This window comes from Peromyscus californicus, unplaced genomic scaffold (genome assembly GCF_007827085.1).
Source record: "Peromyscus californicus insignis strain IS unplaced genomic scaffold, ASM782708v3 Scaffold_4__1_contigs__length_199733344, whole genome shotgun sequence".
Taxonomy (NCBI): Eukaryota; Metazoa; Chordata; class Mammalia; order Rodentia; family Cricetidae; genus Peromyscus; species Peromyscus californicus.
This window is the reverse complement of record NW_026294562.1, coordinates 85,273,878-85,489,694: the sequence shown is the minus strand read 5'-3', so window position 1 is coordinate 85,489,694 and position 215,817 is coordinate 85,273,878. Positions and strand designations below refer to the sequence as shown.

Genomic DNA, 215,817 nt, shown 5'->3' with positions numbered 1-215,817 from the left:
GCCTCCCAACTTGACCTTGGTCTGCCCTTCAGCTGGGGCCCAGCCGCAATGTCAGCACCCCAACACCTAGAAAGGCTGGGGAGATTTCCACTCTAACACTCACTGCCTTTTAACACAGAATTAGCCTGAGGTGTGTGAGCATTAAATAGAGCTCATCCACACCACCCCCTGCATCCCCAAAAGAGGCAGCAAAAATAAAATATTGTCTCTTAGCTAACAGGTAATCCTCACAGACACCATCTTATTAAAGTTTGCAAAGCTGAGCCCTGAGGCTAAGCACACCTCTCTAGGAACAGCCTGGCTGGCCTGACAGAGCATCCCTGTTAGTTCTATCCAGTGGCTCAACGCCCCGTCTCCCTCCACCTCCCTTCCCCCAAACTGGTCACTTCTAATACTCCAAAATCCCCCTCTTGGATGAGGCTGAGGATCGGTTCCCTGCCAAATCCAGGCTTGTGTGTATTAACAGGGCCACGGGCTTGGATTTGATGCAAGTGGCGGCTTAGATACATAAGCCCCTTGCATGTGGGTGAACAATCACAGATAAAAACTACTTCAAATGTGATTAGGCTCTGGCGGAGCCAGCCAGAGGCCAAAGAAAGCATGGTTCAAAAAGAGTCTAGAAAGGATGATTAAGGCCCAGCAAAGGACTCTGGGATTGGCCTAAGGGACATCATGTCACAGTGTTCATCTCTGGTCCCAAGGCCACACAGCCCCCTTCCTAGGCTTTGTGCTTCTTCCCACTGGGAACTCGATAGCTCTTCTTACTGTGACATCTCAGGTTCTTAATCCTGGCTGACTGTCACTGAACCACGTGAAAATCCAGCTGGGTTTTTATTTACTTGGCCTGCTTTCTTCCAGATAGGAACATCTTTCTTTACTGATGGTGAGCCGTCTGTCTGCATCCCCACCAAACCTAAGCACTGTGGTAACAGCTAGAACCCAGAGGAGAATTTGATACCAGCCACTGTAAGGACTTTACATCTAATGCCTTATTAATCCTTCAGAATAACCATATGAACTGGGGTCCCTATCACCCCATGTTAAGGATGGAAAGTAAGTGCCCAGTAAGATTAGCATGGAACCCACAGGCTAGGCCCATGCACTTAGCAATCTGTGTACACTGATGCATTCCCCCGCCCCCCCCACCTCAAAAACCTGATGAGGTGGATTTCTTTATTACTCCCATTTTAGAGGTGAGAGTACTGAGACATTCTACAAAATTTGCTCTGCCTGCCTCTCTTCTCACTCTGAAGCAATGCACAGAAGTATGCACTGTGTATGTGCATGCTGCCTGTACTCATATGCACCTGCCACAGAAGTGCAGGTGCCTGCAAAGGACTGCATAGCATCAGATCCCTTGAGGCTGGATTTTCAGACCATTGTGAATCACCTGATGTGGGAGCTGGGGACCAAACTTGGGTCCTCTGTAAGAGCAGTACCTGTCCTAAACAGCTGAGCCATCTCTTTAGCCCCCTAAGAATATTTTTGAGCATTTATTCATAGCCGATCTAATTCAAGCAAGGATTGTGGGTGTGTGGGGTTCTGAATTGGACTGGGGTCCTTACTGTCTCTGTGGCTTTGAGCAAATCGCTTGGCGTCTCTGGCCTCTCCCTGCTCCTGTATAGAGAAGGAATAATAATAGGGGCTCCTTCAAGAACTGGGTTGACGGTTCAGAGAAGTAGAGCAGGTGATCAGCCTCTGCGCAGCACTTATTACACAGCGGGTGTTTAATAAGTGTGCCTCGCTTTCAGCATTACTGTTCTTGAAGCTATTATTTAACCACCGCCAATCAAAGTGAGTTTTAAATAGATGAAACATACACAAGGGAACTAACTAGTTCTTAAAATTCCTTCTCCACTGGCTTCCCAGGTTGACTGTCCCTCCTCTCTCTCCTTTCTACCTCCCTGCTCCTTTCCAACCAACAAGATCTTTTCCCTCGGGGACTTAGCCCTCTCTAGGCCAACAACCTCATCTGCTTCCAGGTTCATACATGCCCAGCTGCTCACTGCACATCACGGAGACTCGGACAGGCACCTGCAGAAAGATGCAGAACAGCATCCTTGACTGTGGCTCCCCCACTGGACTACAGGCTCCAGGAAGCCAGACCCTTCTCCATCCTGCTTGTTGTCACACCCAACACAACATCCAGCACTCCACAGGGCAGCCGATAAGTGTCATAGTGAGTGACTGACACAAGTGTAACCCCACACACATCAGAATATCTGCCATCTGGCCAGGGGACAAGCTGCTGTAGCTGGCAGGAGCATCACCCATCTCCTTTAAATCTTCATGCAACCTTTTTTTAAAAAAATGTCTGAATAATTAAGCTCATTCTAAACTTTCTGAGTTAAAATCCACCTGCTGGGTTAAGGTGTACGACAGCCTGTGGAACATACATGCAGACATCCTCAAATGAGAACTTGGGGGGCAGGGCAGTTTTGAATGCTTGTTCCCCAGCTGGCTTTGGAAGTGGACTGTTGGAGGTGGGCCTTTGAAGGTTCCCTTTGCTCCTGGTAGTCAACACAACTAGTGCAAAGCCTCCCCCGGGAAATGTCATCTCTGCAGGTAAAGATGGCCAGTCAGGTCTGAGGAGATTGCTTGGTAGGTATGAGTTCTTGCTGGGCCTGAGTTCAGATCTCACATAAAAGCTAGACATTGGAATTGGGGATTTAGCTCAGTGGTAGAGTGCTTGCCTAGCAAGCACAAGGCCCTGGGTTTAGTCCTCAGTTCAAAAAAAGAAAAAGAAAAAGCTGGACATGGCTGTGCACACCTGTTGCCCCAGCACAGAGGCAGGAGGAAGAAAGGAGGTTCTGGAACTCACTGGCCAGGCACCTGCCTGAAAAACAGCAAACTCTAGGTTCAGGGAGAGACCTTGTCACAAATGAATAAGGTAGAGAATGGTAGTGCAGACCTCCTTCAGACAAGTGCACAGGTACAAGGACACGGACACACACACACACACACACACACACACACACACACACACACACGATGACCAGTCCTCACCAGCTGCTCCCATCAGATTCTGCTGCTGGCTTTGAGGTCAAGCTCCTTCCGGTGAATGGAGACTACTGCGAAAGAAACCCTCATGGGTGCCTTTGATTTTCTTCTGACCCTCGTCTTGTCTTAGGGCTGAGAAGCCCGGCTTGCTTCCCTTCTTTTAAATTTAGCTCCCTTTGTTCTCTGTCTCATGTTCTTTGCCAACGCAAACTTTTGAAGAAGATTCTGCTTTGGGGAAGTTTATAACAGCTGTAAAGATCTCTATTAACCATCCTTTATCGGTGAGATAAAGACCAGCTGTTTCACTAATTGCCCTTAACTGCTCGGACCTGATTATTAATGAATGCCCTTGCCTTGAGTTCAAACAGCTTAATTAGTGAAAGTTAGTGTTCCCAATAAATTTACTAACCTATGATAAGCTTTCTTTAATAGGAAATGTTCAGTTCTTAATTAAATAGAATAATTTACAACTCTACATCTATTATAAGTAATGGCTGCCCAGTTACCACGCTACCTAATTAGGTGATGCCGAAATGTCTCTAAAGTGGAGCTGAGGGTACCATCGGTGAATGTGCTTTGGAGAAGCCAATTCATGAACAGCCCATTGGGGTGGTCCTAGGTAGGGCATGTATTGACATTGGGGTTGGGATTTCCACTCTGCCATTCATAGGGAACCTGCAGGGGAGTTACATCACCCCCTGCAGAGCCGGGGTGGGGGAGTGTGAGAGGCAGGGTGACTGCTGGGCATCCAAAATTAAATAAAGGGAAATAAAAGCGAGGCTCCTTTAAGCAACTCTGGAGTCATGTCTGCTTTTCCCTAGGAATGCAATTATTGTTGATATAAAATAACCATGTAGGGGCTAGAGAGACTCAGTGGTTAAGATCACTCCCTCCTTCCCAGAGGTCCCAACACCCTTGCTACGCAGCACACAGCTTCTTGTAACTCCAGATCCAGGTGATTTAATGATCTCAGAGGCCGGGGGGGGGGGGGGATGTTTTCCTTTAAATAAAATAGCCAAGCATGGGGGCGTACATCTTTAATCTTAGCACTTAGAAGGCAGAAGCAGGTGGATCTCTGTGAGTTTGTGGCCAGTCTAGTTTATATAAAATTCCAGATCAGTCAGGGCTACATACCAAGACCCTCTCTCAGAAATCAAAGTAACTATGCATATTATTGGGTGCAATGTGATGATGTAATACATGTTTATAATATGTGATGATCAGTCAAGGCAATTGGTCTATCACCTTACATGGTGTTCTGGTTGGTTCCTGTCACTTGACACAAACCTGGGCGTATCTGGAAGAGGGAGTCTTAATTGAGAAAATATTTCCATAAGATTTACCTGTAGGCAAGTCTGTAGGGGCATTTCTTGAAAGATGATTGATGTGGGAGTGTCCAGCCCATTGTGAGCAGTAATGCTCCTGGACAGGTAGTCCTGAGCTGTATAGAAAGCAGGCTAAGGCTGGAGAGATGGCTCAGCAATTAAGAGCACTGGCTGCTCTTCCAGAGGACCTAGGTTCAATTCCCAACACCCACATGGCGGCTCACAATTGTCTGTAACTCCAATTCAGTGAATATGGCACCCTTATATACATGCACACAAAATGCCAATGTACATAAAAATAAATACAGTGTTTAAAAGAAGAGAAGGAGGAGAAAGCGGTCTGAGGAAGCCATGAAAATCAAGGTAGTATATGGTGAAACACTTTGCACCAGCCTTGGTGCAGGAGGAGGGGCTTGGATCTGCCTCAGCTGAATGTACCAGGCTCTGCTGACTCCCCATGGGAGACCTTGCCTTGGAGGAGGTGAGACTGGGGCGTGGGTTGAGGGGAGGACTGGGGGGTGCGGGAGGAGGGAGGACAGGGGAATCTGTGGTTGGTATGTAAAATGAATAGGAAACCTCTTAATTAAAAAAGAAAGAAAGAGGGCTGGAGAGATGGCTCAGCGGTTAAGAGCACTGTCTGTTCTTCCAGAGGTCCTGAGTTCAATTCCCAGTAACCACATGGTGGCTCCCAACCATCTGTAATGAGATCTGGCACCCTCTTCTGGCCTGCAGTCATAAATGCTGTATACATAATAAACAAATCTTAAAAAAAAAAAAAAGCAAAAAAAAAAAAGAAAGAAAGAAAGAAAATCAAGACAGTAAACAGCTCTCCTTCATGATTCTTTAGTCCCTGCCTCCAGATTCCTGCCATGAGTTTGCTCAGTGATGGAGTGTGACTTGAGAGTTGTAAGCTGAAATAAGCCCTTTCCTCCCCAAGTTGCTTTGGTCACAGTGTTTTATTACACAATAGAAACCCTAACTAAGACAGAAATTGATACCAGGGTCATGGGATATTACTGTAGCAGACCTGACCAAGTTGTTTGAGGGAGGATTGTGGAAATGTTTGGAACTTTGGAGTGCTCAGAGCTTAATGAGCTGTTCTGGGCAGCTTGGAAGATAAGAATGCTAGGAGCAGTGTAGATGGTGGGGCCTGGCTTGTGAAGTTTCAGAGAGAAGTAAAAACTCTATCCAGGCATTTATGTGATATTTTGAATTATGAATCTGTGGTTCTGGTCAGCTGGAGCTGAAGAATTGGCTGTGATTAACAAAGACCAGAACTATTAAAGTGAAACCTTTGCTTTGCTGGAACAATCATTGCTGGTCAGCTGATGCATTCAGTTTGAAACTGAAACCTTCATGTGTCCCAGACATAGTGTACCCCAAATTCATTCTCATCCAGAATCTCAGAATGTGACCCTCTTTGGAACAAGGGTCCTTGCAGAACAAGGGTCATTGCGACATACAATGCTCACACAAGTTCATACCTCAAACCCAATGGCTGGCATCCTTGTCAGTTAGCCACATTTGAATCAGGCTAAGCACCCAACTGTTGATGAGCAGATAAGAAAGGATAGAACACAGACACCATGAAACGGCAGTCAGCTGTGGAAAAGTATGAGATGCTGTCGTTAGTGAAAGCATGGGTAGAACTGCAGGTCATTGTGTTTAATGAAATAAGCCAGGCACAGAAACACAGGCACCATGGGATCTCTCTCCACCTGTGGCAGGTCACAGCTACATGTAATTCCAGTTCTAGGGGATCCAATACCCTCTTCTGGTACACATGGCACACATGCAAACAAGCACGTGCCTACACATTAAGTACATACACACATATTTTAAAGATTTTAGAGAGCTTGGATGCACAGGATCTGAAAATGAGTCAGTGGTGAGCAGAGGCTGCAGGGAGAGGCCCGGAGCATGAGCAAGGGCTGATCTACAGGGACGAAATTGGAGCTAAAGAGGTGCAAGGTTCCCAGTGTGCTGTCAGACACTAAGAGGACTACAGATCACAACCGCATATTGCAGATTTCAAAAAGCAGAATAAATGATGTGACAGTCCTCAACATCAGTGATAAACATTTAACAGGATAGACATTTAACCTGCTTTCAATATGGCATGATGCACTCACACGTGGAAACATCACACCACACCCTGTAATCTGTACGTTTTTGACACGTTGGATTACGGGCCTGTACTACCACACCCAGCTCCAACTATGCTCTTTCAAAGGTGGTGTGAGTGAAAACTGAGAGTGGGCATTAAGTTGGCAGCTGGGTCCACAGGTCATTCTGAGGACACCACCATTCTTGAAGGCTGTACATTTCATCTAGGCAGAGCAAACCCAGTTGTTCATGGAGAAAGATCCAAGCTATTAATTACACCAGTTAGCATTTACTCTGTCAAGCAGACAACACCTCGTAGGCCTCAAAGAATGAAACTATTTGTTCTAAATCATACTGTTGTTAGAAGTATCACTTGAGCATCATAATGACTCCCACCAGCACATATTTGAGCAGAGCTTTGAACATTTTCAAAATAGCTTTCACTCTCATGAAATATTCACAGAGACCCTGGAACAAAAACAAGATAGGATTAAAAAATAATAATGACGGCAGGATCTCACTGTGTAGCCCAAGCCCTGAAACTTGCAGTGTAGCCAGGACCTAACTGGCCTAGTCCTCCCAAGGACTAGGATTACAGGTGTGCAGCACCACACCTGGCTGATATAAGAATTGTAACCCTGTTTCTCTGATGAAGCAACTGGGTCTTCTCTTCGGCTTGACTCTCCAATGCCCCCTCCTCTGAGCCACTGATTCTCATAATTCCCATTGACAACATACAACACCATCTAAACACACTCGCCTATCACAGGCAAATCTGTGTGTTTTCACACCTCAAACACTACCTGCATCAGTCACTTTATACACAGCTTCCTGGCTCCATCTTCTTCTCATCCTGAAGCCTCCCAATTGTTCTGAGGCATCACGGTCAATGACTGAATGGAAACCCATGGTGTGGATGTCCTGCAGTGCTTCCTGGCATGAACCCTTTCTCTTTCCCTCTCTTCTGCTGCAACAATGCATCAGTGAGCATCCTACTGCAAATGTCCTGACAGGCTGTGGCTCTTATTCCTGGGAGATGGGTGCCAAGGGCAGGATTGCCAGCCCAAAGAGTCATACGGTTCTTTTAACTGCTCTTTGGAGAATAAACCTCCTCCACCACAGAATCTCACCACCATGGTGGTCCACTAATATGCATGGTTCTAGGTATCATAGACAAAACCCTCCCAAACTGTGAGCCAGTGTCATCAAGAAAGTAAATGATGACAGAAGCTGGGAAGGATTCAGGGAAAGAGAAACCCTTGATCACTGTTAGTTGAGATGTGAGCTGCTGTAGCTACTATGGAGATAAGTGTGGAGATCTTCAAAGAGGCAAACCAAAGCTACCGTATGACCTCATTACATCATTGCTGCATACAAGTCTGAAGGACTCACAGTCTAAATATGATAGAGATAGTGGCACAGCCACGCTCATTGCTGTGCTGTTCACAGCACAGGAAATGGAAGCAGCCTAGCTGTCCGTCAACAGATGAGAGGACAATGAACAGTTGGTGCGCACACACACATCGGAATTGTATTTACCCATGGAGATGAAATCATGACATGTATGGGAAATGGGTGGAGCTGGAGACCATCCTGTTAAGCAAAATAAGCCAGACTCAAGGAGATGAATACATTTCTCTTGTAGACAGATTTAAAATTAGATATGCATGAGCAATACATACAGATATATATATATATATATATATATATATATACATATATATGTGTGTGTTTATATGCGGGGTCTTAGAACTAGATGGAAGTTAACAAGGAGGAGAGACACCAGGAGGGGGCCCTCTGGGAGAGGGGAGAAGCAAACCAGCAAGAGATGGATGAGAGAGGACTGTGGGGACCGAAGGAGAACAAACTATAATGACACACATATGCAGGAACACATCACAGTGGTTACTTTATGCACTAACTTTAGTTTGGGGGTCTTTTTTGTGAGGAAAGGGTTCTGTGAAGCCCTGGCTGTCCTGGATCTTGCTCTGTAGACCAGGTTGGCCTCAAACTCAGAGATCCATCTGCCTGCCTCTGCCTCCCAAGGACTAGGACTAAAGGTGTGTGCCACCATGCCCGGCTAACTTTAATTTTTCAAAGACACCAAGAGTCGAAATAAACCCTTTCCCCTTCACATGCTTCTGTCAGGAATTTTCATCACAGGGATGAGTCCAATACCTAATACAGTAGGCATCCGATGTTACAAAATGATCTTTAAATAACCTGCATATTTGAATATTCATAAGTGGGGCCAGACTGCTGAGACACTTTGGGTCTTCACCTTACCCTGCCTGAGAGATCTCACTGTTGCCTTTCGTCTCTCCCACATGGCTAGTTTTTGTATTGTTTACACATTTGTCTTTCATTTCAAAGAATATAAGTGGCATTTTAAATGTCTACAAATTATTTCTTATTAAGGAAAGACTGAGAGCCTTTTTAATGTCACCCTCTGTAATGCAGAGCTCAGAGATTCTAAATGCCACAAAAACAGCAATAATCAACTGCTTTTGATTTCTGAAGTTCAAGAGGCCCTAACATGAACCCCCAAATACAAGCCCGAGTCCTCTGAAACACTGCCAAGATCCCCCTACCAATGGGAAGCAAGGACACTATCAGAGGGTGAGACCTCCCCAGTGAAAAGGTCTTTTCTTAGATGAGAGAAGCCTGTGTGGGAATGTGTGGGGCCCAGTGGAAGCTCCCAGCCACAGCCTGGCCAGTGTCCAAAGTCTCCATCCAAGCGCTGCTTTGCAGAGACTCAAGCTCTACCCATCGCTCTCTCCCATCTTTTCATCCTTTTCTCCTCATGGACTCCTCTCCAGAAGAGCAGGTGTAGGATTAGTTGCTGTTTTAGGTTTTTCGAGATAGCACTGTAGCCCTGGCTGTCCTAAAACTCACTGTGTAGACTAGGCTGGCCTCAAACTCAAAGATCCTCCTGCCTCTGCCTCCCAGTGCTAGAAATAAAAGTGTGCACCACCACTCCCAGCTCCTAACTTGGTTTCAATAGCTACATAGCATTGTATGACATCGAAGTGCTAGATGCCCCTCAGCCATTCGCCACGGGTGGGCTTTCACGCTGTTGCCAATATGCTTTGTTTTATATTATAGCAAAGCACTATCATAGATTTTCTTCTCTGTGCACCTTTTATCATTCTACATCATATTTCTATCCCTCAAGTTCTTTATATTTAATATTTCCACCACACTGTCTTCAACACAAGTACTGGCTCTTTTTGTTGGTGATAATTATTGGTTGGTTGGTTGGTTGGTTGGTTGGTTGGTTGGTTGGTTGGTTGGGGATCATGGAGAATGAAACCTAAGAGCTTAAGAATGAAAAGAAGGACCTATGAGACGGCATAGTGGGTAAGGGGGCTTGCCACAAAGCCCAAGAACCTGAGTTCAATCCCTGAGATGCACATGATGGAAGAAGAAAACCAATTCCTGCAAGCTTTCCTCTAACTGCACACTCTGCCAAGGAGGGGAAATACACACACACACACACACACACACACACACACACACACACACACACGTGTTAAATAAATAAGCATAAAAAAAACACTAAGAATGAAATGGAAGTGCCGGGAGCCATTCCCCGGTGGTGGATGGGTCCTGCAGAGGATGTAAGGAGTCCTGCAGAGGATGTAAGGAGTCAGCAGGAGAAGGAAGTGAGCCAGGCCACGGTGGTCGGGAGAATCTTACAGCCTGACTGACTAGCAGCCAGAGTGTTTCTTTATTTATACAGAATTTAGTTAGCAGGGATACATTCATGATGTTCCAAAACATAGATCATATCATTTTTGTTTTTGGACATGTGTTTCACTTCCTTTTGCTAATCTTTTAGTTATAATAAACTATGACAGAACAGAGTTATCATTTCCAATCATTTTCCCTCAAGTTTTGACATCATTAATAAACAGTTATCATTCTTACTCATTAACCCCATAACCCAATTTTTGAGAATCTAGAGGCATATGACAGTCTGTGCTCGGGCTGGTTGCTTTGGTTGCTTCAAGGACACTAGACCAAAACAAAACCTTCAACCATCCTGGGCATTTTGCCATGTCTCAAGCAATGTATTATTAACTCTTAGTGGTCAGAGTGCCCAGGAAAAATTCTCAGGCTAAAACTGCTGTAGTTATTATTCAAATTCTGGCATAATAAAATCAGTGTTCACATTTATATCCTTATAGATTTTGTCTGTATGTCTAATCCTGGCATTCTGTTATTCCTTGGTCATATGATATTGTAGTGGCTCCACATGACTTAACTTCTAAGAGAGGGAGGTCCTAACATCTCATACTGTTATCATCTTTCCACTCCATACTTTGCTCATCAATATGTCTCTGTGTAGGGCAGAATTGTATGCCACATAATTGTCTGAGTGTACAGTGGGAAGAGGCTTGTAATCTGAACTGTGGACAATTCCTCTAGCCCGCCAAATCTTGTTGACCTTTTTGAATTTACTTTGTTCTGAATATCTTGTTCCAGTGTAAGTACAGGGACAAATGCTTCAAGAATGTCTCATAGCCTCATGAAGAGACCTCTGGCTTCTTCTTTATGTGTCACAACCTCCAAGGCATAAGTAAGACCTTCAAGTAGATAAGGATATATCCCTCAAAGTGGGAGGGGGGAATAGTATGTTCAGGACTTTTCTGGGTAAGCTTAGAAGCAGCATTCCTGAGAGAAGGCATAAATGATTCATAAGGAATTTTCCATCAATCCAACATCCCCAAATTATACAAATATTAAAAGTGCCCCAAGTATGTAACAGGTGGAGATGAAAGCCAAAGCTGAGCCAAATGGCTCAGCTTTGCTGGATCTTTGTCAAGCAGCTGTGCTGGCTTTGTGACTTCTGCCATTCCATTCAGATATGGCTGTGCCATGGAAGTATCATTTAGTTTTAGGGTTTTAAGCTCCCTTCTACATAAAATTTTACAAATAAATTTAATTTTCGTCATTTCCATTCCTTCTGATCAACTAATTTAATTTATTTGCTGGGTTTCTTTTTTTTCTTCCTGGAATTTAACCTTTACTTTAGAATGAGAATTTAATTTTAGTAATCTCCAATTCCCTTTAAACAATTGATGTCTTGTTGTTACTGACAGGTCAGTGATTCTGTCTGAGGTTAACACCGTGTTATGGGAGAATTATAATAGGCATCTGTGGGAGCGATCAGGAAACTGTAAATGCCATAGTGCAGAGGTTGGCTCAGACGCCCTGAAGTTCAGAGATGGAAAGATCTGGTCTTAGACAGGAAGCTGGAAGGCAGAGAGAAGGCTCAGTAGGCTGGGGAGCTTGCCACCAGGCTAGAATACCTGGGTTCAGACCCTGGAGCCCATATGGTGGAGAGAGAGAACCAACTCCTGGAAACTGTTCTCTGACATGTGTAGGCCCACTCCTACCCCATACACACTCACACATACGCACATACACACATACATTCACACACTCTCTCATATACACATACACACATGTGCACACATACACACACACACACACACACACACACACACACACACACTAAATAAATAATTTTTTTAAAACAGGAGGCTTAGAGAGCACCTTAGAAGTTCTGAGTTTGGAAGAGAGCTTGGAGTGACTGGTCTAATTTTTGCAGAAGAAAATGGGTGGGAAAAAAGAGAAGATGGCAACAATGTAGCTTTCTACACAATCGTGGTTTATAATAGATACATGTATTTTGGTTCTTACCCCAGGCCCTAGCACTCTGCCACCTTAAAATCTTTTTTTTTTTTTTTTTTTTTTTTTTTCTCGAGACAGGGTTTCTCTGTGTAGCTTTGCGCCTTTTCCTGGAACTCACTTGGTAGCCCAGGCTGGCCTTGAACTCACAGAGATCCGCCTGGCTCTGCCTCCCGAGTGCTGGGATTAAAGGCGTGCGCCACCACCGCCCGGCTAAAATCTTTTAATTTCCTGAGCAGTAGAGCTGATGGGAGAATCTTTTGTTCAAATGCTCCGTCATCCAGCCTGGTTGCCTGACAGAGTTCCCAGTGCCTCGGAATTCCCTGGGTGATGGAAGCATCTTCTGTTCTAATGGAGAAACTTAGTAGAGTCTTGGACAGGGGCTTGTCCCAGAAAGAACAAGCCGTGGTTAGACACTTGGGACAGTCAGACTCACCCCTGCCCCATCTTCCTGAGAGGAGCCTCAAGGCTCTGTTCACCGTGCCTGAGTGATGGATTGTCTGTCAAAGCTCCTGAACTATGGAATTAAGGAAACTTCCAGCACACGAATGGCACTGCCCCAGAGGGGGTGGGACATCATACGCCCTTCTTCCACACCTCCGTCATCTCCCAGGAGGGTGTTTGCCTGTATTCTTTGGAACACCCTTTTTAACAAGCAGTTAAACATTGAGTATGGTGCTGCCCTGGGTTCCGGGAGCCACTTTAGCCAATGGTCAAGCCAAAGGAAAGGAGTTAAGGAAAGCAGTGAGTCAGAAATCCCAGAAGCCCTGACTTGCTGACTAGCATGTGCACTCTGGACAGTCTACCAGGACAGCGTCCTTCAGTTGTGAAATCTGGCTATGATTTAACTGAACTGAATTATGATACCCAGCTGGTGTCTGCTAGAAAACTGATTGACGAGGGAGAGAAACACACATCTGGCTTGGGAAGGTGTGGTGTGGAGTATCTGGGAGAAAAGCAGTACATTGGTTTAGGGTTTTCCTGTTATGCATTTTATTTTTCATATATCCCTAGCCAGAAAATTTTTTATTAAAAAGTAATCCAGGATTGCAAACATTTGTGGATTATGGGTGATTGCTGATGTGTGATACTCAGTGAGTGGGTCACAGGTGTCTTCATCATGGGCGGAATTAGTGAATCCACAAGGAGAAGTTAAGACAGGCCTGAAGGTTTTATTTTCTTAGACTTTTTTTCACTGTAGTCCAGACTGGCCTTGAACTCACTATCCTCCTGCCTCAGCCTCCCACATGCTGGGATTACAGGTATGCACCACTACACAGAATTCCAAGTAACTGTCTTGCTCTACCTGTGTGACACATCACACACAAAGGTAAATTCAGTGTCACTATTAACAGAGCAAGGACAACGCTAAAATGCATCCCAGTAAACTCCAATTGTTCAACAAATACCAGGTATTTTAGGTCCAAGAGATAATGCAGTGGGAGAAACGGCAAGGCCACCACTCAAAATGGGATTCGTAGCCAAATGGGACATATGGGAACGTTCTGAGGGCATTTAAAAATAGAACTTGTCACCTGAGCCTCAGCCCTTATCTCTAGAACCAAGGATCCTTGGGAAAAGGGCTGTGTCTAACTCTGAGTCAGAAAGGCAAGATGAACCTGGAGCATGGTGGAGTAGTGGAGGGTTTTTTTGAAGTATTCAGAAAAGGAGATGGGGCCTAGCAAACGGACACAGGAAGCCAAAGAAAGCACACAGTGGGTGGGACTGTTATGGAGGTAACTAGCTACTTCCTGATTGGTTCTGAACTCCATACAGGAGGAAATCTACGCTTGAGACTGTAAACTTGGCGGCCAGGTAGTCATAGATCCTGGGAATAGAGAACACACTATTGTTGTTTTGCTGAATGGTCATATTGACAAACCACCTTCTAAATATATGTTTACACTCATGGCTTTAGTGCTGCTGTGAGCCTTCATAAGAGTAGCCTCTTTGTGCAGCGGGCATGAGTTAATGAAGAGACTCGAAACTGGTCAAAATGTTGGGAATAAACAGCTGGCGTGATAGCTTGGTGATTGAGTGCACACTGTCCTTCCAGAAGACCAGAATTCAGTTTCCAGAACCCATATCAGGCAGCTCACAACAGCCTATAAATCCAGCTCCAATGGATCTGATGTCCTCTTTGGCTTCCTCGGGCACTGTACTCACCTGCAAAAACCTACACACACACACACACACACACACACACACACACACACGTAGAAAGGAAAATCTTTATTTTTAAATATTGAAAATAAATGATGGGTGAGAGTTCAATCCAAAACAGAGCACCTGTTTCTGCCCCCTAAAGGCTTAGGGAGCGCTGAAGAAGAGGAAGCAGAAAGAACATAAGAGCCAGAGGGTGGAGAGGGTCAGTGCAGAACACTGTCTTCGGGACATGACACGGACACAGCACACATGAGCTCGCAGCAGCTGTGGATGCCTGCCGAAGACCTGCACAGGACCAAACCAGCACAGGGGTGGGGCTCTTGAAGCTCCACCTCCAGCTGAAGAGCTATTGGTAGTTGATGGCTGCTGGGGGAGGGAAATCAGTTTTCTTCAAGGGTATGGTCTCCATTAGACTGCCCATGGCTGGCCCTTCACCTATGCGCACACTGGCAGCACCAGCTGGATTCACTGGACTGTTTAAAAAGGAAAAGAGGAGAAGGAAGGAGAAGACAGGAATATGAAGGTGAGAGGGGAAGGGTTGGCAAATCTAAATGGGAGGTGGAAGTAGAGAAATGGATTTGATTAAAACATATTGTAGAACTGTATGAAATTGTTGAAATACAAAGAAACAATATTACTTAAAAGAAAAGGTTTCCCAGTGGACAAAACTGAAACAATCTGAGCAATGGAATAAATAACAGCACTGGATTATAAGCCTCCATGTGAAGTCAGTGACCAGATAAACACAGAATAGGGGAGAAGGAAGATCTGCGTTAGTTACCATTCTTGTCACTGTGATGAGATACTTGGCATAAACAGTCTAAGGAAGAATTTATTTTTCCCCATGGTCTCAGATGGTTCCATCTTTACTCCTTGGCTCCACGGATTCTTGTGGGGGTCCCCTTTTCCTCGTAGCCTGTTGGCCACCAGTCCACGAGGACAAGGGACAGAAGAGACAACGGAGAGCTTTGTACGGCCTGTGAGCATCACGGAGATAGCTTCAGTGAATCAGCACAACTTTATTCCAGAGTACAGGGACTATATAGGATTGGGGACGGTAGCTAGAGAACCACCTAATTTGCATTAATAGCACACTCCTATCATAAGGCTCCTAGTACAGTCTTAGTTATCATCTGTGGAAGCACAGTCCTGTCATAACGTTCCTAGCACAATGTCTAACTACCATACGGGCAGCAGGGGAAAACTTCTGCAGGGAACTGCATTCAGGGTCACACTAGGCATCTGGACCTAGAGACAATCTCCAAATAAGGTCAGGTAGAGAACAGGGTGCCTTCCTCGAGGGAAGGGAGTCACCCATGTTGCCAAGCTCAGAGAGAGCTGCCAGGCAATGGTAGACTGCAACCTCCAAGCAGCAGGGCCTCCCAGCAGATTCTGGGCCCATGTGAGGGAGAATGTCACAGCGGCAGGAGGATGTGGAGAAGACTGTTCACTTCAAGGCAGAAGAAATGGAGGGAAGAACTAGGGACAGATGGAACCTTCAAAGTCTGGAGCTTTGCTCTCTAGAGGCTTACTTCCTCCTAAGGTTTCTGGAACATCACAAGACAGTCCCACTTCCCCAGGACCTAACCAGCAGATGAGACTGCTGAGGACATACCAAGACTCAGACTACGTCAGACACCCTGCCAGCAACCCCACTCCCTCTGAACTGGCCCCACTAAGTGACTTCTAGCAAACGGGTATCATAGCTCAGGATAGGAGGGAAATCATCTTCCATAGTTCACCATGCTTTAAGCCCCACCAAGACCAATGTCGCCAGCCACATGCCATGTGATCTTTTTGTCCTCCCTACATCCATCACCTCAGTCAGTCGTGAGAAAACAATTTCTGCCACTCAAATTTCAGGACATTCAACAAAATACTCAACTCAAGCAACTGCTCCAAATGTCTTGTTGACCAGAAAAAAAAAAAAAGGAAGAATAAAGAAACTGTTGTGAGATATTGAGATATTTGTACACTGTGTGAAGATGTGTTGCTGTGATTGGTGTAATAAAAAGCTGAATAGTCAACAGCTAGGCAGGAGAGGATAGGCAAGATTTCTGGGAAGAGAGAGGAAAAGGAGGTATTAAGGATTAGGCCAGTGAGTCACCAGGGAGACACTGAAGAAGTCGGGCGTACAGTACAGAGTAGAGGTAACCGAACCACATAGAAGAACATAGATTAATAAAAGCAGGTTGATTTAAATTGTAAGAGCTAGTGGGACAAGCCTAAGCTAATGGCCAAGCTTTCATCATTAATAATAAGCCTCCATGTCGTTATTTGTAGCTGGAGGTCCTGACAAGAAAATACTGCTACAAGAAACTGTCACAGAGAAGAAGCTAAGGTGTGAGGACTTGGCGCACGTGGGACCTGGGACCAACAAAGGACATTCATGAAAAGCCAGAGAAACCCAATTAAGGTCAGAAGCTTCATTTAAAGATCATAGAGAGCGGGCTGTGTGGCTCAGTTGGTAGAGTGCTTGCCTGGCTGCCACAAAGTCCTGGTTCAAATGCCAAGTACCTGTCCCCAGAACCCAGGAAGTGGAGGCTGAAGAATATGGAACTCAAGGTCGTCCTCAGCTATATGTCAAGTTTTAAGCTTTCCAGACATATATGATGCCTTATATCAAAAAAATTTTTATTTGAAATAAATAAATAAGGAGAGAAGCTGGGCATAGTGGCATGCCCTATAATCCCAGCACTTGGGAAGGTAAACAGAGGGATCACAAAGTCAAGGCCAGCCTACACCTGTGTGACCCTGTCTAAGAAGATCAATAAAATAAAAATAAATTTAAAAGTACAGAGGGTCTGGAGGTGAAGCTCACTGGAGGACCACCTGTTCAGTAGCATTTCATATCACCAGCACCACAAAAAAATTATCTAAAACATAGAAATAAGGATGGATACATGTTATGGTATGAATTATAGGACACAATGAGAGCACGCACCAGGAGCAACTAATTGAAATACCTGTTTTCAGGGCAAAGAAAAACCTGGATGTGATTTTTTTTTAATTAAGAACTCTACAGTGTCGGCATCTAGATCTAGGCCATGTGATCAAGGTTAACAAACTTCTTTTTCTAATATTTGCATTATGGTTCTTTTCCCCTTTATTGTGTTTTTAATAATAATTTTTTGAAAAGGTCTTTGTCCTGGATGCTCATTAGGACTTGTCAACAGCATAGACAATACAAAGGGAAAGCTGTTTTCTGGCCCACTCCATTCACAGGCAGATCCCCTCTGGGTAAGCAGTTAGTACTGTTTTCTACAATTTCTCCATATTTTGTATGAGAATTAGAGAAAGCATAAACATAGATTTTCCTATTTTTTTCCTGTTTGAGCTACAAAAATTTTATCATCCCTCATTGCTCTCCAGCCTGTTCTTTTGTTTATCTGTATTCCGGGGTGTGTGTAGGTGTGTGTGTGTGTGTGTGTGTGTGTGTGTGTGTGTGTGTGTGTGCCATACCCAGCTTTTACATGGGTACTGGAGAGCTGAACTTGGGTCCTCAGGTTTGCACAAGAAGTGCTCTTATCCACTGAACCATCTCCCCAGCCCTAGGATGTATTGGTTTTTAGAGAAAGGTCACCACCAATAGTATTGACAAATGCACAGCAATTCCCTGGCTCTGCCTATGGGGCAGGAGGCCAAGGGAAGGTGGAGATGAGGAAATGGTGTTAGATGATATGGTGGTTTGAAAGAAAATGGCCCCCAAAGGGCGTGGCACTATCAGGAAGTGTGGCCTTGTTGGAATAGGTGTGGTCTTGTTGGAGGAAGTATGTCACTGTGGAGGCGGGCTTTGAGGTCTTAATATGCTCAAGCCATGCCCAGTGAGACAATTCACTTCCTGTTGCCTGCCGATCAAGATGTAGGGCTCTTAGCTCCTTCAGCAGCATCATGTCTGCCTGCATGCTGCCTTATCCCACCATGATGATAATGGACTGAACCTCTGAAACTGTAAGCCAGCCCCATTAAATTTTTTCCTTTATAAGAGTTGCCCTGCGCTGGGCAGTGGTGGTGCACACCTTTAATCCCAGCACTCGGGAGGCAGAGGCAGGCGGATCTCTGTGAGTTAGAGGCCAGCCTGGGCTACAGAGTAAGTTCCAGGACAGGCACCAAAACTACACAGAGAAACCCTGTCTCAAAAAAAAAGAGTTGCCCTGGTCATGGTGTCTCTTCACAGCAATAGAAACTCTAAGATGATCAGTGCAAAGCTGTGGTTTGGATGTTTGTATGTACCCTTCAAGGTTCATGTGCTGTAGGCATGGTCCCCAAAGTGGCACCTTTGAAAGTTGGGGTCTGGTAGGAGAGATGGAGTCACTGGGGACCATTATTCTTGGAAGGGATTAATACAGGTCTTTCTGCATTATTTTTCCTGTGAGATGGGTTGCTCTAACAGCAAGATGCTGGAAGCACAACTCAATAGTACAAAGCTTGTAGAGCATGCACAGGGAAGGCCCTGGGTTCAATCCCCATACCTCCTATGGCTCCTGAGTCATTCTGGCTTCTTGTCCCTCAGAGTGTGCTCTTCCACATGTGCCCCCCATTCTGATCCCAGCTTCCAAGAGACCCTCCCTAAACCTGAAGCCCCTATCAATGGTGCACCTGGTGTTGGGCATTCAGTCTCCAAAACTGGGAGACACGAAGCTCTTTTCTCTGTGAAGAGCTCAACCTTGAGTACTTCGTTATAGCAACAGAAGAGCGACTGACAGCAAGACTTGTTCTTTGAAGCTTTGTGTCTCCAGACTATCCTGGTCCCCGGGCACAAGTCTCTACATCTGGCATGATGAGTGGAGAAAGCTACGAGGGAAGCCATCAGACAGCTGGGGAACCATCTGGGATTCCCACAGGAAAGTGGCAGCACCTGGAACTGAGGAGAAATAGCAGCATGCAGTGCTTACCTGTAAACAGAGCCCATCACTCCACCCTCTGGAGGGTCCCTCCCCACTTCTCCATGAACAAGCCTGCCAGACCCAGGAGACAAGATGCACGGTGGGCACGTGTCTCAGGACCATAATGCCTGGTACGAGGGAAGATCCCAGGAAGGGAGAGTGGGCCCGAGCCTCTCCCAAGCCTTGCCTCTGCAGCTGGAGCCACCTTGGAAGGTGGTGAGGAAAGGGGGGCATTGTCCCCAAGGGAACTGAGTTTTGAAAGCACTGAAGAGTTGCCTGGAAAAGATTTTATCTTACCAGGAGGGGAAAAAAGAAAATGTTCAACCCTGGAAGCAGCTTAAACACCTAATGTGGTCGCCACAAAGTGGGAACACTGCCTTGTTGAGGGTGGCTCCCTCTACCTCAGGATTCTGATGCAAGCCACAGACATGACTTTTACTTTCTAGCAACCATGTTTAAAGTTTTTAAAGAGAACTGATCGTGAAAATGTGGTTCTTATGTTGCTTTCCAGAAGTCCATAGTAGTATGTACAACGTTCCTGAGCAATAATAACACATGTGCATGAGCGGCAGAATCTGTCCTCAGAGGAGTCAAAAGGAGGCTGCAACTGGAGACCCACCATGGGACGCGAAGAAAGCCCAACTCAGAAAGACTCAGTGTGCTGTCTCTCACGTGAAATCACACTGTTCTGCCTACGCATCCAGCACTCACTCCTACCCCAGGGCCTTGGCACTTGTTGACAGATCTGCCCAGAACACTGTCCACCAACATGTTGTCTTAACTGGCTCCTTGCCGTCATGTCACCACCTCGGAGAAGTCTCCCCTGATCACTTATCCGGTATGGTTACCATCCAACTCCTCTCAAACCCATTTGTTGTTTCACTCCTGTTTTCTTGGTAACATGTGTCATCACTTGAAAGCTGCTATGCTGTTTTCTTTTTTGCTGATTCGTTTCTTGCTTGCTACACACACACATACACACACACACACACACACACACACACACACACACACACGCAGACATGAGCACATACATGCCTAGTATTCACAGCAATTCCTAACACATGATAGATGCTAAAGGATTTACAGCCAGCAAGTGAGTGGATAAAAGCCCCATGGAAACTGGAAACACATTCCAGTCATTCCTGTTAGACATTCAGACTGTCCCAAGGCTGGTTTTGCTCCTGATGTTTTCTGGCACTGTTAAGAACATCCTTCACACATCTTGTCTTCATCCATGGACATGTGTCCTTATACTGTGGACTTTCAAAACAGAACTTCTCTGTTAACATGAATGAGCATTTTTGAGGTGTGTGTGTGTGTGTGTGTGTTCCCTGGAGCTGGAGTTACAGGCACTGTGAGCCACCATGTGGGTACTGGAAATAGAACCTGGGTCCTCTGAAAGAGCCACAAGCACTCTTAACCACCGAGCAATCTCTCCAGCCCCGGTATTTTTATTAACAAAACACCTTTTTCCCAAAAGTTGTAACAATTGCCACACCAGGAGACACTCTAGTTAGTATCAAGTGATTTATTCTTTCCAGTTTGATACATGAATAATTGAGTTCCAATTCAAGTGAAAATGAAGGAGACTTAACCATGGGTGAAGCTCAGTCTCTGGCTTTGCTGACTCCATATGCCTTGTTCTGCCAAAGCCAACGTGTCTTCTTTTGTCCAGTGCCCTAGGGGGTGATCTTTCTGCTTTAAGGTTGTTCCTGGTGGTTCATTTTCTAATCAACATGTGGGGAACAGTAACTCTTCACTGGGAATTTCATATAGTGTTTATTATTTATGCCCATTCTATCTTGTGTGTGGTGTATATATACATATTCATGTGTGCATATGTGTGGGAATGCACATGTGTATGCACTTGAGTGTAGAAGCCAAAGTGTGACATTGGGTGTCTTCCTCCATCACTCTCCATCACTGTCACTTTTTGAGACAAGCTTTCTCACTGAATCTGGAGCTCACTATTTCAACTATACTGACTGGCCAGGAAACCACAGGGCCCCACCTGTTTCTACCTCCCCTGCTTTGGGATTACAAGGACACTCTACCATGTCTTGTTTTTCTGATTGGTTGGTTGGTTGGTTGGTTGGTTGGTTGGTTGGTTGGTTGGCTGGTTGGTTGGTTGGTTGGGTTTTTAAAGGAAGGATCTCTTTACATAGCCCTGGGTATCCTGGAACTCACTATATATACCAGGCTGGCCTTGAACTCTGAGACCTGCCTGCCTCTACCTCCCAAGTGCTGAGATTAAAGGTGTGAGCTACCATGCCTGTCCTGGGCTATCAGTTTTTTAACATGGGCCCTAGGAAATCAAACTCAAGTCCTCATGCTTCCATGGCAAGCACTTTACTGACTGAGGCATCCTCCCAGGCCCTGTGTGGTTCTATTTCATACATTTAAATTTTTATTAGAATGGGGTCAAATGGTCAGTTTTGGTGTTGGGGGCTGTTGTGTTTGTTGTGCTTTGTTTGTTTTTTCGAGCCAGAGTTTCTCTGTGAAACAGCCCTGGCTGCCCTAGAACTCACTCTGTAGACCAGGCTGGCCTCGAACTCACAGAGATCCGTCTGCCTCTGCCTCCTGAGTGCTGGGATTAACAGCGTGTACCACCACCACCCAGCCAGTGTTAGTTTTTTTGTTTTGTTTTGTTGGTTGGTTGGTTGGTTTTTGTGGGGGTTTGGGGTTTTTTGTTTGGTTAATTTTTTTTTTTTTGCAGCTTTTGGGGCTCCTATCTTGCTGATGTATAAGTGACCCTTCAATTTCAGGGCAGACTCTGACTTCTTGGAGCTCACTAGGCAAGTCCTGCAGGTAGTCCTTGGAGTAGCAGCCAGGGATTCATCACCAAACTTTCCAAATTCATCTTCAATGTCCATTGATTTCTCTCTGGCTGGTCTTGCAGACACATCCTTTAGGCACAGGCCACTCAATGGCTGCAGATGCCAACAATCCTGCCCATGAGAAGCTGGAAGACTGACTTTTGGCAGAGGGACTGTAGAAACAGATTGACACTAAAAAGCAGCTGCTGTTAAGAATGAATCACAGGTCAAAGATTGGAACAGCAAAGATGTACTTTTTCCTAATGTTGATACTTAAAAGCCTAACAAGAATAGAAAAGTGGTTAAGTACAGTAAAACAAAATACCATGCAGGGTCTCATGAATTCCAGACTGGCTCTGAACTCATCTCCTGGCCTCAGCCTCCCAAATGCTGGGATTACAGGTATGCATCACCATGCCAGTCATTACATTTGACTAATTATCAACATGTTGTCATGTTGGCAATTACTGTCTATATGGGCAGATAGAAATGCCTGTCTCATTGAAATATTTCAAGTGATTTGCAGATCTGTCAGCCCTAGAGACCCATGTATGGTAAGAAGCAGGACAGACTTCTAAACCAGATCACAATTCTCACATTCTGGAGGGTTTTATGTGTGTGTGCTCATGTGAGTATCTTATGTGCAAGATGTGTGTGTATGTGCCCCTGTGTGAGTACAGATGTGTGCATGGTGTGGCATGCATGTGAAGATCAGAGAACTACCTCAGATGTCAGTTCTCACTGTGCACCCTGAGATGGGGCCTCACTGCTTCTGTGTACCGCATGCTAGCTGGTCCTCAACTCCCCAGGGGTTCCCCTGTCTCCACCGTCCATCTCACTACAGGAGCCTGGGGTGACAGGCACAGACTTCCACATGCAGCTTTACATGGGTTCTTGGGATCTGGACTCTAGTCCTCACATCTGCACAGCACCTGCTTTAACTGCTCAGCCATCTCCCACAGCTCACTCTCTGGCGTTTTAATAGAAACACAACACTATTGGGGGTGGAGACATGGCTCAGTGGTTAAGAGTGCTTCCTACTCTTACAAAGTATGGGAGTATGGTTGCCAGTGCCCACACCAGGCAGTTCATAACTGCTTGTAACTCTAGCTCAATGTCCTCTTCTGACCTCCAGGAACACCCACAAGTGAGTGTGTGTGCACATACATATACACAAAGACACACACATACAAAAAATTAAAACTAAGAAAAAAGAAATACAATATTGTTAGCTAATTATCAGTCCCTAGTCAAATTTTCCCAATTGTCCTTGGGACTGGTTTTGAAAGAGCTGAAGACCCGATTGAAGATCACAGACCACGTTGAGTATTTCATTTGTGTTTCCTCCCTTGATGTTGTAACCAGACACCTGGCAGGAAGTAACTTAAGGAACGGTTATTTTGGTTCACAATTTTAGGAACAATAGAATCCTGTGATGAGGAAGACATGCTGGCTGGTCACACTGCATCTGCATTCAGGAAACAGAAACTGGGGCTGGGCTATCAAACCTCAAGGCCTACCCCCAGTAACCCACTTCCTTCAGTAAGAATCCACCCCCTAATGATTCCACAACCTTCCCAAACATCAGCACCAGCTGACCAACTGTTCAAACACACACACCTGTGGGGGACATGTCACTAAAACCTCAACAATATTCTTGTCTTTTTGCTTTCTACTGTATCAAACAAGTTTGAAACTGTATTATTTTACAGCTTTGACACCTTTGAGAAGGCCAAGGTGGTATTTTGTACACCGCCCTTCTGTTGTGGGATATTTGTACACTGTTTGAAAGTGTATTTGCTGTGATTGGTGTAATAAAAAGTTGAATGGTCAATAGCTAAGTAGGAGGTATAGATGGGATTTCTGGGGAGAGAAAGAAAGAGGAGGAGAATCTAGGCACAAAAGAGATGCCAGGAGATACGGAGAGGAAACAGGAGATGTAAGATGGAAGAGAGGTAATGCCACATCATAGAATATAGATTAATATAAATGGGTTCATTTAAGTTATCAGAGCTAGTTAGGAACAAGCCTAAGCTATAGGCCAAGCTTTCACAATTAATAAGAAGTCTTTGTGTCATTACTTGAGAGCTGGCTGGCAGGACAGAGAAAAACTCGTTACATATGGTAATGCCCCAATATGGGGCACGTATTTTCACATAGGACCTAAGAAAGCTTAAAAAGTTCCAAATGCACAAACATGGAGCCAGACATGGCTTCCTAGTTCCACAGTCTCTTAGGTGGACAGCAGTGTACAGAAATACAGCTCCCTGATGCTGCCTGCAGGCTGGAGCCAGCTGCCAGGGCCAGCTGCCAGGGCCATGTGCCAGGGCCATGCACTAAGCTGAGCCACACATCAGCGGCTGACATGGCAGTTTAAGATTTGTCTCATGTGGTCAGAGAATGCTGCAGATGTTTAGAAAAGCCAGTTCCAGACACACACACACACACACACACACACACACACACACACACACACACACACAAAAAAAAAAAAACCTCTAAAAGGTTCAGTATGTTTAAAAATTTGCTTAGATGCTGAAGAAAGGAAAAAATAGGTGTAGACAATTATAGAAAAAATAAATAGTTAAAAAAATAATAAAGTCTTTAAAGAGAGAGTAAAGTAATACTTTAAAAAGCCACATAAAGATGAAAAATACATAGGGCATCTGGATCCTGTATGGTGATTTGTTGACTTTGAATTTTTTGAATTCTAATGAATAGAGAATGACAGCTACTGAGAGACATTGGATTGTGGAAGGGACTGCTGAATTAAGCCAGCCTATATACTTTAGGGATGTTTTGGCTTCAAAATAGAAGTTGGATGATGTGTGGCATTGGGGAAGAGGTTATGCTTCCATTTCCACAGGAAACAAAAAGCTATGGAGTCTTTCAAAGTTAATCAAGATCACATTTGACCCGGAGAAACCTCCTGGGGATCTTGGCTAGAGACATGGGGGAGGAAGCCAAAAAAGACTACAGGACAGATGACATATATGCTGATCCCTCTGATGGGAACAGCTCTGACTGATGAGACATGATAAATCTTGTTAGCTACAGAGTCCTCATGACTTATTATTATGTGCCATCCTTTCATATGAATGGACAGAGATTTATATTACAGTTTGGTTGTAAAATCCAAACGGACTTATAAAATTGACAGATACCTTTTACCTGCTCAAACAGAAAACAGAAAATCATCTTTAGCTGACTTGTACACACCACACATTCCACACTTGTGTTAATACAGATATGTATGTCACCTTTAAAAGTTTGTGTGTTTTCAGAACAAATGGACCAGACACCAATAAAGACAAGTATCCTGGGTGATCCAGTCTCTCAGAATGCCTCTATTGCAGTTTCCTCAAAATTCTGCATCCAGAACAACTTCAAAGCTGCTAGCTGAGATGGCCAAGTCTCACAGACTACCCAGCCAGAACTTGAGATAAGTCCTGCATTTTCCCATCATGCCAAGACTGGATAACTAGCTCTCCCAGGACTTAACCATTATCTCAATTTTCTCAAGGTCCCCTAAAGAGTCCATCACCCTCAGACAACAGGAAGCAGTCTAGAGAACACGATGCCCACATTCTCAAGAGGTAGGGTAGATGGTTGGTCATTCAGTGGGTTATGGATGTTTGTCATTGTTTGGGGGAGTTGGTTACAAATTGTTATTGGTCATGGTCAGGAAAAAAAATGAACAAAGGAGATCAGATTCAGGGATCTCTTTCTGAAGAGAAAAAAAGAGGAATTAGTATAGAAATGATGGGATAAAAGGGTGGATTGTTGAGTCTACTTTTGAACAACCACTAGTCTCAAATATTTTACATTGGTATAGATTTTTGTATATTGATACAAATTTAAGGTTATTTTTGTTATACTATAGATATGTTTCTATTCTTGTTTAAGGTATTGTACCTATGCAGCTCATTTAAAAAATTAATGTAAGGATTTAGTTCTTGAAAACTATTTAGGGTACTAAAGAAAGACAGGTTAGAAGCTAATTATCTTTAACAATCAAACTTATAGTCATGTTATGTATGTTTTCAAGGTCAAACAGATATATTTTAAATAGATTGATGGTCTTCAAACACTTCAGAGACATACAGAATATGTTTTAATAACGAGGCTTTTCATGACAATGAAACATGTCTGTTCCTGGCAGCACCAATTTATTCAAAAAAGATGATGGGCATTGAACAACCACCATATTGGAGTTTGCTTTTATTGTGGCAAACCTAGTCATTTGGGCAAAAAAAACTGCTCTTGCCTCAATTTCTGACAGTTTGCTGTCCAAACTGGACAAGCTGGACACAAAAGAAATCAACTACGGAACTTTGCCAAGACAAGATTTTTGTTCACAAACAAGCAAAAGATGACCATTGACACCCTTGTTGACACACACAGCTTACACCTACACCACAAGATGTTTACCGCCAAGGTGGGCACACACCTTAGGATCGGAATAAACCACCACCCTTTGATCTGGGACGCTCTATTTGCTACGTGAGCACTGTATGGTTTCTGGGGACCCAAGTGGATCCCTTGAGACTGCAGAATGTGGAGGGCAGCTTGAAAAAGTGGAAGTGGAGTTGGCCTCATCAGAGCATCCAGCAAAGGTATCAGACGAGTTCAAGACTCTGCTACTCAAAATAGGATCGTGACACCAGCATTGGGTCAGGAGGCCTTTCTCATTGCTTTGACTGAATACCTGGTACAATCAACTTGAAGAAAGGCTTGTTCTGGCTCAGGGCCACAGAGCATGGGCCATCACAGCAAGGCACTGCAGCTGCAGTGATTTGGTCTAGGGTAGCAGGAACCTGCAGGAGGACTTCTGACCTAGCACTGGTCAGGAAGCAGAGGCAAGAAGGGGGAACTATACTCTTCAAGGATTGCCTCTATGGTCTAATCCTCAAGGCTCTACCATCTCTCCAAACAGGATCACCAGCTGGGGGCCAACACATGAGTCTGCAAGGGACATTTCACATTCAAACCTAGTAAGTAATATGGTTATGACCCAGGGCTTTCTGGAAACACAGGTTCTCACTGTGTCAGAATCCAGCCATTGTGATTAACACACATGGAGAGATCTGAGCAGTAGGAGTATGGATGACCTTTCTCACATGAAAGAATGTGTGAGAGACCTCAGTTGGGGCATAGGGCAGGCTGAGAGCCAGATAAAATAGGATCCCTTCTACTGTGCTTCCAGTTTCCAATAGGCAAACAACAGCTGATTCTTACAGTTTGTCCAACATTCATGTCCCCTGTGTTACCCACCACAACCTTTTGAGATAAGTGACATAGACCTTAATGCCATTCCCTATTTCACAGGTGGAAAAATTGAGGTTCCCAGAAGAAGAGTGACTCGCCCAAAGTCACAGGACACTAATGAGATCCTCCTGGGACTTGAACACAACCTCCTGGCTCAAAGAAAAGGTGTTGTTTTGTGTTACTATAACAAAATACCTAAGTCTGGTTAATTTGTAAGTAAAAAGGTTTACCTGGCTCATGATGCTAGTGGCTGAAGGATCTAACAGTATGGTGCCAACATCCTAGTGAGGGGACCCCTGGCTATGTCACCACAAAAGCAAAAAAGTATAAAAGGAACAAGTTACATGTAACAGAGTCTAGGAATGGGTGGGCTTTCCTTATAATACCCAATTCATGAAAGAACCAATCCAGCCAGGAGACCTGACCCACTTGAAGCGCCATTAACTCATTCATGACAGAGGAGCCTCAATGACTGAACTACCTCCCACTAGGCCCCACCTCTTAAAGTTCCCACCCACCACCTCAACACCACCACACCAAGGACCAAACTCCCAAAACATGAACTTTTGGGGGATGAAGCACATCAAACCATAGCAGGGTTCTTCTACAGCTGATCGTGAACCTGTGTGCTTGACAGAAAAGAAATGGAGGTGACAGATGCCAGTAGAGAAGCAGACATTCTCTGCTAGAGAACACTGAGAGGTTTGGGTACCAAAACCTGGGTGTCCAGCTCCATGAAGAACCTGTCATCACATCCATCATCTTCCCAGGTACCTCTGGGTGGGATGATGCCAGTTGGCCATTCCTCTGAGACCCAAAAATCAACCTGGACAATGCACATCCCTCAAATCTAGGACAGGTGCCTCCTCCGGAAGATAATGGCCTACTTTTCCCCTCCGCAGGGTGACTCAACTCTCTCCTTCAACTGCAAACCTAAGCTGGAAAAAAACAGATGTAGGGCTTCTTGCTGATATGAACTAACTTGAGCGGAAAGCCATTGTTCAGCTTTGTCTCCTGAGCTGTAGGCTACTTTGATTGTATCACTTAGAGAGAAGGCCCCCACAGAGACTGTGAAGGGCTTTGCTTAAAGTAATCAGCAGAGACCTAGGGGCTGTTGCAGACTCCGGAGACATTTTAGCCCCTGTGCCCAGATATCTTTTTCCTCTAGTCCTAATCATCCTCCTAGCATCACTTATAAAACTCCGACACCTGATGGGTCCACATGGATTCTGAAATCTGGGGTAAGGCTGGGAAATGAAGGGCACCATGCAGGAAGTCTGTTATTTCATGGGTAGTATCCACCATCCACCTCCCTTTGCCTGACTCCCAGGGCAACCAACTTCGTGTGGAAGCCAGAGGAGAGAAGGAGGAGGCAGAACTCCCACTAGAGCCCAGTGACATTAATTCATCCCTGTTTCATTTCAGCCACCATCAAGATAAATGAGCAAGAAAGAAAATCCCAAAAGAAATCTTAGCATCAACTGCCAGGCATCCAATTGTTGACTAGCTACATTAAACATGTCACGACATAAATAACAATTCACAGACATAATCTGATGGTCCTCCTGGGTCTGTAGAATCCAGGTTGGCCAACATCTCTCCCACATAACTGTAGTATCTGTTAGCCTGTCACTGCTGTGACAGAAAACCCGAGAGAACAAACCAAAGGAGGGAAGGTTTGTTTTGGCTCACAGGGCTCAGAGGGCTCATCTGGGAAGGAATGGGGTGGTTCATTTCATATCACAACAGGTCAGGAAGCAGAGAGTGAGAAAAGAAGCAGCCAGGGATAGCAAACCCCCAAGGACCTTCCCTCAGAAACCCACTTTCTGCAACTCAGCATCGTCTCCCACTTCTAAAACATCCCAAAGTAAAACCACCAGCTGAGGACCAAGTATTCAAAAATGTGAGCCTGGGGATCCATTTCAGATTCCATCTACAATCATTCCCCTCCCTCATTCCAGGCAAGACTATGGAATCCTAAGCTCGTCCAGCAGAATCAGTGGCATCAGTGGTGTACAGATCACTCAAGGTATATCAAATAAAGGTGTTAGTTATAAGGATTTGGAGGTGGAGACACCAGTGATTAGGAATGGAAGTCTAGGGAACACGGAAAAAAGAAACTAGCAGAAGCAGCCAGCACCCCTGGACTGGAACCCAGGAGGCTCCATTCAACACTACACCTAATGCTGTAGTCAATCTCTGCTTTATCGGAAGGGACTCACACCAGCTCTGCTCCCCTCCTTTCCTACCTTCTGATGTCCATATACAGCACCCTAAGCCAGCTGGCAGAGAAAATATAGTTTGCAAACTTCCAGCCCCAGTATTACACAGTGGACTATGAAGAGCAGGAATTTCCAGTAGTGCAGCAACCTAGCTGTCCTAGGTTGACAGTGCCACCCGGTGGTCTACACTGGAAACAACGTACCTATCACCCCACCCTCAACCCCCTACTTTTTGTCTGACTCCTACCCCGTTAAACATTTTCGATTTGGTACTTATGACATACCAACTTTCTGCACTTGGGTGAGTTATTCTGAACTTCAGTTTTCTAACCAGAGAAATAAAGGAAATGGAGAGTCCTACCGTCTAAGGATCATGATCACTGCTGTATAAGATGTTTCGATAAAGTGCTCACTGCCAGGGCTGGAGAAGAGGCTCGGTGGTTAAGTGAGCTTGCTGCTATTTCAGAGGACTGGAGCTCAGTTCCAAGCACACACATCAAGCAGCTCACAACCACCTGTAACTCCAGCTCCAGGGAATATGACACCCTCTTCTGAACTCTCCAGGTACTGCACGCACATACACACACACACACACACACACACACACACACACACACACACACACCTTTTCTCAAGTGCTTATCAAAGTGCCTGTAACACAGAAAGTAGGAAGCACATGTATTCGGCTTCAGTAGCTTTTTCTGCTATTAGCTCACATGCTTTAATCTACCACAGCACATGGATTCCTTGGGTCATGAAATCCAACATTCATTCACCTATGTTGCCAGCAGGCCAGACTCACACGTTCACCTCATGTCCTCCTTCTCATTAACCTTTTTGCCACTCTTCACACACACACACACACACACACACACACACACACACACACACACATAAATAGACACCAAATATAACACAGAAAGGAGTTCAGAGGAGCTAAGCACTATGCAGTGCTAGTCCATGGCCATCAAATATTTCAGGAGCTGTGTGGCATGCTAGTCCATGGCCACCAAACAGTTCAGGAGTTGTGTGGCATGCTAGTCCATGGCCACCAAATGGTTCAGGAGCTGTGTGGTATGCTTATTCCCCAGTTTTTAGGTTAAAAAAAAAAAAACAGGCGCAAGTAACTCACAGTAGTGTTTATCTGGAGGTCAGGTGTCTAGAAAGAGAGTAGCTGGAAATCCTCTGGAACCCAGAACTCACAAATCCTAGTCACAGTGATGTGGCAAACAAGAGGCCTTGATGTGTGCACAACTTTAGCCTCAAATAACCAAAGGAAGGGCCTGGGAGGTGGTTCAGAAGCATGAACTTGTAGGTTTAATTCCCACCACTCACATTTTTTAAAAAATCTAGATGTGGCAGCATGCACTTATAATCCCAGAGTTGGGGAGGCAGAGACAGGAGGACATCTGGGGTTTCATGACCAGTTATTGGTTAATTGTCAACTTAACAAAACCTAGAATCACCCAAGAAAGGAGTCTAACAAGGAAATGCCCACACTGGGCTGGCCTATGGGCCTATCTGTGAGGATTTTTTCATGATCAAATTAACTGAGGTGGGAAGACTCACCCTGAATATAAACAGCACCACTTCTTGGGCTGGGATCTGGACTGAATGAAAATGGAAAAGGGAGCTGAGTTCAAAGGTGTTATGGAATATTTGTTTAATTATGCAAAGATGTGCTGCATTTGTTTAACTATGTAAAGATGTGTTGCATTTGTTTAACTATGTAAAGATATGTTGCATTTGTTTAATTATGTAAAGTTGTGTTGTTGTTTTACCTTGCCTGCCTAAGACACCTGATTGGTCTAATAAAAAGCTGAATGGCCAATGGAGGTAAGGGAGGAGGCATAGGCAGAACATCCAGGCAGGGAGAGTAAGTAGGAGTTGGAATTTAGGTTGGAGGGAGAAAAAAAAGGAGACAACAGGGAGACACCAGAGGCCAGACAGACAGACATGGAGGAAGCAAAAAAGCAAGACATACAGAATGAAAGAAAGGTAAAAAGCCCTGAGGTGAAAGGTAGATGAAGAGAAACAGGCTAAATTAAATTAAAAGAGCTAGTGGGACAAGCACACACTGAAACCAAGCATTCATAATTAATCATAAGTCTCTGTGTCTTTATTTGGAAGCTGGTTGGCAGCTCAAAGAAAATTCCAACTACACAAATATTCTTGCTCTCTGTTTCTTGACTATGGATGGCATGTGACCAGCTGCCTGAAGCTCTGTGACTGCCCCACCTGGAACTGTGAGCTAAACAAGTCATTTCTCCCTTAAGTTGTTTTCATCAGAGTGTTTTATCACAGCAACAGAAAAGAAACCAAGACACCAGTTAATTTTTTCCTACTAACATTCTGAATCTAAACTTTCAGAAATAGCAGAGGGGTAAAGAAGGGCAGGGGAGGCTCTCTGTCCCCTCAGTGAAGGTCAGGAGTAGCACAGGAAAGAGTAATACAATTAAGAATATGGTTAAAACTCTAACAATGACTCTAAGTAACATGTATTACTTCTAAACTATTGGAGAAAAAGAGTTCAATAAAGAAAGCCATCGCGAGCCTGGCAGTGGTGGCTCATGCCTTTAATCCCAGCACTCGGGAGGCAGAGTCAGGTGGATCTCTGTAGTTCGAGGCCAGCCTGATCTACAGAGCGAGATCCAGGACAGGCACCAAAAACTACACAGAGAAACCCTGTCTCGAAAAACCAAAAAAGAAAAAAAGAAAGAAAACCATTGATTGGGTTGCCTCATCCAGCCTTGATATGAGAATTTGTGCCTAGTCTTATTGTATCTTGTTATGCCATGTTCAGTTGATATCCCTGGGAGACCTGCTCTTTTCTGAAGGGAAGCAGAGGAGCAGTGGATCTGAGGGAGAGGAAGGAATGGAGGGAGGGAAGGATGCAATCAGGATGTATTATATGAGAGAAGAATAAATAAAAAGGGAAAAGAGAAAGCTCCACAAATCTGGCAGAAAAAAAACAAGGAAAGAACAAAGAAGGAAAGCAGAATTATGCTGGGTGTGGTGGGTCAACCCTGTCAGGCCAGCATTGGTCAGCTACAGCTGTGTTACACGCAATCTCAGTATCTCAGTTGCTTACAACAACTCACATTCATAACTGACACTCACATGTCAGCACATTGACTACAGTTCAACTGGTGGAGACTGGGACCAGATGAGCATCTCTGCTTCACACTTCAGAGAACCTGCATTTAGCCAAGGGCTGTGAGCTAGACAGGGCACTGCTCCACTTACCCTACATATGACATCATCTTTCTGAGCCTCAGTTATACCCATCTGCAAAAGCTCAGGGGCACATGAGAGGATGCAGCTGTGCCCAGCCAGGGCCCCACAGGTGTCTGAGGGGCCTGTCATGAACCCTCTAGTGCCCCGGCTTTCAGAAAAATAAATCATTTCACCCTAGTTCAAGCTCCAACCTAATTTTTATTGAAAAATTATTTTCAATTTTATGGACTCAGTGCTGGTTCCATACACACTGGGGAAGATGTCCATCTTGGCCTTGGCCTTAAAATCCCTGGTGCAACAACCACTCAAAATATTCCCGACACAGATTAAAGATCTGGAAACAGATATTTCAGTCTGCTGTACTGAGAAGCAAGAGCCCTGACTGAGCACACACATCCCTTCTCTACTTTCTATTTTACACTAGTTTGGAGAAGGTTATTTGTTTTTCCTTTTTTAATTAAAACAAAACCAGTTGGCTCAGCAGACCTGGGCTGTCTAGAGGTGATGGAGACTAAGGAAGCCACACAAATGCCCCAGCCATGCAACGAGCCTCTGGAACCAAGTGGCCGGCAGGAAGGTGACTCACCTCCTAATTAATGCAGGCTCCAGCCAGCTGCAGGATTGGCCAATTAGGACTTCACAGAAGACTTAATAAAAGTTACAAAGAAAAGGACACATGGGTGTAAGTACCTTACACTGCATCAGGTCCCAAGTGACAAGGTATACAACAGAGAACTCATTTGGGCCAAGCCTCATCACCTCACAGTGGAAAACAGAGTCCACCTGCTTGTTGCCCTGTGGAAAAATGGGGCTTGAGGGCCCAGGAGGCACTTCTCAGGCTCCTCAGGTGTGGGAACTGTGGGTACATGGAGTGAGAAAACACCACGTAGCATAAAATGTTATCCCAGTGTCTCCAAAGCTAGCAATGGTTAGCATCTCTTCCAGGACAAAACATCTGGGGGCCTTGCCCTCCCCATTCAGTGCATCCTAGGGCCCTTGTGCTCCAACTGAGCAGGAAACAGATCTGGAATGGCCACATCTCATACTTTCATTCATTCATTAATGGCTATTAATGTTAGCAGTATTCATAAAGTTTATTCTAAGATTGACCCCTTTCCTGGGATAATACAAACCTCAAAGTATTCTGTGTGAAGATTAAATGACAAAGAATTATAAAGACAAAACCAGGCACGGTGGGTGTCTGAGTTACTTTTCTGTTACTGTGACAAAACACCATGACCATGGAAACTTAAAAAAGAAAGTTTTTAATTATACTCAAAATTTCAGAGGGTTAGAGTCCATGATGGCAGAGCAAAGGCATGGTAAGAGGTGACTGGAGCAGCAGCTGAGAGCTCACATCTTAATCCACAAGCAGGAGGCAGAGACAGAGCTGACTGAGAATGGTGTGGACTTTTGAAGCCTCAAAACCCACCCCCCAGTGACACACCTTCTCCAAAGAAGCTACACCTCCTAATCCTTCCCAAACAGTTTCACAAGCTGGGAACCACGTATCTAACATATGAGCCCATCAGGGCCATTCTCATTCAAACCACCACAATGGTGCACACTTGTTACCCCAATGTTGTGGAATATTAGTTGAAGATGTGTTACAATTGTTCATGCTGTGGAATATTTGTTTAATGATGCAAAGATCTGTTGCATTCTTCTATGTTGCATTTGTTTAATTCTGTGAAGCTGTGTTACTTTGCCTGTCTAAAACACCAGATTGGTCTAATAAAGAGCTGAAAGCCAACAGCAAAGCAGGAGAAAGAATAGGCAGGGCTGGCAGGCAGAGAGAATAAATAGGAGGAGAAGTCTAGGCTTGAGGTAGAGGGAGGAGCAAGAAAAGGAGAAGAGGAGGATGCCAGGAGCCTGCCACCCAGTCACACAACCAGCCATGGAGTAAGAAGGAAAGAAAGGTATACAGAGTAGGGAAAGGTAAATGCCCAGAGGCAAAAGGTAGATGGGATAATTGAAGTTAAGAAAAACTGGCTAGAAGTAAGCCAAACTAAGGCTAGGCATCAATAAGTAAGAATAAGTCTCCATGTATTTATGTGGGAGCTGGATGGCAGGCACCCATAGAGTGAAAAAAAACTATACCCCAACACTTGAGAGATTTAGGCAGGAGGATCATGAATCCAAGGGAATACTAGGCTATGGAGTGAAACCCTGCCAAAAACACAGAAAAGCCCCAACACATGCCTGGCACAGACATTCTCCATGAACTTGGGCTCTATGAGCTCTCAATGTGTGATCCTTGTCTCATTGAAGGACTTAAAAGTCACACAACAGTAATCACAGTAACAAAATCATTCATAATTATTACTATTTTCTTTTCAAGATGGAGTCTCATTCCATATCCCAGGCTACTCTGGAACTTATGATCCTCCTGCCTCAGTCTCTAAAGTGCTGGGATTATAAGCATGCACCATCATGCCTGTTACCATCATTAACTACAGCTATAACTCCGATTTGGATGCTCTTTTGCTATGAGCTGTAGAGATATGAAGTAGGAATTCCGCTGACTATGGCAAAGCTATTACCTGGAAGAGTCAAGGACTTTTCTAGAGGAAGCCAAATTTTAAGGGGTATTGGTGTTATTGGCTTTTGAATATATTAGCTGTGTCCTACAATGAATTTCTTGTGTGCTATTGTAGCTTTCCCATTTGGTTGATCATTCATTGGGCACAATTTTCCCCTATTGTGGTATTTGGATAACATTCTCAGGCTTTTGTTCTCCTGTTCAGTATTAGACCCAGAAGTCTGCCTTTCTGTAATTATCTCCATTAGCAAGTATCCAGCCAGGGCCATCTCCAGACAATAGCATTTTATCTGAGATACTTCTCAAATATCCAAGGACAGACTGCAGATAGATAAGCATTCGGACCACCTGCTAGCCTCCTGAAATAAGGTAAATATACATACTGAGACAACCACCAAGGCCAGGTAGATGTTAGGTACAAAGCTTTGCTCTTTTGCAAATTAAACTCTCCTTTCTCCCATAGTCCAAGTCCCCCTTTAACAATTAACTCAGAACAAAAGGACTTTTACATACCAGGTACATCAAGCCATGACACAGGCTATCTAGCTACCAAGTTTACTTCCCCTGTCCTGCCAGAAAATGGCACAGCTGAGATTAGGCTGAGACAGATACGACTCCAAAGGAAAAAAAGGAAGTTTTATTTTATTCATGACTTAGTGACATAAAACTCCTAACATTTTACCTAACCACTTCTAAGAATATAGTTTGAGCACATAAATTCTCCTTTTTGATCTATTAACTGATTTTAGCCCTTAGCTGACCCCACCTCCTTTAATCACTCCCCTTTTGGGTTGCAAATGATAGCTGACAATTACTGTTCTTTGTGTGGATCTTATCACCTCTCTGTTTGACCCTGAAAGAATTCAAGCCGTGTGACCTTGCTTTGGCCAGAGTATTGCTGATTGCATGGGTATTTAACTGTAAACCTCAGAGACTTGAGGAAGAACTAAGATGGAGAACTGAGATGGGGTAGAACTAAGAGACTATAAAGAGAACAGCAGAAAAATGTAGAGAATCAGGCAAAAAGGGAGCTAAGTATGAGAGCAGAAAAGAAGTTGTGTGGAGAGAGAATTGACTCAGAAGAATAAGGCAGATGGACTAAAGAGCTCGGTGTACTTAGATTCACTCAGCTTCCCTCAGATTAATTCACCGCTGGGAGCGTCTCCTCTGGAACTCTAGGAAAAGACTATAAGGGACTGGACCTCTATAGTCTTTGTTACCCTTCAACCTCTTTTTTCATGTAAAGAATGTAAATGTTGAAAGTACGTCTTTCTTTAATATAGAGTAGCACGGCATATGGTAAGGAGACAGCCGTGAGGGGAAAGGTGATAAAGTGATGCTTGAGCAGTCAGGAATGGAGTAAGGAAGTCATGTCAGGGAAAGACATTCAGGTAAAGGGTGTGGCAAGTGCAAAAGGTCCTGGGTGAATTGAGCAGCACACAGCTCAGAGTGGAGCAGTCTGCAGTGTGCAGGAAGAGAGGGAGTGGAGCCAGACCAGTAGGTGATGGGCCAGCGTGAGGATTCTGGAGTTTATCTTAACATGTCAGAAAAGTTAAGGAGAGTTTTACAGCCAAATTGCATAACTTGATTCACTTCTTTTAAAGATCACTGTGGTTCTGTGTGAAGAGTGGTGTTTAAAAGACAGGGAGGAAGTAAGAGAGACAGTTACCAGCCATGGAAGCAAGTGATGATGGAGTCCATGGGAGCTACAGAAGAAGGAGCAGACCTGGGCCCCTTTTCGAGGCAGGAGCCTCAGCTAGAAGACTAGATGTGGTCAGAGAGAAGGGGCGAGAATTAGTGATGGTCCTGGCTTCAAGTGGGTACCCTGAAAAGAGGGCACAAAGGAACCCTGTTAGCTCAGCAGCAAAGAAAAACATTTGAGGGGAGGGTGTGAAAAGTGTAAAGTGTAGGAGTCAAAATTATTTTCCATGGAACTGCAAAATGCCAATTCCTAAGTTCACTCCTAGAATCCAGTGTTGCTTCACAGTCTATGGACAGAGATTCACAGCATCCCAGTGGTGGTTCCTATTGTCTGTCTGTTGAGAAAGAGATTTCCAGTCTGGGACTCAGGACATTGAAAGTTAAACCCTCTTTCTGAGAGGAATCAATGAAGTCGTTAAAACCGAGCATGAAAAAGAGCAAAGATTCTCAATGAAGACAGAGCTGAAGCCTTCAGAGATGGAGATTATGTAAACAGCAACCCAGATGTCTAAAATGCAGATCTCTTCTTACCAGACTGTCCTAAAGCTCCAGACCCTCAAAGGAAAATCCCCCCAAGTAGCCATTCACTCTTCCTTCTTCCCACATTGTCCATGCAAGCCCAGCCTCACAGCATAGTTCTCTTAGTATCTCTTCTCCATCACACAAGTTGCCTAGAAACTCTTTCCACATTTTTCACCTCTCAAAAGTGCACAAAGAGCCTCTTAGTGCAGTCTACAGCAGCTTTGGTTTATGTGCATTCTGAGATACATAGAGTAGTGACTTAATTAACCCTAATTGTCAACCTGATACAGCCTAGAGTCATCTGAGAGTGGAAGTCTCAGTTGAGGAATTACCCAACCCGGTTGGTCTTGTGGACATGCCTGAGAGGGAATGTCTTGGTTGTTCCTTGAGGTGGGAGAGCCCAGCCCACTGTGGGTACTGCTATCCCTTGGCAAGGTGTTCCTGCACTGTATAAGGAGGTTAGTTCTGTGTAGGCTGGTAAGTGATCCAGATAGTGAGCGTGTAAGCAGTGCCCTCCCCACATGGTTCCTGTTTGAGTTCCTGCCCTGAATTCTCTGGATCTGGAATTACAAGCCAGATGAACCCTTTCCTCTCCGACTTGCTTTTGATCAAAATGGTTTTATCACCGCACAGAATGAAACTGGAACAGCTAGAATGGTGAGGAAAAGGGTGTCAAAGGGAAAAAGGGAGAGCCCAGGTCTTGCCCCAAGGCCATGAAAAGGAACACCTGCTCAGGTGGGGAGTCAAGTGTGGGCTGTATGTATCATAAGAACAGAGTCAGCCTCTTGTCATTGGCTCCAGCCATTCTTCGCTACCTTCAAGGACAGGAAGGACCACCAGTTCTTAAGGAGAAAGGCCAGGAGCCAATGGTTATCGACCTCCTACTATGTGTTAGACACACATTTTCCTGGCTTTGGCCTGGACACAAATAAACATAATAAGGGCTTGTAAACTTCACAGACTGTATCTTATTAGCCCACATCAGTAGCAGAGCGCCTAGCACCTCGTAGGGGCTCCCTAAATATTTGATGAATGAACAAATAAAATTTAAAAAAAAAACTAAGAGTCAGTGTGGAGAGATGGCTCAGCAGTTAAGAGCACACCCTCTTACAGAGGACCAGAGTTCAATTCCCAGCCCCTAATCTGTAATTCCAGCTCCGGGGACTCTGATGCCCTCTATGGCCTTTGTGGGTACTGCACACGTATGTATACCCCACACTTAGACCCACATATGCATATACATAAGTTAGAAATAAAAACAAATTTCTAAATAAACAACTAAGAATCACACAAGTAGAGTACAGAGTGTAAAGAGAACACTGGTGTTGAAGAGAGCTCGGTTTGACCCAGTCCCTGCTACCTAACCACATACACCCGTGATCTTCAAACACCCCCAGTGGGACTTGCATCCTAGAGGGATTAAATAAAAGAAAACTCTTCAAAGAAGCTGGTAACCATACCTTCAACAAATGGCAACTGTCTTTATAATAATGCCTGACATGGTCTGGTCTACATTTGAATTAAATTAATATTTGACAACTATAGAGGAGGAGGAGGGGGAGGAGGGGGAGGAGGAGGAGGAGGAGGAGGAGGAGGAGGAGGAGGAGGAGGAGGAAGGGACCAGCCAGTCTCAGTAGTGAAGGTCCGTGGGCATGATGGCACATGGGGAAAGTCAGAGTAGGATAAACTATACAGCATTCCAACAAAAGAAAGGGTGTCACAAAGTCACAAAGAGAGGGACAGAATACCGGAAGTACAGAGAAGAAGACAGGTGACATGAAGAGAAGAAAGGCAAACAGGACACAGCTGCAGCCACGAGGCTGCTTGGCACAGGCACGGGGGCAGAGCCACCTCCACGTGGCCATGGGGAAGTGAGACTGGCAGCTCCACCCTCAGGGACCCGCTCAGACCTGGAAATCCTTGAAGCCCGGTCAGGTGTGGTGAGACTGATTCTACCCATGGCTTTGTCTGTCTGTCTGTCTCTCTGTCTGTCTATCTATCTATCTATCTATCTCTGTCTCTGCCTCTCTCTGTCTCTCTCTGTCTCTGTCTCTCTCTATCTCTCTCTGTCTCTCTTTTAGATTTATTTATTATGTATATAGTGTTCTGTCTACATGTATGACTGCAGGCCAGAAGAGGGTGCCAGATCTTATTACAGATGATTGTGAGCCACCATGTGGTTGCTGGGAATTGAACTCAGGACCTCTGGAAGAACAGCCACTGCTCTTAACTGCTGAGCCATCTCTCCAGCCCTTGTTTGTGTTTCTTATGTTCCTTTCATGAGATCCATGCATCTGCTGGCTTGGATAACTTTCCTAGCTTTGTGGAGACTCTTACTAAGTAGTCTGCTCTTCCAGCTCCATCCCAAATAGTAAGAAGAGAAAAACACAACAGTAACAACATGGAACTGCACAAACAGACGCACACTTAAAACTGATTAAAGCCACCAATGCACCAGCAATGACTGTGGACCAGAAAATGGGGCAAACTAACATAGAATGCTTTAGAAAGCTACGTGTTTAAGATAAAAGCAGAAACTAGCACATGAAAAAGGTAAGGAAAGGAGAAAAGAGAGACAGGCCCTGAAAAGTCAGCCACATAAAGGAAATGGTCGGTAAAACGGGCAGAAAAATCAAAACATGGATGAAAATGGCAGCAACGTGGAAGCAACACTCAGCAAGGAAACTGAGATTCGGGAAAAATTACAAAGGTCGGAAATGAGAGATCAGTGAACCATACCCACACACAAATAAATTAAAAATCAAAAAGAAAGGGAGCCAACCTGGATGGCCTTTTTTGCTCCCCTCCCCCACCAACCTGTGGCATGTTTTACATGTAACACACACTGACCTTGTAGAGCACTGGATGAACAAAATGGGAGCACGAAGGTCAGAGGTCACTTAGCTGAGTGCTAAAAATCAGTGGTAGATAGGTTAGAGTGACTTTCAGGAATGGATTGGCCGTGTGTGTGTGTGTGTGTGTGTGTGTGTGTGTGTGTGTGTGTGTGTGTGTGTGTGTGTGTACATGCACATATGAAGGCCAGAAGAGGATGTCCAATTCCCTGGAGCATGTAAGGTGCTTGGGCACAAGTATGCATATGCACGTTGGGCCAGGCTAACATAGGATATGTCTTGCACATTCACCACCTTCTCTTCGGAGACAGGGCCCCTGACTGACCGAGTTCACTGCTGGATCCACCTGTCCTGAGGCCACCCCTTCTGAGGTTATAGATGTGCTTGCCCCTGCCTGCCTTTTACTTAGGTGCTGGGGTGAATTCACACACATGTCCCTCAGCCCACCCCCTTCTGAGGTTATAGATGTGCTTGCCCCTGCCTGCCTTTTACTTGGGTGCTGGGGTGGATCCACACACATATACCTGAGCCCACCCCCTTCTGAGGTTATAGATGTCTTTGACCATGCCTGTCTTTTACTTGGGTGCTGGGGATCCAAACTTGGGTCTTCAAACAAGTGTCCCCAGACCCTTTTCTGGCCTAACAAGATGTGCCAGCAGCAGGTCAGATATGGCTGCATCCGGGGCTCAGAGAATACCATCCGGCTCTTTGTCACTCTCAGCCATGTCTCTGATCCACACTCACCTGAGAGGCCGACAGGTTCTCTCTAAGGGACAGGCTCAGTCTGTTCACCTGAGGGAGCACATGGCTTACCTGGGATTCTCTAGTCCCCTGAAAGTTCCCGGCCCGACTTAGACTCTAGACTAAAGGCTTTACTCCTGCCAATCAAGCTCACTGCCAAGATCACTTTTTCCAGCATCTTCAGCCCCTTCCCCCCACCCCCTGCCCAGGATCTCTGCTTTAAAGTGATAATTAATATAAAGTTGGGTGTCTTTTTCCCTCTGGGAGAAAAAATTCTTTACAGCATGAAGTGGAGCAGAGCGTGGGTGGATTTAACAAGGAGGTGGGAGCTGATGCAAGTAGCATTATTATATGTGATTGTATCACCAGGGTAAGGCGAACTCGCTCCTGTTTGGGTGTTATACCAATCATCAAGCTTAAGTGTATGTAAAATTAAATAGTGGAGAAAAACATGGTGGACCTTTTCCAGCCCAGAATTGTTCTCTTCCTTGCCTAGAATAACGTCGACACTTATTCAACTGTACACTGAACACATGCATTCAATGGTCAGAGAAACCCCATACAGGATATGTTGTTTTTATCTCCATTTTTGCAGAAGGGGAAATTGATCTTGCCTATCACTGACAAGTAAAAAAGCCAAGAATGTAGCCGTGCCACACAATGCTCCACTCCTGCCCTCTAAACCCTAAGCTACCTCAACAATGCGGAAGAACAACCCCGAAAACCACCAATCGGATCCTCTGCTTGATTAAATACACCACAAATTAGTTGGAGGAGGAAAGTCAACTCAATTGAGTCTTTCTGGGTTGTTGTTGTTTTTTTAATTAAAGTGACTTTCCAACTTGAAATCCTAAATATCAAAATCACTGTCCATCCCTCCAGTGTGTACATATTAGCTGATGTCCTAGTTTGGTTTCTGCTAATGCAACAAACACCACGACCAAGAGCAATCTGGGGAGGAAAGGGTCCATCTGGCTCATACATTCCAATCTCACGCCATCACGGACGGTCAGGGCAGGAACTCAGGCCAAAGCAGAAGCAGGAACCGTGGAGGCCCCCTGCGTCCTGGCATGCTTCCCACCGCTGGCTCAGCCTGCTTTCTTCTACAACCCAGGACCACCTGCCCAGAGGTGGCGCTGCCCACTGTGCCCCTATAGAAATTGCCCGCAGGCCAATGTGATGGAGGCAGTTCCTCATCTGCGGCTTCTTCTCGGGTGACTCCAGTTTGTGCCAAACTGACAAAAATTAACCAGCACAACCGCTTTTCCTGCCACCAGGAAAAAGTGCCTGGCGGAGTGTTTTAAGAAATGGACTTAGTTTAGCTCGGTCTCAGCGGGTAGCAGACCATCAGGGCAGGGAAGGCAGGATGACAGGGTCCCTGGCAGCTGGAAATAGTGGCAACAGACAGAACGTACACAGAACAGCAGCAGTGTGATTTCCAAGGCCTGCTTCCAGTGACCTCCTTCTGCTAAGTAGGCCCCACTCCCTAAAGACTCTACAGCCTTCCAACAGTGGCACCAGCTGGGTGGCCCTGCACTCGAAACGTGAACTTGTGAGAGACACGTGAGACTCAGTCCCTAAGGGAGCACAGGGGCAAAGGGCTCAAATCCAAATACAGATGTGTCTTCTTTGACTGGATCTGACTTTAATTTTGTAAAACATTGTAGACGGGGCACGCCCCCTTTTCTTACCGTAGTCTCTGTCACTGCTAAGGCCTTAAAAAAGACTGGAGATGTTCTTGCAGAGGGGATCTGAGTGAACAGTCTGGACATAAAGCATGCTTGCTAACAGACCAAGAGGGAAGCATCCTGTTGCTGTCAAGACTATGGCAAAAGCATGCTGAGGGTTTGCTGTCTGCCAGCTGTCAGTCGATGTGCTTCACAAGCCTGTATCATCTCTTCACAGCACAGTCCCATAAGCTGTGGGTGGGATGGCTTGACAGGTCTCCTGCCATGGCAGCCATGGGAACTAAGGGCGCCTGGCTCCTGGAACTCAGAACTGCTGACCTCGTATTCTCTGACCTTCCTTAGTGTAGCACGGATCTCTCCGCTCAATCTTCTCTCCTCTCTTTGGCCTGGGGGTTACAGTTGTGCCTGAGTCTAGAAGCATCCAGGTCGTTCATTATAGTAACAAAAAACAGACCACTAGAGAAACACACGCCACAGTTGTCCTTTCGCAGCCACCGGGAGAGCCAGCCCCTCTGCCGGGGCTACAAGGAATCAGAAGACTCAACAGTGACAAGACACACTTGACTGAGAGTCCAGGGAAGACCCAGCCTCTCCCCAGACGTGCCACAGTCAACAAGAGAAGCGGCTCAGGGCCCATGTCTACATCACCTCAGGAGATCCCTAGAGACACCTATTATTGAAATAAGGGCTTTTTATTGTGTAAGGGAATTTCCACGTCAAATTTTACCTTTGTGCACTGAAGGGACAATCACCCTAATTAATCACCACTAAAGAAAACCCCGCAGTGACTCCTCTGGCACAGGTTGTGTGGGGGAACCCCTGTAAGCGGCTGTGCAGCAGCATATCACGTTGGTGGCAGTGCCCTTACAACTTCTGTTGCGTGTTTACACCGTGGATTGTCTGCTCCAGCCAGAGTAAATCCCTGCATGTGAATCACGGCACCCTCTCCTTGCTCCACTGAGAACAAATGTGTCACACACACACACACACACACACACACACACACACACACACACACACACCAAGCACTGAAAACCACTACCCTGTTTGCTACTGAGTCTATTCAGTAGGTTCAGGCACATTCTCCATATTTGGTACAGCACTGTCCAGCAATAATCCTGCAAGTCAGTGTTGCTTTATTGTGAACTAGTATATGTTAAAAGAGAAAATACTATCTGCCCTCTTGAACCAATAGATACATGGGTCCAAAAAAAATGCTTACAGCTGTCCCCAAATACCTTCTGATTGCCTGCCCTGATTCCTTGTCCCCTCCCACTGTCACAGCTCCCAGAGCACTCTGTAACCTCCACATCCAGCCTTGCAGCCTCTAACACCATCCAAAGAAGCCCACACCACTTCTCAGCTGTCCCCCCCAGTAGCATGCACATGAGAAGCCAAGGGCAGAAGAGGAGTTCTGACTCCCAGCACACCCGTCTCTTTCCTCCTCTCCCGCTCCAAGAAGCATATTTATAAATAATGCATGAGAGACATTATCATGGGCGGCCCTATGCATCAATGCTTGATTTTTGCTAAGTAAACTGTTGGGATGTTTCTTTATGCCTTGCAAAATGCTTCCCAAGGGGATGCTGGGAACTGAGGTCAAAACCCTGACCCCAAACCTAGTACATCTGCACTGTAAATGCAGCTGAATCAATAAAGGCATGAACATCAAAAGAAGGGAGATGGCAGCATATGCTAGGCTACTAGACTGGCACTCTGAGATGGTTGAGGCCTTCTTGGGATAATAAAAGGTCAATGAGGTCAAGCAGTGCACTCACCGGACCCAAGGCAAGCAGGGCTCAGGACAGCACCTTTCACACCACAGCCTCTCAAGAGCCACCAACTCCAGTTGTGATCTAGCTCAGCTTTTCCTCCACCAGTACTCAACAAATCTATCTGAAAGCAATGCACTTCAAAAAAATTAAACGCTTCTATTGACAATGGCAGTTTGTAAAATTTCTGTGAATGGAAAACCAATATCATGTCATAAAAATAAAATTTAATGAAGACTTCCTTGAAAATTAAGCTTTAGCTAGAGTTCTCCAGGAAGCACTCTGGGCCTCGAGGCCTGTTCTGTGTTTGTTCAAATCAAGAAAAAAGTGGGGAAGGAAGGTGTTAGGGATATTCTGTGGTCAAACTCAGATGTTTTTCTAACATGATGAGGTCAAAATGTAATTGCTAAGTCCCATTCAAATGAAGCTGGGAACAGTGGGAGGACTCAGTGTGTTGAGGCACTCAGCCTGACCGTGAGTCTGATACCCAGGGCTCACATGGAGGAAGGAGAGTACAGACCAAGTAAACTGTCCTCTGACCTACATACATACACACACACACAGACACACACACAGACACAGACACACACACACACACACACACACACACACACACACACACACACACACACGCATGCACACACTAAATAAATGTAATAAAAACACTTAAGATATAATATATACTATATATACACATATATATGTGTATGTATATACATATATGTGTGTGTATATAATGCTTTAAAGGCATCCCAGCAAGACTTCTATTTTGTGGCCAATCAGAGGCTGGAACCCAGGGTCAGGTTGCATGCTAGGCAAATGCTGTGCTACTGAGCCCCGCTCAAACCCAAGGCTCCTGGTTCAGTTACTTTTCTCATCGCTGTGTACAGATGCCTGACAAGAAACAACTGAGGAGAGAAAGGCTTTATTTGGGCTCAGACTTAAAGAAGGGATACAGCCCATCACGAAAGAAGGCATGGCTGCCCAAGGGCGAGGTACCCGGCCTCATTGTGCCTACATCAGGAAGCAGAGAGGACACAAGAAGTGAGGCCAGAAAGCCTCAAGGCCCACCCTCAATAACACTTCCTCCAGCAAGACTCCATCTCCTAAAGGTCCCACAGCCTTCCCAACACATGTGACTGTGGGGGAAGACATCTCACATTCAAACCACAGCAATGGGTATTCCTAGCTTGACAATTGGTCTCACTCACCACAAATCCTGTCATCTGTTTCCAAGTTCTTGGCTGCTCATTGTCATCTGCCACCAGCGGCATCATAATGCGTGGAAGCTTATCAAGCACAGATCCAGGGCTCAGCCAGGGACTGTGGTCAACCATCTATGCATGATCCTAATGCTGTCTCCAATGCATTGGAGAATCAGTGCCCTGGACCAGAGAGTCTCCTACAAGGTTGTCGGGTTCCAGTCTGTCCCTAACCTGCACTAGCACATCCCCATTCACACGACTGCCAACATGGTCTAACCTGCACTGGCACATCCCCATTCACACAACTGCTAACATGGTCTAACCTGCACTACCATATGCCCATTCACACAACTGCCAACACGGTCTTTCTTTTTCCTTGCAGTTCTGGGTGTAAAACTAGGCAAGCACTCTACCACTGAGTCACATTCCTACCCAGGGTGGGAATTCTAAAAACAACAATTACATCTCCTTGTCTCCATGTTTAACCCCCCATCAGCTTCCATTGGGTTCAGATAAAATCCTGTGAGAATCTGGAGCCAGAGTGCAATGTTTCCAGCACTGTCACCCCTGGGAGCCTCAAATTACCCCAAGAACACCCCTGTATCTGGGTCTTTGCATGCTTCGTTCTCTCTGCCTGAAAACCTAACCCACGAACAATCCTATAATTTAACCCCTCATGTCATTCCGTCCCTAATAAATGCCACCTCAGACAGGCCTCTCCAAAGGCCTCTCCAAAGGTCTCTATGTGACCAAGTCACTCCAGCTTGTCCAGAATGACCCAGTGCTTCTACAACCCCTCCCCGTTACATTCTTTTCATGTCTGTGGGTGTTTGCCTGAATGTGCAACAAGTGCATGCAGTGTCCTTGGAAGGCAGAAGAGGGTGTCAGGTCTCCTGAACCTGGAGTAACACACAATTATGAACCACCATGTGGGTGCTGGCAATCAAACTAGAGCCTCTGGAATGGCAGCCTGTGCTTTTAACCTCTGAGTCATCTCTCCAGCCTCCCCCTCTTTAAATTTTTAACTGATATATTAAAAGCACAGTAGTTGTACATAGTTCTGGGCACCACAGAAAGCCTTGAAACCAGGCACACTGTGGAATATCAAAGTTTAAGTTAAAACAGAGTCATCTTCCTCTATGGCCTTTCTTTACAGTGAAAACTCAAAAATCTTGTCTCCTAGCTTATCCAAGCTGTGTTAGTTGCAATACTTGTCCAAAGCCGGCGGTAGGAGCAGCTTGCTTGGGTTCCAGTTTCAGGTGGATTTCAGTCTCTCATGGCAAGCAGGCACAGCAGGAGTTGGGGGCAGCTTGCCCATGGCAGCAGAAGCATGAAGCAGCTGTTTGTCTGTGCCAGCAGGCGAGAAGCCAAGGGTGCCACAGGAAGGAACCAGGGCTAACATAGCCCCAAGGACCCGCCCCTACTGACCTACTTCCTCCAGTGAGGCTCCACCTCCTAAATGCTCCAGAACCTCTCAAAACAGTGCCACCACCTGAGGTACAAGGTTCAAACACACGAGCCTATGAGGGCCACTTCACACTCAAAGCACAACAGAAATACACGGTACGTTGCTGTTAGCCGTCATCACCCCACCACGCAAAGGATATTGTGTTAACTGTTACATTGGAGTTCCCCAGGAAACCGTCGTGGCTGCTCACCCCTCAGTCCCCACCACACACCACTCCATAACTCTACGTATTTCTTCTTTATCACATGACATCTTCAGGTCTTAGCTCACGCATTTGCTCAGGCGCATATGAGGCCCATGCCCTGGGGTAGAGACTTGAGGATGACCGGTTCACAGCTGTATTCTCAGCACCTAAGACAGTGACTGGTCTCTAACAAGCACTTCATCCATATCACTGACAGAAATATCAAAAGCGTGCTCCCCCTGGCCTGCTTAACCTCCTCCTGGCAGCTCAGCTGTTTGCGCTATTTGGCTGCAACGCATGCCCCTTCCTCCAGGTTCAGAATCACCTCCTTGGGCAAGTTTGCCAGAAATGGATTTCTTGAGCTGATGAGAACACCAGCAGCTAGGGTTTTGCTTTCCAAGCATCAGACCTCTTTCTCTGACAGCCAAAGCTCCTGCGCCTGCCTGGCTCTGCCCTGTCCAGAGCCAAGATTCTTGTTTTAAATAGGTGAACGTATAGCTGGTTGTTGCTTTAATTTTCATGCTTGCTATTGCTACTTAGACTAATAGCTTCCCCATGTGCTGAGCTAACAGCATTCCTTCTTTTGTGAGCTGTCTGTTCCTCCCCCTTTGCTTATTATTTTTCTTCTACCCAGATTTCCGGACTTGTCTGAATGATTTGCTCAAGTTCTTTGAAAAATAAGAAGCTAGCCTCTTCCCTTTGTCCATGGAAGATTTCATTCTATGCATGTCCCGATTCTTGGATTAAATCACATCTCACTTTCCTCATTCCCTTTTTGATATGTTCATACCCCAATTTATATTTCACTTTTTGCTTGTGTCATGGTTTTTAAGTATGGAAATGTCCCCCATATGTACACGTGTTCAAACCTTTGGGACCTGGGGCCTGACTGGTGGACATTGGCCAGGGGAGTACTGGAAGGTTATATCCACCTCTGATCCTGACCCAGGGTTCCCTGATTCCTGACCCACAAAGATGTGAACAAGCCCAGGCTCACTCTCCCATGAGCACAGACAGGGATGATGGAGCTGACTATGGTACTAATAGTGGTTGTCAACTTGAAACATCCCAGGAAGAGGGACCCTCAACTGAGAAATTACCTTCCTCAGATTGGCCTATGGGCATTTCTGTGGGGCATTTTCTTGATGCTGCCTGATGGAGGAGGACCCAGCCCACTGTGCACAATGCCAGCCCTGGGCTGGTGGGCCTGTGCTGTATAAGAGAGCAGACTGAGCAAGCCATGGGGAACAAGCCAGTAAGCAGCATCCTCCAATGATCTCTGCTTCAGTGTGTGCCTCCAGGTTCCTCCCTGGAGTTCCTGCTGTGGCCTCCCATGATGACAGTCTGTAACTTGCAAGCTGAATAAACCCCTTCCCTCCTCCCTCGTGTTTTGTTTAATACAGCAACAAAAACCTAACTAGACATTTACCTTCTCCACCACAAGCCACAGCAAAGTCTTCCTACTTTGTCTCTGACATGTGTTAGGTCATCATGACAAGAGAAATACTAATGCAACTTAATGGTTTGAGGTTTTTTTTTTTCTGTAACTGTTATTAACAAATGCTTCAAAACTCCTCCATTGGCTTTCTGACCTGGACCAAAAGGTCACTCTTCAGTGACAGGTTTCTGAGAGGGAGGGCCAAGCAATGAGAAACAGCAAAGAAAAGAGGAAAGCTGAGACCAGGAGGTCTTGCACAAGCTTTGTCTTACACCAAGCAAGCTTATTAAGAAGTACAGCATCTTATTTAGGGTTTGCAGGGGAAATGCAGCAGGAGGCTAATCCAGCGATGTTACACAGAGAGAACACAGGGTATCTCAAGGGCATCAGAGACTGAGTGCCCATTGGCCTTGGGACTGATAACTCCAGTCTCTTCAGGAGGAAAAGTCAAGTTTCCAGGAACTAAAACTGTAACCCCTTCGAGGCCCTGGCCTAAGCACCAAATAGGACCTTGCCAAGTCTGCCCCTGGGCAAGAACACAGAATTGGTTGTGAAATTGTGAAATTTGATTTGAAAGAAAATGGCCCCCAAAGGGAGTGGCACTATTAGGAGGTGTGGCCTTGTTGGATGAAGTATGTCACTGTGGGGGCAGGCTTTGATGTCTCTTTTGCTCAAGCTTCCCTCAGTGTGATGGTCAGTCAACTTCCTGTCACCTGAAAGATGTGGCACTCTCAACTATTCCTTCACCACCATGTCTGCCTGCATGCCACCATGCTCCCCGCCATGATAATAATGGACTGAACCTCTGAAACTGTAAGCAAGCCATCACAATTAAATGTTTTCTTTATAAGAGTTGCTGTGGTCATGGTGTCTCTTCACAGCAATAGAAACCCTAACTAAAATATTGGTGTTCCATTTTTCCTTTCATCAGGGGCCTCGGAGAAAATCTTGGATCAGCCTGTCTCTCAGTTTCCCATCTCCATCATACTTTTCTCAGAGTCATCCTGACCTCCTCCCATTCCCAGCCACAGTACTTCCTTAAGCTCCGAGCACTCTTCCCTCCCTCTCTCTGCCAGCCATCCTGACTTCTCTCACCACAGGACCTTTGTGTATGATGTCGCTCTACCTGGAAGGCCTTCCACAACGTGCACTGTTCCCTCCCTTGCTTTTTTCTAATCTTTACTCGAGTGCCATCCCAATGTCATTCACAAGCCACGTCATCTAACATCTCAGTCTTGGGATGGGGTGGGGCTCAGTGGTAGAGAAATGGCCTAGGATACATGAAACCATAGGCTGGAACACAGTATTGCAAAAGAATAAATAAAATAAACTCCTGGTAGTACCAAAGATGTTTGCACCCTAACCCCCGGAGACTGTGTTCTTTACATGGTGAAGTGGGGCTTCAAAGGGCTGGGGGTGCAGCTCAATGGTAGAGCAACCACTGAGCACAAGGCCCTCACTTCCACATCCATCTCCAGATGCCAGCCAGTTGTAGAGGATAGGGGTGAGGCATTCTCCTTGGTAACAGAATTTAAGGTAACACCAAAAGCTCAGCTTCGAGACAATAATAAGCAAGTGCTGAGTATTCATTCCTAGACGAGATGTCTTCATCAAACTCCATCCCCAAGTCTCAGGAACCATGGAAGAAGAGGGGACAAAAAGAATGTAAGAGGCAGAGGATGGAAGAACTACTGTGTAATTCTATTTCCTGGACGTGGCACAGCTGCTCCACTAATTAACTCTCTGCAGCTGTGGTCAGCTGCACACCATCTGCACAAGACAAGCCAACAAGATCAGTCAGCATCCCACACTAGTTGGGCTCCGGAGGTTCAAAACCAAAAGAGTAGAGCAAGGTATGGTGGTGCACGCCTTTGATCCCAGCATTTGGGAGGCAGAAGCAGGCAGATCTCTGTGAGTTTGAGGCCAGCCTGGTCTACATATTGAATTCCAGGACAGCCAGGACTACATAGTGGCATAGTGAGACTCTACTTAAAACTTCTTTTAAGAAACACATGTTGTGAGGGGAGTGTCTGTGTGAAGAGAGAGCTGAGGGTGGGTATGATTAAGATACATTGTGTACATGTAGGAAATTGTCAAGGAATAAATAAGTTTTTTTATAAAAATGCAAATAATATTGTTGACATAATAATGCTAAAATCAAATTTAATATAGTATATTATGCATAATTAATATAAAAGTCCTGGACAAACGAAATACTGAAGTACAAATACAAAATAGAGCTGGAGGTGTAATTCAGCAGTAGGGTACTTGCCAGCATTCAACCCTGAGTTCCACTCCAGCATGGAAAGATGGGGAGTTGGTGATAAATAAGGATAAAGACAGTATAACTAATTCTTCTTATTCCCACACCCCATGACATTTGCACACCTGATCAAAGGCTTTACAAATACAAACATATTAAGTCTTTATAAGAAAGTTGTTAAATGATTGATATCATGACCCTCTTTGAGATGAGACAAGGAGACCAAGAGAAGTGAGGTGTCTTTGTCCAAGATTGTTGTGGAATATTATTTTAAGATGTATTACACTTGTTTATGCTATGGAATGTTTGTTTAATGGTGCAAAGATGTGTTGCATTCTTTTATGTTACATTTGTTTAACTCTGTGAAGCTGCATTACTATGCCTGTCTAAAACACCTGATTGGTCTAATAAAGAGCTGAACAGCCAATAGCAAGGTAGAAGAAAGGATAGGTGGGACTGGCAGGTAGAGAGAATAAATAGGAGAAATCTGGGAAGAAGATCTAGGAGCAAGACAAGGAGGAGGACTTCAGGGGCCAGCCACCCAGCTACACAGCAAGCCATGGAGTAAGAAATAATGAAAGGTATACAGAAAGAGAGGAAGGTAAAAGCCCAGAAGCAAAAGGTGATGAGATAATCTTAGTTAAGAAAAACTGGCTAGAAACAAGCCAAGCTAAGGCCGGGCATTATAAGTAATAAAAAAAAAATTCATGTGATTTATTTGGGAGCTGAGCGGCATATTGGTGAAATTATTAAGGCCACTCCACGTAGTTAAAAGGAAGATTTATTTAGAGGGTAACTTACAAAAAAGGGATAGGTAGTCTGCAGGGTCTGGGGAAGGTGTATCGCAGTCCAGTGGTGTTCTCTGGAGCTCTGCTCGGTCAACCTCCACCGTCAAGGGTCCAGGAACAGAGAGAGCGCTGGCCCATCCAGATCTTGGGTCTCCAGGTGCCTCCAGGTGCCTCCCTTGGCCCACCTTGTAGGCGTGACAGTTGCCGAAGCCTCAATGGGGGTTGGAACTTCCAGATCAAAGCTGGAATGGCTACCCACTACAGCAGCAGGCCCCCAAAGAGCAAAGAGCCATAAGAGTAAAAAGAACAACTAACTATACAAGGCCATTGAGCTCCTAAGTGTCAGAGCTTGGACTTAAACTGAGGTAATCAAGATTTAGACCTGGGTTCTTAACAACACTCTGTGTCTGTGTGTGACCCACCTCTGCCCACAGATGTATTAGGTCACACACTTTAAGCAAAACTTTAGGGATTACATAAAACCATGTCCTCTCATTCAAATTGCAGTTGGGAGCCCTGGCTGTGTATCAGGCCCAGGGCTGGGCTCTTCAGGAAGGGAAAATGCTGTGGGATGGTCTGTATGTCAAATGTGTTGCTGATTGGTCAATAAATAAATCACTGATTGGCCCGTGGCCAGGCAGGAAGTATAGGCGGGACAAGGAGGAGAATAGAGCTGGGAAGTGGAAGGCTGAGGGGGAGAGAGACACTGCCAGCCGCCATGATAAGCCGCATGTGAAGATGCCGGTAAGCCACGAGCCATGTGGCAAGGTATAGATTTATAGAAATGGATTAATTTAAGCTGTAAGAACAGTTAGCAAGAAGCCTGCCACGGCCATACAGTTTGTAACCAATATAAGTGTCTGTGTTTACTTGATCGGGTTTGAGCGGCTTGGGACTGGCAGGTGAGAAAGATTTGCCCTGACTGTGGGCCAGGCAGGAAAACTTAAGCTACAAATGGCGTCCAACGTGGTGGCTCGAGTTTCCACCTAAAAACTGAGAAAAGATTCTAAAACGGAGCTAAAAACAGTTCCTAACTGTCTCTCTCAAATGAGCGGCAGCTGCCGGTTTGAGCTACTGGCGGGTTGCTGGTGTGCGTGCTCGACCTGCAGTATGGCGGGAATGAGGCCTCTGCAAATGGCACATTAAGCTACATTGTGGATTTAGCCTTTGCTAGTACAAAAAAAGAGGTTTCTGGGCTACACGCTGCTTGGATAAAAGCATAGACCCACGATAGCTCCCAGAGCTGGTGGTAAAGTACCACGCCATGTTGGGAAGCTGCGGTGGGCGGAGCCAGCAGCCACAGCTGTTGCAGCTTAAAGCAATAGATTCACAATAAGACAGATTCAGATGTAATAGTTTAAAATGTGTGTAAAATATATGTAGGCTTGAAAGAGACAAAAAAAGGTGATATATACAGTATAGAAACAAATACATGGTTTTAAAAAATAAAGTCTTTAAAGAGATAGTAAAATTAATATAAAAAATAAGCCACGTAGAGATGACTATTACACAGAGAGTCTGGATTGTGTTGTCTTTGGGATTCTTAACTACAGAGAGATGTTTGATTGTAAAGGAAGCTGAGTTAAACCAGTACGTATATTTTAAAGATACTTTGACTTCAAAATTTGGATGTAAGGATATGTTGCTTTGGAAAAGAGTCTCTTTTGTTTCCACAGAAAGCAAGAGGCTATGGATTTGTTCCAGAGTAAGATACATCAGGTTTGACCAGCCAAGACCACCTGAAAGGTCTCCGATGACACCATGGCCCAGATGATCCAACATCCAGAACCGTTTCAAGGCAACTGGCTCAGATGATACAGCCTCACGGACTACTCCATGATCCTAAAATTTTCTTTGTTTCCCCAGAAGATACAGCGCCCCCCTCCAGCAGGAAGTAGTAAGAGAAGCTACGCCCAAATTCCCAAATATACCAAGCTGACTTTGGAGATGTGTAAAGGTTAAAACCTTCCTTTTTAAGAAAAGAAAAGGGGAGGTGCTGTGGGATGGTCTGTATGTCAAATGTGTTGCTGATTAGTCAATAAATAAATCACTGATTGGCCCGTGGCCAGGCAGGAAGTATAGGCGGGACAAGGAGGAGAATAGAGCTGGGAAGTGGAAGGCTGAGGGGGAGAGAGACACTGCCAGCCACCATGATAAGCCGCATGTGAAGATGCCGGTAAGCCACGAGCCATGTGGCAAGGTATAGATTTATAGAAATGGATTAATTTAAGCTGTAAGAACAGTTAGCAAGAAGCCTGCCACGGCCATACAGTTTGTAACCAATATAAGTGTCTGTGTTTACTTGATCGGGTTTGAGCGGCTTGGGACTGGCAGGTGAGAAAGATTTGCCCTGACTGTGGGCCAGGCAGGAAAACTTAAGCTACAGGAAAAAACTGCAGTTGAGAGCTTGTCCCCCAAAGCATAGGTATCTCCCATCACAGTGCAGAGCCCTGAGCTCAAGGCACTGAGAGACCTGGCAATCCAAATTCCCCTTGAGGCTGGAGGTGTGTGTGACTAACCTAAATTTAGCTTGAAGGTCACCTGTAATGCAGAGGAAGTTCCCTGCCTCCCCAGCCTGTGACAGCTGATGTACCTTGGAGAGATGAGTAAGAGGCTGTCAGCTGACAGACAAACCCGCTTTGTCCCCAGTTGAGACGCACAGAAACTTGGCTTGAAGTGATCGTACCAAAGGCTCGCTGCTAAGCAGCAGCAGCCTCTGTGTTCACTGCCTGTTCCTCCTGAGTGGCAGGAGCTGTCACTCAGGCTGAATGGACAGCTGTGGCCCTGCTTCCCCACCCTGTGCTTCCCTCACTGGGTCACTGTGTCTTCAAATCTCGGGCTCTCTACTAACAGAATAGCTGTGTTAGGCAGTTTTTCCATCACTGATGAATACCTGAGGGAGACAATTTAACAAAAGGAAGGATGAATTTGGCTCACAGTTCAGAGCTCTCGGCCTGTGCTCAGCTGGCTCCTTTGCTCAGAGCTGAGATAAGGCAGAACACGTAGTGATGGGAGCATGTGGCAGAGGACACGGCTCACCTCATAGCAGAGGGCAGCAGAGTGCAAATCTGTGCTGAAGGGCTTCCTCCACCCCCTTCCATCCTACCCAGGCTCCCAGCCTACAAGTGGGGTGCACTCATTCAGGGTATATCTCTCCGTTGCCTTAGCCAATCCTCTCTAGAAACCTCCTCTCAAAAACCCCTAAAGGTATATCTCCCGAGTACTTCTCAATCCAACATGTTGACAATCAAGATTAACCATCAGGGCCAGCAAGAGGACTCAGCTGGTAAAGATGCTTGCCACCTAGCATGATGATGTGAGTTCAATTCCCAGAATCCACAAGGTGGCAGGAAAGAACCAACTCCTGCAAGTTTTCCTCAGACCTCCACACAAGCTCTGCTGTACACACACACACACACACACACACACACACACACACACACACACACGTGAAACAGTGTGGTTTTTTTTTTTAATAAACCACCATGAGCTGGGTATAGTGGCTCATGCCAATGTGTGGGAGACTATGCCAACCTGGGCTATATACATTGTGAGTTCCAGGCAAGCCTGAGCTATACAGTGAGACTCCATCTCAAAAACTAAAAAGTGTAACCATCAATGACTCCAACCTAAAACTCTTGCAGACATTAAATGAGATAATGTGTAGAGCCAGGACTGGAGTTCAGCGGTGGAGCCCTTGCCTAGCACACATGAGACCCTGGATTCAACTAGACATGGAAATGCTCAGAGAGCAGCTACGATCCTTATCTGTCTTGTGAATGGGTTGCAACATCTCCTTCCAACTGTTACCATGCCTACAGAACAATCCAGAAGCTCTGTCCCTCTATGAGAAAAATGAAGTTGAGGCAGAGAAGCATTAGGAAGAGCTTAGCATCCTGGAACTCCACTTGGTTCAGGTTCTGCACACACCTCTCTCCTAACAATGCACTTGGCAGCCTAGGATCCTTCCCTGCATGCAGTGTACACACACACCCCTGTTAACAACGCTCCTAGAGACCTGGGTCCCCCAGCATCAAGCTGCACACACCTCACTCCAAGCAGAGGGATATGTTTCTCCTCCTCCTGGAATAACTGTCAAGAACTCCCCTTCTGAGGACCGTTTATTTTTAAACATATTCCACAGGCATGGAAAGCAGGGCGCCAATCTGGCCTTGACTGGTTTTCAGTGCATGCACAGCAATGACAAACTGTATTCTGTATTCTCTGAGTGATCTTTCAAGGGAAACCCCTGTTTACCATCTTAGACCTATGTCTAATTTGGCATACACGTGATTAAAATCAGATGCTTCTTGGGAAGGAACATCCTCAGGAGAAAGAAGGTTATGTAACCCAAACCTGTCAATCAAAACAGAGAACCACCCCAACTATGCTCCCTCAACCACCAGCCCTCCTTCACCTAGACTCCATAAGAGGAAGCCCCAGGCAGTAAGTAGCACCTGTATTCTCTCCCCTGAAGGCCGCCATCATCTTGTCAGCAGATCTGTTCTGTACTATCACTTCGCTTCTGAATAGTTTCTTCCATGCTTTAAAATCTGTGTGCGCCTTTATTTCGGTTCTTCCATTACGATGTCAAGAACCCACAAACACCTGATCCAACTAACAACTCCCAGTAACAAACAAGCCTGATGCCGGTGTGGTGGTGCACACCTTTAATCCCAGCACTCAGGAGGCAGAGGCAGGAGGATCCCTCTGAGTTTGAGGCCAGCCTGGTCTACAAAGTGAATTCCAGGACAGTCAAGGCTGTTACACAGACAAACTCTGTCTTGAAAAACCACAAAAAGGACCTGTTGAGTGGTGATTTCTTTGAGAAATATAAGTGCGGAGACATAATCTAAAACAGGGAGTGCTCATTGGTCCCCAGGTAAGACTGCATTTTGGAGTCACCTGTCCCCATGTCCAGGATCTCTGTCTTCCACCTGCGGGAGGCTCAGCAGCAGAATCACTTCATAGAGTTTCCCCAGGTCACCCCAAAAAGGCTGGAGTTGAGAACTGACCAGAGGGGGCTGCTGTGGAGAAGGGGTTCTCACTGAGGCCAGGGGCTGGCAGTGACCCAGTGACAGTGGTAACACTGTGTTGGTGTCTGCTTGAAAAACTATTCATAACACTTCATGTCTTGTGCATCCTCTCCATGAATGCTATATCCCACAGTCTGTACATTTATAATGAATAATCTAAATCATGCATTAAGTTTTAAAAATCAAGGGCTGGGGAAATGGTTCAGTGGGTGAGGAGCTGCTGCACAAACATGAGGACCTGAATTCAGACCCTCATACCCCTGTAAAAAGCTGGGGATGGGGACATGCACCTGTAGTCCTGGCACTGAGGAGGCAGAGACAGGAGGATCCCCAGAGGACTACAGCCTCGAAGATCTCTGACCAACTCATCTAGCCAACTGGCCAGTTCTTTCAGTGAGAGACTCAAAAAATAAGAGAGAGCAATAGAGAAAAACAAAAATGGCAACCTCTGGCCTCTACACACATACATGGGTGCACACCAACACAAACATACACACATACATGCCATGGGCATATACACACACCATGGGCACACACACACACTCACACACATGAGAACATACATACAAGTACACACACATATACCAAGAGCACACACTTACATACATGTACACACATATATTTCATGGGCACACACATACACACACACACACATACACACATATACATACACATATAACCATGGATGTACATACACATATACACAAAAATGCCATGGGCATACACACATGTACTATGGACACATGCAAGCACATATACCATAGGTACACACACACACAATCAGCATCACACATCTTCATATTCTGTAGTCTCCAAACCATCGACCCACGGCCAGTCCTGGCCTGCTGTCCTGCCCTGTCTGCACCCCAGGCTCTACCCCGATCAGTACTTTGAAACAAATGCCAGATGTGACATCATCTCACCTGTATTAGAAGGTACAACTCTAAAAGATGAGGTTCTTTTTAAACAAAAAGCTGTCCTACCTCCTGAAACCCGACCCACTCCTTCATGGCAGCACATACCCTATGAGCATTCTGATTTCTATGGCCTCCTAAAGAGACTGCCTTTTTCAGAATTTAAATAAGGTCTGTGCACTGGCAACCACCCGCTTTGTCTCCTCAGAATCATGTGTACGTTCTGCCTGAGCACTTCCCACACGCTCCTGTGCACTTGAATTTCCCAGAGATCTTGTTAAAATGTGGGTCTAGGGAGGGACCTGGGGTTCTGCATGTCATGGTCAGGGCCGATGCTGCTGAGCACCCATGGACTTACATACTAAGTAACAAAGCCACCCACCTGGACTTGGAAACGTGAATCAGAGTCAAGCACTGCTGAGAAGGAAGGGCCCTCACCCTTCCCAAGGAGTGGTAATCAGGGCTCAAAGATTAAGAGCACATACTATTCTTGCAGAGGACCTGAGTTCAGTTCCCAGCACCCATGTTGAACAGCTCATAACAACCTGCAAGTCCAACTCCAAAGGACTGGAAACCTTGTGGCCTCCTTGGGCACCTGCACTCAAGTGTACACCACACTCAGAGAGAGAGAGAGAGAGAGAGAGAGAGAGAGAGAGAGAGAGAGAGAGAGAGAGTTAAAAATAAAATAAATCCTAAAAGAAGAGGAGGAGGAGGAGGAGGAATCACACCTACTGTGGGTGATGCCGTAGGACTCTCCAGATAGACGCCTACGCAACAGTCCATCCTAGAGAAGTCTGACTATCCCCAAACCTAAGGCCACCGCATCAGGATCCCAGAACCACCGGGGGCACACTGACACAGTCTCTGGCAGGCAAAACAAGTGCAGAGAAAGGAAGGCCATACCCCTCCTCAGTTACAGGTTTAATTAAGAAGCTGGAGACGCCAAACTCCAAACACCCTCCACTGATCTGCAAGACATGGGTTGTGCCACTTTCCCTGCAAGACACAGCAGAGGAAAGGATTTATCTCTCTTTAACCAGGATTGCCTCCCTCAGATCCTGCTCTTACTGGAGTCTGGTTTCCAGGTCCTCAGCCAGCACCAGCCATGGTAGCAGGGATCTCCATCCCCAGAAAGATGCAGCCTATCAGGAGTGTAAGCACCATCCTTATCAACAAGACCAACCTAACCAAACCCATGTCATGTGCCAAATGCTCTGAATACATCTTGCACCTTGCATATTTACATAATTCCTGCTGATTACTCTATCTTGTGCTGTCTACATCAGACATCTGTTCTCATTCTCTGTCTATCTATCTATCTATCTATCTATCTATCTATCTATCTATCTATCTATCTATCTCTAGCCATCAATCTACACATCTATTTATCTCTGTCTATCCATCCATCCACATATCTATTCATCTATATCTATCCATTTGCTGGTGCTGAGGGTGGGACACCAAAACCTCATCATGCTTGCTAGGCAAGTACCCTAACATTGAGTCACAGCACCAGAGTACACGAGCGTGTGCACACACGCACACACATACACACACTATATTATTTCTTAATGTTAACAACATGGTTCATTTTCTTCTGACACGTGGGACGACAAGAAGTTGCAGTAGCTTCCACAGAACATGTAACTTTGTTACCAACAGCAATCCCAGACACCATCATGTCTCCACTATAGAGACGTTTCAATATCATTTAAACTCATCAATGCCTTGAAACCACAGTCATAATAACACTCCAAACCCATACCTCCAGATCTTATTATACCACCTGTTAATAAGGAAAAAAGAGTATTGCTTTCTCACGGTCGACTCAGTAATGTTTATTTGTTTGAAGCAGGGTCGCATATATCCCAGGCTGACTCTGCAATGTTTGTTTGTTTGTTCCTTTGAAGCAGAGTCTCATACAGCCAGGACAATTCTGCAATGCTTGTTTGTTTGTTTGTTCATTTGAAGCAGGGTCTCACACAACCCAGGCTGACTTTGAACTCACTATGCCCATCCTGTGCTCCTGCCTCACCTTCTGGAGTGCTGAGATTACAGGCATGGGCTACCACACCTGTTTATGCAGTGATGGGGCTCAAAAGCAAGGTCTCATCCATGCTAGGCAAGCACTCTTCAACTAAGCTACAATACCAGCCCCTAAGCACTCTTTTTTTTTTTCCATTTAATTTTGGGCTTTTTGAGACAGGTCTCAGACATTGCAATATTTGAATGGCTAACTCTATTTCCATATCATTGGCTGTCTTTGTGATTCAATGAAGTTCATATTCAAAGCCATTCCACATGTAGAAAAGTGGGGGCTACTATACAGAAAAGCACCAGAGCTCCAGAGCCCCCTGGTTAGGCCCAGTTGGCTGCCAGCAACTGACAAACCACACTGAAGGTGGGCACACAAGACACACCTGGGTGGGATTGCAGCTTTTCTCCGTTCTGGTTGTAAGGCGCCCCGCCAAGGGATGTGACCTGCTAGGACACATAGCAAGGTAGAGTCTGGTGTGAACTGGAATCCAGGCTGTCTGTTGGCAGCTGGGTGCTTCTTCAGCTGTGCTGTGCTGCCACAGAAGAACACGAGGCATTTCACACTGCCTTTTGTGGGCTTTGGCTCAGTGACAGGGCCCTGGAGATGATTTGTGCTCTGGACAAGGGTTCTGGCTCAGTGATCTCATTCACACAGAACAGTTACTCACTTGCCCACTCCAGAGAGGGTTCAGGTCAGGTCAGAACAGGTAAAAACAAGGTTGTGTACCTCTTTGATCCAGTCACCCCACCACCAACACAGCCAGCATATATCCCAGGATAGTGGGCTCAACCTCAGAAGCACACTCAAGTCACCAGGGGGCTTCTGAAACAACTGAGCACTCTGGGGACAGACACAGATGATTGTAAAAGCTTCCAGAAGATTCCATCTGCAGCCAAGTTGAGAACAGCTAGCCCAGTGAAACGCTCCACGTAGTGAGAGGCTATCTAAAGTCACATGCTCCCAGAGGTGCTATGAATGACAACAGACCACAGGCACAGTATGAACACCCCATCAACACAAAGATGGCTGGAAAGCAAAAGGCAATAGCTAGACTGAGAAGGTGCCACACAGGAGCCCGGGGAGCTTAACTCTACATGGATCTGCATGGACCAGTCTCGAAGCACACTGATAAATGAAGAAGATAAGCTGTAAATTCCATGTCTAGCATGTCACACTTCAGGGTTTAGAATAATACCAACAGTGTATACAGATGTATGAGAAAGCATTTTAATGTCCCTAAAGATACCCCAGGCAGATATAGTAGTACAGTATCTTGTAATTTCAGTACTTGGGATGTAGAGGCAGGAGGAACACAAGTTCAAAGACATCCTACATAATGAGGTCCAGACCAAGCTGAGGCATACAGTGAAACATTACCTGAAACTAACAGGCAAACAAAAAGAGGAGGTATGCCTATTCATCATAACATTAAAAGCAATTTATAGCTAAAGCATTTCCAATTTGCTTTTTAATTGTTTTTGTTTGGTTTTCATTGCTGTTTGATTGGGTTTTTTTGTTTTGGTTTTTGGTGGGTTTTTTTGGCTTTATTATTGTTCTTTTTTTAAAAAAAAGATTTATTTAGTTTATGTATACAATGCTCTGTCTGCATGTATGCCTGCAGGCCAGAAGAGGGCGCCAGATCTCATTACAGATGGTTGTGAGCCACCATGTGGTTGCTGGGAATTGAACTCAGGACTTCTGGTAGAATAGTCGATGCTCTTAACCTCTGAGCCATCTCTCCAGCCCTTATTATTGTTCTTGTTTTGGGTTTTGAGATGTGGTCTCATGGAGTCAAGGATGTCCTAGAACTTGCTGTACAGCCAAGGATGATCTTGAACTACAGGTGTGTGCCACTGTGCCCAGACTTTGTGCGTGCTAGGAAAACACTCTACAAACTAGGCTACCTCCCAGCCCCATTCTGCATTTTTTAAAAAGAAAAGATTCACATTTTATGCAAATGATTGTAAATTATCCTAAAAAATAACTCCAATGTTAAACCAGGTACCATGGTGGGCACCTGTAGACTGAGGTACTCCACAGCCTGAGGCAGGAAGATTGCTTGAACTCAGGAAATAAACACCTGAGCAACAACAATAGGGAGGCTCTGTCTCCAAAAGGAAAAAGAAAGAAAATGCTGGGCAGTGGCGACTCACTATAGAGGAGTGCAGCCAGCTAGCCTGATAAAACCGCAGCTGCCCTGTTTCAGGTAGTGTGAACAGGCATGCATGCTACCTACTTCCCACTGAGCCAACTTGGAGTCTGCTACTGCACCTGGTGATTGGTGATGCATGACCATCGGAATGTTGGGGGCTAATGAGAAAGAGACAACACAGCTAAGAGAGTCTCCAGCTGCCAATGGGAAATCGGGAAGGGTTATATAGGTTCGCCCCATATCTGCAATAAACAAATCCATTGCTTGCTTCTCACCTGACTCCCAGTGTCTGTGTGGTTGATGCCGTGCCTTCTCACCCTCTCCCCTAAGGAGTGTCCAGATAGGGCAACCTGCAACAGTGCATGCTTGTAATCCCAGCACTTGGGAGGCAGAGGCAGGTAGATCTCTGTGAGTTTGAATCCAGCCTGGTCTACATAGTGTGTTTTAGGATAGTCAGGGCAACATAGAGAAACCCTGTCTCAAAAAACAAAAAACAAAAAAAGAAAGAAAGAAAGAAAGAAAGAAAGAAAGAAAGAAAGAAAGAAAGAAAATAATGAGCCCATACTCACAATAAGCTTAGGAGCAACAAGCCAGAATGAGAGAATTTGTGTTATGCCCGAGTCATGAGCACCCCAGAGACCACCAGGAGTCCAAGCTCATACGCAAAAGCAAAGAGCCTTTATTGCAAGCCCAAGCTTGGGCTCTCTGTCCGTTCTGACACAGCAGCTGGATCAGGGAGAACCCTGAGCCCAGTTGAGGCAGGATTTTTAAGGAGTAAAGGATGGGGATGTAAGGAAATTCCAGATTCAGATGGGGGTTGTACTCCTGATTGGGCAGGAGTGAGGTAATACAAGTTTTGTCAAACAGTGATTAGTACTGTCATTGCTGCGAGGAAATTGGCAACCTATATATAGATTATGTAAGCTATCCTTAATGTTCTAGAGCATTTAGTAGTTGTTTGCCTCAATTCTGATTCGTCCCCTACAGGGTACAGTCTGTGGCCTTTCCTGGTTATTGTAATGGTGAAACCTAGTCTCAGTATTGTATAGTCTGTCATGGCTGCACTGATGTTAAGTTAGGCCTCTTTATTTGCGTAAGTTATAACCCAGAAAGGGAGAGAAACAAGGCCAGCAGAACACAGTGTCCTCAGCTTTGTGGCAGGGGAAGAGCTAAGGAAGACCCAAAGAGCAGCTCCTGACTGCGCTGGTCAGTGACTGTTGCACAAGTCTTCCCAACCTTTGATGGTAGAAAGCAGCCTTTTGGTTTTGTTTTGGACTCTCTGGGTCAGGAATTCAGGAAGGCTATAGAGTGCATGACGGGGTTATTTCTAAGAGCTTGGGCTTCAGCTGTAAAGTCAAAAGTTGGGGATGACTGAGCCTCCTCACTCCTTAGCATCTTCTGGGGTACTCTGGTTAGAACCTGCAACAAAGCTATACTCACATTCAAGTGGACAGAACATAGGTCCTGTATTTCAGTGGGTAAATGTGTCAGCCAACTTTCAAGAAGAAAGTGTGGGATGGGAATAGTTACTGTCACTTTAGAAATACTGTCCCATATGGGCAAAAAGTGGGACTCTGGGGGAAAGTGATGTTTAAGCTGAGACTTAGAGTTAGCTTGGAAATGGGCAAGAAAGATCATTCTCTGCACTCTAGAACAAAGTCCTAGAGTGGGAACTGATGCATGGGCTTTAAAACATCTCAAGAAACTGGGAATGTAGCATAGCTGGAACAGATGGAGGCAACAGAGGAGATGGAGGAGATGGAGGAAGTGAAGCAGATGGAGGAGGTGGAGGAGATGGAGGAGGTGGAGGAGATGGAGGAGGTGGAGGAGGTGGAGTAGATGGAGGAGGTGGAGCAGGTGGAGGAGGTGGAGGAGGTGGAGGAGGTAGGGGCAGATGGAGGAGGTAGGGGCAGATGGAGGAGGTGGAGGAGGTAGGGGCAGATGGAGGAGGTAGGGGCAGGTGGAGGAGGTAGGGGCAGATGGAGGAGGTGGAGGAGGTAGGGGCAGATGAGGAGGTGGAGCAGATGGAGGAAGTGGAGCAGATGAAGGAGGTGGAGGAGAGTGAAGAAGTGGGGAGACGGAGAAGATGGAGCTGAGAAGCAGGCAAGGACCAGAGGACGGTGGGCCTCTCTTGGGCATGTTAGGCATTGGTCTTGGTCCTCAAGGCAATGGGAGTCACTGAAGTATATTGAGTAAGAAACATGTGCACCTTCTTTGATAAAAGACCATGGAAGGAAGCAGAGAAGACAGCCATATAGTTTTAGTGGTCACCAAATGACAGCTGAAAACAGAAGTAGAGGGAGAGAGAAGAGGACAGGGATGAGAATTCTTGGGGGTCAAAATAGACCCAATTTGGTATAAACTCAAGGTGAGAAGTGGGGAATCTGAGGAATAATCCTTCATCTAGGTTTGTCTCTCTTTTTAGATTTACTTTTGTTTTTATTCATATGTACCTGTGTGTGACTGTACATATATATGCTCCTGTATGTGGGAGCCCAGAGACCAGAAGAGGACATTGGATTCCCCTGGAGCTGGAGTTACAGGCAATTACAAGGTACCCAGTGTAGTGTAGGTGCTGGGAATTAAACTCCCATCCTCAAAAAGAGTAATCAGTGTCCTTAACCAATAAGCCATCTCTCCATCCCCCACTTCTTCCCTCCCTCCCTTCCTCTCCCACTCTTTAGACAGGGTCTCACTACATAGACCAAGCTGGTCTCAAACTCATAGCTCCACCTGTCTCCACCTCCCAAGTACTGAGATTAAAGGCATGTGCCAACATGCTCACACACATTTAAACACTTTCAACACTCAGATCCAGGTATTACCACCAGCTATATACACCCTGCTGACCTCAGCCCAGGCCAGCATCCTTTCAGACTCTTCCTGATCCAGAAGGCGACTTTCCATAGGGCATGGTGTCGTCACACTCCTGTAATCCCAGAACTTTGGAAGTGGAGGCAGAAGGAGGAGGATCAGGAATTCAAGGTCATCCTCAGGTACACAGTGAGTTCAAAGTCACCCTACACTACATGAGACCCGGTCTCAAAAGAAGAGGAGGAGGAGGAGAGGAGAAGAAGGGAGAGGGGACAGAGGGAAGGAAGAAGGTGTCAACTTCCTGCTCATCCTGAGATTCATTATCTCAAACCAAGGTCAAAACAACACCCTCAGCCCTCACCATCCAGACTGCCTTAAAACTCAGTCTCCAGTTGCAGCCCCAGTGACAGTGAGAGGGGACGGATACAGGTATAGGATGCAGACCCAAGCATGGCATGTCCTGATTGGGTCCTCTGCATAACTCAGCCTCAACACCTTAACATCCCCCTCCATGAAGGCGCCTCCTTCTCCTCACATATACTTCTTTCTTCCCACTGAATAAATTGTGAGCTGTTTATTTACAGAGACCAAGCTATTTTCATTAGTGAGTGAGGAAGAAGGGCCAATTGCCCGTTGGTGGTGAATCACACTTGATTGCCACAGGATGGAGTTAGCCTGGGATACAGGGCCCCAGCCTGCTAGGTATGGCTCCCATACTCTTCTCAAGAGCCAAGTATCCCACATAGGGTCTGGGGACCCACAAAGCCAAGTTTTTAAGTATCAGTCATGTTGAGACTTCTTGCTTCAGCCCATAGCTCCCAAATGAAGTCTTTATCATTCATTCAAGACAGAAAGTACACTGAGTGTGTGCCTATAACCCCAGTCAGTGTGTGTGCCTATAACCCCAGCCAGTGTGTGCAACTATAACCCCAGTGTGTGTGCACCTATAACCCCAGTGTGTGTACCTAAAAGCCCAGCCAGTGTGTGTGCCTATAACCCTAGCCAGTATGTGTGCCTATAACCCCAGCCAGTGTGTGTGCCTATAACTCCAGCCAGTGTGTGTGCCTATAACCCCAGCCAGTGTGTGTGCCTATAACCCCAGCCAGTGTGTGTACCTATAAGTCCAGCCAGTGTGTGTGCCTATAACCCCAGCCAGTGTGTGTAACTGAAACCCCAGTCAGTATGTGTGCCTATAACCCCAGCCAGTGTGTGTAACTGTAACCCCAGTCAGTGTGTGTGCACCTGTAACCCCAGCCAGTGTGTGCACCTATAACCCCAGCCAGTATGTGTGCCTGTAATCCCAGTGTGCCTATAACCCCAGCCATTGTGTGCGCCTATAACCCCAGCCAGTGTGTGTGTGCCTGTAATCCCAGCCAATGTGTGTGTGCCTGTAATCCCAGCCAGTGTGTGTGTGCCTGTAATCCCAGCCAGTGTGTGTGCCTATAACCTCAGCCAGTGTGTGTGCCTATAACCCCAGTCAGTGTGTGTGCCTGTAACCCCAGCCAGTGTGTGTGCACCTAGAACCCCATCCAGTGTGTGTGCCTATAACCCCAGCCAGTGTGTGTGTGCCTGTAATCCCAGCACTCAGTAGGTTGGGACTGAAGGATTGTGAGTTTAAGGCCAGCCTGAGTCACAAAAATAAACTCTGTCAAAGGGGGCAGGGGGCAGAAGTAGTGACAGAAGCCTTTAATTCCCTGCTACTTCCTGTGGTGTTCAGACCCCAGTCTGGGTCTGGGGCCAGGGCCTCAAAGGAGTTACAGTTTGGGTTCCTGAGAACTAGGCTTTTCCCCTGAAGAGACTGGAGTCATCAGCCCCAAGGCCACTGTGTGCTCAGTCTCTGATGCCTTTGAGCTATCCTGTGTTCCCTCCATGCAGCACTGCCTGGTTAGCCTCTGCTACCTTCGTCCCATTGTATGATAGCTTTCTGCTAGCTCTGTCCCACTATTTCCCCTGCAAATCGTAAAGAAGATGCTGTGGCTCTCAACAAACTTGCTTGGCATTAGACAGTTTGTGGGAGACCTCCTGACATCAGCTTTCCTGTCTTCATCTTCTCATCTCCTGGTCATCCCGCTTAGGAACCTGTCACTGAAGAACAAGCTGCTGGCCCAGGTTACTGGAGGTCAGAGGACCCTGGCTTCCATACAGATGGAGCACCTCCTCCTCATACTGGTGAATCCCTAAACCTGTACTCGGGCCTCTGCCTGACCGTGTCTAACTGGACATCACAAGCTCAGTGTGACCCAAACCATGCTTTCTCTCCCTTTTCCTCACCTCAGACATTTGACTTTCCCTTCCATGGGCTGACTGACCTGTGTGAGTACTCAGCTGGCAGCTGGACTACCAACTTCCAAAAAGTGTCCAGTCCTCCACTTGCATAGCTGAGTGACAAGCCCTTCGGGAAAGAGAAGGGAGTTAGGTGGATGAGATGTGAGAACCTAACATGTGATGGTGTTCCCTATATACCTCTTCAGAGCCTTCTGGGAGCCTGCTACGCTCACACATGCTCACACTGTGCTCTGGTTGTTATTGCTATTCAAATATTAATTTATTTACCCAGACACCACAATTTTTTAAATTTAAATTTAAAAAACTAAAGCTTGTGATATGCTACAGGTCACAGCATCACTCTAAGGAAACAGAGCCCTGGAGCTAGAAAAGCTAGGAGTTAGCAGAAATCAGAGTAGCCTTGGTTCTCCCTTAGGAATAAAAGTAGGGATGGGCAGGAAGAAACATTTGGGGAAACTTTATTGAGATCACAAGGGGCAAAAATGCCTCCAGACAATTATCTGGTTTATATTAAAAAATGCAGCAGCAAAGAAAGTAATATTAAAACTGGGAGGCAACGAATGAGCAGCACAGACAGATTCAACAATCTAGCCTTCAACTAGAGGGAAAGCAGCCCTGACTGCCAAGCACAGTGAAGCAAACCTGTAACAGCACTCAGAGACTGAGGCAGGAGAATGGCAAGCTCCAGGCCAGCCTTGGCAACAGAGTGAGTGAGGCCCTGTCTCAAAAACACAAATGAACCAAAGAAACCTGTACATTCAAAAAAAGGTGGTACCAAAGCTGGGCATGGTGGCACACATCAGTATTGCCAGCACTCAGTTGGCTGAAAAAGAATCACAAATTCAAGGACAGCCTGTACTGCACAGCAAGACCCTTATGAGAAAGGAAGGAGATGAGTTATGCTCTGAGTATCTGGCATGTTGTCTATTATCATGTGCTTTGTGTATATACATATATACATATATACGTATATAAATATATACATGTGTGCACTTGCATGTGCACTCAGAAACATTTGCTGGATAAGTAGATGGGTGGGTGGGTGAATAGTAAATAGATGGATGGATGAGAGGAAGTGGGTGGGTGGATGAATGGGTGAGTCAGTGTCTTGGATAGGGGTGAGTACATATGGAGATGAAAGGATGGGTGGATGAGTAGGTAGATAGGTGAATAGGTAACTAGATGGATGAATGAATGGGTGGTTGGATACAGCCTATCCTCCAGCCCTCAGAACAACCCTGTGGTGGTTTGAGTGAGAATGGCCCCCAGAGGGTCATATATTTGAATGTTTGGTCCCCAGTTGATGGAACTGTTTGGGAAGGATTAGGAGGTGTAGCCTTGTGAAGGAGGTGTGTCACTAGGGGCAGGCTTGGGCATTTCATAAGCCCAATTAGCGCTCTCTCTCTCTCTCTCTCTCTCTCTCTCTGTTGTTCTCTCAACACGCAAGCTGCTCAAGCATCATATCTGCCTGCTGCCATGTTCCCTGCCATGATAGTAATGGACCCACCCTCTGAAAATGTAAGCAAGCCCTGATTAAATGCATTCTTATATAAGTTGTCTTGGTCTTGGAGCTTTGTCACAGCTGTAAAAAAGTAACGAAGACAAACTTTCTTTAGCCTCAAGGCCAAAGACACACCTACTCTCATCCTCCCTCCTTCTGCACCTTCTCCCTGTGGCCATAAATAATCTACTTTATCTCACAAGGTCTCCAGTCCAGACCTGGGTTCATGGGAGCAGTTTTCCGGGACACTTGCAGTCCTGTGCTGTCACCTAGTGGAAATTTTGTGAAACTGCAAAGACGATGCTTGCCACACTCACAGGAGCCTGGTGAGAACTGGTGGGCGGGCCTCCCAAGGACTGTGTGACACCCTGGGAATGGGTGTGTGTGTGCTGAGTGACTTTAAGCAGCAGTCAGGCAAGGTGACAAACCCAGAAGAGTGTGACATGGCCAGGGCACAGCACATTCTCAAAGCAGCAAGAAAGACACTGTCAGCTTCCATCTTAGGACTGGGAAAACCAACGACTTACTGTTACAAGCCCAGCTGCTCCCCACAGCAGTCTAAGTAGATATCAGGCAAGGAGTTTACTCAAAAGGAAGGTGACTTTATTTGAAAAGCCACCTAGACAAGATGGTGGACTCCTTTTAGGGAAGAAAAAAAGGTATCACTCTGTAGCTAGGAAGTTAATGGGAGGGTTATACAGGGTTCTGGTAGGTGTTCCCAAACTGTTGGATGCCTTCTCACAGCAGGTGGGCTGCAGGACACAGGTATCTGTCATTGTCCTGGCACTGGTGCCTGGAAGGAATAAGGACCTTCTAAAGAGTATCCCTCATTCTAGTTATCTGGACTCTTGAAAGGAGGTACCCCAGGAACTGGAATCTCCCCCAGAATCTCATGGGGAGACAAGGTTTTAAGTGTGGTGCCAACCAAAGAGGGAGTCTCCAGAGATTCCACACTGTGTCAGGCCTCTGGTAGGAGACTGGAGCCTGGACAGTGATAGGGCAGTGACCCGAGACCACACCTTGGCCAGGACTGCTTAGCTAGGACACTGAAGGTGAACTTTGAGTGGTTGTTTGTCCCTCTTCCAATGGCCATGTTGAATAAAGCTCCCTTGCTGTTTTTCATTAGTAATTTGACTCTAATTGGCTTATTGAAGAGTGGTAGCCTAACATGGCTTGTTGGGACTTGCAGGGACAGACTAATTCTTAACTGTGATCGAAGATCATTTCCTCTGGCTATTCTTGTCACTGCTTAGGCACACATCACACTGCTGGGCAGGTTTGAGGGTAGGTATCTGTGTCAGGTCCTCTTGCTAACGGCCTCTCAGGAATGGATGGGAAAAATCCTTAATGCTTGGCCTCACAACCACCCAGTCAGGGCTCTCCCCACATGAAGAAAGCTTTGTTACCCAGTAGGGACACCCTCAGATGCGCCTGTCCCACATGGTGCCACCCCAGGGATATTGAAACTTTCGATCTTTACCAGCTATATCATTGCTTGGAATCTAAATGACCTAACATTCCAAGCTACCCAGAATAGATGAGCTAATGCAGTTGGGCCTGTCAACCACCTTTCAGGAAGGCTGATTCACCTAAGGAGATAGGGGGAATAATTATCCCCTTAACGAGCTAACATGCTTTCCCTTCCCAAAAGCCTCTCCTTGGGGTGGATGAGGCTGCACTGTGAGCCTCTGTCGTGCAGCCTGCCCATTTTTCTGAGTTAGGACTCAGAAAAGCATAACTTTTCTTCTCTTTATCCCTTTTTCCAAATACCGGCTAAGCATGCTTTTCCAGGCTCTCTCGGTATTTCTTCTCTCTCCACGTGGGTGTTTGTCTTAACATGCTAGCCTAACTCAAACAGCTTGGCTTTCTCTCTTCTTTTCCCTTGCCTGGCAGCTGCTGAGATTTACAGCAGTGTTTTTCTCTTAAATTCTAATAAAATTGTCCTCCTGTTTCCTTTGAAGTCTGTTTCTAAAGGCTTTAAAAAAAATTGTACATACTTACACGTGAAGTCCCTAAAATCATAAACATACAAGTAACATTATGCAGATTTAGCAGGTTGTATTTATAGATTTAGGAATATATACACACATGCCAATTAAAGAAAAAAAGGGGGGCTGCAGAGATAGCTCAGAGGTTAAGAACACTGGCTGTCCTTGCAGGGGTCCTGAGTTCAATTCCCAGCACCCAGAAGCAGCTCACAATATAACAGGATGCCCTCCTCTGGTGTGCAGGCAAAGCATCCATATACAATAATTTTTTCACATTTTTTTTAAAGATTTATTATGTATACAGTGTTCTGCCTGCATATATGCCTGCTCTTCTCTCTCTCTGGAGCTAAGTATGGTGGTTGTGAGCCACCTGATGTATGTGTGGGGAACTGAACATGAATCTCCCCTCGGAAAGAGCAACAAGTGCTCTTTACTGCCTAGTCACTGCTCCAGCTTTATTAATGAGACTAAGAGCACCCCCACACACACACACAATCACCATGATAGTGACTCATCACCTTTGCCATCTCCACTCGCCTCTCATTTCTGCTGACTCATAGCTCCTGGTCACTCAGATTTCTGCTGACTCCATTCATCTCTCCGCTTCTGGCCCTAAATACTGACTGCAGCTCTTGTCCTCATGTCCTATTGGACAGGAGTGGATACCCAACCTAAGAGCAGAGAAAGGCTGGGGGAGAGGGGGCCAGTGAGGCTGCCATGTGCAAAACCCAACCAGGGATATGAGGGACCAATGGAAAAATCCACCTCGTTTTTTGTAGAGGTCTTGAACCGGGGACCCACACAGTCAAAGGAGAGAACCAATTCCCACAAGCTGCTCTCTGTGATCACTACTCAAATGCTTGAACATGCACACAATTAGTAAAGAGTTTATTATCATAAACGAAGGTTGGCCACTACTCACCCTGGCCTACCTTAATCGTTCTGAGAACACTTATTAGGTTAGCCTAGCATGGGCAAAATCAATCTAAAGCAAAGCTTGTTTTGTATTAAAAGTGGTGAGAATCCCCTGCAGTGTCATGCTGCATCAGTAGTGGAAACTATGCAATACCAGCACCTCAGGAGGCTGGGACCATGGGATTATGTGGTTAAGGCTGGGACTAAGCCACATAACCAAGATTCAGCTTTAAAAAGAAAAAGTAGGATGGGGCTAGAGAGATAAAGGTACTGGCTATTCTTCGAGGATGAGGATTTGATTCCCAGTACCCACATGGGGCTAAAAAACTGTAGCTCTAGTTTCAAGGGGATCCAACACCTTCTGGCCTCCTTGAGCACTGCACACAATGTGGTGTACGGACATACAAGTAAAATAGATCTCAAAAAAAGTTTAAGTGGGACTGGGGAGATGGCAGAGGATCAGAGTGCTTGCTATGCAATGCTGAGGACCTGAGGAAGAGGGAAGGAGGGAGGGAGGAAGGACAGGAAAAAAAAAAAAAAGTCAACCTGTGGGTTTGACACCAGGGTTCTCAGTCTCTGGGACATCCTTCACCAACAGCGTAGGAATAAACTGCATAACCCAAGGTAGCTTGAGTTCTCCCATCTTGTTCAATTAAGCCAAAGATTTCTAAGGTAAACCAAGAAGGAATGCTAGATGTTGCTGGGAGAGGTACCATCCTTAGAGGAAGGTAAGAAAGATGGCGAGACAGGCAAACTTTAAATTTCCACTGACTACTTTTACCCTTTGACCAGGAAGGAATCAAGGATAGTTCATCCAGTAGTTTGCATGGCCTCCTTTTTTAGGTCTTCCTAGGGATAAAATGGGTAGGCACTACACTGGGACCCTTGGGAACCAGAGAATATAATATTCAAGGCCAGATGAGCAGGTAACACATGCTTAAAATTTTTGGATTGAGAGGTGGGTAGATGGATAGGCAATGCCAGACAGTGGTGGTGCACGCCTTCCTTTAATCCCAGCACAGCACACAGGAGGCAGAGGCAGGTGGATCCGAGTTCTGCCTGGTCCAAAGAGTTTCAGGACAGCCAAGACTATATGGAGAAACCGTCTTGAAAAACCAAAAAAAAAATTTAAAAAGCTAGCCAACTTGCCCTCTAGCAGCCTACAGTTTGATGAGACAATAGACTAATCAGAAAGAAAATGAACTTAACTCAACTCTTTGGCCTTCCCAGACACAACCCTTCAACAGCTTCAGGTCTACCCAAAGGATAGAATTTTGGAAGTGTGTTCTTTTCATCCTGACCATTCAGGTCAAATACTGGGCTCATACTCTTTCGGTCCCTTCAGACTTTTGTTTTCACTGACCAAAAGCCCAAGCTTTTGGCTTTTGGTCATATAAAGATATATAGATATCTATATATCTATCTATCGATATATCGATAGATAGATAGATAGATATGGCCTGGGTGACTATGCCCTAAATCAATGGACTGATGAAGGGGTAAATGGTTTCCCCTATGGCTGGGCTGGTGGGTATTAAGACTTCACCTGTAGCAAGGCAGTGGCAGCACATGCCTTGAATCTTGGCACTCAGGAGGCAGAGGCAGGCAGATCTTTGAAAAAGAGGCCAAACTAGTCTACAGAGCAGGATCCCGGAGAGCCAGGGCTACACAGAGAAACCCTATCTGGAAAAACCAGAGGTCTGAGACCAGCCTCAGCTTGATCTAGCCCACAAAGACCCTAACATTGTCTCAGGTGACAAAAATGGGGGCAGGGAGGAAGACCATGAGGGGGATAGAATCGATATATCTGAAGCTGGCAAGGTCAAGGCCCCTGAGCTAGTGTAGACTGGTAATCTATAAATGAGAAATGATCAAGTTGAACTTCCCATACAAGGGCAGTAGGGACAGAAAACATGAGAGGGATCAAGGACTCTGAAATCGAAACCAAGGAAAATCCCACTTGTAAAGATAAGAGGATTATGTGACTATGAAATTTGCTTAACAATTGAATAGGAAGCTAATTTGATCCCCAAGGAGAAAGACAGCATCAAGTAATGGGAACTGCCATTTACCCAGAGCCAGTAAGTCAAAACCTGAATCAGATTCCTCACCACCATCCACTGACCCTGGATTTTTCTAACCGACCAATTGCCAGACTGAGCTGGAGGACTTCGGGGTCCACTTTCCCAAGCTCCTCCTCCCCTTGGGATCACCTCCTGAGAACTCTTAAGAGGATGGCAGTATTAAGTGGTTGGGCAGCTGACCCAGCCAATCAAGGCAGGAGTGCACAAAAAGGGGGAAGGCATAGCTCGAGATCCTGCATCTCTAAAACTGTGGACCATAGTAAATACTTTCAGTCAGGCATTTTTGTCAGTTAACAAGTGGTAACCAGACACACATAGATCTTTTCAACTCTTTCCAGCTGATGTGAGGAAATGTTCAAGGTATATGCAATCCTGGTGAGGACAACAGTCCTCAGCATGGCAGGGACCCAACAGCACTTTCTCAACTTAAGCAGGTTCAAAGCTCTCCAAACCAAGGGACTTCTGTTCAGAACTAGAGTGCTCTACTAGGCAGGTGGTGGTACTACTGAGTGCTCATTCCAAAGGACCAGAATTTCACACCTATTTTAAATGTTACAGCTATGAATACCAATGTCCCCTAAGCCCACAGTTCACAGCCTCTGAGGTGATGAAAGCTGCAGGGGTTAAACTTAGCAAGAAGACAAGTCACTAGGGGACTGCTCTGGGACATTGGAACCATCGCCTCCGCTCTCCTTTGCTTCTGAGATGTGCAGCTTTGTTCCACCATACAATCCACACCTGAAGGTGTCCACCCACCAGACACATGTTCTCAGTGAAAACAGGAGCCAAACCAACCTTTCATTTGATAGATATTTTCCTTATTAACAGAGCTAACCACTCTGCCTAGGCATGGTGGCACTTGCCTTTAAATCTGGGAGACAGAGGCAGATGGATCTCAGGAATTTTTCTGGGAACCCAACCACAGGCTTTCTCTTACCATCCTTGTCAAATCTTTATGCTGTTTTTCAGCTATAGGGTTCAGAACCCAGGGTATGCTTGGTAGTGTGCAACACCTCCAGCTGGCTTTTTTAATTATCTTTCAGACTGAGTCTTAATACCCAAGAAATGACATTTTTCAGGGTTCAACTATGATACTACCCTCTGAGACAGAGATAACATAGACAGGCTTGCCAAGTCTGGGGATGAAAAGGGGCTGTAGGCAGAGACCCAGGTGGAAGTCCCATGCCTCCCATTGGCAAATAAACCAGACTGGGTCCACCCTGGACACTCAAAGCACCACACTGTCATTAACCATTTTATGTAGGTGTTACTGGCAAGCAACCCAAGTTTGCTGAAAGTGGTGCCACAAGGGACCTCCTTATGGCCACACACAAGATGACATGCTTCATTATTTATATCAAGCCTCATAGCTGAGCACCACTGGACCACAACCCAGAGGCAATCATCCTGACTGGACAAACACCAGCCAGGACTTGAGTGAGGGCATGATTCAAGAGAAGTGTACCAGTCAGCACAACCAACACTGCTGGACATTTGCTATTCTGATGGAAAAGTTCAAAAAGACTGACCCTGAGCATAGTCCATGGAGGCTTTTTATTAATGTGTTTTACATCTCTAGAAAAAGAATCCCAGGATTTTTCCTCCTGTGTGTTTTCGTCTTGCTTCTTCATGGTCCATGATACCAGCTGAGGTTGTCAGTACAATGAAGCTACGGAGGAAAAAGAAACACACTGGTTGAGTGTAAACATTCCAGACATGCCTTCTCTGCTCACCACCACCTTCAGCAATGCTCAAGCCTGCTTTCCTGGGAGACAAAGACTGATGCTGCCTAGGAAAGCTGGTGCCTGGGGGCAGTGCACAGGAACGAATCCTGGAACAAAAGATGAAATCTTGAGACCCCAGCTACACACTCTGCCCTGACAGAAAACAAAGACAAGGCTGGGCATGGTTGCACAGACCCTTAAATCCCAACACTTTGGAAGAAGAAATGGGCAATCTGAGTTCCAGATCAGTGAGGCCCTACCTAAAGTAAATAAATAAAAGGCATTGGGGCAGTGAAATGGCCTGGAGGGTAAAGGTGCTTGCTGTCATACCTGATAATCTGAGGTTCATCCCCAGACCCACATGCTAGAGAACTTAAGTATTTAAGTCAAGCTAGTTAGGCAAAGACAGCCACTGCTATATAAATAAAGAAACCTGAGTTCAAGTCCAGCCATATCCCAACATTTCAGAGCATTAATCTTTTTTTTTTTTCTTTTTGGTTTTTCGAGACAGGGTTTCTCTGTATAGCTTTGCGCCTTTTCCTGGAACTCACTTGGTAGCCTAGGCTGGCCTTGAACTCACAGAGATCCACCTGGCTCTGGCTCTGCCTCCCGAGTGCTGGGATTAAAGGCGTGCGCCACCACCGCCCGGCTCAGAGCATTAATCTTTAATTGTAGAAAGCCAACTTACCCAAACTGACGGGATGGGAGCAGATTGTTCTGCCATTTTTCTAGGTCTTTGAGTTGCACATCAAATCTAGGGCTTATCACCCCACACTGTAAAAGAAAACCAAAGATTAAATTCTTTACACTTTACCAAAAATCTAAAACAAGATGGCTTTCATAACTGCTGGAGAGTCAATGATTCAAAACCAATCACCTATATTACAGGCACCTATTCTTCTCCACACTTTTTTCTATAAATGCCATTCAAACACTGAGCAGGGTATGGCAGCACACACCTACAACGCTGGTTGGTACTCAAGAGGCTGGAACAAAAAACTGAATTCTAGGACAGGTAGAGCAACACGGGGTGATCCTGCCCTGGAAACACCATCCACACATGTATGTACATCTATACCCAAGCAAGACTATACCCTCCTGCCTACAAGAATGACCCATGTCAAGTAAGGCCAAGTGACTTAAGGTCACATGGTAGTGCCTGGAGAACTGCCCGAGAAAAAAAAAATTATCTCATACAGAACTGAGACTGAGTAAAATTACAATCAAAATTTCATTTCATTTTTATAGCTCAAGAGGGTTGCAAGCTCATCAGTAGCTTGCCAAGCACACACACATATGTACACACATGTGTACACACAAAAACCTATCTTTAAGTAGAGCTGGCCAACAATAAACCTATAAATTGAAAACTGGAATACAGTACATCTAAGTAACAAGTACCCAACCTTGCCTGCCCCTCCACACTCCCACCCTGAGGGAGGGTGATAGCAGGCAAGCAGTGTTCCCACAACTAGTCCATCTCCGCTACTGGGACACAGTGACAAGTATCCTCCAGAAAGAGCTCCACCTTAATCGCTGACTACACATCCTCAAGCGGAACAGAGAGCACAGCTGCAGAAAGGCTCCCACTGCTTATACTGCCCTATGCAGCTCTGATTACCCCTTCCTCTAAGAACCCAGGATGCCCACACAGGACAACCATGTAAGAATTAGCAGTCACACAGGGTGGTGGTGGTGCACGTCTTTAATTCCAGCACTCGGGAGGCAGAGCCAGGCGGATCTCTGTGCGTTCAAGGCCAGCCTGGTCTACAGAGTGAGATCCAGGACAGGCACCAAAACAGAGAAACCCTGTCTCGAAACAAACAAAGGATTAGCAGTCACACACCAAAGTATGAATGATGGAACTTGGCAAACGCCTTCCAACACCTCCAGGCTGTACATATCTCCCTAAAGATAAGACTCATTCTCACCCTATCCTTCCTTGACTCCATCTTCCTGTCTGCCCCCATTTCTATATTCCAGCTGTGAAAAAGTCCCCAGAGAAGGAAGCAGCACAGCCCTCTCTTAACCAAGCACAAGCAGGGAGATGAAGGCCAGGTTCTATCCTCTCCAGTCTCTAACACCTTACCCACAGCAAGGGTAAACCTTACTTGAGGCCAACAGGCATTCTCTGGTATAGGGAAAGTGAAGTTCAGAGAGAATGACCTACACAATAGCAGTAAGCACTACACCACATACCACTCTACCTGCACCTACCTCCTCCTATTGGCTAAGCAATTGGCCAGAAACATGAGCATGACTAAAGTTTCCCAAAATCAGAAAAAACAAAGCAGGATAGCTACTCTCCAATTCAAAAGCACACTGGGAGTGGGTTCTCACTGCAACAACAAATGACTGAAAACTAGCCTTGCCAACTCTTCATCTTTCAAAGACCTCAGAAGCAGTAGTGTTAAGGTCTGGATATTGAGAAGCAATATTGTGAAACAAAAACCTTCAGAACAGGAAAACCTCACCAACTCAACCACTACCACTGATCATGTGTTTTACTCCATGGGAGTGTTTCTCAACCTTTCTAATGCTGTGACCCTTTAATACAGTTCCTCATGTTATAGTGATGCCTAATGTTAAATCATTTTTGTTGCTACTTCATAACTAATTTTGCTACTGTAAGTAAATGTTTACCAACTGGGTGTGGTAACCCACATCTTTAATCCTAGCAGCAGGGAGGCAGAGGCAGGATTTCTTTGAGTTCAAGGCTAGCCTGATCTACAAGGAGAATTCACAGACAGCCAGAGCCATTACAGAGAAACCATCTCCAAACGACCCCCTTAAAAAAAAAAAAAAAGAAAAAAAAAGAAAAGAAAAGCGTCGTTCAATTCCCAAAATGGTTGAGAACCACTGGACCAGAAGTCCTCAAACTCCTCGCAGATCAGCCTCAGCCGCACTGGCTTACTGACATGTCCCAAACACCAGCTATCAGACCATCAAGTTAAAGAGACAGGGATCAAATAGTCTATTTGGTTATACTGATGACAATTAAAACTGACAGGCAGTCTAGACCTCAGATACAACTATAACCTACACTGGCAAACTCTGGAGGCCATCAACCCGGGTACTTAGCCATTTACTCAAAATAACAATTCCATTAAAAAACAGCAATGCACTGGAGGTAGAGATCTGAGTTAAAAGGCCAATCTGTCTACGTATTGAGACCCTATCTTGAAAACAACAGATCCAGCACACCACGAGTACTAAGAAATTGAATTGTTTATAACTAAGTCATAATTTGAAGCTACTGAAATCAGTAGTCAATTGGGTTACCATGGCCTAGTTTTATCTCACACAAAACTGACCAAAAACTTGAGCAAGCAAAGATAACAACTGAAACGTAGTGTTTAGAGTCACCCTCGCCAATTCCTGAAACTCAGGAAGTGAGCAAGGGTGCCAGCAGTACCCATAACTTGCAGGCAGATGCAAAAAGTGAGTGAAGGCTCTTTAAAGAGACAATCCAGTCTTACCTTGTTCAACCTGCCTGTGAGGTTCACAACGATTTTCCCAGCTCTGTGGTCGTCGATGATTTCAAACTCACCAATGTAACCTGTAAACCAAGGGACTAGTAAGTATCAGACCAAAGACACCAGTCTGAGACCTAAACCTTTAGGACTCAGCACTCCTTTTGCCTACATTTTTTCCCCTCACATCTGATTGTATCAGAATTCTTAAAACTGCATCACATAAAAATTTAGGCATTAACACCTAAAACCATTCCTAGCAAAATCATTTCCCCCTCCCTTCCCAATATTCATGGTGGTACAGTCCCAAGGCCAACTTGACTCAGACATCAGGGTAACCTTTCCTCCCCAACTGGGGCTTGCAGTGACCTGTGTCATTTAAGTCCAGACACAAGCTCACTTTTCTCAGTCTCACCCAACTCTGGCTCTCTAAAAGCTTCATTTGTACTACCCTCTCTCCCACAGACCCACCAAGTACTCTGCTGTGGTTGTCTTTAGGATTTTTTCCTTCGACTACCAAAAATCCAAAACACCAATACTCACCATGCTTCATCATCACAGTTAGGAACCTAACGATGACTTTGGAGCAGGGCCTGATGAGGACCTGGCGTTTGCCTCTCTTCTCAGCATTGTTGATGCTCTTGAGAGCATCAGCCAGGACATTCATGCGCACCATGGTGCCTGAGGAAAGAACACAGGATTTGCTTGCACCGACATCCGATCGTGCCTCCATGAAGCTTATCTTCCTACTCCCACCATTAACTTTTCTTTGGTCTAAGCTCATGACAATTTACTGACTGTTCTGCACTCATTATCTATTCATTCAAGATATTCAGGCTCATACCACCCAGCACACAAATAGCTGGAGAAAATGACACAAGCCAAGACGCAGAAGACAACCTTGCCAAACGTGTAAGTAGGGGGTGGCTGTCAACAGAACGCAAGTTTTAAAGTTTTAGCAACGTTTGCCAAGATCTTCAAAGTCAGCAGTGTCAGCGGTTAACACGACTTAACTCACTTTCAGGTAACCCCTTAACACACTTCCGACAAAAAGCCTCCCAGAAGCAGAAGCATTACGTGACAGGGCGCCCAAACGACTCCTTGGACGGCAGGGCTGCTTTCACAGCTCGTAGGGGCGCGGCCAAGGCATATTTCACGTGCCAAGCGCAAACCCCGACTTGATCCCCTAACTTAGCAGTGAGTGGCTGGGCAGAAACCCCAGTGCCAACACGGGCCACGGCTACGTGGGGCGCTCGGAACTCTGGAGCGCCCGCCCGCTGACACCAGAAGCTTGCAGGACCCACGCGGGCCACCGTCCCCGCCGGCCCGGGCCGAGCGGAGCCCTGCCTGCAGCCGAGGGCCAGCTCCCGCCAAGAGCCGCCCATGGCGGCCCCGACCCCGACAGAAGGAAGCCGCGACCACGGCAGGGCTCAATGAGTCCGAGGGACTCCCCAAACGAGCCCCGGGTAGACGGATGGCGCGGATGCCGGGGGATGAACACGGAGCTTCACAAAGACTCACTCACCGGCGCGGAAAGATGGCGGAAAGAGGGTGGGAGGGCCGAACGCACGGAGTTATGGGAAGCGGAAGTGCTATCGCGAGACTTCATGGCCATCCACCCAAAATAAAAGCCTCGCACTGTGTGAGTGATTTCTTATGGGAAGGGCGGGGCGCTTGAGAGTGGGAGGGTTGAACTCTTAACTCTTTAGGGCTTGCGGTGTAGTTCAGGTAGTCTGGAACTTGCGGCAGTCCTCCTGCCTCAGCCCTTCGGGTCCTGGCATTAACACTACAGTCGGCTTTTTCTTGGGTTTTTGTTTTGAGATAATGAAACTCACCAGGTAGCTACGGCTGTGCTGGAACTATGGACACCAGGTGACTTCTAACTGCCTGATTTGCCTGCCTCTGCCTCCTAGTGCTGAGAGTAAAGGCGTGCACCACACCTGGCTCTTTTGATTAGTTTGGTTTGGGTTTGCCTTTTGGAAATTGGATCTCACCAGTAATGGCCCAGGCTATCCCCAGATTCATGATAATCCTGACTCAAGTGGTGTTACTATCATGGTCCACTTTTTCTTCTCCTCTTCTTCAGGGAGTCTTTCACTATGTAGCCCGGGCTGGCCTCAGATTAGTGATCCTTCTGGGGTCACCTGCCTGCCTGGAAACTGGGGCTACACCAGAAATGAATCTATTGTCTGCTAGCCTGGACCATTAAATTTCAAGCCAACAGAGGTTTAGTAAGCTTTGTTCATTGCTGTACGCACAAAGTGTAGAGAAGCTTCTGCCACATAGTAGGCCCTCAATACACAGCTGATGGACAAATCAGTTTCCCCATCATGAAAACAGATGATACCACCAACCACTTGGAGTTGCTTTGAGGGTGAATTGAGATCACAGTGGCAATGGTGTTCAGTGTAGTGAGTATTGCCTCAGTGCTCCACCCACCCCTTCTCTCATCTCAGGGGAATCTTCATTGCCTATCATAACTCATGCCACACAAAGACCATTTGTTTTTTTCCAAGGTTTATTAGGATTTTGAATACAGGTCTGGCTATGTAGTTCAAACTGGCCTCAAACTCATCCTCCCAATTCCCTTGACATACTAGCTCCACGTACACTTACCTTGCTGTTCAGTTTGCTTTTATTTAATGCTTAGCAGGCTAGAATTAGAACATCTCTTATTTTCAGGGTTTTTTTTGTTGTTGTTTTCTTCAAGACAGAGTTTCTCTATGTAGTCATGGCTCACCTGGAAATCTGGAGACCAGGCTGGCCCCAAACTCATTGAGATTTACCTCTGCTTCCTGGACAGAGTGCTGGGATAAACAGCGTGCCCCGCCACCACCACCCAGGAAAGATTTATGTATTTTATGTGTATGAGTGCTCTGTCTGCATGTATGTCTGCCCTCTAGAAGAGGGCATCAGATAACATAGATGGCTGTGAGCTACCATATTTGCTGGGAATTGAACTCAAGACCTGTGGAAGAGCAGCCAGTGTTCTTAAGAGCTGAGCCATCTCTCCAGTACCAGTATTTTTTTTTTTTGGTTTTTTGAGACAGGGTTTCTCTGTGTAGCTTTGGAGCCTGTCCTGGACCTCACTTTATAGCCCAGGCTGGCCTTGAACTCACAGAGATCCGCCTGCCTCTGCCTCCCAAGTGCTAGGATTAAAGGTGTGCGCCGCCACCACTCAGCCATCTCTTCATTTTCAAGGGCTTTCCATAGGAAGGACACAGAATGTACACTATCGATGTATACTGTATCCCTCCTTTAACTACTCAACTGACATCTGAGTGCCTAGCATGTGCCAACTGTGCAGCTCCAATCCTTAGGAAATTCCGACTGTAGCCAGAGACAGAGCAAATCAAGACAGGGCCACAGCCATACAGGGTGGCAATGTGAAGGGCTCTGAGGATGTAGGTTATCTGGGAAGTTGCCACAGCTTCCCTTAAAAGAACTACTTCCATAAGCTTAGCTGCTAACAAATACTGAGATCTGTGATATTGTCTCCATTTCACAGGTAAGAAAACTGTCATCTTAAATGGACCTGATACAAAAACTTCAGGAATTCAAAGCAAAGTGGGAGTGGGCAGTGGGGTGGGAGGATGGTAGTTAAATAGTCTAAAATACTAATTAGACTCCTTGGCGACTTCCCTACTTGATCCCACAGGATCTTGCTATGTAGGCTTGGTGAGTCACAGCTTCTGGATGGCTCCACACTGAGCCTAGAGGAGGGAACTTGTGTAGAAATGGGTAAGAAACTCGGGGTGCTAGGCAGCAGGGAAGTGGAAGAGCCCTGCAGAAACCGACTCACATCTGATCCGTTAAGAGGCAAACTAGAACCTGGTGAAAGATGAGCAGCTGGCGTTTAACCACACTGTAGAAAGATCAGGAGTCCAAGGCCAGCCTGGGACTGTCTAAAAACACCAAAGTTCCCACACTCTACAGGGCATGGGGAAACTTTTAGGATCCATTCTTTTCTTCTTGGCCCAGCTCATTCCAAATGTGTCCACATGAGCATTGGAATGACAGAACCTCATGAGGGAACTCAGACCAGTCTTGAAAAGAGGACTCAGACTATGGCCAGAGGTAGCAAAGGATGGCTATGGTTTCGGCCACATATAACTGACCTAAGCAGATGCCACAGGTGCATGTTAAACCAGGGTTTCTTCTATTTTGAACCTTTTGAGCAAATCTTCCTATGTAGTCAAGGGTGGGCTTGAGATTACAAGCTATAATTTCAAAGCCTCAGACAACCACAGGAGTTGTGATAAACTTGGCTTGACACCTCCAGAAAAGGATCCTGAAGTGATTAAAGATGGAGCCTGTTCCCAATGAAATCTCAAGTTATAGCATCCAACTTGAGGTATAATTTTTTTTTTTTTTTTTTTTTTTTTTGGCTTTTTGAGACAGGGTTTCACTGTATAATTTTGGTACCTGTCCTGCATTTTGCTCTGTAGACCAGGCTGGCCTTGAACTCAAGAGATCCACCTGGCTCTGCCTCCCGAGTCCTGAGATTAAAGGCGTGGGCCACTGCTGCCCAGTGAAGTATAATTTTAAAAGGCAGACAAAAGTCATCTACTGATTATTATCAACCACTGTGTTGGAAGCAAAAGTCATGCTCTTCTGAGCCTCTTCTGCCCTCTGCTGGTCCCTCCCCTGCTGGTCTTGGGATCACCTCCTCTTCAGTGTTTCCCTTTCAATCTAGCAGTGCCTGGTGTTTCCTTTTAAGAGAACCTCAGAGGGCAGGACTATAACAGGGAGGTTACTTACTAGTCAGATTCAAAAACTCAAACAGCAACGAAAGTTTGTTTTGTTTTGTTTTTTTTAATTTTCCCCCTTTTACACAAAACAAAGTAGAAGAAATGATTAAAACTGCCAAAGTAGTTACTTGGTAGAACATGTATTATTCACACACAAAAAAAATTCCAGGTAGGAAGGCAGGCTTATTTACAAGAAAACATGTAAAATTAAGGTGGGTGTCATGAAACATTAAACAAACAGACAGACACATGCTACAACAGGTGCCACTGGTTACAGTGCCAGGGAGGTGAAAGAACATAGGCAGAATCACAAGGTTCAGGCTTCACAGCATCAGTGCAATGGATCCACAAACTATGGTACAGCTAGTTCATGGGTTAAAGAGTTGTTCCCAAATGTGTCCTATTTTGGCCCTCAGAGGTTCACTCCTGCAGATTTCAACTGCTCTAAAAGTCTACCTACTGAAAGGGCATATGATCACAGTAAGCTTAAGGAGTTACAAACGCTACACAGAGCAATCACTGTCAGCAGTCTGCTCTCAGCTGCAACCCTGCAAGGGGAAAGTCCAACACCAGTGTAGACACTGCTTCCAAGTATAAACCTAGAGCCACTGAAATACAGCCAGCATTAAGAGGGGAAAAAAAAACAAGAATTTCAGGCTTACCTTTAAAGGCTTTTTTCTGGTCTTAAAAAATTAATACATGTTCTAGTTTTTTACTGAGCAAACAAAGGAGACTTTTATATCCCTGGCTGGCCTTGGAGTAAAGTCACAGACATTTTAAGTCAGCTGAAAATCTGGAACAAAGAGAGTGCTAAAATTCCCAAATACAATCTTCTGGAAGTTTGTTGTTCAAGAGCTGTTAAAACTTGACGCAGTGCAAAGGGAATGAGAGGTCAGTCTAAGCTGACAGATTCCTCATGTGAAGAAAAAAAAAAAAAAAAAAGGCAATGCTTCCGAAAACTGCTACATTTCATACAAGAGAGGAACTCATACACTAGGGTGTGGAATTTTATCCTATTCCATGGGCATTCTCCCACAGTGGAAAATCAGGAATGAATCTTAAGTGGTCTCTTCATCAAAAGTGGTAAACCTGGTCTCTATACTCACAAAGATAAGACAGTTTGTTAAGCAGACTGTGGAAGCAGACAGTAGAACCAGCTTCCTGTAAGCCACAGACCACTACCTTGAATATAGCTTAAAGCAAACATCAACAATTATCCAAAGTCACAGTTCACTGTACAAGAGTAAAGGTCACCACTTTAGTATTTTAAAGGAAGTTGTCAAAAATAAAAACTCAATAAAGCAAGTTATGATGGGAATGCACCCAGCTACAGCTGGCACTGGACACAGCACAAAGCCTGGCCTGTGGGAATCTCTATCAACAAGAGCAGAGTGAGGAAAGCAAAGAGCCACTGTTAACATTAGCATCCAGACAGCACTGGACAACTGTTCCCAGGGCAGGCAGGCAGGCAGGCGCGCTCCACTGCAGCCGTATCACTCGTTTTTCTTTTCTTTCTGCTTGAGAAGCTTGTTTATCTCCCTTTTAGCCATCCCAATGTACTTCAAAATGATTCCATGTTGATTTAGTCCAGGAAGAAGCAGCACAAAAGTCACTTGAAATAAAGAAATGAAGTTAAGGAAACAGTATTTGACTCACAGTTGAAAGCAGGTAGACTCTGGAGGAAGCAAGATGAAACACACTCTTCCCCCCTCAGGATCCAGGCCCACCAACTCCTGCTGCCTGTGCATTCATGCTCATGCACTGTGCTTTCTATCTGACTACTCTTGTTGTCACCTTCCATAAGGCTTTATAATCTCCCTGAAAACAAGGCCAGATGGCTTTAAGACTATGTATATACACACAAGTGATTTGCCTAAATGCTAGCTATCACATTCCTTGAGACTGGAGTTACAAGTCATTGTGAGCCAGCATATGAGTGCTGGAAATTGAACCAAACAAGTGATTTTAACCACAGAGCCCTATTTTAAGACCTGACTTGAATCTTTTTGCTCTAGAGAAAGGATCTTGTGTCGCCCAGGCTGGTTTTGAATGTGACATGTAGTACACAGCTGGGGATGACTTTGAACTTCTGCTCCTAGATAAAGGTCTAGGTCCTTAGTGCTGGGATCACAGCTTTGTCTAGTACTGAGTATCCTACCTGGGGCTTGATACACACCGGGCAAGCACTCTACCAACCAAGCTATGTCTGCAGTCCTCGCCTGGCTACACTTCCACAGGTCCTGAGAATACTCCTCATTTATCTATTTATTGACTACACTACAGTTAGACTTCCCTGCTGAGACGCAGGTGTGATGGTTCCTCAGTGACTTACCAATCAGGTAGGTGAGAAGCAGGTTGTGGACTTGCTGTCCCACCCAAGCAACTGCAGCAAGAGAAATGATCATCGTCATGAAGTACTGTTAAGAAAAAGAACAAAACTTGTCAGCTCTAAGCAGCAGACGACCCCGGGCAACTCGGAAGGTTTGCTTCAGCACTCTACATTGTGTACAGGGGACCAAAGCACAGAGGCTTGTCTCACCACTTCAGAGGACCAAGCCATCATGCTGTATTTCATACACATACAGCTTCACTGTGGCTTAAATAGTTCTTTTAAAGGCTATGAAAGTAAGGTCATTTTTATTACTTTTCTTTTATAGAATGTAGATATGTTCCCTCTTAGTTACTGTCTATACAGATTAATAATGCTTTAAAATATAAACTATGCTACCTTTCCAGTTAGCAATTTCCCACCAAAACCAAAGTTAAGATATGAGAACATGTTTTTTATGTTTGTGTCTTTTAATGGACATATAAGAGGGGGAAAAATAAAACCTCATCTCTACTATAATAAAAAGTTATATGCAAAATGTAAATTTTATCTTTCAATAGTTTAGTCTACCACATATATCATTTATGAATATATGTAGACATCACACCAAAGGGTAGTAAGTATTGAACTTCACTCCTAAAAAGGCTGTCACCAGACTGAAATCACAACTCAGTATTTTGCTTCATATTTCAGTAAGTAAAAATAAAATAAAATAATACCATTTTAGGCTTTTCTTCCTTTAGGGAAAAGAGGCGTTTCCACCAGCCCACAGCTCTGCGTCGAGTTTTTACTAGATTACTGCAGATTTCATGAAATCTTTGCTGTTGTTCAGTGGTCCTAGAAAAGAGTTTTCTTTTTGTTATAAATAAATGGCTATAGTACAGTTTATTTAGTTATTTAATTTTCCTGACAAAGAATCTCACTCTCTGACTGCCCCTGAACTCATGATCCTTCTGCCTCAGCATTGTAAGGTGCTAGGATTACAGACCTGAGCCACAACGCCACAGTTAAACTCTTGATTATTCTGCTTCTACCTCCCAAGTGCTGAAAACACAGGTGGGTGCCTCCACATGTGGCAAGAATTATCTTCTAAAGAAAGTAGAAACAGACAATGGATAACCATTGATTGCAATTTTTAAAAATTGTGTTACTTTTAGTTTATGTATGTTAAGTGTTTTGCCTACATGTTTGTCTATACACATATATGCAGTGCCTGGTACCTACAGAGGCCAGAACCTCTTCTGGGTGTTAGGTCCCCTAGAACTGGAGTTATAAACAGTTGTGGATACTGGCAATCAAAGTCAGGTCCTCTAAAGGGGGACAAATGCTCTTAACCTTTGAGACCTTTCCAGCCCCTAAAGTGACTACATTTTAAGACATCTTTCCAAGAACAGGAACACTTTTTACATAAAGTGTGCCACGCACATATTTTTCTATACATTTATGTGTGAGTCTGCATACATATTGAGCGCACAGCATGGTGTAGGTGTGGAAATGAGAAGACAACCTATGGCAGTCATTTCTTTCCTTCCACCATGTGGACCTAGGTTTCAAACTCAGGTAATCAGGCGTGGTGGCAGGGACCTTTACCAGCTGATCCACCTCACCAGCCCTGTATACATACTTCTAATAGATTAAGGGGCTAGTTCTAACGCCACTTTTGATTAACTACAGTAACAGGAATCATGTCTTCTATGAGCTGCGTCCATGGTACAAATGTGGTTTTTCTATTTCAGTTTATTTTTCAGCTCCAAGTGTGCCCATCAGTGCTCCAAGTAGCTGCATCGAGTATCTGTAGTAGAATAACTTCTACACCAGGTCAGCAAGATGCTCAGAAGATAAAGATGCTTGCAGCCATGGCTGGTGACCTGAGTTCAATCCCCAGAACCCACAAGGAAGGAGAGAAACAAATTCTGGAAAGTTGCCCTCTAACTTCCACATGTACCAATGTACATGTGCATGTGGGTGGGTGCATGTAGATGGAGACAAATACATACACTTGAGCTCACACGCGCGCACACACACATGCACTCAACTTACTTTAAAAAGTAAAGAGCCCAATCCAAATTCCTTATAAACTCAGTTTGTGACAGAAAATGCAAGCAGCAAACAAAACTGATAGGCCTCTCTAAGAAAGCCATAGTTTTCTCATTTCTAATCTGTCCTTCTGCTATTTTTGTGGCACAGGTCCAGTATAAAAAGGACCAGGGCTGAGGACCATGCTGCCCTCTCTCCTGTAGTGTTAGCCTGGCAAAGTGCAGCCACAGCGAGAATTTCTCAGATCATCCAAGCTGCCCATGGTCAAGGCTACGATGTGGCTATAGTGTTCCTTCTTTCCCACATCAACCCAGGTAATCAAAACTTAAAACTTGCCCCATGGATACAATTACTACAAACTATCTGTTTATCTCTGAAGACTTTACTCCAGGATTATGAGTTAGTGAGTGAACTGCTGTCTGGCTAATGTAATGTCAAGGCTATAAACTTCCCCAAACATAACAAACAGTATTAAACTCCTCGTGGCAAGGGAAAAGCAGTTTGAATGACAAATCTTAGCACTGACCCATCATTCTTTAAAGAAACATGCTTATTTAAATCACATAAGCTAACTCTGAAAATTATGTGCATTTGTTCTTACAGATCCAGAAGGTACACAGTAAGGCTTTCATTTTTACAGATTATATAACTTGCTGTCATTTTGGAAACAAAAAAACTAAGGATATAGGCAGAACACTAATCAATTGAAAATGTCAGCTGACAGAGAAAAATCTATTTCAATATCTGGTTCTGTTCATTATGTGTGCTTTTTCCTTCCTCCAGTGGAGAACAGAACCCAGGGTACCATGTGTTCTGGGAAAGCACTCTTAATACTGAGCTCTGAGAAATTCAACATTCCACTGGAATTTCAAATAGTTAATGTAATCCTTATCCACTTAACTATAATCTTAGGAAGTAATAAGTAACCATTCAGATAAAGGTAAAAATGAGATCAACAGCTCCTGTGTATCCAACAGTAGAATCTTATCTACTCAGAACGCACTTGGAAACTACACCTGCACTACTCAGCCTTAAACACAACATCCCTCTTGGTTTGTTTTGCAGAATGTAGGTTGTGACAGATCTATCTGTGTAGCCAAGACCACAGTTTGTTATGTATATGTAGCCCACAATGGGCATAATATCACAACATGTCATCCACAGTACTGAGATTAGAGGTGTGCACCAACCCATACAGCTTAAAAGTCCAATAATGTCTAGGGTTTTTTTGTTTTTTGTTTGTTTGTTTTGTTTTTTTGAGGCACCTTTCCTGGAACTCACTCTGTAGCCCTGACTGGCCTGGAAGTCACAGAGATCCGGCTGCCCCTGCCTCCGAGTGCTGGGATTAAAGGTATGCACCAGTGGAAGGCAAGACTGACACCTGGGTGTCCTTCAAACGACTTTTAAGTTGCCATAATGACCTAATACTGTTGTGTTTGAGGAGAGTTTGTGACCTGACAGTGTAAGAGGCATTTAACAAGAGAACCAGCCACTGACCTTGACTTGAGGTTGTCCTTGTGTACACACTCACAAATGAGGACTCACACACAATCCAAGGGACACATTTCAACAAGCTGAGTTCAAAGTCTATTAAGGGGGCTGGCTTAGTAGGCAAAGGGACATGTTGCAGAGCCTGTTGACCGAGTTCAATCCCCAAGATCCACATAGTTATGAGAGAACAAACTCTGGGAAGTTGCCCTCTGACCGCCACATCCATGTTATGGCACATGCACCCCACCCCAAAATAAATAAACGTAATTTAAAAAATAGAAGAGTTCTGTAATTCTTATTTAAAGCATTACCTTTTAAAAACATCCTTACCTGCTGGCAGTGAAGCATGCCTTTAATCCCAGTACTCAGGAGGCAGAGGCAGGCAGATCTCTGGGAATTTGAGGTCAGCCTGGTCTACAGAGCTAGTTTCAGGACAGGCAGAGCTACACAAAGAAATCCTGTCTAGCCAGGTAGTGGTGGCACATGCCTTTAATCCCAGCACTTTGGAGGCAGAGTCAGGTGGATCTCTGTGAGTTCGAGGCCAACCTGGTCTATAGAGTGAGTTCCAGGGCAGGCTCCAAAGCTACACAGAGAAACTCTGTCTCAGAAAAAAAAAAGAACTCCTGTCTCAAAAAACTAAAATAAAAAATAATAACCTTTACTTTAAGAGAGCAGTGGTAGTGAAACCCTTTAATCCCAGTACTCAGGTGGCAGAGGCAGGTGGATCTCTGAGTTCGAGGGCAGCCTGGTTCAAAAAACCCTATCATGAAAAACCATTAAAAAAAAACTTTAAGTGTAAGAAGTAAAACTGAATAAACATCAATAAACAACAACAAAAAATCAAGTTTTTGACCAAAGTAAAATACAGAGATATAAGTACTGAAAATTCTCGACTCTTTTGAATTCAGCTAAGAAATTCTTCACATAAGAGAAATGACTCTTAACTCCCAGCAGGTGTCTGATGGTTATAAAACATTTAATCATAGCACACTATCATACATAGCCACCTACCATTTATTAGATCCAAAAATCCTTGGTGCTAGAATGGGAACAAGGTAGTCAGCCAGGCACAAAAACATAACAAAACAGGAAACACCGGACAGCACAGATGGATCAAGATAATATATAATCCTGTTAAAAACAAAGAAAAGTAACCAAAGTTAGAAAACCACTGGTCACTGTTCCTAACCAAAGGTGTTTACTCCCTAGCCCACAGCTTCTCAAAGATGGAGCTGTTTGCTTTCTAACTTCCTTACAAGTAGTTTTCTAGAGGCATTATGGCATGATGTTGTCACAGCTAGTTCATGTCAACAGCAACAGTCAAAAACTCTGGGGTCGAGCCGGAGGCAGGGGCGCACGCCTTTAATCCCAGCCCTCACTCTGGGGGCAGAGCCAGGCGGATCTCTGTAGTTCGAGGCCAGCCTGGTCGACAGAGTGAGATCCAGGACAGGCACCAAAACTACACTGAGAAACCCTGTCTCAAAAAACCAAAAACTCTGGGGTCCTCAATATTTATTAGAAAAGACTATAAAGGAAAGGTGTTCAAACACAAAAGTGAATGTGCAGGATTTACTCAACTGTATCAGGTTACAACCTTACATAAGGACTACAAATTCTAGAAACTGGGTAAGCTGCTTGAAAGAAAGGCATTCCTTTTGGATTATGTATTATAAAAGCTTCCCTATGCAAAGGCTATGAACCATCTGAGCACTTAGCAATCGAATCCTTCACTTACAGGAACAGCAGGGAAACCACACCCAGGATGGCAGGTGGAAACCAGGCTCTTTCCCACCGAAGGACTTTGTCGGCCATCAGCATCACTTCTCCCCATCCTTGCAGCTGCTCTTCTAGACTCGCAGTCTCCGCAGCCTACATAACCAACAATTAAGAGTGTTACTTTAGCCTGGTGGTGGTGGCACCACACCTTTAACCCCAGCACTTGGGAAGCAGAGCAAGGCTTGTGAGTTCAAGGCCAGCCTGGTCTACAGAGTGAGATCCAGGACAGGTACCAAACTACATGGAGAAACCCTCTCTCGAAAAACCAACAACAAAAGAAAACAGAGTGTTACTTTACCAATCTCAACACTTTGGTGGCTCAGAAAGAGTAAAAGCCTTCTAAGCCATCAAAACTGTTATCTTAAACAAGCTGAGTCATGAAAAGCTGCAATTTTGGCACCAAACATGAAAATCCATGGGTGGAAGAAAGCCTAACCCTTAATGGTTGCTTTAGCACTGGGCCATATGTCCATGATGCAACATAATACTCCCAAGATTTCACAATGTGGGGATAAATATTTCAATATTAATGAATGTGAGCTTAATATGGTTAACTAATATCCCCAAATTCACTCACAGAGTAATGAAACAGTGCTCACAATATTACTAAATTGTTGGCTACTCTATGTTTGCTCATTTCAGGTGGTTGGCATTGATCTGTTGATTGGTCAATTTATCGATTTAAGCCCTTCTAAATCCATCAGGAAAACAGTCAGTATACACAATCTCTAAAATAGCTCTTTGTATAATGGAATTACTTCGATGTTGGCAGTGACTGTGGAATTAAAGAAAAGTACTCAAACTAAATTATGGGAGACACTTAAAGTCTTCCATAATGGTTCCCCATCATTGATGATGGAATTTTGGCTAAATTTCAAATTTCTCTGCATACTTGACAACTAATCAAAAGCACACCTTTTGGATGAGCTATTGTGGCCTAAAGCCTTCAGGGACTTTGGTAAAGGAAGCAAATTAGAACAAGAAGGTCTCTCTGTAGGAAAGCAGTTGCTCAGTCTGTGGAGGGCCCTGGATTCAACACCCAGGAACCACATACACAAAGCCCACAAGATCCTATAAGCTTTTCACAAAGGAATTTGCAAATGATAGAGAACAGTCCGGACTAATTTTAATAAAGTTGAAATCTGTGTCATAGTACTTCTCTCTGTATTACATGTTTAATACTGATATCACCCCAAACTAGAAATCCTAAACATTTTACAAGCTATACTTCAATGAATGCCTCTCAAAACTGGAAAGGGTATTTTTAAGATGAGGAAACTGAGACAAAAAGAGGTTAATATCTTTAAATCCAGGACATATACTGTTCTCCTTAAAATGATAATTGCTTTGATAGAAATAGTTGTTTGTGATCAGGCCCTCTCCCGTGACAATTTCCTTTTGCATCAATTAATCCTCTTACTGGATTATTTGCTGGTGTGTGTGTGTTGTGGGGGGGGGGGTAGTTTAAGGGTACAGGGCAAGCATCTCTACTGGATTGTTTGCTGGTATGTGTGGTGTGTAGGGGGAATTTAAGGGACAGGGCAAACGTCTCTCAACACCAATGCAAAGTGAAAAAAAAAAAATCTTGCACAATCCTGTAGTGACTACTGTCCTGTAGACACTTAACTTGCCGGCATTTGGGCTGTTAGAAGTGCAAAAGCAGAAGTTAAAAGTTGGTTGCTCTTTTCATTTCTGATATGGCCTGTCTTTCCCTGGGAAATGACAACAGAGAAAATGAAAACAAAAACTTTAAAGAAGCAAATGTGTCCTCCTAACACCAACCACCTCATGCACTGCCTTCAATTCCGTGATGATCATTTTAAAGTTGCGCCCAGTCCTGTGAGCCCCTTCTCCAGTACCCAGACCACTGCCAGGACCTCCGACGGTCCTTTCCGCTGAACCCGATTTCAGCTTCCTGTGGTGAACTCGCAGCCAACTACAGCAAATTCTGTGTCAGCCCTTTGACCCTCCACCCTTGCCCAAGTTTTAAGGGGAAAAGAACCATGCATACAATCTACCCAACATGGGATTAAAATCAAAGAGGGCGGAACAGGTAGGTCTCCGGCCTGAGCCCCGAGCGCTAGACAAGGCCCCTGGCGGCCGAGCGCCCCAACCTGCCACCCAGGTTCCTTCTTGCCACGGCCCTCCTTCTCACACTTCCTCACGCGCGGTCCTTGCCTCGTCGTGCACGATCCCCAGAGGACGTTGGGGATCGGCAGTAGGGACCGCCACCGTGGAGATGGGCACGGAGCCGCAGGATCAGGCCTGGCAGCCCCCTGGAGTCACCCAGGCCGGGAGGCCTAACCGGAAGCGCCGGGTACAAGCCGACGACCGCGACTCACCAGCAGGTTGCTGCTGCGGTTATCCCCCTCTGCCATCGTTCGGGACGCGCAAGTCTCAACGAGCAGAAAACACTCCTCACCGACACCCGCACGGCGACCGGAGCGCGAGGGAACGCCCCGCAGGCTGCTTATATAGGCTGGCTGCCTTTCCCGACAGCCCTCGCGAAACTCGCTCCTCATTGGGTAGATGGCACTCCGGCTTCTGGGAAGCCAGGCCAACCGGCAGCCAGCGCATGACTTGAAATCCAGGTCAAAGGAGAGAGGAGCTGTGCGGAGCCGAAGGACTCCGACCAATCAGAGTACAAGGGTGTGGCCCGCTGGGGGCGGAGCGGAAGGAAGCGGTTCAACCGCCGTCTCTAGTCGCTCGCCCCGCTGGATCTCAGGGCCTCTGCTTGGAGGAGTGGAGGATGCGCAGTGCTGTGCCAGCGGAGGTTAGAAGGGCGGAGGAAGCTTTAGGCTCCTGTGGCACCTGCTAAGATTTGTGACTGGAAGGCTGGCGGCCCCCGCGTGAGAACTGCTGCTGCCATCGCGCCAGCAGTAACAGGTCCTATGAGAACACGGAAGATGTACCGACTCTTAAAGGGCTTCTTTTGCAGCCAGTCTTTGGGGAATCGTTTGTGGCGCGCTTCACTTAATTGATAGAACTTTGCGCACTTCAGGTAGCTAGGGGAGCGCTTCAGATGGAGGGATGGATAGGTGGATGAGTAATTCAAATGATGGAGCGCTTCAGATTGATACAGATTAATGGGGGGGGAGCCCTATTAAATATTGGCCTCAAATAATTTACATTTAACACATTTCATTCCTTAGGTAGTTACCAGGTTCTTTAAAGACCTGGGAGATTTTTTTAAAAAAACTTGAAAGACCACACAGTGCTCCTAAATAAGCCTGGCCCTACCTGGAGCATGATGGTCCTATGAAAGGGGCATACAATTTGTCACAGACCTTGTGGAAAGTACTTGGATAAGGTACTAACACAACACAGTGTTGGCTAGGAAGCTCAGGTGAAGTGCTACTTCAAGGAAGTATGAGTGTGTGTGTGTGTGGGGGGGGGGTGATATTATGACTCGGTTGATACAGAAACCTTATCGGAGATTTAAAGCCTAGAGAATTCCCTCCTTCACCTCAGTATTGAGAACAATAGGACCCAAACAGCTGTTACACAGGCTAAACAGTGTCCATCTTGCTGGTAGCCCAGGAGCACCCACTTGCATAAGAGAGGCAGGAGTACTAGTTAGCTTTAAAACCCATCATTTCTACCTTGGGAACTTGGGCTGTTGCTTCAGAAAGCTTCACAGTTTGATCCGTATTCCCAAAGAACAACTTAAGAAAAATGTAAAAGCCAGCTGCTGAGGCTGAGGTAAATGGCAGTTTCTCTAGAGCACTTTTGTTGGAGACTGTTCCCAGACCCAGGTCCAAACCCAGCTCTCACTAACCTTCCAAATGACCCAGGGATTAAAAACCTACTCTTTCTTCTAACTTCTGTTTTTGCACCACAACCTGAAGTGATCTCTTGAAATGTACCAGATGATGAAGCCCGTACCACAGTCTTCCTCAGAACCTTGGCACAGCAAATGAACTCTGCAGATACTCTCTTCCTTCAGAGCTTTTACTCCCAATAATGGTCTGCCAGTTTTGTCTTTTAAATATTGCCAAAATTAAGCTTCATACACTGCCTTTTGTTTTTCAAGACAGGGTTTCTCTTTATAGGCCCAGCTAGCCTGGAACTCAGAGATCCACTACCTTTGCCTCCCCTAGATTGAAGGCATTGACTCTTATCTAAGAACTTTCCTACTGAAATAAAATTTTCACTGTTCAAACACGAGTAAAACAATGTTTTTGAGAATTAAATTTTTTAATTTGGGGAAAAATAGAAAGCCACACAACTGTGTTCCAAACAAAATTTCTGGGATCTACTTCAATAAATTCAGAACTTACATACTGTATCTTTTAAGACTTGAACCTTTATTTATTTTTTTGAAAAGCAGGTATTTCATACAATCTTTACCATGTTAATGCAAAGTAGGCATGTGTTTTTTTTTTTTTTCCAAAAGATGCATTATGGACATTTTCAGGAAGCTGGTGTGACTTATTCAACTTTTAATTTTAAATACAAGCACAAAATTATATCCATCAGGAGGCATTACAACTTAAGAAAAAAGCCACTATTTGTACAGTTACTAGGACAAGGAAGATTCAGCTTAACTCAACTTGCTCTTAAATAAGGGATAAAAAAAAAATCAAATATGAAATGTGATGTCACTGCCACCTGACATTCCAGGCGGAAACATAAGGGACTTCTAAAACTGGAAAAATAAGCAACACAGTAATCTGAAACAGAGCTGAATCAAACATCAGGAAAGGGAAAACAACCACTGTTAATCAGCCTGTTTTGAGGGGAAAAATCTGCTTCCGAACAATATCCAATTCTTTACCGTCTTCAAATATCCAGCTGATTTTGAGTTCTTAACATTAGCACTAGACTCACCCAGTGAGCCCCAATTCTCAAAGGTTCTCAACCTGGTTGCCTTTTTGAACCTAAGCTCAGTTTGCATTTTGTAAATGATGTTATCCAGCCCCCAAAGCAGGCCAAGTACAGGGAACTGCCTTCTCTTGAATCTTAGCAAAGCGTTGATGCTCACTAGTACCTCTTATAAGGAATCTTCCTATCCTACCCAGTGAACTGAAGATGAAGACTTCAGTGACTAGTGCGTTAATTTTTTTGCCTCCTTGATTTGGAGGGGGAGGGTTCTAATTACTGGCATTTTATAAATTCAACAAGATATAAAATAATGTTGGTTTTCGTACTCATCTTAACACATGTGAAACAAAGCTGCTTCAGTGTGCTAGTTGAAGGGCTAGGATGTATGTAGCTCAGGAGTAGAGCACTTGCCTAGCATGTGCAAGGTTCCATCCCTGCACTGCAGGGACTCCAGCTAACAGCAAGCAGCACAGCATTGACATATGCTGTGTTTGAATAGGAGTCACAGGCTAGTTGTAGGTGTGCTCATTACTAAGAAAAGAATTGGGAGAAAAGAAGAACCAGCTCCTTTGATTTTAGTACTGCACAAGTAAGCCCCCAAGTAACTACAATAAGGTGGAGGGAAATAGGCCAGGAAGACTCTGATTTAAAGTACTGCCTATAATACCCCAGATTAAAAAGGACCTAAGACTGCACATCAACTCTAGTATTTGGCTGTACTTGCATTGCCCTGCTTGGCTTTTATTAAATGGCTCTTTCCTTAAATTTCACACATCGGAACAACCACAATTAAACAAAAACAATGTAGATAACACCAAACATTGGACAATATTAAGAAAACTACTAAGCGTAGGTAACAGAGGCAAGTGTTAAGAGCAAAGTGAAGGGAGTTTTTCCTTTGTATTACAAATTCTCACCCTGAACTTGGGATTTGAACTCTGAATCAGTGATCTAAGCAAGTAGATCAAGATCACCACCAGTGTCAAAAGAAGTCATCTAGCCAACTGCGTGATCAGCTCCTGACCAGAAACAGAAACTACAAGACACTTTGGTAAAGGAAGAACAGTTTCCTAAGTACCAGGTTTCCACAGCTTGGTAGAGAAATCAACTGAAAACAGACGCTAACTAATTAAAGACAACAAAACACAATACATTTCAATTCTCAAGGGTACTCTGAATTAGAAGAGGTTGTTGTATGGTTGTCCTGTACCCCCTGAATCTTAGAGTGGAGAGGTGGAAGTAGGGAGTAGAGCGGTAAGGAGTAAGGAGAGGAAGGGTTGGGGAGAAAGAGAAAATATCCCTGGTTTTCCACAGGTATTTTGTCATCAAAAAAAATGTATGACTTCAAAACTATAGCACTCTACATGATTTCTTAAGACATTCCCCCAATAGCCCTATTTTTTCCACTTGAGGATTCTTACAAAAGCTCAACCTGGCAAGGCTATTTGCACAGGAAGCCAAACCACACAGATGAGGGTTTTGTCCGGAGTGCAGTGAGCAAGCAGCAAGCTTTGAAGTACTTGGTTGCTCTTATCTGCTCTATAACCAAGACCTACTCCTCTCTCAGGGACCAACTTAAAATAGAAAGGATGGGTAATTCATCAGAGGCACATTTTTTTTTTTTGGTTGTTTTTTTAAGCTGTCATATTTTTGCTTGGATTAAGGTGCCAGGTACTTCTGATGCTGGAAATTCATGGGAAATAAATTCACCTATTACCAAAACAGAATCCATTTTTGACCAGTATCACCACCTACAGGGACAAATAAATATGAGCTGGTTTTATCATTATGATAAAAGCTCTTCCTGACATGAAGAATGGCTAAAAATGACAAATCTTGAGAGAGCAAAAGTTACCAAGTACAGTTGCCCTCAATGCCTCTGGGAAAGAAAGCAGCATGCAAAATACAGTATGGCATCAATATTTCCAGCTAGGCTGTTTTGTGAAAATAAGGCTCAAAAATCAATGAATAAAATCAAATGCAATGTGCTAAGTTTCTTAACTGGTCATTGGACACATGGAAATTCAAAACAGCCTCTTCCAATACTCATAATTAAGAAAGTGCTGACACTGGCATCCATCCTGTGAGGATTAGAATTAAACTCGTAGCAATCAGAGAAGAGCCCAGAGCCACATGGAGTGTTTCCATAGGACCTTTCAGGCTTGTGCGTAGAGGCTGGCAAATGTAAGTGGCCACTGCATTAGTTGCTAAAATGCTGGGAAAACAGACTCAAAATACTGTGTGCTATTCTGTGTTGATACGTGATTTTTAGCTCTATTCTAGTCTGGACTTCTATCGAGGATCAGCAGCAAGTACTGAAAATGCTAAATGATGCCTTGATCATGACTCACTACACTAGTCACTCAACAGTAAGCTATAAAATGATGCAGAAAGTAAATAGAACCCCTCACAGACCACCAGCTGAACTTAAAGGTGCTGGTGGGCATCACTTTGTATGCCCCTAAATGCCAGGTAAACTAAAGCACTTTTAATTTACACCTTAAAACGTAAGAGAAAATTATACTTTGTAAATTAAAAGTATCAAATGAGAAAACTGAATTAAAAAACATTTCACTCTACCTCCACCAGAACATCACTTTATTGTGAACCTGTCATCAACAATGCAAACTCCAATAGGTTCTCTATCCTGGTTGTTTAAAAGATAAAAGATTACATCAGATCAGCTACTTTCTATGAAAGAAACTACAGCAATCACAGAAGAGGGAAATTTTGAATGACCTCCAAAAAATGCACACTGTAAGCAAAGGGGAGTGCACATGAAATCAATGTCTGTTAGACTCATAACATTTGGATGCACAGTGACAATTCTGGAAACTGTACATGATAGGAGTCACAGATATGACTGAGTTACACCTTGTATGTGATGATCGGACCTTTAAACAATCCTTGAATTTTCCATGTTTTCATTGGATTTGGAGAAGCTCCTGTTTCTGTCGCCAAATGGTAACGGCGTGGAGACGAAAGTTTATGAAGTGTAAGGATTGAAATAAAAGTGAGTCTGACAGCTGGCTAATCTACCAGAGTGGGTCAAGGGGGAGCAGGGGAACAGGTAAACGATTGGGAGGAGTGGGATCCATAGGTGCTTTTCCCTTCATTTCAGAAGTCAGTTCTTCCAATGTAGTGTCTGTTACACTGCTCTCCTTTTTTTCAGTCCATTTCTGAAATTCATACAGCATAGCCTTTTGGTACTTACTGGTCAACCCAACCAGTACTGTTGCCAAGCAACAAGTGTTTCTCCAGAATCTGAATGCATCAACTCTTCCGTGGCTGTGAGTTCTTCGCGGCCCCAGTTTTCTCTGTTTCTGAGCGGGGTTTGTTTTCCTGGATTGTACACACAGGGTCAGGTGGAATGGAGTTCCAAGTCACTCTGTGCTCCGCAGCATCCCGATTTCTTTCTCAGCTAACCTCCTGACACATTTGCAGCTGTTCTGTGGCAGAAAGACAATCTCCGTGTGCAGGCAGTGAGCTTGCTTTCTTCACCTTTGACCCTGGCCATGGTGTTGGGCGTATCCCTGAGTGCAGCTGTCCTGCAGGATTCACTTCCTAGTACACCGAGATTTCCTAGGTTTCCTCAGAGTAAGCCCCCAGTTGCATCACCACCGACTGTGATGTGGCTTTGGATGCCTGAGGCTGAGTTGATTCTGGTGGATGTCTGACCTCGCTTAACCAGACTCATCTACTGTGTTGCCATTCACACCCAGGCTGTCCAACCTTCATACAGCTGAGCCAAGTTATCTAGATTAGTTGCTTCCTTAATGACATAGTCAACCTGTGAACATAGGTAGGACAAAATTGAAAACCACTGAGAACTTGCAAGGTCACAGTTTATATACAAATTGCATGAGTTGTCTCTAGAGTAAGTTCTAGTCAACCCAATCACCAAAGGAAGATTGGGTTAAAATCTGGTTAAAAAAAAAAAGAGGTGATTCATTCTATGACCACAGAGGATACACAGGCTGAGTGTCTCAGCAAAGTCAGAACCCTTAGAACTATAGGGATCATAGGAGCCTACCCATCCCCCCACCATTATTTGCTCTCAGGGTTATGCCATGAAATGCTATGCTTAGAACAAAACAATGATGAAAAGTGTATGCAAGAAATGCTTAGTCTTGGTAAAACGTATGGCATTCCTACAACTTTAACTTTGAACATTTTTAATAATCAACAGCTGGAAGTTGAATAACTCAGTGGTAAAGTACTTGCCTAGCACCTATCAGGACCTATGTTCAATCCCCAGCACCTGGAGGAGTGGGGGTGCACTATCCAGACACACACAACTAGTAACAGGGAAAAACTTTGGACAAAGACACATAGGTATTCACAGGACTAGTCTACACCTCCCAAAACTGTCGTCCTCCCTTCATCTGAAACTTTCAGATTTTTTTTTTTTTTTTTTGGTTTTTCGAGACAGGGTTTCTTTGTGTAGCTTTGCACCTTTCCTGGAACTTACTCTGTAGCCCAGGCTGGCCTCAAACTCACAGAAATCCGCCTGCCTCTGCCTCCTGAGTGCTGGGATTAAAGGTGTGTGCCACCACCACCCGGCCAACTTTCAGAATCTTTAAAGTGAAAATTAACTTGAGTGTGGTGGATAATTAGAGCTTAAATTTCTATGAAAGATGCTGCTGAAAGGAAAGTCCTAAGTAGTGAAGAGTCAAGTTGTGAGCATTTGACAACCCCACAGCTATGTTACTAATAACCTTCTGACTCCTGAATGTAGGTTTAGGGGCTTTCTCTTTTTGTTGCTGAGTGAGCGAGCGAGCGAGCGAGCGAGAATGAGCTCATCAAAGGACATATGGAGGTCAGAGGACAACTTGAGTGAGTTGTCTTTCTTTATTCCACCATGTGAAACCAAGGATTGAACTTAGGTTGTCAAGCTTTTGTGGCAAGTGGCCTTACCCACTGAGTCATACTGCTAGCCTAAGGGCCTTAATTCTTGATGAAATAAGGAAATGGGTAAATGAGATCCTTCAACCTACCAGCAGCATTAAAACATAGCTTAAGCTTAAAAAATAGTCACCTGCTCAGCAACTGACATCCTCCTGTTTGGATCAACATCTCGGCCCTCTAGCTTGGCTTTCACTCTCTTCCACACACTCACTGCATAGGAGTTTCTCTCTTGCACAGCTATAAAGCAATGACATGTTAGTCAAACCAACCTTTGTGTATTATAGAATTATACGGCCTTCATACTCTAACTGATTACCTTTCCCTGTTTTAGGATCTCTGACAGCCTTTTTGGGACTACAAGCAATGCTCTTGCCAGTTCCTGGGATGGTGCTTGGTGGAGTATCTGCTGATGTAGCCAGATTTTTCTGAATCAGCTTTTTAGCATTCTGGGACATGACATCAGGCTGAGTCTTCTGGCCAGTATTGCTCCGGACCGCTATAGAGAAAGAATTAGTGGCTCAATTTACATGCAAACAGAAATGGAGTGGGGGGTGGGAGCACATACACAGGGATGGCTGGTAGCAAGTACTCCACAGTACTCAACCTTGAAAATGAACTTGATTTTATAATGGTAAAAGTCCTTATCCCTTGACATAATAATGTTCCTAAAAACACAACCTCATCAGCAGTGAGGCTCTCAATATATGAAGCTGTACAACATAACCATCTTCACTATGCCATGATAAACAGTGGCAGGCAATATCTCAATCAGGGCATAAAGCCAGAGTACACTTGTAATTCCAGTGCAAGGGAGGCTAGGATAAGTGGATCTCTAGGGTACACTGGCCAGCTAATCTGTGAGCCCAGGTAAGGTGCCAGTGAGAGACCTTGTCTCAAAAAACAAGGTAGGGGTTTGGAGAGATGGCCCACCAGTTAAAAACACTGACTAATCTTGCAGAGGACCCAGGCTCAATTCCCAACGCCCACATGGCAGCTCACAACTGTCTGTAACTCTAGTTCAAGAGGATCCAATACGTTCATTCCTCCCTGGGCACTGTAGACAAACACTCAAAAATAAAATCTTGCCGGGCAGTGGTGGCGCACGCCTTTAATCCCAGCACTCGGGAGGCAGAGCCAGGAGGATCTCTGTGAGTTCAAGGCCAGCCTGGTCTACAGCGCGAGATCCAGGAAAGGCGCAAAGCTACACAGAGAAACCCTGTCTCGAAAAACCAAAATAAATAAATAAATAAATAAAATCTTTAAAAAACAAAAATCAAAAAACCAAGGTGGATGGCACCCAATGTACACACACGTACACGTGTACACACACACACACACACACACACACACACACACACACACACCAATCACCCACAAAAAGTATTCATTAGTGATTGGGACTGGAAGACACAGCTCAGCAGTTTAGAGTTGTTGCTGGTCTTATAGTTCTGTTTCAACTCACAACATCCACATGGTGGCTTACAACCATTGGTAAACAGAGCTCCAGGATATCTGACTGACACTCTCTTCTGACCTCTGAAGACACGAGGCACCTATATGGTGCACAATGCAGGCAAAACATTCATACATTAAATTCAAAAATCTGAAGGTGGAAAAAAAGCTTCCTCATCACCCTCCTAAACCACTCCTCCCAGCCAATCTCAATTCCTCTGCAACTCTCTGCCGACTACAGAATGGCTCTCTTAACAGGGACACCATAGCCACTACACATAACTGGGACCCATATCAGTGCATCACTCAACCTCATCAGTCAAACTTCTTGCAGTAGACAATTAACCCAGAGACCCACAACTGGACAACATCAGAGAGCAAGAAACTTTAAGAGCATTCAACCCTAAATGGATTCAAGAATCTATGCAGAAGAGGAGGCAGAAAGATTTTAAGAGCCAGAGGTAGTGGATGACTCCAAGGAAAGTGTCTTCCTGACACAACAGGGCTGATACAACAGAATTCTCAGACTGTATGTTTGTTTCATTTGGTTTTGTGTGTGTTTGTTTTGTTTTGTTTGTGTTTTCAAGATAGGTTTCTCCATGTAGCCCTGGCTGTCCTGGAACTCTGTAGATCAGTCTGACCTTGAACTCACAGAGATCTGCCTACCTCTGCCTCCTGAGTGTTGGAATTAAAAGCATGTGCCACCGTGACCACCTGGCTTGATTTTGTTTTTTAATATGAAATTGTGTGGTTAGGTAGGGAGGGATTCTGGGAGGAGTTAGGATAGGAGAAAGACCATGGCCAAAATATACTGGAGAAGGAGAAGCAGCAGCAACAAGAGCACTAGAAAGAAAAGATTAACAATGGTGGCCACACCTTGAATCCAGCTCCCAGGAGGCAGAGGCAGGCGAATCTCTGTGTGTTCTAGGCCAACCAGGGCTTAGCAGTGAGATGCTGTCTTTTAAAAATAATAAATATTTTAAGTATTGGGCTGAAGAGATGACTGAGGGGTTAAGGGCACTGATTGCTCTTCCAGAGGACGAAGATTCAATTCCCAGCACCCACCTGACAACTCACAACTGTCTCTACAGTTTCAGACAGCAGCCTCACATAGGCATACATGCAGGCAAAACACCAATGCACATGATAGATAAACAGAAAAGATAGAAAGACAGACAGACAGAGAGATATCAGCATAGCTTGATATACTTTTTGGACATTAACTTTACACCAAGCAATTACCAATTTAACATCAACTAGGAAAACCAACAAAAAAACATACTCACAAAATGATCTATGTGTGAATATATTATTATTATTTAAAAAAAAGCCCTACAGATATGCACAGTAGTGTTCATGGCTTAATTTGAAATGAAAGATTCCAAACAAAATTTTCTATTGTTATTCTAATATTCTAAAGGTCCCAACAAGAAAAAAAACTTAAATCATAAAATTAAAAGTCTGAAGCCAGACATGTAGTAGATGCCTTCAATGCCAGCCACTTGGAAGGCAAAGGCAGAGGGATCACTGAGTTCAAGGCCAGCCTGACCTACATAGCAAGTTCCAGGACAGCCACAAAACAAAGAAACAAATAAGTGAGTAAGTAAGTAAATAAGTAAACAGAAAGAAGGAAGTCTGAGATCATTTAAGCCCCAGACTTGCAAGCCTCCTGCTTCAGCCTCCCAAGTACTACCCAGTTATTCTTTTTAAGGAAAATTAACCCATTCATTTTAAATACAGAACAATGTTAAATCCTATTGAATTTGCTGATTGTCTTCAGTTTGGTTTATTTGTAAAGATTTTATTCTATTTTTATCTGTGTGTGTGTGTGTGTGTGTGTGTGTGTGTGTGTGTGTGTGTCCACCTAACGAGGGCAAAGTGGGCATCAGAGTCCTTGGAGCTGGAATTACGGGAAATTTTGAGTTAGGAACTGAACTCTTACCTTCTGCAAGAGCAGCAAGCACTCTTAACCATCTCTCTGGTCCTTTGTTTTGTTTTTTGGTTTTGAGATAGTCTTAATATTAGGCCAGGCTGTCCTTAAACTCACAATCCTCTTGCCTCACCCTCCCCAGTACAGGTATTAGAAGTATGCACCATAAGATAAACCTTGTTTTTTTTTTTTTGAGACAGGGCTGCTCTGTATAGCCCTGGCTGTCCTTGAAGTCAGAGATCCCTGCCTCTGCCTCCAGAGTGCTAGGATTAGGCACGTGCCACCACTGCCTAGCTAAGTTAAACCTTTAAACCACCACCACCTAGCTAAAATAAACTTGTAAGGAATATTTCAATACAGGTATTTCGGCTATCTTGTTAAGTTCTTTTAATGATAATTATTGAGGTTGGTATCTGACAGCATTAAAGAAAACCCCTTTAAAAGTAGTGATTAAAAACACAATAGACCCAGAACTAAGCACCTAAACCTGTATGTATAAACTGTCAACACATCAAGATGCGGCCTCTTTCATACCTGCAGCAAAGGATGGCTGGTAAGTAGCAGATGATGTTGGACTTGAACATTCGTTTGCTGCGTCGGTGACTAAGGGTGATGCAAAACTCACTAAATTATTATAGATACTGAAATACAAAATTTATGAAATGTTTATTTATGGAATGTTTTTATCAGATAACTGCTTACAAATACATGAGCAAAACTTCTCATGCTTTGCTTCTATGTCATGAGAGTTGGCCAGAAAGCACGCTTACCTCTGGCTTTGTGTCTTCAGTTCTTTCAAAGTGGGAGTGATTTCCTGCAGCATTTCAACATGTTCTTGACTTCGAACCTGACCCATGGCCTGGACTAATGTGAACAAAACTGTCTGAATGTTGTCTTGCCATGATTTATACTCAGCCAGGAATTGTCTGACACTGCTCTCATAGGGGATATCTTCAGCATCTGCTAGAGCAGCCTCTTCGTCCTGCCACCAATGCACAATCCATTAGTAACAGACTTGTTTGTTCCAGCAATTCCTCTCAAGACAGTCACCTTGTGATCAAGATGTAATAAATGACCTAAATATCACTGTGTTTGATCTGCTAGTTACATGTTAGTTTCTTTTTACAGGATCTTTGTTTCTAGCACCAAACAAAAAGAAATATCAAAGTGACTGTTCCCACTATTTTGTAATGATGAAGTAATTTAGCCTCTTCTGGGAATGTATTTCCTTATTAACCACACTGAGCAGAGTACTGGAGGGAAGAGACAGTAGTTCATTCACTTTGGAGAAAAGCTATATTTGTCTGGAGACACAAGTGGAGGATAAGAGACGAAAAACCGAAATAGCTGTTCCACTGGGCACTAAGTTAATCCATTAAGTCTCGGATTCTCTCTGTACAAAAATCATAATGCCTGCTTTAAAAAAAAATGGTTGATGAAACACATTCTGACCTAGTTACAAACAAGTTGCAAGATATAAATTGAGAAGTTATTTTTCTTTAAAAAGTGTCACATCTTTCCACAAAGCAACCTATGTCTTGAGACAGGAAACTATGCTAGTGGGGTGCATTACCTTAGCCATGGCTTTCAGGAGATGTTTGACATCTCCAAGCTGCCGGTTGTGACCTGTAAGCACAGTCTTTACGCTGTCCACTAGGCTCTGGATGGTCTCACAAACAGTTTCTATCTGTTGCTCCTTCTCTGTCTGAACAGCCCTCTGGGTGGACATATCCTGGGTCAACTGTTTGTGTGCTGACAGAAGCCACTCAGAACTGCCAATGGGATGTTCAAGAGTCGTGTCCTAAATAGAATTAGCATTAATTCAATTGTAACAACTTGTTATATTGTTTAGTCTTCAATAACTGTACCTTTAATTTGGGTTACTGGCCTTATTATGTTTAACACTTCCAGTTAGTTACTCCCACAGGACTCACCACTCTCTGTAACAAACGAAGCTCTAACTCAGAGACTGAACTGTTGAACTGTGACGCAAATGAACACATCTGCTGGCATCGTTTGATTAGTTCAAATAAGGCAGCATCCAGGCTTAAGGCTTCTGCAGTTCTTGTTCGTAGACTTTCAAAATGAATGATGTTGCTGCAGAGAAAAGTGACCTGTAAAGAGAGAACCCACAAAGGGTGGGGAAGGAGATTGATGATGTGAAAAACAGCACTACCTACTCATTTCTAGAATCTGAATGAGAAATGGTCCTAAGAACATAAGGCCCTTTGTGAAAACACACCAAATATTTACAAAGACTGTAAGTAGTGCACGTCAGTATTCCTAGATCTGACATAGCCAAAAGAACCTAAAGACAAAATGCAAATGCTTTCATAATCTGGAAACAGCATCATGGGGGTGCAAGATGCAGTACCTGGTTTGCTCTCTGGCTTTCTTTGAGAACAAGATTTCTTCTTTCAGCTATTGTTGCTTCAAAATCTTGTAGTACTGGTGCCAGTGCAGGGTTGGCACCACCTGCCCACTTTAGCCGCTGCTCAATGCTTGCTTCAAGGGCTGCTAATTTTTCCTGTAAAAGCCAGCAGAATCCCTGAGCCTTACCACACTCTCCACTCCCTGTTAAGCATTTTATGATCAGACAGATTCAGAAGAAGCATAGGTGGGCCTGCTTAATTTATAAAATATCTCAAACATCTTTATTTTGGAGTTCATCTTGATTTTTTAAATTTATTTATTTTTATTTTATGTGCATTGGTGTTTTGTCTTCATGTATGCCTGTCTGTGTGAATGTGAGATCTTGGAGTTACAGACAGTTGTGAGCTGCATGTGGATGCTGGGAATTGAACCCAGGTCCTCTGGAAGAGCAGTCGGTGCTCTCAACCCCTGAGCCATCTCTCTAGCCTGCTCATCTCGATTTTATTTGAGTATTTAAGTGTCATAGATGCCTAGGGAAGAAAAGAATGATTTTTAATTTTCTTTCCTTCTTTTTTTTTTTTTTTTTGGTTTTTCGAGACAGGGTTTCTCTGTGTAGCTTTGCGCCTTTCCTGGAACTCACTTGGTAGTCCAGGCTGGCCTTGAACTCACAGAGATCCTCTTGGCTCTGCCTCCCGAGTGCTGGGATTAAAGGCGTGCGCCACCACCGCCCGGCTCTTTCCTTCTTTTTAAGATTTATTTATTATGTATACAGTGTTCTGTCTGCACATATCCCTGATGGCCAGAAGAGGGCACCAGATCTCATTACAGATGGTTGTGAGTCACCATGTGGTTGTTGGAAATTGAACTCAGGACCTTTGGAAGAACAAGCAGTGTGCTCTTAACCTCTGAGCCATCTCTCCAGCCCTAATTTACTTTCTTAAAATCTATACCACTTTCATGTTCTTTGGGTTTTGTTTTATTTTTTTTTTTAATTTTTTTTTAAATATATTTTATTTTATTCTTATGTGTGTTTGTGTTTCTGCCATGGGTGTGGGGGTCCCCTGAAACTGGAGTTACAGAAAGGTGTGAGCTGCCATGTGGGTGCTGGGAATTGAACTCTGGAAGAAGAGCCAGTGCTCTTAACCCCTGAGCCATCTCTCCAGCCCTGTTTTGTTTTTGTTGTTGTTGTTGTTGTTGTTGTTTTTTGTTTTTGCAGTGTTTGTGATTGTCGTTTTTTTTTTAAGAGCAGTTTTTTAAAAAGTTAAATACAGACTCAGCATGATGGTGGCACACCTGTAATCCTAGCACTGGGAATGCCAACAGCTAGTTCCAGGATAGCCTGAGATACAGGGTAAAAATCTGTCTCTTCTATGCCAAAATGAGGGGGGTGGGGTGGAGGAAGAGGAAGATCCAAACATTTCTGGAGATGTATGAAGCTGAGAGATCAGTTGCTCAGCAAGCATGAGACCCTATCTTCAATTCTTACCACAAGAAAAATAAATAAATAAGTTTAAAAATTAAGAGAAAAACAAAAGGAAAATGGTTAGGGACATAGCTCAATTGGCAGACTGCTGGCCAACTTCTTCAAAGAACTAAGATCAAAAAAGTTTCACTTCAAAATTCTAAAATACAGCCGGTGCTGGCACACACCTCTAATCCCAGTACTTAGCGAGGCAAAGGCCAGCGGGTTCAAGTTCAAGGCCAGTCTGGTCTACATAGAGAGTTCCAGGACAGCCAGGGTTACACAGAGACACCCTGTCTCAAAAAAACAAGCAAGCCAGGCAGTGGTGGTGCATACCTTTAATCCCAGCACTTGGGAGGCAGAGCCAGGAGGATCTCTGAGAGTTCGAGGCCAGCCTGATCTACAGAGCGAGATCCAGGATAGGCACCAAAACTACACAGAGAAACCTGTCTCAAACAAAACAAAACAAAACAAATTTAAAGTACCTCATGAGTATTGAATTTCATATTATACTCTTAAATTATATAATCAGAAAAGAATGTCACTAAGTATTACCTGAGTTATGAAGGATACACACACACACACACACATCTTCAAGACCAGTTTTGTTTTTAAAAAAATTGACTAAATATTTAGCTTTCAACATAGAACTGCAAGTATACAACCAATAATAATCATTTAGAAACATGTTCTGCTGCCTTGAACATATTGAATCCTTTATCTACAGGACAGAAGTACAAAGGAACCAAGCTTCATAGTAAACCAGGTGAAACCATTACTGTAAGAGTCCTTGGTCACCAGGTGGTGGTGGCACACAGCTTTAATCCCAGCACTCAGGAGGCAGAGCCAGGTGGATCTCTGTGAGTTTGAGGCCATCCTGGTCCACAGAGCTACAGAGTGAGTTCCAGGATAGGCACCAAAACGACATAGAGAAACCCTGTCTCGAAGAAAAAAAAACAAAAAACAAGTCCTTGGTCTTGGAGCATAAGACTAAAATAGAAAGGAAAGGAAAAAAAATTATTTGCTTGTTTGTTTTCTTAAGAAATGAAGATATGGTGGTGTTATAAGGGTGGGAGGTAGAGGCACTGGGAGGGAGATGAGGGAGGGAAAACTGTGATCAGAATATATTCCATGGACAGCTCTTCATTTTTAATAAAAACAAAATTTAAAAAATTAAAATGAAAGCGAAAAGGGATTGAACTATACTTCTTTGGTGTAGAAGCCAAAGACAGGCACAGATATAATGAATGTCACTAGTTAGTTACTTCGAAAATCCAAATGTGCTAGTAGGAAGTCAAACACACCTGGACGGTCCCAATCGAAGTCTCAATCTGACTAAGAGCATGCAGTTTCTTCTTCATGCTGGTCAGGATTGCAGAGCGAGGCGGGGTGACTGACATGGCTTGTGGTCTGTTGATAAGGAGGTCTTCATGCTGCCACTATTCAAAGAAAAAAGGAATGTAGCACCAGTAGGACAAAACTACAGATAAATAAGGGAAGGGCAGCATAGGTAAGACTGGGAGAGACAGAACATTGAGCTTCAACAAAGGGACAATGAGTTGGGGAAAGAAGTATCACATCAAACTGAAAACTTCCCTGACATGGAGGATGGCTGGTAAACTTCAGGGATCACTAATACACAGCACTCAAACAGGAATTCTTAAAACATCTGATAAGTCTTACATTTGGTAGGCATGCCCCAAAGACAACTGACCTTTCCAGGTCTAGTGACATAAAACTGTAATCCCAGTACTTGCCAAGACTGAGACAGGAGGATAACAAGTTCCAGGCCAGCTTGAGCTAATTAATTTAAAAGCAAAACAAAACAAAAATACACACCTTGTCTTTGTGATGTGTGTGTGTGTGTGTGTGTGTGTGTGTGTGTGTGTGTGTGTGTGTGTGTGTGTGTGTCAATCTCTAGATAAGAGGACACAGTGAAATTAGTTTCAGGTCTGGTGGGATTGTCTAGCAAGGAGACTTATACAGAAAAAGAACTCTCCACACACTATCAAATCATTTTTCTTTTTTACTGTTCTTGAAGGTCATTTGTGCTACAACTTATACAGGAGCTGGGGGTATAGTTCAGTGATGTGCCTAACATAATGTGTAAGGCCTTGGATTGATTTGATTCCTAGCATCAGTAAAAAGTAAATAATACAATAGTTATACATTATGCTTACAGCTTAAAAGTGTGCCTAGATTTAAAAATGGAAAGAATTTCTAACAAGTTTCCCTTAATATTAACTGTCAATCTAAAATTTTTGGCATTTGTTTTTTATTAATTATTATTACTATTATTTTAGACAGGGTCTCATATAGCTAAGGCTGGCCTCAAACCTGCTATATATAGCCAAGTTTGATCCTCCTGCCCAAACAAGTGTGTACCACCAAGTCCAGTTAATACAGTGCTGGACCTTGTGCATGCATTGCCAACTACAAATGAGTTACATTCCTGGCCCCAACACTGATAACTTTTAAGGGAATAAAATCCAAAATGTGTGCTATTTCAAAGCATAAAACATTTTCAGAATTCATAAAGCATTACCCCCCACCCTACACCCACAGACAGTGTGTGAGAAGCAGGACTATTAATATACAACTAATATGATTAGGGTTGAATACACTACTTTTCCTAGCTTATGAAGAAAATAGCTAGTGATGATAAAAACCGCCAATAGAAGGAAACACTGCTCCATTGACCAAAGTGAAACAAACAAAATAAGCATTGCTTATGCCAAAATGGATTGCAAAAACTGACATTCTCTAATGCCTTTAACTTTTTTGATGCTACTGACGATGTCGAAACCTACATTTAGAAAAGAATCTATAAGAAAGCCATCCCCGAGTCACACTGCACATACCATCTTCACAGATCATTTCCTAACCCTCACAAGTCATCCTCCATAACGGATACCACCCTCAATCTACAGGCAGGATGTCAGACAGAACTAGGTCTGTTTGGAATCCAAATCTATTTTATACCAAAGCCTGTGCTAACATGACAAAATGGCTTCTTCTATAAGCAGTTTCCAAAATAAAGGCAGATTTTCTTAGATACAAAGCTATGCATTGTATTTTTAGAGCATCAGTGAAACCTATTTAAAGATAAATGTAATTATAAATTCAGTAATACAGCACACAGACCAACCTACAACATGAATAAGTACAACAGTTACAAATTATATTCATGACCAATACTCACTGTTAATTAACACATTAATTGCCAAGAAAACACATACACACACCAAAAAAAAAAAAAACCCTGAAAGTATTCACACTTTGGTTTGGCACAGTTGAGGCAGTTTTTCTTTATATTGGCATACATGAATTATATGTAAGGAAAACCACACTAAACAGCAAACTGCTCACCTGGAACATGGCAATGTGCAGTTGCACCCGCTGCAGGCTTGTCTTACAGGAAGAAATGCTGGTTTCCAGCCTGCGCACCAGGTCATGCTTCTTCCAGGCTGTGTCATATGAGCTAGCTAACACAGTAGCCCTGTTCATTACCAACTGTGAGAACTTCCCTACTTGGATGTTGTGCTCTACAGCTTTCTTACACAGATCATCTACAGAAACTTTGCTTTCAGCACCAAAGTCCTTTGCCTCCACCTGAGCAATGATGTCTACACCCAGGGCACTGATAAAGCTACACAGTGTTAGTCCGAGGGCTTGGTTTGGAAGTCCTATCAAGAGTTGCCTTACAAAGTCAGCTGTAAAGGCCTTGATAGGCTTGGCCATTTGGTCTTCACTAAAGCAAGAGTTTCTAAAGAGGGTTTTCACATTGACAATCTGTACAGGTCCATTCACAGTATTCTGATCTTCAAGTGAACTTGATCCTTAAAAAAATAAAAAAATATTAAAATAGGCCCTGAACAGTAAGATTAGATAAAACTGCATATTTGAAGCACTGAGAATTCACAAGTTCACAATTAAAATAAGCCAATTCCTTCATGACCCCTCCTAGAGTACTAAGAACACAACCTAATCCAGTATGCTAATATTACCTGACAATGTTTTAGAAAAGGTGCCACAGAGCCTGAAGAATTCCTTTATTGTCTGTAGTCTTTTTAAAAAGAAAATCTCTTCTAGCACCTGACGGTGATTGTCATCATCAAAAAAATTGACTTGGGTACTCCTGGCTTCCCGAATAATGTCGATCTTCCTCCAAGCTACAGGAATTTCCATCTTGTTTAACTATGCAAATGGAAAGAAGGAATGCTCACTTCCTTTGTAAATTACTACTATACTTACACCCTTCATAAAACAAAGTTAATGTTTACCTTTTCAACTAATAAGCCAAAAGCAGTTTCAACTTGGGCAAACATGCCATCAAATGCTACCAAAAGCATCTGGCCAGCTGACATTTTTGGTGTTTCATCAACTGAGCCATTTCTTGGTTGGATTAATTCACCATATTGAGCATGCAGCATTCTAGAGAAAAAGAAAAGAGTGTTAAAACCCTTATCCAAAGGAGAATTTGTTTGGGGCAACATACTAGCCTGTAAGTTTCAGAGCTACTGTGCTGTCTATAGAAACATACTAACATTATGGGAACTGCTATGAGAAAATAGTATTTAGTACCAATTCCATTATAAAATCAATTGATTTCAACTCAGTTTTAATAATGTGTAATTAACTACTTATATGATCTAAATTTTACTTTAAAAATTAATACATTAATACATGAGACTGACAAGAATAACCTAATTCTAAAGTGTAGACCTACAAAACTGTCATGTGACGTGGTGCTATAGCCACATAACTGGAACCAACTTTAGACAGTAATGTGAGTACCTGTCACTTGGGAGTATGTAGTTTTGAATTATACACATTTCAAAACTTAAAAAAAAAAACTGTGTAATTTAGAGTATGTCAGATGACAACTTTCATAAACAGCAAGGCATAGTGTTGCATGCCTATGAACCCAGCAACGGGAGGCCAAGACAGGGGGTAAGTATAGCCAATCAGTGTGCTCCAGACTTAGTAAATCTTATAACCTAAAAAAAAGGGCAGAGATGAGCCGGGCGGTGGTGGCGCACGCCTTTAATCCCAGCACTTGGGAGGCAGAGGGAGGCGGATCTCTGTGAGTTCGAGGCCGGCCTGGTCTACAAAGTAAGTTCTAGGAAAGGCGCAAAGCTACACAGAGAAACTGTTTCGAAAAACCAAAAAAAAAAAAAAAAGGCAGAGCAATACAGCAAGACACTTGACATCAACCTCTGGCCTCTACAGGTGCAGACATGGGCACATGTACCTGCATCCACATACCGACACACACAACAAAGTGAGGTCTGAAATTCAGTAAAAGGTACAGATTTAAGCATGTGAAGTCATCTGCACCTGTGCATTCTGGTTTACATTTACATTCAAAAAAACTTTTTTTTTTAAGATTTATTTATTTATTATATATAGTGTTCTGTCTGCATGTTTGCCTGCAGGCCAGAAGAGGGCGCCAGATCTCATTATAGATGGTTGTGAGTCACCATGTGGTTGCTGGGAATTGAACTCAGGACTCTGGAAGAGCAGCCAGATGCTCTTAGACTTAAGCCAACTTTTTTTTTTTTTTTTTTTTTTTGGTTTTTCGAGACAGGGTTTCCCTGTGTAGCTTTGCGCCTTTCCTGGAACTCACTTGGTAGCCCAAGCTGGCCTCGAACTCACAGAGATCCGCCTGGCTCTGCCTGGGAGTGCTGGGATTAAAGGCGTGCGCCACCACCGCCCGGCCTTTAAGCCAACTTTTTAACCATGCTTGAAATGATGAATAGTTGAAACCACTTTTAGCTGGTACTTGTCTATGCTATTAGTTACACTCTTATGCAGCTACAGGTAAAAAGTAACAGGAAAAGAAGAGGATTTCTAAATGCAGCACTGATATGAAGGAATTTGTTGCTATGCTTTTGTTGAATGAATGACAAGGTTTATGAAAAGTATGCTCATATTTTATGTTTCCTGAATTATTTAAGGAAAAATAGAGTGTGTGTGTGAGAGGGGGAAGACATCAAATTAAGTAAGAGAAGGCTGTTAAAATGGTTTGATGGAGGCTGGAGAGATGGCTCAGCGGTTAGTAGCACTGGCTACTCTTCCAGAGGACCCAGGTTCAATTCCCAGCACCCACATGGTGGTTCACAACTGTCTGACTCCAGTTCCATGGATCCAACACCCTCCCCTCACACAAACATACATGCAGGCAAAACACCAATGCACATGAAATAAGAATAAGTAAATTATTTTTTTAATGGCTTGATGGATAGAGGCAGTTACTATCAGATTATGCAAGCCTAATGACTTGAGTTTAAGCCACAGAACTCTCATAAAGATAGAGACATACAACTCCACAAAGTAGTTCTCTGACCTCTGTATGTGCACAGTAGCATGAGTACCCTCCACATACATAACAAAAACTAAACAAAACAAGGAAGAGAATGTAAACCAGAATGCACAGGTGCAGATGACCTCACATGTGGAAACAAATCCTTCACTCCCTCCTAAGGAAGTAAAATCAAATAAGGAAATCAGGTGGGTAGTATTTCTGACCCCTCCCTGCCTCCGAGTTGTATTTTCTGCAATGAATTCAGTATCAGAATGCCAAAGAAAAAGATCCCGAGTCTCTAGACTAACAAGGGGGCGTAGGGCTCAGTCACAGTTACAATGTAAGTCTCAGAGGGCTATGCAATCTTAACAGGTTCCAAAGTCCAACTGCTTTTCTGGATTAAAGAGAATACAGTGTTTTATCTCCCAAACATAAATATGAACTAAATTAAAACTGTTTGTCTGAAGTGGGGTACCCATTTCATCAGCCAAGTTCATTTCAGAAGCTTCCATGGCTTAAGAAAATCTCACACCAAGAGACGGTGAGAGGGCTCAGTGAGTAAAAGTACTTGTCATACAAGCCCGACAACCTGAGTTAGATTCCCAGAACCCATGTAAAGGTGGAAGCAAAGAATTGACTCTATAAATCTGCCCTCTGACTTCCACATGTGCACCATGGCAAGTGAGTTCCCCACCACCATACACACAGACAGTAAAAAAAATAAAACTCAATACACACACTGAACTTTATGCACACATATAGCCATAGCAACAAAAAGGTAGTTGTGTGTACAGCAAACAGCTGCATAAAGCTACTAAAGGGCATAGACACTAAAATAGGTATGTGTGTTACTAGTGAAAGACAAGCATATTTCATGACTTTCCCACTGCCCATTTCACAACACTGCTATTGTGCTATACTCATACATGCAAGTAAGGTCAGAGAAGAAATGAGCTTGCACAGGACTGCAATCTATAATCTAATAATTATAGATTCATTAGAGATTGAAGTAATGGACTTGCCTTTTTTTTTTTAAAAAAGGCATGAGCATATGTCAGTAATCAGATTTGCCAAAGTAATTAGGTTAGAGCTCAGAATCTCATTACCTGGCTACCTCTTAATTCCTACCACCTCTCTTTTTAGCCGACAGGATGGCTCAAACTGGCCATGTTCTTGGCTTAGTCTCCAAAGAACTAATATTACAGGCATGTGTCACCTCTGCTGATCTGCCAGCTGGCTAGCACACTTACCTGGCAACATCGATATAATGAGCATGAGTTTCTTCTTCAAGTCCCATGGCTGTGTTTCGTAAGTAGGCTTGAAGTGACTCAACTAGAGTCTGCAGCGGAACTCCGTCAGTTGTCTGCTCAATGAGACTGTCTAGCTCATGGAGCATACTTTCTAAGGTGCACTCCCCCTTCATTAAACATCTAAGTGCTTCTGGAAATATGATTTGCCGGAAATTTGAATTTAACTCCTATAAAGAGGGGAATATATATATTTTAATGCTTCTCCTAACTTTAGATAAGTCATGAATTTGATAATGCAGTCCCATAAATTAAACCAACTCATATAGGATATTGCGGCATACACCTGTAATCTTAGCATTCAGGAAGGAGAGTCAGAGGATTGCAGCAAGCTTGGAGGTTGCCATAAATCTGAGATAGATTACATGGCAAGTTCCAGACTAGCCAGGACTACAAAGAGAGACCCCTGCCTCCAAAATTAAAAACAAACAAACAAACAAAAAACTGTTAGGTTGGGTGTGGGGGTACACATCTTTAATCCTAGCCCCTGGGACTAGGAGGCAGACGCAGGAGTTCCAGGACAGCATAGGGTACATAGTGAGGTCTAGGCCAGCCAGAGCTGCATGTCATCCTGTCTCAAAAACAACAACGAAAAATACCAACTTATACAAAACTACATTCTGACCCTTATTTTAAATGGGTGCTTAAGCAACATTCAACAGTTGAATTAACCATAAACCTCATCTCAGTCCCTGCTTTATACACACACATGTAGCCATAACAACATTTTAAATGACTGCTTAAGCAACATTCAGTCAAATTGCTCTTCTGGATTAAGAACCTAAGTGAGACAATGTTTAATATCTAACCTCAACTTAGAAAACTCATGGCCTTGCCTTTCCTGATGATCTGTTTTGTTGCTGGGTTGTTTGCTGAAGTTGTTGTTATTTTAAGACCTAGTCTCAAAGCTGAGGATGATCGTAACTTTTCAGTCGTCCTGCCTCTACTTCCTGAATACTGGGGTTACCACTCTTGGTTATGTGGTTCTGGGGATTAAATGCAGGGTTCCATGCATGCAAAGCAAGCACTATACCAAGTGAACTATGTTCCCAACCCAACTTATAAAACTTGTAAATGTTCACCTGCAGAGATGTGTATACTCCGTTGGCTAAATGAACAGCCTCGGATGCTTCCACTGGGTTGGGAATATCCAAGTCCTGTGGTACCAGGTGGCATTGCTTCAATAACTGCACCAAACAGGTGACATTTCCACTCATACTGCACAGCTCCTCCAGGAACCAGGCTCCATCCCGGGATGTCAAATCAACCAGCTGCTCCCCAGCACTTGAGGCTGCACCTTCCATCATAAGGTTGCGCCTATGTGGGAAATGAAAACAAATTTGATCAAGTGTTGTCGACTAGAGAAGAGTTAAAATCTGAAAGGTGACTCTAACACAGGCCAAAACAAACAGTATTTTAAGTTTGGGATTAAAACAAAACACCAATCTAATATGAAGCATGCTAGCTTACCTTGTAAGAGTACAAAGGGCAGAAATAATAACACTTGCTAGACTCAGAGATCCTTCTTCTCCATTCTCATGAAGGAAAACTTTAATGCAACGCTCAATTTCTTTCAACTGATCTTCACAAACTGGCACGGTGACGGCTTCTTGTTTCAAGCGTTCCACTTGTCTAATAAGTCTGCTGTTTATGTCTGCTGCATACCGCTGAAGGGTCATTTCAGTGGCAGTGATAAACTGACACACTGTTGGAGGTGGCTGAGGAGCATACTGTATTTCGTATCTATATATAAAAAAAAAAGCAGGTGCTTGCTTATATTAATATTCCCCTACTTGTAAATAACATTCACACTGCAAAATATACAAGAAAATTGCATACTATCCTCAAAAATTAGAAATCACTAATTACATTTCAGATAAACTCTCAAGAACAAAAGCTATTTTGTAAGATAGCTTACTGAGTGATACAATCATGCAAACACTTGTATATATTAAGAGAAACAGTGCCTTGCAAGAGAAACCCTGAATGAGCTCACATTAATACCCCTCTCTCTGCAGTACTGTAGCAAAGGAACTCATAGCTTTGTGCATGCCATATTTATAACACTGAATCACATCCAAGCTCTTAGTAGTTTGGGTTAGTCTGCCTTTATGGACCAGGCACACCTCAAACTTGCAATAAGCATCCTCTTAAAAAACAAAATGTCGGAGTGTGTGTGAGTGAGTGAGTGAGTGAGTGAGTGAGTGAATGAGTGACTGAGTGACTGAGTGATGGCACGAACCTGTAATCTCAGCTACTTGGAAGGCTGACATACAACAAACTGTCTCAAAGAAAAGGGTTTTAAAAAAATGGAAACAAACAAACAAAAACGGAACTTCACTCAGATTCTATTTAACCATTTTTTTGAAAAAAAAAAAAAATGCACCTGTGCTGGTTGAGTTTTTGTCTACTTGATATAAACCTAGACATATTTGGGAAGAACAACCTCAACTGAGAAAAATGCCTCCACCATATTGCCTGTAAGTAAGTCTGTAGAGCATTTTCTTGATTAAATAATTAATTAATGTGGGAGAGCACTGTCTATAAAGGGAAGATGCCACCCATGGGCAGGTAGATGGGTTATGTAAGAAAGCAGGCTGAGCAAGCAAAGCAGTAAGCAGTCTTCCTTCAGTCTCTGCATCAGTTCCTGCCTCCAAGTTTACTGCCTTGAATGCCTACCCTCACTTCCCTTCATGTTGGACTATAAGCTGCAAATAAAATACACTACTTCCGCGCCGGGCGGTGGTGGCGCACGCCTTTAATCCCAGCACTCGGGAGGCAGAGCCAGGCGGATCTCTGTGAGTTCGAGGCCAGCCTGGGCTACCAAGTGAGTTCCAGGACAGGCGCAAAGCTACACAGAGAAACCCTGTCTCGAAAAACCAAAAAAAAAAAAAAAAAAAAAAAAAAAAAAATACACTACTTCCTCTCACAAGTTGATTTTGGTTAGTCTTTATCATAGCAATAGAAAGAAGCCCTAACTAAGACAGCAACTTACAGCACAACCCTGCTTCCCTCAGTGTGAAATGAAGAGAATGAGACATCTTCAACTTACTTCCTATAGAGTTCTTGGCAACGCTCTACTGTGGTGTTGCAGATGAGCTCTTCCATCCAGGCCTTCCACTGTTCAATTCGATGTTTCTGAAATATGGCTTTTGGATATTGCAGAGCGACGGTTGCATAGTGATGCAGCTGTTCCAGACAGCCACGGAGCACAGAACGTCTCTGCTGCAGAAGAGTGCCAACTTCCCCTTCCAGCTGCTCACACTGGCTGATGAGGTGGGCTTGGCCAGCATTCTGTAGAAAGGCTGTTGCTGGTACGTAGCTTGGGGGACCTTGTAGTAAAAGACAGTCATAAAGAAACCATTTCAAGTCAGTAGTCACTGAGAGCACAGATTAGAATCCCATCCTGTCAAACATATAATGACAGAATCCACATGCTCACATACCAAGGTCCATTTGTGTGCTTATCTCCTGAAGCAAACTTGCAAGCTGGGTTGCTTCTAAATTATTGAATGCAGCCTGATAATGTGTTATCCATTGTTCAAACTCATTTAGCTTCACCTGGATTGCTTCCTGAACAGCTCTTTGCTGGGTCTGTAGTTGAGTATGCTCCGAATACCTAATCAGGAAACCAAAGCCAAAGGTCACTTGCAGCTCTTTCTTCTATCTAGTAAAGACTAGACTTTTTGAAAACTTGGACTAACGTTATCGCCTGGGGGGGGGGAGGGGGGAGAGACAGGGTTTTTCTGTGTAGCCCTGGCTGTCCTAGAACTCACTCTGCAGACTAGGCTGTCCTTGAACTTACAGAGACCCGCCTGTCCCTGCCCAAGGGCTGGGATTAAAGGCCTGTGCACCCACCACCTGGCTAGCACCATTTGACTCTCAAGGACCCTGTTCAAATGTCCCCTACCTCTTCTGGTTTGCTCCAACCCTACAATTTCCTCGACTATGCTCACAACATTTTAAATAAATTCTAACACATGCTGAGTTTAAGATTCCCTAAAGGAAAACTGCTGTATCTTTGTAGTCTGAGTGCCTCTAGCAATGCTAGGGACTTGCATATTCAAGTATTGGGGGTACCTGCTATGTGAGGTTCATTCACTTGGATCCCTCTAGTTGTATGCTTTTTCAAGGTTTATTTACTTATTATTTTCACATATGTCTGTATGAAGTTTATGAGCAAGAGCCCAGGGAAATAAGGAGAGAACTGGATCACTTGGAACTGGATTTATAGACTTGTGAGACACCAGGGAGGTGTTGGGAACTGGTAAGAAGATCAGCCAGTGCTCTTAACTGCTGAGCCATCTCTCTAGTTCCTGTATGCTTTTGTTAAGCTCAAGAAAGCAGATGAAATAACTGCCACTGCACAAGTGTTTACAAATACAGTATTTCTTAGTTAGCAGCTTATATTGAGAAGTACAAATCAATTATTATTTTGAACCTGTGTTGCAGAGTACGAGATGGATGGTCTACTCCTTCAGCTCCTTCTAGGAATTCTATTTCCTCCAGCAGTTTGCCCTGCAGTTTTTCAACATCTGTCAGCTGCTCCTGCAGGCTCAGATATTCATCTAAGCTGCTGTCCAGCTTGGGCAGCACAACCAGCATCTCATCCCGATTCTTAAACCAGTTCACCTGGAAAGAGGGTTGTGATCAGGAACAGTAAAAAAACTGTCAGAGGCTCTACTGTGTCACCCATTAAATGAACTGCGAAGGTTGCTACACCTGGGTGTTTGTTTTTACCTAAAATCCCAACTAACTGGGTTTGTGGCAATGCTTCCATTTTACAAAAATAATTGATAAATAAATTTACCTAGCTAAGTGGACAGATTCACAGGCCACAAAAAATAAGCCTAAGATGTGTGACTACTGAAAGGGAAGGAAAGCTATTCAATTATTCAATTAGAAACAGTGTTTGCTGGTGAAACATGCTACCCTAACTCCAAAAGAGTGTAAGTGTAGGGGACAGCCTAACAGAGATGACACAGAGAGGCCCTAACAACACTCAACCCTTATGTACATTTGCTCTGTTAGAAAGCTGACCGTGATATTACATCCCTGGGCTTCACCTTAATCTCAGCGACTCTGGAAGAAAAAAGGCTGCGGGTAATCTCACGTTCCATCTCTCGCTTGCTCTGCTTGCTCTCAGCCTGCTGGCCACCTCCACCATACACAGCACCTGCAAACCCAGCTTCACCACCGGCTGTCCAGTCCACCAGGGGGTCATACACAAAAGCCTCCAAGAGTGTCAGCAGAGTCTCTCGGCCTCGCCGCATGATGTGGAGAACCTATTTTTAAAAGTATTTTCAGTAAACTCAACACAAGTTTCCACAGGAAAATGTTTTATGACTTCATCCCATGGATTTTGCTCATTAAACAGTTACACTACAGGGCAAACAAGGAAAGGCATACCTGCTCACAGGAAAGCCTAAAAACACCTTCTACTCCAGTTACACCCAGTGCTGTTTCAATGTTTTGTGTCATTCGAAAAGGCACTTTCTCAGGAACTCTAAGGCTTTTACCTTGAAAAGATAAATCATTGTATTTTTGCCCTTAAACACACACACACACACACACACAAAAAAAAAAAAATCTAACCTTCAAATAAATGCAAAAGCCCATTTTTTCATACCTTTTTCAAAGCAAACATTGTAATCTATGTGAACCACTTCTCCAGTTGTCATATCTATGAGGACATTATCCAGATGTCTGTCTCCAAGGCCAATTATGTAGCCAACCATAGACATGACAGCAGTAGATCTTGCATAGGACTAAAGAGGGGAAGGGAGCAGATAAACATCATGGGTCAATCTTCCTCCAAAAGAGACTAGAGAATCTAAAAATCAATACAACACCATAATCCCTTGTTCTAAAATAAATTAATAACCACAAAGCACTCCTCAAGACTGCCGCATATGGCTGCCCAGGCTCTACACTATGAGAGGCATACTTGTGTGTGTGTGTGTGTGTGTGTGTGTGTGTGTGTGTGTGTGTGTGTGTCTCGGGGGGGTGGGGGGAAGGGAGGTGGTTTTTAAAGATTTAGTACAATTTTTAATTATGTCTGTGTGTGGAAATGCATGTTAGTGCAGTCCAGAGAAGGCCATACAAAGGCATTGACTCCCCCAGAGCCAGAGTAACAGGTAACAGTAACAGTACATTGGTAATGGGAACCAAACTTGGGTCCCCTGAGAGTAGTACATACTCTTAGCCACTAAACCCCATCACCAACCCCAGGAATGTTGTGGGGTGTTTTTGTTTTCCCAAGACGGGGTCTCACTATGTAGCCCTGGAACTCTCCGTGTAGACCAGGCTGACTATGAACACACAGATTATCTGCCTGCCTCTGTCTCCTGAATGCTGGGGTCCATGTCCATCCTAAGCACAATTTCTTTTAAAATAAAGAACTTCAGCTCTTTCAGTATTCACCTTTTTACTTTCATCTACTATCCCTTCCAGCCTTCCCTCACAGTCACACTTTTATAACTCTCAACTATAGGACTCGACTATAAAGTCTGGAAGAAAAAGACCAGAAAGAGGATCGGATCAAAGCCAGAGTAACAATGGTGACACCTAACCCCAAGTGCCACATACCTGTGTGACTCTCCACCACTCATCAGGAGTGGTGCAAGATGACCAGAGCTCTTTGGCCAGGAGGTTTGGGGGTGTGGCCTCCATTAACTCCTCCAACACTGCCTTCATCACATGCAGGGGCCAATCCCTCCTTGACACATCCAGACTAAGGCCAACTATTTTCAAAGCAGGGCCAATTTTACTATAGTAAAGTTCACTAGGACGAGGTACAATGCTGGGGTTCTGAGGAGTTTGGTAGGAATCTTGGGCCTTTAAAAAAAATTTTTTTAAAGAAAATATTATTTTTACTTCAGGAAAGATTAAAAATTATAAATCATTTTTAAAAAGTTTGACTTAAAATCCAATCTATATTTTTTATAACACAATTCATTTTTAAAGGCATAATCCACCCATGCATATTTTCGGTCTTCACTGATGATTTATTCAATATGAAATAAACACAGCTATTAAGAAACATGTTCCAAAGTTTAGACAGCCCCTTTAGTTCCTATCTGTAGCTTATTCTTCAATAACTGTATTACAGGCCTGTGCTTACTTTTAAAACTTGACTTCCCAGACTAAAGGTACAGGAGGGTTTAGCATTCTTGGGGCCATGGAATTAGATGCTCAAGCACCACAAGAATGAGAGAATGAGAGAATGAGAGAATGAGATGAGAGAGAGAGAGAGAGAGAGAGAGAGAGAGAGAGAGAGAGAGAGAGAGAGAGAGAGAGAGAGAGAGAGGAGAGGGGAGAGGGGAGAGAGGAGAGAGGAGAGAGGGAGAGAGGGAGCTGTTCCAGCTCTAACAGCTCTTAGTAAGTGCCTGCACAGTGTCCTTGGCTAACCTGGGTCCCCACTCAGTTCTGCTGCTTGGCATATAAACTGCTCAGGTACTTTGTCAAAAAAATTAAAACTCTTAGTCTAAATCAAATGATAAAATCACATGTAGTGATCAGTCCATGTTAAAACTTTCTTACTTAAATATTGAAAATAATTTGTGTTTCAAAGCTTTTTACTATTTACAAATGTAATTTAAAAGCTCATTAGAGCATTTAAGATGTGAGCAATTAGCAACTACATGTATTAAAACTTCACTGTTTAGTAAGGTATGTCCCACCACCACTTGCTAACCCATTATAAGCATTTAAACATGCTTGACTTCACACAGTCACTGAGAATGCCCTGATACACACTTGTTCATACATAGTCCATTAAGAATACAAATGAACTTGAATTTTACCCAACCTTTTGTGCTTGTAAGGCAGCTTCCCGCTGTTGCCATCGTTTGTAAAGACCAAACAATGGCGTGGCTCCATCCACCCACTGGATCAGCCCTGATCTCGTTCCCAGTGGTGTCACAGAATAGTGCCGTGCATGGAAACGGGGTGTTTCCTGCCGATTAATTGTGGCAAACATGGTATTTACAATAGATAAGAACTGCATGATTCTCTCATCCAGATGTAAATCCTCTAGTCCTATAAAAACAAAATCAAATTACCAGGATGGGCAACAAATAGGCCTGAGAAAACACCACTTGCTGTATTTTTAGTTAGGAATTAACACAGTAAGGGAGACCTAAGAACATCAATTCTAAGAACACTGAATTCTATTCAGTGCTATTAGCATTAGTTATTAACACTGAGGTGTACTCAGTTGCTCTGCTTATATAAGTTCATAAGCAAGGTGCAGAGGGTGAAATATTGTGACATGTAGCTGTCATTCAAAATCACACAGGACATAAGAAATACAGAATTTCATTTACAAAAGGCTTATCCTAATGTACATGCAAACTCACATGGACATACACAGGCACACACACCATTAACAATCACATTTGTCTTAAAAGCATGAATTAGTTCTAACTCTACCTTTGAAAAGGTAAGGATAGCTCTTCCCATCTGAGCCGAGAAAGAGGAGTTTCTTGGGCTTGGTTTTAGTTGGTAAGATGGTGATGGTTCCGCCCACACTGTGAATTGTCACAGTGTCTCTGGCTGAAACTTCGCCAGGAAGTGCAATTTCAGTGTTAGTCATGGCAGCCAACCAAGGACTGATCTCATCAAGACGCAAGATGTAGCTTGCACGTTTCTGCGCTCTCTGTTGCAAACTCAGCATTATCTATGTTCATAAGGTGGAAAAACAAGTCTGCATTCTGATATAACACATTTCATTTGGCATAAAGATAAACCCAAACACCCCATAAATATCTGTTGTTCTAGTCCCTATGTTCAATTTGATGCTAGGAATATGAACCACCCTTGAAGCAGGCAGTACTGTGCTAATATGTTGTATGTGATTACTACTTTAAGACATCATCCCCTTTTCTGCCAAGTAAAGCAAGAGAATTAGAAGAGATGGGAAAAAAGTCCCACAGAGGGTCACTATGGTGCTCTGAGTTATGCCTCAGCAATGCCAGAAGAAATCAATCAGTTCTTGTGATGGCGCAAAGGCAGATACAGCCTTGGGATACTATCTGCAAAATTACTGACATGAAGTTATAAAAAAAAAAAAATACAGCCCAATCACGAAGCCAATTTCTAAGATGGTGTACAAAACTAAACAGAGCACAACAGACACTTTAACAGAAGTAACAGTTTAAAAGCTGCTGACCCCGTGAAATATGCAAAAACCCAGGAGAAGCATTGCTAATAACCACAGAGAACAATGACTGTATCATGCACAGATCTATCCCCAGGAAACAAAGTATCAAATATAGCTCTACCCCTGTTTACGGCTAATGAATATCTGGATCAACAACTAATAATGTATAAACTTTCAGAGCAATCTTCAATAAGTTTTGTTTATAAAACTAAAGAAACTGGAAAATCTCCCCTTAATCAAGTGACAAGAACAGATAAACTGTCACATGAACAGACCAGTTTAGTCAAACATGGAACATGGATAGAAAGTCTGAAGATTTGGGAATGTAGAGTACTCACATGGCATACAAGGGTCCCTGGGTTTTTAGAGCCACTGCCACAAAAAACAAACTACCATCTTAAAAAACTTTTTCTTAGTGACTTATTTCATACACATCGACTTTAAAGGTACTGTATCTCCTTTAGGTTTTTAGCTTTATTAACAAAAACAAGAAAGAAATTGGACTTGGACCGCGTTAATCTGGTCCTCCCTAATAAACAGGCTGGGCATACCTAAGAAACACCACAGTTTGTGTTCATTTTCTTGTCTAGTACTATGGGAGATTTCCTCAAGAGATACAAGTTTTCTTTTCTTTTATTGGTTTTTTGAGAAAGGCTTTCTCTATAGCGCTGACTGTCCTGGAACTCACTATATAGAGCAGGCTGGCCTCGGTCTCAAGAGATCCATCTACCTCTGCTTCCCAAGTGCTGGCATTAAAGGAGTATACCACCATGCCCAGTGAGTTAGCAGTTTTCATTTACTGAAGCTGTATGTACTTTTGTTCCTAGTCTGTTTAGATTTGTGTCTTTTGTTTTTCATGATAGTAAAACTCAACAAAGAAACCAGTTAAAACCATAAGTGTCGGAGAAATGAAGAACAAGGAAAAACAAGAAAAAGTATGATACAAAGAGGCTTTCATGATTGATGGTGCCACTGCTATGAAAGGGAAAACAGAGTTCAGGAGAGCAAAACAAAGATTCTCATATCTTGAATCCACAAATCATTCCAATCAGTAAATTACAGTGATTACAAAAGAGGTCAAATAAATATTAAATCCATTTTATCACTCAGGGTGTTTCAGACTTCAGAGTTCTTCAGATTTTAGAGTATCGATCAGCATTAATCTTTCTTACTGTAACGCACTAATTGAAAAATCTGAGCATTACTCCAAAAGCTTTAGATTCTGGAGCATTTCAGATTAGTGGTGCTGAACCTAAAAACTATTAGAAATGCCTACCTTTCCCCTTAAAAACCACAGTCAAAAAAAATTCAGCCGGGCGGTGGTGGCGCACGCCTTTAATCCCAGCACTCGGGAGGCAGAGCCAGGCGGATCTCTGTGAGTTCGAGGCCAGCCTGGGCTACCAAGTGAGTTCCAGGAAAGGCGCAAAGCTACACAGAGAAACTCTGTCTCGAAAAACCAAAAAAAAAAAAAAAAAAAAAAATTCAATCTCCTAATCTCCTATGAGAATACAAAACAGCTAGACTTATAATAGCACATACCTAGTATATGCAGGCATAGTATTTGCCACCCTTCCTGCCTTCCAGTCTCCAAATTCTCCAAATGAGTAAAATAATTTTCTCCACTGTCCTTATCAGCAAACAATCACAAGATACCTTCAGCTGGCTTATAAAACCTTTTCTCATGTTCCACGGTGAGCACAACTGTTTTAAGTTTGTGTCTCACGGAGAACTTTCTACATTAACAGCACTTTTACAACTACTCTGTACCTCTTTAAATGGAATCCAGCTGCTTCCAGGCTTGGCAGGATTTGACGGGGTCTTTAGTTTTTCAAGGGCATTGTCAATGGCATCACCATAGTTATCCTGAAACCACTTTTCATGAGGTGTCTCTGCTGGGGCAGCAGTGATGCTCCGAACATGCTCCAAAGCAAACACAATAGGCTTCATCAACGCTGTGTGCTTCTCTCGCATGATGGCAATTTTCTCTTCTCTAACCAAAGACATTTTCATTCAAAAACGTTATTATTAAAGTTTTATATATACATGAGACAATTTAAATGTATCAAGTATTGAGTAATAGTATCAAAAAACAGGCAAATAACTTATTATGTAACACTGTAAAAGAAAAAATTTAGTAAATAAGAGGTAGCTTTGCTTTTCAATTGTGTTGGAGAATGGGATCTGGACCCTACTCTTAATCATAAACAAAAACAATGCAAAATGGACCAGATACCCAGATGTAGAAGTGAAGACTACCAAACTCCTGATACAAAGCACAAGGGAAAGGGCTCCTTACCCTAGATTTAACAGTGATTCTTTCAATATGGCACCATATAGACTAAACTGAATTCAAAGTGATGACAAATGCTTGCAAATCTTCTACCTACCAAGGAATTCCCAGAATGTTTTTCTAAAAGATCCTCCATCTCAACAATAAAACAACTTAATTCAACATTTTACAAAGATACATACTCATCAATTAAGACACAAAAAGAAGCTACACGTTATTAGTCATTAAGAGAGTCATAAATCAAAATTACAATGAGATACTGCTTAATATCCATGAGGATCATGAACAAAACTCCCAGAAAACTGCCAAGTGTTCTCTGAGTCAATGGCTCAGTAGATAAATATCTGCACCAAGCATAAGGAGCTGAATTAGAATCCTCAGAAGTCATGGAAGAGTTGATGAAGTGGTGGGTGCGCTGTATACAACACCTGACGGGGAGATGTAAGGTTGAGAAAGAAGAATCCCCAGAAGCTCACGGGTCAAGGAGCCTCATGCATACAGCGCGGGGTGTGGGGTGTGGGGGGGTGGGGGGGGGTGGTGGTTGAGATTCTGCCTCAAATAAGGTTAAAAGGAGGACTAACACCCAAGGCTGTCCTGTGACCTCTACAGAAAAGCCATGGCATGCATGCGGACACACACCATGCATCATATATACACACATACAATTAAATGTTGGCAAGGATAGGTGAAAACCAGAATCCTCATGCGATGAAAGTTGGAACACAAAATGGCACAATCATTGTGGAAAAGACTCCTAGGCTTAACAAGATAATCAATCACACTGGTCAGCAAATCCACGGCATACAAACTAATCCAAAGCAAGGACTCAGCCAGATAGTGCACACCAATGTTCACCAGCAGCTTTGTTCACACAGCTAAAAACAAACCCAAGTCTCTACTAACAGATGAATCAAACAGTAAAACCTGGTTCACAGGGCTAACACAATGGCTCAGCCGATAAGGGTATTTCCTGCTAAGCTTGAAAACTCAAACTTTGATCTCCAAGACCCACTTGGTAAAAGGAAAAACCCAACTCCCATAAATTGTCCTCTGACACACATACATAAATGATAAAAATGTTCTAATCTGGAGCATCCATACAATGCAGTATTATTCAGTAACCATGTAACAGATCCATGCTGCAGCAAGGTAAACCTTGAAAACATGGTGCTAAATCAAAGTTAAAAAAGGACAAATACTCTGATTCCACCCATGAGACATCTAAAGCAGGATATTTCACAGAGCAAAAAAGAAGAACTAGAGGTAATGAGGGGGCAAGATGGGGCAAATGGAGTTTATTACTAAGTACAGAGCATATCTGGGATTGGGAATGAGTCTAGCAGAGGGTAATGGTGATGAAGGCACAGTACTGTGAAAGCATACTTTAATGCCACTCAATTGTACAGTTAAAAATGGTTAAGAATATGAATTTTGTTATACTGATTAACACATTATAAAGAAAAAAGTAGGGAGAACAATGGAAAGATGGCTTAGCAGTTAAGAGCACTGGCTGCTCTTACAGAGAATCCAGATTCAGTTCCCAGCACCCACATGGCAGCTCACAACCATCCTTAACTCTAGTTCCAGGGGATCCAATGTTCTCTCCTGACTTGGGTGGGCACCAGGCACACACATGGTACACATACATTATCTGCAGGCAAATACTCACACACACATAAGAGTGAATCTAAAAGACAAGAAGCAGCCCCATCTTCCCAGTGAAGGAGTGAAGACATACTTGCGCAAGGTGTTGTTGTTCTGGACTCTCTTCACCTCATCCTCCAACTGCTGAATTCGTCTCAGGACGTACATGTGCTGCTGTAACAAAACTCCCAGCCAAAGCTCATCCCAGAGCACAGTGACCCTACGTAGCTCTGCCACAAGCATCTGGACCTGCAGACACAACACATCCACATGGCTCACAAGGCAGCATCAGTCACAAGGCAGCATCAGATCAGACAACGGTAATGGTCATTTCACAGAAAATTCATCAGCAGCACATCAATAAAGATTAGTGAGACCAATTCTGATTAATCTTAAAGTTTTGGTTCTGATAAGATTCCCCTGAGATATTAGCTTTAGGATTTGGGGAGGGGGTTGTAATGAATACTACCTTAAAACAAACAAGTTAGTTTTCTTGTACCTGTAAAACCATCGTTGGGTTGGCAGAGGACAGTTTATCTACAATTTTGCTGTAGCAATCCTGCATCATGGCCTGGTCTTCATTTAAGCCACTTTTAGGTTCATCTTTGTTGCTATCCTGAGAAGCAGGAGGACTTCCTCCTTCACATTCAGAAACCAGTAGTTCTTCTCCTTGAATATTTCCAAGTAAAGTAGGGATTGCAGAGGAAAACTTATTTCCTACAGTGGGATGCAACAGGGATACATGCACACACTGGGTATGGAAAACAAAGGTAATGTACTTCACAGTGCTGTGCATGAAGCTAAAGATTATGGTGTTCTGCACTTTTACAAACTGAGCTTTTCACATATGTTTATAAATACTGTAAACTAATGGAGGAAAGCTAGAGGAAGAGGGTAAGCAAACAAGAGGCCCTCCCCAGAAAGTGTGTAGAACAAAGTCTAATGTTTACCTTAAACAGCGCTATACTAACTTCCTGGTATATTGTAAGGAGTAACAATAACATGCAAAACACATATACAGTAATTACTTCTTCAATAAGTCAGAACCATTACTAATAAGAAATTACACACCCTCAACTTGAGAACACATCACCCACAAAAAGACTTAAAATTTACCAGTAAAATAAAGCAGTAATATTTTAGCTGGGCAAGGGAGTGTATGTCTTTAACCCCAGTACTCTGTGAATGTAATGCCAGCCTGTTCTACATGGTGAGTGCCAGGCCACTGAGGGAGAACAAGTAGGACTCTGTCTTAAATAAATGAATGTATTTTAATGTTGCATACCTGAAGCCTGGGATTCACTGCTAAGTGATATGGTTCCTACTATTGCAGGATACAGTATGAGGTGTGGGGAATCTTGGGCCACACGGCAAAGGAGGTTACAAATACTCTGGCGCACATACACTTCAGGGTGGTTTAATCGTGAGAAAAGCTGTGGAATAATTCCTTCAGGAGAAGAAGACAAAGTGGTTAAAAACCTATGAATTTGGGGAATGCAAAAGGATAAAATCTGATATATGTCAGCATCAGCACACATCTTAAGGATGCCAAAGTTCTCCCTGTGGTAAGCAAGAGCCGTAAGAAATCATTCTTAATTGCGAATCTGTAATCGAGGCCCAGATCAATTAAAACATTGAATGATATGCTCAGCATATGCCTCAAAGAAGGCAGGCTAAGTAACTGTGATAAAGGTTATACTAAATCCTCTACCCTTAATTTCACCACCCTCTCCAAAACTGAATATTGATAATGAAAAAAAGCTTCTGCCTTCTAACCTCTCCTCTCTCAGGAGAGATCTTCATGAGACATCAAACAGTCCAGGATATCCTATGAATTAGCATGGCTGTTCTCTAACATTTTCAAATAAAAAACACGGAGAAACTATTTCAATCTCACTCAGAAACGGATTAACTAAGGAGGGCATTTTATTTAGGCTATTACCTCTCCATGGAGCAGTAGGAGTTGTCTCCAAGCCATGTTCCAGATATTGCCGGAGCTCACCAGCATGCTTCACCAGCAATCTGAGCAGTCGCAGGGTAGCCATCACAATCACATCATCAGTGCTCTGCTCTGCTCTGTGACTTAAATGGAGCCTGGGATCATCTTCATCTAACAGAATCTAAGTGAACAATTAAGGGAATAAGAAAACCATTTCTGTTACTACTCTTTTTGTCTGAAGGAAAGAAATTCCAAATAATTTTCCTTAGAAGACTGTGCCACCTACTTGCCCAGCGTTAAGCTTAAGGAAAGTAAAATATGCGCTGCAAGATAGTTTGTACAGGCTGAAGATTCTATCTACAACTTTCCTCCACACTTTAATAACACCTTCGGTTGCATTTTCATCGAGTTCAGAAAGCCATGGGCAGCTTGATATTAACTGCCGCCAGATAACATCAACCATGTCATCTTCCTCATTATCTTCACTTTCTGTTATCTGAAGTGTTATATCTTCATCCTAAAGAAAATGTGGACATAGAATACTTCAGGTGAAAAGGAAGAAAGATACACGATCGGTTACCACATGGAAACATTTTTCTCATGTATGATACACTAAATCCCTAAGTAAGTGTCTTTTTATGATATGCTACTAATGCAGCCAATAAGATTATAAGCATTTAGGCAAAGATTAAAGACTTCTGTGTTTTCTGTATTTTAAATGATTCTAAACTACAATATAATATTCTGCCTGTAGAAAAATCTGTTCAAAGGATGTGAAAAAACAGAACAGAACATGAACAACAAACACTTCACTATTTACAATATTGTAAATATATCTCACAATAGCTTTAACAGACACTCATGGGTACATTTCTAGAACAGAACTCAGTCAGCCGAATTTAGCATTGCAAATAAAACCCACACCTTTGAATACTGCATCTACATATTCGACAGCTATAGAACTACACAACTTACAGGACACTTTGAGGAGCGGGGAACACTGTGCAGCTCACCTAGTCCACTGCTTCCCATGTTAGCTAATTTACAACAATCACCAGGGGCAGAGAATACTGGAATTCTTGCCTACTAGCACATATAAAGCCCTAGTTTCATCCGACTCCCATACCTCCAAGTCATTTAATTGATGTTAAACACACATGCATAGAGCCCATGCATAAGAATCTCAGGGGAAGGGAGAGGAATACCTCCCATACAATGCCATACTTTAAAAGTTCCCAGGTAATCTTGTAAAGAGATTTACATTTTCTGAGCTCTGGTGATTAAACACACAGTCTCGCTCACATACACTAAGAATGTGCTTTTTCCCTGACTACACCACCAGCCCAAGAACCTAACTTCAGATCAGAAGAGTAATTAAGAGAAAGTTAATTTACACAAAATGAACTTCACCTATTTTCATCAAAACCATAAAGAAATCACTTGATTTCAAGAAATTATGATCTTAGGAAAAAGACATTATGTATCATCTTAAAACCGAGAGATTTGCCGGGCGGTGGTGGCGCACGCCTTTAATCCCAGCACTCGGGAGGCAGAGCCAGGCGGATCTCTGTGAGTTCGAGGCCAGCCTGGGCTACCAAGTGAGTCCCAGAAAAGGCGCAAAGCTACACAGAGAAACCCTGTCTCGAAAAACAAAAAAAAAAAAAACCGAGAGATTTTTATTTGCAATTCAGCCTAAACCTCATTCACTATTTAATAAAGTAGTCAATTACCAAGCTCAGCAGTGGTGGCCCACACCTTTGATCCTAGCAGAGACAGGCAGATCTCTGAGTTTGAGGCCACCTTGGTCTACAGAGCGAGGTCCAGGACAGTCAGGACCACAAAGAGAAACCCTTTCTTGGGGGTGGGGAAGCAGCCAATTTCCTCAAAAAATTATTGAGTTGCAACAGGAATCTTGACACTACTCCCCCCAAAACCACTGTATCATGTTTTCCTTGCCTGAATTCCTGCTGGCCGACATACTGCTTGTCCAAGAATACCATATATTCTCTCTTTCTCTTCTTCAGTTATAGTATCTGGAAGCAGATTTTGAACTTCAGATTTTTCTCTAGGCAACAGACGAACACCTTCTCCCTGACTAAAAAAATAAACAAGTCATCAAGTATTTCAGGTACCAAAACTCTCCCAAACCAGTATATCTCTACTTTGCAGTGTGTTATATCAACCACACATTGAAACATACATACCTGGCATTGTCAACCACCTTTCTGCCCCACCTATAAGCCCAACTAGCCAATGCTGCCCAAGATTTGGCTACTTCTGGTGCCTGCACTGAAGAGAGGTGATACAACTGTCCCAAAATGAAGTCAGGTTCTCCAACTCCAATGTGTACTGCCATGACAGAAAAAATAACAAGAGCTCAGTGTTAGTTACATTCTTAACTTTTAGTGATGTTCTCATTGACCTGTTAAGTCTTTATTATTTGTAAGCAAGCAATAAGCCCAATACTATCGCAGTACATACTTTGTTATGGCCCAAATTTGGATACTTTTCTGCGAAGTGACTATATTAAAAGGCACCAGCTTATGTTAGCATCTGCAGAGAAACCCATGCCTTTAATAACACTATCTTTAGCAATAGCTTAGGTGTCAGACGTGCTGTAGAATGTCTTACATCTTGTTTTAGAATAATTTTAAGCATTTGGTAAAAACAATGCACAGGTGATAAGTACACCAAAGACCAACAGGGCAGACAGAGATCTTCACTTCCATTTTATAGAGAGAAAACTGCCTGTTTAGTGAGTTCATATGCCATGGTTTTAAGACCTATCCCTTATGAATATCAAAGACCTGGTTAACAGATACACTAGAATTATTTTTTTAAAAAAACTAATATAAGCAAACAAACAAAATACAATTTAAGTAATTTAAACTCCAAGCTTCTGGATAACAAAATGGAGGTATATTCTCCCCTTATCAGTTAAGAGATTAGTTTTCTCCAGAACTGACTAGAATGTAGGTCAGTAAAAAAAAAAAAAAAAAAAAAGTTTGCATAGCATGCATATAGAGTCTATACTCAGCAAAACACATACCCCCCCGCCAAGTGTATAGCATGCATTAGACAAGGAGTCTATACCCAGCAAAACACACACATGTATATACACACACCCAAGTGGACATGGTACCACCCGCCTATAACTCAGCATTTAAAACACTAAAAAAGGAAAGTTTTGAGTGTGAGGCCAGTTAGGTTCTATAGAAATGAAGATACTATCTCAAAAAAGAAACAGGTGGGTGTAGTGGCATATTCCTTTAATCTCAGAAGTTGGGCAAAGACAAGAAGATCTCTGTGAGGTTGAGGCCAGCCTGGAACTTACACAGCAAGTTCCAGGCCAGCCAGACTCTATCAAAGAAAGAAAAGAAGAAAGAAGGGGGTAGGGGGGAGGAAGGAAAGAGAGAGAGAAGGAAGGGAGGGAGGGAAAGAAGGAAGGGAGGGAAGGAGGGAGGGAAGAAAAGAAAAAAAGAAAAAGAAGTGGCGATGTAGCTCAGTGGTGTAACACCTGCCTAGCGTGCCCAGCACCTTCACCTCCTCAAAAAAGAACAAGGAAAGAAAGAAAAATAAAAATAATAAATCTTGTTTAGATTAATCAACCATCCATTTTTTGGCCAACTAACTTTGCTAGTATCAAACACAGTAAGAAACTTGAGTCTTTCTGTGCTCCAACAACCAAAGGTAATACAAGATAGGGCTACATATCTGCTGCTCCTGACATTTATTCTTTCATGAATCAAGGCAAAAATACCCTCCTCTAAGTCAGAAAAGGAACTTACATATGAAAAGCTGGATACATGACATTAAGTACTAGTTACTGTCAATGTATTATATTTTTGTAGTTGGATTTTTTGTGGCAAATTACAGCCAGCATAACACTGATTTTACACTTACAAAATTAATATTTTTAAAGCTAACAGAAGAATAAAATCGTACCTGTAGATTCACTCTCAATCCGAGGGTGTTCTTCTCCCACCGTATTAGCAGATGGCAGTTCTATTAGAGCAAGTATATTCCTAGACAAAGTAGAAAGGCCTGGGAGGTTCTGCTGCTGCTGAGCTCTGTACACCTGTCTCAGCTGTCCTGAAATTTCTTTCCATTCTGCCTGGACCCACTTAGCCAGAGTCAGAATTGACTTAGCCACAGCATACTCAGCTTTCGCAGACTTGCAAAAAGATATGGCACAAGAACTCAACATTTCCATTGCATGTGTTGACTGGCCTATAGAAAACAAACAAACAAACAAAAACACATACAAAACCATTAATTTACCCTTAATAGTAATATAAATTATTTCAAGAGGAGGCATTCATTCATTCATTCTTGTTTTTAAAAGCATTAATTCAGGGTCTAGAGAGATGGGCTTAGAGGTTAAGAGCACTTGCTGCTTTTGAAGAAACCCAGGTTTAGTTCTTAGCACCCAGAGCAGGCAGCTTATACCCCCTGCAACTCTAGTTCTAAGGGATCCAATACCCCATTCTGTGGTGTATATATGTACATGTAGGCACTCACACATTAAAATAACAAAAATTAAGGTAAAATAAATAAAATACCATAAAGTCAGCCAGGCATGACAACACATGCCTTTAATCTCAACACTTAGGAGGTAGGGGCCAGTCTGGTTGACTTAGTGAGTTTCAGATCAACTAAGGAAGTTTTAGACCTTGTCATAATAACAGTAACAATAATAATAATAAATTCAGGAGCTGCGAAGATGGATCACTGGGCTAAATGCTTATCATGTGTAAGCATTAAGGACTACAGTTTCAATCCCCAGAATCCACATAAATGCTGGATGGGCATGACAGACTGTCTCTAATTCCAGCACTCTTAGAGGGGATAAAAGGGATACAAAGGACAAGCTGCCTAGTAAGACTAGCCTAACCAAGTGAGCTCTGGGTTCAAGTGAAAAACCCTGCCTCAGTATACGAGATGGATATCAATTAACACCCACTATCAACCTCTGGCCTACAAACAGACATGCATACACACAAGAATCTACACTCACTTGTGTACTCCCACACAAATAAGCAGGCACACAACACCCTCAAAAAGGAAAAAAAAAAATAAATTCAGGGATAAGCAACAATCTTGGAAAAACATGTCTTACTGAAGGACACTGATCTACAAAAGCTGGAAATAATTCTTACACTCACTTCTTATACTTACAAATGCTTCTTACACCACACACAGAAACATGCATACAGTTTTCCTCACATGCTTTTACTAACCTGCTGTGTATAACAACTTGGTTTTTTCAATATCAAGCTCAGGCCCCCATTTTTCATCCACTTGACCTTGAGTGGACAGTTTTTTGAAATGCTGCACTAAGTCCTGGGCAGTGGTTGTCTTTCCCAGCTGAACCTCGCTGCACTGTGCCAGCAGTCTCGTTGCCAGTGACACATTCCCTCGTTTTCTAGCAAATTTTGCTGCTGTCAGCCCTAATTCCATGAGATGACTTCTAATTGGTACTGTTTGTTCTGGAAAGAAGAAAACGTTTCATTAATTCTCAACTCACCTAACTCCAGACTCTATTACTCACCACCTCCGCAAAGGGAGCTAACCCTCAAACCCCAACAACTAGCACAGTGTGTGGCTTACAACAACATTTAAGTGAAGTGACACAACCAAGTAGAGCAAAATGAAAATTGTTCTCTAGAAGAAATTAACCTTGTAACATCTGAACTGTTAGAAAAGGTCTGAGGTCAGAGGCTGGAGAGACAACTTATCAGTTTAGAGCACTTGCTATTACTCTTGTGGACGAGGGTTCCATTTCCAGCACCCACATGATGGTTCACAGCTTCCTATAAGCCCAGTTAAAGGGGATATAGCACCCTCTTCTGTCCTCTAGGCACACATGTGGTACACATACACAAATGCAGGCAAACTCATATGCATAAAAGAAAATTAATCTCAACACTGAGGAGGTAGAGGTTGACTTGGTGAGTTTCAGATCAGCTAAGAGAGTTAGACCTTGTCATAGTAACAGTAACAATAATAATAAAAAATTCAGGAGCTGGGAAGATAGATCACTGGGCTAAATGCTTGTCATGTGTAAAAAAAAAAAAAAAAAAAAAAAAAAAAACAGTACATAAAAAAGAAAAAGAAGAAAGGAGCCTAGGTCAAACAGTAGGAAAAGAGAATAAAGGCCAAAAAAAGCCACAGACCCCCCTTCTCTAGCGAGTTCTCTTCCACTGTCCCCCAGACAAGGCATCCATCCTATGGCTCCAAAGCCATACCAATGCTGATGAATCCTAAACTTGTAGCCCAGACCAGAGAGCTGAGTCCTACCTGTCTATTGAAGACCTACACTCCTGGGATATGTGTTAAGTGGAATTCCCTATCACTCTTTAAAACTGCTCCCTTCTCCTGTTTACTCTTTCTCAAGAAAGGCCCACCACCTCAGCAGGTACTTGGCAATTACACTATTACCTTCAAAGTTTGCTTTTCCCCCTTCTTATTGCCATCCCTAAGTACCTTGCTTAGCAGTGGGAAGCTGGTTCCTTTGCCTCCTTCTTAGCCTCCTCTAATCCACAATCCAACCCTACAAATGAAGTGATCACACACAAGTAAACCTGGAACTTCAATTTTCTTGAAAACCCTGATACCTCCCCACTGCCCCTCTCAATGAGTTTCTACTGATGCCTTACACTGACCTCTGACCACAATCTCACACAGCTCTACCTCTCTTTCAGCAAACTGAAGGTGTCTTTACTATCTCTAACCTTTAGATCCAACCTGTTTAATGCAGTCACCCACCTTCCTTCTCACTTCTACCCTCAAATTTAAATTTAAATGTTACTTCTTCCTCAAGTCTTCTACTAATTCCTAGGGTCAAATCAGGGATCCCTGTTACATGCTCTTTCAGCTGCCTGTGTATATACTTCCATTCAACACAGCTGCTCATTGTCCAGTGTCAGTTTTTCCTGGACTCTAAAATCATCTCGGTTCTAAGAATGAAGAAAACAGGCCTATTTTTGCTTGCCATTATCTGCTAACATTAATCATGGTACATGGCACAAACTATTTGTTTTAGACTTTCTCTGCTTAATAATACTGATGGGAAATGGAGTTTTATCTCTGAATATATGTTAGATTACTGACTTTCCAATTTCAAGCAATGTTTCATATAGGAAGGAAAAGAGATGGCAGTACTTGCAACCCTGTTTATGCTTCATCCTGTGCTAAGGCTTTTATCTATTTCATCTCAAAAGTAGGGTAATTCTCATATCAATTAAAAGAAAAGCAGGTCTGAAATGCTCTGTCCTAAGTGCATCAGTGAGGGTGTTTCCAGAAATGTTTAATTTTTGAGATGGGAAGACTCAAACCAAAACTAGTATGGGCACTGTTCTATGGGCTGTAGTCCCAGACTGAGTTAAAAGGAGAAAGCAAGCTGAGCGCCAGCATTAAACTTTCTTTGCTTCCTGGCTGCAGATGTGACCAGCTACCTCATACTCCTGCCTCCATGATCTCCCTTACCATGGACTGTACCTCAACTATGAGCCAATATAAAAACCCTTCTTCCCTTAAAGTTGTCAGATATTACATTGAAGCAACAAGGAAAATAAGTAATACAAATGTCCATAGCTGCTTCATACTTAGCTACCTGATTAGAAAGACCGAGAAGAAACCCCCACCAACAAATGGAGAAATAAACCAATGGTGGCACATCATACAGTGGAATATTACTAAACGATAAAGAAAGGACCATTTTACTGACAAATTAACATGGGAGAACCTTAAAAATATCATGTAAGCTAGTGATGCCAGATATGGGAGCATGCAGCATAATTCCATTTATGTGAAAACATCAGCAAACATAAGTCTAATTTACAGGGATAGGAAGCCTGAGACAGGGACAATGTTAACCATTCTAGGCTGAGAGAAATGTTCTGAATCCTCTCTGTACTGGTGGGTACATAGAGGTAGATGGGAGAAAACAAACCAAACTGTATACTTAAATGTATAATTTACATTTCAGTAAAGCTAACTTTAAGAAAAGGGAAATGAGGCCAAGAGGTAGCACATGCTTTTAATCTCAGTACTTCAGAGGAAGAGGTAGGTGGATCTCTGTGAGTTCAAGACCAGCCTGGTCTACATAGTAAGTTCTAGGGCAGCCACGTTTATGTAAAGAATCAGAGAGAGAGAGAGATCATTACCTTTAATTTTCTCTAACAGCTGATTCTGATACATGGTGTATCTCAATGCCTGCATCCATGGCCGCACATCATGCTGCTTACATGAGCGAAGAGCATCACTGAAGAGTGGGATAAGACAGTCCTGGCAGCAGAGAGACAAAGACTTGTATTGAACCGTCTCTCAAAAGAGACAACAGCCTTTAGATCTATTCCAACTTCCGTACAACCTTCCACCATGTCTCTTCCAACCTGTGCTGGTGTAAATAAGAATGGTCCCCAAAGGTTCATGTATTTGAAACTTGGTCCCTCCCTAGCTGGTAGAACTATTTGGGAAGGATTAGGAGATGTGGTCTTGTTGAAGGAGGAGAGTCAATCAATGTGGGCAGGTTTTACGGTTTCAAAAGACATTCAGTGTCTTTTGCTCTCTCTCTGCCTCCAACTTGGGAGATCAAAACATAAAGTCTTAGCTGCCACACCTTTGGTCTGCCATCCTGAACTCTAATCCTTTGAAAGCATAAGCCCCAAATTAAACACTTTCTTTAATAAGCTCTCTTGGTCACAGTATGTCATTAGAGCAATAAAAAAAGAAACTAAGACACACCCAAACAGAAAACCTTTGCTTTGTTAAATAAATTCAGAATATTAAGTACAATTTGTCAGTATATTTACTAATAAAGTACATCTGTAAAAAAACGTATATTTACTATAAACCAAAATTGCAGAAAAGCATTAAACTATCGATTCTAAATTATAGCATATAAACTATCCTATAATTCTTAAGGATTGCAAGTCCTTTGCAAGGGTCCTCTTGACAGTTGAAGTTTACTCTATTAAGAGAGAGGAAAGGTATGAGTGAAATCCAAACTTTACATAAAAGAAAAACCAAGATCCAGCAATTAGTCAAAACCTTAGGTTCTTCCATTTGCCCTATACTACCTCAAGTGAAAATCTGTCTAGAAATGCATTTTAGATTTGAGTTCATCTTACCCAATTACAAATTCTACTTTAAAAACTGAGAAAATGAGGTCTTTGATTTATACTAACGTATTAATGCTTAACGTAGAGAATACTTACAAAAAAATACACTTCAGGGCTGGAGAGATAGCTCAGTGGTTAAGAGCACTTTTGCTCTTTCAAAGGACCCAGGTTCAATTTCCAGTACCCACACTGTCTGTAACTCCAGTCCTAGGGGATCTAATGCCTTCTTCTGGCTTCTAAGGGCACCAGACAGGTAAGTGGTGCACAGACACATACAGGCAAAACACCCATACACATAAACTAAAATAAAAAGAAATTTTAAAGAAAAGTAACATACACACACAATCTACACACCTCTGTGGACAGTCTATTAGAAACTGTGTTCTCGAGAGCAGATGAGCAGTACAACTGCAGGGTACTCAGTACTGGCAATGATTGTGACACTGTTAGCGTAGACAGTCTTAGTGGTCCAATAGCAATGCGTGAGGTTTGCTTCAAGTACTTTACCACATTTCTGAAAGAAATTAATTAACAAGATTCTTAAGCTTGCAGCCACTAATATGAAGTGGCTAAGGCACTACCATTTGGCATCAAAAAATCAGGGGTGACAGTAAGGAAAGCAGCCTGCTCTAGAGTAGATTATGAGCAAAACAAGACGTTTGCTTTTAAAGGTTTCTACAAATCTGCAGTTTCAATCTTAGTACCCCATGCAGCTGCCTGCCTATGTACACTTATGACTCACTCAGTTAAGGACTGCCATTTCTGATCTTGTTCCACATGGTTTAAAGCAGTTGCCAAAAAGACCGAGCTTCTCAACAGTTGGACTTCAATGGATTTTTGAAGTTCCCGTGGGTCTGGGCTGAGCATGTTAGGAAGCAGCTTTTTCATATCTAAAGTCAGATACATTGTGTTAAGTCAATTTGTTCTTAATGTACGAAAGTATTAACATATTTTGGCAATACTTAAAAAAGTAATAATCACCAACGAATACTTCCTTCTTTTTATTAAGTTCAGATAGCTAGACATTTCAGATAGCTTTGTAAACAGCATTATGTAACATAAAATTATACCTCATGCCTCTAAGAATCACCTGCTCTTAGAGCTGCACATACTGGTAAGAAACCTACTTTCCCCCTTCTTTTTACATTCAAAACTTGACTCTATAAAGGATGTAACCATTTCAGTGAGGTTTTCCTCCACTTTAGTTTATGAAATTTAAGCTCACATTTTTATTTATTTAATGGTGTGCACCATATGTGCATCAGGAGGACAGAGGTCAACTTCCAGTATTGTTTCTCTATTACCATCCATCTTTTTTTTCCAGACAGTTTCTCAATGGCCAGTCTACTCTACCGCTCTAGCACTGGGATTACAAGCATATACCACCATACATGGCTTTTTGACACAGATGCTATGGATTAAACTCAGCTCCTCAAGTTTGTGTGGTAAGCATTTTAGTGACTGAGCTAGCTCCTCAATCTCAAGCTTATTGGTAATTATTTAACTAAGTAGCCTAATTCATTTATAACAGGAAAAAAAAGTAATTTTAAGATGAGTCAAATATATTATAGACTTGAAATTAAGTTCAGATATAAGTACACTTCAACAGGCTAAGCCAATAATTTAACACCTTATATAAAAAACCAAAACCGCCAAGTATAGTGGAATCTGTCTTTAACCCCAGCATCCAGAAGGTAGATGTAGAAGGATCTCATGAATTCAGATCAAGTCTACATACTGAGTTCCAAAAACACAAAAAAAAAAATCAAAGTTTCAGAAAAGAAAATTAGTTTTAAAATAAATGACTCGCCTATCATTTTAAAATTTTCACAGTTTTTCTAAAATGTAAATGAAAAGGTCAATTACATGGAAACAATACTGCACATCTTGACTTACAAAAGCCAACAGTGAATGCCTTTTTAGTCATACACACATCAAGAATGAACCTGGTTGGTTTTTACAGCTCTCTGTAGAAATACTTGAGAGTTTACATAATGCATCCTACTCTCCACGAGGCAAACCTTGATCTGCACAGCAGACCTCTGAATGCCAAAACAGCAGTATACAGTGTGATCATTAAGATGGAAATTAAGGAAACTGAGTAGCCCAAAACTGCTTTGTGCTTTTTCAACTAAATGTCTACATCAATCTAAAAGTCTCAATATCACCTTTTCTCAGTTTAGTTTGTTGTTGTTGTTGTTGCTGTTGTTTTGTTTGTTTGTTTTGAGACAGGATTTCTCTGGGTAACAGCAAGAACTCAGAGATCCACCTAGCCTCTCCCTCCAGAGTGCTAGGATTAAGGACATACGCCACCACCGCCCAGTTTGATTCTAACTGAGCCGTTTTTCATTTGCTTCATCAACTATTAATAGCACAACCCTAACTAAATGTGTTGTTTCACATAGTGTAGGACTCCAAATAAATATACAGAAACTTACAGATTTCCTAGTAAACAAAAACTATCCAAAGGTTTAAGAAACTTGTCATGAAAAAAAATTAAAACTGTTCTCAAATACCTATTTTTTCTTTTGAACCTCCAGCAAGCAGATTAATATTTTCTCCTGGTAACAATTCCAATTGCTCAGTGCATTCAACAAACTCTCCAGACTCGAAGCTGCTTAATGACCTGTAATTAAAATGCCCATCAGCTTGTGTTAGGCCTCACCAGCCCTGTGTAACCTTGGTGATATGGGAAGAACAAGCACTAGAAGAGAACAGCTGTCCAAAGAAATGGTTTTTAGAGGCCAAATACCATTTCATCTTGATGTGGCTCCCATCTCAGTAACACTACAGCTGGAGTGGCAATCAGGAAAGTACTAGACATGACCATCAGTTGAGCCTGCTCACCTCTCTGTGTCTCCTTCCTCTTTCTATGGGCCTGTTAATACACTGGCAGTAGATTCTACAATATGTTTTCAACACCTGCTCTCTCCCAAGCCACTGAATCCCACCAGCTGGCCTCTCACTCCACAGAGAGCCTGTACACTTTCCTCTAAGTCTCCTATCATCTCAGTTTTTTTTGTTTGTTTTTCTTTTTAAAGATTTATTTATTATATATACAGAAGAGGGTGCCAGATCTCATTACAGATGGTTGTGAGCCACCATGTGGATGCTGGGAATTGAACTCAGGACCTCTGGAAGAGCAGCCAGTGCTCTTAACTGCTGAGCCATCTCTCCAGCCCTCATCTCAGTTTTGTACCTTAGCCCTGACTCTTTCACTGAGACATCTCCCAACCCTTTGTTTTCTATAAAACTCATTTACCTTCCCTAAAAGAATTCCAACTACTTCCTTTTCTGCAGCCATTTTCCATGACCCTGGCATTCCAATGCCAAGATGAGAGGCCTCACTCATACTAGCTCCACACTTCTCCTCTGCCCCATCTCTACTAAAGACACTCTCTTTCCTTGTTTCAGACAAGCTGGTTTGGAACTCATTTCTATAAGTAGATGAACATCCTCCTGTCTCCACTTTTCTAGGGCTGGCATTATTGCCTACACCACCACCACTAGCTCTGATCCTTTCACTGAGTCCCTTTTCTTCTCACTAGGTCTGAAAGTAGCAATGGAAATGTTCGTCAGCTGGCTTACCCCATTTCTGCTCCAACTACAACAGTATAATCAGTTGTTTCTCAGGTTAGAGTTAAGCACTGGTTGCTGATGAACTGTTCATGTCTAATATGTATTAAATTTTCTGGTAGCAGGCTCCCCATGTCCATACTGTACTCTACAGTTCTATACTTTCGGCTGTTGACTAAACATCTCCCCCTCTACAAAAAAAACAAAAAAAAACTTTAAACTTAAGACTTTAATTTCTTCTGCTCTCACGCCATCTACTACAGCTATCCTTAACTGTCTATGCCTAACTTTTACTGCTTTCCTTGAGGCACCGAAAAGACAAATCTACTTAATCCTTTGTCAGGGCTTTTTCTCCTATGTCTTCACTCTGTATTTTGAAGAGTCAGAAGCAGTGTATTTTTTCCTGCTATACTATACCCGATGCTTCCCAAAGATTATGTGTTCAGTTACCAGGAAGGCAAGGACAGTAAACCAATTCTGATGAGCTTTGCCCCAAGTCATGTGTCTGGAATGCAGTAAATCCTCAATTTTGAGATGCTTAATTAAAGAAGAACGAAGAATAAAACTTATAGATGTTCACAAACTCTCACCATTAAAACAAACTTTCTTTACATATTTAACAGTAGTTCAGAAACACAGCTGTCCTGTGTGAGCCTCTCTACAGCAGTGCCTCTTTATGTATAATGAGTCTATCTTCCCACACAGCAGACTCCTTCCTTGCCCCACTGCTGGTTTCCTGTTGTAAATATGACCAATTTTAGTGTTTGCCACCACAGAGGAAGACTACTTATCGACAGGGCAGAGGATGCTGACTAGATGCAGCCATTACTTGATATAGTTGAAATCGGCTTTCAGATTGAGTGAAGTGCTGCTGGTGTTCTTCTTCAGGTCGTGGACTGCATTCTGCCACTCCTGCACAGCAGCCCAGTCGGCAATAGAGATGTAGCACTCACACGCCTTATTTCCTAGGTAATTGATAACTTCAGGGGAAGAATCAGTTGGTTTGGACAGCACAGTTTTCCTTGATTCACCTGAAAGGTATTTTATTAAGAAAGAAGACAGAAACTGAGAACAACTGTAAATATTTCATAGATCACTGACTCCTAGAAACATACGGTAAGTTTATCTGCACAAACGAACTGTACCTTTGGCATTTTTAATGTAAACACTGAATGCTCACCATTTAGAGAGTGTTTGGGGCTGGCACTGTTACGTCCGGCATTGGCCAATGTAAGAACAGACTTGTCAAAGCTGGAGATACAGCAATCAACACCTGTCATGGCACAAAGGTGCTCCTGGTACTCCACAGAGGCCTTTTCAAACCTTAAATACAAATTAAAGCAAGTCTTATTTTTTAAAATTACTCAAATGCATCTCTTTCTAAAAAAATTAATGGTGAGAGAATAAATTACCTGACTTGTACCTGGACAAAGAGTCAGTTATTTGGAAGGGGAAATTCTACCTCTGCCTCACACCCAGTCTGAGTATAAAACAACTAGTGGACACTACTGATAACTACTTTGATGTCCAATAGTAAAGTATGTCAAATTATCATACACTCAGAAAGAAGTAATGATGTCCATTAAAAATCAGACTGCATTATATTTAACATGCCAAAATATTTTTAGAATACTGGTGAGTAGAAAAGCCATAAAGCTCTGTAGATAGACTACTGTTTCTATAGCAGAGGAAGAAACTACCCACAATAAGAAAATAAAGCTTTAGACACACCAAAACATACAGGCACCAGGTTATATAGCTTTCAAAATTTAAGTGGTTATTTATCTCTCCAAATTCCTAAGAACTACTTAAACTTACATTAGGCATGCACATGCATCGACAGAGTTGTGAGCAAACACTCTAGCAACATACAGTAGTACACCAGAGCCAAATGTGGAAAGTTTTCAATCAAAATCATTTAAAACCACTTATGAAACTGAAAGAACTTGTTTTCCAGTATGATTTCTCATACCTCCTATTTAAGTGAAGCACTCACGTATGGCTGCTAATCAAAAAACAAATGAAAGATGCCCCCTACTAAAGTGATTATAGCAGGCTTCAATCCTCAAAATACGCTGGCTATTTTCATTATTTTACATGACAAAGGATTTGAACATAAAAATCTTATCAGTCATTGCTTTCCTTCTAACTTACCTCCCTTCAGCCTGCTGGGCCACTGAGTTAATCCAGAGAAGGTTTTTACCAACAGCTGAAGATGACCAGACAGCAATTCCCTGTATAGCTTCAGGACAATGGAGCTCACACAGAGCTTCTACCACCATCATGATAGTTACTTCCAATTCATTCCCCTGGAAACAGCAGGCAGAAAGATTAGTCACAGACCTCAATACCACTGAAACTCAAATCTCTACCGAACTTATAGCTACTGGCCACAATCTGTAGACATTTAACAATTATTCTCACAGTACTTAGCTTAGCTTAAAAATCATCACAAAACATTTATTAAGGAGTAAGAATTCTGTTGCTTTGGATTCCATTTATTTATTCTAAACCTAATTAAATTAAGAACTTTCCCAAATACTCTAAGAATGTGTTCCACAGACAAATTTCTTACAATTATTCCTAAAGTCCTAGTCTTTAAAAACTTCATATTTTTAAGACATTAGATGTAGAAAAGTGCCTGGAAAAGTCATTAGTTTTGTAAGATATTGGATAAAAAGCCTTGAAAAAGAACTAAATTTATCTGTAGATTGAATTCCATCAGAGAGACCAACCCCTAATTTCTACAGTTAAAATGTATTCCCAATGGAGCACCTTACCTGAGATAGACTATTTGTTTTCATTTCAGTCAGTAAGTCAAAGCCATGCCTCACTGTCACAGCAGGCTGACCTGCCAACAATCCGACCCTCATGATGGACAGGCGGATCCGAGTAAGCCAGTCTTGGCAAGTTTGTCGATTGGTATAGAAAAAAGTCCTAATGACCTTTAGGAAAAAAGGGAAAGAACTCAGGACTGCTTCAAATTACGGTGAAGACGCCTTGAATACATATAAAATAAATACACATGGTTACTGTGATCTCAGCCCTGTACATCCCACCATGTTTCACAATGAATCTGTTACAAAGCACCACTATATTCCATGGACACCAACCTTGGGAGGTGACGTTAACGCATTTGCACATCCCTCATAGGCATTATACATTAATTTCTCCAGGTTCTCCAGATACTGAAGCAGAAGAACAAGTCTAAGTTGATTGCTTCCATGGCCTTCATCATTATCTGCAGTGGTCCACTGACTAACATCCTGGTCAGGGTTTAGTGTGTGGGCTGCAAGACTTCTAATGATACCTGAAAACAAAGGAGGCAACACTATGAATCAGAGACAACTCTTAATAAATCAATTTACCAATTATTCTATTTATATACTCATCAATTTAAAATAAAACAAAAATCAAAGATTAAATAGCTCTCATTTAGGGGGGGAAATGTTTGTTCCATATGCATCCCCTAAGCTTTTGAACAAAAACAGACACCCACATTGCAAATGTAATTATTTAATAAAACCTCATCCTACAAGTCCTGTCTAGAAATTACTTAGTAAACAGTACGGGGGGGGGGGGGGGGGGGGGAAGACACCTCTGAAATCTCTATCAGTTATAAGAAAGCCATGGTTTCTGAAGTTAAAAGGCCTAGAAACTCATCTGCATCACAAAGTTTAAAGAATGCCCAAATTGTTACCTTCAATTGTCTGGAATGTGTCCTGAGCTCTGCCCAGTGGGGTTCTCAACTTTGAAAGAACAGTGAACTGCGCAGCTTCCCAAATAGCCCACTGCCAAAGGACAGCATCTGTCTTTAGAAGATTGCGGGGAATTGTAGATTGGTCACGCTTATCCAGCCTCTGGCAGCTATAGAACAATCTTTCTAACCAATTGTCCTTCCTGGGAAAAGTAGTTTCATATGTAACAGACAATGACAACTTCATCTTAATAATCAAAACAAGTACAAGGGGAATGGGAGTAGGAACCAATTTTTCTAACTAAAAGAAACCACTGCACCCTAAGAACAGGCCGGGGTGTGGTGGAAATGAATTACTGGGTACACAGTTCATAACAATTTGACTGCCGGGTTTCATTTCATTCACTACAACTGAGCATCTTGACAATATCATCATCTCCAACCCTCCTTCAAAGCATTCAATGTCAATCAGATCAGTTAACTATCAATCACATTTCACCAGTGGAAGACACAGCCCATTTTTGTTTCTACAAATGCTATCTTCAAAGCAGTATCTAAAGCTGATGAAAATCAAAATGAGCCACCAAAGAATGTTACTTTCCAATCTGGCACGTTGGATGAATGTTTTTTCAAATCTGGGTGTATTACAGAGGAGGCTTAAAAGTACTGTTCTCGGCCAGGCGGTGGTGGCACAAGCCTTTAATCCCAGCACTTGGGAGGCAGAGGCAGGCAGACGTCTGTGAGTTGGAGGCCAGACTGGTCTACAGAGCAAGTTCCAGGACAGGCTCCAAAGCTACAACAGAGAAACCCTGTCTCAAAAAAAAAAAAAACCCCAAAAACAAAATCAGAAGTACTGTTCTCTAATGAAAGAATCAGTCTTTCTTACCCTGTTCGATGAGAGTTCCCATACAAAATGAAACTGATGACATCAGAAAAGTCCTGAGGGTGGAAGGTATTACTTGGTGCTTTACTCATGTGGCTTCTCAATGCTAGAGAAATCTCCTGAATCTCTGTGTGATTGTTATTGCTGTTAACAGAAAAGTCACCATCATGCAACATGTTTCAGGAGGAAGGTTAACAGAGTCTACAAATGGAGTACTGTAACTTCATTGGAAACAAAAAATAAAACTAAAGCTTAAAAATGGATAGAGGACGACAGGAGTGGTGGTCCATGTCTTTAATCCCAATATTAAGGAAGCAGAAGCAAGCAGATCCATGAGTGTAAGGCCACCCTTGTCTAGATAGCAAATTCTAGATATCCTTAAGTTTATGTAATTAGAACAGATCTTTAAAAAAAAAAGCTGAGCAGTAGTATCCAATGCCTTTAATCCCAGCACTCAAGAGGCAGAGGCAGGCTGATCTCTCAGTTGGAGGTCAGCATGGTTTACAGAATGAGTTCCAAAACAACCAGGGCTACAAAGAGAAACCCTGTCTCAAAACAACAACAACAACAAAAGTCACAATTTTAGAATCTTAAAGGTTCTCAAATTGTTGGTGCAGAAGGCTGGAGAGAGGGCTGAATGTTAAGAGTACTCGATGCTCTTGATGGTCTTCCAGAGGACCTGAGTTCAGTTCCCAGTACCACACAGGAGACTCACAATGCACTTAATTCTGCTTCCAGGAATTCAACTACAAGGAACACACACACACACACACACACACACAAAGTACAAATAAAACCTTTTTTAAAAGAGACTGCTAGTGTATATCCGTAATCCCAGAACTTGGGAGGCAGGAAGATCCTGAGTTCAAGGCCAGTTTGGGACCATCCTGGAGTAGAAAGTGAAATCTTGCCTCAAAAAAAAAAGTTAAAATAAAAAAGGAAAAGGAGAGAGGTTATGCACTGGGGATGTAGCTTAGTCAGTGGAATGCTTGCCCAGCACATATAAAACCCGAGGTTTGCTCACAGAATAAACAACCTGGTGATGTGCACCTGTAATCCCAGCACCTTAGAGGAAGGCAAGAGGATTGATAGTTTAGGGTTTTCCTTGGCTGCATAAAAAGTTGGAGGCTAGCTTGGGATAACTGAAACCCTATCTCAAAAACAAAACAAATGCTCCAAAGTCAACTTAACCAAAAGCCAAAACTTTTAAATATCTAAATTATTGGGTTTGAAGAGATGGCTGTACTTCTTGCTCTGCAGAAGACCCAGGTTTAGTTCCCAGCATCCACAAGGCAGCTCAAAACCATGTGCAACTCAACATCCAGGGGATCCAATACCTTTGTCTTGCCTCAGAAGGCACCAGGCATACGAGTAATGGTACAGAGACATACACACAGGCAAAGCAAAAGTAAGTCCCTTTAAAAAAAAAAAGCCTAACCCACTGGGTGGCAGTGGTACACACTCTCTGAGTTCCCACACCCTCTAAGTTTGAGGCCAGCCTGGTCTATAGAGTGAGTTCCAGGACAGCCAAGGCTACACAGAGAAACCCTGCCTTTAAAAAAAAAAAAAAAAGTAATGAATTTTGGGTACTACATGAATTATTCTACACTATTTATTAAAAGATGATAAAGATCATTAAAAAATGTTTTTTTCTAGGTCTCCAAAACCATCCTTTAACATTTCTTTGATCACTAAGAAGTACCATGTAATATGTAAAATTAATGCACTAAACATGTTGATTAATCTTTCCCTATGGTAGACAATTACAAAGTAATGAAAATATAGTCACCAAAACAGTTATACCTTAGTACAACATCTAAAGGAATTGACTTCAACAGCTTTCCAAAGGCCTGTCGAATACGAGTTCCACTATGGACAAGCTGAACACGGCAGACATCAACACACCTATAAAAAGTAATAAATAAAGCAGGTGTGGTAGCATTCCCATGCCATTTCAGCCAGAGTCAAAGAATCGGTCTCTGGTCCATACCTCTGTAGCAAATCATCTGGCAAGGAAGAGGACAGAGCATGGAGACTGCTGCACGCTTGCAAGCAGATATTCACATCTTCAACAAGAGCTATTATTAAAAAGGAAAGTTACTTTCAGTTTGCACCCCTAAAAGTATATGTCAGTCTACCATAACGTTCTGAACCCATTCATTCATTCATCTATTCACTCATTCACTCACCCACTCATTCACTCATCAAACAGGAAGCATGGACTACATCCTACTCTTGCCTGGACTCCTCATTGGCAGAAACACCTAGGAAATTAATATTCAACAAAATTCAAGTTAACCACTCTGCATATAAACTTTCTTCTAAGAAAAAACTTTCAAGTTCATAGAATAAACTAATATAAGGTTGAAAATTTGACAAATACTTCAATTACTTTTCAAATAGTAAGAATGAAAAATAATCACGACTACTATATATGGCATTAAAATAGGGACTACTCACTTCATGGTAGGATGCTGTAACTACATTCTCCCATTAACCAATATTCTCTTTTAAAGGGTAAACAAAATTAAAACGTAAGTCTCTTACTGTTGGCTAAAAGGCCTTTGGAAAATTTATGAAAAGATGGAAGGGAGAATAAAGGTGCATATGTTTCAGACTTCTTCATTAATACAGCCACTTCCAAAGCCCATGTCATTAATAATTTCCTGAAACATAAAATAAACAGTTGGCTTTATATTAAAACAAAAAACAAAAACCACAAGACATTTTCTTCTTCTATCAGTTTTCTTTTGATTTTTCCAACAAGTAATAAAAAAATTAAAGGCTGGAGCTGGAGAGACTGCACAGTAGTTGAGTGCACACTGCCCTTGCAGAGGACTGAAGTTCAGTTTCCAGCACCCACATCAGCCAGCTCACAACAATCTGTTACTCCAGTGCCAGGGGAACCTCCTACCACAAGGCTCCAAGAGCACTGCATTCCAGATACACACACACAAAAAAATACAAAATTAAATGTAAGATAAATCTACAAGGAAAAAGCTAAGTCTAGAGAAATTTCTTTCTGCATCATGGTAGTCTGTTTCTGAAAAGCAGCAGAGTGCCACAGGAAAATCTCCCCAAAGTAGAGCCTAGCAGGGTACACAAAAATCAAGTAACAACCAATCAAGTACTTCACAATGAAGCTGTAATCTACATTTCTTAGCCTCAAATCACAAAGAATTAATAAATTTAGGAAATTAGTATTATTTTTATAAAATTACTTAGGTACCTTGTGTCCTGGTTAAGATTATCTTTCTTTAGCAATATTCCCAAAAGATTTAATATAATTGAAAAATGTTTCTTTGTGGCTGTAGTTACAGTACTAATCACGGCACCATCAAATAAGGAAGGGGATGAAGAGCTAAGACTACTGGATATGAAGTGATCATGCCTGAAAGACAAAGTGGAGACCATCTTTTCAGCTGTCATCACATGAAGACAACAAACTCAAAAAACAAACATTTCCTGCTTTTTTCTTCTGAGGACCTGTGAGCACAGTACCTGGTACAATGGGAATACAAGGTGTAGAGCACTGCATACTGAATGGCAGGGAAGTGAACAGCCAAGTCACTATGCACAATCATCAGATTCTTACTCAGTAATGCAAACACAGTTGGAGACAGTGCCCACATCTGCCAAGGTAAAAACAAAATATATTTATGGCTCCCCCAAGACAAACACAAGCATACACAAACAACCTACCTTTAGAATCAAGTGTGCTAAGACACTGAAAACCTAAAGTGATGGTTTGAAACTTGGAAATTGTCTAGTACACAAAGTTAGGGTATTCCAGCAATCAGTTTCTCAAGTTATGCTGAGTGGCATCTGTTTAATCCAGGAATACCTCAACTATCCACTGTCATGAGGCATCAGCCATAACAAGGAGTAGCTGGCTGCGTCTAATACAGCTTTCTTTACAAAGGGAATATACATAGTTAAGTATACCTCAATCAAGCTATTTAAAACAAAAGAAAGAAATGGGTGCACAACTAAATTTGAGGCAAAGGGCCAGTTTGCTGACGTCTGTTTGGTTTAAGCAAAGCCCTTTGTACTCTTTTGATACAGTAGCCTACATTTCCTCAATTAGCATATTACAAATGGCAAGGTATCTTGCTCAATAACAAAGCCAGCAATCCTGCCTCTAAGCCTTTTCCACCCATTCCTTTTCCTCTAAGATGCAATGCTCCACCTGACTACCTGCCTCACCCATTGCTTTTTCAGACTGCCAAATCATCACACATAAAGCTTTGCCAATCTATATAGGACATGAATTCCTCAAAAATTAAAATTAGGTGTATTAAGAAGGGAGTTTCCCACAGGCCTCAGATGTAAGGAGAAAGTAGCAGAGAAGAAGGGGCATCTATGGGACAGTGTGGGTACTCTGACCACACAAGCTAGAGAAAGCAAGCACAAGCATCGAGTCATCTTGTAAGGAAATGTTATCATTTATTATAGAACATTTCTCTCTCCTAAAATTATTGTTTCTGTATGGTCCAATAGAAGGAAGAAATACATAAACTAGTAATTATAAAATCAAAAACAGGGGAGGTAGCCAGATGTGTTACCACGTCTTTAATTCTAGTACTTGGGAAGCAGGGCACAGGTGGGCAGATCTCTTTAGGTCTTACACCAGCCAGAACTATACAGCTATATCAAAGAGGCGGCAGGGGGTGGGGATGGGGTGGGTGGGTGAAAAATGATGCCACTTCAAATATAGTATTATCATTTTACTTTTTGTAATATTGGGACTCTGCCACTTAGTTAAATACCTAAACTTCTTCCTTCCCCACACACCTGGTATGTTTCTATATATGTAGGTGTTTTTATTAGGACATCGTCATACATGTATGTAATGTATTTTGATCACATTCACCCCTCCTCCATTACCCTATGATCCCCTACTAATCCTTTTCTTCTCAAACTCTCTACTTCAACTGTGTGTCTTTATTTTTTAAGACCCAACAAATTTATTAATATTGTTTATAGGAACATGAGCACCTTATCAGAGGATACACACACACACACACACACACACACACACACACACACACAAAGTCTCTCTCTCCCCCAACAACTATTAATTTTGTAATAAAAATCCCCAGGGAGGGGTAAAGAACTTTTCATTTTTTGACAGTGTCTCACTGTACAGACTAATATCTAGTTGCAGGCTGGTCTAGAACTTAACAATCCTCCTGCCTCCACCCTCTAGGTGCTCAGATTATAAGCATGCACTACCACATCTGGCTGAAAATTCTTCCCATTTGTTTTTATTATTGTTTTAGGAGAGAGAAGGGGAAGGGGAGAGAAATAAAGAGTGAGAGTGAGTGAGAGTGAGAGTGAGAGAGAGAGAGAGAGAGAGAGAGAGAGAGAGAGAGAGAGAGAAAGAAATATGAGCCTAGGCTGAGAAGATGGCTCAGTGGGTAAAGTGCTCACTACGCAAACACAAGTTCAGATCCCCAACACCCACATAAAGTAGGCATACATCTGCAATCTCAGCTCTCAAGAGACAGACTAACTAGCTGAATCAGTGATGCCCAGGTTCAATGAGAGATCCTATCTCAAAAATTAAGATGGAGAGCAATTTAAGAAGGTACCAATAGGGCAAATCCCAGCACTTGGGAGGTAGAGCCAGGTGGATCTCTGTGAATTCGAGGCCAGCCTGGTCTACAGAGTGAGAGCTAAAACAGGCACCAAAACTACACAGAGAAACCCTGTCTCAAAAAACCAAAAAGGGGGGGGGGAAAAGGTGCCAAATGTTGAACTCTGGCCCTGTCCCACAAATAAAATATATGAGGTTATGAATGGACACGAAAATACATGCCTATAATCTCAGCATCTGAGGTTAATCTGGTCTATATATACTCTGCTACAAAAAAGAAGTAAACGATATAGGAAAGGGTGGAAAGGGCTTAACCATGGATAGTCTTTATGGTCAGGAGTGGTGTTATATGCCAGTAGTCCTGGTCAGTACTCAGGAAACTAAAGCAAAAACACAATGAGTTCAAGGCCCACCTGGGCCACACAGCAAAACTTGCCTCAAAACAGAAAATAACACAAAATGCATAAATAACTAAGTCTTTACAATTAAAGACTCACCCCAATTAATGAGTTTTTGGCATTTCCAATTGTAGTCAGGGCACTGAGATCAAATATAACTACAAAGTTGGCATTATCAACATTGAAAACATGATTCTGAAAAGCCTCATGTTTAATCTCAGAACAGGCATCAGGGAGCTGGAGACTGTGTAGCAGATTGTTTAGTGCACAAGTTATTTCTCCCAAAATTAATTTATAGGCAGTCTCCAGAACAGGAATATTCTTCAAGCTGAGCACTGCTTGATAAACAGCATGGGCCACAGCAACAACCTACAAAAAAATTCAAGGAAGTAGTTAAAAATCATTATATGCAGCATGCTAGGGAGATAAGCATTCAAGATTTAGATACTCACAGTCCACAACACCCAAAAGCTTCATTTTACAAGACCAACCTTAAGTACCCTATATATCAGTGAGCTTTTTACAAAGCTCTATGGACTTATTATAAAGAAAGAATGCTCTAAAAATTGCCAATGTGAAATTTCTCAAGAAGCATTGCAGGGCCCCTTTTTTTTTTTTAAGTCAATACCAACACATATACAAAACCAGATTAAGCCTGATTTTCCCCTATCTACCTAAGTCTATAGTCAGTTTGGAGTATCAGCTGATTAGTAATTAGTAATTTTTATTTTTTTATTTTTTAGTAATTTTTTTTTTTTATTTATTTATTTTTTTTTTTTGGTTTTTCGAGACAGGGTTTCTCTGTGTAGCTTTGCGCCTCTCCTGGAACTCACTTGGTAGCCCAGACTGGCCTCGAACTCACAGAGATCCGCCTGGCTCTGCCTCCCGAGTGCTGGGATTAAAGGCGTGCGCCACCACCGCCCGGCCTTATTTTTAATGCATGTAATTCTTTTAAATTTATACCTTTAGAAATAAATCTGCCTCATTGCCTTTACATAAATTTACCAACATCAATTTAATAAAAGTAAATTGTGGGTACTCTTAATAGGTTATTAGGTACCTCATTCATGAAGGTACTAGTATAATACGTATTAACCTAAAGCGTTCACTATAATCCCTTTATACTCAATATCAAGTGTTTCTTTCATACTGACATAGTCTGCTAAGCAACAGAAGTCCAACTTTTCAATGTCTGAAGTAATTCACTTGTTGTTATCCATGTATTCCATACCTCTTTTTCTTTATGGTATCGTAAAAATAGCAGTTTAGATGATGGTATAAAAAGCTTTTCTACAAACGATGATGGTAGTTTTGTATTTATCTGCTCAACAATCTAAAAACACAAAATTTTAAAATAAGCTTAAGTTACAAAAAGGCAAGAATAACCTTAAATACACATTACTAAGTGAAAAAATGTCAATATAAAAGGACTACATAGTCAGCAATTCTTTTTTTTTTTTTAACCCCCCAAGACAGGGTTTCTCTGTGTAGCCCTGGCTGTCCTAGAACTCACTCTGTAGACCAGGCTGGCCTTGAACTCACAGAGATCCACCTGCCTCTGCCTCCCTGAGTGCTCGGATTAAAGGCATGCGCCACCACCACCTGGTTGGCAATTCTTAAAAAAGGCAAAACCATGGAGGACCAGGAGTTCTTTAAAATACTAAAATTGGATCAAGTGCCAGGAGGAGGCAATCAACAGCCTACGTGAGCCAGGTAGGACATGCGTTTCTAATTACAGAAGCTAAGTACTAAGTATAAAGACTCATTATTCCATTATATTTTAAAGGGAGCAGTTAAAAACGGCTAATAAATAAAAGGAAAAGAAATTAAGTAAAATAATCATATATTAGTTTTTTTCTAAGAAATAAAATATAAGCAGGTTTTTGAAAGTAGTCAAGCACCTTCTCCCATATAGCACTTATCAGGTGCACTAGCAAGTCTCTGGCAAAGTGCGAAATGTCATCAATACAATGTCAGAGAAGTTAAGACTAAAGTGAGCTACCAAACACTAAAGGCAATTTGATAACAAAAAAAAAGCACACCGAACTAGAAAAATGAGTTATCAATGGACTCTTAAAAAGATAAAAGCAAAACCGTTCTTAAAACACATGAAGCAAAGCTCTTTAATTTCTTCCATATCAACTACAAAAACGATTTAAAACAACAGAAGGAGTAATTCACATACCAATGTGAGCAAATTCAAGACTGAGATGATATAATCGGTACCACAAGTCTGGCAATTCTCCAGTTGGTCTAATCCATATGTAATGACCATGTCACAATGTATAGTCATGCTAGGATCCAAGCTGCCGAGCAAAACACCAACACACTCATTAGCAGCTGTCAACACAGCCTCAGAAAAAAACACTTGGTTTGCAGCCGTCACGCATCTCATTACTCTGTATAGAACCTGCAAATGGGGAAAACAAGCACCTTTTTAAACACAAGCTTCTCTACACCACTATTTGCTATTTAATGCAGCTTCAACTCAAAATTATCTGTCTTTTTAACAGTCTTATTGTTTGGCAATTTTTTTTTCCTTTTTGATTGAGATGGAACAAAGGCTAACCTAGATTGTCTTTACAGATGTGTACCTCCACACAGGTCACAGTTGATTCTCTAATTCTTGGTAACTAATAAGGACATCTTTAATACAGTATAAAAAAAGATCTTGGCTAAAAAGTATTCCAAACTACTATCATGACAAGAAATGGAATTTGTCCCCCTTGAGTTCACTTACAGTCTTCCTCTATTCCTAGAAATTATCAAATGGCTAAAGTTTAGTATCTTTATAATTACTGATATACACCACAACTTAGCACACTTAGAAATGTCAGGATCACATCTGCTTAAATGCAGATCTTGGATTTTTTTGTTTATTTGGCTGGTCAATTCGTTTTTATAGTTTTGGGGGTATTTGGTTTTGGTTTTTCGAGACACTTTCTCTGTGTAACAGTCCTGGCTGTCTTGGAACTCACTCTGTAGACCAGGCTGGCCTCGAACTCATGGAGATCCACCTGCCTCTGCCTCCCAATTGCTGAGATTAAAGGCGTGTATCACCACCACTCAGCTAGATGTTGGATTTTTAACAATCTTTTCAAAATAAATACTAAAGTTGCTTTAAGCTAATAGTAAAGTTTGTGTATCAATGACCATGGTAGCCAAGTACTCTACCATTGAGTCCTAGAAGTTCTTTCTCAGGATAAGAATTCCTGATGTGCACAATCCAATTAATGATCATAAAAACCAGATAATTTCCGACATATATACATACACAGAAATCATTAAATTGCAACAGTATTTATGTACTAAATTTCAAATAACATTTTTAAAAAATGGAAAAGTTCATGCTAAAAAGTATCACAGATTTATAACAATCAATCAATAATACCCAGTGAGTTGTCTTTTAAATATGTAAGTTTCATTAATGCTATTCACAAAAGCCAAAATTGAAGGCCTTCATAACATATTTAAAATGTAACTATTCTGAGAAAGTTTATGATCCTTTCCTTTTGTTTTGCATTTGAGTTAACTGTCTTTACTTCACTCTTCAAATAACAACCTTTTAAGTAATAAAAAGGGAAGAAAGAAATGAAATGAAGCCATTTTAAAGATTTCTTTATCAACATACAAGCTTAGTTATATATATATATATATAATCTGATACTTCTGCTCTAGTACACACCTACCTTAACAAGGATTACACAATACTTTATTCATCTAGCAATGTGTCCAAAGTTATTTATGTTCCTAAAAAGCCGGCACTGTGCCTGACCACTTCAGTCATGTAGACGTCTTCCCTGGCTGCCACACATGCATCTCCCTCCTCACTCCAAAGCACTGCTCAGGGCTCATTTCTCTCTGCTAAACTACACCATGCATTGATCACTCAAATGCAGTACTCTGGTCACTTCTCATACCTGGCTTCAGGCTGATATTTTAAAATTGCATTTTTTTTTACATCAAAGAATATATAATCATGTGACTCCTGAGTTTCATCTTGTCATGCTCAAAGAAAATGACCAGTTTATTTTCACTGCAGTAAGCAGTAGGGATAGCATTCAGGGTTTCCATGCAAGGAAAGGTTCTACTACAAACTACACAATCAACCCAAGAAAATGATCTCTGATACGTTCTCTATGTATTATTCTTATTGTGCTGAAAGCTAAAAGGAGACTCAATTTTTAAAGAAAAGTTAGTACTAATTTTAAAGTTTTAAAATTATATATTAAAAATAGTAAGTGCAGGTTGAGGGAAAAGTTTGGTGCTTTATAAGGTGCAGGTGAGAATAAAGCCTATACAAGGCACTAGGTTCAACCCCAGTACCAAAGAATATAAAAATAAAAATACATGCATCTGTGAAGGAACTCCTTAAAGAAATGTCAAGGGTGTGTAAGAATTCAGAGTGGCCCTTTCTTGGTGGGGTGAGGATGGTGGTTGATAAGAAGACTTCCCTACTTTTCTAAATAAGGAAGTAAACAGACACAAACACATTTAATACAAAAGGTTAATATAGTTCACTGGGTACAGAGGGCCCTTACAACACAACCTGGCTTTTAAGACACTTACATCTGTGACATATGCCTCAGTAATTGGTGGACCCCGAATTGGGCTGAAGCGCTCCCCAATGCTCCTCACCACAGTACTGAATACTCGGAGAAGTGCTGCCAGCTTTGGTAATGACACTGATGGAGGAGGAACATCTTCATCCACTGATTCCCCTGAGGCCACATGGCTGAGGTCCTAGATGTAAATATACAACATTCTTATTGAAACAGTAGTACACTGAGGTTTGTTTTGGCTTTATTGCTATAAGCTGGTAACCAATCATCAAACCCAAGCCCTTGCACATACTAGGCAAGGGCTCTGTAGTGAGCTACATTCTAGCTCCTATTTCTTTTTAATCTCCTCTCCCCGACCCCCAACACTTTATTTTGAAAGAGTCTATTATGTTGCCAAGACTTCTGGGCTCCATCGATCCTCTTATCTCAGCCTCTGGAGTAGCAAAGACTTATCCGATAAGTCTTCCAATACTTTAAGTCACTTAATTTTAGCAGGTTTTTGTTTTGTTTTGTTTTGTAAAAACAGGGTCTCACTAAGCAGTCCTGCTGGCCTGGAACTCAATATGTAGAACAGGCTGGCCTCCAACACACAGATATCTGCCTAACTCTGCCTCCCAGGTCCTGGAATTAAAGGTGTGTTCAACCACACCTGGCCCTAGAAAAGATTATCAATTAAGAGAAATTTTAGCCTAAAAAAGGAAACATAGGACTCCATATGCCTAAAGTTCTCTATAAACCATTCCACACAAAACCAGGGAAATTATGGAAATGATCTGCACCAATACAGTAGATGTTGGGGAAAAAACAAATTCTTATGCATCTATTATATTGTTGTATAAGTACAAAAGGCACACCAAAGTTTTGGCATTCCTAAATTTGTATTCTACTAAATTCTTACAATTTTTGACCAACAAATTAAGAATATATTACTAGTATGCACTGAGAAAGGAAAGGGGTTAGAAATTTGAAGACCTACTCTACAGACTTAAAATCTAATTGAAAGTATAAAATGTACCCAAAGAGAATTATTAAGATTGGGTGTTAGAATTAACATATTTCTATAAATAATTAAGTATCCCCCCAAAAAAAAGAGAGAAAGAGAAGCAGTATTAAAAATGCCTAAGGGAAGTGTCTCTATCTATGAAAATGGGTAGTTTTTGAAAGATTAATCTCTATAGGTAAGGGGGGACCGGCATTCTGTATGTCTCAAGGGACAAAAGAAAAATATGAAAATAATATTCTGTTATTTTTTTTTACTGAAGAAAGCAAACAAGCACATCAGTGATGAAAGTGGTAGAATAATGAACAAATTCTGACTAGAAGTAGCAAAGAACTAAAGCAAACTGAGTATACGGACAGCCAAACAGGAACCATGGCACTTCCATGAAGACAACAAAGGCTTAAGCCATAGCAGTGGGGCCAGCAGCAAGGGCAAAGGCTGCAGGAAGCCCCCTGAAAGCCGCCACATTCACACACAGCTGCATCAGTGGAATAAAGTCAAGGCTTGTCCTCCACACCATGATATGAGAGCCTCTGAATACTCGAGGCCTGCCTGCATGTTTAGGGGTGTTTTTCAGTTCTAAATTATATCAATCGACCTTTGGTAACAAAAATAAATAAAATAAAATAGGAATGAACTATAGGATTTGCCTTTAAGATAAATACCTGCTATCAAGAACATTTAAACTTTGCATAATATTAGGCATATACTTTCTGGTTACTTAAAAACAGCAAAAATAAAATAAATTAAAAAAACAATCTCAATAATCGTATAATTTCTGCTTAAATGTCTGACAATCTTAATTATCTGTAAAATAAATCTAATTGTGCTTATAACTTGGCTTTCTACAACTTACCTCAGCATATGCCTCCATGTCTTCAAGAAATTGACCAAGAAGAGTGGTAGAAAATGCAAGGTCAGCTACCCAAAATGGCTCCAAACTCTGCAACCACCCTTGACATCATGGAAGAAATTTTGAAGAGACAGGGGGGAAAAAGGTGTGGGAGGGATTACCAAAAGTAAAAATGAACCCTGCTTTCCAGCTATTTAGTCTTAAAACATGCCCTGTATTGTACCATTAGAACTGCCACTAAAAAGCACACTGGTGATTAATCAAGCCTCTTTTAATGTTATAGAAATTCACATCCTTCAGAAATCAGTTTGTAAATCTTGTATCATTTTTCATCAGATTTAATATCTATGTTACCCCACCAACCCCCCCAACACACACACACCCCACCCACCCCACCCCACCCCCACACACACAACTTAAAATGTACTATCAATCTAGCTTTCTATCCCAGGCCATGATGTTGTTCATTTGACTTCATGGCAGAAATAACACCATCCATTCGAATTGGCATACACTTTTCAAAACTTATTATACCAAAGATTCAGAGGAGAGAAACTGTACCATGTGGAACAAGCAGGTGTGTGCAAACAAGTTGAATTATCATTTGTTCTCTATCACAGATGACAATCATCCAATTGTTTGTGGCTCATTTAAAATGATCATAAAAGCAACAATAAAAACAATAAATGGGAGCTGGAGAGATGGCTCAGCGGTTAAGAGCACTGACTGCTCTTCCAGAGGACCTGAGTTCAATTCCCAGCACCCACATGGCAGTTCACAACAGTCTATAACTACTCCACTTCCAGGGGACCTAACACCCATGGCAAAAAACTAATGCACATTTAAAAAAAAAGAAAAGAAAAGAAAAAACAAAACAAAAAACCAGAATCTTATCTTCTAGGTTTCAGGGTATTCCAACCTCTTGACTTTCTTGCTAAACATAGACAACTTCGGATATTGTCTTTAAATTCTTTCACAGTGCAACACTGTAATCTGGATTTCTCCTAACCTATTTACTACGTACTTTTGCTTTGAAGATCAACAGAGCTACCCAGTGACATTCACTTATATATTTTATATATCTAATATATCTTCCTGAAGTACCCTTTTTGCTAGGTCAGACCAACACTTCTTTGCACAGTATTTACAGGGCTGACATAAGCTAAGACTTACCAGATACCTGCTGTGTGAGGGAGGGTTTCTGAGTATGATCTATGTGCCATCCAACTAATATATCAACTGTATCCTTGATGGGGACAAAAAGAGGAGGCCAGTCATTTTAAGGTTTTACTGCTATGTCATCAGGGAGATCACATCACATTAAAAGACCCTAGAAAAAGCTGTTCAATCTACCTGACATGGGAGTTGGAGAGGCAGGAAAAAAACAAACTGTAGTCATGAGACTGAGGCAATGTTTTCTCTTCTATACCAAAGGTATTAATGTCAGGGGAAAAAATGCAGTTGTTACTTTTTTATAAAAACATTATCATCATTGTCATCATCACCCCTGTTGTGATATTACTGCAACAATTAACCCCTTTCTTCTAAAACATCACTGATTATATTCAAAGGCTAAGAAGCTTGTTTACTATCTGATGCCCCCACTTCACAAAATCATCCCACTATCAAAAACAGGTGGGATGGGAATAAATTGGGAATAAGAAACTCACCCTAAAATTGGTGCTGAAAATATGAGGGTAGCATCGAGCCACCAAAAGAATGCACTTAACACATTTGCAAAGTAATTCTGGTGTATCCACATTTTCAAGAATGGATTGTAGGCTGGTCATCACAAGCTGAAAAGCAAAGTTACAATCATAAACATTTGACAATGTAGGGAGAAAATAGTTTCACTTCACAACTAATTATGAAACCAAAGAAAACTAAGTTTTCAATAATGTTTAAGATATAAAACTAGAGAGGACAAAAATTACCACTTTATGTAAATATTTCAAGTTCAGCGTTTTCAAAAGAAAACAAATTCCATTGCTTTAATTATTTTATGTTAGGCCAAAAAGTAATACTGCTCTCTATTTTAATATCTATTAACATTTTTTCCTTTCTTATCAACTAACTGTAGTGATGAAATAACATCTCTATGTTATTCTGTGGCTGTGACTAAATTTAAAGTACAAAAATAATAAGATGTAACCAAACATGGTGACACACGCCTTTAATCCCAGCACTCAAGAAGCAGAGGAAGGTTGATCTCTCTGAGAGTTCGAGGCTAGTCTGGTCCACATAGAAAGCTCCAGCCTAGCCAGGGACACATAACTCTACCTACCAGCACACCCCCCAAAAAGTAAGATGTACTTGGGAAACTGATTTCCTTAACCATCTCAATTACTCTACAATTCAGCATATAGGCTAAAGCTAGGAGCTGTAGCACAGGCCTATAACCCCAGCATTTGGGAGGTTGACGACGAATAAATAGACCAGGAAAAAACCTGGGTTGTAAAGTAAGGCCTTCTCTTAAAACACTCAAGAATAAAAAGGAAAAGGTTTTCAGAGTTAATCTTGGGCAATTAATATGCTTTAAAGCAAACTGTATGCATTTTGTTTCTAATCAACGTGATCTGGAGAGTTAGTTAATTAGGATGGGATCTAGAGATGATATTCAGGCTTCTTTCCACTGAGCACTTATAATGAAAAGAGACCTATCACTTACACAGCTGCTAAAAACCACTTTCCTCAGACAGAAATTCTTTTCATACATGTGCATATGCATACACATGCATGTAATGAAGGGGTATAATGGAGGGCTGGAGAGATGGGTCAGAAGCTAAGAATACTTGCTGTTCTTGAGGAGTACTTGGGTTCAGTTCTCAACACCCACAGAAGAGCTCACAACTATCTGTAACTCCAGTCCAGGGGATCTGATGCCTTTTTATACCCTGTGCAGGCACCACACAAACACATGGTTGCACATACAACACTCATAAAACAATATAAATTATTATTTTAAAAAGGTAAAGCTAGAATTTTAAAGTCACCATTTTGCAGTAGCCAATGTTAGAATCTGGATATTAAAAACACTGAATGAAACATTATTAAAACACCAGGACATCCAAAGATCAAGACATCAGACCCATACTGCTCATCTGAAAGGGAAAAAAAAGCTTCATAATAAGATCTGGTGATCATTCCCTCAACCAGGGATCACTCTTCAAGTCCAATAGAGGGACCAACCTGCTGTCAGGTTGCCTGTAATGAACACATCAAGCATTTATGCTTAAAAATGTTTAAACTGACTCTAGTCAGGAAGGTACAGTCATTAAAAAAGAGAGAAAGAGGAAGAAGACAGAAAGAAAAGTAGCACATAAAATAAAATAAGGAGTGGGTATGGAAAACCATTATTGTAAGAAAGTTTCAAAAAGCATAGTACCAAAGGCTATACTTGAATCTTGAATGGGATCTTGGGTCGGGAGAACCATAGATATACATGGTATCTTAAGGGCAATTACAGACACTTGGTTTGTACAGGCAATAAAATGCTTTTCTTAAGTGTATAATATTGCTGCTATAGAAGGAATAGGCTCATTCTTCAGTGATATATACTGAAATATAACAAAGTGAATTGTCCTATGTATTTAATTTACCTTCAAATACTTCCACAAAAAGTGCTCATGTGAAAATATAATAAGTGTAAGGGATGGAGAGATGGCTCAGTTGGTAAAGTGCCTGTCATACAAGCATGAGGACCTAGGTTCAATCACTAGCACTCAATAAAGGCCAGATGTGGTGGCACATGTCTGTAACTCAAGCACTATAAGGGGAGGAAGAACTGGAGCCAGGTAGGTTACTGGGGTTTACTAATCAGCCAGTGAGAGACGCCGTCTCAAAAGACTAAGGTGGAAAGCAACAGAAGAAAAACAGACTGCTGGCCTCCACACATGTGCGTACCACACACATTCCACTACCAAAAAAGATAAAAGAAACCTATAAGCCAAGTATGGTAGTACACCTTGTACTTGTAGCATTTGGGAAGCTGACTTAGGAAGATCATCATGAGTTCCAGGCCAGCTTGGAATACAGAGTGAGACCCTGCCTTAAAAACCAAAAAGGGCCTGGCAGTAGTGGCACATGCCTTTAATCCCAGCACTTGGGAGGCAGAGCCAGGAGGATCTCTGTGAGTACAAGGCCAGACTGGTCTACAGAGCAAGATTCAGGATAGGCACCAAAGCTACACAGAAAAACCCTATCTCGGAAAAAAAAAAAACAACACCAAAAAGTAAGCCAGGTAGTGGTGGCACATGCATGCCTTTGTTCCCAGCACTTGGGAGATAGAGGCAGGCAGATCTCAGTGAGTCTACAAAGGGAGTTCCAGGACAGTCAAGACTGTTACACAGAGAAACCCTGTCTCGAAAAAAAACAAACTAACAAACAAACAAAAAACAAACAAAAAAAAAAATTGGGCTGGAGAGATGGCTCAGCACTAGTTGCTCTTCCAGAGGTCCTGAGTTCAATTCCCAGCAACCACATGGTGGCTCACAGCCATCTATAATGAGATCTGGTCCCATCTTCTAGTGTGCAGGCATACATACAGGCAGAACATAATACATACATAATAATCTTTTCTTAGAAATTACAAGGAAGCTTTTAGATTTATTGTGTATACAGTGTTCTGCCGGCATGTGTACCTGCACACCAGAAGAGGGTACTAGATCTCATTTCAGATAGTTGTGAGCAGTTCAGATGTGGTTGCTGGGAATTAACTCGGGACCTCTGGAAGGACAAGCAGTGTTCTTAACCTCTGAGCCATCTCTCCAGCACATAAATAAATAATCTTAAAAAACAAACAAACAAGCTGGGCGGTAGTGGCGCACGCCTTTAATCCCAGCACTCGGGAGGCAGAGCCAGGAGGATCTCTGTGAGTTCGAGGCCAGCCTGGGCTACCAAGTGAGTTCCAGGAAAAGGCGCAAAGCTACACAGAGAAACCCTGTCTCGAAAAACCAAAAAAAAAAAAAAAAAAAACAAACAAACAAACAAACAAAATACTAGGAAAACTGCACATATTAAAAAAAAAAAAATAGCTGCCAGCAAAATGTGATGAAGCAGGGGTTAAAGGTACCCTAGCAGCAGCACCACCAGCAGCAAGACCATTCATAATATATATATATGGTCTGGGATCTTTATCAAACTGGTGTATCTATCTTCCTGTGGATTTGGAGTCTTTCAAACTATAGTTAGAAAATGCTTACACAAAAATTATGTGCAAGACCAGACCAATTTGCTGCTATGATGTTTATTTACAAGTAATTTTCAGAAACTTACCCAAAAGTTTCTATAGTCAAGGAAATATATATTTCATACATATACATATACATATATATATATATATATATTTTGATTATTAAAAAGGAAGCACTTTGAGAGTTGTAAAAAAGCAAACAAAGCCAGGCAAAGCGGCACACACCTCTAGTCCTGGCACTCAAAAGACAGAGGCAGGTAGATCTCCAAGTTCCATGCAAGCAAGGACTACATAGTAAGACTCTGCCTCTCAAAAATAAACAAACAAACAAACAAACAAAAAGACATCAGATATTCCAGGAACTAAATAACTTATTTTTCAAACATTCCCTCAACAAAAACATGACATAAATGCTCCTCAGATTAAACTGGAAAGTCAGATACAGCATATAGTCCCAGCACTCAGGGGGCTAAATTGGAAAGGTGAGACATCGGAGGATAGTATGTGACACAAAATAAGACCCTATCTCAAAAAACCCTAACAAAACAAAACCCTAACTTGGGAGTAAGCTTTTCCGTATATCCAGACATTCAGAAGTGAAGCAGAACTAAACAGAAGCTGGAGTACAATTCATAAATTAGTGTTTACATAATTTAGATTAATAATTTTAGACATTATCAACTCTAAAACTTAGGCAAGTGAGGGGGGTGGGGGGAGATTTAGAAATTAGTTGTGAGGGTTAGCTTTTGTCTCTCTCAAAAACTGTGAGGTCTCCTCCAGCTCAACTCTTTAAGTAGAGTACCTACTTTAAATCTGCAAGTCACTCTAGTATTAAGCAACTTCAAAGAGAAATTTACATAAAAAAAACAAAATTAAAATTCCTGTAAACTTAACTTTACTCAAACTCAAAATGCGTTTCGGCTGCACAGTGCTGTGTCCAACAGTAGGCACTTGGCCCTCCACCTCACTCCACTCCATTATGGGTCCGTGCTCTCACCTGCATCACCGAGGAAAAGGCTTTCTTCTCCCCAACAGTCTCCAGCGCTCTGTAGGTGGCGCACAGGTAGAGCAGCTTCACCTCATCTTTAGCAGATGAGCTAAATTTGCTAAAAATCCACTTGAAGATCTTCTCAGCCTCGTAGCTCAGAGAAGCACAGAGAAGTCCAAGACAGCAAGCTCCCTCCTGCCTCAACTCCTGAAGCAACTTGCTACTGTGTTTATTTTAATGTAAACCAAACAAAACACACACAAAAGGCATTAGTTTTCATGGATTGAAAATATGGTACTTCTTATAAAAGAATGTCTCCCATGTATTAAAGAATTCCTAAATGACTTTTCAAAGTTCAAACTAAATAAAAAGGTAGAATTTTACCCATTCTACATCTGCATCCTCTGTATAATGTTCAAAGGTCTCTTTATCAGACATTAGATTTCTTTACAGAATCATTTACTAAGAAACACTAAGAAATGCTAAAATCCAGGCTTCAAGTAAATTTCACTTCTGATTTACAGAAAGAGGCAGCAGGAAATCATTAGAAAATGCACTGCATTTCTAGTAACATTCAACATACAACAACTGCAAAGCAGGAAATGTTTAGTAGCTAAACCACACAAACTTAAAAAGATAACAACTAGAACTAAGTATAAAATTAAGAAATTGTGTAAAATAAAACCATTAGTGACCTGCTAATTCTTATATTTTTGGTTGTGAGCCTAGCCTTTAACGGCTGAGCCATCTCTCCAGCCCAGACCTGCTAATTCTAATACTGCTATTCTTTAGAATCACTGAACATCTCTGAGAAGCCTAGAGATAATTAGAAGAATGAAGAATGAAGAGCCTTTTCCTCTGCTCTCTAAACATTTTTAAAACTCTCTCAAACAGTAACTTTCATGCACACTGGCATCAGCTCATGTACTTCCTCAAGCCAATGCTTAGGAAAGAAGAGGATTCTCTTCCAAATAGATTCCATTTGTATTCAACAATAATTAATGAATAAATAACAGGTTAAGAATGGTATCAAGGACTTAGTGATGTTTATAAATAAGGCCAAGAGTACATGTGTATTTTAGTAGTTTCTACAATTACATTCAAAGTCACCTAAATATGACCATTATTAGTTACTTACCTTTCATTAAGCACATCATGCACAGCAGCCAAGATATTATCCAACTGTTTAACTAGTACCTTAAAAAAAGTGTAAACAAATTCACAGAGACAGAAAGATTAGACATTATCTCAAGACTGAGAAGAAAATAATATAGAGCAATGATTTCCTAAGTACAGAATCTCTGTTTTGTGTGATGGAAAAACCCTACAAATGGACAGCAGTATCAGGACATAATATCATGAATGTAATAAATCAATACAATTAATGTAATTAATGAATATCATAAATATAATTATTGAATGAATACTGCGAATGTAATCAATGAATATCACAAATGTAATTAATTTTAAAAAAGTATAAAAACTTCAGATTCCTACTTAAAAAACAGCATTGTATACTTTATCATTCCATTTAGATATGATTATATAGCATCTCAGTTTCTTTGTTATTGCCAGTCTTTGATCACATGAGGATGGCATGTTTTCCTTCAAGCTATAAAACAAACTGACTCACAGGAATCAAGAGTTGAAATCATCAACAAGATATATTCAAGCTCATTTTAATTTAAAAAAAAAACTCTGAAGAGCATTTACATGGAATGATAAGGGGATTCAGAGGTAATAAAGGAATACAGCGACATACCAATGACAGAATCTAGGGGTGGCACCATGAGCTTCATTGGATATCTTTCTACTTTTTTTTCCATAATAAATTTTGAAGAGAGGGCCTTGCTTTCTGCCTTGCTATATATAATTCTTACTAATTTTCTCCTGCATCAAGCTCTTAACATCAGGAAAATTAAGAGTAAAGAAATATGCCTTTAAAGATTGTCTTTTAAAGAGCTTTTCCACTTTTCTATCCATTATTATTATTTTAAAGTGAGCGTGCATGTGCTGTGTATGCATGTGTCTGTGCATGTGTGAGCGAGCGAGCATGCCTGCCTGCGTGCGTACGCATGCGTGTGTATGTATACTCCTGCACAAGTGCTCTTGGAGGCCAGAGGTGTCCAATCATCTGGAACTGGAGTTACAGGCAATTGTGAGTTGCCCAATATGAGTGCTGGGAACCAAACTCAAGATCTCTGTAAGAGCAGGAGACACCCTTAACCTCAGAGCCATCTCTCCAGCCACAGCTTTTCCATTTCTTTACCTCTGATCACTAAACCAAACTTACATACATAACACATGTACGCCATACTTCCATTTTATGTATGAAAATAAAAATAGAAGTAAGTTGTCTGTCAAAGAAAATGTCTATGGACAGTAGGGTTATCCACAAGCTAAATTATGTTAAAAAAAAAAAATTAAATGCACTCCATGAAAGAAGACACCAAAGTGACTCCAACAATAACCATTTATAGATAAATGATACATTAGGGGCATTATCATTCCAGGCCACCCTAACATAGGTCAAGTACAAAGCTAAGTAAACTTTCTTCCCTAGAAGCAAACCATTTCTTGCTGAAACCTCCCAACACAGAACCACAGTACTCTGAGAACACCAAGATCCTCAGCAACTCCAAGCACGTTTACTCACCAATTTATTTTCTGGCTGCTGAATAAACTCCTTCAGCTGCTTTACAGTAGCCAGTCTTCGGTCTCTGTCATCTTCCCGGGTGATCCTCCGAAGAAGATTCGACAGTCGAGACTCATCCGAGTACGACATCGATCGCTCTGTGAAATACAAACATTTCATGGCCCCCTAGTACACTATAAGTATGAAGCATATAGTTCAGGCATTCTAGTTCAGTGTACTGATCTCTCTTTGTATCTATAGGCGAATACCTGGTCACAATTCCACAGACCTCAAAAAACTCTCGTCAAAGATAAAATGAATGAAAACCCCTCAGCAAACTGAGCATCTCACTGAGGAAGACCAGCTGAGAAAGAAAAAAAGAAAGGCATAGGAACATTTTTTTTTCCCAGTTCCATCCCAAGCTGTTTTCAAGATCTACCTAAAAAAAGGTGTAGAGCATGGCGGCAGGTACCTGCAGTCCCAGCTACTCTTAACAATTCTGAGTCCACAAGTTGTTTAGATTAACCAAGGAAGTCATTTCAAGAAAAACAAATACAAAAACCAGGAAAGAGGCCGGGCGGTGGTGGCGCACGCCTTTAATCCCAGCACTCGGGAGGCAGAGCCAGGCGGATCTCTGTGAGTTCGAGGCCACCCTGGGCTACCAAGTGAGTTCCAGGAGAGGCGCAAAGCTACACAGAGAAACCCTGTCTCGAAAAACCAAAAAAAAAAAAAAAAAAAAAAAAAAACCAGGAAAGAAAATGGAAACAGGCAATGACTACAAACCAGGGACGATGTCTGTATAGGCAGAAAACGTCATGTTTCTATTTCTCATCAAAGAGAGGACCCTACAGGAAACCGCTTGTTCACAGTATTATTTCTCTGGCACAAAGCTCAGGCAAACTGCAAGTACACAGTCAATTTGACAACAGCTAACTACCACTTGCAACGTGAACACCATGGCATCACTATGAAAGTAGCCCCAGAACCTTTCATTTTTCTAGTTGCAAGCAGAACACAAATGCACCAACAGTACTTAACACTTCTGAGGTTCTAAATATGAAGACTGTATTTTACGTATAGAAGTATTTTGCCTATGTGTATGCAAGCTAGAGGTTCACAAATAAAGTGTCAAATGCTGCCACCTGCATGCTTTGCAACTCACAGCTGTACTTATCTGTTCAAGGTCATGAGAGATGAATGTGGTCAAGCCCAGTTTCTAAGTCTTACCCTGTGATTTCCTCATGTCTTTGGTGGCTAATGCACGACTGCCATGCTGAACACTGGTAAACTCAGGGTTGGTCACATTGTTAACCCTCAGCTCTTGCCCCAACGACTTCCGACCATAAGTATTTTCCCCAGATCCTCCATTGACACTGTAGCCACCTGAAAAAAGCAATGTACATTATCTCAACAAGGTCCTTGTTTCACTCTCTCAACTGACAAACAGTTCAGGATCTCACCCATTTACAGCCTTTGCTTCTCCCTCATGTTCCCTGGGCTATCTGACTCCAAACCATTTTGATTCCTTCATTGGAATGTAAGCAGAGAAATAAAAGTTAAATTCAGACAGATTTTACATTCTGCTAAAGCACATTCTGGTTGAGTAAACAAGAGGTAGTAGCCTGGGGAACCTCAGATGTTACAAGTGGACAATGCATTTAAACTATATGCCTTAAAGAACCTTCAAAGAGGCAAACTTGAAATTTTCAAAAATAATATTTTATCTGGTACCTATTGCTGTGGGAAAATGCTTTTGTACAATGGTTTAATAAAACACTGATTGGTCAGTAGCCAGTCAGGAAGTATAGGTGGCATAAGCAGACAAGGAGAATTATGGAAAGAGAAAGACTGAGTCAGGAGACACCAGGCCACTGTCCAGGGAGCAGCATGTAATGGCACACAGGTAAAGCCAAGGAACACATGGCAACATATAGATTAACAGAAATGGGCTGAATTTAAGTGCAAGAGCTAGTCAGTAGTAAGCCTGAGCTAATGGCTGAGCAGTTTTAATATAAGCCTCTGTGTGTTTACTTGGATCTGAGTGGCTGTGGACCAAGTGGACACAGGAAAACTTTCAGCTACAACCTATCTTTTCAATACATTATAAAATGAATAGAGGAAAGGAAGGAGGGAGGGAGGGAGAGAAAGTGACAGAGACAGACAGATACCTGACAGGGAGGGATAAGAAAAGAGAAGCCAGTCTAAAACAATTGCATGCTCCAGCAGAAATACACACACACACACACACACACACACACACACACACACACACACACATACCCTTTTCGTCATTCTGTATGTCAACATGGCCTCTGGTATCATCGTGCCTTTGCCGAGACACCACAGCTGAATTTGAAGGCTGCAGTCCATAAGAGGAAGAAACACCCCTATCTCTGGATGAGGAGTATTTTAAAGTATCTGGGTCAGCTGATGCACTATCAGTTCTGGGGGGAAAAAAGGGGGGGGGGGTAAAAGAAAAATTAATATTGGAGCTTTAAGCAAACATTTTAATAGCCAAAGCTACACAGCATCTCTCCCCTTCTAACCTTTATGTGCAGCCACAACTCTATCAAGCACTCTACTGTCTAGTCTTTCAAATGGGAAGAAATTGCCAACAGATGAACTGCCTGCTGCTCATGTTCGCCTACATTTAGAGCCACCTGGACTACAGTGACCAACTCGTGTTAATTTGCTCATTTAGTTAATTTACCTTTTTTTTTTTTTTTGGAAGAATAGAGTATGTGTGCACATGTGTACAAATTAAAAGGTCAAGGTCAAGCTCTAGTGTCACTTCTCAGAAGCTGTTCACTTTGCTTTGCTGCGACCTGAAGCACATCAATCAATCAAGCTGACTGGATTGAATCTACCTATTTCTGCTTTCCCTCAGCTGGGATTACAAACACAGCTACTATACCTAGCTTTTGATATGAGTGCTGAGGGTCCAACTTAGGTCCTCATGCTTATCCAACAAGCATTTTATGGACTGAGCCAACTCCCCAGCCCCAAGACATTACTGTTTGGAAAACTAAACAACTGGTCACTCTGGCCCAGGGATTCACTACCATGATGTGATTCTAAAAAGTAATTATTCCTACACTCTTCTTCCAGAAAAGCTTATCAGTCAGTCTTTCCAGTTATAAATGAAAAATACTGTCAGCATGTCAAAGAGACTTGAATTCCCAAATTCCTTGTAAAGTTAGTACCTCACGGCAATGTCTACTGAACTCTCAACTGGATCTTCAAATATCTGGCAAGAAAATATACACTGGTATTTGAAAAGCAAGTAGGCATTAAAAGGAAGATTATGTTTATGCTTGGCTATATTTTAGTGCCTTCACTGAAAAGAATGCCAATTAAATTTATTAAAAAGCAAGGAATAAAGTTAAATATTACATTTAATTATTTATTGTGAATGTATCTCTCAGTAGGTGTGTATATATGTGTGTGTGTGTGAATGTGTGTCCCCACAAGTACCACAGCAAACATATAAAGGTTAAAAATGACAATTTGTGGCAAATCAGTTCTCTCCTTTCACCATTTGGTTCCCAAGGACTGCACTGAGGTACCAGGCTTGGCAACAAGAGCACTTACACACCAGCCCAGCAAATAAAAAAGAAAAGGTAATGTCTCAGAATTCCAGTCATGTTGAATCTGAAGGCTGGGGCCAGTAATGTAAATACTGTCAGAATAATACCCGACACTTAGATATTAACAGACAAGTGGTGAAGCCCAAGATAAAACCAGCATCTTCATCTACTATCAGCTCCTATTAGCTCTATGCCTCAATTTCCTCAGTGAAATTTAAAAAAAAAAAAAAGGCAAGCTACAAGATTTTTATGAGTCTTATTCTTCCAGGTATCAATCATAAACTCTTAAGAAGGAAGAAAATCAAATATTCTATTCTAGCATATGAGAAATACAAATAACTGTTTTGTTGATTTTCCCCTGAGAAAAAGAAATTCATTAAAAAAATTGTAGTAGTAATAGCAGTAATTTCTCTATTCAATACAAATGTCTTCTGAGCTAGACTTGGTGATAAAGGCCTTCAATCTCAGCTACTCAAAGGCTGATACAGCAAAATCACAAGTTCAATGCCAACCCTAGCAATTTAGTGACACCCTGCCTCATAACAATCTGATGGATAAAGGGCAGTTTAGAGCTCCTTGCCTACTACAAACAAGGGGAGGTTCTAGGTTTAGTACTCAGTACCACAGAACAAACAAAATGATACCTTATCTCATGATCATTTCAGAAAAGCTTAGGGCACTGACAAAAAACACAAATGAGCATGTGCTCTCTTGTATACAAGAAAAGGCAGCAGAATTTTGCATACACACTCCTTTTCTACTTTATAATCCAGTTCTTGTCCTCACCAACTGGACACACCTTGATCTCTACTTTCTGCAATTCCTAATGATACAGAATGCAGTACAGGTCCAATTAAACTTGAACCCCTAACCATAAAGTCTGAGTCAATGCCATAACCTAGCAACCTAAAACTACTAAGGGTGGACTGTCTTCTTCAAGTATGTAGAGTTTATGCCCTTACAGACAAAGCCAATTCTTCTAATGCAAAGAAATACAATCCATGAAATCCCCCCGGGAGAGGGGAGGGGAATGTATGCAGATACTTTTTAAGTACACTAAGTCAGTAGTCAGTAAGAACTAATGCTCAATGGAGCATAAAAAATTATTAAACAAATGAAAAAATAATCCTTCATATCTCCAAGAATAGTACTATTAAATGTGTACCCATAATCAACTAAAGCATTATTACTTTTCCAAAAAATACTGAAGGAAAAGAGAGCTTCTGGGCTTCTGGGCCAAGTTGGGGGGAAGGGGATGGGAGTGGGAGAGGGGAGTTTTCACCTAATTAAACCTGGAAAAAAATAACTAGTAAATGCAAATCAGATAAGCACATGACTAATTCTAATATGCAAAACTTATCTACCAATATTTACACATGCTGGGATTTCCTATTCTCATTATGCTCACTCCCATGTTGTCCAAACTATCCTAACTGTAGCGCTTTCTGGTGAAAAAGCAGTAACATGAGACTGCAGATCATGCAGTTAAGAACATTGGGCTAAGACTTCAGCCCCAGTGTGGTAAAGGCACACAGTTCCTTGATGTCCGGGCCTTTGTTTTCTCTTGTATAAAATGCAGACTAATACCTATCTAACATACAAGGCTGTTGTGAGGCTCACATACGATATAGAATTCTTAACAAATGCATAGTTTGCAAGGCACATTAAGAGTTATTGTGGTCGTAATTCAAAATAAACTTGAGTTTTCCAAGCTAAAAGCATATATAAGCAGTTTATGAGCATGTAAATGCAATCAAAAGTTTTTACACTAACTATAAAGCAGCTTATGTTCTTCAATGAAGAAATTAAGTCGTTTATTGCTACCAACAAGTTTCTAATTAACTAGGTTCATCTGATTTTACATTATGCTTACAAAACCAAGAATGATTTCCTAATTCATTAGAAACACAGGTTTTTAACTCCCAAGAGTTATGAACACTGAATTTTTTTCATCACAAAATTAGTTTTGAAAAAAATATAACAATAACACTTCACTAGGTCAGAACCACTGCATTAGAACTGTCCCAAATGTCCTCCTAGTCAATCACTTGTAATGCTAACTCATATTTCCAGTCAGCATTGAGTACATGTACTTTGAAGCAAAATGCATAAAATAGCTGAACATTTACATCAAACATCGAGACTGCTTATGTCTTGGAAACTATCTGTTTAGGCTGTTAGCACCAACAAGACAAGCCCACCCCAGTCCAAAAATAAACTGTTTGTTAAGAACAGAAATAAGCACTTAAGATGAAGCAAAGCACAAAACAGAAAATACAGATTTCAACTCCAGGAGACAGGAATCAGTGTTAAGCAAGCTAGTTAGAAGGGCTGAAAAAGCTTTCTACCAGAATTAGTGTTTCAATTTAGTGGAAAAAGAAAATACATCTGTTAAACTAAGAATCCTAGCAAGGATCCAAAAATACTTCCACAGTCCCTTTAATACTCTACAAATGTGGAGAGGAAAAAAAGAAATGCATAAATTTCCCCAAAATGATCCAGCTGAAGTTAAGCCTGATGTACATGCCACATGAGAGGTAAGTTTCTAAAGCTCATACCTCAAAAATCGCATACTGTGTAATATGGAGCCCTTGTGGTGTTTTGCATCAAGTCAATCTGTAAGACAGCAGTTACAGTATTAGTGAAGACAGCGGGTTAAAACATTTGTTCAAACACGAAGCAAATCTCACTCATGGGTTAGGTGCATTTTCTTTCACTATGGCCACTGTAGGTTCAAATACTGAAGCAAAAATCCCAATGGAAAGCCACTCTGCCTTGGAAGACAAATATTCTTTAAGTGGCAATAAAAAAAAATGTGAGTACATAAGAGAATTTAAATGTTAACTGTAACATACAGATCCCATGTGAATACAGTTATCACTCATTTTATATTTACCTATATTCAAAATCCAGAAAATGTAATAAATCTAAGAGGTTATTCACTTCAGGTGACTCAAATCTTCAGCCCTCACACATCTGCCACTGGTTAAAGGACAGTATCTCCTGGATAGTCTTATGGTCTGGCTCCTATAAGCATTACATAGAACAACTCCCCTTCCCCTAAAGAGCCACCTCTAGGAAGCGTGAAGTCTGGAAAATTCCCTATGAAGAAGCATTTCCATAAAGGACCCTAAAATGACTTGATGCAAACAACACACCTAGTGGTGCCACTGGAAAAAGCATTATCACTTTAAATTGTTTTTAACCTGGGCTGAAGAGATTTCATCCCCATGGTTGTAATGGGCATAAACCAAGAAATGAGATTTGCCCTTAAGGCATTGAGGTAGAAATATATAGTCTTTGCAACAATGGTACTCAAAAAGCATCTGCAAAAAGGAGATGCTGGAGCTCACATTGCTTAAAAATGATACACATTTTAAGCTTAAATCCAGTACTATTCCCATAATGTTTTTGTTTTACAGTTTCTTTCTATTGCTGTGATCAAAAGCAACCTGTGGAAGAAAGGGGTTTATTTCAGCTTACACACTCCATCACTGAGAGAAGTCAGGATAAGAACCAAATGCAAGAAGAACCTGGAGGCAGAACTGAAGCAGAAACCATAGCTGCTTCCCATGGCTTGCTCAGCCTACTTGCTTATTTATATAACTCAGGACCACCTGCCCAGGGGTGGCACGGCCCACAGTGAGCTGGGTCCTTAAAAAAAATGCCCCTCAGGCTTGCTCTCAGGCCAATCTGATGCTAGCATTTTCTCAGTTGAGGTTCTCTCTTCCCAAATGACTCTAGCTGGTGTCTGTCAAGTTGACCAAATGCTAAATAACCAGGACAGTCTCTTACTCACCTGGATTCAAACATGATTTCATGAAAAAGAAAGGACAAAAAGCCTGGGGCTTCAAAAACATCACTTTCACATTAGAAATAATGGTCCTAAGAGCAAGTCCAGGGATGAAAGAGTCATTTGGGAGGTTCAGACACTCCTTTTATTTTATTTTTATTCTATTTGTATGAACATTTAGCCGGCATGTATGCACGTACTCTCCATGCATACCTGGTGGCTGCAAAAGGAAGAAGAGGATGTAAGATCCCCTGGAAATGGAGTTACACAGACAGTTGTGAGCCGCCATGTAAGTGCTGGAAATTGAACATGGGTCCTCTGCAAGAGTAACCAGTGCTCTTCACTGCTTAGCCATCTCTCTAGGCCCTCAGAGATTTATTTGTACAAACTCTTCAAGAAAAAAAATTTGTGTGCAAATAAAACAGAATGTCATTTTATTTCAAAATTATAAATGAATTTGCATCAATTTTGCAATGTTAAAAATGTAGATAATACAATTTTTGGGTAAATGTTCCTTAGCTTTCTAAGGACTGACTATAATGCCAAATTTTGTTTATTTATAAGTTCTGTTTCTGATTTTTATTGTAAATCAAACTCTAATAAAACTGTTGATTGACGAAAAACAAAAATAAATGTGAAACTACAAAGATTTTTACCTTACCCAAAAGAAGCTGTGGCTTTTAGCTATGGATTCCAGACAGTAATTTCTAAAATCCTAGAACGTCATGCCTAGGAAGGCTCTTTTTGTTCACCAAGGAACTCTGTGGAACAATGTCACATGGTAGAACCTTTGAATTACATAAATCAAACTCCGGAGGGTTGGAAACTAAGATAGCTATGCAGGCAATTAGCTACAGAGACTCAATAAAAAAACTCTCACAAAGGCTGAGAGAGTACCCAAGCATCCTGGTTGGGTACTGTTAAACATAGATACCAAGAGGAAGCCATACTATCTGTGATTCTCCAAAAGGATAACTGCAAGCTCCATACCTGGAACCTTCCTGGACTCTGTCCTCCGTGTCCTTTGCTATTGTTAATATGAACACTTCGGTGGCAATAAACTATAAGCCTGATATAAGGACTTCACTTGCAATTAGCATTAGAAGCAAGGGTGGTACTAGGGACTATATTCCCTCTACCTGTACCTACATTAAAAGAAAAAAATCACTGAATATACTCTTACCCAAAAATTTACGTAACTCTTCTAAAAATTTTTAATATTTAATAAAACAGAATGTTACCATTTCATTTCAAAATTATAAATGAATCTGTATCGATTTTGCAATGTTAAAAATGTAGTTAATACAGTTTGTTGGTAAAGTATAATTTTAATAGCATCTTTCACCAAATGTAGTGTGACTTCCAAGGAACTTCAAATGTCCCATTTGTTGACCTCTAATCCTATTAAACAGAAGATGCAAACAAAGGCAATCACTTAGAGAAAATTATTTTAGGTTGCAACCTTTGCTTCCTGTGAATACCTGTCTTCAGAGAAAAGCCTAGTGAACTCCAACTGGTTTACACTCCTTTGAGCTACTGTAATCTATAACAAGACCTTCAACACTATTCAGGTTTACAGACTGTACATTCACTCTATGAGCTAACACCATGAGCTCCTACTAAGAGCAATAAACCTAATTGAAGGTTCAAATCTGAAATGTCCCCATACAATCATGCTTTGTCCCCAGCTGGTAGCCCTAATCTGGGAGATTATAGAGCCTTTCGAACAATGGTTCTCAATGTGTGGGTCGTGACCTCTTTGGGGGGGGGGGGTGTCAAACAACCTTTTCACAGGGGTTTATCTAAGACCACTGGAAAACACAGATATTTACATCCTGGGTCATAACAGTAGCAAAATTACAGTTATGAAGTAGTAATGAAATAATTTTATGGTTGGGGGTCACCACAACATGAAGAACTGTATTAAAGGGTCTCAGCATTTGAGAGGTTGAAAACCACTGCTTCAGAAGATGGGACCTCACTAGAGGAAGTGGTCACTGAAGGCAGGTCCTTGGGAATATATTATCCCTGGTTCCTTCCCAACACACTCTCTACTTTGTCCCCCATGCCTATTCTGCTATGATGGACTGAAGACATTCTGAAACCATGGGCCAAAATAAATCCTTCTTCCCTGGGGCTGCTTTTGTTAAGTATTTTATCACAGCAGCAAGTAAAGGAACATCTACCATCTCACTTCATCTTATTAATCACCACAACCTTATTAATTACATTATATAGGTGGGGTAACTGAAGTTCCCTAAGTGACCTAAAGTTCTCAGCTTTACTAATAACTACAAACAAAAACCTTCTTACACTAGACACAGGGGCACACATCTGCAATCCAGCTACTTGGGAGACGGAAGCACAAAACTAGCCTGAACTCAGAAGCTAGAGACAGCCTGAGCAATATATTAAACCTTAACAAAAACAAAGAACAAAAAACCCTCAATGTTCTTAGCATCTCAAACACAACTGACTCATTTGTTATTGGTATCCTCATAGAGTAAGGACCTTATTCCTTCAGGTGTTTTCTAACCAAAGGCACTATATATCTCATCTCCAATACTCATTTTTCACCCCCCATCTCTTCTGCACAATTCACAAAAATAATTTTTTTTTTTTGGTTTTTCGAGACAGGGTTTCTCTGTGTAGCTTTGGAGCCTGTCCTGGAACTCACTCTGTAGCCCAGGCTGGCCTCAAACTCAGAGATCCACCTGCCTCTGCCTCCCGAGTGCTGGAATTAAAGGCGTGCGCCACCACCACTCGGCCACAAAAATAATTATAAGGCACAAAACTAATGTCATTTCTGCCAGGCAGTGGTGGTGCACACCTTTAATCCCAGCACTTGGGAGGCAAAGGCATCTTTGAAACAGGCACAGATCACTGTGAGTTCGAGGCCAGCCTGGTCTACAGAGTGAGTTCCAGGGCGGCCAGGGCTGTTACACAGAGAAACCCTGTGTCAAAAACAAACACAAAGCTGGGCGGTGGTGGCGCACGCCTTTAATCCCAGCACTCGGGAGGCAGAGCCAGGCGGATCTCTGTGAGTTCGAGGCCAGCCTGGTCTCCAAAGCGAGTTCCAGGGGCGCAAAGCTACACAGAGAAACCCTGTCTCGAAAAACCAAAAAAAAAAAAAAACACAAACACACACACACACTAATGTCACTCCCTCAGTCCTTAACTTTTCAGTGTCTAGACAGAATTTAGTTCCTGCCTAAACAGCTTTGGCCTTCACCCTTGCTCCCTCAACCTTTCTTTATCTTCCCAAACCTCGCTCAACTTTCCTTTGCCAAATTTCAGATTCTCAAGTCTCATGAGGAGTCACCACTATTTGTGTACTTCTGAAGGCCTAACGCTTTTTCATTCAGCTCTTACTGACTGTACTCTACAAAGAGACCATAAACACCAGAAAGGCAGAGGCCTTATGTCAGTAGGGCTTTTTATTCAACTTGGCAATTTATCTGCAATTCAAACTTCCTCCCCAAACCCTTCCAGTAAAATCAACAATGCTTCTGGGGCTGAGGGTACAACTCAGTAATAAAGCACTTTGCACAGAATGCATAAGAACCTGGGTTCAGTCCTCAACTGCCAAACAAAATCAGGAAGGAAAAATATCAACATTTTCTTGGACCATTTACTACAAAAAGCACTGAGAGCTAAAGATTACAAAAGAAGGCTGGGGAGATGACTCAGTCAGTGTGTACAAGCACTTACAGTCCAGCCTGATGATATTGGTTCAATCCCTGACCCCAGAAGCACATGGTAGATAGAGAAAACCAATTCGTACATACTGTCTTCTGACCTCCACTTGCAAACCACAAGAGCACTCAAGTACTCACATACATCTTTAAAAAGATTACAAAAAAAAGATTACAAAAGTAGATAGTTCCAACTCTCCTAAGAACCTATAATTTAGATAGGCATGGTGGCACATGCCTTTAGTTCCAGCACTCAGGAGCAGGTGTCTAATTTCCAGGCCAGCCAAAGCTATATAGACAGACCCTGTCTCAAAAAACAAATAAATTAAAATCTAATAAACAGCTATTTAAATTGTTTGCATGATCTTGAATGTTGTGGTTTAAATAAGAAAGCCCCCATAGGCTCATATTTGAGTCACCAGCAGTAGAACTGTTGAAAGGATTAGAAGGATTAGGAAGTGTGGCCCAATAGGAGTGGGTGTGGCCTTTTTGGAAAAACCACATCATTGGGTGTGGTCTATGAGGTTTCAAAAGCCCACACAAACTTCAGTCTCTTTCTCTGCCTTTGGATCAGGATATAGCTCTCAACTACTTTTCTAATACTACGCCTGCCTGCAAGCCACCATGTTCCTCACCTTGATGATAATGGACTAAAGCTTTAAAAACGGTAATCAAGCCTTCCATTAAATACCTTTTCTTATAAGATGGCCTTGGTCACAGCAATAGAACAGTAACTAAGACAGGGTATAAAAGTGCTCTGTAGCTGAACAGTGGTGGCGCACACCTTTAATTCGGCACTTGGAGGCGGAGGCAGGTGGATCTCTGTGGGTTTGGTCTACAAAGTGAGTTCCAGGACAGCCAGGACTGTTACACAGAGAAACCTGTCTCGAAACCACCCCCTCCCCCCCCACAAAAAGTGCTCTGTAATTTCACAAGAAATCCCACTATTAGCTCCTTCTTCAAAGTCTCACACACTCACTCAAGTAGTTAGTTAAAGGCTGGTTTCAGTTGTTCACTTGTTTGAGATGTTACCACTGATGGCAGGAGGCACTATCTTACACCACACATTCTTCCAGAAAGGAGAACAAATGCAGTTGTTGCTGTGTGGAAAAAAGAGGGCAGAAGAAAGAACGGGAGGAGTTTAGAAGATGGTGGTAACTGAAAAATCTAACATGACTGTTTAAGTTTTGTCTTTTAAAGATCTAACTACACTAGGTATGGGACATTTGCTCAGGAGGCTGTGGTAGGAGAACCAGGAAGATCATAAGATCCAGGCGGCCCAGGCTACACAGCAAACCTGATTCAAGAGCAAGAAATAAATAAAAGAGTGAGAGAAGGGAGAGACAGAGACAAAAGGCTAGTGAGCACATGAAAACATTCAATATCATTAATAATTAGGAAAAGCACATCAAAACCACAAGGAAAATTTATAATAACTATAATAATCAGAACTTACAATCTGAAAATAAAAACAACAGGGTTTTATGAGGATGTGGAGGAATTAGAGCCCTTTCTGTATTACTCTGAAATGAAAACACTACAGCCACTTCAGAAATCAGTTTGACCATCCTTCAAAAGCTAGCAAATTATGTAGCCCAGCAAATCTCTCCTAAAGTATATGGCCAAAATTGAAAATACATGTTGCAATAAAAGCATACATAAAGTCATATTAGTCAAGAGGTGGAGGTCTACATGTCTACTAGTGGAAGAGGGACTAGAAATGCAGGGCATCTGCACAACAGAGTATGATGCAGCAGGAAGAAGGAATGAAGCACTGACACATTTAACACCTTGGATGAACGTGAAAAACATCAGACTAAGTGACATGAGCTAGACACAAAAGGAAACATACTACACAATTCTATTCGTATGACTTAGACAGATTCACATGGCCATGGCAGGAGTGTGGTTCCCAGAGAAAGGATGAAAGTGAAAATGTGCAATGACTGCTTAAGAGACATAGGGCTTTCCTTGAGAGAATGGAGAATTCCAAAACTAAACAGAAATAAATGCTTAATGACTACATCTTATCTTTGATGCCAACGAATGGTACATTTTATGTGCATTTTACCACCCCTTCAAAACCAACCACATCCTTGTTTGTGACATTCTAAACCATGAAGAGGCATTGGCTAGGTTCAGAAACTGACTACAAAAGAACACAGGAGCTTCTGGAAGGAATGACTATAGCCTGGTTGTGGTAGTGGTTACACTACTACATTCATTTGTCAAAACTGAAAGAACTACACAGCATCATTTCCATAAAGGCCACTTCAGTATTTTCCCCCAATATCTGCCCTTAGACTATCTCAGTGGTAGAGCACTCTCTTGACATACATAGAGGCCCTGGGTTCAACACCTTTCTTTCTTACGCTAAGGGCATCAAAGTAGAAGGCAGGATTTGTTTTTCAATAATTCAACATATCATGCCTTATACTGCCTACCATGTTTAGCCATTTTACACCAAAAAACAGAGCTATGGCACTGGCTTAATGTCACTACACTTCAATGAACCAAGTTGCTGGCCTGGGAAATAGTCCATAGGAAGAACTGGAACTAAAAGCTCCATCTGGCCAAGGCACCCAGAGAAACTTGAACCAGGAACAGACAGCTGCCACTGACATCAACAATTCTTGCCATTGCCAATGTCTGAGAAATTTCTGAGTAGTCCACAGGGCACCTTATTTAAAATAAATAATTATTATTATTATTATTATAATTACATGGTAAGTTTGTAATAAAGTCTATTGCCTATTTTGATAACTGAAAATTCTTACTAAATTTTCATTAACATGAAAGATAATGCAAAATTACAAGTTTAAACAGTGCTAAAGCAGAGTCGGGTGTTTAGCTCAGTGGTAGAGCACCTGCCTAGCAAGTGCAAGGCCCTGGGTTCGGTCCTCAGCTCTTAAAAAAAAAAAAAAAAACAGTGCTAAAGCAGCACCAAACTGGGTGGGTTAAACGGCAAGTTTAAGGACAGCCTGAGTTACACAGTGAGTTTCTGTCTTAAACCAAAAAAAAAAAAAATACTATATAAAAGATGTTAATTTTCTCTATTACAAGTGAGACTGAACCAAAAAAAAAATGTGGTGTTGAAAAATCATTTGCACATTAAGACAGATAAATGTGTTATTTGGACATGTCACTTTAGGATGAGATAGAGCATGTTCAGGACGGCGCAGCTGCAGAACTGGATATGTGCACTTTAAAAGAGAGAGAGAGAGAGAGAGAGAGAGAGAGAGAGAGAGAGAGAGAGAGAGAGAGAGAGAGAACACACTCTTGGGCTGGCGAGATGGCTCATCTGTTAAGAGTTGTTCTTCCAGAGGACCCAAGTTTGATTCCCAGATCCCACAGATCAGCTCGAAACCACCCATAACTCCAGTACCAGGGAATCTGACACTTTCTTCTGATCTCCTCTGGCACCAGGCATGCACGTGGTGCACACAAACATACAAGCAAAACACTATACACATAAAATAAATAATCCTAAAATAGGAGTGTTATGTATACAGCGTTCTACCTGCATGCATGCCTGTACACCAGAAGAGGGCACCAGATCTCATTATAGATGGCTGTGAGCCACCATGTGGTTGCTGGGAATTGAATTTAGGACCTCTGGAAGAGCAGCCAGTGCTCTTAACCTCCAGCCATCTCTCCAGCCCCAAGAGAACTTTTTTTTTTTTTTTTTTTTTTTTTTTTTTTTGGTTTATCAAGACAGTGTTTGTGAAGCTTTGGAGCCTGTCCTGGAACTCTCTGTAGACCAGTCTGGTCTCCAACTCACAGAGATCCACCTGCCTCTGCCTCCCAAGTGCTGGGATTAAAGGCGTGTGCCACCAACACCAGGTGAGAACTCTTTTTATTAAGAACTCAAAGCAGTATGACCATGAGAGAGCCCAAGTCAAGGGCACCTACCCTTCTAAGCAACTACCTGATATAGCTTAATTTGTAACATGTTTAAATGTTAAGACAAACAAGGAAAGGCAGTAAGTCTAGAATCCACACCCGTGGTTCTCTATAGAGGAAGACTGCCAGAAACATCTAGGGGCAGTTTTCAGTTTGTGCATAAAAATACACCTTGATTTTCTTTCTAATTTTGCCAATAAAAATCATACAATGACAGTAAGTGAATTTTTAAACAGATGGATTCAACATCTCTAGTAACACCCACAGGACATATCTCCTTAAACATTCTAGGGTAGCAAACAGGTTTCCAACCACTGTTTAAAAAACAATTAACAGGGGCTAGCAAGCTAGCTCAGCAGTTAAGAGCACTGGCTGCTCTTCCAGAGAACCTAGCTTCAATTTCCATTACCCCTCCCTATAATAGCTCATACCATTTGTAACTCCAGTTCCAAGAGACCCAATGCCGCCTTCTGGCTTCTGAGGGCACTGCATGAATGTGGTATACAGACACACATGCAAGCAAAATACCCATACACATAAAATAATTTCTAAAAAAAAATAACCAAAAAAAAAACCTGATGAACTAAGTTCGTTCAATGCCCCTCTCAGGACACACTCTGTCAAGGAAAAGCCGCAGCTCCCACTGATCCTCAAATACTTGCTGTAGTGCACACACAAACAAAACAAACACTTTTAAAACTCTTTTTTTAATTTAAAAAAAAATCTTATAAATCTCAGAAGGCATAATGTCATAAATCAACTATAAAGGAAAGATAAAATAATCACACTATTCTACCACAGGAATATTCATTTACTGAAGAGAGTTTGCACAGAACATACTAAAACGCAGGAAGCAGCAGAAGAGGCAGGGATGGGGCCCCAGCTGTACTCAGCAGGAGCCAGAAACACTGACATAACATTTAACTTAAACTTAAGCTAGAAAACAAATTAAAACCACCTAGCAAGTTATTTCAAACATACAAAGTCTACAATTTTTCTTATATTTTATACTTAACACATTTAGTCATTTACTTTAAAATAAGTAACTTTTATAATTCTCTTTACAAGAGAAAAAAACAGTATTTCTAGATGACACGCCTTAGAAGAGGCATCATTTGCTAATTTAAACAAATTTATACAACTGAAAATCCTAGCAAATCTGCCTAATAGTGCACACACATCCTTACATTGATACTACCTCAATCAATCTTGCTTTATTTAGATGACTCAAGAAGCCTGTCAGTGGTGGCACACACCTTTAATCAAGGCACTCAGGAGGCAGAGGCAGAGGGATCTCTGTGAGTTTGAAGCCAGTCTGGTCTTCAGAGCGAATTCCAGGACAGCCAAGGCTACAAAGAAACCCTGTCTCAAAAAAAAACCAAACAGAGGAAAAAGAAGATGACAACAAAGAAGGCACAAAGGATGTAGAGCTGTACCACCTCAGAATACAACTTTCCCAGGACTCTGGCTCCTCCTACTTCCTTACTAAAACTATGTACATACACACATGCACTAGACTAGTGTAGGAAAGATTCAACAATGTTCTCAAAAGAATTAGTTTCTAACTGTATAATCAAAGTTAAGCAAAGGACACAACCCTACCTATATATAAACCTTACCCAGTATCAATTTAATCCATGTCCCTGCTCTCCAATGATTCAAAGTTACAAAAATTAGATTATTTTCCCTGGCTTATATTTTCAACTAGTAGCCAGTTCTTTGTTTGTTTTGTTTACTGTTGTTTCTGGGACAAGGTCTTACTTCGTAGCCCTTGGGTGGCCTGAACTCCCTATGTAGAACAGGATAGCCTTGAAATCATAGAGATCTGACCTCTGTGTCCTGAATATTTAGACTAAAAGCATCTGCCACCATGGCCAGCACTTGGTTTCAAGTTCTTAAAGAGTGAATGGTGCCAAGCAGTGGTGGCACACGCCTTTAATCCCAGCACTTGGGAGGCAGAGCCAAGCAGGTCTCTGTGAGTTAGAGGCCAGCCTGGTCTATAGAGCAAGATCCAGGACAGACATCAAAACTACACAGAGAAACCCTGTCTTGAATGGTAAGACATGAAGGGAAAGTTAGTAGATCCACTGGCTTCTAGCTTCAAGGACACAGACTAGGGAACATAGGAGAACCAATACACTACAGTGCAACCAACCCAACCCCACCATATTTTATAACTATGTAAGCAATAGCATGAATGGCACATGCCATACTTAGAAGAAATTTAAGACCTGATGTCATACAACCTTTAAAAGATAATGTAAATTTACCAAAATGTTATACATAAAGAAAAATTTTGTATGCATGCTCCTGAGCATGTGCATGTATGTGTGTATATGCACCCCTGTGTGAGAGAGTTTGTATGTGTAACACTCTTCTAAAACATTTAGAGGAAAAGGTAACAATGGGATGTTCTTTAAAATTCCAAATTTGGCCGGGCGGTGGTGGCGCACGCCTTTAATCCCAGCACTCGGGAGGCAGAGCCAGGCGGATCTCTGTGAGTTCGAGGCCAGCCTGGGCTACCAAGTGAGTTCCAGGACAGGCGCAAAGCTACACAGAGAAACCCTGTCTCGAAAAACCAAAAAAAAAAAAAAAATTCCAAATTTGGGGCTAGGGTGAGGGTAGCTCAACGGTGGCCTGCCTAGCATGAACAAGAAAGACCTTCAGTTCCATCCCCAGCACTGCAAAATAAATAAATAGAATAATTTGATTAAGACATAGCAACTCACATGGCACTTTTTTTTTTTTTTTTGGGTTTTTCGAGACAGGGTTTCTCTGTGTAGCTTTGCGCCTTTCCTGGAACTCGCTTTGGAGACCAGGCTGGCCTCGAACTCACAGAGATCCGCCTGGCTCTGCCTCCCGAGTGCTGGGATTAAAGGCGTGCGCCACCACCGCCCGGCTTGCGCCACCACCGCCCGGCTACATGGCACTTTTATTAGAGAAATTTCCCAAATGTTATCTTTAACCTGTATCTGATCTACAGACTACACACCAACTAAAAAAGTTCCTGTCTTCCCATCCTTACTCTGCTGATAGCTCATGACACCAGTCTCTCCTAAGAGAAGTATGTATGAAGAATCAATAGAGAATATGCACAGGTTTTAAAAATAAATAGCACATGAGACAGGTTCTAAAACATCATGATTCTATTTCTAACACCAATGCTAATACAGCCAAGTGGACCTTCTCTGCTGCCTGTGGATCAAACCTGAGGAATCACATAACTAAGCCAATATGCCACCATTATCTTATCTCCATCCTTTTACTCTTATTCTGAGACAGAGTCTTACTAAGTTGCCCATTCAGGTCTTGATCCTTCCATCCTCCTATCTCAGCCTCCACTGTACTTGAAATGACAGGCCTATGTCAAGTGCAGTGGACTTTTAAATGGACCAGAAAAACGGTGAAGAAAGGGAAGCTGCTGATCAAAGACTACAAAATCTCAAATGGAAAAAATGTTTCCAGATACCTGCCATAACAGAATGACTATTGTCAGAAGCAATGTGCTTTGTACTTCAAAATACTCTAAAGAGTGCATTTCAAAAGCAGGTATGTGGGTGCAAACCTGCAATACCATCACATAGGCAGCTGAGGCTGAAAGATTTCAGATTTGAAGCCAGCCAAAGCTACATAGTGAGAACCCTACATCAAAAAATAATAAAACAGTGAAAAAATGAAAACAAAGTACATTTCAAATAGTTCTCCTCCTCTCCAAAGAAAGTTAAGAAAATTGGCTTGATTTAATCAATCAGCATTATATGCATTATGTACATTTACCTAAGCATCACTTTGTGCCCTATACACATGTACAACTGTGTCCATTAAAAATAAAGCTGACACTGGTAGATGGTGATGCACACCTTTAATCCCAGCACCTGAGAGGCACAGGCAGATGAACCTCTGTGAGTTTGAGGCCAGCCTGGTCTACAAACTGAGTTCCAGGCCAGCCAGTGCTACACAGTGAAACATTGTCTCTTTAAAAAAAAAAAAAAAGGGGGGGGGGGAGGAGGAAGAGCAGCTTGGGGAAGGCAAAGACTGGTGTATCTCTGCGAGTTCAAGGCCATTGTGGTCTACCTAACAAGTTCCCGGCCAATCAGGGCTAAATAGTGAGACCTTGTCTCAAAGAAACATACAAGGGACTGGGATGTAGCTCAATGGTGGAACACTAAGCCCTTGGCCCTGCATTCAATCCTCAGACAGACAGACACACAGACACACAGACACACACAGACACACACCCTACATTTCAAAAAAACAAGAATGGTAGTTATAGTGCAATTTTTGTGTCCTTGATAACTTACAATGAAATAAAGGCAACGTGCATTATAACTATGTTAAGACAAGCCACTTAAATACTATATTTCTTTTAGAAAACTTGTTTTTAGGGCTGGCAAGATGTCTCAACAGGTAAAGAGGCACTTGCCATGTAAACCTGATGACCTAAATTTGATCCTGACACCCTTGTAAAAAATGGAAGAACAAATTCTACAAAATTGATCTCTGACTTCCACCCATGTTTGCAATATGTGCACCTGAGTGCACACACACACAAATGAAAAAAGTTTTTTAAAAGAAAATTTGGTTTTACAGCCAGTGAGATGATTACTACACATACACTTAATTATTACCCATAAGTTCATTTATAACTTCAGTATTTTCAAAATGGAACACAATGCTACACATTAGAGTGCTGCTAATATTCCAAACAATGACATAATCATTTTTAATAGAATACAATCTGTGGGTCCTTTTAAACCCTTTTAAACCTTTCAAACTTCTGAATAAGCACTCTGTCTCAAGTTCCACAGGCTTGATGACACTGAGAACCTACTCAGTTTTCGTTTTTCCTCAGGTACCTAGAACAGTAAAGACAGGCAAGAAACGCAACTTATCTTTTTACAACAAATTCTAGGATGCTTTCTTTTCAACTAAATATTGATATTAATTCTGTGATACCAGTGTTCTAGTCAGAAAAAAGGAAAGGTCCTAGCTATATGATAAATAACAACATAAATAAATACTAGCTTCCAAGAACTCATTTCTAACTAGAATACAATTTCACTTTCAATTTCTTTTTGTATTGAAATATAATTTCGTTCAATACAGACACTACAATGAAAGCAGCAATGCACTGTTTCACAAACTGTTGGCTCTGGAAAATCAGGGTTTCATTCCTCCAATCACATGCAGAACTAAAATTCCCCCAGGCATTTTAAAGGGGTATCAGCAACTTCAATCCAGTACTTTATAGATACAGCGGACATGAGGTAAGAGGACAACGTGTAAAAGAATTTCAAAATATAAGCAAGGTTGTTTTTCAAGATTAATAAGACTTATGAATCTTAATTACCATGTCCTTCCTTCTATTTAAGACCCAGCTACCAAAGACCATTAGAACAACAATTCCTTGAAGCTGCTTGACTAGCTGTATAATCTGCTGCCTCAGGCTAACTGGCCTGCTGTAAGAGGAACAAGTCCCCTCCAAATGCTCCCTAAGGTAACGGGTTTATAAACCCAGGAACTATGTAAAAACAAACAAACATGCAGACTCCAAGTCCCACCTCTACCAACTATGACCTATGACCAAAGTATACCTGAAAAACACTGCATAAGTTCTAGCAGTGTACAGTAGGATGTTTTTTCCATCATTCCTTGATCAATGCACACTGACATAGCAATAGGTGAATAGGCATCCAGAGATGCTTTAGAGGGGTCTCAATCCACAGGTTGAGAACACCTGCTCTAAAGTGTCCATGAACAAATACTGTGCTATTTTAAAGGTATGTCAGCATCTGAGAATTTGGATATCTGAGTGGACCTGGAGGCAAGCCCCTGTACAGATAGCAAGGGACAACTACATTGGCATTCAAACAGAATAAAGCCGGGTATGGTGTCAAACATCTTTAATCCCAGAACTAGGGAGGAAGAGGTAGAGGATCTCTTTGAGTTCAAGCCAGCCAGGGCTACATAGTGAGACCCTGTCCCAAAATAAAGTAAAATTGCTTTTAAAGAGAGAAGAGACTACATGCTATTTTTAATGCACTAGCAAGGTGGAATGGAACACAGATGTAAAACATTACTTATAGAAGATCTACTCACACTATGCTTAATGGAAGAATACAAACGTGAAGATTTGGGGTAATGGTTAAGTAAGTACTATGAAGAAAACCCAGCATATGGTGTTTAAAAGTCTGGGTCGCTCTTAGCAGTTTGAGAACAGCCAGGCTGAACACTCTGGGAGAAAAAAACTTCACAGCAGTTGCAGCTACCACTCTATAGCAAGAACAATTGCAAACAGTATGGCAACAAGGTGCTGGGGGTGATGAGGTGCCTCAGGGCAAACAAGACAAGCACAGACACACATGTCACACATCACAGGCAAAGGAGAGAAAATGACTGGATCTGTTCTCTTCAACGTAAACACTAGGAAGGGTTACAAAATGGGTAATTGATGTAATAAGCATGTGTTGACTGTTCACTTTCACTTTTACAAACTTTGGAAAGAGGACAGACACAAAGGCAGAAGGATCTGGGTTAGGAGTCAAAGGAAGCTGAAAAAAGCAAGAGTGTGGATAGAGGGCCAGGAATCTGTAGTTCCTAGAATAAGCCTACCCACATAAGGACCTCCCATGCGTTCCAGCACTCAGACACCAGAAAATGTGTCTACCATCTGAAACTTTTCAATACTTCAGATACTCCAAGGAAGCAAGCAACGTTTATAGCAACAGTTAACAAAAATACTTGAAGTCGGTAAGGTCCAAAAATCTAATAAAGACTAAACTGATAATAAATCCTGACACAACATATAAAGATATCCTCTCTGCAAAAGATTTCAAAGTAGGGCCAGAAAGATGGCTCATTTGGTAAAGGTACTTAATGCCACACCTGACAGCCTGCAAGATGGTCTTTTGACTTCCACAAATGATATGCGGCTGGTGGTGGGGAGGTTGGTAATTCAACTGAAAAATCTGTCTCTTGTTGAAAATGGTGGTTACAGAGGTATACACATTCATTAAAAAAAAAAAATTAACAATTAACCAACTCAAGAATGAACCACAGGTCGGGCAGTGGTGGTGTACGCCTTTAATCCCAGCACTCAGGGGGCAGAGGTAGGCGGATCTCTGAGTTCGAGGTCAGTCTGGTCTAAGAGTGAGTTCCAAGACATCTAGTGCTGTTACACAGAGAAACCCTGTCTCAAAAAACAAAAACAAAAAAAAAACGAATGAATGAATGAACAAATGAACGAACAAACAAACCAACCAACCAACTTTGGGCATGATGGCACACACCTCTAATCCCAGCCCTCAGGAGGCAGAGGCAGGTGGATCTCAGAGTTCAAGCCCAGACGGGTCTACAAAGCAAGTTCCAGGACAGCCAGGACTGTTACACAAAGAAAATCTTTCTGGGAAGGGGGAGGAGGGGAAACCATACATATGTGATGGAGTTCACTCAATAAACAGAAGAGGGAGCAGAACTAACTTTCTAAAACCAAACAGTTTTGAATAAGCAAGTTGGTTACACTCTAAAGACAAAACAGAAAATAAAATATAGTAAACTGGGCTATTGTGTATAGGAATTAAACTACAAATGTTCTACAAACTCTGCTTTTAGTTCTTTATATAAAAGAAAGCCTATTTATTTTGTAGTTCCAAAAATACAACAAGCTCTGAGAAAAATGAAGTCAATTTCAGGTAATCAAAATAATGACAGTATGAAAAGACCTGAAACAGCTTGTGTGACTCCATCAAGGACAGTTCAATGACAGGAACTCCACAGATCTGTTTCTGGTAATTAGGATAGGGAAGGCAGGAAACCCTAGTGAATCCAATGTTCCTAAAAAGGTACTGTGGTCATATCTGCTTTGTTAAGGTGACTTAAGTATGGACAAGGAGAAAAACTCATTCACCTAAGTGATCACTCTTAACCAACACTAGACAACAAATGAAGGGCTTCTGCTAGCCCAAGTTCCCATATATTCAGAACAGTTTTGTATGAGCTTCAATCATGCACTATAAACAGAATACAGAATACATGACTTAGGTCCTCAGCCACCTCTTGTCTAGGCCTTCCCAACTGTGCTTACAGATACACACCCTTCAAGAAACAACAGAAGCTAAATGAAGACACTCTGCTGTTGGTAAATCTCAAACCATTCCAATTACACCTGAACTAAGCCCAAAGCCAACAGTACAGTTCCAGTCCAGCTCTTGAGCTTCACCATTTACTTGTCTTACTCCTCACAGGCATCCTGCTTCTAACTAAATTGAGAGAATTTCTCAAGGAGAGCTTGCCATTTTACAGTGGTCTTTCTGTCTGATTCAGATTTTCTCCAAGCTTAGCATGAAATTGTACAGACCAATTTCATCACACCACTGATGTGCATGCAGTGTCACCAGAGACCAGAATGTTCGACTCAACTGTATAGCCTTTCCTCCTCTGTAAGTCCCCAAATCTGAAACTCCACTTACCAAATATAGAAACAGATACACCAACACTATAACACAGGATCCATATGCTTTGCCATTTTTCATTACTTAGTCAAACCCATGTAGATAAGGCTTTAACGGTACAGTATGCTCTGCCATTTTAAAGCCTTTCTGATTTCTCACTTGCAAGTCAAAAATAATCCACAAAAAGTATCAATATGACTGGTGAGAACATTTTCACATAGTTAAAACTACTTTATTATCTCTTAAAATTTAAAATAGGGATTGGAGAGATGGCTCAGCAGTTAAGACTGCTCTTGCAGAGGGCTCAGGTTCAATTCCTAGTACCCACAATTATCTGTAACTCCAGTCTCAGGGGATCCAATGCCCTCTTCTGGCCTCTGAGGATACTTCATGCACAGGTTTCCCAGACATGCAAAATACCCACACATTTTTTAAATGAAAATTTAAAAAAAAAAAATGTAAATACTAAGTCACGCAGTAGTGGTGCATTCCTTTAATCCCAGCACTTGGTAGGCAAAGGCAGGTGGGTCTCCAGAGTTCGAGGCCAGCCTGGCCTATGGGTGTTCCAGGACAGCCAAGGCTACAGAGAAACCCTGTGTGGGGGTTGGGGGTTGGGTAGGGGTGCTAAATACTAATGTTCAGTCATGCTCCAATTTTAAAAAAGAAACGAAGGACCAACAAAATGCTTAATAGTTAAGGCACTTGCCACCAATAAGCCTGATGACTAGAGTTATAATTGTCAAGTGTTTTTTATAAAGAAGGTTTTATTTGACAATGAAAAGATTAACTTCCATTGAAAAAGCACTCATATACAATTAGTTGAAAACTGTATCCAATGCACTCAGAAATCTATAATACAGAACTGGTAAAAATGGCAATCAGTGGGGTATGGTGGCCTGCAGCTGTGTTTCCTCATAACTTGGAGGCTGAGGTAGAAGGATCATTTAAGACCAGTGGGCAATATAAACAAAACAAAAACTTGAGCCCAGTGGGCAATATACAGAGGAGACAAAAATTTATACATACTCATTAAATTCTACTTAAAGTCCCATTCAAAGCAATTGGATATGGGGCTCTGTTCAATTTCATGATTTTTTTCAATATATTATGTATCTATGGACACCAGACTTAGTACAAACTCACAAAAAGTGGGAAAAACAACTCTGGTCTCAAAAAACCAATGTCAGCCAGTTGAGGTGGCACATGTCGGGTTTTTTGTGTTGTTTTTTGTTTTGGTTGGTTGAGACAGGGTTTCTTTCCTGGAACTCACTCTGTAGCCCAGGCTGGCCTCGAACTCAGAGATCCACCTGGCTCTGCCTCCCAAGTGCTGGGATTAAAGGTGTGTGCCACCACTGCCCAGTTGGCACATGCCTTTAATCCCAGGCACAATTCCGGGCTAACATATTCTACAAAGGGATTTCCAGGCCAGTCAGGGCTATGCAGAGACCCTGCCCACCTGTACTGTAATCCTAGCATTCCAAAAGTTGACTGAGCAAGGAGTAAAACCAGCCTGGGCAGCCAGGCAGCGGTGGTGGTGGCAGTGGTGAAGCATACCTTTAATCCCAGCACTCAAGAGGCAGAGGCAGGTGGATCTCTGCGTGTAAGGCCAAACCTGGTCTACAGAGTGAGTTCCAGGACAACCAGGGCTACACAAAGAAAGCTGTCTTGGGAGGGTCTGGGATATAATAGTGAGACCCTGTCTCCAAAGTAAAAACGCAACTTCTATTTGTTTTGATTTTTGAGAGTTCCTTGTATAGCCCTGGCTGTCCTGGAACTAGCTCTGTAGACCAGGCTAGCCTCAAACTCACAGAGATCCGCCTGTCTCTGCCTCCCAAGTGCTGGGATTAAAGGTGTGAGCCACCACTGACCATCTTAAAACCCAACTTTTCATTATCAGATATAAATATCTAAAACTTCAATTTCACAACACTTCTATCTTTTGATCTTTCACATGGAGTTTTGTACTCCTGAGAACTTTGATCTGCCTACTAAAAATGGTAACTAGTCCTAATACTGTGTCATCCATTTAGAAGCCTAAAAATAGAAAGGCCCTATGACACATACTAGTAACTCCAACCACTCAAGGTTGAGGGAGGAGGACCTGAAGTTTGAGATCAGCTTGAGCTACAGAGTAACACCTATTCTCAAAAAAAAAAAAAAAAAAAAAGGTCTGGACAGGTAAAACTTAGGCACTAACAAGACACCTAATATACAACAATACATAAGTGTTAAATAACAATACTCAGCTGTTAAATAAACTATGACTCCCAAATATAGAAATAAGATCCATTGGATGCATTCTTCTTTTTCCAATATTTATTGTATTTTTATTTTGTGTGTGTGTGTGTGTGTGTGTGTGTGTGTGTGTGTGTGTGTGTGTGTTCAGATCCTGTGGAGCCAAATTTACAGACAATTGTAAGCCGCCAAAAGTGAGTGCTGGACTCGGGAGGCGGAGGCAGGTAAATATCTCTTGTGAGCTCCAAGCCAGCCTGTCTACAGAGCAACTTCTAGGATAGACAGGACTACACAGAGAAACCCTGGGTCTCAGGTCAGCCTGGGCTATATGAGACCCTATGTCAAAAAAAAATTTTAACTTTTTTTTTACTTTATTTATTTACAGTGTGTGTGTGTGTGTGTGTGTGTGTGTGTGTGTGTGTACACACGCGCACGGGTGGCTCCGTGCTTATGTGGAGGTCACCTACAAGAACTGGTTCTCACCTTCCACCATGTAGTTTCTGGAGTTCAAACTCAGGTCACAGACCTGGTGCTAAGTGCTTCTTACCCACTGACCCATCCCCTCCCCAAAAAGAAATGTTTCTTTGTTTAACACATGGTCACACAATGTTGTCCTGGCTAGCTATGAACTCATAGATCCGTCTGCCTCTGCTCTGGAGTGTTGGGATTAAAAGCATGCACCACTACACTCCGCTCAAAAAAACTTTTTAAGCATTCTGATATCTCTCTTTGGGTACAGCTAGGTATTTCCCAAATAGGTAAAATCCAGAAAATGATTGACTTTGGCTAGTGGCAACAATAGGTCTCTTTTCAGCACAAAGTGGTAAAAAACTACCATTCCTGTTTTTCTGTGTGGGGAAAAAAAAAGATATCCAGAAAAATCCCAACCAAAATCTTTCCAACTTTTTGTGTGAGACAGTCACAGGTTGCAAGTAAGTAATAAGACTAATCTAACACCACTCATTTCTTTTTCTTTACAAAAAAGAATCTAGCTAGCTAGCTATACAGCCTAAAATTTACAATCCTCCTGCCTCTGCCTCCCAAGTCTCCCAAATACTGAGATTACAAACAGGTATGTGGCACCACAACCCCACACTGAGCTCTTGCCTAACCATTCTGAAATGTTGAGAGTACAATGTATTTTAAAAAAGAGAAAAAACAAACAAACAAACAAAAAAGACTACAGCCAGGCACTGGTAGAGCGTGCCCTTAATCCCAGCACTCAGGAGGCAGCGGCAAGCAGATCTCTGAGTTCAAAGTCAGCCTGGTCTATAGAGCAACTTCCAGGACAGGCAAAACTACACAGAGAAACTCTGTTTGGAGTAGGATTTGGGGGGACCATAGAAGGACTACAAGGCCAGTGCCCTATAAACACTTAACTCTTAAAGTTATTTCTAGTGGTCTTGGTAAATTTGCTTTATTCCCTTACCAAAATAGCCTATTATTCAGCCACCAGAGACACTTCTTGTGGATGTGTGGGGGATTCCTTTTACTATGACTGAAAGGACAAACTGGCAAACAAATACTAAAAGAAGCTGACAAGAATTGCTCTTTTTCTGTTGTTTTGAGGCAGGGTATATGTAGCTCAGGCTGGCCTGGAACTCACTATGTAGCAGAAGATGACCTTGAATTTCTGATCTTTCTAACTCCACATCACTGAGGAATTACTGGTATGTGCTACCACACCCTGGTTATGCAGCTGGGGATCAAACTCAGGGCTGCTTCTCGAATTCCCAACCCAAGAATTGCTTTCTCAACTGCCTGAATCCTCCTCACCTGCCCTCCTGAAAAATCAGAAAAAAAGGTAGAGAAAAGGCAAATAATTGCTTTTAATAAAAATTATTTGCATGAAAATAGGCCTGACGATAACACATTTATAATGCCAGCACCTGGGAAGTGGAAACAGAATCAGGAGCTCAAGGACATCCTCAGCTACAGAAAACCTTTGGGGCCAGTGGTGGGGCAGAGGGCCTGAAAAGAGAACTCTCAGCAACTATGAGCATTTGCTGATCTTGCAGAGCACCAGAGTTTGGTTCCCAGCACCCACATAACGACTCATAATTGCTTGTAACTTCAGTCCAACGTGTCTAACTTCCTCGATCTGACTTTTCCTGGTCTCCTGGTGCACATACATATAATACAGGCACATAAAATAAGTAAATTTTTTAAGATTCAAGGGCCAGCAAGATGGCTTCCCAAGTAAAGAAAGGCACTTGCTGCCAACCCTGATGATCATAAGAGACTCCATATGGTAGAAAAAGAGAACAGACTCCTGATATCCACTCGCTGATCCACTTATTGCTCACTGTGGCAGAGAAATGCCCACGCAAATAAATTTAAAAACAAACAAAAAAAGATTTGAATAAACTATACAGTCTTTCTGCACTTGAAAATACATGGTAAATGCAAGTATCTCCCACTTGGCCACATGGGAAGATAACCTCCATTGTGTCATCAGCATCATCTTTCTGAGGAAAGGAAAGAAGATGACCTCTAATTTTACTATGAATTAAACAGTTTTTTCACTGGCTATTTAGCAAATCAATTATTGTCACCTTACTAATAAATCAAGTTATGTTATGGAGTATGTCTATATTCCTGTTTCCTCTATAACAAAAGAAAAGCATCAGGGCATGGTGACACACATCTTCAATCCCAGCACTCGGGAGGCAGAGTCAAGCGGACCTCTGTGACTTCAAGGCCAGCCTGGTCCACAGAGAAAGTTCCAGGACAGTCAGGGCTACACAGAGAAACCTGTCTTGAAAAACCGGGGGGGGGGGCAAGTATTTCCAGCCTTGCAATTGCTACTCCATAGAGCCAAGTGTGCATCTCATAGTACCCCCTACCCAATCAGAGCTCACAGGAAGTTTTCATCCTTTCCCCATACACTCTCACTCAGTCAAAAAATAAAAGCACCTGAAACATTGGCAACATTTACTAACAACCTATGTACATATTCCTTAACTGTATAAACCATTCTGCTTTGTATCTGTCAAGCTAGGAAGTCAGGTGACCCCAGCATGTGCTGGAATTTTGGGATTTATTTCTTTACAACTATAAGCTATTATTTTCCAAAAGCTGTATTTGACAAGAGCATTTTAGTCTTTTAAAAAATTATTAAGTTCTCTTAAATATACAAGTCATGATGCAGAAAAGTAGTAGAATCCATTTTTTGTTTGTTTTTTCTAGACAGGGTTTCTCTGTGAAACAGCCTTGGCCTGGAACTCCTGTAGACCAGACTGGCCTCAAAACTCGAGATCCTCCTGCCTCTGCCTCCCAGTTGCAGGGATTAAAAGTGAGCACTATCACGCCTGGCTGTAGAATCCATTTTAAAATGAGAGCTCTATCAAACGCCAAATTAAAATTCATTTATCATCTAATATGTTAGCTGCTTAAAACCAAATTTCAAACATTTCAATAAAAGTAAAAATAACAAAGCAAGTCAATGTAAATAATTAGTCAGCTTGTCTTAACACACCGCACAAACCCTCATACAGGGAAAGGCAAAGCTACGACTTTGCAAACACTTTAACTTGCTTCATATCTCGATTCTAGACTCAGGCATTCATTTTTAAAATTATTTAGTCACAAATATCAGTTCTCAATAGACACAATGTTTAGGAATGCACATTAGACAAAACTAAGTGTACCCCTATTAACCAAAGATCATTTTAATTTCTCTACCAACCCTTAAAATGTTACATCCTAACCTCTCATAAAATCCCTCATGTCCAAACCGTTCTAGAAAGCAAGACCGACCCCCCAAACGTGTGTGCTTTCCATTTACGTAGCCAATTTCTGAACAATTACACTGGAGTGTACTCCAAAGAATGCATCAACTACCACAGAAATACAGGATTATGCATTTAGGAAATTCTAGGAACTATGTTAAAGCTCAGTAGTCACTGAATAGTTGAAGCATTTACTCAGAACAGAACAGAACCTAGGTTGAGCACAACCGGTCCATAATCAGAAAGACCTGACTGGAAATAACTTTACTTTCGAGTTAATGCTCCCAATATTTTCAAATTAAACGAAATCCCAACTCCTCCATGCAACAAAAAAATTCTCTACTCCTGCGTGTCCAAAATTCACTCCCAGGTGTCTAAGTAAATTGCTGTTCACCAGAGTAACTGTTTCTGCAGTTGGGGAAAACTTAAAATTCCCCAGTGCCAGATTGGGTCGACTCCACTCAGTCCCACAATCTCATCTTTTGGCTGACTAATGTCCTGCCTAAGTCAGAGGAAGGCCTCGGTTGGAGTTCGGGGCTTTTAAAATACATTAATTAACACGTGGGAGTGCAGAAGGGAGCAGAGTTAAGGTGGTCTTTTCGCATGGGGACTGGATCAGAAGAAGCCAAGGAAGTTAATGGGTAACAGGGAGAGTTCCTGGACCTCAAATCTCAAAACGGAGAGAGATGGCAGCGGAACGTCCTCCTCCACCGTCCTCGATCCACCCCTCGGGCTGAGGCAGGCAGCCGGGCACAGAGGCCTGGGCTGGCCGCGGCCTTCCTGCCCGGGGCCGGGAGGACACCCAGGAAGCCGCGCCCGGCTCCAGGAGCGGCGGGCCTAGGCCGCGCCTCCCAGTCCCACGGGCCTAGGCCTCGGCCAGCTCCAGGCGAGGCTCGACGCGGTCACCTACCTGGGTTGCCAGTCATTCCAGCTCCGCGGGTACTTGGTGCCGCCGCCGCCGCTGCTCAGCCGAGACCCCGGGGCTCTGCGGCTCATTACCTTCCCCGACACGACATGGCCAAGCGCCGCCGCCCAAAGAAGCGCGAGTCGCCGCCTGAACCGGCCGCCGCCGACACTGCGCTCTGGCCCGGGGCTGAGGAGGAAGCCGCGGAGGGGGCGGCCGAGGGCGGGGGAGGCGGACGGCCGTTCCGGGTTCCGCTGGAGCCCGCAACGCAGGAGCAGGAGGCGGGAGCGGCGCGGCGAGAGGGAGGCGGAGGCAGGCTAGGCGACGTCTCTTCCAGGGCAGCGCGCGGCCCGCGACGCTGGGGCCCAGGAGGACGAGGACAGCGAGGAGGCGGTGGCGGCGGCTCCTCACGCTCACACGGCCACGGCTTCCCCGCCTCCCGGCTCCGCCCGCCGCGCCGCCGCTGCCGCACGGCATGCTGGGAGCGAGGGGCGGTGCCGGCGCCCTTGGAGTCTGGAAAGAAGGGCGGGGCACGGGGTGAGGGGCGTGGCCATTGCTTGCAAACTATGGTAGGGGCGGGGCTTATGACAGGGGTAGGGTCACCTACGAAGGGCGGTGCCGGCGCGCTCCTAGCCTAGGGGAGAAGGGCGGGACCTCTGGGGGGCGGGGTCTGTGCTGAACCTGAAGAGGGGAGGGGCGAAAGCCAGAAGGCGGGACTTGATAGAGAGGTGCGGGAGTCATGGGAGCCTAGGCGTCAGGGCGAGGTTTCGCTCGCGTAGCCGAAAGGGGTGTGGCTTTGGGGACAGGGCGAGAACTACGTGAGGGGCGGGGACGAAAGAGACCTCCCTGAGCTTCTTGGGCTGCGGCTAGGACTGCGGCTAGTGGAGAGCGCTGTGGCTCCGCCGCGGGGCATCATGGGAGAAGGGAATCTCTGTCCTCGGTCCACACTCGCTCTCCCACACACTCGGAGGACCGGCAGTCAGGTGTGAAAAGACGTCCAATGGAGGACGGGAGGTGGGGCGTGCCCTTGCGCGCCCACATAAGACTTGCCCTTGGCGCTCACATGCGCCCACCTGCCTGCCACCCTCCCTAGAGGAAAATGAGACTAATAAAATAGAGGAAGAGGAAGCCAAATCGACACCTTTTCTGCCCTCACCTGAAATGTCATGCAGTCCTAACATCTTCCTTTTTCCAAATGTGGAAACCAAGACCACCAACCCCTGCTTCCCGCCACATGAACTGTACTTGGTAATCCTCTGGTTCCTTCTAGCAGAAAGAGGCTAGTTACCCACACACTCCAGAAAGAATCGCTGAAGTATCGGGCACATTGTGTGAATGCAATATACTTCTTTGTGTGAGTGTCTACACATGTGGGGTCCAGAGGACAACCTCGGGTGTTGCTCCTAAGCCTCCAGCTACCGTTTATTTTGAGACAGGGTCTCTTATTGGAACCCTCATTGGCTGGCTAGAGAGCCCCAGGGATCTATCTGCCTGTCGGCTTCCTCAACGCTGGTATTACAAGCGGTGGCACCATATCTGGCATTTTTCTGGTGGGTTCTGTTGGCAAGGCAAGCACTTTAACAACGGAGCTATCTCCCTAGCCGCAGGCTCGTCTTAAAAAGTGATCAATATGCTCCTCGAGCAAATTTTTTTGTTTTGTTTTGTTTTGTTTTTTGAGACAGGGTTTCTCTGTGTAGCTTTGCGCCTTTCCTGGAACTCGCTTTGGAGACCAGGCTGGCCTTGAACTCACAGAGATCCGCCTGGCTCTGCCTCCCGAGTGCTGGGATTAAAGGCGTGTGCCACCACCGCACGGCTCAAGCAAATATTTAAACCTTTCCCTGAATAAAGTTTTAGGCCATCATTTTGTATTACAAGAAGTATACATTACTTACGACGTAATTAAAATGTGTTACCAATGGCACAGTAGGTAGAATGCATGAAGTAACATGCACGAAGCACTGAGTTCCTTCCCCAGCACCCCATCAACGCAGCATGATGACCGGTCTGTAACCCCAGCACTAAGGAAACAGAAACTGGAAGTTGTTCAGGATCACCTTCCACTACATATCAAGTTCCGGGCCAACCTGAGCTACGTGAGACCCTAAAAATACCCACGCCCCGAAAAAGAAAAGTATTACTAGAAGTACTTAATTGTGAGGAGATATCTCCCTAGAGTATGTCCCTCCCATCCTCCCACCTTCTGATCCTCGAGCATGCCCACAAACTCCTCACCAAAGGAGGATCTTTCCAGAAGACAATCAAATGAACCTTCCTCTCCCTCTTCCTCTCCCTGCCGGTCAGTGGCCTGTCATTGCAGAGAGGGCAGGGAGGAGGAGGGAGTCTTCTGAAAAGATGATCTTTGACCCAACAGGAGGAATTGGCCAGCCCCAAGCCTAGTCACCAACCTACCATAAAAAAAATTAGCCGGGCGGTGGTGGCGCACGCCTTTAATCCCAGCACTCGGGAGGCAGAGGCCGGTGGATCTCTGTGAGTTCGAGGCCAGCCTGGGCTACCAAGCGAGTCCCAGGAAAGGCGCAAAGCTACACAGAGAAACCCTGTCTCGAAAAAAAAACGAAAAAAAAAAATTAATTTAGTGGAGCTGAGAAAGTAATTCAGTGTTAGAGTATTTTACTCAATTACCATGTTTGGGGCCCCGGGTTCAATTCCCCAGCACTGAAAAATAATAATGATGATAACTTCAATAAGATTGTTTCATCAGAACAGATATAGCCCATGTGCACACATATCACACTGAAATTGCTTTGGGAACCCTCACAAATGCCCATTTCCTCCTCATTGAAGAGAGGATACAAAGGGTTCTGCCAGGTGCTTAAATTAAAAGGCACAGCTAGACTCCAACTCACACCGCTCCAGCATCAGCCTCTGGGGAACTGGGATTGCAGGCATGCGCCACCACGCCTGGCTACAAAAAGTTATTCTTGTTTTGTTATTTGTAATGTATGTTTCATTACAAAAGCAGTAATAAATACATAGCCTGGTTTTTCTAATTGCTCATTTTATTTTTAATTATGGGGATGGTGTCCAAAAGAGGACATCAGATCTCCGGGACTAGAGTTATAGGTAGTTTGGAGCTACCTGGTGTGGATGCTGGGAACCGAACTCAGGTACTCTGCAAGAGCACTATGCCTTCTTGAGCACTGTATGGTGAAGCACACCTTTAAGCCCAGCACTCAGAGGCAGAGACAGGGAGATCTCTGTAAGTTCAAAGCCAACCTAGTCTATACAGAGAGTTCCAGGCCAGCCGGGACTACATAATGAGACCCTATATACACACAAAAAAATATATAAAAATAGAGCAGTACATATTCTTAACTGCTGAGTCATCTCTCCAACCCCAGGACACTCTCATATATCATCTAATCATGATTTGTTCTTTTACTCAACATTCAGCAAAATTAGTGGAGCACCTGCCAACATAGAGTTTGACAACAAGACAGCCATCAACACCCAGCCCTGGAGAAGTTTAGGGACAAAGCACCAAGGGGCTGGACCTTTCCAAGAGCAGGCTGGAATACCAACATTTGGTCATGTCATTCCCCCCCCCCCCCCCCCGTCCCACCCCCCATCTCATCCACCCCCCTCCCACCCTTCCCCGTCCCACCCTTCGACCCCGGCTCTCAGTCTTGCTGCAGATGTCTTTTACCTGATGCCATTTCTTAGTTCCAAATTCTGGTATTTAGATTGTTTCCCTCATATTTTTTTTTCTCTTAAGGGCAAGCAAAGCTTATTGAAAAGTAACAGCAGCCTGCAACAGGGAGGGTCCCTGAAAAAGGGTTGTCCCCTCCTGGCTTTTTTTTTTTTTTTTTTTTTTTTTGCAGCATTTTATATAGCCCTTTGCTGGACCAATTTTATGTGTTACTAGAGTTCAAACCCAAGATTTAATGCACACTAGGCAAGTACTCTACCAACTGAGCCATGTCCCTAGTCCTTTCCCTCAGATTCTTTGCTTTTTATGCTCCAGATGAATTGATCCTGCTTCTTTTTCGTTGGGACCCATTAAGAAATAGCTAATATACACCGGGCAGTGGTGATGCATGCCTTTAATCTCAGCACTCGGGAGACAGAGCCAGGAAGATCTCTGTGAGTTCAAGGCCAGCCTGGTCTACAGAGTGAGATCCAGGACAGGCACCAAAACTACATAGAGAAACCCTGTCTCGAAAAACTGAAAAAAAAAATGGCTAATATGCCTAATTAATCTCTTTGCCTTCCTTAAGTAGCTGATGCAAATGATGTAATGAGCATATCGTGTCAATTATTAGACTCTCAAATCAATTAACAGCAGAATAACCAGAACCTTAGATTTTTGAGAAAAATTTCACAAGTCTTTTTTAACCTTTCCAAGTCACAAATGAAAGCAATTCAAAAGAAGGCTCTGAGTTCAAATTTTGACTCAAATAAGAGGAGAGAGTGTTGACAAAGTCCAGACTCTTACTGAAAAATGGAGATATTAATTGTGCTGGCTTCTTGGAGACTTTAAGAGGATCCATAGAACAAAAATCAGAAATCCTTGAGTAAAAAATCAGATATATGAACGACTGTGGCAGCTCATCAAGGAATAGTACTTCTAGTCAAGACTGAAGAACTGAGTTTGACCCCTAGGACCCACTTGGTAGGAGAGAACCAGCAACTGCAAGTTGTCCTCTGACCTCCACGTGTGTCACGGTGTGTGTGTGTACAAATGCACATGCACAATAAATAATAAATAAATAAATAAATAAATAAAATACACTTTAAAAAATCAGATCTACAGTTTTTCTGAAGTATATGACTATTTGACAATTGGAATCCTGTTGATTAATTCTTTTTGTTTGTTTTGTTTTTTGTTTTTTGAGACAGGGTTTCTCTGTGTAGCACTGGCTATCCTGGAACTTGCTCTGTAGACCAGGCTGGCCTCAAACTCATAAAGATCCACCCACCACTGCCTCCCAAGTGCTGGGGTTAAAGGCTTGCACCACCACCACCCAGCTGATCAGTTCTTATTTGTCTGTGTGTGTGTGTGTGTGTGTGTGTGTGTGTGTGTGTGTGTCCCCAAGCATGCATGATGCTTTTCCACAGAAATAATTAACCCTTGTAAACAGTGCTAGCAAAGGGTAATGTGAGTCTAGAGCATGTGTGAGAGACTCTCTTGGTAGAACTTTCCCAGGAAACACTTTTAACAGTTTGCATCCAAAATGGTTAATGTTCTTTCCCCAATAATGCCACTGTGGGAACCTACAGTAAAGGAACTTGCTGGGCTGATACTCACTTTGAAAGCCTAGAAACCTGAATTCTGTCCCCAGGACCCACATAAAGGCAGGAGAAAACTGACTCCCCAATAAGCTGTTCTCTGACTTCCACACAGTAAAATAATAAAGTGTGTTAAAAAAAAAAAAAAAGCCCCAGCACTCAGGAGGCAGAGCCAGGCGGATCTCTGTGAGTTCGAGGCCAGCCTGGGCTACCAAGTGAGTTCCAGGAAAAGGCGCAAAGCTACACAGAGAAACCCTGTCTCGAAAAACCAAAAAAAAAAAAAAAAGCCTCATCTCCGACTCAATGATCAGAAGCCCTGAATGTAGGCCCCAGGCATCAGTCATTACACTGCCCCCGGACACGCTTTGTGTGTGTACCTGGAAGTATTCAAGTGCAGACATTCACGAATGCATATCAGACCCCAGAAGCACTCTGCTTTATTGCCTGCTGCTTTCGATAGGCTAGCTAACCTGCAAGCTCTCAGGACCCACCTGTTTTACAGCACCCATGCTGAGGACCCTGGCACACGAAGCCATGCCTAGCTTTTGATGTAAGCACCACATATTTGAACTCAGATCGGGCTTTCAGAGCAAGTGCTCTTACCCATTGCCATTTCCTCAGCCCCTTCCCCAGGGCATTCTCAAGGGTACCCAGCATTGAGGACCACCATTTGAGAGACCCTGAGAGGTGAAGCAGTCAGTTCTCAGTTCCTCTCAACCCCATCTCCCTCCCAACATTGTGAATTATAAAGACGAAGATAAACCACTGGGGGATAGGGAGATGGAAACTGAAAGCCTTGTTTTTTGTTTTTGTTTTTGTTTTTTAAGGTGTATTTTATTTTATCTGTGCTTTTGTTCTGGGGGCAGGGTATGTGTATGTGAGTTCAGGTGCTCTCCGGAAGCCAGAGACACAGGATTCTCCTGGAGCTGGAATTATGGGTCCTTGTATGCCTCCCTACAGGGGTGCAGAGAACCAAACTTTGGTCTTCTGCAGCAGCAGTATGAGCTCTTAACCTCTGGTCTTAGTTTGCTTTCTATTGCTGTAATAAAATACTATGATCAAAAGCAACTTGGGGCCAGGCAGTGGTGATGCACACCTTTAGTCCCCAGCACTCAGGAAGCAGAGGCAGGAAGATCTCTATGAATTCGTGGCCAGCCTGGTCTACAAAGTGAGTTCCAGGACAGCCAGGACTGTTACACAGAGAAACCCTGTCTCGAAAAACAAATAAACAAACAAAGAAAAAAAGACCAGCAACTTGGGAAGAAAAGGGTTTATTTCACTTATACCTAAACATCACAATCTGTCATCAAAGGAAGTCAAGGCAGGAACCTGGAGATGGGATCGAAGCAGAAGCCATGGAGGAGTTGTACTTACTGGCTTGCTTCTCATGTCTTGCTCAGTCAAGTTTCTTATATCATCCAGGACCACGTGCCTAGGAATGGCACTACCCACCATAAACTGGGCCCTTCCATATCAATGATCAATCAAGAAAATGTCATACAGGCTTGCCTACAGATCAATATTATGAAGGCATTTTTTCAACTTAGATTCCTTCTTCCTGGATATGTCCAGGTTGTGTCAAGTTGACAAAAACCAACCAGTACCCCTCTGAGCTCTCCAGCCCCAGGAGCTTCGTTCTTACTCCTAGTTGGATATTTTCAACTACTCATGTCAAATTTGAAGGTACATAAGGCTTTCAGGTATCACCCTCTTTTCTTTTGGTGGTTCTACATCCCTGGCTCTACTAGCATTTTTCTAGTCCATTTCTGTTTTAAGAATGGAATTTCTGAAATGTCTGCCATAAATCAAACAGTGAAGGGGAAGATGATAGGAATCTCACTTATACAACTTAAGTAAAACACAGATCTCTGAACAGATGAAGATAGGTTTCTTCTGTATCCCAGAATCTAATCAATATTTATATGTATAATTCAGCTATCATTTGGCTTAAAAGGGCTTATTGGGAAATGTTATCATTTTTACTATTTTCTACAGAGAAAATATTTTACTGTTTAAAATAACCCTGGACTTTTGAAATATAACCTGTTTTTATGTTCAAGCTGTCTGTGTACTATTTCTCCTGCAGTTGTACATAAAATGTCTTTACACTCAAAAAAAGGACAAATACTATAGAATTGTATTACATGAAATATATAGAATATACAAATTCATAGAGACAGAAAGATTAGATGTTATCTCAAGATTGAGAAGGAAGGAATATAGAGCAATGATTTCCTAAGTACAGAATCTCTGTTTCGTGTGATGGAAAAGCCCCACAAATGGACAGTAGTATCAAAACATAATATCATGAATGTAATAAATCAATACAATTAATATAATTAATAAATATCATAAATATAATTATTGAATGAATACTGCGAATTTAATCAATGAGTATCACAAATATAATTAATATCATGAGTGTAATTAATGAATAACATGAGTGTAAATAAATAAATAAATAAATAAAGCATGACTAGATAAAATTGAGGATAAAGTTTCTGCAAATCAAATTTGAGAAACTGCACATGTCAGTTGTTACAGAATGACATGCTGCCAATCTTGATTGCTACTTGGATGCAATGGAAACTATGCTCTGTTACATGTGGAAAATCTTAATAAAGTCTGTGTATCAGGAAAACAAAACACAAAAAAACAAAAACAAACAAACAAACAAAAAAAGAATGGAATTTATGATTCCCAAACACTGTCTGTCAGCAGCTGGTCTTGTTTGCTTGGGTGTTTTGTAGCACTGAGGATTGAACCCAAAGTCTCTTACATGCTAAGCAAATACCTAAATCCCCAGGCCTTTTTTTTTTTTTTTTTTTTTTGACAGGGTTTTTCTGTGTAGCCTTGGCTGTCTGTCCTAGAAGACAAAACAGCCTCAAATTCAGAGATCAGCCTGCCTCTGCCTCCTGAGTGCTAGGGCTAAAGGTATATGCCACCACTGCCTGGCTTTATTTATTTATTCATTCATTTATTTATTTAAATTTTGAGGCAGGAGCTAGAGAAACGGCTCAGTGATTAAGAGAGCTTCCTGCTCATCTAGTGGACCCAAGTTCAGTTCTCAGCATCCATGTCAGATGGTTCCCAAGAGCCTGTAGCTTAAGTTCAAGGGCATCTGACATTTCTTCTGGACTCCAGTGTATGTGCACTCACTCGTGAACAAACCCCCACTTAGATACACACATATGGACCTCATTAAAAAATAAAAGTGATGTCGGGCGGTGGTGGTGCACGCCTTTAATCCCAGCACTCGGGAGGTAGAGCCAGGTGGATCTCTGTGAGTTCGAGGCCAGCCTGGGCTACCAAGTGAGTTCCAGGAAAAGGCGCAAAGCTACACAGAGAAACCCTGTCTCGAAAAAATAAATAAATAAATAAAAGTGAATCTTTAAAAGAGAACACTTGAGGCTTTCATCACTAAATTGCCCAACCTGACCTCAAATTCACATTGCAGTTCAGGCTGGCCTAGCTTGAAATTGTGATCCTACTGCCTCTGCCTCCTGAGGAGCTGGGAGTTTGTGCCACCATACCATACAACCTCTACACATATAACCTGATGTTCCCTCTGCCTGGAATGCCTTTCCTATACTCAATGCCTTTCAGGACTGGAACCAACAGTCAGGTGACTTCAATGTTTAGGGTAAAAAATGTCAATAGGGAAAAGCTTGCATTTGCACAAGCCCAGAAGTGGAACCATGTGGTGATAGTGTGTCCCCCAATATATTGTGCACCCTAATAAACTCATCTGGGTCAGAGAACAGAACAGCCACTAGACAGACATAGAGGCTAGAAAATGGTGGAATACACACACCTTTAATCCTAGCATTCCGGAGGCAGAGATTTGTCCGGATCTATGTGAGTTCAAAGCCACACTGGGAACAGTCAGGCATGGTGACACACGCCTTTAATCCCAGGAAGTGATGGAAGGAAGCAGAAAGGTATATAAGGCATTAGGACCAGGAACTTTAGCTTTTAAGCTTTTAGGCTTTTAGCAGCAGTTCAGCTGAGATCCATTCAGATGAGGACTCAAGAGGTTTCCAGTCTGTGGAAACAAGATCAGCTGAGGAATTGGCAAGGTGAGGTTGGATGTGGCTTGTTCTGTTTCTCTGATCTTTCAGTGTTCACCCCAATACCTGGCTCCCGAGTTTTTTATTAATAAGGCCCTTTAAGGTTCATGTTACAGAACCATCCTTCAACTTGAGACTCCAAACACTTCATTATCTGGCCCCTACCCTGTCTTGGAAGGTCCATGTTATCTTTTCAGGGAGAAGTTTTATTCTGACCTCTGTACCCCCCCCAAAAAAAAAAGCTAAGCAGTGCTGTCATACTCCCTACTTCTTTCCTTGGTAGTCCTTGTCACCATCTGCAAGGGTTGGGTTTCTTTGCACATGTATCACCTGCTTGCCCCCCAGGATCCTGCTTTGTGAACGCCAAGGCCACACATGTCCCATCATTACCCCCATCTGTCTCTGGCACCAGGCAGAATATTTGACCCTCAGGAAACACTCAAGAAATGGGGAGAGGAATGGAAGTTATCTAAAATGTGGAGCAAGATGGTACACAAATATTCATCTGGCATCACGGCTCAACAGGCCAAAGTGCTTGCCCTATAAGCCAGATGACAGGATTTGATTCCTAGAACCCGCATAAACCACAGGAAGGTTGACGGAGAAAACCAACTCCACAAAGCTTCTCTCTAACAAACATATGCATCATGTCTTTTGCCCATGTGTGTGTGCACGTGCACGCACACACACACATCACACATACACACTAGCAATAATTATAATTAATAAATAAATATTCATCTGGAGTAAGGCGAGGTGTTACATGCCTCTAACCCAAAGACTCAGGAGGTTGAGGTAAGAGAACTGCAGCTTAGAGATCAACCTCAGCTACACAGGTTAGAGGCCAGCCTCAGCTACACAGGTTGCTCCAGCCCAGCTTGAACTACCTAAGTAATCTCAAAAGAAAAAAGTATAAATCTCAATTTGACTTTATTGTTTATTGTTGTTGTTGATCTTTGTTTTTGGTTTTTGTTTTGTGTGTTTGTTTGTTTGTTGCTTGTTACCTGCTTGAGACAGTGTCTTGCTATGGGTCCCTGGCCTGGAACTCTTTATGTATAGCAAGGTGGCTTTGAACATACAGTGATCCTTCACTTCTGCTTAGTGCTGGACTACAAGCGTTAGCCATTCCTTACACCAGCGATTGTTTTTTCAAATGTGTGGAGCTGAGCAAGAACCCTGAACCCTATGCAGGCTAAGCATGTGCTTTATGCTGAACTGTATCCTCCAGCCCTCAGTTTGACGCTCTCTCTCTCCCTCTCCCTGTTTCTCCCTCTCCCTCTCCCTCTCTTCCCCCTTCCCTCTCCCTTTCTCTCTCTTTGAAAAAGAGTCTCATGTAGCCCAGGCAGGCCTGGTCTCAAACTCACCATGTGCCAAGGATGCAAGTATGACCTTTAATTCCTGATCCTCCAGCTACCATCTCCCAAATGCTGTAATTATAGACATATACTACCATCCCTGGCCTCAGAGTAATTTCTTGTTTTTGTTTTGTTCTGTGACAGATTCTTTATATTTGCTCTGGCTGTCCTGGAACTCATTATGTAGACCAGGCTGACCTCGAACTCACAGAGGTCAATGTGCCTCCGCCTCGTGAGTGCTAGGATTGATTGGTCTTTCTTTCTTTCTTTCTTTCTTTCTTTCTTTCTTTCTTTCTTTCTTTCTTTCTTTCTTTCTTTCTTTCTTCCTTCCTTCCTTCCTTCCTTCCTTCCCTCCCTCCTTCCTTTCTTTCTTCCTTTCCTTTCTTTCTTTTTTTTTTTTTTTGAGATAGGGTCTCTGTGTAGCCCTGACTGTCCTGGAACTCACTCTGTAGACCAGGCTGGTCTTGAACTCAGAGATCCACCTACCTCTGCCTCCTGAGTGCTGGGTTTAAGGGCATTATTTACCACCACTGCTCAGCTCAGTATGACTTCTTAACAGCAAATGTGATGATATATTTACCTAATACAAAAGGGCTAAGGTTAGGTGGGCTATATATGCCTTATTTTGCCATTGCCTCTTGCTAGTCACAGAAGTAGAATCAAAGTCTAGTAGAATTAGCAGGTAAAGACGTTTGCCACAAAGCCTGATGACCTAAATTGGATTCCTAGAATCTACATGACAGGAGAGAATTAACTAACTCTTCTATACACATGAGCCACCAGGTAGTGGTGGCACACTCTTAGGGTGGGGCAAGTGAGCCACACAGACCAACTGAGTGAACTTTGGCCAAGGCAATGAGCCTTGGCTTTAATAACAGTGACTGGCATACACTAATATTTATCGAGCATTTACTATGCATCCCCCTGAGCCAAACGAACAATACTATGGGAGTTGTCTAAAACACACTATGAGGTAGGTGCCAACGAGGCATTACTGACTAGGACCATGGTACCAGGAGAAACCTAACTGCTTACTCGAGGTCACCCAGTTAGAGCAGACAGGACCAGTCAGAGAACAGCAGAGACAGAGTCAACGGGTACATTGGGTCCCAACCTCACATTTGTAAGAGGTCCAGATTTAGACCTTTGACATTGCCAAATGAGTTTATACTGAGCCCTAAAGACACAGAGCAAGAAGGAAGTCTGGATTTTAAAGTTGTATCCCATCACTGGTTCACCCACACACCTGTGAGGAACATGTGTTCACATCTCCTAATAAATTAGATCACTGCCTGGTGAATAGATAAGTACATTGCGTTATAGTTAAACTGTCCAATGAACAAACAGAAACTTAAAATACAGCAAAGGGCCTGGGAATGTAGAAAACTTGCCTTTCCTGTATGATACCCTGGGTTCCAGCCCTAACACACACACACACACACACACACACACACACACACACACACACGCAGCATTTTTACAGGTATAATATATATGACATAGATATATAGTTGGTAAGATCTAGCACAAATTCTATGCTATTTGCTCTCTTCTTTTAGTTTTTTAAATTACATTTATTTATTGTATTGTATATGTGTTGGGGGGCACACATGTGTGAAGGTTGGGGAACAACTTTCTGGAGCTGACTCTTATCTTCTGACATGTCCGACCTGGGGATGGAATTCAAGTCATCAGGCTTGGCAGCAAGAACCTTTACCTGATGAGCCATCTCGCCGGCTCATTTACTCTTTCTTTGTTTTTGGTTTTGGTTTTGGTTTTTTCGAGACAGGGTTTCCCTATGTAGCTTTGTGCCTTTCCTGGAATTCGCTTGGTAGCCCAGGTTGGCCTCGAACTCACAGAGATCCGCCTGGCTCTGCCTCCCGAGTGCTGGGATTAAAGGCGTGCGCCACCACCGCCCAGCTCATTTACTCTTTTCTTAAATCTATTGATTAACTGATTGAGCTGGGGATGGAATCCAGGGCCAGATTTTAAGATATTAAGACTCTAACACTAAGCTGAAACCCAGACTGCTATTTTTTTATCTTTTTTTTTTTAATCCACAAAAATTTCTTAAAATTTTAAGACACTTGGAACCTTAAAAACGAAGTTTTGGGCCAGGATGTGGTGGTGCATGCCTTAATCCCAGCACTCGGAAGGCAGAGACAGCAGATCTCTGTGAGTTCGAGGCCAGCCTGATCTACAGAGCAAGATCCAGGACAGGCACCAAAACTACACAGAGAAACCCTGTCTCAAAAAAAAAAAAAAAAAAAAAAAGATAGAAAAAGAAGAAGTTTCCAGATCTTTTCTTAACCCTTGAAAAGCCCCAAGTCAGGACTTGAACACAAAGCAACTTCAGCTCCCTTAAGCATCATGACTTTCCTGGAGGTCTGCCAAATGCCTGACCAGGAAACCCAAATCCAGCCGTTGTGGGAGCAAAACATAAAGCCTTCCCTTTGGCTTTTTAAACCCTACACCTGGCCCAGGATTCACCCCTACCACACACCAAGAACAGAGAAAAGTCATTCCCAAACAGGAGACTCAAGTCAAAGGGTGATGACTTTAATTTTTATTTTTAAGGGTGATTTTAAAACATAATATAAAACAAATCCATGCCATAGAAGTGTGAAGATGGGGAGGCAGGGAGTGGGGAGTGATGGTAGAAAACACAGAAGCTTTCTTGCCCCTGTTCCAAGTTAGGCCGTCTTTGTCACGGGTCAGGCTACTTCAGTAAGGGCTATTTTTATAGTGAGTTTTCAAGTTGGTACAGGAGGAATTTGGCTGGGAAACCTCATGACACATTTGAAACCTCCACCCAGGCTGCTTCAGCATGCAGTGGAGGCCAAGTTCCAGTGAATCAGGGCACAAGACGTGCTGTGGCTGGTCACCTTTGTGCTCTCCAAACAATAAATAACACGAGAGGACACTCATGTGACATTGTATGCAACTTATAAAGGGGAGAACACAAGATGTGGACAGGTGGAGATTTCCCCTGGCTGCCCTTAGTTACCCAGAGATATTCTTCCTCCTCTCCCCTTTTCTTTGTTGAGAGAATTCTTCCTACATAATCCAAGCTGGCCTTGAATTTGGCCATCTCATCTCAACCTCCCAAGTGCTAGACTTACAGGCATGCACCACCATACCCAGGTATAGACTCTGAAATGAGTGCCTGTCTTCCCACTATTAAACCAGTATATATGTAGTAGGGCAGTGGTGGCACACACTTTTAATCCTAGGACTCGGGAGGCAGAGGCAGGCGGATCTCTGCGGGTTCAAGGCCAGCCTGGTCTACAAAGCAAGTTCCAGGACAGCCAGAGCTGTTACACAGAGAAACTCTGTCTCCAGAAGCCAGTGTGTGTGTGTGTGTATGTGTGTGTGTGCGCGCGTGTGCGTGTGTGTAAATGAGATGTAGATTATATAACTAAATTCACTGTTCATGCAGCTATCACACAATGTTTTTAAAAGGTACCCTCTTGGATTCCTCTTTGTCTTGCATGTTTGCAAGTGTGTTCAGTCTCTTCCCCAGCTTTAATCCAAAGCTGTGCATGCATGTGTGCACACTCTGAGGAGGCTGTGGGAGAGGTCAGAGGCCAACTTTAGCAGTCATCTTTCTCCTTCCACGTGTGGGTCCCAGGGCCCGAACTCAGGTTGCCTGTCCTGTCCTCAGGGGCCTTGTCTTCCACCAGCTCCAGCCTTCTTAAGCAGCTCACCTAAGGTCAGAGTATACAGAAGAAAAAGAAATAGTGTAGAAGTAGTGAGAAGTTTAAAAAGGAAGTAGAGTGTGGTAGATGAGATAGTAACACTAGTTAACATTTATGGGGATTAACTACTTAGCAGTGAGTTACCCAGGGCTGTATACACAATTTATTGTGTGCTGAATCCTCAAAATGACCACAGAAAGTCAATTGCTCTTTTCATTCCTACTTTCTGACTGACTGAGTAGAATTTTATGGAGTACAAGACTCCCCCGGGTGAAAGCTAGACCTAAATCACAAAACTTCCCCTGTCAGTTATTCTTTTATTTTTTAAGTTGAGCTGGGCATAGTGACTCACACCTTTACTCCCAACGCTAGGGAGGCAGAGGCAGGCGGATCTCTGTGAATCCGAGGCCAGCCTGGTCTACAGGAATCCAGGCCAGCCAAGGCTACAGAGTGAAACCCTGACTCATAAATAAATAAATCAACAAATAAAATCAATTTAAAAGTTGAGACAGGACCTCATGTAGTCCAGACTGTGCTCAACTGGCTAGGTAGCTAAGGATGACGTTGAACTTTGGGTTTTCTGCTTCCACCTCCTGGGTGCTAGGATTGCATGTGTGAACCCCCATGCCTGCTTTTACTCAGTGCGGGAGATTGAACCCAAATCTTGGTTTGTGCTAGGCAAGCATGCTTCCAACTGAGCTACATGCACATTATTTATTTTAACCAACAATCAACCTATTGTCTGATTGACCTGTATTCTTAAAAGAAATCAGATGTCAGAGCAGAATCTTTATCAATCAAGCTCACTTAAGTCAGGAAAGAGTAAATATCTCTCCCAAAGGCTTCTTGCTGTGCTGGCCTCTAACGGTCAGCTGTGCGTACCATAGCTAAAATGACTCCTGAGTCCTGGGCCAAGGAGTCAAATGAGAGCTTGTCCTGCAAAGTCTTTTGTGTGAAATGATTTGAAGGTCAGACTGCTGAACATGGCGTTTGGACTATGCCCAGCATGCTGCCTCTCAGGGGATGCTTCCTGCAGGGTCCTGGAAGAGGTTGGCAGAAAGCGTGGTTTACAGAGGCTTTAGATGAGGGAGCAGCAGATGGCTGGGTATTACATCACCTTGGGGAAGAGAAGCAGGAATAGGAAAATAACAGAACTGTAGACAAAGAACAGTCCAGTCTCCGCATATAGCAAGCACTAGGGAAGCAGTTGCTTCTGGCAAACACCAGCACAGGAGGCGCACTAGCGGCCGGCTGACCCTCTGCGACTGCTCTGAAGGCAGGCCCTGCCTTTTGTGGCATTTTGTTAAAAGAACAAGGACCACCTACTACACATTGTTCCCATTGATTTCTCACTGGAATTAAATATTATCAAATCCCCATTTTTACATAGAAAGAGACTTGAGTAACTTGGTCCAGCCCCACAGCTAGTGAGTGACAGAGTCCTGAGTTATCTGGTACCCCCAAAACACCTTGCCTAAAAACCTCCTACAGCGCATATAAATAATAATTCTTTCTCTATTGGGGGGCGAAGCACTCGGCTGCATGTTCAGTATGTGTTCTACCACTGACTATACCCCAGCCACCTGCTAGAATTGTTGAACTAAAGAATCAATGCTAAGCTTGGGTGTAATACCATGGTAAAGCCCGTGTGGCATGTGTGAAGTTGTGGGCGCCACCCTAGCGCTGCAAGAAGGAAAAGAGGAAGGAGGAAGGAGAGGAGGAAGAGGGGGAAATAAGAGTATTATAGTGGCACATGCCTTTAATCCAGCACTTGGGAGGCAGAGGCAGGCAGATCTCTATGAGTTCGATGCTAGCCTGGTTGACATAGTGAGCTCCAGGCCAGC

General features: G+C 42.7%; 3 protein-coding genes across 8 annotated transcripts; all 3 read right to left on the bottom strand.

Moving 5' to 3' along the window:
• Nucleotides 1-75,149: 75,149 nt before the first annotated feature.
• Rps15a (ribosomal protein S15a) lies at nucleotides 75,150-80,450 on the bottom strand. 2 transcript variants are annotated; one of them, XM_052713074.1, is made up of 5 exons: nucleotides 80,341-80,450; nucleotides 79,359-79,496; nucleotides 78,822-78,901; nucleotides 76,031-76,116; nucleotides 75,150-75,287 (listed from the first exon to the last, which is right to left on the bottom strand). In XM_052713074.1, exons 2-5 carry the CDS (start codon nucleotides 79,489-79,491, stop codon nucleotides 75,194-75,196), a joined length of 393 nt encoding a protein of 130 aa, XP_052569034.1. In that variant the 5' UTR covers nucleotides 79,492-79,496; nucleotides 80,341-80,450; the 3' UTR covers nucleotides 75,150-75,193. The 2 variants fall into 2 exon arrangements, with proteins under 2 accessions (XP_052569034.1, XP_052569035.1); XM_052713075.1 differs by lacking the exon at nucleotides 80,341-80,450 and adding an exon at nucleotides 79,834-79,945.
• A 3,160-nt stretch (nucleotides 80,451-83,610) lies between these two features.
• Nucleotides 83,611-93,682, bottom strand: Arl6ip1 (ADP ribosylation factor like GTPase 6 interacting protein 1). The gene is made up of 6 exons (XM_052713871.1): nucleotides 93,542-93,682; nucleotides 91,159-91,292; nucleotides 90,435-90,554; nucleotides 86,615-86,732; nucleotides 85,899-85,983; nucleotides 83,611-85,178 (listed from the first exon to the last, which is right to left on the bottom strand). The coding sequence occupies exons 1-6, from the start codon at nucleotides 93,575-93,577 to the stop codon at nucleotides 85,060-85,062; spliced, it is 612 nt and encodes a 203-aa protein (XP_052569831.1). The 5' UTR covers nucleotides 93,578-93,682; the 3' UTR covers nucleotides 83,611-85,059.
• Nucleotides 93,683-95,485: 1,803 nt separating this feature from the next.
• Smg1 (SMG1 nonsense mediated mRNA decay associated PI3K related kinase) lies at nucleotides 95,486-200,000 on the bottom strand. 5 transcript variants are annotated; one of them, XM_052713868.1, is made up of 64 exons: nucleotides 199,610-200,000; nucleotides 175,451-175,508; nucleotides 171,586-171,749; nucleotides 170,533-170,688; nucleotides 169,327-169,463; nucleotides 167,809-167,867; nucleotides 166,680-166,893; nucleotides 162,162-162,287; nucleotides 161,665-161,737; nucleotides 160,495-160,592; nucleotides 158,646-158,819; nucleotides 156,262-156,486; nucleotides 155,308-155,409; nucleotides 154,176-154,445; nucleotides 151,581-151,711; nucleotides 151,309-151,470; nucleotides 150,627-150,745; nucleotides 150,070-150,157; nucleotides 149,883-149,984; nucleotides 148,083-148,223; nucleotides 147,200-147,399; nucleotides 146,613-146,809; nucleotides 146,280-146,444; nucleotides 145,654-145,808; nucleotides 144,680-144,822; nucleotides 144,329-144,530; nucleotides 142,440-142,549; nucleotides 140,666-140,813; nucleotides 140,278-140,437; nucleotides 138,967-139,087; nucleotides 136,039-136,287; nucleotides 134,744-135,028; nucleotides 133,003-133,147; nucleotides 132,755-132,893; nucleotides 131,085-131,315; nucleotides 130,802-130,979; nucleotides 130,145-130,306; nucleotides 129,359-129,576; nucleotides 128,954-129,108; nucleotides 126,693-126,915; nucleotides 124,196-124,442; nucleotides 123,573-123,802; nucleotides 122,351-122,599; nucleotides 121,392-121,530; nucleotides 121,172-121,281; nucleotides 120,829-121,047; nucleotides 120,204-120,394; nucleotides 119,209-119,381; nucleotides 118,815-119,094; nucleotides 117,233-117,505; nucleotides 116,845-117,079; nucleotides 115,706-115,932; nucleotides 112,432-112,582; nucleotides 112,156-112,345; nucleotides 111,518-111,987; nucleotides 109,453-109,587; nucleotides 106,688-106,840; nucleotides 106,248-106,427; nucleotides 105,887-106,114; nucleotides 105,084-105,295; nucleotides 104,848-104,954; nucleotides 101,248-101,427; nucleotides 101,062-101,168; nucleotides 95,486-99,813 (listed from the first exon to the last, which is right to left on the bottom strand). In XM_052713868.1, exons 2-64 carry the CDS (start codon nucleotides 175,462-175,464, stop codon nucleotides 99,736-99,738), a joined length of 10,905 nt encoding a protein of 3,634 aa, XP_052569828.1. In that variant the 5' UTR covers nucleotides 175,465-175,508; nucleotides 199,610-200,000; the 3' UTR covers nucleotides 95,486-99,735. The 5 variants fall into 5 exon arrangements, with proteins under 5 accessions (XP_052569828.1, XP_052569825.1, XP_052569827.1 ...); XM_052713865.1 differs by lacking the exon at nucleotides 175,451-175,508; XM_052713867.1 differs by lacking the exon at nucleotides 175,451-175,508 and having other exon boundaries at nucleotides 166,680-166,890.
• Nucleotides 200,001-215,817: the final 15,817 nt, after the last annotated feature.

Excerpts from the sequence above, each read along its gene's own strand:
- Smg1 (XM_052713865.1), bottom strand. The coding sequence starts at position 199,695 with ATGAGCCGCAGAGCCCCGGGGTCTCGGCTGAGCAGCGGCGGCGGCGGC. Across the intron at positions 133,148-134,743 it reads GATTGAGAGTGAATCTACAG|TACACATTGGAGTTGGAGAA; the intron begins GTACGATTTTAT and ends CTGTCATGGCAG. Across the intron at positions 121,531-122,350 it reads AGTGGTGGAGAGTCACACAG|TCCTATGCAAGATCTACTGC; the intron begins GTATGTGGCACT and ends TCCCCTCTTTAG.
- Rps15a (XM_052713074.1), bottom strand. The coding sequence starts at position 79,491 with ATGGTGCGCATGAATGTCCTGGCTGATGCTCTCAAGAGCATCAACAAT. Across the intron at positions 78,902-79,358 it reads AACTGTGATGATGAAGCATG|GTTACATTGGTGAGTTTGAA; the intron begins GTGAGTATTGGT and ends CTTGGTTTACAG. Across the intron at positions 75,288-76,030 it reads CTCCCATCCCGTCAGTTTGG|CTTCATTGTACTGACAACCT; the intron begins GTAAGTTGGCTT and ends TTTCCTCCGTAG.
- Arl6ip1 (XM_052713871.1), bottom strand. The coding sequence starts at position 93,577 with ATGGCAGAGGGGGATAACCGCAGCAGCAACCTGCTG. Across the intron at positions 90,555-91,158 it reads GTGGTTTCCCTGCTGTTCCT|GATTATATATTATCTTGATC; the intron begins GTAAGTGAAGGA and ends TGTTTTTAACAG. Across the intron at positions 85,984-86,614 it reads AGGAAGAAAAGCCTAAAATG|TACTTCATGACGATGATCAT; the intron begins GTATTATTTTAT and ends TTTTCTTAACAG.